At 52.2% G+C, this 214,252-nt stretch overlaps 4 protein-coding genes and 1 non-coding gene across 25 annotated transcripts; 2 read left to right on the top strand and 3 right to left on the bottom strand.

Annotated features, from left to right (window-relative positions):
* The first annotated feature begins 65,275 nt into the window (after window positions 1-65,275).
* On the top strand, window positions 65,276-68,390 carry ANKRD9 (ankyrin repeat domain 9). Of its 5 annotated transcripts, XM_005222221.4 has the most exons (4): window positions 65,276-65,475; window positions 66,483-66,557; window positions 67,288-67,318; window positions 67,455-68,390. In XM_005222221.4, exon 4 carries the CDS (start codon window positions 67,494-67,496, stop codon window positions 68,292-68,294), a length of 801 nt encoding a protein of 266 aa, XP_005222278.2. In that variant the 5' UTR covers window positions 65,276-65,475; window positions 66,483-66,557; window positions 67,288-67,318; window positions 67,455-67,493; the 3' UTR covers window positions 68,295-68,390.
* Window positions 68,391-72,001: 3,611 nt separating this feature from the next.
* On the bottom strand, window positions 72,002-173,052 carry TECPR2 (tectonin beta-propeller repeat containing 2). Of its 9 annotated transcripts, none has more exons than XM_024981837.2 (20): window positions 172,963-173,052; window positions 158,472-158,760; window positions 139,484-139,612; window positions 138,954-139,085; window positions 132,860-133,017; window positions 125,434-125,746; window positions 123,521-123,653; window positions 122,754-123,092; window positions 120,696-121,648; window positions 118,246-118,429; window positions 115,288-115,461; window positions 113,411-113,591; window positions 112,051-112,192; window positions 108,992-109,232; window positions 108,219-108,308; window positions 106,658-106,891; window positions 97,839-97,987; window positions 76,021-76,162; window positions 75,561-75,710; window positions 72,002-75,267 (listed from the first exon to the last, which is right to left on the bottom strand). In XM_024981837.2, the coding sequence occupies exons 2-20, from the start codon at window positions 158,688-158,690 to the stop codon at window positions 75,116-75,118; spliced, it is 4,215 nt and encodes a 1,404-aa protein (XP_024837605.1). In that variant the 5' UTR covers window positions 158,691-158,760; window positions 172,963-173,052; the 3' UTR covers window positions 72,002-75,115. The 9 variants fall into 9 exon arrangements, 8 of the variants coding, with proteins under 8 accessions (XP_024837605.1, XP_024837607.1, XP_024837606.1 ...); XM_024981839.2 differs by having other exon boundaries at window positions 122,754-123,071; XM_024981838.2 differs by lacking the exon at window positions 172,963-173,052 and adding an exon at window positions 161,961-162,330.
* A 134-nt stretch (window positions 173,053-173,186) lies between these two features.
* CINP (cyclin dependent kinase 2 interacting protein) lies at window positions 173,187-187,528 on the top strand. Its single transcript, NM_001099125.1, has 5 exons — window positions 173,187-173,224; window positions 177,895-178,063; window positions 180,164-180,293; window positions 185,846-185,975; window positions 187,085-187,528. Exons 1-5 carry the CDS (start codon window positions 173,218-173,220, stop codon window positions 187,285-187,287), a joined length of 639 nt encoding a protein of 212 aa, NP_001092595.1. The 5' UTR covers window positions 173,187-173,217; the 3' UTR covers window positions 187,288-187,528.
* LOC112443352 (U5 spliceosomal RNA) lies at window positions 179,159-179,275 on the bottom strand. Its single transcript, XR_003031685.1, has one exon. It is a non-coding gene; the product is annotated as a U5 spliceosomal RNA (small nuclear RNA).
* On the bottom strand, window positions 181,624-204,667 carry ZNF839 (zinc finger protein 839). 9 transcript variants are annotated; one of them, XR_003031483.2, is made up of 9 exons: window positions 204,360-204,667; window positions 198,182-199,033; window positions 197,056-197,271; window positions 195,459-195,551; window positions 194,633-194,782; window positions 192,812-192,952; window positions 192,567-192,675; window positions 190,525-191,391; window positions 181,624-181,771 (listed from the first exon to the last, which is right to left on the bottom strand). XR_003031483.2 is itself a non-coding variant. In XM_024982169.2 (9 exons), exons 1-9 carry the CDS (start codon window positions 204,645-204,647, stop codon window positions 181,715-181,717), a joined length of 1,998 nt encoding a protein of 665 aa, XP_024837937.1. In that variant the 5' UTR covers window positions 204,648-204,667; the 3' UTR covers window positions 181,624-181,714. The 9 variants fall into 9 exon arrangements, 7 of the variants coding, with proteins under 7 accessions (XP_024837937.1, XP_024837935.1, XP_024837936.1 ...); XM_024982169.2 differs by having other exon boundaries at window positions 191,300-191,391; XM_024982167.2 differs by lacking the exon at window positions 181,624-181,771 and having other exon boundaries at window positions 190,177-191,391.
* Between the last annotated feature and the right edge of the window lie 9,585 nt (window positions 204,668-214,252).

The following is a 214,252-nucleotide window of genomic DNA, read 5'->3' as shown; positions in this document are numbered from 1 at the left end:
AGAGGAGACCGAAGGCGAGGTCGGGACTACTTTCCCCCTCGCGCGGAGGACTACCTCTCGCAGTTTGAATGGGTTCTTATACAAAGAAGGGAAACTAATTGGAAGAAACTAATTGCGGCCCCGCGGTTCCCACGGGGTTTTGGGGGGTGCCTCAGCGCTGGGGGCAGCGCCGGTGCCGGGGGACAGAGTTCCCAGGTGGCAGTGTCTCCTGGAGTCGGAGGAGGCAGTGTGGGAGCTCGGGGTGCGGGGTGGGGTTTTGGTGGGGCTTTCTGCTAATTGGGGGGTGCGGGAGACGTTGGAAGTCGCCTCAATCGCCCGAGTTTCGGGGCGCCGCCGCGCCTGCGAGGCCGGAGGATAGGGTCCTGAGCTGGGGCGCTGCCCGGACGCAGAGTCGGGGCGCGGGGTGGGGGGGTCCCCCTGCCACCCCAGATGGCCGTTTGGAGAGCTGTGAAGGGGCCGAATTGTCCCCGGGGGGGGGGGGAGGGGAGCCCTTAGAAAACGGGGACGGGGGGCTTACAGAAACGGGCTGGGGGGTCCAAGAAGGGTAAAGGGGGCAGTAGCCGTTTTCATCCCAAGCCCTCGGTAGGGGGAGGAGGGTCAACTTCCTCCGAGGCAAGAGCCACTTTTCCGGATCTGCCGCCTGCCCGGCCTCCGCCGCTCCACCCTGGGCACCCCGGTGAGGAAACGCTCGACCCAGGCCAAAACATCCTCGCCCTGGACAGTTGACCAGTGGGCCCAGGGCTGCTTTTATAGCTGTGAGGGGTGGATGGGAGAGTGTGTGACCCCCTCCCCCCCAGGTCTGTATCTGCCCCACCCCCACCGATTCCTCCAAACAACGAGCGCTCTTCACACATAATCGGAGGCGAGAGAAGGTCTATAAATGAAAAAAATTTTTTTTAAATTTTATATGCAGCGGATGGCTATTTTTTAAGTTACTTCGAACCTGCGCTTAATATGGGGACAGCTTACACCAGCTCTGGTTATAAATAGCTACAGGGAGAGATCTGGAGTTTGATGGTTTTAAAAGTCTGAATAAATAAGCAGGATGTTCTCCTCCACGTTTTCTGCAGAATGGACCGTCATTATTACTTCAATGAAGTGACCACTTTCACTTCGGCCCAAAGGGCCTGTAAGAAAAGGCACTGTGCCCTCACCATGGAGGAGACGTGCCCTCACCGAGTTCAGGGTCTCAACTCCTGGATTCCCCTTAAAAGGACACCCGTCTCCTTCGAGAGCCCGGGTGGTGCAGGTGTGTGCCCCCCACTCCCCCCGGATAACTCCCCACCAGCCGCAGTGGGAGGATACAGGCAGCAAAGCCAAAGGTTAGGAACCAGAAGTGGCCTTCACACCTGGCTGAGGGCTGTGACTCATCTCCGGGAGAGCACTGCATGAGAAATGAGGTTGAGAACACTGCCCTGCTCACTTGGTGTCTATGGAGCTTTACTACCAGACTCTGGAGAGATTAGCCTTCGAGGGCACATGGCTGATATTGAGTCATTTATTAGAGCCACAGGGAAGACGCAGGATGTGGGGTCACCAGTCCCACATATACCAAACCCCAAGGTTGGAAGCTACTTCCTAGCTGGGTAATGACAGTGGATACATCACTGGGCCTTCCAGCCAGTCACTTTTTTCAACAAATATATAACAGCTAACATGTACCAAACCCAGTTCTAGTTTGACCCTGAAGTCACACAGAATGCCATACTGGCCTTGACCCTCTCAGCTTCCTGGTCTGTAAAACACAAATAATAGTACTTACCTCCTAGCCTGGTGGATTTTTACAAATTCCATCTCCCCATCCCTTCTCCTTCCACCTGAAGCAACCCTGCAAACCGAAAGGAAAGCCCCTTTCCTGCCCCTGCCTATTGTTGGGGGGCAGGCAAGGGGGCCCACATATAGCCCTTCTGATTGGGAATTTGTGATGTCAGACTTCAAGCAGGCACTCCACAGAGTCAGCAGCCCTCCCATGTTTTCTGGGGACACTCTCCCCACCCTCCGAGACTAAGATTTCACACCCTCTTCCCTCTCCTTATGCACCTCCCACAACCCTTCTGCCCTCAGTCCCAGCAAATGACCTCACCTCACTTCTTCAGTGAGAAAAACTGAATCCATCAGATGGGATCTTTCATCTTCCAGTCCCCAAACTGACACATCTCCCTACCTGGCATCCACCTCCCCCTCAGGCTTTTCCACCCCTATCTTGATCTCAAGCACCCACCTCCTGCTGCCCTCCCGTTGCTGCTCTCCTGTACCACCAGCCTCTCTCTCTTTTCCCTTGGGTACCATGTTCCAAAAACGAGGCAGGAGGGGAGAGGGAGCTCACCATTGTTCCCAAGCCCTCTTCTGCCTGCTCTCCCCACCCCCCATAGAAAACTCCAGAGACTAGTCTAAACCTGCCTTCTCCACTCCCTCCCTTCCCAGTCTCTCCCCACCCTACCCCAGCAGGGATTTATCCCTACCCTTGACTATTGCTAAGGTCACCCACAAGCTCCCTCCTGCCCAATCCGGCGGTCACTTCCTCTTCTCAGTGCACTTCTCAGCAGCACCTGGGTCTGCCACTCCTCTCTGGGGAAATTCCCTCTCTTCCCTGGACCTTGGTCCTCCTCCTCCTCCTTCACAGACCACTCCCACCTCAGCCCCCTTTGCAGCTTCCACCCTCTCCTTCCGACTTGTAGGTATTGGAGTTCCTCCTGGACCCCCTTCTCTGTGCCTGGTGTATCGTAGGAACTCATTAAATATTTGTTGAGTGAAAAACAATGATAGGGAACACAGGCTGCCCGTGCGTGCACAGAGCAGGAGCCAAGCCCAGTGAGGAAAGGGTTCCTAGCACAGGTGAGGTCTGACGGAGACAACGTTTTCGAAATACACCCTTGAGGAGGACCTTGGGTTTTGTCAGCCCAGCATCTCCCAAGAGGCAGCCCATGCGCACCACCCCTCTCCCAGCTGTTGGCTTGGGGCTTCCCCATCTCTGACCAGGACGTGACCCAGGTCTGGCCAATCAGAAGGCCCCAGAACTCTGGCTGCAGTGATTGGCTCCACAAGGGCACATGACCTGGTCAGGCCAATCAAGGCTCTCGCCTGAACTTTTTCTTGGAGCTCTCAATGAGGAAGGGATCTCACTCCCTGAAATCAGGACCCAAGGCTGTAAAGCCTAGAACTTCCAAGGCCAGGCCAGGGATGGCACAGGCGAGACGGGCTGAGGGGCCAGAAGCTAGAGGAGGCACTTGCCCTGCAAGGGCTCGCTCCCCTACGCCAGCCCAGGCCCTGTTCACTGAAGCTCTTCTTACACCCCCAGTCTATGCAGAAAGGCCAGTTGAGTCTGATACAATCTTCTGACCTGTCCCCACTGCTCACGCCCCGTAAGCCAGGCCTGAAACCCTGGCTTTTTAAATAGAGCCATTGGAGATCCTGAGATAGAGAGATTAGAGATCCTGCTACAACTCATAGAATCCTGAATAATACAAATAAGTAACCACTAACCCAGTGCAGAAGGAAAGAACGGATATGCTGTGCCCTGCTTAGTCACTCAGTCATGTCCGACTCTTTGTGACCCCGGGGACAGTAGCCCACCAGGCTTCTCTGTCCCTGGGGATTATCCAAGCAAGAATACTGGAGGGGGTTGCTGTGCCCTCCTCCAGGGGATCTTCCCAGGTTGGGAAGACCTGGGAATCGAACCCAGGTCTCCCGCATGCTGGCAGAGAAAGTCTCCTGTGAAAGGCTTAAAAATAATAGCTAATGTCTTCAGGTATATAACTCTGCCTGGTTCTGCTCTTGAGGTAGAGATCTTGGGTTCTTTTAATTCACCCAGTAATCCCATGGGGCTCATCCATGCCTTGTAGGTAAAGAAACTGAGGCACCTAGAGGTAAAAACATCTGTCTGAACCACGTGGCCCCACGTGCCCCACAGCAGGTCTCAGCCACAGAGCCATGCAAGCCACATGCCTCACCAGAGACCTAGGAAGGCAGGGAGGATGAAGTTTGAGGATGTGGGTAAAAGACCTTGTTTGATTCTACACATACCGTGTGAGCATGCCTGCATGCGTGCTCAGTCATGTCTGACTCTTTTGCAACCCGCTGGTCTCCTCTGTCCATAAGATTTCCTAGGCAAGAATACTGGAGTGGGTAGCCGTTTCCTTCTCCAGGGGATCTTCCCAACCCAGGGATCTAACCCTCATCTCCTGCGTTGGCAAGGGGATTCTTTACCAACTGCGCCATCTGGCAAGCCCTCTGATTCTACACACAGTGTTTATAATTGTTTTTTATATATTTATTTCATTTATTTGTATATCTGGCTGCCCGGTCCTCAGTTGCAGCACGCAGCATCTTCGATCTTCGTTTCGGGACCTTTCAGTAACGGCATGTGACCTCTTAGTTGTGGCACACAGCATCTAGTTCCTTGACCAGGGATCAAACCCTGGGCCCTGGTTTGATTGCAAGCATGTTGTCTTGGCCACTGGACCACTAGGGAAGTCCTGTGTTTATAATTCTTACTCTTTCTTTTTTTTAGTTTTAGTATTATTGTTAGATGGTTTGTTAGAAATTTGCTAGGCAAGGAATAGCTTCTACAAAGCTGGAGCCAGGAAGAAGGGTGTATGCTGGGCTGTGGCAGAAAAACGGCCAGAAGCCAGTCCTGGGAAGGTTCATTCCCTCAGAAGACTCTTAGGAAACTGAGATTCCAGGCAGAAATTTTAGCTGTCCTAGGAGTTCTTGCCTGGAAAATCCCATGGACGGAGGAGCCTGCTGGGCTCCAGTCATTAGGGTCGCTAAGAGTCCGGCACAACTGAGCAACTTCACTTTCACTTTTCACTTTCATGCATTGGAGAAGGACATGGCAACCCACTCCAGTGTTCTTGCCTGGAGAATCCCAGGGACAGCGGAGGCTGGTGGGCTGCCGTCTATGCGGTTGCACAGAGTCGGACACAATTGAAGCGACTTAGCAGCAGCAGCAGCAGGAGTTCTTAACCTGTAACCCGTGGATAGAGCTCAGAGGTACCATGAAGCCCCTGGAGGGTAGTTACAGGTTTATTTAAATGAACCTTTAACTGAAATCTATCATTTTCTTCAATTATGAATGTAGGCGATATTAGCAATGGCTAGGGCTCTGTCTACCCATAGAAATCATAATACTGTCTCATCACATTACATGTTGGAGAGATCTCAGAACAGTGTGTACACTCAGCTCCAAAATCACAGCAGATATTAGACCTGCCTCCAGATTTTGTTACTTAAATGTGTTAATAACTGAAGAAAAACTCAAAATGGATCATATACCTAACTGTAAGAGCTAAAACTATAAAATTCTCAAGAGAAAACTCAGGAGTAAATTTTCATTTCACAAGGAGAGACTTAGAGTTAAGCACAGACATTTTTTTTTTTTTTTTAAGCACAGACTTCTTAAACACAGTTCCAAGAGCATAAGGAACAAAAAGGAAAAAATAGGTAAATTGGACTTCATCAAAATTTGAATATTTTGTTTTTCTTTTACAAATGATACTATCAAGAAAGTTAAAGACAGTCCACACAATGGGAGACGATATTTATAAATCATACCTGGTAAAGGGTTTGATCTAGAATATGTAAGGAATTTTCACAACTCAGTAATAAAAGATGAACAAGCCAATTTATTTATTTCTTTATTTTTGACTGTGCTGGGTCTTCGTTGCTTTGCAGGCTTTTCTCTAGTTGTGACAAACAAGGGCTAGTCTCTGGTTACGATGTGCGAGCTTCTCTTTGTGGTGGCTTCTCTTGCTGTGGAGCAGGGCTCTAGGGTGAGAGGGCTTCAGCAGTGGTGACGCTGGCCTCCAGAGCACAGGCTCGGTAGCTGTGGTGCACGGGCTTGGTTGTCCCACGGCATGTGGAATCTTCCCAGATCAAAGATTGGGAAAACCCATGTCTCCTGCATTGGCAGGCAGATGCCTTACCACTGAGCCACCAGGGAGGACCTAAACCAATTTTAAAATGGATCAAAGTATCTAAACATTTCTGTGAAGAAGATGTACAAATGGTCAATAAGCACATCAAAAGATGCTCGACAATAGCCACCAGGGAAATGAAAATCGAAACTGCAATGAGATAGCACCAGGTATCCATCCCATAGGATGGCTGTCATGAAGAAAGAGTAGTGATAACAAGTATTGGGAGGAGGAGGAAACGTTGAAACCCTCATACACTGCTGGCGGAAATGTGAAATGATGCAGCTGCTTTGAAAAATAGGCTGGCAGTTCCTCAAAAAGTTAAACATAGAGTTACCATGCAACCCACCAATCCTACTTTTAGGTGTATAACCAAAAGAATGAAAACATACACCCACACAAAACCTTGTGCACAAATGCTCATAGTGGTGTTATTCGCAACAGTCAAAAAGTGGAAACAAGGACTCCCCTGGTAGTCCAGTGGTTAAGAGTCCACCTTCCAAATAAAATGTCATGTCAAAAAAAAGCAAAAAGAATCCACCTTCCAACGCGGGGGACACGGGCAGGATCATCGGTTGGGGAGCTAAGATCCCACAGGCCTCAAGGCAACCAAGCTCACACACTGAAGCTAGAGAAGCTCACGAGCCACAGCGAAGACCCAGCGCAGCCCAAATAAAAGGGAATAAAAAGTGGAAACAGCGTAAATTCTTCAACTGACGAACGGTTAAACAAAACGTGGTCTATTCATAAGACGGAATTTTTTTTAACTTTATTATATAATTTTTTTTGGCATCGCCACAACATGTGGGATCTTAGTTCCCCCATCAGGAACTGAACCTGTGGCCCCTGCATTGGAAGCGCAGAGTCCTAACGACTGGACCACCATAAGATGGGATATTATTCAACCATAAAAAGGAAAAAATAGACACATGCTACAATATGGATGAGACTTGGAAACATTATGTAGGATGAAAGAAGCCAGTCACAAAAGAGCACATGTTATATGATGCCCTTTATAGAAAATGCCCAGAATTGACAAATGAATAGAGACAGAAAGAAGAATGCAGGGAGCCAAGGGCTGGGAGAGGAGGGCACTAGGGAGTGAAATGCTGGGTGTGGGGTTTCCGTCTGAGGTAATGGGATGTTCTCAAACCGCTGGTAGTGCTGGTCCCAGACTCTGACTGTACTAAAAACCACTGAATTGTACGGGTTTCCCAGGTGGCGCACTGGTAAAGAATCGGCCTGCTCGTGCCAGGAGACGCCAGAGATGGAGGTTTGATCTCTGCTAATTGTGTCCGACTCTGCGACCCTATGGACTGGAGCCCTCCAGGCTCCTCTGTCCATGAGATTCTCCAGGCAAGAATACTGGAGTGGGTTGCCATTTCCTCCTCCAGGAAATCTTCCCAACCCGGGGATCAAACCCGTGTCTCCTGCATGGGCAGGCAGACTCTTTACCACTGAGCTGCCTGGAAAGTCCATGGGGTGGCAAAGAGTCGGCCACGACCGAGCAGCTGAGGGCACACACACACTGAACTGTACACTTGAAATGGGTACATTGTATAGTTCGTAAGTGCTTTCGGTAAAGCTGTTTTCAGTCAAGCCTCCCCGCTGGGCCTGGAGGTCTTGGGTCTGGCTCCCCGCATTGGCTTCCTCTGGGATGCCAGGACCAGCATAGTGACTACAGGAAGGGCCCCTTAGGTCCTGTCTTGCAGCTCCCTGCTCAGTCAGGTCCCCGATGTGCAGTCTGTGAGCCCCCAGGTGGAGTCTTGCAGCCTTGACCCTTCCGTTACAATAGAGGTCAGAGGCCCAGTCGGAGCCTACCATCAGGGAAGGACTCAGGAGCAGAAGAACCAGGGCCAGGTCCTTCTTGCCCTGTTCCTGCCGCCCTTCCTTCAAGTAGCCTCAGGAATATGTCCGTCTTTATCTAAGAAGCCTCCCCAAGAGGCTTGGGAGATGGCCACAGGCCTGGGGTAAGTGGCAGAGGGGAGCGCAGGCTACAGGCCTGTGGAAGGTCAGCTGAGACAGACCCCATCCCCAGGCCTGCAGGTAGCCACGGGGAGTGTTATCGCTAGAGCTCAAAGGCCCTGCAGCCCCAGGTCTGTCTCGTTTCCCCACTTTGGGGGACCTCTGCCTTCCTGGGGTTGCTTGGGGCATGCCGCTCCCACCAGGCCACATGGCCCACTGCGTCCTGTCTCAGCTCACGGGTCACCTCCTCCAGGGAGCCCTTGTGACCTCCCTGACCACCTGAGGCCCCTGTCCCAGCCCAGGTCCCTGTGATCCTGCTTCCTGGCACCAGTCACAGTGATAACCACCTTGTGGGGCTCTGTGTTTCTCTCCTTCTGGAATGTAAGCTCTATGAGGCCACTCTGATCTGAGGGCCTCACACACAGCAGGGTTCATTAAATCACCTCTGCTAAGCGTCCTGGGGTCAGTCTGGGATGTTTCGACAAAACCCAAGTCAGAGTGTAAACGTGTCGCCGTGCAATAAACACTGAGCATGTGTGGCTTCCCAGGTAGCCCCGCGGCTGGCAGATGCCAGCTTTCAGGCTGCCGCCAGCTGTACCCAGACATTTAGACACTCAGAGACAGGGTGTCTCTCATCTAGAAACTGCCTTCCAGCGTGTGGTTTCCTGTCCAAGGACGCACCCCTTATCTACAGGAGGGACAGTGGGAGTTAGCTACTCCTCTCCACCCCAACTCCACGGGATGCTGTGGCAGAAAAAGGCAAACCTGCTAAAGTCCCCCTGAGACAGACAGACACACGGACGGGGAGACAGATGGCCCTGGCAGGTGATGTGGGAGTGATGGGTCCTGGAGACAGGTCACTGCCTCAGGTGCCGGGCTCAGGGGAGCCTTGCGGGGTCTTCTTCTAGGCAGGGCAGCTCAGGATACCTGGGCAGTTCCTCCTCCCTCCCAGCTTGAATGTGTGTCAGACACCATCCCTTTGCCCCAGGACATCCAGACAGTGTGTGTATGCTCAGTCGCTCAGTCCTACCCAACTCTTGGAGACCCCATGCACTGTAGCCCGCCAGGCTCCTCTGTCCATAGGATTTCCCAAGCAAGAATACTGGAATGGGTTGCCATTTCCTCCTCCAGGGAATTCTCCCCACCCAGAGACTGAACCCGAGTCTCCTCTCTCTCTTGCATTGGCAGGCAGATTCTTTACCACTCACTACCGGGGAAGTCCCAGGACAGCCGGAGACCTGGAACCTGCCTTCCCAATTCGCAACCCCCAGGCTTCCTGCTGAGGATACAATTTAAAGCCTCCTCAGCAAGCACCAGGCCCTGGGTGGGTATGGGTCTCCCCTCCCGCCCTCTGATCCCTGCCCACCCACTCACCTCCTCCAGGACTGTGCACAGGCTGTTCCTGGCCTGGAGCCCCTGCCGCCTCTCGCACTGCCGTCACCTCCTGGGAGCCCTCCCACCTCCCACCTCCAGCAGCCAAGGCGGCCTCCCGCAGGCCCTCAGCTTTATCTCAGTGACAGTTGCGGCTCTTTGTTCTCATGTGTTATCACTCACTCACTGGACTCCACCTTGGCACCAGGACCTGTCTGTCTGTCCCACTCACAGCGTGCTCCAGCCCTGGCCGGTGCCTGGCCTAGAGGAAAATATACCTCCAGGTCCTCCTCGTGGCACCCACGTGGGGTGGGGGGCTGTTGAGAGTGGTGTAGGTGAAGGTAAGGCCGGAAGAAGACCCTTCACCACTTGCAGGAAGGGCTACCGTGGCCCAAGGGCGGGGCTCAGCAGAAGCCTCTCCCTGGTCCTCCCACCCTGTCACCAGCCTTCCTCCCTCTGGCCCAAGCATCTGTCTGTTTTTTTCTTAATTAAAAAAATTTTATTTTATTTTTTCTAATGGCAGAAAGAGAAGAGGAACTAAAGAGCCTCTTGATGAAGGTGCAAGAGGAGAGTGAAAAAGCTGGCTTAAAACTCAACATTCAGAAAACAAAGATCATGGCACCCGGTCCCATCACTTCATGGCAAATAACAGATGGGGAAAAAGTGGAAGCAATGATAGATTTTATTTTCTTGGGCTCCAAAATCACTGCAGATGGTGACAGCAGCCATGAAATTAAAAGACACTTGCTCCTGGGAAGAAAAGCTATGACAAACCTAGACAGCATATTAAAATGCAGAGACGTTACTCTGTCGACAAAGGTCCGTCTAGTCAAAGCTATGGTTTTTCCAGTAGTCATGTACTGGATGTGAGAGGTGGACCATAAAGAAAGCTGAGTGCCAAAGAATTGATGCTTTTGAACTATGGTGTTGGAGAAGACTCCTGAAAATCTCTTGGAGAGCAAGTTCAAACCAGTGAATCCTAAAGGAAATCAACCCTGAATAGTCATTGGGAGTTGGAATATTCACTGATGCTGAAGCTAAAGCTCCAATACTTTGGCCACCTGATTTGAAGAGCCAACTTATTGGCAAAGACTCTGATGCTGGGAAAGATAGGGCAGGAAGACAACGGGGCGACAGAGGACGAGACGGTTGGATGGCATCATGGACTCAATGGACATGAGTTTGAGCAAATTCCGGGAGATAGTGGAGGACAGGGAAGCCTGGAGTGCTGCAGTTCATGGGGTTGCAAAGAGTCGAACACAACTGAGCGACTGAACGAGGACAAGGATTTTTTTTTTCTATCGGCATCACACAACTTGTGGGATTTTAGTTCCCAGACCAGGGATTGAATGCAGCCCCTCAGCAGTGAGTGCAGAGTCCCAACCACTGGACCGCCAGGGAATCCCCCTGAACATCTGTCTTGCTGATATCTGTCTTCCCACTGGCCTAGAACACGTGAGCCTCAGTGAAAGTTAGGGGTTCTGATGGGTGGCCCCGGAGGAAGGCGTCCTTTCAAGCAAGGGCACAACTCAATAGTGTCAGGCCGATTTACCAAACACCCGGCATTTTCAGAGCCAGGGGAGGAATGGGGCAGACCTGGGGCAGCCCCGCCCCATCTCCAGGGTGCAGCCTCCGCCTGTTCAGACACCCCTCTGAGGAGCAGGTGAAGCCTGTCCCCGAGGGCTGCCTCAGAAATCTCAGGAAGCCTTCGAAGGAATGGAATGATGGTCGGTGGAGCCCATTCACTCACCTTCAGTCTTGCCCCAGAAAAGAAAAGAAAGTGAAGTTGCTCAGTCATGTCCAACTCTTTGCTACCCCATGGACTGTAGCCTACCAGATTCCTCCATCCGTGGGATTTTCCAGGCAAGAGTACTGGAGTGGGTTGCCATTTCCTTCTCCAGGGGATCTTCCCGACCCAGGGATCAAACCCGGGTCTCCAGCATTGCAGACAGATGGTTTACCCTCTGAGCCACCAGGGAAGCCCTCAGTCTTGCCTCAAGCCCTACCAAAACGGACAGAAACAAGAGCAGCAAAATCTTGGAAGCCAAAAATCAGGTGGGTGAGTGATCACTGACTTCACCCACAGCTAGAGCTGGTTCCAAGTCCCGCTGTGGGGGAAGCTGAGGCATCACCCCTGACCGTGCAGACCCCCAAAACCCTCCCATCCACACTGTGGGCACCAGGCCCACCCCTCTTACCCCGGCCCAGCCCAGGGGGAGGAGGGCTAGCACTACTTTCTTTTGTATTGAAACCTCCTCACGTCAACCCAATGAACTAAGGTGTGTGACTCCAGGTGGCAGAGGCGGCCAAGGATGGAGGGACCCCACCAAAGAAAGGCATGAACCATGGGCCAACGGAGACTGCGCAGATGAGCCTGAGAGCAACATGCTAAGTGAAGGAAACAGGCCCCACGGCGTCTGATTCCATTTCTGTGAAATACAGAACAGGCAAGTCCACAGAGACAGAAAGCAGATCTGGGTTGTCCGGTGCTGGGGAAGAGGGAATAGGAGTGACTGTTTATGGGGCCAGGGTTTCCTGCCGAGGCGAGGAGAAGGATCTGCAACTGATAATCGAGATGGTTGCACAATACTGTGGATGGACCCAACTGCAGCTGAGCTATAGGCAGGCGCCAAAATGGTAAAGTGATACATCTTATGTGTATTTTCTGTCTCTCTCTCTCAAGCACACACACATACAGGAATTGAGGGGCCAGGGTTGGAGTCCAGCCTTCAAAGTCAAGGCCAGGACCCCCCCAATAGGGCCAGAGGGGATGGTGGGGCAGCTGGTAGACGGCCTTGCATCTGGACGCAGCTGCGCACCCTGCACTCTGTCCCTCAGCCTTCTGACCCCAGCTCTTTTTTTTTCATTATGATTTTTATGGTTTTAATTTATTTTGGCTGTGCTGAATCTTCGTTACTGCAGCTTCTCTCTAGTCGTGGTGAGAGGGGGCTGCCGTCTAGCTGCAGTGCGAGGGTCTCTCACTGCGGTGCCTTCTCTGGTTGTAGAGCATGGGCTCTGGGGTCCGTGGGCCCGGTAGCTGTGGCTCCCGGGCTCCAGAGCACAGGCTCAGTAGTTGCAATACACAGGCTTAACTGCCACCCCAGCTCTTTGCCTGGACGTGGTCTGTGATGGAGCGGCCTGGGTATCAGGCACCACCATCATAGTGAGAGAAGCACCGGGGGCTGAGCACCCGCCAGTGCTCCCTGAGTGGGGGACACTGCTGGTACTATCTGCCCCAGCCTCTTCTCTCACTCACCCCTTGGTGGTCTCAGGCTGGCTTGTGGCATTTGAGAACACCTCTACCCGATGACTCCCAGGTCTACATCTCCAGCAGAAACTCAGCCCTCAAGCCCGGCCGCCCGCTCCAGGACTGTCCAGTCCCATGGGCATCACGCCCTGGCCCCTCCCTAGGGACTGTCACCTCTTCTCCCACGCGCTCACTTCTCAACTTTGGAGGCACCTTGCTTGGCTTCTCTCCTCCTCAAACTCCGCACCCGCCATCTGCTCAGCCCCCAGGCGTGTGCAGGATCCAGCCTCCAATGGTTCCTCCACAGTCCCCACCCGGGAGGAGACCTGTCACCTCTTACCTGGACTGTTACGACTGGCTTCTTGGCCTCTGCCAGAGGAAGACGGTGAAAACAAAAACCAGATCACGCCATTCCCCTGCTCTAAACCTTCCCCGGGCTGCCCTGGGGGCTCAGACGGTAAAGAATCTGCTTGCAGTGCAGGACATCTGGGATTGACCTCTGGGTCAGGGAGATCCCCTGGGGAAGGGAATGGCTACCCACTCCAGTATTCTTGCCTGGAAAATCCCATGGACAGAGGAGCCTGGCGGGCTCTAGTCCAAGGGTTTGCAGAGTCAGACACCACAACTGAGTGACTAACACTTTCACTTTTCAGACCCTCCAGTGGCTCCCACCTTATTCAGAATGGAAACAAAGGCTTTCCCATGGCTCAGCAGGCCCCACCCAAGCAGGCCCCTGGGACCTCCTGGACCCTGTCTTGTCACCTGGCCTCCTCTCTGTTGCCACTTGGCTGTCGTCCCACTACCCCTCCTGCTGCTCCTCGAACAAACCAAGCTCACCCAGCCCTCAGGGCCTTGGCATCTGCTGTTCTCTGTGCCAGGAGTGCGCTTCCCCTAGAGACCCCCTCGGCTCACTCCTTACCTCTTTCGGATCTGACCGCCCTTTTGAAACAGGCCACCCTCCACCCAACACACGTTTTCATTTGCACACGTCATCAGCTGGTGTGTTTTTGCCGAAAAAGGTTCATCTAGTCAAAGCCATGTTTTTTCCAGCAGTCATGTACAGATGTGAGAGTTGGACCATCAAGAAGACTGAATGCCAAAGAATTGATGCTTTCAAACTATGATGCTGGAGAATCCTCTTGAGAGTCCATTGGACAGCAGAGAGATCAAACCAGTCAATCCTAAAGGAAATCAACACTGAATATTCATTGAAAGGACTGAGGCTGAAGTCGAAACTCCAATACTTTGGCCACCTGATGTGAAGAACTGATTCATTGGAAAAGACCCTAATGCTGGGAAAGATTGAAGGCAGGAGGAGAAGGGGGCAACAGAGGATGAGATGGTTGTATAGCATTACCGACTCAATGGATGTGAGTTTGAGCAAGTTCCAGGAGCTGGTGATGGACAGGGAAGGCTGGCGTGCTGCAGTCCATGGGGTTGCAAGGAGCTGGACATGACTGAGCAACTGAACCACAAAAACACTGTCTGGCTCGCGCTTAGGATGACAGCCGCTGGAGGGCAAGTATTCCTGTGTTCTTTGCTCACTCTGTTTCTCCAGAGCCTAGAGCAGTGCATGGCACACAGTGGGCTTCCGCAAGTATCTGATAAATGGATGCATCTCTTTACGGTGAGGACACTGGGCCCAGAGGGGCAGAGCAGTGCAGCTGTGACCAGCAGCTCCAGGGTTTCCTTCAGGCCTCTCTCTCGGGCTCCCAGATCCCTCCAGCCCACGGCGCTTGTTATTTCTGTTAGTAGCCGCCCGTATGCAAGACGGAGTGTTCTCACAGCGTCTTCTTGCTGAGAAGGCAAATATTCAAAAATACTTTGACAATGACATTCTCCACTTCCCCGAGGCTGTGTGAGATGCCAAAAATGATGTGACTAATTAGCGGCACCGACTCCCCGCACATCCTGGCATCTGTGTCTCCTGGGGAGAGGGCATAGTGTCCGAGACTTCTCTGGATGCTGCCAAGGGACCCCCAAGGCAGAGGGCGGTGGAGCTTGAACCTGGGCCAAGACTTGCTGCACTAGGGCTGCCCCAGGGGCCCCTGAGCCCATCCCTGGGGCTCTCTGGCCTCAGTTTCCCCATCTGTAAAATAAGAGGCTTCTGCCTCAGCTTCAGGTCTAAATGGGACCTGATCTGCTACAGGATGCTCTGACGCCATGTGCCAGCGTTGGTGAGGCTTGAGCGGTTTTATCTGAACCTCAGAGACTTGAGCCCCTTTCACTTAAGCCCACTCTCAGCCTCGTTCACTTTATTTATTTATTTTAATTTAGTTTTGGCCGCGCTGAGTCTTCGTTGCTCTGTGGGCTTCCTCCAGTTGCGCCGAGCGGGGGCTCCTCTCTAGTTGTGGGGCTCGGGCTTCTCATTGAGGTGACTTCCTTAGTTGCAGAACATAGGCTCTAGTCACGTGGGTTCAGTAGTTGTGGCGAACGACCTTAGTTGCATGTGGGATCTTCCCGGACCAGGGATCGAACCCGTGTCCCCTGCCTTCCTGCACCACCAGAGAAGCCCACAGCCTCCTTCACTCTTTGACTATGCTGTGGGGTCTTGTTCCCTGACCAGGAATTGAACCCAGGCCCTGACAGGGAGAGGGGAGAGTCCTAACCACCAGTGAGTATGAGTGGAAGTCGCTCAGTTGAGTCTGACTCTTTGGGACCCCATGGACTATACAGTCCATGGAATTCTCCAGGCCAGAATACTAGAGTGGGGTGGCCTTTCACTTCTCCAGGGGATCTTCCCAACCCAGGGATCAAACCCAGGTCTCCTGCATTGCAGGTGGATTCCTTACCAGCTGAGCCACCAGGGAAGCCCTAACCACTAGACCACCAGGGAATTCCCATTAGCCTCTGTCCGTCTTCACATCGGCTCCACACCCCGAGAGCACCCTGCTGAGCCAGGTGCCGGGGACACAGCGACAGGGTCCCCCATCAAGGTTAGCTCTCTCCTGGCCCCAGTCCCCTTGAGACCAGGCTTTATTTGACCCTCGCAGCACCACGGGAGGCCTCCAGCACAGGGGTCATTGCTCCCACTTGACAGATGTGCAAAATGAGGCCTTGAGAAAGGAAGGGACTTGTTTGTTCCAGACAGCACAGGAAGCTGGGCAGGTGGAACCAGACCTTGAACCTGTACTTCTGAGTGCTGGTCCAGGACTTGCATCTGGACACCTCGGAGGAGCGCCAAGAAGGGGCCTCAAAAGCTGGGAAGGGACCCCTGTTCTCAGTCAAAGACAGATGGACCCAAGCTCACAGACTCCACTGGGCTCTGGGGCCGTGGGGAACGGCCAGAGGGGCTGGACCTGGCCGAGACCACGATGAGAGCTAGTGCACGCCAGAGATCAGTTCCATCAAGCCACTCCTCTGCTCAAGAGCCTCCTGTGGCTCCTGCTCCTCAGCCACACAGGCCTCCTTCCCTAGTGTCGCCCTGCAGCCCCCTGCGTGTCCCTTGTCACCCTCCACCTGGCTGCAGCAGACTGGTGTCCGGGTCCCTCCAGGCTCCAAACGTGTCCCCATCTTGGGACCTTGGCTGGGGCTGGGATCCCCTGGGGAGCACCCCTCCACCCCCAACCTGGTCTCATTTTCTTTCTCCTTAGTGGCCCTTAGGCCATGCCAGCGCTCCCTCCCTTGGGCCCAGAGATCAGGAGGACAAGGTCCCCACCCTCCAGAAGCTCACAGTTGCAAAAATAAATACATCTATGAAAAATCAGAAGTCGTGGTGGTTTAGTTGCTAAGTCATATCTGACTCTTGGGACCCCACGGACTGCAGCCTGCCAGGCTCCTCTGTCCACGGGATTCTCCAGGCAAGAATACTGCAGTGGGTTGCCATATCCTTCATCCAGGGGATCTTCCCGACCCAGGGATTGAACCCGGGTCTCATGCATTGCAGGCAGATTCTTTACCAACTGAGCTACAAGGGCAGAACACAAGGCAAAGGTAACTTGGGTGTGAAGGAGCCGACAGCCATGGCAGCTTTTCTGATCCTCCCCTAGGGCCAAGAGAGGCTGCAGCATTCCCAAACTGAGAAGAGCTGGAAGGGCATTCCTGGAGGGAGGAACAGCCTGTGCAAAGGCCCGGGAGTGAAAGAATATGACTTGTTCCTGGAAAATCATCCACCACATCCCAAGCCCAGTTCTGTGTAGAGATGTGGTGGCAGAGGAAGCTGAGGAACATGAAGAGTTTGAATGCCAGGCAAAGGGTTGGGCTTCATCCCCCAGGACAGGAGTGAGCAGACCAACCCAAAGGCGCTACATCTAGCCCATCACCAGTGTTCATAGAGTCCATGAGCTGAGAATGGTTTCACTTTTTTTTTTAATTAACTAATTAATTAATTGATGTGGCTGCTTCGGGTCTCAGCTGCATCATCTGGGGTCTTGGTGGCATCGTGCGGGATCTTTCGTTGTGACTCACGGGCTCAGTAGTTGCACCGAGACAAGTGGGGTCTTAGTTCCCGGACTGGGGATGGAACCTGAGTCGCCTGCATTGCAAGGAGGATTCTTAACCACTGGACCACTGGGAAGTCTCTGTTTCCACTTTGGCTATCTACTTTTTTTTTTAATGGTTGGAAAAATCAAGAGAGTCTGAAATTCAAGCTTCAGTTTCTATAAATAACATTTTATTGGAACGCAGTCACACCCACTTGTTTGCATATTGCATGCAGCTGCTTCTCACGCAAAGATAGAGTTGGTCCAGAGGCTCCTCCCCCCACTGCAAAGCCTAGACTGCTTGCTATCCAATGCTTCCCAAAAAGTCTGCCCATCCCTGTTCTAGGAATTGGCAGTGGTTCCCAAAGGGGATTCTAGGAAACTCTCAGCCCATGAGATGCTCTGGGAGAAAAGGGTTTCCCAGGCAAGTAAATCTGGGCTCCTCTGCCCGCTGCGCCCCACTCTCTCCAGAGAGGGACAGGGAACAGCAGTGCAGTGAGGGCACTGAGAAGTCCTGCAGGAAAGGACACCATTCAACTGCTGAGTCGTCAGAGGTGTGCGCAGATGCTGGAATCCTCTCCTTCCAGGCTCAGGGGAAGACTGCACATCTCCTTGGAGGGAGGCATGGCTGGGGAACTCACTTTGCCACTGAGATGCAAAGTGATGTGTTCTGAGTGGAAGCTTTAAGAGCCAGTGGGTGAGTGAACACTTCCCCCTTACTCCCACCATGGCCACCAGTGTAGCTCCAACAGCTTGCGTCCTGGAGGGAGGAGACTTGGAGCAGAGACCCTGCCAGCCCGTGACGGACGTGAAACAAGACCAAGAAAATGTCCCTTGCTGTTTTGTGCCTCTAACAAATGAACAGGGGTGGAGGGGCATATGGGAAAACTCACTGGGTTGTAAACTCACTGGGTTGTGAACCTAAAGAATAAAGTCTAATTAAAAAAAAAAAAAAAAGGCAGTACATACGATCCAGAAATCCCAGTCCTGGGCATATATCTAAGTTGAAAAGATATATGCACCCCAATATTCATAGCCATACTATGGCTATGAATGAGCCAAGAGCTCAGTTGGTAAAGAATCTGCCTGCAGGGCAGGAGACTTGAGTTTGATTCCTGGGTTGGGAAGATCCCCTGGAGAAGGAACTGGCAACCCACCCCAGTATTCTTGCCTGGAGAATCCCAAGGATAGAGGGGCCTGCAGGTTACAGTCCATGGGGTCACAAGAGTCAGACACGACTTAGTGACTAAATCACCACCACCACCAAGACATGGAAGCAACCCAAATGTTCACCGACAGACAAAGGAGCAAAGCTGTGGCGCGCACACACAGTGGAACGTTACAGTAATAAAGAATGAATAATGCTGCTCACAGCAACATGAATGGACCTAGAGATTATCATGCTAAATGAAGCAAGTTGGATAGAGGAAAACAAATATCACACGGTATTACTTACATGTGAAAAGTGAAAGTGAAAGTCAGGCGTGTCTGACTCTTTGGGACCCCATCGACTATATAGTCCCTGGAATTCTCCAGGCCAGAATACTGGAGTGAGTAGCATATCCCTTCTCCAGGGGATCTTCCTAGGGATCGAACCGAGGTCTCCTGAATTGCAGGTGGATTCTTTACCAACTGAGCTATCAGGGAAGCCCTTTACTTATATGTGGCATCTAAAAGATGATACAAATGAACTTATTTACAAAACAGAAACAGTCACAGACGGGGGGAAAAAAAACTAATGTTTACCAAAGAGGAAAGGGAGAGAGAGATAAATTAGGAGGTTAAGATTAGCAGATACAAACTATTATGTATAAAATAGATGGAACTTCCATGGTGGTTCAATGGCTAAGACTCTGAGATCCTAAAGCAGGGGGCCCAGATTCTATACCTGGTCAGGGAATTAGGTTTCACATGCCGCCAACAAAGATCAAAGACCCCATGTGCTACGACTAAGACCTGGCACAGCCAAATAAATAAATATTAAATTTAAAAATAAAATAGACAAACAACAAGGTCCTAATGTATACTACAAGGAATTATATTCAATATCATGTAATAAACCATAATGGAAAAAACTATGAAAAAGATATATATATATATATGAACTATCTTGCAGTAAATCAGAAATTAATATTTTGTAAATCAACTACAATTAAAACTTTAAAAAATTGAAAATGGGCAGAGGATCTGAATAGATGTCACTCCAAAGAAGATATATAAATAGCCAATAAACACATCAAAAAATGCTCACCAGTCAGGAGGGGAATGCAAAACCACAGTGAGGTTCCACACCCAGAAGGATGGCTTTCACCAAAAAGACAGACAATACCAAGCGTTGGCAGGAAATGAAGAAACCAGAACCCTCATACACTGTTGGTGGGAATGTGAAATAGTACAGTCACTTAGAAAAGCATCTGGGCAGTTTCTCAAAATGTTAAACATAGAGTTACCGTAAGACCCAGAAATCCCATTTCTAGGTCTACACTCCAGATAAATGAGAACTTAGGTCTACAAAAATCTTGTACCCAAATGGTCACCATTGTATTATTCATAATAGCTAAAACGTAGAAAGAACTTCGGAGAAGGCAATGGCACCCCACTCCAGTACTCTTGCCTGGAAAATCCCATGGACGGAGGAGACTGATGGGCTGCAGTCCATGGGGTCGCGAAGAGTCGGACACAACTGAGCGACTTCACTTTCACTTTTCACTTTCATGCATTGGAGAAGGAAATGGCAACCCTCTCCAGTGTTCTTGCCTGGAGAATCCCAGGGACGGGGGAGCCTGGTGTGCTGCCGTCTATGGGGTCGCACAGAGTCGGACATGATCGAAGTGATTTAGCAGCAGCAGAAAGAACTTAGTGTCTATCAACTGATGAATGGATAAGCAAAATGTTTTCTACCCATACGATGGAATATTATTCAATCATTAAAAGGAACAAAGTACACCATGGGTTAACTTTCAAATTATGGTAAGAAATTAGCCACAAAAGGCAACATACAAGGTTCCATTTATATGAAATATCCAGAATAGATAAAGCTATCCAGGCAGAAAGATTAGTGCTTGCCAGGAGCTGGGAGTAGGGAGTGGGTTAATGGAGATAGATTACCAGTGCGTTTAAGGTTGCTTTTGGGGGTGAGGAAAACATTCTAAAATTGTTTATGGTGATGGTTACACAGCTCTGTGAGTGCACTAACTGAATTGTACATTTCAGGTGGGGAGTTCTATGGTATCTCAAAAACCTTCTATATTTTTTAAAATCTGTAGGCGAAAAGGAAAAAAAAAAAAAAAAGAATCTGAGGTTGCTTATTAGTATCACATAACCTAGCCCATCCCGTATAATATAATTCAGAAAGAGGAAGGGACTTGCCCAGACCTCACAGCTGGTGGGCTGCAGGGCTGGCCACCCACCCCTTGCCGCATTCCCCTGGCGGTGGAACGGAGACTGTGACCCTGGTGGGTCCCGGACCTTGGGTCTTCTGGTGCCTGGTACCTGGGCAGCCCCCCTCTATTCCCCATGTCCCACCGTGGAGGACAGCTGTGGCTCCCTGGAGAGACTGCCTGGCAGCTGCTATGCAGGGGCAGCTGGATCCCCAAATAGAGTCACAGGCAAGATGGAACCGGGTGATTTCCCATTTCTGCCAAGGACACAGAGCCACTCTTCTCTTGAGCTCCGTGTGGGGCTGAGGGAACCACAGCCCCCCTCCCCAGAGCCCTTCCCAGCGGTTTCACCAGGGCTGCAGTATTCATGGGACACATGGGCCCACCTCTTAAGTGGCTCCCATCCCGAGTACAGCCTCATTCACTCATTAATCGAGGGTCTGCAGCATGCAGTCCTGAATTGGCTGCTGGGGGCAGCACTGCATCCACTGGACACCCTCCTTGTCCTGGAGGCCACCCTACCAGTCACTGGGCCTCCACCAGACCCTCCGGTCCAGCCCCAGTTACATGACCATGGCTGGTCCCAGCCCCGAACATCTGGTGACTCCCAGACACTTCCAGGCCAAAGCAAGCTTCTCAGCCTGGCATTCAAGGCCCTTCGAGGTCTGGTCCCTGCCTCTCCAATCACGTGAATGCCCGGGGCTCCTGCAAAAAGAACCTGATCCCAAACTGTTCTTGGAATGGCCCCTAGCTGATCCCATCCCTCGGGGCCTTTTGTTCACTGTGTTCCCTCGCCTGGAATGCCCCTCCCTAGCCTGTCTAGTTGGTCCAAGTCTCTGCTGTTGGAGGCTAAGTAGGAGGGAAACAGGGAGCAGAGAGGCCCCTGGCCCTGTCTGTGGATGGGGGCAGGTGCAGGGATGCCAACGAGGTGGTTGCCAAGGCTCTACTCATCAGAGTTAGCCCAGGTGAGCTCTTGCCAAGTGCTCCATGGATTAACCTGCTGGCTCCTGTGAAGCCGCATCTGTCATCGTCCCCCTTGTGCACAGGAGTAATCAGAAGTCACCTGCTCAGTGCCACATGCGTGAGACAGCGGCAGAGCGGGGACTTGAACCCAAGCAGAGCCGGACTCTGGCGATGCCCTCTGAACTGCAGTGCCCCTTCCCTGCCTGAAGGAGCCACCCGGCTGCGGCCCCAGCTCTGGCTCCACTTGCAGCCTCGGGCCACATCATTTCCTGTTGGAGGGTCTCAGTGTCCCCATCCTCACCAAGGGGAGGAGGATCCTGTCTCCCTACTCAGAGGACAGTCTCTGTCAGGTGGTCCCACAAATACACCAGGCCCAGAGGGGCGGAGACAGCGACCCCACAGAGAGCCGTGTCCTCTCCCTGGCTGCAGGGGGCACAGATCGGCAGAGGGACTATGCCACCAGGGAGGGTAATAGTGCTGTCTGGATATATACAGTGCTATGTATACAAGAGATCACTAATGAGAACCTACTGTATAGCACGTGGTGGGGGCGGGAGAGAAGGCACAATCTGTTTATAGGATACATGTTAACCTGCAAAATGTATTCCAGCGCACATTAGGTGCTAGTGGTGAAGAATCCGCCTGCCAATGCAGAAGACGCAGGAGACTCGAGTTCAGTCCCTGATTTAGATCCCCTGGAGTACAAAATGGCTACCCCACTCCAGTATTCTTGCCTGGAAAATTCCATGGACAGAGGAGCCTGGTGGGCTACAGTTCATGGGGCTGCAAACAGTCAGACACAACTGAGCGACTGAGCACCATACATTAGATCCAGACAAATACTGTTTGACTCCTCAGTTCAGTTCAGTTCAGTTCAGTCGCTCAGTCGTGTCCGACTCTTTGCGACCCCATGAATCGCAGCACACCAGGCCTCCCTGTCCATCACCAACTCCCAGAGTTCACTCAGACTCACATCCATTGAGTCAGTGATGCCATCCAGCCGTCTCATCCTCTGTCGTCCCCTTCTCCTCCCGCCCCCAATCCCTCCCAGAATGAGTCTTTTCCAATGAGTCAACTCTTCGCATGAGGTGGCCAAAGTACTGGAGTTTCAGCTTTAGCATCATTCCTTCCAAAAAAATCCCAGGGCTGATCTCCTTCAGAATGGACTGGTTGGATCGCCTTGCAGTCCAAGGGACTGTCAAGAGTCTTCTCCAACACCACAGTTCAAAAGCATCAATTCTTCAGTGCTCAGCCTTCTTCATAGTCCAACTCTTAGAATAGTCAAATTCATAGTCAGAAAGTACACTAGTAGGTGCCCGGGGCTGGGGGTGGGGAAGGGCAATGAGGAGTTGGTATTTAACGAGCTTGTTTCAGCTTGAAAGGAGAGAAACTATTGGCTGCTCAGTGGTGGCCAACTCTGCGACTCCACGGTCTACAGCCCACCAGGCTCCAGGCTCATCTGAGCCACTGGGAAGCTTGGGGGAGAAAAATTCAGGAGATGGATGACGGTGAGAGCTGCACAACAGCATGGATGTCCTTAGCGTCACCGAACTGTGCAGTGAAATATGGTTAAAATAGTATATTTTGTATGATGTGACTTTTGTTGCTGTTATTTAGTCGCTAAGTCTTGGCTAATTCTTTTGCGACCCCATGACTTTTACCACACACATACACACACAAACATTTTAAAAAGTGCTGTGCGGATCCACGAGGGGGCTGGAGGAGGGGAGATGTGAACTGAGGGTTAAGGGACAATCGAAGGTTTGCCAGGCAGCCAAGGGTGCGAAGGACACCCCAGGCTTTGGGAGGCATGAGAGGGTCAGTGTGAAGCCTCTGCCCTTGGACATCCTGCAGCTGGAGAGGGCAGTCCCAAGGTGGGAGCTAGGCTGAGGCTTGGGGCAGCATTCCTGCTGGCCTGCCTCAGGGCCCTGAGCTCCCGAGACCCCGAGCAGCAGTGGGTGGGTGGGCCTCTGTGACACCCCGCCCCCCCCCCCCGGGAGTGACCCCTCACTCTTCACTGCCTCTCCGCTCTGGCCCCTCCCCGCTGGCCACACACAAGGGGAGGAACTGGGGTCAGCCCGAAGTGTCAGGTGAGGAACAAGCTCAGGTCTCCTCCTGGCCCTCTCTACTGGGTCCTGGGTCTGGGGGCTCCAGGAGGCAGGGCCCAGGCCCAGCCCTCACTGGAACCAGGCCCTTGGCTTGGAGTCTAGCCCAAGTGGACTGGGCGCAGAAGACCACCTGTTCAGCTGTTACCTCAGCATCTCCTCGGGTGCCCAGGGTGGCACACACACCCCAGAGGGGCCCAGGCTCTGTGACCCCTCAGATTAGCCCACGGGGACCAGGACAGGCCTGGCAGAGTTTAGGGCTGCAAAAAGCTAGAGTCGAAACCTCTGTGCACCCCCTTTTACAAACGGGGAAACTGAGGCTCAGCTTGGGGGTAAAGGAGAGGACCAGTGTCCCCCAGCCTGTAGACTCTCTGGGCTCTCAAGGAGGAGGTGGGGACCCAGGCTGGGCCTTGCCCCTCCACCAGGAGGGCACGCAGGGCCGGAAGTAGAGCTGGGACTGGGGCCTCTGCCACCTGGTCCTGGGGGGCCCCCTGGCTTGTGGCCAGTGCCAAGGCGGGGCTAGGCCAAGAGGGGGGACCATCCCGGTCACTCAGGGCTCCTCACAGCCTGCCTCCATGCTGGGAGGGGCGGCCCTGGGCCTCAGCAGGGGCCGGGGGACCCTCTGGCCCCATTCGGGGCCTGTCTGCTTCTCCTGTGATGAGGCGGGAGGCTCCCCGCCCGCCCCGCGCACTGCCTCCCCGGGGCCTCCTTAGGAGGACCTTCCAGACTGATGCATCTTTCCGAGGGAGGAGGCGGTGAAAGGAAGGGATAGCATGGCCAAACACAGCGAGAGGTCAGAGGAGCCAGTGCGTCCGGGCCCGCTGTCCAGACAAGGAAACTGAGGCTCCGAGTGTGCGAGGCTGGCCCGAGGCCACCCGGAGCCCCGGGCTGGGCGGCGGCGGGCGCCCGCGGGGGTCCCCGTAGGCCCGCGCCGCCTCGTCGCCGGGCGCTGCCGGTTCTTTGTCTCCCGCGGTCACCATGGCTACGCGTCCCCGCGCCGCCTCCGCCCGCGGCCGGCGGGATTTCTCTTCCGCGCGGGGCTGCAAGGACCCGGCCGCGGGCGGGGGCGGGAAGCGGCAGGCGGCGCGGGCGGGCGGGCGGGCGGGCCTCGGTCTCCCGACCCGGCAAATGGGCGGGCACGCTGCCAGGGAGGGGCCGGCGGAGCCCCTGACCCTCTCCTTAGGGGGTGCTGAGTGGCCTGGGGTCTCTGCGCCCCTTCCCGCCCGTGTCACGTGGGTGAGATTCCAGGCGGTGGCAGGAAGGGCCCAGGAGCCGAGGGACACGGGCAGGTGCCTATTCCTTGGTAGCCAGTGTCATTATTCTGAATAAAACGTTGTGACTTGGGTCCAGGGGGCCAGGTCTGCAGGCCCGGCTGGTACGGGGCGGCGCCGTCACTGAGCAGACCACATCTCCACCGCCAGCCGGTATTAGGAAGAGCTGAGCCTGGATCTGATGACAAAGGACACTGCAGGGAAGAGCACTTTATGCGGAGGGAATAGCATAGACAGAGATGCAGAGGGCAGAGGTCTGGGGGCCCCTCCCTAAGCTGGAAGCAAGCCAGCTCACAGGAGGACCCGGAAGAGACCTGGGAGGAGGCCAGCCCTTCAGGCTCCTGCCCAGAGGAGCCCGTGTTTGGTCCTCGGCCCTGCTGTTGCCCAGTCTGGAATTCTTAATTTTTAAACAGAGTTCCTGCAGTCTCCTTTTACACTGGGCCCTGCATATTATGCAGCTGGTCTTCACGGAGGCAGTGTGGAGCCAATGGAGGGTTTTGTGTTTAATTATTATTTTTTATACATAGAATTTACCATTTTAAACTGTGCAGTTTACAGGGAACTTATTCAATATCCTGAAACAAACCACAGTGGAAGGATATGAAAAAGAAAACATGTATATGTGTGTGTATATGTGTGTGTGACCATCACCTTCCTGTACACCAGAAACTAATACGATCTTGTAAATCAACTATACTTCAATTAAAATAGTAATAATATTGGGGAAGGGTGGGAGGGAGGCTCAGGGGGAGGAGTATATACATAGGGCTGATTCCACTTGTTGTACAGCAGAAACTAACACTATTGTAAAGCAATTATACTCCAATTGAAAAACATTTAAAAAAAAGACAAGATGATGCCAGTCAGACCACCGATGACCAATTTCAGGATGACTGTCAGAGCTGACTGCTATTTCTACATGTAGCCCCCTCCCTCTGCATAGAAAAACTCTTGCCCCTGACAGTCAGGGCAGGGAGTCAACTTTTGGACAGGAGTCTGCCCTCCCCACCTGCCTACCCCAGTCCCTAGCCCCATTCCCAGCACCTGAAATAAACTTTACTTTCCACCATAATAATAATAAAAGTGTGCACTTCAGTGGCATTAAATAATACCCACTGTGTGCAGCCATCAACACCATCCATCCACAGAACTCTCTTCATCTTGCAAAGCTAAACCACTCCTCATCCCCCCACCCCCCAGCCCCTGGCAACCGGCCTTCTACTTGCTGTCTCTGAGCGAGGTTACACTAAGTACCTCCCATAAATGGGATCATGGAGATTTGCCTTTCCGTGACGGGCTTATTTTACTCAGCATAACATTCTCAAGGTTCATCCATGTTGTAGCTTCTGTCAGAATTTCTTTGCCTTTGAAGGCTTGAATATACGCTACTGGATGGATAAACCACATAATTTATCCAATCACCCTTCCATAGGGATAAAGGCAGAGGGTTCCCTGTGGCTCACAGTCTCACCTGTCCAGCCCTAGCCTCACCTGACACTACCCACCCTTGCTTCCAGCATTCACTTTTCTGTTATCATTTAATGAAAACCTACTACTTATGACAAACCTAGGCAGCATATTAGAAAGCAAAGTCATTACTTTGCTGACAAAGGTCCATATTGTCAAAGCTATAGTTTTTCCATGTATGGATGTGAGAGTTAGACCATAAAGAAGACTGAACGCCAAAGAACTTATGCTTTTGAACTGTGGTGTTGGAGAAGACTCTTGAGAGTCCCTTGGACTGTGAGAAGATCAAACCAGTCAGTCCTAAAGGAAATCAGTCCTGAATATTCATTGGAAGGACTGATGCTGAAGTTGAAGCTCCAGTCCTTTGGCCACCTGATGCAAAGAGGCAACTCATTGGAAAAGACCCTGATGCTGGGAAAGATTAAAAACAGAAGGAGGTGACAGAGGATGAGATGGCTGGATGGCATCACCAATTCAATGGACATTTTGAGCCAACTCCAGGAGATGGTGAAGGACAGGGAAGCTTGGCATGCTGCAGTCCATGGGGTCGCAGAGTCCGGAGATGACTGAGCCTCCAGAGATGACTGAGGACTGAACAGCAACAACAGCAACAGTGTATCAGGTGCTGGAGGTACGTCAGAGAACAAGAAGGACAGAGACCTGCCTCCAGAGGCGCTCAGGCCGCAAGGGCTGCCAGGTCCCCACCCCCACCCCGCCCCGGAACTTGGCAGCCTTCTACCTCAGGGTCTTTAATCCTGCCACTCCCCTGCCTGTACGCACCCCTCCCCTCACCTCTTTTGCTTTAATTCTCTCATGCTCCCCTCAGACTTTCTTTCTCAAAGCAGTCTTTCCACCTTACCAGTGTGGTCAGGCCCTCCTTTGCACACGGGGGAGCCTGGTGGGCTGCCGTCTGTGGGGTCGCACAGAGTCGGACACGACTGAAGCGACTCAGCAGCAGCAGCAGTACTTCCCTGCCCTCTGGAGCAGAGGTTAGCACAGCCGCTGTGGTGGGCCACTGATCTACAAGCGCAGATCAACTTCTTGTTGCCACAGATTAACCTGCCTGCTTTAGAACTTCACATAAATGGAATCATACAGTAGGTAAGAATCCACCAGGATTCTTTCAACTCACTGTCACGTCTGTGAAATTCATGCATGGTGTTGTATGTATTGTTGTTTAGTCAATAAGTTGTGTCTGACTCGTTGTGCCCCCATGGACTGTAGCTCATCAGGCTCCGCTGTCCATGGAATTTCCCAGGCAAGGATACAGGAGTGGCTTGCCATTGCCTTCTTTGGAAGATCTTCCCAACCCTGCGATCAAACCCATGTCTCCTGCATTGGCAGGTGGGTTCTTTACCACTGAGCCACCAGGGAAGCCCTGTGTATTAGTATTCCCTTATACAGATACACCACATTTGTTTATCCATCTACGGCTGATGCAAAGTTGGGTTGTTTCCAGTTTGGGACAACTACAAATGAAGCATTTTTTTTTAATGAAATAAGGGTAAGCTCTGTTCCATAAGCTTTTCCTTGCTGTAATTGAAGACGTATGTGCAGGGCATGGGGTAAAATGCAACACTTCCTGCCGCTGCATGGGGCAACCAGCTCCGGAGCGCCCGTGTCCATGGTCAGAGGCAAGTGGGGTCCACATCAGGACTCAGCAGGCCTTGCTCTGGGCAAGCGTAGGAGTGGAGAGGGTGGTCTGTGTCTGAAAAGGGATCCACTGACCCGGAGGTCTGGGCTCAGGCAGTGGGACCCCCGACGATCCCTGGGAGGGTGTGCCGTCCCTGCTCTCAGGCCCCACCCTCTGGCTGGTCCCCACCTCATTCTAGAGCCAGGGAAGCCTGGGAGGCAGCCCGACTTCTGCTGCTCAGCAGCCCTTCCTCTCGGACCCCATCCCCACCAGCAGGATTTCCTCCCCTGCTACAACCTAAGCCCTGATTGTGGGAGACCTGGGAGCTCCGGAAAGGAGCCTGACAATCCTCCCCCACCGGGGAGCCTTGGACTTGGGCTGCAGGGGCCCCTGGGCAGGCACGTGTCTTTTATTAGCTCTAAGCTGTCCCTCCGGGCTGGGGCTGCCGTGCCCAATATCAAGTTGAGTCAACTGAGGCCAGAAGACTGGGGCCCAGCCAAGAGAGGGTCTGGAGCACTGGGGCGGGGCGGGGGGAAGCGGCGGGGCGGGGGGGGGGGGGAGGAGGCAGTTCAGACCCAAATTCTGACAAACACTCCCTTCCGGTTCTACTTGTTCTCATGGTCCAGTCCCATCCACGCTCCCCTCGGAGGGCCCCCGACTCCTCTCTCTGCCCTCCTAACCATCTCCTGCCTCCCCTCTGAGGACAGCTGTGCTCTTGTCATCCCCATTTTGCAGATGAGGAAACTGAGGCCCAGAGAGGTTAAGCAAGTTGTCAAGGCCACTTTAAAGCAGGTACAGGGAGGAAGTGATGAAGCCAGAGTCATCCTCCAACCACAATGCTCCAGGCACGGGGTGTCTCAGCCAGTCCCAGCCCTGCCTGGCAGGTGGGCAGCCCTGCATGGCCCCGTGCCCTACGTGGGTGCCAGACACCCCCAGAGATCCCTTTCTGTCTCAACCTCTCACACCATTCCTCTCCTCCCAGCTCCTTTGCACCAGACCTTCCTCAGACATTCAGGCCACACTGCTGAGGTCCTAGGACTCAGGCCTGTGACAGGTGTTCCCAGCCAGACTCGGGCTCCCAGGGCAGTGAGGGGGTGGGGGAGAAAGCCCGGCAGTCTGCCTGGAGGTGTCCAGCTGCAGCTGAGTTCGTTCAGTTCAGTCACTCATTCGTGTCCAACTCTTTGGGACCCCATGAACTGCAGCACGCCAGGCTTCCCTGTCAATCACCAACTCCCAGAGTGTGCTCAAACTCATGTCCAGCAGCTGAGTTACTAAGAGCAAAATCCTACACTCCAGCTGAACACCCACCACTGGGAACTGGGCACACCAGTGGGGGCTCCTGGCACAGGGGTCTGGAAAAAGGGGTGAGACGGCTCTCTCTGGGGGTCTTGGTGTAAGAGAAGAGTGCCTGGCCAGGCGGCAAAGTGAATAAAGCAGGGTGCAGACCACGGGCGTGCAGAGAGAGACCCCTGCGTGCCTGGGAGAGAGAGACAGACGTCAGCAGGAACAGGAGGACCCCTGGGGACCCGCACGGCCTGACAGCAGTCACCCCGCTGGACACCACTGCGGGGCCGCGCTTTTCCAAGACATCCTGTACTCCCCAGTGTTTGTACCAGAAACACTTATTACTTAGATTAAAAGCAAATTATACAAAATCTACTGAATGAAAAACAAAACCTCACAGGAACCTTCAGAGTTTTTCCAAGAAATGTCTACGGAGATGGGGACTATGAGGGTGGGGGCATCTGCCCGGGGCCTGAGGCTCCCCGCATCCTGGGTGAGGGATCCCGGTTGCCCCTCCCCACTTCCTTCCCAAACCCTCCCAGTACCCAGGTTGTTACCGTATTCTCCCTGTGGAAGCTCCGGTTACCACATTCCCCCAAGTATGTGCCACTCAGGTTCTGCCCCGGGGACTGCCATTTCTGCCCTGGATTCTCAGAACGCCTCCCCGAAGGGTAAGAAGCTCGGATGGCTCATTATCCCCGGGGACTCCACTGTTCCCTCCAGGGGATGGTGCTCCTCCCCCTTATCTCTTTCTCTATTAATTAATGTGTATTTTTATCGGAGCAATGTAATAGTTTAAAGTATATGCCCTTGACACGCACAGAATTTTCCAAGATACACAGGCCTACAGTGTCGAGCAGCAGGCCCTCCCCAACCGCCCCACCCCCAACCCTCCCGGAAACAACCACAGTCAACGCTTTTGGCTTCTTCTGGGTTTTATCTCCATGTTTATAAATAACATGCCTGTGCTGCTATTACTTGATTTACCAATTTGAGCCATTATCTACTGACTTCCTCTTACAGAAGACAAGGGTTCATCTCTCTCACACACAGTCCCCCTCAGCTACACACCCAGCTACACACCCACACAGCACTCTCCCTCTCTGTCACTTCTTATTACCAATATGCAACAGTTTTTGGTTCAACAAATATTCAGTTGTTTAACAATTATGTAAACACTGTTTGCTACTGAGTCAAGTAATGTAATGTGGTTGTATTTCCTTTCTGGTTTAACTTTTAGTTTTTCATGAAGTTAATAATTAGCTTTGTTTAGGCTGCTTTAACAGAGAAGGCAATGGCAAGCCACTCCAGTACTCTTGCCTGGAAAATCCCATGGACGGAGGAGCCTGGTAGGCTGCAGTCCATGGGGTCGCTACAAGTCGGACGCGACTGAGCGACTTCACTTTCACTTTTCACTTTCACACAATGGAGAAGGCAATGGCAACCCACTCCAGTGTTCTTGCCTGGAGAATCCCAGGGACCACAGAGCCTGGTGGGCTGCTGTCTATGGGGTTGCACAGAGTTGGACACGACTGAAGCGACTTAGCAGCAGCAGCAGGCTGCTTTAAAAGTGGGTCCTAAATTTTAAGAAAGTGATTCCCAATATAAAAGAATGAAATTGGATCATTTGTAGAGGCGTGGATGGACCTAGAGAGAGTCATACAGAGTGTAAGTCAGAAAGAGAAAAGCAAATATCGTATATTAATGCATATATGTGGAATCTAGAAAAACGGTATAGGTGACCTTACTTACAAAGCAGAAATAGAGACACAGATACAGAGAACAAATGTATGGATACCGAGGGGGAGTGGGGTGGGAGGAGCTGGGAGGTTGGAACTGACACATAGGCACTATTGATACTATGCATAAAATAGACAACTCATGGGAATGTACTGCAGAACACAGGGAGTTCTGCTTAATGCACTGCAGTGTCCTAAATGGGAGGGAAATCCAAAAAAAGGGGAAATTTGTATATGTATGGCTAATTCATTTTGCTATGCAGTAGAAGCTAGCATTGTAAAGCAACTATACTCCAATAAAAATTACTTAATAGAAATAAGTGGCTCCCGAAGACCCCACCATCTGGTGTTCACACCCTTTTGCAGCCCCTGTCCTTGAGTGTGGGCGTGACCTTGACTCACTCTAACCAACTGAACACGGCAAAGGCCACGGGATAGACACGGTCATGTGGTATAAGATCACAGAGCCTGTCACACAGGTGTCTCTTGGACCCTCCTTGGCTAGGAAGGAACAAGCTGCCAAGTCGTGTGGTCACAGCAAGAAATTGTGTGTGGCCTCTAGAAGTTGAAGGCAGATACTGGGCAATAGTCAGCAAGAAGCTGAAGCCCTCAGTCCTATACAGCAAGGAAATGAGTTCCAGCAACATCGTCAGTGAGCCTGGAAATGGATCCTTCCCCAGTCCAGCCTCAGATGAGTCTGCAGTCCCATCAAGCACCCTGAGTGTAGCCTTGTGACGCCTTCAGCCAACGACCCAGTTCAGTTATGCCTAGACCTGCCCAGAAGGTAAATTTGTGGCAATTTGTTAGGCAATGATGGGTTACTAATAGCTTACCTACTTATCCATTTCTAAGTATACCTGATGGTGGACAGTCTCTAAATATTATTTCTTACCTATCAAAGAAACTGTGCTCTGCTCGGTCCATACCTTCCCTGCCAGAACCACCCCACCACCATCACCACCCCTCAACAATCCAGGCTGGCTGCTTCTGTTTCCCCGACCCAGTCTTTCTAGTTCTTGGTTTCCTTGCTTTTCTAGAGAACCTCCTCCAGGAACTTCCTGAGAAAAGGAGCATGAAAGATTGATTAGTATAACTCTTGCACATCTGAAGAGGTCTTCAGCCAACATCATGCTTGGTGATAGCTTGGCTAAGTATAGAATTTCAAGTTAAAAATAATTTTTGCCAGCAACTAATTTTAGAGTTAATTTTTTAATTAAAAATATTTAAACTATTTTTTAAACATTTTGGTCATGTCACATGGCATGTGGGATCTTAGTTCCCAGACCAGGGGTTGAACCTGCATTTTCTGCTTGCCAAGGTGAATTGTTAACCACTGGACCACCAGGGAAGCTCCTTCAGGAGCACTTTGAAGGCATTTCTCCATTGACTTCTTAGCTCCCAGTGCTGCTGCTGAGAAGCCCAGAGTGTCTCTGATCTCAGTCCTTTCCATGAGACAGACTTTTCGTCTCTGGAACTGTTTAGTATCTTTGCTTTATCCCTGGCACTCTGGAACCCCTCTGCCTTGAGGGGAGGGGAAGAGGGGGATGGTCTCTGTGCAACTCTGTGAGGGGCAGGCCTCTGCACTCTGGGGACTCACACTCTGCAGGCCTCTCCTTCTGGGACTTCTGTACTTGGATTTAGCGCTTATCCTCTAATTTCCCCCCTATTTCTTTGTCATTTAGGTCTACTCCTTAGGGATTTCCCTGCCTTTTACTCCCATCCTTATTTCAACTGTTGTCTTTTAAACTTCTATAAGCTCTTGGCTCCATTAAAACAAATAACATTGTTCTGGTTTAATGTTCTCTCTAAGGAATTAGGATTAATTCTGACGTTTCCTTCTGCCCCCGATTCCTCTCCTTTCATCCTACTTCCTTTCCTCTCTGTTTTGGTCTCTGTTCTTCCACTGATGGGTCTCCTCAATGTCTGATGACACTCAGCTGCCACACACACCCCCAGAGGGCACAGATGGGCCAGCTGGAATCCCTATGTGTGGAAGGACGCCCTGGATTTTCAGGCATCCAGGCAGCTTTCTTGGGTGTATCAGTCAGCTTTGCAAAGTTATGCTTCAATAACAAACAATCCCCCCCAAATCTCAGAGACACACAACAGCAAAGGTGTATTTGGTGCCTGCAGGTCGCTGCAGCTCTGCTCCGCGTGTCCTTTTCATCCTGGGCCCTCGGCTGAAGGAGCTGCCTCCACGTAGGACACTGTCTTCTGTGGCAGAGGAAAAGAGCAATGGTGGGACCATAGGACGACTTTTCACATTTTCAGAAAGTACCTGTCACTTCCGCTCTCTCTTCATTCACCAAAGCAGGTCACATGGCCTTTGCAGCCCAGGGCAATGAGTGATGGGGAATCTTCCCGCGCTGGTGCTTCGGGGTGTCCACAGAAGACCCTCCATCTTCCGCCCAGGGACACACACTTGGTTGCTGGCATTCCAGAGGCAGGGCAGGGAAGGATTGGGAATCCGTGGTCACTCAAGCATCTTTTTCAGCTCCACACTCATTCCTGCCTCTGCCATGCCCGAGGTCCTGATTTTGGAATCTCTCTCCAGAGAGGATGCATTTTGTCTTCTGCAGGAGGGGTTGGTGCAAACGGGGAAGTGAATGGTGAGCAGCTGTGGGAGGGCCTCGGAGTCTGTGTTTCTACGCTGAGTAACAGATGACCACAGACGGAAAAACTGAAAACCACAGACATCTATTCTTTCACAGTTGCTAGGGGTTGGAGGTCTTGGTGGGCTGCTGCTCTGCTTGGGGTCTCACGTGGCTGCAATCAAGGTGCCACTCAACGCGTGCCCACCTGGAGGGTCTACTGGGGAAAAGATCCACTTCCAGGCTCATTCGGTTGGTTGCTGGCAGGATTTCTGTCCTTGTGGCTGTGTGACTGAGAGCTCCAGCTTCTTGCATGCTGGTGGCTGGAGGCCACACACCGTCCCTCGCCTCATGGGCTTCCTCTTCAAGGCTGCTTACCTTGTCCAGCCTGCCAGGAGGGTCTCCTTAGAGAGGAGTGGGCCGTCCCATCACCTGTGCCATAGTCTATTGGTTAGAAGCGGGTCACAGCTCCTGCCAGGAGTTACACAGGGGTGTGAATATCAGGGGACAGGAAATCACTGGGGTCACATTAGGGTCTGTCCACCACAAGGGCTGTCATCAGACCCCGCCCCACCTTCCACAGTGGGGCCCAGACCTAGCCCCACCACCAGTCCCTGCTGGTCTGTGGGTGCCAGTCTCCGGTACAGGCCACCCCAGGGAGGCACACAGAGCCCTGTCAGTTTCCATCTTCCTAAAACATGCAGCCCGTCTCATCTGCAGAACTCTCCTGTCTCGTGTTTATACCTTTTTAAACTGTTTTGCCATCATTTTTATGAAGTTTCCAGAGGAAGCAGAGGTGAGCATGAGGTTTAGTCTCCAGGTTTAACCTCCCCCCTCTACCCACCAGCTAACCCTCCCCCATCTGACAGCCTGGCTTTGATGCGGTCTTCCCTGCCCCCTCTGCCCATCCTCCACCACCCACCTCCTGCAACCACCAGCCCACCCAATGCAGAGGCCTCTTGCTGCTCCTTGCCTGCACCTTCAGAGAGACACTGACACATGTGCAGACACACGCCAAGTCCTTCAAGTTCTCATGCAGGGGTTCCCTGGGCACCCTGCACTCTTTGCTGCCTCTGTGCCTTTGCACATGCTGTCCCCTCTCTGGGATTCCTCCCCTCCCCCACCTCTGGGCATATCTCCCGGTTATCCCCACTAGGCTGAAGGCTGGGGCCCCTCTCCTAGGAAGCCTTCTCCAAGTGGTCCAGGATCTCGCATCCACAAAGATCTGCAAAGTGGGGCTCCCATCCATGTCCCTCGACCCCTATGAAGCCCACCAGGGCGAGGAGGCATTGTGGCAGCATTGCATGACAAGCAAGGAATTCTTTCCTTCACAAGCTGGCAGAGCCCTGGGAAGGCACCAAGGCCAGAGGGATCTATTAAAACCCTAACTGGCCGCACTAAACTCCTGCTTACAGCCCATCCATGTGTGGCTGGGCTAAGATCCAAAGGCCCACAATGCTCTGCGGGCGGTCTCCGCGCCCCGCCCCCACCTCGTCGTTCTTTCAAGGGAGACCAGGAATCCTCCCCAGTCTCTGGGTGGAAAACTTGGAGCTCTTTCTCTCTCTTCAACTCCAGACCCTTCCCCAGTCATTTCCTGAGGGCTCTCAGGGTCTCCCCCTGAGGCAGTCTCCAGCCCCGGCCCCCCTCACGTGCCCCTCCCCACAGTTCCGTGGCACAGACCCCCCTGAGCGTCCCCAGGCTGTGAGCCCCGGGGGCAGAGCTGTGTATGCCTCACTCCGGACATGTTCCGTCTCAGAGAGTAGGTGCTGCATGCAGGAACATGGGCAGCAGAACCCACTGTGCAGCTTCCAGTGGACAAATAACCAGGTCCAGAGGATCCTCAGGGTCAGGTGGTGAGGTGAAACCCGTAAACAGCCTGAAGCCAGAAAGTCAGCGGACAAGTGCAGTGTGCACCCAGCCCCTGCAGCAGCTGAGCCCGGGGCTGTGCTCTCTGCCCCTCACCCTCCCTCGTATGAGGTCTCCACCTGAGGCAGCCCAGGTGGCCCCAGGTCACCAGCACCCACTCCACCCGCTCCGCCCCCCCCCCCCCCCCCCACGCAGGGCTGGGGGTCCTTCTCCAAACCAGTGGGGCAGAATTCTGGTCGCAGGCCTAGATCTAGGAGGGTAGGGTGCCACCCCGACACCGCATCCCTGGAAGGGGGCTGGGTAGGGTCCCCCTGGAAAACCAGGGTACTCTTAGAAGGAGGGATTAGACATCCCCCCCAGGGTGAGCCCAGAGGAGTGGGACCAGCTCTGGGGCCCCAGGAGACTCAGAACTGGAGAGCTGTCCCAGGCCACTGAGTCCAGCACCTCGAGTGCTGGTCTGGGGCAAGGCTGCACAGTGGTCCAGCCCGGAGCTGGAGGAATAAAGCAGGGGCCTGCGTGCCTTCCCCTGCAGCGCCCAGGGCACTGAACAAAGGACCCACTCCCGGGCGGTGAGTCACCAAGTGGAGAGTAGGCTTCCCGGATAAGGTGGGCCTCTGGAGCTGGGACTCCAGCGGGCAGGGAGGCGTCCACACCCACAGGAAAGAGTCCCTGGGATCCCCAGCCCACTTGCCGCCCGTGAAATGGGTCAACAATCGCCCAACACAAAGCCTGGGGGCGTCGCAGACCAGCCTGAGAGACGGGGCGGGCAGCCTAGGTGCGGGGCTCTTGCTAGGCCAGGGTTTGAAAACAATTGGGTTAATCTTCCCCATCGGGGCTTGGGGACAGGGTTCAAAGTTCCCAAATAATCTCCTCGCGTGAGATGCAGGGGTGCGCATGCGCCCTAGGCCGGGGGAGCCGCTCTCCCGTGGGTCCGCGGTGTGGAGCCCCAAGTCCACAGGCTCGCGTCTGCACGCGACACTCGCATCCTCAAGCCCAGCTCGGTCCCCAGTCCCGGTCCCGGGCTGTGCTGTGTTGCTCCTGGGCTGAGCTGGGGCAGGTGCCTGACAGTGGCGAGTCCTTACCAAGGAAGAAGGGCGGCCCTTGACGGAGCGCGCAAGGGTGTGTGTGGGGGCGGGGGTGGGGGTGGGGAGTTTGAATCTCGACGGCATCTCCCCCTCCTGAGACCTTGGGGGCCACTGAACTCCTCGGTATCTCTCTCTCCTCCCTCTCCTCCCCTGAAACGTGGGGTAATAATAATAAAACCTGCCTCGTGAGGTCGCGCTCCGCTCCCCCGCCCCATAGCGGCAAGGGCAGTCCTAGGGGTGGAGTTCGGTCATAGACAGATTTGGTGGCATTTTTATGGGGGAGGAAATAGCAACCCACTCTAGTATTCTTGCCTGGAAAACCCCATGGATGGAGCCTGGTAGGCTACAGTCCATGGGGTCGCAAAGAGTCGGACACGACTTCACTTCTTCACTTTATGGGGGAGGGGAGTTATTTACTGATGCCCCCCCCCCCTCCAGTGACTGTGCATTACTGTCGGTCTTGGACAGTAAACCTTCCCTCGAGAGACCCGCAGTTAGGGGTGCGGCTTGGAGGCGGTGCGATCGCCCCATTTCATAGAGGCGCAGGGCTGGGGGCGGACCGAGTCTTCCTGGAGCTCAGCCAGGCTGAGCGGGCAAAACATCACACACACACACACACACACACACACACACACACACACACACACAGACATACACATACAAAGACACACACACACACACACACACACACACACACACACACAGAGGCCCCACCCCCAGCCCCGGGTCAGGCTAGCCCCGGGCTCTCACACATACACACACAGGCACAGACGCACACACAGCCCCCTCCATCCCTAGCCCCGGGTAAGGCGGAGCCCCGGGCTCTCGGATTTCACCCCACCACCTGTTCCCAGCGGACTCACAGAGGGTCTCCCCGCGGGCTTCCCGCTCCGCGTTTTAGGGGCCCTTAGCTTGCTCTTCGTGGGGTGGGGATGGGCCGCCAGTGGAGTCATCACCACCTGGCAAGGCTCGGCGAGCACCTGGCCGGGAAGAGGAGCACAGCGGGCTGGCAGACTGGACCAGAAGGCCGCGAGGCTCAGGGCCCTCCCGTGCGCCGGGCGCCCCACAGGCCGCGCGCCCTTCGCTCCTCCCAGCTCCCCGACCAGAATTCGCTTCCTGTTGCAGCCGGGGAAACTGAGGCCCAGAGTGGTTAGGTCGCTGGTTCAAGCTCGGCGGCGATCTGAGCATTTGGGGAGGGAGGGTTGTGTGTTGGGCAGGGGACCCGCTTGGGCGAAGGCGGTGGGCCAGGATGCGGGGGCTAAGCCCCGGGCGGGGCCTGCGGAGAGCGGGGTCGGCCAGAGGGCGCGCGCCCAGCGCGCTGGAGGGCATCCGCCCGCCCGAGGGCAGGAGGCTTAGCTGGGGAGCTGGGAAGTCAGATGGGATCGGGCGAACAGCCCGGAGGTTCCAGAGATGGTCCGTCTGGTCTGGAGGCGGGCGGGGAAAGAGGACCAGCCTGTGGCACCTGGCGAGCGCTGGGAAGCCGGTTCTGGGGAGAAAGCATCACGTGTCTGCTTTTGTTGGGGCGTGAGGGTGACTCCTGCAGCTCTCTCTGCACAGATCCCTCATCTGCCCCCTCGAAGGGTCTGGGAATGGTCAGGAGGCCCAGCGGGCTCCCGGGAGGAGGAGGCACCTGGCAGTGCGACAGCCTGCTTGGAGCCGGTGGGCTGCTCCACGAAAGACGGTGGGGGCCGCAGAGGCTGAGGGCAGAGGACCGCCAACCGGGCGCCCGGTCAACGGGTCGGACCGGCTGGGGAGGGGGTACAGCCCCTGGGCGCGGCACCCGTGACACATTCCTGCCTGGAGGCTGGTGACCCGGGAGGCCGCATCCGGGGGTGTCACCCTGGGCGGGGCCTGGGGCTGCCTCGCCCGGCTGAGAGCGCAGAGGGTGTGGCCACGGCCGGGACACGCCTCCCCCCGCCCCCAACTCCCCCGCCACCCCCAACAGAAACCTTAGGGCTTGTTCTAAGATTTGTTCTAACACAGCCGGGCTGTTCTCTAGAGATGGTCCCCCCACCTCCACCCCCCCAACCCCGTGGCCTCCCTCACTCTCGGGTTGTCTCTGCCCCCTCCCACCACCGCTCCAAGGAGGCAGATCTATGGTGGTCAAGGGAGGTGGTCTGTACCCCCGTTCTGCCCGGTCTGTACCCACTCTTCCTGGGGGTGAGCCTGCCTCCCCAGGATTCATCACGCCACCCCTCCCGCAGCTAAGGGTGCCCATCGTGTGCCGTTCCAACCTGCCTCTTCCTGAACTTCAGACCCAAAGGCACCCCTGAGGGCACTTGCAGGCTCCTCAGACTCGCCATGCCCAACCCAGCTTCCTCCTTGGGCTCAAACCCGTGTGGGTTCGAATTCCAGCCTGATCCGGGCTGTGGGGTTTGAGGACAAGCTCCTTCCCTCTTTGTGTCCCCCCAAAATGGGGAGGATAATAGCGCTGACCTCATAGGGTGGTTGGAGAAGGGCACGGCAACCCACTTCCGTATTCTTGCTTGGAGAACCCCATGCACAGAAGAGCCTGGCGGGTTACAGTCCATGGGGTTGCAAAGAGTTGGACATGACTGAAGCAACTTAGCAAGCAGGTACAGGGTGGTAGGTAGTGGTCCTGAATCAGCGCCCACAGTAAATGCTGCATCCTGAGCGTGTTAGATTCTAGGAAGACCCTTATCCCACTCAAAATGGACAATTTATCCTTGAGATCGTGGTGGGCAGCTTTCACAAAGACCCCAGATGATCATGGCGGTGGCATTCATACCTGGGCATAATGCCTGCCCCTTCAGGGTGCCATGAAAAGAGCAGACTTGATAGGGCCATCACTTCTGAGACTGTTGTTGTTGTTCAGTCACGAAGTCATGTCAGACTCTTTGGGACCCCATAAACTGTAGCTCTTCAGGCTTCCCTGTCCTTCACCATCTCCCAGAGTTTGCTCAAACTCACGTCCATCGAGTTGGTGATGCCATCCAACCATCTCACCCTCTGCCGCCCTCTTCTCCCCCTGCCCTCAGTCTTACCCAGTGTCAGGTCTTTTCCAGTGCGTCAGTGAAGAGCTGACTCACGGTCGTGGTTTAATTACCCACATGGCTATGGTGTTTCCAGCCTCTGGGGCTTCTAAGAGCTTCAACTGAGGAAGCATCCCTGCCCACCCCCACGTTAAGCTCTCTGTCCCATCCATCACCGAGGTTCAGTGGCTGTGCCTCTCACATGTCCCCCGGGGTTCCCTTTTCTCCCTCCCAGTAACCACACTGCCCCCCCGCCTCCATTCAGCTCCTTCCAGAAGGCTGCCCTGGACTCTTCCTGTCCCCATGGGCAGCTAGAAGGTATGTGTCCCTCCCCTGCTGACACCTGCCCGCCCCTCCCCTTCAGCCATCCCTCTGCCCCACCTGCCAACTCCTTTCACGGCTCCCCCTTCTGCCCTTTAAATTCCAACCTTCCCACCTCGCCCAGGTACGTTTCCAAGGCCCCTTCTTGCCACCTGCTCACCCAGATAGAGGGCAGATAGCAGATGTGCAGAGCCCAGGGCTCTGGTCCTACCAGCCGGCACTGCTTACCTGTCCTCTGCGTCCTAGTTGGCCCAGTTCTAGGACAGAAGTAACGATGGCTCTCCATGCTCATCCCAGGATTGTTGGGGGAATAAGATAACAGAGAAGAAAGGGCTTGGGAGGGGTCAAAGACTTTGTGAAGGAGTGATGATAAATAATAATATCATATTAATAATAATCATCATTCTTATTAATTATCAGTGTTGTTACAAGCACTCAAAAACAAGACAGTCCAAGCCATAGGATGGCTAGTAAGAAACACCAAAAAGCAGCAAAAATCCACCAGGTCTTTCCCCAAAGTGGCAGACTTGGGGGGAGAAGAGGTTGGGGGTTCAGAAGACCTGGGTTCAAGTCCCCTTCCAAGGGGAGGAGCCTGCCAGGCCAACCCCCCTTCCTCAGACACAGCATCTGGGTGCTGGGGCCACAATATTTGTAGGGGCCATGAAATGGTTCAATTTTATTTAAAGTCAGAATGGGGGGAATTTTAGGATGAAGAAAAGTTCTAATATATTATTAATATATTATTTACGGTAATGTTGTCATAAAATAGATTTGTGTGTGTGTGTGTGTGTGTGTGTGTGTGTGTGTGTGGAGGAAAAAGCCCAGGAAGACCAACCCTCAGGCGTCTGGGAGTAAGGCAGGTAGCCCTGGGCTCTGGGCAAGGTTTTCACACCGTGAGCCTCAGTTCCTGGCCTCCCGCGTGGCTGTGCTTGCATGAGCCTGGTGGGAAGGAGTGAGCAGCGCAGCCTGGGTGCCTGGTGGGGGCTCCTCCCTCCATCCGTCCCGCGGGGGTCTCTGATCGCTGCTCTGGCACTTGAGACATAGTTTAAGAGAGGCTGACGAGGTCTAGGCTTGAGGCCTCAGGGGGCTTAAAGGGATTAAGATGAAAAAGTGTGAAAGGAAAGAAAGGAAGAGGGAGCAGAGTGAACCAGATACAAGGAAACCTTTGGGGAGGACGGACCCTGGCCCAGCCAGTGACACAGAGGCAGAGGGAGCTAGAGCCCGGGGTACAGAGCTCCACCAGCCCTGCTGGGGTCCCCTCCCAAGGAAGGAGCAGAGCAGGGCGAGAGACAGGAGCCCCCCACAGCCTATCCAGTCTCAGCGTCCTAGGCAGGCCATCTGAGCGCCTCTCATGTGTCAGCATGTGCCATGCCTGTGTCAAAACCCTGCTTGCGGGAGCAGGTAACTCAGCTGCCACGCAGCCCCGTCTGTTTTCCAGGTTTGGGCATGATCCCTCCATCTTAGGGAACATGTATGCCACTCAGAAGATGCTCAGGGACAGCCCTGGTGGTCCAATGGGTAAGATGCCTCGTTCCCAATGCAGGGGGCTGAGTTTGATTCCTGGTCAAGGAACTATATCCCACAAGCCGCAATTAAAGATCTCAAGTGCCACAAGGAAGGCCCGTTACAGCCAAAATAAAATAAACAAATATTAAAAAAAAAACAAAAACCAACAAGAAGATGCTCAGGAGGAACTCCAGACAAGCTGATGGAGGGGCAGGGGCATGTTTGGGACAGGAAGTCTGCCCTGGATACCCCAGTACTCAAGTGTGTGTGTGAGGGAGCGATTTACCACCTCGGATCACACCCTAGCCCACAGCCCCAGGACATACTCACATATGTGCCCCTGTAAGACTGTCACCAACACACTCAACCCGAATGCAGGCTTAACTCTGACCCAGTGAGGGCGCACACACGCGCGCGTGCGCGCGCGCGCGCGCACACACACACACACACACACACACGACCCCTGGGCCAGTCTATAGCCCGGGGGAAAGAAAAGTTTTGGCCTCCTTCTGAATTCAAACACCACTCTGCCAAACACCCCAGGACAAAGCTGCAGGGGAAACGCTTGTTCTTCCTAAAAGGCCGTGTGTGACCAGCAGCCCAGGCCCTCCCGGATCCCATCAGGACCCTCCTCCCTGCAGCCTGGGGTGTGTGGTGCCTGGGGCCTCCCAAGGCAGCCCTCAGCCCCTCTGGGCCCCAGACCCCTCCGAGCCTGCCTGCCGGGCAGCCTGCTGGAGAATCTCGGGTATGGATAGGGGGGTTGAGGAGTCGGGGGAGGCAGGCGTCAGGAGGGAGCACCGAGAGGGGCCCTGGCTTCTCCCCCCTGCCCGGCCTCCTGCCAGGACCCCTGCCAACTCCCCCTTCCACCCCGACCCTGGCTCCAAGCCCGGCAGCCTCCCCTTCAACGCTCTCACGGTTGAAAAGAGGGGGTGAAGAGACCCCACCTAAAGCACAGCCTCCAAAACTCCTGCGGAGCCCGGGGGCCTGGAGGACCCTGAGTCCCCCATCCCCCCGCCCCGGGCCTCAGTTTCCCCCAAGACCTGCCCAGGGCCCCGAGGATCCGTGCGGATGGGCTGGGGTGGGGCCCGCGCGTCCTCCCCCACCGGCCTGGCAGGCCGTGGGCGTTCTTGGCAGCAAGCAGCGAGTCCCGGCTCCGGAGGAGGAGACCGGGCGGGGGCGGAAGCTACGGGCTCGGGAGAGCGAGCAGCCGGGCCTCCCCAGGAAGGGCCTCCATCCCCCCCACCTGGAGAGGCCGGGGCCCCGAGGGCAGCGCCTCCAGCTGGTGGAGGAAAGAAAGGGAAGTCGCTCAGTCGTGTCTAACTCTTTGGGACCCCAAAGACTCTTTGGGTGCCCTACCATGCTCCTCTATCTATGGGATTCTCCAGGGAAGAGTACTGGAGTGGGTTGCCATTTCCTTCTCCGGGGATTTTCCCGACCCAGGGATATGAACCTAGGTCTCCCGCATTGCAGGCAGATGCTTTACCTTCTGAGCCACCAGGGAGTCCCCAAGCTGGTGGAGGAGGGGAAGGGTCACCTCAGGCCCAGGGTCGCCTTCCCCGCCTCCCACACACCAGATCCCTGCTCAAAAGTGCCCTGGGACAGATCCCCGCCGGCGCCAAAGGCCCAGTCCTCAGTCTCCACTTTTGTAAAACGAGTGGGCTGGGTGGGGCTGGGCTCTGCGCACTTGGATCTCCTGGACTCTGGGGGCTCCCCTCTTCACCCCACGCCCCTCACCTCCTTCCCAGGTCACTAGAGGGGTTGTGGACCTTAGGTGCTAGAACCCAGGATCTCAGAACGCAGCTCCTGGACTCTCAGACTCCAGAATCCCAGGACAGGGAAGCCTGGACCAAGGACGGCCTCCAGAGCTTGGGCTGCTGGGGGTCGTGTGAGATCCTGTGAGGTCCCTGTCCTTCAGGCAGCTGAGCGCTTTTCGTTCAGTCCCCCAGGTCCGAGTCCTCAGAAGCAATGGCGGGCAGGATGGAGCTCCTCCTGCAGAACCTTGGGGCTCTCTTCTCAGAGTTTCCTGGTCTCTGATCCTGGGTGAGTGAATCCCGCCTTGGGGGCTCAATCCCACCCTGAAGGCTCCTGTCCTTGCCCTGCAGGGTCACCGGGAGGGAGCAATGGCCCTTATCCGGTTGAGGACATCAGGGCCGGCGGAGTCCACCCACTGACCCACCCGCCCTCAGCGCGGGACCGCAGTGACCTGGAGGCCAAGCCGGCCCTGGCCCAAACGGCAGCTCCAGGCGGAGCGGGACCTCGGGAGACCCAGGGGGCGGGGTGGCGCGGGGCCTTGGGAGACCAAGGGGTGGGGCCTCCGGGAGACCCGGGGAGGGGCGGGGCTCCGGGAGAGCAGGGGAGGGGCGGGGCTCCGGGAGAGCAGGGGAGGGGCGGGGCCTCGGGAGACCCGGGGGGTAGGGCGGGGCCTCCGGAGCTTCCCGCGTCTTAGTTCCCAGGGTGCTCTCCGCACCCACCGTTCGCGCTGAGCGGCTGGGGGGGCTGATGTAACGAAACATCCCCACGCCCACCGCTTGCCAGGGACCCTGCACACCCTCCCTGCCTGGGCAGCTGGGAGCTGGCTCGTGCCCAGCCTCAGGAGCTCCGTGGTCACGGGCACAGAGGGCATGCCCAGAGCTCGCCCTAGGTGGGGATGGGGCGCACCCCAGGGTTTCTGGGAGGAGCTTTCTTGACTCGAGCATCAAGTGATGTTCTAATCAGACCATGGACCCCCGCAGAGCCTCGAGGAGCCCCAAACTGTGGCTGGGGCCAGGCCTAGAGTCTGCGATTTGAGCCCCCAGGGGTCAGTAAAAGCCCTAGCGTTTCAGACTTGCCCGGTTTCAGTCTCCAGCCTGTGGAGTGGGAATAACCCACCTCAAGGTCTGCAGTGAGGACCAAAGAACATCCGGAAGTGCCAGCCTGGCGTGTGGCCTGCCCCTCTCCCCCATTAGCCTGGTGGCCTTAGGAATGGACTGCCAAGAACTTCAAAGCAGGTGGGGCTGGTGCCTGGCGTTTAAACATGTGGAAACTTCTACAAGAGCCAGGTTTACTTTAGGGCCGGGACTTGGGGCCCAACCCTCCTACCCTCAGTCTTGGAAGGCCAGGCCGGCAGTGCAGGCCCTGGAAGGCAGTGGCTGTTTCTCCATAGGAACACCAGGGTGTGGGGGTGGACAGTGGAGGGCTCCGGAGGTCCCCTCAAGCCCCCCACTGCCTGGGCCAGCCCCTCCCCGAAGCTCAGCCCCACAGGTGCACGCACCTTCCTGTCTGCCCAAGCTGCCCCCGCCTCCCCCACTGGCCTGCGCGCTGCAGCTCTGAGATTCACACCTCAGGCCTCTGCCTTTGCCAGGGCCCCTGCCAGCGAGGCTTTGCCTTCCTCCCCATCTGTCCGTCCTTAGACAGTCCCTCCCATTCCTCCTCAGTTGGAATTAATTCATCAGCCAGAGTGGTGGGCCCTGATCATCTATCCCCCACTGAAGTGGACACCCCCGAGGGCAGGGGCCTGCATCGCCTGTTCTGGGAGCCAAGGACACAGCATCAAGAGCCGCTAAGCAAATGTACTGTGGACAGTAGGAGAGTCTGAAGGACAGAAACACACACAAATCAACAGACGCTATTCGTAGCCTCACAAGAATCCCACGTTACCCCCAGTTTACTGATGGAGTGGGCTCTGCGAGGTTAAGTGATTGCTTGAAGCCACACTGCCTGGAAGTGGCAGGGCTGATTTAAAGGCTGGCCGGTGAGCCTTCAGGGCTTCCCGGGTGGTGCAGTGGTAAGACTCCGCCTGCAGTTCAGAAGACAGGAGATGCTGGTTCCATCCTGGGGGGGAAGGTCCCCCTGGAGAAGGAAATGGCAACCCACTACAGTATTCTTGCCTGGAAAATCTCGTGGACAGAGGAGCCTGGAGAGCTACAGTTCACGGGGCCGCAGAGAGCCACACACGACTGAGCATGCGTGCATGGGCCTCTTGGGCCCCTGACGAGATGCAGGTCAGTCAGGCCGTCAGGTGCAGGAGTGGACTGCAGGCCTCATCCTGGGAGGAGGGGGGAACCGCTGGAGGAAGCTTCCTGCCTGAAGAAGGAAACTGTCCAAAGCAGGGACCCATGGAGAGAGGGGTTCAGATTTCAGGAGAGCGGCTCTGCCCCTGGCCCGGGCCTCTGAGAGCACAGAGCCTGCCCCCGGCCCCAGGGTGTCGGTCGGGGCTTGGCTGGGCGCAGGCTGGGCAGCTGGTGGCTGAGGAGGCCCGTTTACTCCGGCCCCCCGTGGAGGTCACCTCTCCACCGCAGTGGAGGTCTGAGGAGTCGGGGGACCCCAGAAGCCCTCTGCCAGTCCCACTGCCCTGGAGTCCAGGTGGGGACACGGGCGGCCCAGACTGGCGTCTGTCTGCCTTTCAAACAAGTCTCATCTCCACACGGTCTGCTGTCTCCGCCTTGGCAGGAGAAGCGGGTGGTCCAGTGTGCTCCTGGCTCATCCGTGAGGCTGTGGTGTGGCCAGTGCCCTCGGCTTTCGTCAGGGCGGGTCGGGGGCTTTGACTCATTGTCACTGAGTAACCGCAGCCATCCTATCAGCTTTCACTAATGTGGGAGACCCGGCTTCGATCCCTGGGTCAGAAAGATTCCCCCGTCGGGAGGCATGGCAACCCACTCCAGTGTTCTTGGCTGGAGAATCCCATGGACAGAGGAGCCTGGTGGGCCACAGTTCAGGGGTCGCAGAGTCAGACACGACTGAGCAGGAGCACAGAGCAGGCGCTTGGCCGCTCTGAGAGCTACTGTGGAGCCTCTCAATTGACTCCTGATTCTGCAGATGGGAGAAGCAAGGCACAGAGAGGCTGTGTGGCTGCTCTGGGGTTACGCAGCTGGCACGTGGAGGACTGGGGACTTGAAATCCTGCCGTTGCTCACCAGGGTCATGTGTCTTTTGTATCAAGCAGCTTGAGACCCCACCTTGAGACAGGGAGAATGTGCTTCTCCCCCTCTTATCCCCTCGCCCCATCCCATAGAAAGTCCAGGCACCCCTGGGTCTTGCTCGGGCCTGGACGAGGACCAGGACATCTGCTGTGTGACGGGGCCGGTCTTCCCAGCTCCCTGACCGCCGGGGCCAACCCACAGAGGTGGGGGTCAAGGGATGGGAAGGGACAGGGAGGGCTGCTCCCAGGGCCTGGCTGCCAGGTATCACCCTTGGGTTACACACGAGTCACAAGCCACCCCCAGGCCTGGCTCACGGCAGACCCCCTGCAGTTCCCCAGGGCCTACCTCTTCCTGCCAGTCCCATAAGGACCTGAGCACAGCAAGTGGGGTGTCCCAAAGCCTCGGCTCCCCAATTCCAGCAGGTCAGATGACTCTTCAGTTTTTTGAAGAGCTCCTTATTTATTTTTTGGCTGCACTGCGTGGCTTACAGGATCTTAGTTCCCTGACAAGGGATTGAACCCAGGCCCTGGGCAATGAGAGTGTCGAGCCTGTCCTAACCACTGGACCACCAGGGAAGTCTCTAGATCGCTTTAATATTTGTTATCACAGTCATACAAGGGATGATGTTAGGAGAAAAGGGAGCACCAGGGGCTTCCCTGGTGGTCTAGTGGCTAAGCACACTGAGCAGGGGGCTGGGGTTTGATCCCTGGCCAGGGAACTAGATCTCACAAGCCGCAACTAAGAAAAGGTCCCCAGCGCTGCCAAATACATAAATAAATGCAAATAAATATTAAAGAAAAAAGAAACAGAAAGCCTTGGGAGGAAAACAACCCAAGATTTCCTTCCTCCCCACTCACCACCCCACCCCCAGAGAGCCATCCCAGCTCCTGGGAGTGACCTCCTCCTCCACACTGCCCCTCTTCACCCCGAGTCCCTCCCCAAAGGCACCCATCTCAGCTTTGGTCCTCTCTTCCCCTGCCGCCTCCACGGCCCTAAGAGAGGACAGCCAGCCGACTTCTGCCCCCTCAGATCCCTCCTGTCTCAGGAAGACCTTGGGGGCCTTCCTTGCCCCCCTCCCCAAAAGGGTCTCCCAAGCTGTGTTAATCAGTTGGCAGTTTGAAAATCAATAGTCAGGTTTTAAGCTGCTGCAGATCTGCGCATCTTGGAACAGGCACTTTTTAAAAGGAGCTGTTGTACCCTTGGTCTCCGCCTCCCTGGGCTCCCTGCTGCAGAGTCATGAGATGTCAGAGCAGGGAAGGGCCTTGGAGACAGTCTTCCTACAGGCCTGGTTCACAGAGTCAGCCAGGAGCTCAGAGAGGTGAAGGGGCTTGCCCAAGGGCACACAGCTTGTCAGAGCTTGGTGCAGAGACTTCTCTCGGCCCCTCAGGTTCCTGTCCCCACCCTGCCACCTCCATTGTCCAAGGATATAAAACCTCTGAAGGTCTGTCTGGGTATTTGCTGCCTGGAACGAATTCCCAGCCCCTCTTACATCTAGGTGTGGTGTGGCCATATAGTTTTGGCCTAGATGTAAATAGTGTTCCATTTCAGAAAGGGTCTTTAAAGGACAAGCACATCCTGTTCGCCTGTTTCTTTCCTGCTGCCTGTAATGCAGATGTAATGGCAGGAGCTTCAGCAGCCATCTTGGATTACAGTTTTTCCACATAAAAACCGTGCATGGCAGAGCCATGTACAGAAGGAGCCCAGCTTCCCGATGCTGCCCTGACCGCCTCTGACCATCTGCACTGTGAGTGGAAACTAAACTTCCATCTCGTGGAAGCCCCTGGCTCAGCAGGTAAAGAACCAGCTTGCCAATCCCTGGGTTGGGAAGATCCCTGGAGGAGGGCATGGCAACCCACTCCAGTATTCTTGCCCAGAGAATCCCATAGACAGAGGAGGCTGGTGGGCTGCAGTCCATGGGGTCACAAAGAGTCAGACACGACTGAGCGGCTAAACACAGCACACACTGGCATTTTGGGTTTCCAGCTGGGTCTGTCTGACTCAGTCCAGGGCTCCACTTCCTCTCCCAGGGTGTCCTCTCCAAGGAGACTTCACAAGGGACCACCAGGTCTGGGTGCTGAGCAGGCCTGGGGTTTGTGACTTGGCACCTCATCGGAGTGCAGGGGCCCCAAATGTTTTTGAAGTAGCTTAAGCCCTGAATGAGAAAATCTCACTCAGATCCCTAAAAGAACACAGTCCCTTCTTCCCAGTTGAAAGGAAGAGGGCAGGAGCCCCCCGGTCAGCCTTTGCTGACGTGTCCCAAACCCCCTGAGCCCACCCAGCATCTGTTCTTAGAAGCACCTGCCTGCACCCGTCCCCCACCATCCCAGGTCCCCAGGTGTCAGACAGACTGACTGATGGAAAGTTGCAGTGACTCGGCCTAGCGGTATAAACAGCCCCTACTCCCGGCATGGTGGCTCTGACATCCCCAGAGCATCCCAGACCCCAGGGACTCTGGGTGCAGCTGCATCCCTCCCTGAGCCCTCCTCATCCTGGGGGACATGTGAGAGAAGCCACGCTCCCCCCAACCCCAAGATATCCAAGCTACTGCCTGGCAATGGGTAGGCAGCTGGAATCAAGATCCAACCCAGAGGACCACGAGGACCTGGTGCCACAGTCCTCCGGCGGGACCCTCAGCACCGTGCCGCCTCTCCTCCTGGCCCCCGGGCTCTCCTGGCATCAGTGCTGCCTTCTGTCAAGTGGGCACATGGCTCTTTGCCCTGCCCGTCTCCCTCCCACGCTGCTCTGTGACTCAGAGAGAACAGATGAGAGCAGGGCTCTGGGGTGAGAGGCTGGCGTGCACGTTGCCAACCTGGGGGGCCTGGCAGGCAGCCGCAGATGCCACCCTTGCTGACTCCACGGTGGCAGATGGAACACCACCTCGTCCGTCAGCAGCCCCTTAGTTGTGGAGGCCAGTGGGCTCAGACGGCGGCTGCTGGCATGGAATCCCTTGGTTCACGAAACCAAGTGCCTGTGGGTGTTTCGCTCTGTCCCTTTAACGTGGGGGCGCTTCAGTAACAAGACTTCGATTTTATGCATTTACTCAAATCTCCACTTCTCATCCCAAATGCCTGAGTAAAGCCGATGCTCTGGAAGGTGACCTGTGACTGTCCGGGGGCTACTCCCCACTCCTCCGCACCCCACTCCCCACCCTCCTCTGCCCCCTACTCCTAACTGAGAACCAGGCCCCCACCCCAACAGAGAAGCCTCCCTAATTGCCGCTTCACCTGTGCAGCTGGGCAGGTCCTCTCCTGGGGCTGGAGCTTGTTACTGGGAGGAAACTGATTTCCCCGGGTTAGAAAGATTCAGACTTGGGGGGTGACGTCTGCTGGTTTGGAGCCTTGATCATTCACAGCAGGCCTCATTCGCTCACGGTGGGTTTTCTGTCAACAGCTTAGAAGGGATCCCTCATCATCTGGGCTCCTACCCCGCTGGGGTTCCTGGCCTAAGGGGCAAGGGTGGCACCCAGGGTGCCACGAGCCTGCACAGGCCCCCGGGGGTCTGGGATCTGAAACCCGGAAGGCTGGGGCCGACTCCAGCCAGGTGTGCCCTCAGCCGAGCCCCACCCACCCTGAAGGCCTGGCCCTGGGTTCCTTCTCCTTCTGAGAGCTTTGCTGATGTATCGCTTTCGTGCCATGAAACTTCCCGAGTTGGAAGGGCACAACTCAGGGATCTCCAGCACATTTAGAGAATTGTGCAGCCACCACTACAGTCTAGTTCTAGGCCATTCCATCCCCCTCCCCACCCACGTTCCCAGCACCTCTTTTCAGTTAATCCCTGCTCCCACCTCAGCAAGCACTGACCTGTTACCTATATGCTTTTTCTGTACACTCTGCCAAAATGGAACCTCACAATATGTACTCTTGTGTTTGGTTTCTTTGTGTGTGTGTGTGATGTGCTTAGTCACTCAGTTGTGTCTGACTCTTTTCGACCTCATGGATTGTAACCCGTCAGGCTCCTCCATCCGTGAGGATTCTCCAGGCAAGAATACTGGATTGGGCTCCCATGCCCTCCTCCAGGGGATCTTCCCAATCCAGGGATCAAACCCAGGTCTCCCACATTGCAGGTGGATTCTTTATCATCTAAGCCACCAGGGAAGCCCCAAGTTGTTTAGGGATTCCTTCTTAGATTTTTTTTTTTAAGTTGTATTTTATTGTGATAAGATCTATCCTCCTAATGCAACTTGAAGTGTGCAGCACATTCTTGTTGACCACTGGAGTGTTTGATTTCTTTTACTTAGCATCATATTTTTGAGGTTCTTCCTTCTTGTGGCATGTATCAGACTTTGTTCCTTTTTCAATTTTTAAAAATTAAATAATTATTTATCTTTGGCTGTGCTGGGTCTTCGTTGCTGCAAGGCCCTTTTTCTCTACTTGCGGAGAGTGGGCTTCTCCTTGCGGTGGCTTTTCTTATTGCCAAGCTCTAGGAGCACCAGCTCTAGGAGTTCAGCGTTCAGTAGACGCTGCCTGTGGGCTCAGTAGTCACGACTCCTGGGCTCTGGAGCGCAGGCATAATGACTGAGGTGCACCGGATTAGTTACTCTGCAGCAGGTGGGATCTTCCTGGATCACGGATTGAAGTCCTGTCTCCTGCATTGGCAGGCGGATTCTTCACCACTGAGCCACCAGGAAAGCCCCGAGTTTGTTCCTTTTTATTGGTGAATAATTTCCCGTTATGTGGACAGACCACAATTTATTAATCTATTCGCCAGTTAATGGCATGTGGACATATGTTCCCATCTTTGGACTGTGATGAACAATGCTGCTGTGAATGTATAAGTCTTTGTGGGAACATATATTTTCATTTCTCTTGGATATATACCTGGGAGTGAAATTACTGGGTCATCCAGAAACTGCCAAAGGTTACCTGGGAGTGAAATTACTGGGTCATCCAGAAACTGCCAAAGGTTTCCAAAGTGGCTGCACCCGACTCCCAGCACATGAGAGTTCCAGCTACGCCACTTCCTTGTCAACAGTTGACATGGTGCATCCTTCATTTTTTTGATTTCCCGCTGGAACGAAGATTGTCAGGAGGAACATCAACAATCTCAGATATGCAGATGATACCACTCTAAGGCAGAAAGGGAAGAGGAGCTAAAGAGGCTCTTGATGAGGGTGAAAGAGGGATGAGGGATAGTGGCTCAGTCGTGTATGACTCTTTTCGACCCCTCGGACTATATCTGCCAGGCTCCTCTGTCCATGGTATTCTCCAGGCAAGAATACTGGAATAGGTTGCCATGTCCTTCTCCAGGGAAGGGTGAAAGAGGAGAGTGAAAAAGTTGGCTTAAAGCTCAACATTCAAAAAACTAAGATCAAATGGCATCTGGTCTCATCACTTCATGGCAAATAGATGGGGAAAAATGGAAGCAAGACAAATTTCATTTTCTTGGGCTCCAAAATCATGGTGGACGGTGACTGCAGCCATGAAATTAAAAGACATTTGCTTCTTGGAAGAAAAGTTATGACAAACCTAGACAGCATATTAAAAAGCAGAGGCATCACTTTCCTGACAGTATAGTCAAAGTTGGTTTTTCCAGTAGTCAGAGCTGGACCATAAGGAAGGCTGAGCACCAAAGAATTGATGCTTTCGAACTGTGAAGATGATCTCCCAAGCTCATTCTTTAATTTATCTTCTTACCTTTCGCCCCCCGCTTCCTAGACCTGACAGTCCCACCTCCTTAGTTTCCTCTCCTCACGCTCAGCCACCTCCTTTTGGGAGGTGACTTTAATTTTTTTTTTTTTTTTATCTTTTGGCTGCACTTTGTGGCTTGTGGGATCCTAGTTCCCTGATCAGGTATCAAACCCCTCTGCATTGGAAGCGTGGATCATAACGACTGAACTGCTAGGGAAGTTCCAGCAGTGATTTTTTTTTTTTTTAATCCCAAATCAAATCACACTCCACAAGGGCAGGGATGGTTCTCTGTTTTGATCACCAGTGAGTCCCAAGTGCCTGGAACAGTGCCTGGCATACAGTAGCTTCTCAGTAGATAACACTGAGCACCTCCGTGGAGACACTGAGCACCGAGTTGGGTTGGGTCATATTGATCCTTGGGAGACACTGGGCTGCACTTGGAGCAAATGCAGCCTCAGTGTCCAGGCCCTCAAGACTCAACAGGGGCTTCCCAGGCGATTCGTGGTAAAGAATCTGCTTGCCAGCGCAGGAGAGGTAGGAGACGTGGGTTAGATCCCTGGGTCGGAAAGATCCCCTGGAGAAGGAAATGGAACCCACTCCAGTATTCTTGCCTGGAGAATCCCATAGACAGAGGAACCTGGCGGGCTACAGTCCAGGGTGTCACAAAGAGTTGGATACAACTGAGCGACTGAGCATAGCACAGCACACAGAAGACTCAACACAATCCGACCCTGCCCACCCTGCCCCTTACCCACCCCTCTCCTGCCACCCTGATCTGCCCACTAACCCTCAAACGTGTCAAGCTCATTCCCATCTCAGGGCTGGTGCTTTAGCCTGTGATTCATTTCCCCTGCCCTCCCCAGGCCTGGCTCCTTTTTTTGGTTGAACTCAGCTTAAATGTCACCTCTTCTGAGAAGCCTTCCCTGACCACCTTGTCTAAAGCAGCTGCCCCACCCCCACATCCGATCACCCTATTACATCAACCTATTTTCATTGTCCACAGAGCACGCATCTCCAGATGTTTTCCCCAGCTTGTAACTTTCCTCCCTGGATGGTTATCCTCCAGCCTCCATGGGCCCTGGGATGGAGCGGGGTGGGGGTGGGATGGGGTTGAGGGTGGAGAACAGAGCTCCCAGCCCTCTTTCGCCAAGCCCTTCCTCCTTCAGGAGGCCTCCTCGGTTACTCTGACCCCCGAAGCTCTCCTGTCTCTTGTCTGTCTTCCTTCCTTTCCCACTTCAGTAAGCTGTAAAGTTGGTGGCCCACAATGGCTCATGCTTCCTGGTATTCATGTCCTGGGGAAGTCGCATTCCACACTGACTCCGGGCTTGGTCATGCCACTTATCCTGGCCAATGACATACTAGCAAATGTGATGGAAGTGGAGGTTTGCTGAGCTCTTGCCCACTGAAGCTTGTCTTAGTGTAGCATAGCTGCCATGGTGTGAAGAAGCCCAGGTTAGCCCTGTGTAGAGGCCAAGTAGAGGAGGATAAAGCACAGGGCCGGGTGCCAGGACCTCTGCAAATACCAGTATCCCAGGGTGCTCAAGTCCCTGGTACACGATGGCATAGGAGGATTCCTGGCTGTCCAGTCGTTAGAACTCCGGGCTTTCACTGCCTGAGCCCAGGTTCAATCTCTGGTCAGGAAACTAAGATTCCACAGGCCATGTGCTGCAGCAAAAAATAATAAGTGACACAGTATTTGCATATAACCTATGCAATATCCTTCTGTATACTTAATTATTTAAAAATATTTATTTATTTGGCTGCCAAGTTGACAGTTAACATCAACTGCAGCTGTGTGGGTAAAGCCATCTTGGACATTTCACCCGCTTCGAGCCCCCAGCTAACTGCAGCTGTGTAAATGATCTCAGCCAGCAAAATATGAAGAACTGTGCCGTCAACCCAGAGGATGGCGAGAAGCAATCATTGTTTCAAGCCACCGATGTGGGGCTGTTTGTTACACAGCAGTAGGTGGCCGATACACCTGGGGAAGCCTCTTTGGTCTCAGGGCTTATTGGCAGACTAACTGCAGCTTGCGCACCGTCCACCACTCCTCCCTCCTGTTCACTGCTCCTGGAGTTGGTCAGTTTGTGCAGTCCTCCCTGTCCTTGGAGAGAAGTCCCTCCCAGGCCTTACTGACCTGTCTCCTTGCAGCCCAGTTCCATGCTCCCTGCACAGGGGTCATCGGGAAAGCTCAGGCCCTTAGTGCCACCTGGCATGGCCCTCCCTGCCTCTGCAGAGCCTCGGCTTCCCATTGGAGAAGAGGTGGCAGAGTGAGAAGCGGTCCCCAGGGGGATCCCTGAGCCTCCCATCCAGACCACAGTAGACCCTCAGTGGGCTCTGCCAGGCATGTGCTGTCCATTGTCCCCTGGAGTGGGAGCAGAGAGACAGGCTTGGGACGCGGTGCCATGGGGGTGGGTGGCACAGCAGTGTGTCACAACCAACCGTTGTTTCCTGCCAGCCCACCTCCCAGGCCGGCACCTTGTGGCCTGCTTCTGCGGACACTCTGGTCTCAGTGCCAGCATTCTGTAAAATGGGCCCGAGGTAGGATGAACTCTCCCCTGGAGAGGGCAGTTAGACCTCTTGTCCAGGCAGGCCCAGCTGGGTGGACTGCATTCCGGGGAAGGCAACAGCTGGTGGGAAGTCCTGTTCCCTGAGGCGGGGAGAGGAGGCCTTTGTGGAGGACTGGGGCAGGGCGGGGCACCGGGGCCTCTGTTGGGCAAGAGGCCTTGCTGCCCTCCCCACCCTGCGCCCTGCTGGGGTCCGAGGCCTCCCCGGGGCGGGGCACCCCAGGAGGGGAGGTGCCTGGACGGGGTAACGCAGGGAGGGGCCCCACTTCGCCCCCCGCCACCCCCCCGGATTTCGCAGTGGCCTCTCGGGGCAGTGGCCTCGCGCACTAGGAAAGGGGAGGGGGGTGCCGCTCACCCTGGGTGACCGCGCGCGCGGAAGGAAAGCGGGGTTCGCGGGCCCCGAGGGGGCGGCCGAGTGGCCACCGGCGTAAGATGGGCACGACTGTCACGGCAGAGACAGACCCAGAATGGGAAGGGGTCGGTGGCGGCCGCACGGCGAGTGGAGGGCGGGGTGGGAGTCTGTTCGTGGACGCCGGCGCGGCGCAAGGGCGCTCAGACGACCCCAGTCCTCCGGTGACCGAGGCGCCCGGCTCCCTCGCGGGGCCAGGAGACGGCCCGCGGGCTGCGCTAACGCGCGGGGCCGCCAGGTGGCGGTGTCGGCCCGCGCCGGGCGGTGGGACCGGACGCCGTGTCGCGGACTGAGCGGACGGGGAAACTGAGTCAGGGCGTTCCCCCCGCCCCGCCCACCTCCGCCGCCTCCCTGTGGCTGCACAGCCGCATCCGATAGGGGGACTCCCCTCCCCAAGCCCTGGACCTGATGAGTCCTGTAAACCTAGTTGACGCTCACGCCCCCCTGCCCATTGGCTGCGCCTCCCCGCACCCGTTTCCCCTGGTGTCCCCCGAGAAAGTGATATTGAGGACGTGGGCATCCAGACACCGACCGTTTGGGGTCTTGAGAAGGCGGAGGCTCCTGTGCGCAGCTGGCTGAGCTGAATGGCCAGGGCCAGGCCTCAGTTTCCCCTGCTGACTCACTGTACTGCAGGCCACAACTATTTACCCAAGGGGACGTGGAAAACAAAGCCGGAGGGCCCACAAAGTGGGGGCTGCCCACCGCGCGGCCCACCTGGAGTGCTGCCCCCGCCCCCCAGAGTGGCTGAGGCCTGGTGGAAGCCCCTCCGGATGTTCACCTGGCCTCAGGGGCAGCATGGGCTTAAAGGCACAGCCGGGCAGGAGTCCAGCCCCTCTGTGCTGGGAGGCTCCTGGAGACAGCAAGCCCACCTTCCCCCTGCAACCTGCTCTGCCAGCTAGCCGCCCCCAGGAGGAGCCAGGTCCGAGTTCTGTGGGCTCCTGCCAGCCGGAACCTGGGCTGGGCCCCGGCTGGGGCCTCTCGCGCCCAGGGCTCCCTGGTGTCTGGGACCCGGTGCAGCAGGGGTGAATCAGCCTGTCCAGGGGCCGGCCTGCTCTCCCATGCGGTGATGGGGCCTTGCCAGGTTCCCACCCAGCCTGCTCCCTCACTTCCTAGCCTGCCCCAGCCCCACCCTGATCAACTCCTTCTGCACTTAGTCACCTGCATTTATGGGGCACCTACTACCCTCCCCCGGGACAGGCAGGCCCCACCCTATGAGGGTGAAACAGAGGAGAAACCCCTAAGGCTGCAGGACGCTGTAGGTGACACGGCCAGATGGGCGGGGCCCACTCCTTTAGCCAGGCGACACCTGAAGTGAGTCCCTTCAGACTTCTGGGGCCTGAAGGCCAAGGTTCTCCTGTAATGTGAAGGGGTACAGCCTTGAGGACTGAGATGGTTGGATGGCATCACTGACTCAGTGGACATGAGTCTGAGCAAACTCTGGGAGATGGTGAAGGACAGGGAAGCCTGGCATGCTGCAGTCCATGGGGTCACAAAGAGTCAGACTCCACTGAGCGACTGAACAACTGGCCTTGAGGCAGAGCGGGGGTTTTCCACGCAGGTAGGCGGCACCTTTGAGCAGGAAAGGCTCCCAGCAGAAGGGCTGAGTTGACTTGTTTTGACAGGGTGCCCTTGGGCAGAAGGAGGCTGAGGCTGAAGCTGCAGCCTGGAGGGTCCGGGGCAGCCTGGCCCTGGAGGGGGGACGGAGTGGCGAGGAGCGGGGCAGGGTGTTTGCACGCAGTCCTGGGGGTGATGTGACGGGTGCTGGTCTTCATCTCAGGTGGCCTCATCCTGGAAGCCTCTCCTGCCCGCTCACCTCTGGTCCTCAAGAGCAGGCTCCAGGGGCTTGTCAGTTGAATTACCCAGTTAAGCTGCTCAGAAGGGCTGGCTGACCATCCAAGTCCCCTGGCCAGGGATGAAGGGGCTCCCCACCAACCCCATCTGCATCTGAGGCCCCCGCCATCCTGTGAGTGGCACAGATTTCTAGCAGAACTTACGTCAGCTTTCATCAAGGCTTGGGAATTCACAAAAGCAGAGCCTTTCCTCCCCAGACTGGAATGAGGCCTCTCTGCTCCAACCCTGTGGGCAGAGTCCTGTCTCTTCTCTGAGCTCGGTTCCCTACCTGGAGAGCGGGCTGACAATGCAACCTTCCTCACCGGGCAGATCCACGAGGCAGCATTTCGCCCACAGGACCTGCCTCTTTAAAAACTTGCCTTAATTACACAAATAATATTTGAATATGAGAATGACTCAAACCACAGAGACGGTGCAGGGAATCAAGAGTCCCTTCCTCCTCCTCCCTGACTTTCTCTCCAGGAGGCCCTTCAACCCACACATCATTGTGTGGCTTCCAGTATTTTTCAAACATCACGAGGGACTTCCCAGGGGGTCCAGTGGCTAAGACTCTGTGGTCCCAGTGCCAGGGACATTTGATCTCTGGTCAGGGAATGAAGATCCCGCTTGCCACAGAGTGTGACCAAAAACCAAAACATATATGTGCTTTTTCTTTTAACATTTTTATGCTGAAATGTTGAAAATTAATCCTAAGAGCTCAGTTATTGAGGGCAGCTCTGTGCCCAGCACAGCGGAGTCCTGCAAGAATGCCATAACTTCTCAAGGACAGCTCTCTGATCCCCACTGACAGATGGGGAGACTCAGGTTCTTTACTGGAGGCTGTGGCTGCTTGATATTAATACTTGGGTTGAGCATGAGTCACAGGGCAGCTGTAGATTTCCGCCCTGAACTGGAGCCAGGCAGGAATCTCCCTGGCGGTCCAGTGGTTAGGACTCTGCCCGTCCACTGTAGGGGAGACAGGTTGAATCCCTGATCAGGGAACTAGATCCTGTAAGCTGAGAAGAGAAAAAAAAAATTTAAACAAGGACCTGTTGAGAGTGTTGTTGTTCAGTTGTGTCCGATTCTTTAGGACCCCATGGACTGCAGCACATCAGGCTTCCCTGTCCTTCACCATCTCCCGGAGCTTACTCAAACTCATGTCCGTTGATCGGTGATGCCATCCAACCATCTCATCCTCTGTCGTCTCCTCCTCCTGTCTTCAGTCTTTCCCAGCATGAGGGTCTTTTCCAATGAGCTGGCTCTTCACATCAGGTGGCCAAAGAATTAGAACTTCAGCTTCCGTCCTTCCAATGAGTATTCAGGACTGATTTCCTTTAGGATAGACTGGTTGGATCTCCTCGCGGTCCAAGGGACTCTCAAGAGTCTTCTCCAACACCACAGTTCAAAAGCATCAATTCTTTGGCGCCCAGCTTTCTTTGTAGTCCAACTCTCACATCCACACATGACTACTGGAAAAACCATAGCTTTGACGATATGGACCTTTGTCAGCAAAGTGATGGCTCTGCTTTTTAACACAAGGGGGACACTTTACAATTGCGCTGAGATGACAGGGACTGTCCTGAGCAAATACCCTTGACTCAGGGCTTTTTCAAGTGACAAAGCCCTTTCTCCAATTGGCCTAATCCTAAAACTAGATGACTTAAATATTGAATAAAATACTAAATAAGAGAGTTATACTTTAATATAAATATTAGATAAAATATGTATGTAATTAAATAGTAAATTAAAAAATAAAAATTCAGCTGGCTCACTTAATGAGAGAGCCAGAGTCCTCAGGCATGGCTGTCTCCAGGGATTCCCCCACGGACTCAGAGATGCTATCAAGAGTGTCTCCCAGCCGGTGGGGGCGTGGTGGGGGTGAGGGGGATGTGCCCTAGGCTGCAGGCCTGCACGAGGTCCTCTCTGAGAGCCAGCAGGGCCCCGGGGGTGGGGGAGGATGCACGCCTCCCAGCTGGGAAAAGGCATCGTGATCATTTTGTGCTCCCCTTCGGATGGCCACCTAGGACGTTTCCAGTTTTTATTATTAAAAACACAGCAGTATCATATTTTCGTAATTTACAAAAATACAGAGAAAAAACCCCACAGCAGTGATTGTCTATTTGGTGGCTGACCCGCGTCGTCTCCCAAGGCAGACCTCACTTTACTGCACTTCACTCCCAGTGCCTCACAGATGCTACGCTTTGCTCAGACGGGAGGCTGGTGGCCATCCTCCGAGAGCAAGTCTACTGGCGCCATTTTCCCACTGCATTTCCTGCCTTCGTGTCTCTGTATCACATTCTGGTAATTCTCACAATATTTCCAACTTTCTCATTCATATTTTTCTGATTTCTGTCATCAGTTATATTCCCACTACATCTCACTGAAGCCAAGATAATACTTGGCATTTTTATCAATGAAGTATTTTTTTAATGAGTTGATTTATTTGTTTGATGGTATCAGGTCTTAATTGCAGCACAAGGGATCCTCAGCTGCGCCAAGCAAACTCTTGGTTGCAGCATGCAGGATCTAGTTCTCCCACCAGGGATCGAACCCAGCCCCCTACTTTGGGAGCACGGGGTCTCAGCCACTAGACCAGGGAAGCCCCACAATAAAATAGTTTTTAATTAAGGTATGTACCTTGCTTTTTTTAAAGAGATGGGGATACCACACCACCTTATTTGCCTCCTGAGAAATCTGTATGCAGGTCAAGAAGCAGTAGGTCCAACCAGACATGGAACAATGGACTGGTTCCAAATCAGGAAAGGAGTACTTACTTGGTCAAGGCTGTACATTGTCACTCTGCTTACTTAACTTTTATGCAGAGTACATCATGAGAAATGCCAGGCTGGCTGAAGCACAAGCCGGAGAAATATCAATAACCTCAGATTTGCAGATGACACCACCCTTATGGCAAAAAGCAAAGAGGAACTAAATAGCCTCTTGATGAAAGTGAAAGAGGAGAGTGAAAAAGCTGGCTTAAAGCTCAATGTTCAGAAAACAAAGATCATGGCATCTGGTTCCATCACTTCATGGGAAATAGATGGGGAAACAGTGGAAACAGCGTCAGACTTTATTTTTTGGGGCTCCAAAATCACTGCAGATGGTGATTGCAGCCATGAAATTAAGGATGCTTGCTCCTTGGAAGTAAACCTATGACCAACCTAGATAGCATATTGAAAAGCAGAGACATTCTTTTACAGACAAAGGTCCATCTAGTCAAAGCTATGGTTTTTCCAATGCTCATGTATGGATGTGAGAGTTGGACTACAAAGAAAGCTGAGCACCAAAGAACTGAGACTTTTGAACTGTGGTATTGGAGAAGACTCTTGAGAGTCCCTTGGACTGCAAGGAGATCCAACCAGTCAATCCTAAAGGAAATCAGTCCTGAATATTCATTTGAAGGACTGATGCTGAAGCTGAAACTCCAATACTTTGGCTACCTGATGCGAAGAGCTGACTCATTGGAAAAGGCCCCGATGCTGGGAAAGACTGAAGGAGGGAGGAGAAGGGGATGACAGAGAATGAGATGGCTGAATGGCATCACTGACTCGATGGACATGAGTTTGAGCAAGCTCCGGGAGTTGGTGATGGACAGGGAAGCTTGGCATGCCACAGTCCATGGGGGTCGCAAAGAGTCAGACACGAGACATATTACTATTGCACACTTAGTAAACTTTGGTGTAGTGTGAATGTAATGTTCACATGCTTGGGGAAGCCAAAATATTTTTGTGTCTCCTTTTATTGCGATACTTGCTTTATCATGGTATCCGGAACAGAGCTTGCAGTATCTCTGAGGTCTGCCTATAAAATAAACTTGAATTCTCTCCTAAAACTGTAAAGAATTAAGCAAGTGAACAAACACCATAGCAGTGAGCATCGTACATGGAACCTGGCACTTGGGCCAGTATTTATCCGGAATAAGATACCCACAAAAGGTACCACTGGACCCAACAGCACGCGTGTTTTCCCCGCCGGTGGGCCTACCCAGGGGCCTGCCCGCCCCCGTGTGAGAGTGAGGGCCTGACTCCCGACCTTGTCGGTGCAGGCTGTTATCCGTCTCCTTGGGTTTTCCATTATTGGGTTTTGCCATTAGGAGAATTGTTAGAGCTGAGTATCAGGCGTTTACTGGCCAACCTGTGAATTGCCTATTCATACCCCTCCCCCATGGTCCTGGGTTAGTCCTTCTAATTGGCTGCAGGAGCTCCTTATTCATTCTGAATACAGACCGTTGGAGGCCAGGAGGGCTTTGACCCGGTCCAGCCCAGTGGTGGAAGTGCAGGGCCCAGGTGAGGTGGGGGTGAGAGGGATGTTCCCAGCCTCTTACCTGATCCTGGCCACTTCTGGCCCATACTGGCCATGGCCAAGCCTGCCCCTTGGAACACCTTCCTTTTGAAATACAAAACTCTAGCTGACTCATTTCACAGGGAAGTGACTGGCGCTTGGACAGGTGCAGTTACACACAGCTGGTGAGCAGTGACTAGTGCCCAGCTCATTTGGCACCAGCCTCCCCCAGGAAGCTCTCTGCCCCCGACTCCCTGTGCAGTGTGCGCCCTGAACTGCGCTCCCAGGCCCAGGCCACCTGCCACGTGCCCTCTGCTCTGACGCCACGGGCCAGGCTTGCTGGCGACAGCTGGGACTCAGGTCAGGGAGGGTCTCCGTGAGGTCAGTGAACTCCTCTCAGGTCCCACCCTGCACCCCTTGTCGTTCTCAGCAGATGACCTTGGACACAGAAGTCATCACAGCAGACCTCTGACTCACCTGTCCCCCTGCTCTCATTGGCACCATGCCCAACCCTATGCTGCCCAGGAAGAAGGGTCCATGCTGGAGGCTGGGGGCTCCTTTCCGCGCCTGGTGGCGGTCCCTGAGGGCCGGAAGGTCCTGGCTCCACAGGTCTTTCCTGCATCAGTGTTTTGGCCCATCAGTGTCCTGCTCACATGCAGCACACTGCACACGGACACGTGCACACACGTGTGTACACAGCGCAGCCAGCCATGACCTAGTGCACACGTCTGCATGTGCAGCACTTATGTGTTCAGTGTTCACGCTTTCATTCTCTTTTGGCCCAACCCTGAGACTTGCGGGATCCTGGTTCCCCTACTAGGGGTGGGAACTTGGCCCACTGAGTGGAAAAGCCGAGTCCAAACCACTGGACCGCCCAGGGAACCCCCATCTCTTGCATTCTTTAGCCCTGCTCACCTCCTGCCCCTTTTCCTCTGCTCCTACACATCTTTCCCAGCCCTTCCCCCACTCCCCTCTCCACAGGCTTCTCCGGCCGCCCATGACCTTCTGGAGAGGGCACCATGACCTCCGTGTAGCCAAATCCTCCCGACCCTCTGGTGGCACTTGCCCCAGGTGGCTGCTCCCTCCTCCATAGGGCGCCTGTGCCCTCCAACCCCCGATGGCCTCTCCCAGCTCCTGGCTCCGCCTGCCTCCTCTCCCTACCCTGTGCGCTAGATGTCAAACCTGGCCTCCCAAACTTCCCTCCTGTGTCAGGCTTCCAGTACCTTTTCTCTGTCATTGGCCAGGGCTTCTCCCTCCACTTCCTGTTGCCATAGACACCCCCAGAGTGGTTGACAGGCATCTTTGGGGGCGCCCTGCTCCTCCCCACCCTTCCACGTGCTCAGCCTGACTGGGAGGCATTCTGGACTGCACTCTCCCTCTTGGAACCTACCCAGCTGACCCAAGCGCACACAGAATTCATCTTTTCTGCTTCTCCCCTGTGAGCTCCCTGCCGCTCACCCCAGCCACCCCTTCTCAGGCTGGTCGGCTACTGGGGTTTCCACCCTCTGCCCCTGGGGTTGGCTCCCTGCAGCCAGAGGGGCCTGAGAAAAGCCTCCTAGCCCCTGCAGGGCCCCTGCTCAGAGCCCTTGCTCCCCAAGTCCTCGCACTGACCCTTGGGTCCCTCTGGACCTGGGCGCACGTGGACACCTGCCCATGGGTGAGACAAGCTCTCCCAGCAGAGAGGGGAGTGTGTCTCAGGTCAGGTCCGAGTGGGAGCATGACAGGATCAAAGGTCAAAGCCATATTTAGAAGGCCATCTGCCCACCCTCAGATCCCCCCTTAGTCTGTGAAAATTGAGCCCTATGCCCCGGCTTGTGCCCACTCTCCACCCCCAGCCCCTTCACTCCCCACCGAGCCCATCTGCCCTCCCGGGGAAACTGTTCACAGCCCCAACCACAGCCCCAGAGGGCAGGACACTGCTTCTCTGGGTGAGGGGGCACCTGCCCCCAGGGCCACCCTGGACGGCTGGAAGCCATCACAGCCCCACGGAGGCGCAGGGAGGGTGTTCACAGTAGCCCCAGGGCTCCACACCTGTGTTGGGCACGGGCAGCTCTCGCCAGCAGAAGGTTCCTCCGCAGGGATGGTGTGGGACCCAGAGTAACATGTACCCCAGAGGGTGAGTCTGAAAGTGACCTGGGAGAGAAAGACAGCTTGTCGAGGCTGGGAGCTGACAGAGCCGACGAGAGGGTTCCAAGGTCCACCACTACTGTGGGGAGCGCCAGCGCCAGGCTGGGCCGCCAGACGGGCACACAGGCTCGTTCCTAACCTGGCTCATGGGTTCCCAGGCATGGAAAAGTTATCAATACTATTATTTATGCCTGAAATAATCCACCCCCCTCCGCCTCCAGGTCCTCAGGACAAACCCCAGCTCCTTGTGCCGGCCTTCAAGGCCTGTGCTCCCCTCCCGCTGCCCTCTGCAGCCGCCCTGGGTCACGGCCCAGACCTTTGCCGCGGTTGTGTCCTGACCAGGATCACCCTTCCTCTGCCTCACCTGGTCTTTCTGGCTAAACTCATTTCTGAGGGCAGCTTTAAGTAGTGGGGCAACAGGGCCAGGTTTTATGTTGAGAGAGGCCTTCAAAAAGGCTCTTTCCCTTCGGGAAAGCCAGCAGCAAGCAGTGGGGAGGGCAAGTTGAAGCAGAGGGCCAAGAGGGCTGGGGGTGGAGAGACAGTTGCCCAGAGGCCAGCTGCAGAGCAGGCACCTACAGCTGAGGCCCCTTCACCCTCAGTCCACTGGCGGCCGTGCAGACGGTGTGAGGTCTCACCTCCAGCCCTTGAGGAGCAGCCTCGGCACATGGGAGCCATGTGGTTAGCGTCTTGAACCACAGCGAGTTCACTTGGGACACCACCTCCCTAGGTTGTCTCCCAGGGCCTGGGGGCTATGAAAGGCCAAATGTCAACCCCAGAATTTCTATTTGCCTTGTCCCCCATCAGAAACATCAGCAACGGGACAGCTGAGAGAAGATGTAGGAGACTGAGGCCTAAAGAGGGGAGGACACAATGAAAGGTGAAGTGGGGCAGAGGTGGAGCCTGGACCCCCAGCCTTGGTCCATGACCATCTCTGTACATCTGGTGCTGATCATGGCTGCCCAGGTGGCGCCAGTGGTAAATAATCCGCCTGTCAATGCAGGAGGTGCAAAAGACATGGGTTCCATCCCTGGGTTGGGAAGATCCCTTCGAGTAGGAAATGGCACCCCACTGCAGTGTTCTTGCCTGGAAAATTCAATGGACAGAAAAGAGCCTGGCAGGCTACAGTCCACGGGGCAGCAGAGAGTCGGACACGACTGAGCAGGCACGCACTATGGTGCTGATAATGGATCCCTGCCCCACCTGCCTCAAGGTATGGTAAGGCCTGCAGGGCCATGTTGCACTAAGGCAGGCAGCAGTTTGGGTAGCAGGATCTGGTGGCATCTTGGGCATGTGTGTGCTACTTGTAGAAAGCCCAGAAGGCCAGGACCCCTTCAATCATAAATGTCTGAAGAAAAGAAACACAAGTGTCCAGCTTCCCTTTTGTGTGTTCCTCACTTGAAGGACCGATGCTGAAGCTGAAGCTCCAATACTTTGGCCACCTGATGAGAAGAGCTGACTCATTAGAAAAGACCCTGACGCTGGGAAAGATTGAAGGCAGGAGAAGGGGACAACAGAGGATGAGATGGTTGGATGGCATCACCGACTTGATGGACTTGAGTTTGAACAAGTTCCGGGAGAAGGTGAAGGACAGGGAAGCCCAGAGTGTGGCAGTCCACAGGGTCACAAAGAGTCGGACAAGACTGAGCGACTGGACAACAACAATGTATGAAGGTCATCTCCCTGTGAGACCCGATTTCATGGTTGGTGAATCAGGGGTCATAATTCCCACCGCCACTGGCTGTGGAAATGAAATCAAGTGTGTTTAGCACAGAGATTGGTGCAACTAGGCACAGGTAAGTGATTGTCTGCATCCGGTTCACCATCTATTCCCTGGGAAAGTCAGCCTGGAGCAGGGGCTCCAGATGCCCGGACCTTCTTGGGCAGAACGCGGCCGGGGGCTCTTAAGAGGTCACAACCCCGTCCCCCTGCCCCCTCCACGTGCGGTCCCGGGGGTCATCCCCAAGGTCACAGAGGGTCAGTGCAAAGGGGACGTGGAAGACGTCTCTTGGGGTGCCGAGGACAGTCACTCTCGGCGGAGCCCGGGCTCCTGAGTGTGAGCGCAGACTCGTTGAGCGGAGGCACCGCAGGCCGAGGGGCCCTCCCGGGGCTGGTGGCCCGCCGCCCGGAGCCCGGAGCTCTTCTCCGCCGGCTACTCCGGTTTCCGGGAGCCCCGCCCCGCTCGCTCCCATCGCGGCCCCGCCCCCCGTGCGCCCGCAAGTTTCTCCCAACTTTTCCGCGGGTCCCCCCGGGCGCCCCGCCCGCCGGCCGGTGACGTAACAATGGTGCAGCGCGGTGGCCAATAGGCGGCGGCGGAGGCCGGCGGCGCGGACCAATGGCGGCGGCGGGCGGCCCAGCGGTCCTGCCCGGCCGGGGCCGCACTGCGCCGCCCGCCGCCCGCCCGCCCGCCCGCCGCCGGCGCCGGCACCGCCGCCCAGCGATTCGGCAGCGGCGGCTCAGAGCGCGGCTGAGGCGGGCGCGGGCGGCGGCGGCAGCCTCTCGTCCGTCAGTCCGTCCTGGGAGCTTCGCCTGCGCACCGACCCGCGGGGAGACAGCGCGCGCTCCCGCCCGCAGCGGCGGCGGGGACGTCAGGCTCGCGGCCCCTCCAGCCCCCAAGGTGAGTCCCCCTTCCTCGGCCCGCTCGGCGTGCGGCTCCCGTCCCGGGCGCGACCCCCTGGCCGTCGCCCCCCCCATCCTCCCTGGACACACGCGCACGCAGGTGCAGCCCTCGCTGCGGCGGCCACCGGCCCGCAGATACTCTGGCCTCGCCCCCCCGCGACCCGGGGTCCCGCCGTGCGGCCGGTGGGGGCCGGGGCGGAGCTGGCGGGCGGCCCTGGGCGCGCGGCCTTGCCCTCGGTGGCCCAGCCCCCACCCCCCATTCACTGAGCCGCGACCGTGACTCGCTGCCCAGTGACGTGAGGCCGGCCCAACTTTACGTAACCCGCCCGGCGCCCAGTGTCCACACAGGGTACACCCGGGGCGCGGAGGCCCCGGCGTGGGGCGCCGCGTTTCAGTCACGGTGCCCCCTTAAAGGGCTCTGTGGCTCCAGCTCCCCCCCCCCGCCCCCTGCCCCGTGCCCGTGTCTGTAACTTAGTTACCCGGTGTGTGTGGACTCAGCCTACCCGCTGACCCAGGGCCCTTGTGACCCAAGGGCTTACCCTTGACAAAATGCGGTGGAGAGCTGGGGCCAGGGGCTGGAAGTCAGGGCTCAGGTTGGTGCAGGGGGCTCTGGGGATAAGGTTAGGGCTCAAGCTGGGTTCCCGGTGGGTTGGCGGGTCCCCCCACTTCTGGAATGAGCCCGAAGTACGAGGTAGGAGATCTTGGGTCCAGGCCTGGCTCTGCCGTGACTTGCCGGCTGACCTTGGACAAGTTTGTCCCTTGCTGGAAAGTGGGATGGCAAGCCGTGCTTTGTCCAGCCTCCGGGAAGACCAAGGGAGCCAGCAGACCTGGGGCGGGGTCTGCAGGCCCTAAAGAGTGTACACACGGGTCTCTGGGTTGATTTCATCCCCCTGCCTCCTCGCGGGAGCTGGGGGCGGGGACAGCGCGGAAACACCGTGTTTGGGTGGAAGGCTGGAGGCCCGCTCCCTGCTGTGGCTCCCAGCCTGCCTTCCCTCTTTCTTACAGATGAGGAAACTGAGGCTCAGAGGACAGTGATATACCCACCTGCACGGAACTTGGTCATTGCGGTGCACTAACCAGGTAGGTTAGTTAGAACTCCGGGAGTTGGTGATGGACAGGGAGGCCTGGCGTGCTGTGATTCATGGGGTCGCAAAGAGTCGGACACGACTGAGCGACTGAACTGAACTGAACCAGGTAGGTCTGAGTCTGGAGCTCTGCCCCTGGGCAGGGTCTCCTAGCTGCAGGCAGGGGTCAGATGACAGGGTCAAGGTTAGATGGAGCTGGGGAGAGGGAGTTTGGACTATAGAAAGGGTTTGGTTCAGCTTGAAATGTGAAATGCAGCTCTTCGGCCCCCCACCACGGCCTGGCTTTTTCCTTGATTGGGGTTGGATGCAGCTGCCGCAGGTGGGAGCAGGAACTCTTCCGGCGGGTCCCTGGCCTGGAGGGGGTGTGAGGTTTCAGTGTGGTCTTGGCGACGGTAGGTGGCGGGTTATGAGGGCAGAGAGAGGGGAAGGGGGTCCTTGGCCGAGGTACCAGAGAAGGAGACGAATCTCAGGGCGGGCCACCGGCTGCCGCTAGATCTGGGATGTGGGAAGCGGTTCAGGGCCTGGAAGAGAAGCGAGCTGTTGAGGAGTGACTGGGACAGCCCGTCGGAGTCTGGGGGTGGGGGTCGGGGTGGCGGTGGGGGTGGGGGTGGGGGGGCAGGTACGAGACAGGCCCAGCCAGGTGGGGCGGCGTGGGGGGCTTCGACGGGAGACCCCCGTCTCCCGCCTGGATCCTCGACCCTCACTGGACTCTCCTCTGCTTGCAGGTGGTCGGCCCCCGAGGGCCCATGCCGTGAGGTGAGGACACCCAGCCAGCATGCCGTGGGACGCGCGACTGCCGGGGGGCGGCGCGGAAGGTGGGCCCGAGGGCACAGGGGCGGCGCGCTCTAGGGCACAGAAGCAGTGCCGCAAGTCGTCGTTCGCCTTCTACCAGGCCGTGCGCGACCTGCTGCCTGTCTGGCTGCTGGAGGACATGCGCGCCAGCGAGGCCTTCCACTGGGACGAGCGCGGCCGCGCCGCCGCCTACTCGCCGTCCGAGGCGCTGCTCTACGCGCTGGTGCACGACCACCAGGGGTACGCGCACTACCTGCTGGCCACCTTCCCGCGGCGCGCCCTTGCGCCTCCCAGCGCTGGCTTCCGCTGCTGCGCGGCGCCGGGGCCGCACGTGGCGCTGGCCGTGCGCTACAACCGCGTGGGCATCTTGCGCCGCATCCTGCGCACCGTGCGCGACTTCCCAGCCGAGGAGCGCGCGCGCCTGCTCGACCGGCGCGGCTGCAGCCGCGTGGAGGGTGGAGGCACGGCGCTGCACGTGGCCTGCGAGCTGGTGCGCCCCGAGTGCCTCTTCCTGCTGCTTGGCCACGGCGCCTCGCCAGGCTTGCGCGACGGCGGCGGCCTAACGCCGCTCGAGCTGCTGCTGCGCCAGCTGGGCCGTGACGCCGGGGCCGCCGCCCCTGCGGCCTCCGGGGCGCCTGCGCCGCTGCCTGGGGAACCGCGCCAGCGCCGCCTGCTGCTGCTCGACCTGCTGGCGCTGTACACACCCGCGGATGCCGCCGGCCCGGCCCGCCGTGAGCTGCTGGGTGACCGGCCGCGCTGGCGGCGGCTGCTGGGCGAGGAGAAGTTCCAGTGGCTGGCGGGCCTCGCGCCGCCCTCGCTCTTCGCGCGCGCCATGCAGGTGCTGGTCACCGCCATCTCGCCTGGCCGCTTCCCCGAGGCCCTGGACGAGCTGCCGCTGCCGCCCTTCCTGCAGCCACTGGACCTCACGGGCAAGGGCTAGACCGCGGGGGCGCTCCGGGCCCTGGACTTCTGGAGCATACAATTTTTAAGAGCGTTGTACCTGGCACTTTACATATATTGTTTCTGGACGGCAGAACCTCTGTTTTCGTCTGTCGGTGTGCTTCGGGGGGCCAGGCCAGGATGGGCAGGCGAGCCATGAGCTGCGGGGCTTCCAGATGGGGTCGGGCTCAGCTTCCCACCTCCCTGCGTGCGTGGAGCGGGGCTGCGAGGTCAGGCGACTCCCAAGAGCTGGGCCCTGTCCTCAGCTACTTGCTCAGACTCGAGGACCGGAGCCCTGCCTTGATTTAGAGCCTCCAGGAAGGTGTCCCAGAGGGAGAGACAGCTGAGCGGAGGAGGAGCTGGGCAGGTGCTGGGGGCCGAGGGAACCGCTGTGTGGTCACTGGCTGGAGGGCCTCTATCCCGTCAGCAAGAGAGGCCTTGCCAGCTGTCTTGTGGGCTTGGGCTGGGGCTCGGGTCTTGAGAGCTGAGGACGGAGGAGGGCCCGCACGCCGGGTGTTGGGGGCAGGACCCAGGCTGCGCCTCCTGTTTCTCCCCAGCCTGCCCTGGCCACTGCCCCTCCTTGGGTATCGTGGAGCTCTTCCCACCCACACAGGCTGAGGCCTGGACTCGTCCTCTTGTCTGCTTTTTTCTCCTCTGGCAGTTGGTGTCGGGGCCTGCTTCTCACCTCTCTTTTCATGGATGCAGCTGCCTCGGGCCCCCAGCTTCAGCCTCCCTTCACCTGGTGTTAGATGTGCCTTCCTGCAGGCCTGCCTGCTCACCCTGGGCATGGGCTCCCAAGACCCAGGCCCCGGTGTTCGATGGCACCTGTGGGTGCTGGCAACACCCTGTGGGCAAGCTCTCCTGCCTCAGCCGGTAGAGCTGGTTTCTGCAGGAAGGGTTTGAAGATGGAGGCTTGTTGACAGATGTTACAATAACCCTTAAGGACCAAGGGAAAGCGGCATCCACGCCCGGAGGAATGTTGGGATCAGGGATGATGGCCAGGTTGTTGTGCCTGGGAGTTCTGCAGGGCGGTGAAATTCAACCCGTGCCGGCTGGGCTGGAGAGCCACGGCGTGCTGCCAGGAGTTGAGGGCTCAGGAGCTGCCCGATGAACCCTGACTGCTTGGCCAGGGGCGCCCACTGCCCTCCTTGCCCCTGGCGTCCCTGAGGGGAGTCTGGCTGGGGGTGGAAGAGGCTTGGGAGGTGGTGGCAGTGCCAGGGTGATGGCTGTGAGAGGGGAGGGGTGGGAGCGCCCTGGTTCTGGTCTGTATCTGCCATATCTTCTCAGGGTGACTTTGGGCACATCCCTGCCTTGGGCCTCAGTGTCCCCAACTGCCCTCAGAGGGGTTTTGGAGCATTTCCAAGCTCCCTACCTAAAAGGATGTTCCTGGGAAGTGTAGGGTGGGCAGGAGCACAGCCCTGTGGGGTAGGGGACAGTGGGGGTCAGTTCTGCCCAGTGCTGACCCTAGATTCTTGGTGGGGGTGAGGGTGCCTCCTGTGTCCTGGCCCAGTTAAACAGACTTTCTGAACCTTGACACTTGGCGGGCAGTGGATACTAACAGCTCTTCTACCTTAAAATGTGGGGCATCAGGAGCCCTGGGGTATGAAGACCGGGAATGTGTTGCTGGGGAGGCACGCTCCTTGGAGGAGATGGCGAATGCAGACCACGTGCCGTGGCTCCTGGGGGCTGGGCTCGGGAGGTTCTGGGGACTCGGGGCGCACTTGTGCCCTGGAGCTTCCGCCTGGAGAGAGCCCGGGCACCTGCAGGGCGTGCAGACTTCCCCTCGCGTCTCCCTGCTCCCAGCTCTGGCCACTCTGGGCTGAGCCCTCCTGGCCCGAGGCCCAGGGCTAGGCCCTCACTCGCTTCCCTGCTAAACCTACAGCTGACCCGTTGGTGACAAACTCCTTTGAGCTCCCTGGGCTGAGGATGGGGTGATACAGGGTTGGGGGGGCTCCCTGGTGGGGACCCCACAGAATCCATTGTCCAGTGAGCAGGAGGTGACCCTTGGGAGGCTCCTTGTGTGCAGGGCAGGATCTGGGCAGGAGTTGCGGGCACCAGGGCCGGGGTGGGGGTGTCTAGCCAGAGCCCAGCTTCGTAGCTTGGGGGGTGAAGGGCAGTGGGGGTGTCCTCGCCGTGGCTGGGCGGGACAGGGATCTGTGGGAAGGCCGAGGACACCCTGTAGAAGCAGAGCGGGGCCTGATTCCTGGCGCAGCTCCCGCGGAGCCTGGGGCGCCTGGCTCAGGGCGCCCTGGTGTGAGTACAGAGAACCTGGAGCCCAGCGCAGGGTGGAGACCTCGGGGTTATCTGGCTGCTGCTGCTGGCCTGCACGAGGGTGGCTGGGCCTTGGTGCTTGTCTTATCACTACCCGGGGCCCTCCAGCTCCCGCAGGGGCCCCTCCCCAGCCCCATCACCACCGCCGCCCTGGCGATGAACCTGACGGCCTGGAGGGGGCCAGAGGCAGCCGGGAGATGCGGCTCTCGGCTGTTGGCGGGTGGCCTTGGCGGCTTCTCACAGGCAACAGCTCTGCCTGGAGCAAGGCCCACGACTCGGGCAGAATTCTTCTGTTCACTTCCTTCATTCCACGGACCTTGTCTAAGGAAACCTGGCATCGGCCAGATTGCCTCCAGCATGCCCACCCCTGGGCCTGGTGAACTCCCAAACAGGAGAACTCTGGGGCCAGAATCTGGGCACCCCAGATGCCTGTCGGGGAGGTGCTATGACTTGTTCCTGGAGCCTGGAAGGGACACACGGCCCTGAACCGCGCCCTTTGGGGGTGGTGACACAACCCCGCGCCGGGGCCTGCCTTCACCTCCTCGTGTGCTGACTTCTCCCATCACTACCTCGATTTCCCCACTGATTTCCTTTCCTCCCGATTTCAACCTTCAAATATTGTACTGAGAGCAGTTTTCCCCAGTCCTGTGCAGAACAAGGATGCCTCCTGAAAGGCAAATGTGGAGGCGTGCTTAGGGAAGGCGGTGGAGAACCAGCTTCTGCTCCAGGAGACCGAGTGGATGAGGGGACCGGTTTTGTCCCACTCCGTTTTAAAATTGAGGCATGACTGACATGTAATAAATGCAGACTTCAGTTGTGTGGTTTGAGGAGTTAGCCCCCCGTCAGTACATGTGTAACCATCCCAGTCAAGTCAGAGGTGAAGAGATTTCTATCTTCAGTGTTCTTTTTTGGCAGTGGCTTGTGAGTATCTTAGTTTCCCCCCAGGGATGGAACCTGTACCCTGGCAGTGGAAGCTTGGAGTCCTGCACCCCTAACCACTGGACTGCCAGGGGATTCCTGTATCTTCAGTGATTTTTTAAAAAGAATTTCTGCTTATAGATGCAGGCTCATGGCAGAACAGTCAGACTGTGCCGGGAAACTCAGGGCAGGATGGATCAGAGCCCTGCCTGCGCAGCTCCCAAGTAAAGGGGCCACCTGCCTGCGGGCCCCCCACCACCCAGGCGACCGCTGCGCGCATTTTGGTGTATTCTGGCTTTTTCTATGCACTCATATACATATGCTAAAATTTTTTTCTATGCTTATTTCTTACGTACAGATTTGCCATCAGATCAAATTGAGTATTTAAAAACTTACTGTAGAATAAGCATTTCCATATGTTGTAAAACATTGTGTAAAACAGCCTCTGGTGTTTATTTTGTGATTATTTAATTCCACTAGTGTTGGTATGACAAGGAGTTGATGTTAGAGAGGACTGAGTCTTTAAAATGTAAATTTTATTTATTTTTGGAATAAATAATACATTTACATGGCTCAAATTCAAAAGATACAAAAAGGTACACGCTACAGGCGACAGCTGCGTGTCGTGTCTGCCCCTCTGTGTCCCTTGGAATTACTATGAAAGGTTTCAAACCCACCAGAAGTTAGGAGAGAGCAACGCAAACACGTGTGTTATCTTCCTCTCTGTGTACGAAGTCCTACAAAACCACGTTCTCCTTACCACGCCCAAGAGATTTAGCGATGATACAGTCAAACTGCCCGAGAGACTGCTTGGCACAGATTTCCTCCCGGGCACACGGTTTTAACAGCTGCATACTGTTTCACGAGAGGAATGTCCCCACATGTCAGCTGCTGTTGGTCAGCTGTTTTTAGTGTTTCACACTTACTATGGATGCCCCCGCTGTACACCTGACTTGGGTTTGTTCTTGAGGACAGGTTTCTAGAAGTAGGGCTTTCAGGCTGTGAGGCTGTAAGGCTGCTGCCAGCTCCACGTGCACCCTGGGGGCTCTTAAGGCAGTGCCCTTTCGCCTCTGTCCACAGGTGCGTCTCAGCTGTTCCTCTGACTTGCTGCAGTTGTTTCCCCTTTTATGTTTTATGTATAAGATCGTTATAATTTGAGGAAATCAATTGAGGAAATAATATACTATTTTCCTCTGACTTTTCCCACCACTTTGGGGTTTAGAAAGCGCTTGCCATCCAGAAGTCAGTTACTGTCCTTTGCCCCCTAGTTTTAAGGTTCTCTCGTCCACTTGGTATCTGCTTCACCGGAGCGGTGTGGCTGAGGGCCACGCCAGCTCGCAGTCGCCTCCCCCTCCATTTGGCTAACTCCCCATGGTCCTTGCTGGGCCGCTGATGTCACTGCCCTCCCACCCACGGCCTGCTTCATTTGGCCCGTCATCACTCAGCACTGCCCACCTGTTTCTTCCCAGCACAGGCCTGGAGCCCTTGGAGCTGGGTCCAGTCCCAGCGCGCTCTGCCGCCTTGAGCAACTTACTTCCCCTCGCTGGGTCTCACTGGAGCCCCAGTGAGCTGGGAGACCCTCAGAGCACATCTGTGGGCACAAACGTTATTTTATGGAGTCGTCCCTAACTCCCCCAACAGAAAGAACCCCAGTGGAAAGTTTGACAAATGGAGAGAAAGCCATAAATGCCTTGGAGAGGACTGATGTCTTTGCATGGTGTCTGTGGCTTTCCCTCGGCAACATCAGCCACGCCTTCCCAGTCAAGCTTTCACAGAAGTCTTCCATAAAGCCTGGCCAGGTCTTGACCGAATCTGACGTGTCTCATTCGGGTTGTTTGCTGGCACGCGGCTGGCTGGCCTGCTGTGTTGTGAACACGATCTTTCTCCACGTGTTGGTTTCCACCTGGGCACTTCTGGTATCTGGTTTTGGGTCGTGGGTGGAGACTAGGCCCGTGGTCTTGCCCCCAGGGGCACCTCTGGAGTGACATTCCCCCAGGATCACCCCCCGGGCACACCCTCCTGGCGGGGGGGCTGGGCCAGGAACACCAGCAGCAGAGTCCCGGTGGCATGGGTGGGAGCAGCCTGCACGACTGCCACTCAGGGCAGCTTTTCCCCTTCAGACGTCAGACTGGACTGGGTGGGTGGGGGAGAGGTCGAGTTTATTGCACTGTCTCAAAGCACAACTGAGAAACCAGAAAGGAAACTTGTACAAAGCACTGAAGCTACAAGTCACTGCAAAGTATCCACTGAAGTCCCGCGGGTTCAGCAGAGCTCTGCCAAGCGGGGAGAGGAGCCAGACAAGGCACAGCGGGCGCGGGACAGGGGCCTCCGCTGTTGGCACGCGTGAAGCGCTCTGTCGGGGTGAGGGGTGAGGTGCAGGCGGGCACTGTGGCTTCTCGTCCTCCTGGCTGGCTGGGTCCCGTCACAGAGCGCATCTTACCGCTTTTCACCTGTGGCCCAGGGGCTCTTGGACACACTTGCCTAGTAGAAAATAGGCTTCGAGTAACAGGGCCCCACGCCAAGGGCAGGCTAAAAAAAGCAGCTCGGCAGGACTCCCGCCGGGCGGCGGGGGCCGCCTCTCAGAGCTGGGGGACGCGAGGGGGCCCCGCAGGGCGAGGCCACGGACTGAAGTCTGACGTAGCCACACGCAGCCGTGGACCACACAGGCACCAGCTGTGGCCCTGTGAGGGCATCTAGCCTCCCGAGGTGGATGCCCGCTGACGGAGGCTGCCCTGCCCAGGAGGACACGCAGCAGAGAACAGCGCGGGCTCAGGACAGACCACGTGAAGGGGCGAAAGGCCTTCCACTGGGCCAGAAAATACATTTCAAACTTGTAAGATCGGATTTCAGATGAGGTATCTCAGGTAGGTTTGTAATACAACAGAAAAGGCAATCACTAGGAGGTTCACCCTCTGAGGGTGCCCGAGTTTCTGCGATGCCCCAGCAGCGTGGGCTGTGTCATTGAGACGTTCCTACGTCACAGCGGGGCTCAGGCCCCGCGGCCGCTCCGCCGCCTGGGATTCACGCGCACCCGTCGGGTTTCGTTCGCCCACCGGCCTTTATTGTTCCCGCTGAGCTGTGTGTCTGCCGGGGCGGGCCTGGCCCCAAGGCGGGGTCGGGGGTGGAGGGGGGCGGTGTGCGCGCGCGTGCGTGCGTGCACGTGCCATGTGCGTGCGTGTAGCCCCGTCCCGGCACAGCTGGCTTCCCATCCGGCGCGTCCGCAGGGAACGTGTGCCGGGACTGCGTCTCAGAGAGGAGGTGAGGGCGCCGTGATGGAGGCGGCCCCGGCGGGAGCGGGCAGCGCTGACCCGGGCTGGGGGCGGCCGGTGCTGAGGCGGCGGCGGCGGCGGTGCAGCGGGGACTATTGCATGCAACCGCAGCAGCCGCCGGCCCCACCCGGGACGGCCTCCGCGGGAGTCCAGAGGCCCTGCTGCTGTCGTGACGGCTCGGACCCTCGGCCGAGGCTGTGGCTTCTGGGACGAGACACAGACGAACACGGATGAAAGCAAAGTGGGCCGTCCGACCTGGCTAGACGTGTCTGACGGGGGCTGGCGAGGTGTGTCTGGGGCGAGTGACTCTGAAGCCGACTGTGTCCCCACTTGGGGCCCGGCGTCTGCCCTCCCGGGGGCACCTTCAGATGACCTCCCACTCGTCCTCCAGGTCCTCAGGGTGTGGGGTGGTGGCGTGGCTGCCCTGGGCCCCGTGCGAGTGGCTGAACGTCCTCGTCAGCCGCTGGAGGAGGTAGCCGGGTGGGCCCACTGCCCACAGCTCATCTGACGCGGTCACTGCGGAAACGAGAGCCGGCCACACACTGTTACTCCCCAGCCGGGGCTCCACGTCTGCAGGCACTGCCTAGGGGTGGCCCCAGGCACCCCTCAACCTGCACCGCGGCCGCCTTGGCCTTCCAGTGGGCGGGCCTGTGGCCCGTCTTCCTGGGAGACCCTGGCAGAGTCCAGGTGCTGGGCACCCCTCAGGCGTGATGCTGGGATAGGTCTCGTTTGGGAGAACCAGCCTAGTGGGAGCAGCCCCCTGAGAGGCCCCCTGCACCACCCACGGTGCCCCGGTACCCAGCACCTGCCTGTAACACACGTCACGTTCCCAGGGATCTTCTTCCAGTAGTCCCCGGCAGGGTTCTTGTCGGTGACGCCGTACCGGCGGGCGAGGTCCCCGTTGGGGCACCGGGCCCACACGGTCCTGGCGCTCAGGGCCAGCTGGCAGGCCTGCAGCCCTGCAGGCAAACAGAGCATGTGACTGTCCTCAGACCCGGGGTGCAAAAGGGGTGGGCCGACCCTCCCCGAGAGCCTGCTCTCCCCTGGGCACAGGGCAGGAGCCCCGGGAAAGGACGCCCTGTCGGCAGGGCAGGCACGGCCGTGAGCCTGGGACCAGAGGCCCCCAGAAATGACTGTCTCACAAGGAACCCCAGGGACCAGGAGCCGGCGCTCTGCTGGTGGGGTCCCCACCCTGGGGCGATGGGGTAGACGCCTGCTGTCAGCGGTCTGACGAGCCCCGTGTGGCCGCTGCCTGCCCGGCACCGCTACCTGGCACATGCTCCCAGTCAGTCCCCACTGGCATCTCCTCGGTGATCCCAGCTCGGACGTGCACGTTCCACCTGCTGTCCAAGGCCCACAGCATCTGGTCGTCGGGGCTGCAGTGGACGCTGACCAAGGTGACCCCGGCAGGCTGGAAGTAGGGAAGGAGATGGGGGTGTGTGATCGCAGGGGGCAGTCCCCCCCAGCCCATGGCAGCCTGCCACGGCGGGAGCAGCAAGCACAGGGGCAGCCCTGCAGGGACAGAGGCGCCTGGCAGACTCAGACCAAGGGACGTCCTCCCAAACACGGAGCCTGACTCTCCAGCGGCCGCCTGTCCCGGGCCCAGCGGTGGGCTGGGTGATGAGAAGGGAGGGCTGCCGGCAGAGACGCGTTGGGTCCAGGGCTGGGGAGGGGGGTGTGCTGCATGCAGGCGGGGACAGACATTGGGGGCCACTGGGGAGGGAGGTGGCGGGGGTCTGGCCTCTGAGGGCACTCACAGCATCACGCCTGGAGAGCGCACACATGGCCCCATGTGGGCGTGACTCTGGGTGAGTCCATCAGAGTTCACCAGTACCTGCCCCTAGGTTTGCTTTATTTTTTTGGCTGCACTGTGCTGCATGTGGAACTTCCCTGACCAGGGAGCGAACCTGCAGCCCCTGCAGTGGGAGCGTGGTCTTAACCACTGGGTCAGCAGGGAAGTCCGCTGCCTCTACGTTTTCTGTTGGTTTAAAGATTTCAAAATGAAAGCTTAATCTTAGCTAAAAGTCACTGAAAAACGCACTTGCTGTCAAGTGTGTTGGGACAGAGGGCCTCTGGCCAGGAGGCAGGTGACTCCAGCTGGGAGCTCGATCTAAGAGGGCGGTGGTCTGGGGAGGAGGCTGAGGCGGGGTCTGGGAGGTGGGCCTCCTCATTCACGCCCCAAGCCCCTCTCTTCTGCCACTTGTCAGGCCGATGGGGCCGGGCCGGCTGTGCAGAGCTGCCAAGAGCATGGCAGGGGCCAAGAGCTGGCAAGTGAGGCGGCCAGAGACCCTCACCATACCCCATCCCACAGAGGGCTCGGGGAGGGGACGCTCACACTGCAGAGCAGGCCTGAGTGGAGACGGTGGGGCTGCATCCTCACGGCGCTCCGAGAGTACCAGGCCCACTGACACCCCGGCAACCCCGAGCCGGCTGCTGTGGGCACGAGCTGGCCGCTGTGGGCACGAGCCGACCACAGTCCGCAGCACTCTGTCTGTGAGGTGCGATCAGAGCTCTGGGGCCGGGAGCTGAGGCACACCCTAAACCCTCTCAGTTGAGAACGTCAACAGTAAAAGGGCCTATGCTTGCCCGTGTCAGGTGGGGCCGTGAGCTCCTCGGTCCCACTGGGACGGGGGTCTGTGCCCAGCCCTGGAACCCCATCTGTCACTTCTTGGACCAAAAGAAGAACGCGACGTCAGCATCGAGGAGGCAGGGCCGAGCCTGGTCTGGAGGGGCGTGAAGTCTGCAGTGTGGACGTCCTGAGGAGGGAGAGAACGCGTGCCCCCGAGGCCCCACTGTGGTGAGGGGGAGGAGCTGTCCACGCTGGACTCTGCCCACACCCCAGACCCAGACTACTGAGAGGTAGCAGCTGTCAGCTGCGGTCAGAAGCCACGGACTTTCAGGGCCACGTGTTGTGGATGAGCAGAACACGGAGAGACAGATGGGAAGGCTGTGCTGGGGTGAGGGGACTGGGAAACGGAGGGGGCGAGGGCTGGGGAGGAGGGCGGGAGGAGGGATGGGGGGAACACTCCCACCTCCCCCAGCCCTCTGCCCTCCGCCCTCGGGCTCTCTGACCCCCTGGACTGCTCTGCACTATCTCAGAACCCCTTGGCCCCTGCCCTGCTGCCCGTCAGCAGCCTTCCCAGGGCACTGTGGGCCCACAGCACAGGTGTGGGACCGGGCCCCCACCACCTGGAGAGCCAGGCAGACAGTCCTCAGCAGCATGCCCGTCTCCTTCCAGGCCTGCCCCTTGCCCTCAAGGTTAGCTGGAGCCCACCCTGCTCAAGTGCCTCCCCATGAAGCTCCCTCCCTGCCTCTTCATTCTCCTGTGAAAGTGACCAACCCAGACAATGCATTAAAAAGCAGAGACATCGCTGTGCCGATGAACGTCTGTCTAGTCAGAGCTATGGTTTTCCCAGTAGTCATGTACAGATGTGAGAGTTGGACCATAAAGAAGGCTGAACGCTGGAGAATTGATGCTTTCAAACTGTGGTGCTGGAGAAGGCTTTTTTCTCCTTAAATGAAAACCATTACTCCAGGTGTCGCAAGCCATTTACAACACTTAGGGAAAACCATTTGCTCCATGTGTCTAAGGACGTAGTAGGGGTGGCGGCTGCTCCCCGCACCCCAGTCACCACACAGGGGGTCCCGTCCCAGAATATGCGGGTCCCCCACGGCTTCCCCCATGGCCTCTGGCCTCGGTCAGTTGGTCGATCACGGGGCCCAGCACAAGGAGGGCGGCGGGCCGAGAGGAGAAGCCTGGCAGTGCCCCCGCCATCACTGCTGCCTGTTTCTCTTCCTGGCGCTTTAAATCCTCCTGCGGCACCTTGACCAGAACAGATGGTGATGGCATCCTGTGGCCGTAGGCCCGCCTCTCTCTCGGAGGTTCTGGGTGGGCCTCTGTGTGCTCAGAGCAGACTCCCATGGTGTCTCCTTCCGAGGCGCCCGGTCCTCCCCCATGGCTTCTGTGGACACCTGCGGGCTGGGCCTCTGCTTTTCCTCCGTCTATCAAAGCGGGGGTCTGCAGGGTGAGGGGACACGTCACCAGGTGCTCCTCCCGGTCCCTGCTGTCCCGAGCGCCTCTGTGCAGCCCTCCACCCGGCACTGGGACATGTCCCGTGCTCGGCCAGGATCTGGAACGGCGGGTCATGGCACTCCAGGACGTGGGGGTCCAGCAGGTGACCGGAGGGGAAGGCCCGCCTGCAGAAGGAGCAGATGTATCCGTGCAGAGAATGCTGGTGGTGCTCACAGTCTTCCAGGGCGCCAAGCACCTGGCAGCAGCTGGCCGCCCGACAGGTGACCTCAGCACTCAGGGCCTCTCAGGCTCCCCAGCCACCCACGTGAACACATCCTGGAGGCTGAGGTGCCTCTGCACGCCCCTGTTCTTGAAGAACGCGTGCTCCCGGCCAGGGGTCCCACTGCGCGGGCAGTGGCTTGGCCATTCCAGGTGCCCCCACCAGGCGGGCAGGCAGCACCTGCGTTGCCCTGCGTGCCAGCGTCCACAAACTGGCTGGGGCAGGGCTGGAGAAAACTCTTGAGAGTCCCTTGGACAGCAAGGAGGTCAAACCAGTCAATCCTAAAGGAAATCAACCCTGAATATTCATTGGAAGGACTGTTGCTGAAGCTGAAGCTCCAGTACTTTGGTTGACTCATTTGAAAAGATGTGAAGAGCCGACTCATTTGAAAAGACCCTGATGCTGGGAAAGACTGAAGGCAGGAGGAGAAGGGGACGACAGAGGATGAGATTGTTGGATGGCATCACCAACTTAATGGGCATGAGTTTGAGCAAGCTCCGGGAGTTGGTGATGGACAGGGAGGCCTGGTGTGCTGCAGTCCATGGGGCTGCCAAGAGTCGGACATGGCTTAACAACTGAACCACAAAAGTGTCTTCAACAAACACCCCTCACCCTACCTGCACACCACAGCCAGGACACCCAGGGAGGCATCTCAAAGGCCACTCTCTGGGTGGCTGGTGTGAGCGGCCTGTTGAGAACCAGAACGTGGACAGCCTCTCCAGGGCTCTGAGATTGGAGGTGTTCAGAGGTTTGGAAACACATCTGAGGGCAGATGGCAAGAAACGACGCGATGAATAAGAGGGCCTCCCAGCTGAATGGAGGACTCAGCGCAGGTCCGACGGGCACACTGCCCCCGCCTCCAGGAGAAGAGGGGTTAAGCTGGAGGCAGTAGCGGGAAGACAGACACCTGCCCAGGGAGAGTCCACGAAGCACATGCACTCTCTGCCACCTGCCCCGAGAGCTCCCGAACACGGCCCAGCACAAGTTCCAGTGACCTGACTCCCGCAGTCAAACAGCCAGAGAGCCAGGAGGGGCTGAACAGGAGATGGCTGGGAAGCCTGCTCTCCCATGAGCTGGCCATCTCAAACTGGGAGGCTCACTCCTACTGAGCCCCGAGGAAGATGAGTAAGACCACAGTGGTTCTCAAAGCTTGGAATCCCTGGGACTCGTGCAGGGACCTTTCACAACAGCTCTCCAGGTGATGTGGGCTGCAGCCTTCTGTAAAAACTGCTCTGCTGCTCTATGGCGCAGAAGCAGGCAAGGCAGTGCTACTCAAAGCCATCTACACATCTCAATGCTGTCCCTGTCGGAAACCCCAGCTAGCGTTCTCAGAGAAAGGAAAAGCTGATCCGAAAACTCGCATGCAATTGCAAGGGACCCTGAACAGCCAAAACAATCTCGGAGAAGAACACAGTTGGGGATTTCCCTGGTAGTCCAGGCAAGAATCTGCCTAGCATTGCAGGAGACAGAGATTCAATCCTGGTTGGAGAACTAGGATCCCACGTGGTGTGGAGCAACTAAGCCCGCGTGCCAGAGCTACTGAGCCCACACGCGGCACCTAGTCTGTGCGCCTCAACGCAAGATCCTGTGTGACGACGAGGACCTGATGCAGCCAAACAGACAGAACTAAGTATTAAGAAAAGAATACACTTGGAATTTCAAAACTATTGTAAAACCATGGTGATTAAACAGTGTGATACATAAGAAAAGACACGTAAATCAATGGAACAGTATTGAGAATTCAGAAATAAATCCATATGGTCAAGTGACTTTAGCCAAGGTTGCCAAGATTATTTAGTAAAAAGAAGTCTTCAGCAAATGGTGCTGGGATGACTAGATAGCAAGCACATAGCAGAATGAGGCTGGAGCCTCACTTAACACCATATATAAAAATAACCTGAAACGTATCAAAGATAAATGTAAGGGCTAAATCTCATAATGGTTTCTTAGATAGGCACCAATAACAAAAAAGATAAACTGAACTTCATCAAAATTAAAAATTTTTGTACATCAAAGAACACCATCAAGAAAGTGAAAAAACCAACATATAGGAGAAATTTCTCCTGATAAGGGTCTAGCATCCAGAGTAAAGAACTCTTAAAATTCAACAAAAAAATAAAACCCAACAACAAAAAGGCAAATAACTGAAGTTTTAAAAGGGCAAAGGACGTGAGTGGACTTTTCTTCAAAGATGTACAGATGGCCAACAAAGACATGAAAAGGGGCTGAATGTCATCAGTTACCAGGGACATGTAAGTGAAACCACAATGAGGTTTCACTTCACACTTGATAGGATGGCTAAAAAAGTATTAGTAAGGATATGGAGAAACACGAACTCCCATATATGTTGCTGGGGAGGTAAAACGGCGCAGCTGCTGTGGAAGACACTTAGGTAGTTCCTCCAAAGGGTAAACACAGAATTCCCACGGGACCCAGAAATCCCACTCCTAGATACACACCTCGAGAAGTGGAGCAGATGTTCCCAAAGAGCTACACCAGTGTTCACGGCAATGTTCTTCATAATAGCCCCGAAGTGGAGACAACCCAAATGTCCGCCCACTGATGAGCAGGGGGCAGAGCGTGGCCTGAACCACACGATGGAGGGCATTCAGCAACAGAGACAGAGGAGGCGCTGACAGCCATAAAGCACGGATGAGCCTCGAGAAGAGGATGCTCGGTGCAAGAAGCCAATCGCGAAGGCCACGTGTTGCGTGACTCCTTTTACAGAAACATCCAGGAGAGGGGCATGAACACGAAGAGAGGCACATGCATGCCTGTCAGGGGCTGGGGCGCAGGAGGCCTTCACTGGGCACAGCGCACCCTCTGGGACGATGACGCTGTCCCGGTAATGTGTAGTGACAGAGATCACACAACATGTGAACGTGCCGAATGTCACAGATGGGAAGTCTTACATATGTGTATTTTACCACAGTTTTTTAAAAAATAGAAAGCAGACAGGCCTCGGTTGTAACCACGTGCTATCACTATGAGGAAAGTCACAACTGGGGAGACTGGGTAAGCCGCGCAGGGTCTCTGATTCCTTACAGAGCCTGTGAGTCTGCAGTCACTGCAACAAACGTTTCAATGAGGAAAAGCAACAGGCAGCCTTGAGTTTTGGTTTATTCATATTCAAAACCACAAAAATGAAAAAAGAGAAAAGGATGCTGTTTTATAAAATGGGGTAAATAAGGAATTAAAGATTTAAAAATCATTTGGAAATGCTAAAAAAAAAAAAACCAAAAAAACATGTATAATCTTGGTGTGCTTCCAAAGACTGGGACAGAAAGTGTGTGTTTGTGCATGTGTGAGTGTGTGTGGGTGTCCGCCTGCTCCTTAGTTTTAAGTGCCCTTTAAAGAGCAGCTGCAGGGCGGGTGATGGGGAGGGGCCACACCCGCTTTCTGGAAGCACCCAGATTACAGCCACCAACATGCTCTGATGTTTACAAATCAAAGGGGCTGCTCAGGCCCATCAACACCTCAAGCTGCTGTCCCATGTTCTCAAAAGATAAACACTCATCACTAATCATTACCAACAAGTAACACATTTTATTTACTCCAAGTCATCAGTGTTACAGGACAAGCCATTACTCTTTCCTAGAATTTATTTTATACACTGAGATCCTGACTAGACGCGACACTGAGGTTAAGGAGTGAAGTTCTCAGTGACAGACTGTTCCCAAACCAGGACTCCAAAGGCCCTGCCACTGTGTGCCCTGACTTGGGGCCCAGGGTGACTGCTCTCAGGTGAAGGGATTCACAGTAATTGCCAAGTGCAGATAAAATACTTCTGAGCCTCAAGAACATGTACTAGAAGTGTGACGGGTTCTGTGTTCCCTGGCGTCCAGTAACATACAGTACTTGTCAACCTGGCTCTGAGCTTTTCATCTACTGGATGTCCCAAGAATTTGGACGATAGCTGTTAAGTTAGTTGTGGTAAGACCACATACTCTGAAGATATACAGACAGTCGAAAAGCACGTGAAAAGATACCCAACACCACTAATTATGAGAGAAATGCAAATCAAAACTACTGTGAGGTACCACATCATACCTGTCAGAATGGCCATCGTCAAAACCTATGAACAACAAATGCTGGAAGAGAGTGTGGAGAGAAAGGAACCCTCCCACAGTTAGTGGGAATGTACACTGGTGTAGGCAGTATGGAGAGCAGTGTGGAGGTTCCTTTAAAAAACTAAAATTGGAGCTGCGATACGATCCAGCAATCCCACTCCTGGGCATATACCTGGAGAAAACCATGATTCAAAAGGATGCGTGCACGCCAAAGTCCACTGCGGTGCCGCTTCCAACAGCCAGGACACGGACGCCACCCAGGTGTCCGCCGCCGAAGCCGTGGGTCAGGAAGATGTGCTACATGTACACAGTGGGATATTACTCAGCCATAAAGAGACCAAAGTAAGCCTTCTGCAGCAGCGTGAATGGACCTAGAGACTGCCTACCGAGTGAAGGGAGTCACACAGAGAAAGGCAGATTTCCTACGGGGCTGCTTACGCATGGGAGCTAGAAAAGGGGCACAGGTGAACTCAGTTACAAAACAGAAGTACAGTCACAGATGTAGGAAACAAAGGTATAGTTGCCAAGGGCACAGGGAGGGAGGATGTATGGGGAATTGCGATGGACCCATACACACTACTATATATAAAACAGGTTACTAATAAGAACTTCCTGCTGTTGAGCACGAGAGCTCTGCCCCATACTCTGTAACGGCCTATATGGGAAAAGAAGCTTAACAAGAGTGCACATGTGAATAACGGACTCAGCCTGCTGCACACCTGACACCAACACAACGCCGCAAATCAGCCGCGCTCCAGTGAGGGGTGAACAAAAACGCCACGCGCTCACAGGAGAGACGAAGGACGGTGCCGAGGGAGCTGATGGCCCTGGTCCCCGCCTCTCCGCTGGGGGCACCGGAAGCAGAGAGAGGGCTCCCCCACAGGTCCTCCACCCTTTGCTCTGCCATCTTCATCAGCGCTGGTTTTCTACCCCATTTCACGAGACTGCCAGCTCGGGGCCTGGCGGTGCGGCCTGACGGCCTCAGGGGCCTCGAGCCCACCCAGCTGTGCGCCTGGCTGACACCACAGGCTGCGGTCCCTGCCATCTGCAGGGCACCCCTGCCCCTGTGCCCTCCCCGAGTAGCAGCCCCTTCTGGCCCCATGGCTGGCCGGGCCCTGGCACCCACAAACAGGCCTCCTGAAGGAGCCGCTGCCCCGTCTACCAGCCCAAGGGGACCCGTCCAGGCCCACCCCACAGGGCCTGCCCCAAGGGCCCCCCCCACTCCCTCCCCTCAAGGCTGGGTGGACTCAGAATCCATCATGCTTTTTCATTTTCACAGCCCTCAGAGCGCCACACATGGCTGGTGGCACAGAGCCTCTGCTCAAGAAACCCCCACATAACTGGCATCTGGGGGACAGCAAGGCTTGGAACCCCCGGGAGGAGAGGGGCGTTAGCACCGCCTCTCTAGAGCACTCCAGCTGGTTTGAGCCAAGGGCTCGCCAAAACCAGCTTGGGGCTGGAAGGGCCCTAGGAGACCGGTTAAGCCCAACTCCCTCACATTCTGGGTGAGAAAATGGACAAAAACTCAGGCTGAGAAGTGAAGGTCCTGCCCATCTTCTAGAAATGAGGTGTCCAGGGCTCAGACCAGAGGGCTCCAAACTTCTGGCAGACTGGGCCTCGATTCCAAGGAATGAATACACATATGTGCATACACACGCTTCCTGCAGGCAGAACGTGAGTGTGCACGTGTGCTTCGCCACTTCAGTCGTGTCCGACTCTTCGCCACCCCATGGACTGTAGCCCACCAGCTCCTCTGTCCATGGGATTCTCCAGGCAAGAATACTGGAGTGGGTGGCCATGCCCGCCTCCAGGGGATCTTCCTGACCCAGGGACTGAACCCGTGTCTCTTACATCTCCTGCACTGGCAGGCGGGTTCTTCACCACTAGCGAGCGCCACCTGGAAAGCCCAGCAATGTTAATAAACCCAGGCGTAAAGAAAAAAAGTCAAAAATTCTACAGCCAGAATAAATGTTTATCTAGACAAATCACTCTGGTACGGACTTCATGTGACCTTGGATAAAGTTCACGTGAAGGAATATTTCGGGGACACCGAGGTGAATGAACCGGGAGCCTGCTGGGCACACAGACGCCACTGGGAAAGATGCTTCTGAAGAGAAACCCTGACCCCGCACAGCGGCCAGTCATGCTTTCCTTCCCCTGCAGGCTCCCCCTCCCTCAATCCAAATGAACCTCGAGCCCACCTAACATCTGGGAGACGCGGTGAACTCTGCCTTTCCTGGAGGATGCGGGGTCTGGATTGAGCACCCCAAGGCAGCGGCAGGAAGCCCCAGGCTGCCAAGCCTCGGGCACATTCAGCCCCTGGCACGTGGCCCCAGGTTTCCGCGCTCCCTGAGTTCTGTCTGGTCACTTCAGTTCTTCTGTGCCTTCCCTGGGGCGGATCCCGTGCCGCCTCTCATCTCCTCCTCCTTTCACGGGAGCCTGAACAGTGGACACTGGGGTGAACAGCCTGTATCTACATGCAGGGCCAGTGGGCTCTCAGCGTGCTGCCTGGGCACGCCCGTCCTCCCCTCCTGGGCTCTGCGTCCTCAGCTGGCAGGGGCAGACAGCCCGCGGGGCTCCCCTGCCAGGTGTTCATGCTCCGGGGCTGGGGCACGGTGGTCCTGGCTGCCCTGGGGCCTGCCGGGCAGCCTGGGGGTGTCTTCAACCCGAGGCCCGCAGACCCCGCTCTGCACGCTGCCTTGGCCCCCGGGGCAGTCGTGTGGGAGCCACTCTGCTGTTAGTGTTAAAAGTATCTGGCTGAAGTCCAGGATTTTCTCTGGAGGGTGAGCCGCGCTGCTGAACTGCTGACCCAGCTGGGCGAGGCCACCAGACGCGGGCTCTGGACTGGAGCAAAGTTCCTGGTTTCTTTCTTCCTCTTGCTGCTGATGGCAAAGCCAGAAGGTGACGGGTAACTCCTTCCCCGGCACAACCTCGGAATCCAGTAAGATACAGCAGTTGCTAGCTGCTGGGGGATGTGCCAAGGAAAACACTGAGAAACAGGTTTCCTGGGCAGAGGTCACGTTCTCTTCCTCCTGAGCCGGGCTGGCAGGGGCGGCCGTGCCGGGGAGTGGACCGCAGCCTGCATGCAGGGTCAGCGAGGGCGCTGGCACTACTGTGCTCCGAGTCTGTGGAGACTTGACCCCGGGGCACTGGCCCAGGTGCTCAGAGGGCTTCTCACACTCAGCAGTGGAGCTGAGCGCCCCGTGCTGGGGGCCTGCTCGCCGGGAGAAGGCCAGGAGGGCAAGGCCCTGGGAGGGGCCTCCGGGGGGGCACTCGCACACACCTGTCGGCCGGGATAGGGCCCATGGGCGTTTGTTTTGGCCTCTGGGTCGACAAGTTGAGAGATGGTGAGGGGACGGCTGCAAGGCTGGGGGGTCTGGCCGGGAGTCACAGCCCCCCAGTAAGAGGAGAGAGGGCAGGGCCAACCCAGGAGGACGGGGTCTGAGGAGATGGAAGCTCAAAACAGCAGGTGTTCAAATGGAGCCATAGTGGGGTGGGGTGGGATATAAAGGCAGTTCTCAAAAAGTGTTTTTCCTCAAAATGGAGCTGTGCTGGCCAACGGCTTGAGCCTCCATTCTTGGAGGTCTTATCCTGCCCTCGCAGGCAGCACCACGAAGGGCATCAGAGGACCGCGTGTGTGACAGGAGCCCCCGACACCTCGACCCCAGCCAGGGGTGCTCGAGGAGACAAAGAAGGGGCGCAGGAGGGGCGCGTCCTTGGAGGGGCCCTGACTCCGCCAGTGGGAGAAGGGGCGTGCAATGCCCTGGTGCTCAGCGCGGGGCGGGGGTGCCAGCCGCCGAAGAGCTGTGACGCCCACAGCTTCCCGGGCAGTGGGCACCGTGTCCTCCCCTCTCACAGGAGCGTGGGGAGCCCAGGGGTGATGACGCGAGCAGAGGCCACACAATGCACGGACTGGGAGGCAGTGGGTGAGCAGGAAGGGGCTCAGGAGCCGAGTGAAGCCCCCCTGCCCCCAGCAAACCACACGGCCCAACCACCATGGAGAGACCACCGTCAGCAAGCCTCACGCATGCTCATTCCCCACCCCCCCCAGTACATAAGACCACCATTGTCTAAGGAAAGCTGTGTGGAGAGGACACAGGAGAGACAGGAGGCAGCAGCTCAAGGGACATGGGGTCTCAGCCCGGCAAGAAACTTCAAAACATCCTCGGAGGGCCTCCCTGGTGGCGCAGTGGATCAGAGTCCACCTGTCAACGCAGGGGACACAGGTTCAATTCCCGGTCTGGGAAGAGCCCACATGCTGCGGAACCACTAAGCCCAGGAGCCGCGAGTACAGACCCCGTGCTCCGGAGCCGGGATGCTGAGAGTATGGGGCCTGCGCTCCGGAGCCTGGGAGCCGCGAGTACGGAGCCCACGCTCGAGGGCTCCATACTGTGCAACAAGAGAAGCCCCCAGAATCAGAAGCCTGTGCGCCACGACTACAGGGTAGCCCCCACTCACCCCAAGGAGAGAAAGCCCTAGGACAGCAATAAAGGTCTGTGCTGTGCTCAGTCACTTCAGTCCTGTCCGACTCTGTGAGTCCCCATGGACCGTAGCCTGCCAGGCTCCTCTGTCCATGGGATTCTCCAGGCAAGAATACTGGAGTGGGTTGCCACATCCTCCTCCAGGGGATCCTCTTATCTCTTATGTCTCCTGCATTGGCAGGCGGGTTCTTTACCAGTCAGTGGTGCCACCTGGAAAGCCCCATCAAAGACCTAGCAGAATCAAAAAATCAAAGAAAGAAAAAAACATCCTTGAGGACAAGAGAAGACTCAACAACTGAGAATCAGCAACAGGAGTATCCAGAAATTAAAATATAATCACAGAGGGAATTTTCCGGTGGCCCAGGGGTTAAGAGTCAGTGCTTTTACTGCCAAGGGCCTGGTTTAACCCCTGGTTGGGGAACTAAGATCCCACAAATCATACAGAGTGTGGAGGAAAAGAAAAGTATATACAAACATATTTTAACATTTACATATGTATATTATATACATACATATTTTAATAGAAAAAACCCCTGGAGTCTGCCGCAAACTCCCCAGGCCGACAGTCGAGTTCCCCGGAAAATGAGCCAGAGGCCCTCGCCAGGCTCCTTGGGCACTTGATGTTTCTCCTGTGTCCTCCCCTGCAGAGGGGCTCACTGGGTAAGACTTAGGACTCACTGCCGAGAAGAACAAGAAATTGATGTCTCAACAGGCTCAGACAGTGCCCCATAGAGGGATTGCAGGATGAAGAAGAAAATGGGATAAAAGTGTAAGAGAAAGAAAATAGGAGAGAAAAGGTAAGAAAAGCAGCGGCCTGGCAAAAAAGCAAGATGCCCAGGAAGAGCACCTGTGGGGTGGGAGAATGGGGTCAGGGGGTCGGGCAGAGGCCTGGAGGAGATGCCAGCATGAGCCAGCACAAGCACGGGATATATCCCAGAACAAAGGCCACGAGCTCCAGGCTGGAAGGCTTCCTGGCACAAAGACTAAAACAGACTCCCCCAGGCACACACTACTCTCTGCTCCCAAGACAATGGGAACAAGGAGATCTCACAAACTTCTAGGGAGAAAACACAGGTCAGGTAGCAAGGATCAAGTATAAGAATGGCTTCAGACATCTCGACAGGAATACTGGACGCCAGGAAATGATGGAAGAAAACCTACAGATTCTAAAGGAAAATGATTTCCAACCTAGATTGCTAAACTCAAGACAAAGTCAAGGATGAACGTGAGCAAAGACTTTCAGACATGCAATGTCTCCAAAAGTTACCTCCACAAACCTTTCTCAGGAACTGACCGGAGGAAAAACTCCACCACAGCAGCAACAGGCAGAGGAAGACACAGGATCCAGAAGAGAAGAGATCCCACACACCAGCAAGACAAAGGGTGACCCCAGGAGGACAGAGCGGCAGGCCAGACTGCAGCTGGCCAGGGTGTCCAGGGAGACAGCTCCAAGAAGGGGATGGAACCGATGTGTCTGGGCGTATGGAGGGGAAATGGACTCAGCTGGCGGGGAAACATTGAGGCTGAATATGCAAACCATAGAGAAAACCAGATGGAAAAACAAGACAATGCTCAAACCCAAGGAAAACAGTCTCGCAGATAAGAAAATGGGGTGCAGTTCACTGCCAGCTCAGCTCTGAAGGGTGTGCGCCCCACTGCAGCTCTGTAGTGCTGGGAGGAGGTAGGCGGGGAGGCAGGGCAGATGGTTGGGGGGAGAGGCACCCCCCGCTTCCAGCAGGAGTCAGATGAAGACCCCAGGGCTAGAAGCATGGAGACACAGATTCCTACGAAGCTATTTAGGGAGACGAAGCTAAGAGACAGTTGTTCTCCTGAGCGGGGACCGTAAGGGGACATGAGGTGCTTGTGGCCCACTGGGTAGACCCGGCTGACTGGTGAGCTGTCCTTACCTGTGCGCCCAGCACTGCCCCCCGCGGCTGAGGAGGAGAGGCCGCCCGCCACACCCTCCCGTGAGCCTGTCCCAGGCACCTGCGTGCAGACAGGTGGGGTGGCGTCCGGCAGTTTGCACACACACGCCACGCTGCCTGGGCGAGCCCTGGCGGGTCAGCCACAGAGCTGGCAGGGGCACACGGGGGCAGCCAGCCTTGTCACCGGGAGAAGCCTGGGCCCCAGCACAGACAGGCTTCTGTGCCCAGATATTCGGGGTCCGGGTTACCACACCCCTCCCCCCAGCGCAGTGATCTCACAGATGTGCGCTCCGGATCCAGGGGACCAGGCCGAAGAGTCTGGCGGCTCCGCAGGACATCCTCACCCAGAGCCATCATGCCGGCCACCCAGGACGCCGGCTGCCCCTGGAGTCTGCTGAGGACTCTCCAGGCCGACAGTCAAGTTCCCTGGAACCTAGGCCCTCGCCACCCCATGTTTCTCCTGCGTCCTCCTCTGCAGAGCGTCTCACTGGGCAAGACTCAGGACTCAGCGCTGAGAAGAACAAGAAACTGATGTCTCAACAGGCTCGGACAGTGCCCAGCTACAAACCGTCCCTAGCAGCAAACCATCCTACCCGGCACACCACGGAGCAGCGCCTTTCCCTGCTCAGAAACACTGGCCAGACCAATTTCTTGCTGCTGACCGGAAACGCACCCTGGCTCTGTGAGTTCAAGGCCGATTTCATCCACAGAAGCCGCAGCTGGCAACCCTCAGTGACCTGGGTTTCCTTCCTGGCTGGGACCCTGGCCTACCCCGCTCTGCCTGATGTCTCTTATCACTTCCCTCCCTCAGAGGCAGCACCCCCCCGCCCCCGCTCCCCAGCACGGCTCAGTGCACCGTTCTGCATTCATTTAAACATTTTTACTGTTTGATACAAGTTTTTTTTGGCTGTGCCCCATGGCTTGTGGGATCTTAGTTCCCCGACCAGGAATTGAACCCGTGCCCCCTGCAGTGGAAGCACGGTGTCCTTCAGTTCAGTTCAGTTGTTCAGTTCGTGTCTGACTCTCTGCGACCCCGTGAACTGCAACACACCAGGCCTCCCTGTCCGTCACCAACTCCCGGAAAGTCAAACTCATGTCCATCGAGTGGGTGATGCCATCCAGTCATCTCATCCTCTCTCATCCCCTTCTCCTCCTGCCCCCAATCCCTCCCATCATCAGGGTCTTTTCCAGTGAGTCAGCTCTTCGCATGAGGTGGCCAAAGTACTGGAGTTTCAGCTTCAGCATCAGTCCTTCCAATGGTGTCCTAACCACTCATAATTAGTATAACTGCAGACTCTTCACAAGAACGGGGTGGGCACCACCCAGCTTCACTCCCCACACTTGGTCTCTGAACTGGACACTGTCATATAAACAGCAGCACAAGAGCTTTGGGACATTTCTGATTATTTTCCAAGGTGGACTCTCGTTAGCAGACGATTCAGTTAGGAACTAAGGACTTACTCCGTAAGTAATTAAGTTCACTGCAAGATATTCACAGAACAGAAGTAAATTACAGGCGGGAGAGCATTCAGCCACAAGAGCACAGTGAAGCTGTCACCCCGGCTACCATTTTGCGGGATGTCTTTATGGACTTTTTCAATGTACATGTCTTTTTTTTTTTTTTCACACAAAAACAGAATCATCAGACAGACTTTGGTAACTGACATTTTTATTCAACAGTGTGCTGTGAGCGTTTCTCTGTGGGAGCAAGACTCCTCCTTGCTGCCCGTGTCTGGCAGAACTCGCCTCAGCCCTCAGGAGCAGAGGCCTCCACCAGGCATGGAATTCACAACGTTCTCCTCTCTTACTCTTTTATAATTTATCTTGGGCCGTGCTGGGGCTTTGTGGCCATGCAGGTTTTCTCTCATGGTGGTGGCTCCTGGGACTGAGGAGGGCAGGCTCTAGGCTCCCGGGCTCTGGAGCGCAGACTCAGCAGCTGTGGCACACGGGCTCAGCTCCCCTGAAGCACGTGGGACCTTCTTGGCCCAGGGACTGAACCTGTGTCTTCTGCTTTGGCAGGAGGATTCTTAACCACTGAGCCACGAGGGAAGCCCTTCTCTTTCTGTTATTAAAAACCAGGGACTGTCAGATGCGATGGTGTCCTAAGCTTGGCACGCGGAGCTCCGAGCTCCCCATCCCAGGACGCCGTGTGGTGTTCCTGTGCGATGTTGCTCACTGGGCTGTGTGGAGGGATTTAGCCCATGGTGCCCCAGATGCAGTGAGAGGAATCTGGTTTAATTACCCCAAGGCCTTGTACTTTGATGTCAAGAGGGAACATGAGTCTTCAGAACACCCCAAGACTCTTGGAAGCAGGCACCAGGTTGGACCTGCAGAGCTTGGCTTTGGGGCGTGGGTACCATCTCCTTCTGCCATCTTGTCCCCGCCTGAGTGACCTATGCCAGCCATGCGGGGGTGGTGGTGGTGGTGGAGCTGCATCCAGGGATGCCCACACACCGTGGCTGGTAGTAGAGAGGGTGAAGACAGCTTTCCCTGTGAGGTCCCAGCCGGGCAGGGTCCCCTCTCACTCTAACGCCTCTCTGAAGCAAGCCTACTGCCCCGAGCTGAGAACTTCTCTGAGATCTGGTTGTGTAAAGTAGCATCAACCTCCGTCCCCACCAGCACCACCTGTGAGCATGACATTCTCATGGGATTTCCCGTTACCATGCGTGCATGTTTGTTTTTTTTAGTTGTTGTTCATATAGCTAAAAATACCTACAGTAGTTGAATTTAAAATAAGTTTTCACCATTTGCCAGTCACATGAGTCTTGATTTTGCTGGTCTCTCTCTTTTCCAGACAAAGCTGTAATCCACGCCAAGTAAATGACCCTGGAGCCCGGCTGGAGCCACCCACCTTGGGAGGCCTGGACACCGGGCATGTTGAGGAGGGGCAGGGACTGCCCAGAGGTGGGGCGGGCAGGAGGGCAGGGGAGGCCCTCTGAAGGCAGCGGTGGGCCAGTGCAGGCGGGGGGCTCACGGTGCCCACAGTGCTGTGAAGTCACAGCATCAGCTGTGCTACTGTGGAGGCACCACTAGTGCGGACAGAAAACGCTCCCACCAAAGCAGCAAGCTCCAAAGAAACCATGCTGAACACAACTATAAATATTTTTTCCACATCCTTCCAAATGTTAGCAAGTCTGCAAACTGAGTCATTTGTTTTGAGTACTTGGTTACAACTTCACCCCGAAACTACTGCAGGAGGGAGGTGCTCCCAGAGAGAGCAGGACGCAGAGACAGGGAAACTGCTGCTGGTTCCAGAAGGCCCCTGCGGCCGCACCGCTCTGTGCCCTGTAAGGCCTGTTGTGGCCTCCACAGACTAGCTGCACACACATCCTACCTGGAGATCAGGATGCTCGTGCCCAGGAGTAAATAAAACAGAGCAGAGAGAGGTCGATTATGATCAAAACACATAAACACCATCCACATTCTAATACCTGCATTCAACCAAACCATCCCGACTTTCTAAACCATTTTACAAGGCCTTGTACCATCCCCACTCTGCCACTGGACTAGTCTTCTCAGGAACTTCTGCAACCTGAAGATTAATCTGAAATTCAATTTAAAGGCAGGCTTTGTCCTAAAGCCCCGCCTGGGGGGCCACCGGCTGAGCCTGTGGCACGCTGCCTGGACTCGGTGCTCTGGGGCTCCTGCAGTCAGTAGGCGGCCCAGGCCTTGGTCCTCAGCAGACCGTGGAAGAGCGTAGCAAAAGGCCTGTGCAAGGGTAAAGCCTGGTTTTCCCCACAGGAACCAGTTCTGTAGCTACAAGCTCAATGTGCACTTCTCCTACAGCACACTGAAAGCTACGAAGAGAATGTGGTCCATTCAACGGAAGTGCCCGAAACAGTTAATGCTGAACAGCCCATTGAGCAGTCACTACTTTACTCAGAGTACAGCTTTGAGGCCCTTTCATTTGAATTTGTTCTATTTTGGCATTTTCTTGGGCAAAGCTTTCATCAACCCACAGTCAATAGTTAGTTACAGTTAAAGTGAAACTCGCTCACTTGTGTCTGACTCTTTGCGACCCCATGGACTATACAGTTCATGGAATTCTCTGGGCCAGAACACTGGAGTGGGTAGCCTTTCCTTTCTCCAGGGGATCTTCCCAACCCAGGGATTGAACCCAGGTCTCCCACATTGCAGGCGGATTCTTTACCAACTGAGCCAAAAGGAAAGCCCAAGAATAGCGGAGTGGGTAACCTACCCTTCTCCAGCTCATCGTCCCAACCCAGGTATCGAACCGGGGTCTCCTGCATTGCAGGCAGATTCTTTACCAACTAAGCTATCAGGGAAGCCCATAGTCAATAGAGCACTCCAAGTAAAGCTTACGTCCCCCCATTTTAGCTTTGCTTCCTAGAGGCTCTTCCAGAATATAGATGCTGAAAGAAGAGGAGCTTATGATTTCACGTCATCCTCGATGACACCAAAAGTATGAGCAACTGAAGGAAAATGGAGGTAAGATGGCCTTCATCAAAATTAAAAAATTCTGTGCGCCTTAAAAGACACCGTAAAGAAAGTGAAGGAACAACCCAGAGGGTGGGAGAAAAGCCTTGTAAATCATAATTCTCATAAGGGTCTGGGACACAACTGAGTGGGTGGGTATGCACACATGAGATGTACACATCCAGAATATATGAAAAAGCCTTACAGCTCAGCAGTGAAAAGACAAGTCAGTCAGTTCAGTTCAGTCGCTCAGGCGTGTCCGACTCTTTGAGACCCCATGAATCGCAGCACGCCAGGCCTCTCTGTCCATCACCAACTCCTGGAGTTCACTCAGACTCATGTCCATCAAGTCGGTGATGCCATCCAGCCATCTCATCCTCTGTTGTCCCCTTCTCCTCCTGCCCCCAATCCCTCCCAGCATCAGACTCTTTTCCAATGAGTCAACTCTTCACATGTGGTGGCCAAAGTACTGGAGTTTCAGCTTTAGCATCAGTCCTTCCAACAAACACCCAGGGATGATCTTCAGAATGGACTGGTTGGATCTCCTTGCAGTCCGAGGGACTCTCAAGAGTCTTCTCCAACACCACAGTTCAAAAGCATCAATTCTTTGGCGCTCAGCTTTCTTCACAGTCCAACTCTCGCATCCATACATGACCACTGGAAAAACCATAGCCTTGACTAGATGGACCTTTGTTGGCAAAGTAATGTCTCTGCTTTTGAATATGCTATCTAGGTTGGTCATAACTTTCCTTCCAAGGAGTAAGCGTCTTTTAATTTCATGGCTTCAGTCACCATCTGCAGTGATTTTGGAGCCCCAAAAAATAAAGTCTGACACTGTTTCCACTGTTTCCCCATCTCTTTCCCATGAAGTGACGGGACCAGATGCCATGATCTTTGTAATGAGCAAAGTATCTGAATATGTTAGTTCCCCAAATAAGACACATAAATGACGAATAAACACACAAGATGCGCACTGGCCCTTCAGGAAATGCAAATGAAAACCGTGAGGACGTGGGAATACAATGGTCAGCACGGTGGCCGCGGTTGGCAATGCTGCACCGCAGGCCTGCGAGGTGCTGAGGGGGCAGGTCCAGAGTCCTCATCATAGGAGAAAACTGTGCATCATGACAGGTGTTGACTGGACTTACTGTGGCGACCACTTTGCAATATATATACAAATGCCGAATCACATTGTGCCTGTGAGACTAACACAGTGCTACACATCAGTCACATCTAAATTAAAACTCAACTGAATTATAACAAAACTGCCAGTTTGGATCACATCAGCTTTCCTTTGTGTATAGGACTGTTTTAATACAAATCAGAACATTCAGTAACCTCCATAATACAAAAATTAGCGTTTCCTGTTTCAATGAACTTTTTACCCTGTTTTTTAAAGAAAACCATCATGAAATATTGTTTTACACCCACTAAGACAGGTTTTTTAAACTGGCCAAAAAAAAAGTTTTTCAATAAGGGTGTAGAGAAGTCAGCACCCTCACACGTTACTGGTAGAATGTAGAACGGTGCAGCCAGTATGGAAAGCAGTCTGGCAGTTCCTGAGAAAGCTAAACATACAATCAGCATATGACCCAACAATCCACTTAAAGTCACAGACCCAACAGAACTGAACACACAAGTCTGTACAATTTTGTACAAGAATGTTCACAGCAGCATTATCCATAGCAGCCAGAAAGTGGGAACAACCCAAAGATCCATCAGCTGACGAATGGGTAAACAAACCATGGCAAATCCACACAACGGAATGAGTGAAAGTCACTCAGTTGTGTCCAACATGAATATACAGTCCATGGAATTCTCCAGGCCGGAATACAGGAGTGGGTAGCCTTTCCCTTCTCCAGGGGATCTTCCCAATCCAGGGACTGAACCCAGGTCTCCCTCACTGCAGGCGGATTCTTTACCAGCTGAGCCACCAGGAAGCCCTGGTAGAATGGAATGGAATACTATTCAGTCATTAAAGGAATGAAGGACTGACACGTGCTACAGTGTGGATGAACGCTGAAAAGATGACGCTAAGTGAAAGACGGCAGATAAAAACGCCACCAATTACAAGACCCCATTTACACAAAATAGGAAAATCCAGACCAGGCAAGTGCATAGGAACACAAAGGAGACGGGTGGCTGCCAGGGCCGCGGGGTGACGATTCTGAGAGGAGGTTACCAGTGGGCCAGGGGTTTCTTTCCAAGTGAGAAAGTTCTAGATTGGAGAGCAGGGATGGTTGCAGAGCTTTGCAAATATACTAAAAAGCACTGAGTTGTATACCGTAAAGAGTTAATTATAACCCTTCCTTTAAGATAAAGCTGCTAGGAGGTGGCGATGACTACCAAAGGAGTCAGACAAGAGGGTGCCGGCTCGTCTAAGGAGAGTTTGAGAACAGCAGAGAAACCCTCGCCACCCATCAGCAGAGCACCACATGGCCGGCCAGCCACACCCCGTCCCCTGTGCTGCGTGAACTGCAGCTGTCAGCCAGCACTGCGTGCAGAGGAACACGGGGCCGGTGTGCACACAGAACCTTCGAACTCAGACACGATTCCACTCACTCTCGTCATGACCCCGTGAGAGGAAGATCCGCATGGAGCCTCCCTGTGGCCGTGGCCAGTGGCCTGAAAGAACTCGGCACGGGCCTCTGACTACAGCGGCTCCCAGCACGCATCCCAGGCCTCCCGGGCAGGACAGGCGGTCCTCAGCCGTGCACCCTGGCCTCTGCTGCCGCACCCCTGGGGGTTTATGGTGCCCAAATGCAGACGGCCAGCAGCACAGGCGCCCGCCCGACACCGGGCTCCTCGTCTCCATTCACGCGTCTGTTCAGCCAGCCACTCCCGCCGCTGCTGCGCGTGAGGCTTCATTTTTTTCCCAACAAAGTCACAAATGGGGACTAGAAAGCACTGGAGTAAATAGCTCATTAAATCACAGCCTTCCTGCAAAAGTTTTAACAGAAGTACACTTAGCATAGTCACCAGGGCCACTAGCTATTTAAGAGTAACTAAAGAGTGCACGAAAATCAGACTTCAGCTTTTGATTTGAGTGGTAGAACAGTCAAAAGAAAAACATTTAGGATACATGGTAAACTAAAATACGATAGGCGTTGGGGATGGGATGGGATGCATAAGAAAAATAATTTCTGGGGACTCCCCTGGGGGTCCAGTGGCTAACAATCCTCCTTGCAAAGCAGGGGACGTGGGTTCAATCCCTGGTTGGGGAACTAAGACCCCACATGTGTCAGAGCAACTGAGCATGTGCACGACAAGAGACTCTGCGCCACAGAGAGACACCTCGCGTGAAACTATAGAGAGTCTGCGCCATAGAGAGCGACCTCGCGTGACAACTAGAGTCTGCACCACAGAGAAAGACCTCGTGTGACAACTAGAGAGTCTGCGCCACACAGAGACCTCGCGTGACGCACAACTTAAGACCTGATGCAGCAAATAAATATTTTTTTAAAAAGGAAAAACTATTTCTTCAACAAAATAGAAAAGGCACTCACAAAATAATGATAATAGGCTCTCTCCTCACAAGATCTTTACGGGACTTCTACTCTCTTCCTTTTGGATATTATTTGCTTTAAAGAAAATAATGCTCATTTTTAAAAAGTCAGAAACAAAACATTTTTGAGAAAGAAAAAGCAGCCCTGGCTCAGATCATCGTGAACCTGTTCAGCTCTAAACTCCACAAATACCAGACTCTGAGTTGGAACGCCAGGGAATGAGTGTGTGCCGACCCCAGGCACACTCAGCCCCCGGTGCTCGGATACGCGCCTCCGCCCCGTTTGCTGGGAGGCCCTCGTCGGCAGGTGCGTCCTCTCCCCACCTCAGCACCTGACCGGCCAACTGGGGAGCTGGGATCAGGCAACCTCTGCTCACCTGGACAGGCGGCTCAATCGCTATCCAGGCCGGAAGCATCAGACTGGGGTTCAGCGGCTGGGTGCCAACGCGGAAGTAAACGCCACCCCTGGAGTCACAGGCCCAGACGTGCTGGTTTCCACAGGCCAGACTCGTCAGTTTCACAGCTCCTGTAAACAGACAGAAGGCACACGTGCTAGCCACTTTCGTGTGATGACTCACGGCTCATGTAAGCTATGAACTTTGATTTTGTTCTTCAAAGGAAGAAATGACACTGCGTGTGCAGCTGAACTCTATGGCTGGAGAATATTATCGCACACGAGAGTCACCGAGGCCTCTGGGTGCCCAGCCACCCGCCTGGCGCCACACTGCAGCCCTCCCACACCAGAGACAGAGGAGTCACGATGCCATCAGCACACGCCCTGAGCCACCAAGCACGGGTTAATACCTCAGCATGGTGGACATGGAACAACAGACTGGTTCCAAATAGGAAAAGGAGCACGTCAAGGCTGTATATTGTCGCCCTGCTTATTTAACTTCTATGCAGAGTACATCATGAGAAACGCTGGGTGGGAAGAAACACAAGTTGGAATCAAGACTGCTGGGAGAAATATAACCTCAGATATGCAGATGACACCACCCTTATGCAGAAAGTGAAGAGGAACTAAAAAGCCTTTTGAGGAGAGTGAAAAAGTTGGCTTAAAGCTCAACATTCATAAAACTAAGATCATGGCATCCGGTCCCATCACATCATGGGAAATAGATGGGCAAACAGTGGAAACAGTGTCAGACTTTATTTTTCTGGGCTCCAAAATCACTGCAGATGGTGACTGCAGCCATGAAATTAAAAGACGCTTACTCCTTGGAAGGAAAGTTATGTCCAACCTAGATAGCATATTCAAAAGCAGAGACATTACTTTGCCAACAAAGGTCCATCTAGTCAAGGCTATGGTTTTTCCAGTGGTCATGTATGGATGCGAGAGTTGGACTGTGAAGAAAGCTGAGCGCCAAAGAATTGATGCTTTTGAACTGTGGTGTTGGAGAAGACTCTTGAGAGTCCCTCAGACTGCAAGGAGATCCAACCAGTCCATTCTAAAGGAGATCAGCCCTGGGTGTTCATTGGAAGGACTGATGCTAAAGCTGAAACTTCAGTACTTTGGGCACCTCATGCGAAGAGTTGACTCACTGGAAAAGACTCTGATGCTGGGAGGGATTGGGGGCAGGAGGAAAAGGGGACGATAGAGGATGAGATGGCTGGATGGCATCACAGACTCGATGGACGTGAGTTTGATTGAACTCTGGGAGATGGTGATGGACAGGGAAGCCTGGCATGCTGCGATTCATGGGGTCGCAAAGAGTCGGACACGACTGAGTGACTGAACTGAACTGAACTGAATGGGTCTCACAATAAGCTTCATCACATACACAACCGTTAGTAGCAAATTCTGGGTCTGGGGTGAGAGAATTCATTGTTTGCATAATCTTGATCCTAATCAGAATTCAGTCTAGTTCAGTCGCTCAGTCGTTTCTGATTCTTTGTGACCCCATGGACTGCAGCATGCCAGGCCTCCCTGTCCATCACCAACTCCCAGAGCTTACTCAAACTCATGTCCATCGAGTTGGTGATGCCATCCAACCATCTTATCCTCTGTCGTCCCCTTCTCCCCCTGCCCTCAATCTTTCTCAGCATCAGGGTCTTTTCAAATGAGTCAGTTCTTTGCATCAGGTGGCCTAAGTACTAGGAGTTTCAGCTTCAGCATCAATCCTTCCAATTACAATTGACTAATGAAGCCTCCTGGAATCTTCATTTCTCTTTTTACATTTCTCCTTGTTTATTAAGCTAATTTTAAGAGGAAAAGAAGTGGGAGGAGCCTTTAAAGAGAAATTATATTTGATTAAGAGTTTATCTGGGAGAAAGAGCAACAGCCAACAGTCGCTGAACCTCACAACAACCATACCTGGGTTATTATTGCCCCAGCTCACACATGAGGCCATCAGGACGTGGACTGAAGAGATCTGCCCAAGATCCCAGAGAGAAGGCGGCTAAGCCAGGAGGCAAGGGTGCACTGGGGTCTGAACCCAGGCCAGGCCAACTCTCCCTGCCGGCTGCTTCTGGCCTCGGGCTCCACACCTGCTGAGTGCACAGATCTTACAAGTTCAGCCTCATCACTGCTGACAGGTGAATATACCGGAGTAACCTGCGTCTTATCCTGTCACAGAACATTTTCACCACCCAGAAAGTTCCCTCAGGCCTCTTCTGGTCAACACCCTCTGCCCTGAGGCAGCCACTGTTTTGACTTCTGTTGCCACAGATCCAGTCAGTCTGGTCAAGAAGTCCAGGAGAACAGGATCAAGGCCGGCACTCCCCCTGGCCCGGCTTCCTGCTCTCAGTGTAATGTTCTGGACGGGAAGTCAGCCATTCACTCCTCCTCACTGCTGAGTAACATCCCGCTGCAGGTAATAGCCACAGTTAGTGTCTCCTACTGGCAGACACTCGGGTCACTTCCACGTTGTGCTGCTAGGAGCAAAGCTGCTGTCGTCATTCCTGTAGGAGACTTTTTGGTGAACGTGTGTTGTTTTTCCTGAGTAACACCTAGGAGTGGGACTCTGGGCTATAACATTTATATGTTTAACTTCCAAAGAGGCCGCCAGTAGCCCATCTTACACAGCCACCTGCGGCCAACACCTCACCAGCATCCACTCTGGGTATCTTTTCATGTCGGCCATCCTAGTAGAAGTAAAGTGGCATCTTGTCATTGTTTTAATTTGCATGTTCCTGATAACAAGTAATGCTGAGAGCCTTTTAATGTGCTTATGGGGGCACTTCCTTTGTGAAGTATCTGTCAAGCCTTTTGCCCATTTTTCAAGTTGAATGGTTTGACTTCTGGTGACTGAGTTAGGGGATGAGTCATTCTGACTGTAGAGCAGGAAAAAGGTGGCGCAGCTAGGCTCACTGGCAGGGGGCTCTTGGCCACCCCACACAGTTGTCACTGGCATCAGATGACAGCCCGCGTCATCACCAGATCACAGGCACGGATCCTGCAATGGGAAAATCTCATCACGTGTATTTAGCTTAAAAATATTAGTCCATTACTACTGGAAAAATTTCCTAAAGATGATACTGTATTTTAAAAATCTTTTACAGAGTTAAAATAGACATCCCAGGGCTCCAACATTACATATTAAAAGATCTGTAGCAATCCAAATAAAGTACTTCCAGCAGTAAATTACAGAAATAGCTGAGAAACAAATTCTCACTTTAAAATGTTAATTTAAAAGGATTCTATGTTGGGATCGTCAACCTGCCCTACTAGGAACTGCTCTTGTGAAGAAAGGTCCATGGTGACAGAAACACCCTGGATCAGCACCTCAGAGTGAGCAACGAGCTCCACCCCTAGTGAGACACAGAGCTCACATTACAAGGCCAGCATCTTCCAGAACAAGTGTAAACGCCTGTGTATAAGTGAATTTATTTCAAACGGGAGAGACAGGTCAAAAGAGAAAACATTTAGTCAAGGGCCTTGCTGTGGCGTCCTACCTCCCAGACGGTCTCTCGGGCTGCCTGGACGCAGGCCTATGGGGTGCAGACAGGTGGCGCCAAACACAGCTCCCCAGCACCCCCGGGCTTGTCACAGCCCCTGGAGTTAAGGGCACCCCCTCCCCCCCCACAGGTTCTGGACAATGGGCTGTGAGCGGAAGGGGTCCGTCATTCCTGAGCTGAAGCATAAATGAGCTGGCAAGAAGGCCTTCCCTTCAGTGGTCCATGTGCAGTGGCCACAGTGCACAGCAGGGCTCAGTCAGCCACCACCCGCGAGACGACGACCGGGCGAGAACCGCCTCGTGGGAGCAGAGAGCAGCAAGCGTGTGTTAAGTCGCGGGTATCCGGGGCTTGTTAACTACAACACTAGTCCAGCTAACACAGACACACTATAATTTTCCTGTCTTCTGTTTTGCTTTCCGCTCCCATGTAAAAAAAAAAGTTTTAATTACTTTATTCAACAGATCAGACGTTTTCCCTTTAAGACTACTTTTTAAACATATATTTTAGAACAAAAGGTGGCATTTATTTGGTTTTCACTATTTATAAAATTGCTTTTCTGCATAAATTACTATATAATATGGTCCTATTTGTTACCTAAAGGCATGAGCTGACGCTGAATCTGTCTTCATTAAACTCTGTGACCAGATGAACTCAATTACAGATTGCATTTGTTCGCTGAACATTCTAGTGCCTGACACAGGCATTTTATGTGTACTGGGAAATGAAATGTTATGAGTGTCTTAAATATCTGCTAAACGATGCAACTTTTTTCTAAAAACTAGGCTTGTCTTAAGTCATAATATTTCATATTCGGTCTCTGTAACTGAGCTCAGCAGCTAAACATTTAACTGAAGAAGTCTCTCAGTCTAAGAGACGCAAACCGAAACCACAAGGAGGCACCACTCGCAGCAGTCAGAATGGCTGTCACTAACAAGTCTGCAAAAATTAAACACTGGGGACGGCGTGGACAAAGGGGCCCTCCTGCCCTGTCGGGGGAAACGTCAGCTGGTGCAGCCACTGTGGAGAACAGCATGGAGGTTCCTTAAACACTACAAATAGAGGTAACATGATCTAGCGATCCCACTCCTGGGGATCTATCTGGACAAAACTATAATTCCACAAGATACAGGCACCTGCATCTGCACAGCAGCACTAGTCATAACAGCCAAGACATGCAAGCAACCTACATGTCCATCGATGACGGATGGATAAACATCTGGGATAATGCCAGTAAGGCCACCTGTAGCAACATGGATGCAACTAGAAATTATTACATTAAATGAAGTCAGAAAGAGAAAGACAAATATAGTAATTTTTGTCTATATATATAATAATTTGTACATATAATAATTACATACAATAATAATTTCACTTATACGTGGAATCTAAAATTTGACACAAATTAACTTATTTATGAAACAGAAATAGAATCAGGGACATAGAGAACTGACGGGTGGTTGCCAAGGGGTTGGGGTTAAGGGAGGGATGGATTCAGAGGTTAGGGTTAGTAGATGTTAAGCTATTACATGTAGAATAAATAACACGGTTCTACTATATAGCACAGGGCACAACAGTCAATATTCTATGATGGATAAACCATGATGGAAAATAATATGTGTGTGTGTGTGTGTGTAGGTATAACCGAATCACTTTGCTGTAGAGCAACAATTGATACAACACTGTCATATGGGAATAGAATCTAAAAAAGGGTGGACACATGTATAACTGACTCACTTTGCTGTACTTGTTAGTAGCAACACAAGGCTGTAGACCAACTATACCTGAATTTAAAGAGAGAAAAATAATTCTTAGTCTAATCCCAAAGCAGCGATTTGGTAATTTGTACAAGGATAGAAAAGAGGGACGCTACATCTTGAAAAAGAAAGACAGAAAAGACAGAAAGCATGTTCTTGATTTGATACTTTGCTAAAGTCATTCTTAAAAGTGAAATACCTAACTTACATTGTAAGAGGTGGTGACATTCCAGACTTTAAATGACCTGGTGTTGCCCACGATCAAGGCTGGCATGAGGTAGCCTGGATCACACTGCTAGCACTGGGAAGATGGGTTTCTGTTTTTTTGTTTTCAGTGTCAGAACATCTGTAAAGAAGCGGCCAGGACTGAAAGGGAACCAGGTAATAAAGCACATCTCTGAGCAGCTCTGATAAGCCAGCATCTCCTACCTCACGCCTTGGGCAAGTGGATGATAATGTGGACCTAGACTAATGAATTATGGTGAAGACATCTTGTACCTGTTACTAGTTTTATTTGTGATGATCAGTAACAAGGAATCAAAACCCATATTCCAGAATTACTTAGAAATGGGAGTTGCAAAATGATGACAACTTGCCTGACAGTCTAATTTCTGCTGTGGGTGGATATGGCCATGTGCGGGGCCCTCCACCTTCAATGGAAGCTCCTCGAGGGTCTGAAAGAAATGAGTGCTGGGACAGCGTGGGAACAGGGCGCTGACTGAGGAAGGCAAGAGCAGGGTGGATGCTCTAGACGACGGGGAGAAAGGGGAGCCCGGCACGGTAAGAGCAATGGCCAGCACTGGGAACCCCACAGCACCAGGCCCTCAAAAGGCAGGCTGAGCTGGCCAGGCCGCCAGGGTGCGGGAGTCACCCCAAGACTGGAACTTGACTCCAGGGCATGTGGAGCCACTTAAGGTCAAGCAAGGGTGGCGTCCCGAGCCGAGTTTTAGGACGAGAGCTCAGGCAGCTGTGGCGGGAGGGGGCATACCAGAGCCGAGAGGCGGTGATGGCCGCGCGGGAGTGTGTGCGGGGGTGTGTGTGGGAGTGTGTGAGAGCTCAGGCAGCTGTGGCGGGAGGGGGCACACCAGAGCCGAGAGGCGGTGATGGCCGTGCGGGAGTGTATGCAGGGGTGCGGAGCTCTGGCCCTGGCAGTGATGGAGGGAAGCAGAGGATAAGACAGCCCAGGAGACCTTCTGGGGAAGACGGAGAGACACTGTCGACCACATTGGCCAGCAGAGAAGCAGAAACAGCCAGAGAAGCTAATGGAACAGAGAAGTGAAGTCAGGAAAGAGAGTACATTTTGGACCATCAACAAAATGAAAAGGCAACAACCTCCTGGAGTGTGAAGTCAAGCAGGCTTCAGGAAGCATTCCTATGAACGAAGGGCTTCCCAGGTAGAGCTAGTGGTAAAGAACCCACTTGCCAGTGCTGGAGACCTGAGAGATGTGGCTTCAATTCCTGGGTTGGGACAATCCCTTCGAGAAGGGCATGGCAAGATACCCACTCCAGTATTCTTGCTTGGGGAATCCCATGGACAGAGGAGCCTGGTGGGCTACAGTTTATAGGGTCACAAAGGGTCGGAAATGACTGAAGTGACTTAGCACACACGCATGTATGCACTATGAACAAAGCTGGTGGAGGTGATATAATTAGAGTTGAACTATTTAAAATCCTAAAAAAGGATGCTGTTAAAAGTGCTGCACTCAATATGTCAGCAAATCTGAAAAACTCAACAGTGGCCACAGGACTGGAAAAGGTCAGTTGTCATTCCAATTCCAAAGAAGAGCAATGCCAAAGAATGTTCAAACTACCATACGATTGCACTCATATCACATGCTACCAAGGTTGTGCTCAAAATCCCTCAAGTTAGGCTTCAGTGATACGTGAACTGAGAACTTCCAGATGTACAAGCTGTGTTTAGAAAAGGCAGGGGAACCAGAGATCAAATTGTCAACACCCACTGGATCATGGAGAAAGCAAGGGAATTCCAGAAAAACATCTACTTCTGCTTCATTGACTACACTAAAGCCTCTGACTGTGTCGATCACAACAAACTGGACAATTCTTAGAGACTGGAATACCAGACCACCTTACCTGCCTCCTGAGAAACCTATATGCAAGACAAGAAGCAAGAGTTAGAATAGGACATGGAATGACGGACTGGTTCCAAATAGGAAAAGGAGTACGTCAAGGCTGTATATTGTCCCCCTGCTTATTTAACTTATATGCAGAGTACATCATGAGAAACGCTGGGCTGGATGAAGCACAAGCTGGAATCAAGTTTGCCGGGAGAAATATCAATAACCTCAGATATGCAGATGACACCACCCTTATGGCAGAAAGTGAAGAGGAACTAAAGAGGCTCCTGATAAAGGTGAATGAGGAGAGTGAAAAAGCTGGCTTAAAACTCAATGTTCAAAAAACTAAGATCATGCCAAAGTGTCCCAGGGAAGGCAGGAGGGCACCCCACAGTGCAGGCAGGAGCACGGCCAGCAAGGCCACTCCGGTCCTCCTGGGGGTGGCGGCCGGGTGAATGCTCTGCTGGCTGGACCGCGACCCACCCTGGTGTGGGGCTTAGGTTCAAAACAAGGAGATGCCAAAAGCATAAATAATCTAAATGACCCTGGAAAATTCCTAGCTTTGGAACAAAGCTTGCTTCTTTAGTTGAGAACCAACCTGCTTCTCCAGCTAAGCTGATTATACTTGGGGGCCTCGTGGGACCAAAGAACAACGGAGCCTCTGCGCACTACAGGATGGTGGTGAGAGGCCGCTGGCTGGAGGCGCAGCAAGGGCTGCCCGGGGGTAAGGCGGACAACGCCCCCTCCTCCCTCCTCGTCCTCCCTTTTTATTTGTTAAACGAGAACACGTGGTTGAATTCTCAAATGTTAAATGCTTATAAAATTCAATTCTATCGCCTAATAGAATACTGGTTGTCAGTTCACCAGGTGGGAACCCATCCGGCTGAGAAGTATTCCTAAGGCTCACATGGGCCCTGGAGGGGCTGGGAGAGCCTCGCCTCCCGACAGCCACGCCTGACACTCTGCCGGGAGGATGACCTGAAAGTGCAGCTCACTCTTATTTCCCGGAATGGGAATGAATTACTTATAAGCAGCATCAGGCTGCTTGGCTACCCTGCAGCCCTGGTGGGGACACTCAGAGCACGTGGGGATCCGCACACCCTGGGCAGCGGGGTAAGGAGGGCTGTCCCAGCCGCAGGCCTGACCCCGGTGCCCAGACCGGACGGGCACTGAGCAACAGAGGCAGACGCATTGCAGGATGGGCCGGAGTGGCTCTCCCGGCCCCTCTCTCGGACATGTTCCTCCTGGGTTCTAAACCCTGCAACCTGGAGAGGGTGGGGAGGGGAGGCCCCTCACTAGATTCTTAGGAGGCCCATTAACCCGCAAGAGCGGCTAATCGGCCTCCTGCAATTTAGCGAGCAGCCTCCAAGAAGTCACTCGGTTGAACACAGGGGCCCTGGGAGGCGGGTCAGGCTCCCATCTCCACGCGGCTGAAGGCGGGCGGGGGCGGCAGTGCAGGCAGCCTACCTAGCTGGGAGAGGTCCAGCCGGGCCCAGTGCATGCCTGTGGGGCAGCTGGCGGACAGCGTCCGGATGAACACCTGGCCGAGGCTGTCCAGCGCCCACAGGGCATCTTGGCAGGCGGCGTAGGCCCTCATCTCGGCGTCAGGGGGCAGCTGCACAGTGGACGGGCGGGACTGGGCGTGCTGGGCACTCAGGCGGCACAGGTCCTTGCTGCTCTGGCACAGCCACAGCGAGCTTCCTGCAGAGAGGTCACAGCATCACTGTGAGGCCCCAGCCCGGTGCCCACCCTCGCTTCCCACCGTGGGGCAGGAGCAGCCAGTAAACAGGAAACCAGCCCAACACACTCAGAAAAAACAAAAGAGTTCAGATCTTGGAGGCCCACGTCACCGGCTCAGTGGCCCAGACCTTGGATGTTCTATGATGAACCGGGAAGCCTTCATCGTGGTGTACTGGCCAGGGTCCTGAGGAAGCAAGCTCAGCGACTCCTTGGCAGTATGCCACCGAGGAGCCTCTGCCCGGGTGACAGGCGGGCAGCAGGGTGAGGCTGCTGGAGGAGGCCCAGAACACCAGGAAGCCTCTTCTCCCTTTCCTCACCCCCAAATTACACGCTTTCATTGTCTCCATTTATTCAGAGTCCTTGACGCTCAATTCACTTTAAAATGCAAACCATGCTTAGAGAAGTTTTAAAATCTCAGTCAGATTATCCAAAACCTGGGGCCAGATACAGTTTGAAATTAAATTTTTGGGGGAGTTTGAAAACGTAACGTCACGGTCATGCCAGATATTTAGGTAACAGCCCTGAGGAGTCAGCTGGTAACCCTCCAGCCGCCACCCCAACCCAGGCGGGCAGTGATGCTTCTACAGCGCAACGCGTCCTGGTCGCGACCCGCAGGACAGACGAGGGCAGGAGGGGCCTCCCGTCAGCTCAGGTCAGTTTGGTGGCCGCATTCAGGACACCTGTGGTGTTCAGAGCTCTCTCCCTCGGCACTGCGGTCAGACCGTCTGGCGAGGGAGTACTCTGTTGCACTGACCGAATCCTCCACATTCTGGCGGCTACAGGCTGGACCTCGCCGGCCGCTCCCTCTGAACCACAGACTCATGGCATCATCTCGTTGGACTCGGCACCATCCTGGGCGGATGCTTTGGCTGCCAGCAGGGCCACCTGACTACCCTGAGCTGCAGGAGGGGCTCTGAGTTCTGAGTGGAGTTGGGAGGCCTGCCTGCCAGGGGGCAGTGGGACTGAGGCCAGCAGGGGGATCTGTAAATGAGGATCACAGGGGAAATGGCCCAGCACCCGGACAAGCCTGGTGCCGACTGGCCTGTGCTATGGCCCCAAGATGTGCTGCTGCGGTACCGGCTGCCAGCCTCAGCCACCACACAGGATGCGCCCAGCCGTCAGGAGGAGCCTCGTCTCCAGACTCGACTCCCTCAGCACCCCACACCAGGCTCTTCTCTCCTGTCCAGCTTCGGGGGCCCTCGCCCGTGACACCACCACGGCCAGGCTCCCACCCCAACTCGACCACATCAGACCATGGATTTAACCGTTCAGTGGCACCCCAACCCACCTTCCTTGCTGGGGGCAGTGGACGCCAACACAAAGGCCCACTTTGTGGCAGAGGCGGTCCCCCGGGGAACAACATGACTCCAGTAAGTGCCTGCAGAGAGTAAGGGAAGAGTGTGTTAAAGAAAGACGAACTTCAGAACACTTCAGAACTTCAGTTCTAGGCCTCAATTGGTCTTCAAAACCCCTCACAGAGGAGGGGTTCTGGAGGGCCCTTAACGTTGGAGACCCAAGCCAGCACTGCGAGAGCCAGCCCAACGGGCAGAGCTACAGTCCTGCCCAGGGTTGGGGGAGGCCACCCAGGGGAGACAAGCTGGAGGAGACCCACTGAGCAGGGGTCACTCACAGAAACGAAGGCCCAGCCGGCACCTGGGCACTTACACCTACGTTTACAGATCTCGCCCGAGCCTCGCGTCTCCCACAGGGCAGAAATTTTCTCTTTTGGAAACGGACTATTCTCTCACTAGACTCTAAGTATGGGAGGAGTTTTTCATGTAAATGGAAACTGCTGACATAAAAACAAGCTCTCTGCGCTCTCCTTATATCCTACGACACCCCTAGTGAAAACTGACGACACACCAGGTAGACACCGGTGTCCGATCATAGGAACGACAGACGAAAAAGAGGACACTTGTCAGAGCACAGAGGGCGCCTCCATCACACACTTCACACCACTGGCACTAGACGATCTCTTCAAGCGGAGTCTTAAAGCCGTACTTTCAAAGCTGACTCTAAGTGGAGCGGCCCATCAAGCTGACGTGGAAGTAATTCACCCACCGATGAGACTCCCTCGAGCGACGTGGAATTCGTTCTTGCCCGAGGAGATCCAGACGCCGCTGTTGTTGACGCCCAGCAGGCTCGGCTGGCACTGCAGCTGCTGGGACCAGAATGCCGTGCGGAGCCTGTCCGCCACCTTCTCCACGGGTGCCTGGGCCACCGTGGCCACGGAGTGCGTGGCGCGGATGACGGTCTGGAACAGGCTGCACTGGTCGAACACCACGTAGTCCGTGACGCTCACCTGGAGGGAGGCGGACAGGCACCCTGCTCTCAGTGCAGTCACAAGCGCCTTCTGTATGTGCGCGGCCCGAGAGCCAAGGCCCCGCCCCCACCTGCACGCGCGCGCTCGCTCGTGTGAGGGCTGGGGACAGGTGTGGGGACAGCCCTGCCGCAGGGTGCGATTACCTCCAAGGGGTCGATTCAGGGGGAGGCTAACACCTGCCTTTAGTTTACATACTTCTCTACTGCGTGCACCTCTTACAAGCATGCATTCCTTTTACGACTAAATATCACCCCGCCGCACCCCTAAGTCTTTTATTCTAAATCAGTGAGAAAGGATTATTTTGTTTTGAAATTTAGAAAGTTCCAAAGGACAACCGGTACAATACTTAGAATCATAACATGGTTTAAAAAGGTAGTATAGGTAGAGTGATGGAGCAACTCGTGACCTAACAGGAAAGTGAACGTGTGAGGCGCTCAGTGGTGTTCGACTCTGCAACCCCATGGACTGTAGCCCGCCAGGTGCCTCTGTCCACAGGATTCTTCAAGCAAGAACACTGGGGTGGGGGCTTCCCTGGGGGCTCTGTGGTAAAGAATCGGCCTCCCAATGCAGGAAGCCTGGTTTTGAGCCCTGATTCGGGAAGCATCTGCATGCCTCAGAGCCAACCAGGCCCGTGCGCCACAACTACCGAGCCCGTGCTCTAGAGCCTAGGAGCCGCGACTACTGAGGCCTGCGCGCCGAGAGCCTGTGTCCACGAGAGAAGCCAGTGCGGTGAGCAACCTGCTCTCTGCAACGAGAAGCCAGTGCAGCAGCGAAGACCCAGCACAACCAGAAAACATACTGCAGTGGGCAGCCACGCCTCTCCAGGGGCTCCTTCCGAGCAGGGAGCAAACCCCAGCCTCCTGCTCTGCAGGCAGATGCTTTCCCATCAGCCACAGGGAGGCCCTGACCTCACTGGCACTGTTAGTAACTACGCCGGAACAGCAGTACAGACTGAACCTGGCCTGGACATGTGGAGCACACCTGGGCTCCGGTTCCGGACATGCTTCTCTCCCTTTCCTGAAAGAGGCCTTTCTCCAGGCCGTCTAAGGAAACCTCTCCTTGCTGGGCAGCTCTGGTTGCTAGAAAGCTCTCTGACTGCGCGGCTTCCCGAGTCTGTCCACCCTGGTGGATTTGATTATAGAGAATGTCACGGCCCCACTCTTAGGACGGCCTCGTGCAGGCCACACTACGAGGTCATGCACAACAAAATGCTGAGTGATGTGAAATCACTCCCGACAGGGAATCTCACGTGTAATAAACAAAACAAGTGCAACAGAAGCAGCTATAAAATCAGCACTGCACTCCGTGTGTGCACACAGCCCTTCCTCGCGGCGATGGAACTCGGGCTGACTGTGAGTTGCTGTTTGTACCGAGGTTCAAGCAAATGGTATTTGTTAGCTGCAGAGCCTGTGGCCTCTTTCTCTCTTATGGGCAGAGTCGTGCCAGCTTGGCCGGGTAGACTCTATCAGAGTCCACAGGAGGCCGGCAGAGCCTGGGGACCACTGCCCTTCCTCATGGGGTACGGTGCCAGGCCACACGGAAAGCCTGGGACACGTTCAGTCCCAGCACCCAGGCCTGGCCGATAAGTAGGATGCAAGTTAAAAAAGAACGGTTTAATGACCAAACATAACGCTGACTCGAGCACCACAGAGCGATCAATCCTGTAGTAACTGAAACAGCTTGCTTCCAAACACCCCAGAGACGACTCTGTCACATCTCTCTGAAGACAATGTTCTGAATACTATGATAAAACAGCATCTAGCTTTCCTTAGGCTACTTAAACACAGAATTCAGTACATATATACGTTTTGTGTGTGTGTGTGTGTGTGTAAAACCATATAATAGGGTTACAAATACAGAGTATTTTTGAATCATTTATATAACTTTTCAAATAGCACCTGGCATATTAAATTAGAGACATAGAGCAAACACAACTTCCTTTTCCACATGCTCATCTGAAAGACCTAAGAGCGGCCGATGGAAGACCTGCCCTCAACGAGGCAGGCCTGAGGGACAGCGCCTGACCCAGTGGGGCTCACACAGGAAGAGTCTCTGCGCGCCCCTCGGCGTGAACGCCAGCACGGTCCCACTCACCATGCTGGGGACTGCGGGCGACACGTTTACGCTGAATGTTGCCAGAGGGGTAAAGAGAGCTTAATTACACCATATTATTTGTCAGTGTTTACTTTTCTGGGAAAATTCCCCCTTCCTTTGTTGAAATACCATTTATTTACAGGCCTTCTGTACAAGCAGAGATAGTGAATTTTAATTGTGGGTTGGGTTTCTCACACCTATTATCTAATCTCTTTTCTTAGTACACTCTTTCAGAGTTAAATGTTAGTATCACCTAGGTCTTCAAATGAATGTCACTAGGTCGATTTAGCCTGTAATATCAAATTTCTAAATAACACCAAAATTTAAATAAACTAAGCCTGCATATTTAGGCAAAAAGAGCTTTCCAAGTTACTTTCTGTGATAAAAGCCTTGATATTCCTGATGTGCTCAAATGGTGACTGAGGGGTAAAGACTCTGCCTGCAGTGCAGGAGATGTGGGTTTGATCCCTGGGTCAAGAAGGTCCCCTGGAGAAGGAAGTGGAAACCCACTCCAGTATTCTTGCCTGGAGAATTTCATGGAGTTCACAGGGCTGCAAAGAGTCAGGCACGACTGAGCACGTATAACTCATGAAACAGAAGTGAACACTGTTGGTTTAACCCAAGCTTCCTGAGCTCCGTAAGGAACAGGGAGGGGCGCCAAATGGGAGGCGCCCTGGCACGGACCCTGGAGCTAGACACCTACCTGCCACCAGTGGTCGTCGTCTCCTTGGGGCTTCTTGGAAACGATGCCAGTCCGGAACCACAGGTTTCCTCGGACGTCCAGAGCCCACAGGCTCTGCTGGTCCCCGAGAGTCACACAGACAGGCTCCAGAGCCTGCCGCTCACTGCAAACAAGGACAGCAGCGTGGCGTCAGCACCAGGTTCTCGGCTCCCAGCGTGTCTGGGACACTGACGTCAAGTGTCTGGGGGGCGCTCAGTGTGGGACAAGAGATGAGCCCCACTCGCAAGTTCCAAGGAAGGAAGCCTGAGTTCAGAGTTCAATGGCTGTGCAGTATGTGCAGTTCAGACGTGTGGTGGGACCTGAGGGACACACTGCAGGCCCAGGACGGTGGGGAACACTCCTTAGAGAAGACGACCCAGGAAGAAGCGCAGGCGTGTGGGGGATGCCAGGCCTGCGTGATCCAGCATCCCACCCCTGCCTCCACCAATTAAGTGAACAGAACCCCTTAGCACCAGGCTGTGCAGCGCAGTAGCAGCCTGGCAGACCCGCCCTCTCAGTGGACAACACCCTCCCTCTGCCATCCAGTGATGGCCCCGCCAGCGTCAGGGATTAGCTGCAGTCCCCCCAGCACAGCGCCTCCCTGACCTCTGCAGGGGGGCCGGGGCGCCCCCGTGAGGCATGTCCCTGTCCAGCTTGGGACCACCTACACCAACGGGGGGTGGTTCCCCGAGACGGGAGCTCTGTGAGGCCAGGGCAGGGTCACGTTCACACTCTTAGCCCAGTACCGCCCCCGGCTCTCAAGAGGAGCTCACTCAAGTTTCCTGGGATGCTAAACTCAAACCAAGACTATCCTAGTCTAACTTTTCTAAGGACTACTGATAATTCCATGCTAGAAAAATGGCCTGACAGTAATTCTGCAATGAAAATTCTGACTGGTAGAAAGCAACCAAATAAACTGTAATTCATGGATAATTTCAGCTGACGAGGAGGATAATAAATGAAAATATTTGGTTCAGTCATCTGAGACTCTAAACAGAAACTTTCTGACGCTGGGCAGTTCCGCAGAAAGACCACCATGAGAGACCTGTGAACACGTGGGGCTCAAGGTCACACACAAATGCTGCTCAAGGGTAGAAGCATTTTTAAAACTGAGCTCTGACCCAAAGTCCAGGCTGCCAGTCAGAGGGAGGCATAGGGTGCCTTCAAAGCCCAGGCTCCTGGCATTGACTCTGACAATACCAGAGAACACCACAACCTTGGAAACCTTCAGGGAACCAGCTCTGCCTGGGAAAGGCTCACACGTCCCTTAAGGGGCATCAAGCTGACAAAGACCAGACAGGGACAAGGAGGACACAGACCGCGTCTGCCCCTGCGCGCATACCTGACTATGTCGCACTTCCAGAGCTCCCCCTCGGGGCAGAAGCTGCTCACCCCCTCCCGGTACAGGAGGGCTCGCTGCTCCGTCAGCGCCCACACCACGCTGTTGCGGGCAGTGACCTGGGACAGCGGGAATGGACAGTCGACCTTCACGGCTCTGGCACAGGGGCGATCCACGCTGAGACCTGCCGGGGAGGGTGGAAAGCCCCCAGAGACACACCATCAGGATTTCACTCCCCATTCTCATCCTGTTGCTGGCTTATTTTTCTTTTTTTGGTATTCTGTTATTAATAGCCTTTCCTTTCATAGTAAGTACTTTCTCTTTTTAAGGTTCAGTTAACCTAAGATGGTTAAACAGTGCTTAAATATAACGTCCATCTGTAGTGTTTTTGGACGCTCTTTGGAAACTGGAATAACAACAATTCAGGACTTTCTAGTGTCCCCAAGTAGCTAAACAAGTGCTGAGAGAACATGAAAGCCCAGCACAGGAGGGCAGCCAGACCCGAGCCAGGAGGGCCCTGGCCGAGGAGCCAGTGCGCAGAGAGGCCCTCCGCACTCAGTGGCCACAGCCCTCGCAGACTCTGCAAGTCCTGTCTCAGGAGCTCCGAGGCCATTCCTAAGGGAATTGGCAGAGCAGCTGCTACCTAAAGCCCATACCTGCGGCCTTGGCCTGCAGCTGGGTCTCTGCACTCCCTGACGTGTCCCTACTTATCACTAAAGTGCCTCTCGGTATCACAGTCCTTGGGCTGCATTTCCTCGGACTCAATGCGGTGGGAATCACCTACGGGACTTCTTACACTACTAATCCTCAGGCCAAACCTGGAGACTCTAACCCAGTAGCTCTGGGTGGGTCTGAGTTGGGCTGAAATCACTGCCCAGGTGATTCTTAAGACCCCCCTCATCCCCAGGCCAGAGTGCCCTCTTTCCCCAGCAGGAATGATATTCAGATGCCTCTGGAAGTTGGACGTGCCTGTCTTCCCAGCTATTTTTCACTTTCAAGGAAGCCACAGGAACAGGCTGGAGGGACTGGCGGGCACACGGGCCCGAAGCTGGCAGGGCTGCCCTCTGGGCCGAGGCAGGAGCTGCTGTCATCCTGGCATCCCCACAGCCAAGAGTGAGCCAGGTGCGAAGGGCTTCCAGCCCCAGAGCTGTTCCTGGCTGACCGTTCCCAAAAGAGATGGAAACATCCTCTCGGAAGCAGCAGTATTAAATGGTCAAAAGACTGATCTTTACATAAATCCAACAGGGCCTCCTGACAAGCGAAAAAGAGCTCCTGCCCTGGACTCATTTCCAGGTACTGCTAAATCATGTTGCTTTTGGAAACCCATATCCCATTTTGCTGACGGTACATAAACACTGACTCTCATTACAGTTTATTTTTAATAAACAAGTCCCACTGAGTCTCTTCCAACAGCTAAAGGTTCCCCTCAGGGCAGTTTCCTAGGACGAGATAAACTGCTATTTGGAGCAGATTATTTCTCGATGTTTTTTCCTGACCCATGTGTAAATAAGGATACGGAAGCAGGGCTTTGACTGGGCTGAAAAAACTGTCATGAGTTAAAGGGAAAAATGATTCTAATGTCATTTCTGTTACTCTTTCCTCTGCAGATTTGATAGCACAGGAAAAGGGACATGCAATGAATGGCTAGCCCTATAAGATTCAAAACAATTGTATTAATTCCCGCTGTAAATGCGTCCTGGGCTGAACATGAGTGAGCAGCAGAAAGGTGCTGATAGATTTCAGCGGCAAATACTCTCTTTCCGGAAACAATGGCAAATACTCTCTTTCCGGAGACGTTTTAACTTCCATTCGCACCCAGCCCCTCCCTCACCGCCTCCAAGCACATTGCCACCAAAGTGCAGTCACCCCGGGGCAGCCACCTGTCTGCAGGTACAGGTCCCCGTTGGTCCTGATGATCCAGGCCGTGTCGTCACTCAGGGCCACAAACACCGCCTGGGGCAGAGCTTCGTACCAGTGGCGCTTCCCCTTGATGGTCACTTTTCCGCACGCAAAGGCTCGGTTAGACTTCTGTTCAATCTTCCAAAGAAGGGCGCCTGTGGAAATAAAAATTCTATTCAAGGGCCAATGAACACCGAGAATGCTTACCCCGCTAAACTCCCTTCTGGGTGCTGCGGGCAAGCGATTTCTCCAACATGCCCCCTTTGCTGCTACGCCGACCGGGGAAGGGCAGTGCTGAGGCGGGAGCCCCCGGGCCCCCTTAGCCGCCTCCTCATGTGTGAAAGGGGGTCGCCAGCAGCCCGCAGGCCGCCAGGAAGGGAGACTGCCTCAAGGACACAGCACACAGGGCGGGCGTCAGGGGCCCACGCCACGTGGGAGACAGCAGTGCTGCTAGGCGTGCCGGGTGAGGGCCCGGACAGCCGTCCTGACGCTGCTAGGCGTGCCGGGTGAGGGCCCGGACGGCCGTCCTGAGGCACAGTGAGCGTCCCGGCAAAGAGAGCACCCGAAGGGACTCGACGGCACAGGGTGAATTCTGGGCCAGCCAAAGGGACACGGTGCAGGAAAAGGACACATCTGAGCTGGGCTGTCCCTTTTCCCACTTAGAAAAGGATTCTACTCAACAGACAATGGGGAGGGAAGGAGGAAAGGCAAACAGGAAGCCTGTCTATGGAGACGGAGGCAAGGTGTAACAAACCACCAGTGTCACCAAGAGCGCACAGGCTGGACAGAGGGTCTGACGTGAGGCGCAGACGCGGGAGAGGCGGCCGGCACAGCCCACAGCCCCGAATGCCCAGCCTGGTTGGGGCCCTGCAGAACGGCTCAGCCAGAGCACCAAGCTGGTGGAGACAGAGCTCCCACTGGAGCGGTGAGGGACTGAACGGTGTGGAGACACAGAGTAATTCACAGAATCAGGGAAGAACCGAAGCTTATAACCGGCTGGGGAGATGAACCAGAGGTAAATGAGAGGGAAAGGGTAAAGTTCACAACTACATAAAGTCAGCTTTACTGACTATGCCAAAGCCTTTGACTGTGTGGATCACAATAAACTGTGGACAATTCCGAAAGAGATGGGAATACCAGACCACCTGACCTGCCTCTTGAGAAATCTGTATGCAGGTCAGGAAGCAACAGTTAGAACTGGACATAGAACAACAGACTAGTTCCAAACAGGAAAAGGAGTACGTCAAGGCTGTATACTGTCACCCTGCTTATTTAACTTCTATGCAGAGTACATCATGACAAACGCTGGACTGGAAGAAACACAAGCTGGAATCAAGATTGCCGGGAGAAATATCAATAACCTCAGATATGCAAATGACACCACCCTTATGGCAGAACGTGAAGAGGAACTAAAAAGCCTCTTGATGAAAGTGAAAGTGGGGAGTGAAAAAGTGGGCTTAAAGCTCAACATTCAGAAAACGAAGATCATGGCATCCGGTCCCATCACTTCATGGGAAATAGATGGGGAAACAGTGTCAGACTTTATTTTTTGTGGCTCCAAAATCACTGCAGATGGTGACTGCAGCCATGAAATTAAAAGACGCTTACTCCTTGGAAGGAAAGTTATGACCAACCTAGATAGCATATTGAAAAGCAGAGACATTACTTTGCCAACAAAGGTTCATCTAGTCAAGGCTATGGTTTTTCCTGTGGTCATGTACGGATGTGAGAGTTGGACTGTGAAGAAGGCTGAGCGCCGAAGAATTGATGCTTTTGAACTGTGATGTTGGAGAAGACTCTTGAGAGTCCCTTGGACTGCAAGGAGATCCATTCTGAAGGAGATCAGCCCTGGGTGTTCATTGGAAGGATTGATGCTAAAGCTGAAACTCCAATAACTTTGGCCACCTCATGAGAAGAGTTGACTCATTGGAAAAGACTCTGATGCTGGGAAGGATTGGGGGCAGGAGGAGAAGGGGATGACAGAGGATGAGATGGCTGGATGGCAACACCAACTCAATGGATGTGAGTCTGAGTGAACTCTGGGAGTTGGTGATGGACAGGGAGGCCTGGAGTGCTGCGATTCTGGGGTCCCAAAGAGTTGGACACGACTGAGCGACTGAACTGAACTGAACTGAATGGAACAGATTATTATCTTAGTCTGTAAGGAAAAATATTTTTCAAACAGGAAAAAGATAGAAGAAAACAACCCTGAACAAACTACTGGTTTACACAGTGACAAAGGCCAGGAGAGTCGGAGGGAGCCTCTACCAGACGTCACAGGCTCAGTCTTATCTGCCTTCCATTCTGATGCTCTAACAAACCAGCTACAACCAGGCAAATACACATACATACTTTTGTTCTACCCCCTCCCCAAATAGGTAAAGCAGCCAGCATTATGAAAGACACAAGGTTCTGTGCAGATGGGGGCGGAGGTAGAACCTCACCCCGGAAGCGTCTGTCCCAGCCCACTGACAACGGCCTGATCACGGCTTGAAGGACTGAATGCATTTTCTTTTCACAGCCCAGGAGTAGCTTGTTCACCCAAAGATGTATGTAGCTCATTAAAAAATAATTTCTAAGAGAGAAACCAAATATTTCAAATTTATCCAACATATCCATGGGCCCATCTTCATTAGTTCAGTTGCTTTAAAGCAACACTAAGAAACAGGAACACATTTATTCTTATGAGAAATTTGTATGTTAATATTTCTTTAAAAAAAACTCAAAATTCAAGCTATTTGCATAACTTAACAAGAGTATGTTCATGTGTTACCACTGCCAATTAATAAAAAACTAAAAACTGAACTGCATTTACACAATTTTTAGTTGATGTCAAATGAAGCAGTCCACGTCCCATGGAGAAAAGCCCTCAGCCCTCCAGGAAAGGCCCAGCGGCTGCGTGGGGTGGGGGGCCGGGCGCAGGGAGCCAGGAGGCAAACCTGAGGGCGAGACTGCCACCTGCTGGACGGCATCTTCGAACTTCTGCCAGCGCAGCCCAGCGCCCGGCAACGCGCTGCAGAACAGGCCGCCTTTGTAGTCCAGGCACCAGAGGTACTTCTCGGAAACCGCCAAGCTGAGGATGCCGTGGCCGGGCCCGGAGTAGCCCATCCAGCTTTCTGCAAACTGACAAGGACAGAGCCTGCTGAGTCGGCAACAGAAGACACAGCTGCATGTGCCCCACACTCGGCAATACGAAAAGTGCGCCAGCATTAAAGTCACGGAGCTGAAAGGGCTGTGTACGTGTCAGTGTGTGTGTGTCTGTGAAAGGCCCTCTGAGCAGCCATGCAAAGGCCGGCCCCACTGTCTCTGGACCAGCTCTCAGAAACACTGTGAGATGGGAGCTGCTGTCCCTGCAAGGACCCCACCACATCCCTGGATAAACACTTTTTCGTTGATACTGTAACCTCTTTCCTACCCCGGGGCTCACACTGTCATTCTACAGGCATGCTTCCCTTCCCGCTTGAGGGCAGACTGGCCTCTGTGCGTCTAATCATCACAGGAGAAACGGCACTGCCACCTTGTTTTCTCACGGGATGTTTTTGAGTTCTGTTCCAGTCACCAAACAGGCGGCCCACCCTGTGGTTGACGGACGCCTGGCCAGGACACTGCCTGACTGGAGTTTGGAGACTAAGGTTTAGCTGCGAGGAGTCTTTCAAAAACCAAAGCTAAATAAAGTGCGTACTTTAATTAAAAGTTTTCCAAAACTGCAAAAGAAACCCATGTATTTGCACAATCACCCATACAAGGACGTTCGTTCACTGCTTCACAGAGCATGATGCCCAATTCTTCTCAGCTGGCCCTGCTCCCCAGGACACGCCTTATCTACCCCCTCAAAACCCACCAAATGTGGCTTTCAGATGGCTGGGCTGGGTGAAGGCAGGTGAGGTCCTCACAGTGCTAGGGGCCCTCTCACCAAGGACTTTCTAAAACTCTGCCCAAGAAGCCCAATCACGCAGGCCAGAGCTGCCTGGCTAATGCTGGGGTGGATGGGGGCCCTGTGGCCACCCCCTCTCCGCCCTATGCTCATCACCAGCGCCCAAGTCCTGCTCCACTAGGAGGATCTGCAGATTATCTGGCTCCTCCCTGACTTGGACTCTGGGACCCAGGACTGCCCGTCACAAGCACTGCAGTGTCCCAGCACCAGACGCAGACCTTGGCAGCCGAAGGCACTCAAGAAAGGGCGAATGCACAGAAAACTGCGGGAAAGGGCACGCTGTCTTAAAGCAAGTAAGTGCAAGGTTCTGCTCTCAAGGCAGGACAGACAGCACCAAAGTTTGAGAGAGGGGACCCTAGGGCCACCCTGGCCCCACTTGCTACTTGATCCTGTGAAGCCAACGAAGTGTCTGAGGCTCCACTTCCTCCAGTGAAATGGGAGCACCTAGAGCTTGTGGTTTTTGTTTCCAGAAAAGTAAACAAGTTGAATTTGTAAAGGGCTGAGTGCGGCACCTGACCCCTGTGGGTGCTGCCCCAATGCTGTGCCTCGGTGGGACAGAGGTTCCACAGGCATCTGGGGACGGCACACGTGGCTGTAGGTTCACCCACAGGCCACACCTCACAGCCACACAGCAAGAAGAGGTACAGTACACAGCTTTGAATCCAAATACATCTAATGATAATTACTTGCTGGATTTCCCTGTAAAGAATCCGCCTGCCAGTGCAGGAGACATGCTTTGATCCCTGATCCGGGGAAATCCCACGTGCCAAGGAACAACTAGGCCCATGCGGCACAGCTACTGAGCCTGAGCTCTAGAGCCCAGGGGCCCAAACTATGGAGCCTGCGCTCTAGAGCCCGGGGCGGGGGTGGGAAGGGGACCCAGACTACCGAGCCTGCGCTCTAGAGCCCGGGGGATCCAGACTACCGAGCCTGCGCTCTAGAGCTCGGGACCTAAACTACTGCAGCTCTCATGCCTGGAGTCCAGGGTCATCGGTGCCCAGCTGCCTCAGGTTCCGAAGGGAGCAGCTCCCTTCTACACCCATCACACCTTGGCACCGATGTTGAGTCAAAGAGATGCACGTCTGAGGAGATGGGGGCAGGGAGTGCTGGCCTCCGGCCTGCTCCGCGCCTTCTCCTCCAGGAGGGGACGGGCCTCTGCCCACTGGGTTCCTGGAGTGGCCCCCGGCCAACCCAGCCACTCTCCAGGATGATGAACACTAGGTGCCCATGCTGGACTGGCCCTCCTGGGTCAGGATCAATGGTGAGAGGCCGCTCTTGCTGCTTACTGACTGGGAACGGCAGGTCAGCAGGAGCCCAGGCCATTTCAGACCCCTGTGCTGGAGTCCCCTCAAATCTGGGCCTCCAGCACTTGGCTCACAGGGTTGACAGTGGGTGTGTAACTTCTTCCCAGTGTCAGTTTGCCAGCGACTTCCCTAAAGGAAGGAGCCCTCGTACCTGATCGGCCTTGAGCAGCCCGGGGTCGTCCGTGCCCAGCTGCCTCAGGTCCTGCAGGGAGCGGCCCCCTCCCAGCTCCGTCACGCTCGTCTCCGAGGATGAAGAGGGCAGCCCGTGGCCGTAGATGTCCTCCTCATCGCTGGATGTCAGCACCTGGTCCCGTGGGGGCTGCTCCTGGGAGCTGGCGGCCGAGGTCCGGGGAGGTAGTCGGCCTCCCCCACCCAGGTCACGCTTGGAAGTGACGACCACCGTCTGGCCCGTGTCAGCGTCAGGAGCGGTGCGCTGGGGACTTGGGCTGAGGTTGTGGGGGGCTCCCATGTGCGTCAGGAAGCCCTGCTCTTCGGGGGGCTTCTCAGCTCTGCCTTCATCAGCCGTGGCCCCCGGAAGCCGTTGCTCTGCACTGGGGGCCCAGCTGAGGTGGGAAGGCTCCGGCGCCGAGTCCAGGAGGCAGGCTTCTGAGAAAGCACCCGGGGGGCCGTTAGGCTGCACGGCCCCGTCCCCCCGGGCCTCTGCTGTGCTGCCCGGCCCACTGTCCGCAGGCTGAGGCTCCTCCTCAAGCTCCACGATGTCCTCAGTGTCCTCCGCAAACTCCGTCGGGTGCCAGGAGGAACTCCCCGCCCCACAGGGCGGCTCGGTCCCACCCTCGCCGTTGCCCAGGGGGCTTTCAGTTCTCCCCTCAGCTCCTCCGTTCAGCAGGTCAGGGGCGGGCAGGGGGACCTCCAGGACACTGAATGCCTCAGGGTCGCTATACTCCAGCAGCACACCACTGGCCTCCCTGCTGAGACTGCTCTCCTGGTCAGGAGACCCTGTACTGGTCCGGTCCACGATGCTGCCCAAGCTGGAGGCTGCAGACGGCAGGTCCGTGCTCACGGACTGGGGGCTGTCCCCAGGACACTCACGGCCGGGGGTCGGCTCAAGGGGGCTGGGGCCCGTGGCGCTGCTCCCACCTTCGACTTGAAACAAGAACGGTTAGGGTTAGGCAGGATGCCACACAAGCGGCAAGACGCGAGCTAAAAAACAAAAACTTGGCTTAAGGAAAAAGGCGTCTTAAATGAAGGAGCTGTAATTGGTGAAGAATAAATCCCTCAAGTACAAAGTATCCCGATGTGGGGGTGTTTTAAATGAATGCAAATACTGTACACATGATGGGCTCTGAGGCTTCCTTCAATAAATGTTAACTAAGCAAAAACAAAGGAACAAATGGATCACAGAACAATTTTTTGAACTTATTAAAATATTAAAGCATCTGATAACATTTTCCTTCAATATTGTAGCGATCTTTAGTAGAGAGGCTCAATAAGCATCAAGGAGTAAGTAATAAGTTAAAAAAATTCCATGTTAAATCCTGTATCTGAGACTTCCCTGGTGGTAGGTTAAGAATCCACCTACCAAAGCAGGGGATGTGGGTTTGATCCCTGGTCCGGGAAGATCCCACATGCCGCCGGGCAACTAAGCAGAGCAACAATGACTGAAGGCCGAGCTCCGGAGCCTGTAAGCCGCGACGAGGAGCCTCTGCAAGGAGGCTAGACTGGTGACAACCCCTAGTCCCTGCCGCCAGAAAGCCCGGGCGCGGCTCCAGAGACCCAGTGCAGTCAAAAGGAAGCGATTTTAAAATCTCATATCTGGGGACTTCCCTGGCAATTTAGTCGTTAGGACTCTGCAAGCTCACTGCCAAGGACATGGGTTCATACCTTGGTTGGGGAACTAAGATCTCACAAGCCCTACAGCATGGCCAAAAAAAAAAAAAAAATCCCGTATCTGATGACATACCCAACACTAGACATAAAGTGATGCATCTGAAGATTCCCACAGCTTTCCTTCTGAGCTCATAGACTCTCTGGTCCAGCAGATGATATACATGAATAAACCAAATTTTTAATTTAAGCATTAAAAGTATAACACTTTGTGTTAAATACTGGATAAAGCTTTCACAGTGAAACTCCTCCAAGGAGGACAGACACTGCTGCCTGTGCTCTCGGCGAGCAGCCCCCGACCCCAGGCTGGTGAGAGGCCCCACGTGGCGGGAGGGGGCCCCAGGCGCTCTCCCGCGGACGGTACCTGTCTTCTTCGTCCTCTTCTTCTTTTTCACTCTGAGAGGCTTCACCACTAGTTCCTGGTCGAAGTCCTCCGAGCTGATCACACTGAATCTCTTCGAGGTGAGCGGGCCGCCCCTGCCCAACTCGGGGGCTGCCTGCAGCCCAGAGCCACTGTCCGTGGAGTTGAGCGAGCTGCTCCTGCTCCTGGGCTCGCTGGCCACGGAGCTGGCCACCGAAGAGACCCGGAGCCTCGTCTCGGAAGGTGTGGCCGCTGGCGGCTTCTCCGCACGCGGCCCGTGGACTTGCTCTGCGCACGCCGATGTCTCCAGGCCGTCCCGCACTGGTAAAGAGGCTGGTTTTACTGTGGTTATCGGGGGGAAAGATGATGTGCTCTTATTATTAAAGGTAAAACACGTGTCCCAGGTGACAGACTTCAGTGTTCGAAAGTCTTACACATCGATCCCACAGGCTGGCTCAGAGCATCAGACGGAGATTACTCAGGCGGGTGCTGAGCTCCCCTTCCTATTCACTCAACCCCCAACCCTCCAGACCCACAGAAACGATTCCAGCAAATGTGAGACCCTGACTGAAAACAGGTGATCTTCAAGAAAAGTATCATAAACTGTTTCTTAAGAATCAAAGGAAACTCCCTCTGAATAACTCATTTAGATAAAGCTACAATCACTTAATGGGTAAATAAAAGTGGTAAGTTTTCTACATTATAAACTTTAATTACATACGTTTTATAACAAAGTTTTGTAATAAATACATTTTATAACAAATACAAACCTACTGACGCTAGTCCTTCAGGCCTGCTTGAAATTCGTATAATGTTCCTGTCTCCCTTTAAGAAAAATATTTCATTTTCTGTGCAGGAAACAGACACGATATCCCCTGATCCTTCCAAACCAGCAATTGTGGCCTGTCCAGAAAAAGAAAATCACAAAACCAGGCAATGATAATAGCTCAATCTGTACAAACACATTGGAATCCAAAGAAGTCAAATAGCTGCTGTTTGCTGTCATGACTTTCTGAAACTTGGGAGTAATTCAACCCAAAGTGAGGTAATACCTGACTGATGGTGACTGAGTACCCGTCAGTACCTTTCTGGGACCAAGCCTGCAGTCTCTCCCCGCCCCCGGCCACTCTCTCCACTGGCCCTAGTTGTGCTCCCACGCCCACCCTGCTGCAGGCGCATCCACTGGCCAGTCCGGACCCTGGCCCTGACCCCGTGATGCCATGCCCTCCACTCGGATTCTCTCCCTGGCCCTAGGTCACTGGGAGTTTCAACTAGATTCAGATGCCACCTCCTCGGGAAGAGTCCCTGACAAGCGGGCCCTCCTCAGCGATGCCCAGACTCTCAGAGCTCACAGCCCTTTACACTAACCCCCGCCCGGCCTATCTCTCCTGGGCTGGACATGTGCTGGCAGGTCTAGAGCCCCCACCATGCGGATTCCCGCAGGAGAGCTCAGGCGGGCACTGCGAGTTGCGGTTGTGAATGAACGAGGAGGGAGACAGGACTCCTCCAACGCATCTGAAAGCCGTCAGCACCCAAAACACAGGACAACCCTGAGCCCTCGCTGACTAAAAAACATTCTTGCTTCTCAGTCAACAGCAAATAAGAGACTAGCTCAACGCAAAGGAGAAAATGGGTCTAAGTCCTTTGTTAATTCTTAAATAATCCTGACAGCAGTCTGAAAGCTTCTGATTGTGCTGCCACGTTCAGACTGTCTGTTCATGCCCCGCCTCTCTGGCTCCACTTCTCCACCTACAAAATGAAGTTAATTACACCTACTGGAGAAAGCTTTGGGTGAGTGTTCAGAAGAGAGGAATTGATGTATCATTATAGTATACCTTGACCCCACCAACTAGTAAGTGCACATTAAGTTCAAAGAGTACCCAAAGAAAAAAGAAAAGCGGTGTTCTCTAGACCTGGGGAAGAACACAAAAATGTCTTTCAAACGTTCCTTAAGAAGAGAAACTCAGGGCTAAAGGCACCTTGGTGATTCCCTAGGCCAACTCACCCGTCCCTGCCCCCTGTTGCAACAAAGACTTAGTGCAACTAAAAATAAATAAAACTTTTAAACAAAGAATATACTAAAACTGAACAGTTAAAAAAAAAAAATCCTAAAGCAATCTCTATTGGCAATAATCTCATCACCCTACTTTAAACAGAAATTGTTTCCAACCATGATTTAATAATGCTGGAAAGGTGTCCAAATACATCATCAAGTAAAGTGGGGGAAAAATGGCACGAAGTAGCTCCACTCGGGAGGAGAAATAAGGGTAAAAGAAGAGGGTAGAAAGAAAGCTAGAGAAAGGCCCCCTGCCTCGCTCAGCCTCACCCTGGGGAAACCCTGGGGAGTGGGTCCCTGTCTCACTCTTTCTGTTAATGTTTGAGTTTTGATCTGATTTCATTACGCTCACGGTAATTTGGTAGCCATAAAACACATGATTCAAAGAAACGAAAGAGAACATTTACTTTTCTGCTTAAATAAAACACACACACACTTTCTTAGTAGGGAATAGGACTACGAATATTTAAAGCAAATATTTTTTCAAATCTACACCTGGTTTCCATGACCAGCTCAATGGAAAAGGCGATGCACAGGACCCAGGCTGTTCCACCCTGAGAGGAAGCAGGAGGCCTGTGCACACCCTCCTGCCTCTAGAAGAAGGTGCGGTGCCATCCCTTTGCTCACCTGGTTGACGGTATCCAGGAGATAAATACTATATTCATTCCAACTCAACACCCAGCCTTCTTGGAAGAAGCACGACACGAGCCCCAGGTGCTTCTCAGGTGAGCTGCACCCTCCCCGCTCGGCGGAGTCCAGGCGTGGGTAAAGCTCGAAAGGCTTGACTCCTCCGGCGAAGACGTCTTTTAAGATAAACGTGGCCTGGACAGTCCCGTGGATGTCGGCCTTCCACAGCCGGAGCCCAGGCCGGGACGCGTACAAGGTTAGATCGCTTTGCTTACAGAGTCCTGGTATAAAGCAGGCACCAAACTTCCCAGTGCTGAGATGACAAGGGAAAAGGGAGGGAAGAAAGAAAGAGACACGGGCTGAGTCAAAGTGCTAGCTGTCAACCCCTCATTTTAAGTCGAACAAGAATTTCTGGACTAAGCCAGAACAAGACTGATTCTTTTTCAAACCCTTTTCTACAGTGTGGGTTTTGGTGACGTGACCCGCTGGTCTACCCCAAGCCCACAGAGGACACGGCCTCTGCCTGCACCCCCTACAGCAGCCTCACAAGTGTGCACCCCGCGGAGCACGCATCCCAGTTACACACACCGTGCCAGTGCAGTCCTCACCACAGCCCCATGAGGCTGGAGTCAGGACTCCTGTCCTAGAGAAGAGCACGCAGCGGCAGGAGGAGAGACGCCCAGGGCCGAGCAGCCCCGCTGCTCTCAAAGTCTGCTCCTTCTGACGCCTGCTGCTGGGTTCGCCCAGCATCCCAGGGAACTAGCTTCAGGCCCAGAACTGGGGCAGCCCTTTCAGAACTTCTCTTAAAACCACAATCTCCATTCTGATCCTCAGGCAAGGTGGGATTTTTTGTTTTCCTATGTTTAGTACCATGAAATAGCTAAAACATACAAATAACAAAATGTACACCCAAGAACCTGTCCCTCAACTTTGGAAATAAAGCCAATAGCCGCATCGTTGATGTTCTCCTGCTCCAAAGGTCCCTGCCCCTCTGGGCTCCAGGTGTGAGTCCTACACTGAATTCTGTGTTCATTACTCCGTTGCTTCTATCAACACTTTAACCACATACCTTTGTACTCCTAAATGCTACGTACTTTGGTACAGACATACTTTTGTCTGTAATTTGTGCTACAAAGTATGATGCTATTTGTAGTCCTTTGCAACTTGCTTTTAATCTAATAATTCTGAGATTTATCCTTGTTGAAAAAAGCACGGGGCTCATTCATTTTCACTGCTATACGGGACTCCATGATTTATTCACCCTCTGGTTGATGAGTATTTGAATTATTCCCACTTTTTCATTTTGAATTGTGCTCACCATGAGCATGTCTACACATAACCTCCAGGTACACAGATCTGAGAGTTTGTCACGGACATTTCAGAGTGGACTCTGGACTGTCACGTGACTGCCATGTTGCTGATTAAGAGCAGATTCAGGTCAGAGAGACAATTTCGAACTTTTCCCGGTGTGTTTACACCAACCTGGGAGTTCCCACCGCTCCACATCTCTGCCGAACCCCCGTGTCTCCCAGCGTTCAAACAGTAAGAGTTCAATTTAATCCTAAACCCTCTGATTCTCTGTCAGAGTACTTCCCTGATTCTGAACAGCAGAAGGAATTGTGGCTTGTTTTTTAATACTTATTTGGCCGCACCAGGCTTTAGTTGCAGCATCGGGATCTCTGATCTTCATTCAAACTCTCAGCTGTGTCACTCGGGATCTAGTTCCCTGACCAAGGGCTGAACCCAGGCCCTCTTCGTTGGGAGTGCAGAGTCTCAGCCACGGGGCTGCAGGGCAGTCCCACAGCCCTGCCACTCACTCCATGCTGTGGACTTCAGCTCCCTCATCTGTAAACCAGGGGTAACAACTCCCACCTCAAAGGCTGAATGACAATCCATGAAGATGACAAGCAACGCCGGTGACACTGAAGGCCCCAGATGCTCCGCTGCCTCAGCCGTCGCACTCCTGTGGGTGCCGGGCCCCGCCTCACCCTAGCCCTGCACAGCAGCACTGACTCCCAGGGGGCATACCAGTGCCCACCCCACGCAGATGAACTCAGCTGGGTGCTTCTCTGCGGTTCAGCATCTCACTGCATCCCTCTGGACAGGGTCCACGGAGGACACAATATCAATTCAACTTTGAAGTTAAGATCGTCAGACCAACCCGACACCGTGGGTCACTCATGGACAACTCCACGGTCAGCACCGTGGTGATCACTGCCTCTGGTGACTTGTTCTGGCAAGGTTCTCAATAGAGACGCCCACAAGAGTTCCAACAGGACAGCCCATAACCTCTTCCTCCTGCCTTTCCTATTTCTATTTCTATTTGGTGATCCAACTTCCAAATCGAAGTATTTTCCTTCTACTAACAAGTCCTCTTAAAAATCTGTCACTTCAGGTGGGGTGACTAAAGCCTTCATTTTAATCAACATTTAGTGAGCTCCCACAGCACGTGAGAAGCTGTGGTGCAGGCAACAGGAAGGATGCAGGAGGACGGTCTCGGCCCCGGCATGTGACACACTGCAGCGGACGTGTGTCAGAGACGCGCCGCCTCCGCAGCTCCAAGAGCTGCTCGAGGCCTCTAGACAAAGGGGACACGCTGTGCCTGGGCCGTGGAAGGCTAGACCTTGGACACTGAGCAGACCATGTCCCTCTGGGGAAGGACAAGCTGAGCAGGGAAGGCGGGGCCCTGCTCTAAGGAGCCGCTGAACCGTGTTGGCAGCAGGCTGGGAGAAGGCGGCCGAGCCAGGGGTAACTGGCTACATACCGCCCAGGGCAAATGGCCCTCCACCCCAACTCGGCCGCCACCCACACGCAGGGTGACTCCCTAGCGCTGGCTGAAGTCATTCTGAATCAGACACAAAAACTCTAACTTTTAAGGTCAAAGCTCTGCAGGATTCTAAAATCACAAATCAACCGAGTTTCTCTACTTTGGTGGGTCTGTTTTCTAGAAATATCAACCATGACTTTAAAAAATGTCATTTCCTTTATGAGACACACCAATGTTGAGAGAAGTATTTCTAGTTATCAAATTCTACCATCAATCAAATTTTCTAATTTATGTACAATAATACTGAGTAAGACAGAGAGCCGGAAACGAGACGACAAGCCACAGCCTGGACGGCAGGCTCAACAGCCGGACACCCAAAGGCACCAGAGGGCACGATAGTGATGCTGCCCCAGAGCCCACGTGGCTGGGCGGGGGCCCAGGCTCCACACTCACCCTAGGGCCGCGGGTGCTGCTGACCCGGGAGGCCTACCACCGGACACGGAGGAGAAGCAGACGGCTGGGCGCTGCGATCGCCTGGGAGACAGTCACACGCACTGTTCTGTTCAATCTGAGGGGGTTCACAGGCTGGATCACCCACCACTCCCTGCAGCTCTCCCCAGGCCCAGCTGCCCCACTAACAGGACAGCCTCCACCCCCCTCGGGCCAAGCTGGCTCCACTGCGGCCCTCCCGGGCTCAGGGCTATGACCTGCACCACCACCTGGTCACCCTGCGTTCAGGCCCACATGCCCAGATACCCCAACACCCACACCCCCAGACACCCAGACACCCAGACACCCATATCCCCAGACACCCAGACCCAGACACCCAGATATGCACACAGCCAGATACCCACACACCCACACCCCCAGACACCTATACCCCCATCCCCCCAGACATCCAGGGACCCAGACACCCAGGGACCCAGACACCCACATCCCCAGACACCCAGACACCCACACACCCAGACCCAGACACCCAGATACCCACACTACCAGACACACACACACCCACATCCCCAGGGACCCAGACATCCACAACCCCACACCCCCAGACACCCACGGACCCAGACACCCAGGGACCCAGATACCCATACCCCCAGACACCCAGAGACCCAGACACCCACACCCCCAGACACCCAGACATCCACACCCCCAAACACTCACACCTACACCCCCACACCCCCAGACAACCACATGACACCTACCACACCCACACCCCGACACCCACCATATCCCGACACCCACACCCCCAGACACCCAGGGACCCAGACACCCAGGGATCCAGACACCCACACCCCCAGACCCCCACACCCACATTCCGACCCCCACACCCCCACACCCACACCTAGAGTGCAGCCCACCCTTCCTCCCTCAGCTCCCCCAACCCCGCGGCCTGCGCCCTACAGGTGTTTTTTTTGTCCAAGCCACACGGCATGTGGAATCTTAGTTCTCTGTCCAGGGATTGAACCCATACCCCCTTGCAGTGGAAGAGCGGAGTCCTAAGCACTAGACCCCAGGGAAGTCCCCACAAGGGAGGTGGGCCTGGCCACCACACTGCCAGAATCAGAGGCCCAGCTGGGCGCATGGCTTGGGGCCACTCAGCGGCTGCAACACGGCTCTTTCTGACAGGTAGAGACGGGGTGTGCTGGCACACAAGACCTCCCTTTGCCAGTGACACTCACTCATCAGAGAGCTCCTAGGTCCCAGAGCTTTAAACGCTGTCCAGACACCCTCGAGGGCACCGCTGCAGCCACCCACAGCCCTGAGCCCACGTCGCCCCCACCCGCCACCCCAGCCTGGCCCCAGAGGAAGACCGCGCCCTGCCCGCAGCGACACTCTACCCACTGCCCGGACCACCGCCTCTGACAGCTCTCCTCCTCCCACACCCCAGAGCCAGCCAACCCATCGGCTCTGCCCTCAAAGCATCCCTGCCACCCCACCCTGGTGTGAGCCCGACTCTCACCTCAGTCACCCGGGACCCTGGTGGCCTCCGTGGTGGCCGCCCTCGCCCCCTCCACAGGGCAGCCAGAGTCAATGCCACTCGTGACTCTCAAGCGCTGGAGTAACACAGCGCCAAGTGGGGCCGTGAAGCCTACAGGATGGGCTCCCAGCCCCTCCTCTGAGCCCCAACACCTGGCCTGTGCTTCTCTGAGGGGTCCTCACGGCTCCCCCCGCCCTCTCCCAGGAATCGGCTCAAACCCCACTGCACAGGAGGGTGGGGACACGTCTGCCTAGCCAAAACACACCAGACAGACATCCTCACAGCTCCACCCATTTATTATTACAGCTGCACATTCTAGAACATGCTTATTTAACGTCGGTCTCCCCCACAGGAACGTGAGCTCCTGAAGACCAGCGCTTGTTCCCCTTGCTCACAGCAGTCTTCCCCAGATTGTAAAGGGCACTGGGCACAGAGCAGACACCCAGGAAGGACACTCCAGGGTTGAATGGGAAACATGCTCCCAAGATGGCTTCACCCAGGCCAGGGGGCTCAGTGTCACCTGCATCTGACCACCTCATCTTCATTTCTGGCCCAGCCCCCTCTCCTGAGCTGCCGACCTGAACACGTTACTCCCGATGGGGATTCCGGCTTAGTCACCTAACAGGCATCTCAAACACAACACGCCGGAGAGAGAATCCAGACATCCAGACCTTAACCCAGGGCTTCCTGTCTGAGTTAAAGGGCTTCTCTCTCCATCTGGTTGCTTTAGCCAAGGGCACAGAAATCCTTCCTTACTCTGTTCTCCCCTCGCCCCCTGTATCGAATTCATCCCCAAATCATCCTTCCCCCCCGCCCTACCCCTCTTCATGCCAGGGGCCCAGGTGGATTTCACGCCGCCCCCAGGACTCCTGCAGCTGCCTCCTTGCTGTGCAGAACCAGGCGTGCTCAGGCCGCCCTCCTCCTGCCTAAAGCCCCCACTGGCTTCCCGTATGGCCTGGAATAACTCAGGGCAAGGACTGGCTCGAGTCTTCCTTTCCAGCACCCGCCCACCCTCCACAGCTGCCCCAGTCCCCCTCTGGCTCCTTGAACATTCCAGGCCCGGGCCCAACGCAGGGCCTCGGCAGCTCCCGAGACCGGAAGGCTCTTCACACACTGGAGGGTTCAGCCCAGGATCTCTTCCCCAGAGGCCTCTGCTGACCGACTGCCTCTACCCGACCCTTCACCCAGATGCTGCCTCAGAGCACTGTCCACGCCGAGACCGGCATCTCCGAGGGCAGAGCCTGGCTCCCCGCTGAGCCCCGGGTGCCGGCCGGTGGGATGCCTGGTGACCGGAGCTGCAGCTCTGGGAGGCAGTTGTCATTGGGGTCCTTTTCTAACCACGATCTAACAAAGCACACGACAAGAGACAAGCTGTCAGGACACAGGTTGGAAGTGCTTCTGTTCACTCTGTTGTGCCCTACTTCTCTAACACAGCTCCCTAACATAAAGGGGACTCAGCTGTTTCGGCACCCTGAGATGGTGCCTGGCAAGTGTGCGCAAAGACCCGGCCACAGAGACCCACCAGGAGAGGGTCAGAAGAGGTGCTAAGGCTTCATGCTGGAGGTGAGAAGGCCAGGTGTGAAGGCAAAGACTGCTGGGTACCGATTCACGTGGAGGTATTTGGTTTTTAAGTCTCTCTCTCTGCATGCCACCTTCCTTCCAAAAAGACACAACACAGAGAGACACCGATAGACAAGCCAGGATGAGACGTGAGGGGGAGAGCGGAGGGCTTCTTGGCTGTCTGCTCCCCACCCTCCACTCCACCCCCCCCATCTCCCGTGACCCCTGCCATCCCCCCACCCCCGGCCTCTGCAGACAGCGCTGCCCCTTCCCCTGGCACTCCTCCAACTCCAGCAGAGGGAGAGTCTGGCCAAGTCTGCAGGACCACCAAGCCCAAGCAGCGGGTCCTGCTGGGCTTCCCAGGAGCCAAAAGGGAGATGATCGTTATAAGACCAACTGTCGATGGAATTAAGGGGGTGTTCAACATGGAAAGGCGAAGCTGAGGGGAGATGTGACTGTGTGAACAGCCATGGGCTGTTCTGCCAACAGAGAAAGGAATAAACTTGCACTGTGTTCCTGCAAAGCCTGGACACAGCATAACGGACGCTGAGAGGACCAGAGGCTGGCACCGCCAGCCCCACGCTCGTTCACCCCCGGGCTTCTTGGCTGTCTGCTCCCCACCCTCCACTCCACCCCCTCCCAGCTCCCGTGACCCCGGCCGTCCCCCGACCCCCGGCCTCTGCAGACAGCGCTGTCCCTTCCCCTGGCACTCCTCCAACTCCAGCCACCGGGGATGCGGCTGGACCAACCCTGCTTGCAGCTGTTCTTCCACCAGGAGCAGGTCATAGAAGGGGTCGTCTCTCAGCCAGGAGCTCTGACCCCGTCCAGGCCGGCCCCGCTTCTTCAGGACAGCCCACCCCGGGCCACAGCCCACGTCCTGCCGCACCCCTCACTAGGCTCCACAGCGGGAGACACAGCCAGTAGCGCTGCGGCCACCTGCGTCCACAGTGGTGTGGCTCACGGAGGGGGTGAGGCGGAACGCCCACCCGACCCTGACCTCTGAGCCAAGCTGTGCAGGAGGCGGTCTGCGAGGAGCAAACGCTGGCAGGAGATGCGGCAGGGGGCTGGGGACCCACGTGGAGCCCTGTCCCTTGCGCTGTGACCCCAGCGCAGCTCACCTTTTCCTCGGCTGTGTCCCGACCTGCTGGACAGAGCGCTCCTCGGTGTAGAACAGCAGGCTCCGCTGCAGCGTGGAGACCAGCAGCACCTTCTGGCTGTAGTCCAGCTGCACGATGGAGGCCGGCTCCTCCAGCACCAGGTGCGACTGGCAGACGCCCTGCGGAGAGAGGCGCGTGAGGCCCACGGGGCCAGCTCCAGGGCCCCCAGCTCCCGGCACTGGCCCGCGGCCCTCCTGTGTCTGCATTCCTGCCAACGTCTACCTTAAATGAAGGCTCTCATCCTCACCGGGTTCAGTGCCAACCCACCGCGATGATACTACCCGGAGAAGCCCTCACTGGTGAGAAAACTGTCAGGGTTACCATCTAGGTCAGGCCACAGCAAGGTTGCCAAGAAACGCTTAAAACTTCTGTATGATTTTTAAAAATGCTTTCAGTACATGTGTGACTCTGTACCTCCCTGTTCACTGAACCCAGGGTAGGCGAGGTACGAGCAGGGAAGCCGGAAGATGTGAGGAGCCACAGGAACCATGACATCCGTCATTCACAGCAGCAAAGCAGACACACTTCCCCCTCTACCGGCTGACGCAACAGCAACAACGACGATGCAACTCAACACGCCTCGACTCGCCGCTCCTTTGAGTTTCTCAGATGGCGCTTATATAGGTCACTGGGTGCGCACAGTGCTACAAACCACCTCGGCTGTCACAAAACCATGAATTTAACAACTCGTGGGGTGAGAGCGAGAGGCCATGGCCACCGCCATCCTGGCTAATTTGCTCTTTCCCTGCAACATGGTGCAAAGAAGGAAGAATCCATAAAGATCTAAGCAGAAATATGCAGCACCATGTATATTATTTATTCCAACAGAACACAATGGGACTTTCTAAAAAACTATTGTGACAACTATCAAGTTCACATCACAACCTCCTCCACAAAGGGTTCAAAGTAATTCTGGGGACATTATATCCTGGCCTACTGAAAGGGTCAGAAGAGACAGGTTAGAAAGAAATGAAAATGTTACTAAGTATGTTAAAGAGCCAAGTAAAGCTTTGCGAGGCACTTCATCGCTGACACAAATGATGTGTCTTTGGGTCAAGTATCCGCTCCTGTAAGCCACTCTTCTCCTACAGCCTGTTTCTTTAACTGCGTAAGAAATACTGATGCAACGTCATAGACCTTTGTGGGGGAAAAGGGAGTAGCCATCAGATTTGCTGGTAAGATTTACATACAGTAAAAGTCACCCTTTTTAGATACATGATTCTATGAATTTCAACAAATGCATACCGGTGTGTAACCACCAGCATGACTGAGACAGGGGAACTCCTATTACCTCCACTATCATGGACATGAGGCCAGAGTTCCGTCCCACCTTTACTTACACAAACTGTAGTTTTTCAACTTTTGACTTAGCTCATAATGGAATCAAATTCATTGCATTGTACTGTGCAAAGGGCCTCCCTTGTGGCTCAGCTGGTAAAGAATCCACCTGCAATTCAGGAGACCTGGGTTCGCTCCCTGGGTTGGGAAGATCCCCTAGAGAATGGAAAGGCTACCCACTCCAGTATTCTGGCCTGGAGAACTCCATGGACTGTACAGTCCACGAGGTCACAAAGAGTCAGACAGGACTGAGCGAGTTTCACTGTGCAAAACCATACATCTTTTCTGCAAATCTCATGAAACACCTGTGTCTTTAAAAACGGATCAGAACCTCAATAAAGCTGGGAACAAAGTGTGGGGAAATTAACAAGATGGCACCGGTCAGGCTCTCCCGTTCCACGTTCTGTAAACAGTGGCTGTGCAGCTGTGTAGCAGCCGAGACGGCTTAAGGCACTGTGCGTGTGCGTCACAAGGCGCTCGCCTGGCCACAGGCTACTTTTGCTCTGGTTGAGCATAAACAAGCTTCGCCTGGAAAAGCCCTGAAGGATTGTGTGCGGTTATGTCTGCTGTGCCAGCTAGGAGAGAATAAACGTGTCTGCAGTTCCTACGGCTCCTCACATTTTCTTCCAGCCTCTTAGCCCGCACCTTGCCTACCGTGGGTTCAGGGAACAGTGCTCACAGTGAGACACAGCGAGACAATGGGTGCTGTGAGCAGGGTCAGCACACACAAGGAGAGTGCTCTCTGCGTGACTTTTCCCTCCGTTTCCTGATGTGCATGAGCAACGCTCCCATGGTGCAACCCACGCTGTGGGAGTGACAGCAGGAAGCTGCACACACGGGATCCCTGAAAACCTTAACAGCAGGTTTTCCTGGAGAGCAGTTCTCAAAGTGTGGCCCACAGTCCCTGAGGGTCCCCTAGGACTTCTTGAGGTCAAAGTCATTTTCATTATGAGGTTTCGCCCGCCTTCTTCATGGAGCAGTGGTTCATACTGCTGGTGGGTAGAGCTCCTGAAAGATCGGGGTTGGAGGGACCCCAAGGCGAGAAGGGCACCAAACTCCAGGAGCTGTTATGGTGCCCCCGGCCACTGGACATGTGCAGCAAAAACGTAAATTTCCCTTCAGAAGGTCTTTGATGCAGGAAAATAACAATCCCAACAACTCTTGACCTTGGAGACACCAGTTTTTTTATTCTGTGATGACACTGGGCCTGCACACAGCTCTCCGGCTGAGGCTGAAGTCCTGTGGTTCTTTTGAGGAGGAGCACCTGGACGACTGTATGAGCTGGGAGCTGAACTTTTTTTCCCCACAAAATACATTTTTACTTGAAATACTAGAATTATTCAAACTTGGGTCTTTGGCAGGCATTTTCTCAGAAGGAATAAAGCATATCTGTCACTTCAAGGAAAATAAGTGAGGGTATCTGTTGCTGATAGTAAGACTTGATCTTCACAAATGAAGATCAGAATCTGAAAACCTGTATCCACTCTTGTGAACCTGACATTCCCAACAGCTCAAGACCTTTCTCATCAGAATGATGGAGATGTTAACAAAGGTGCTGTTTTTGCTTTCAGTTCAGTTCAGTCGCTCAGTCGTATCCAACTCTTTGTGACCCCATGAACCGCAGCACGCCAGGCCTCCCTGTCCATCACCAACTCCTGGAGTCCACCCAAACCCATGTCCATTGAGTTGGTGATGCCATCCAACCACCTCATCCTCTGTCATCCCCTTCTCCTCCTGCCCTCAATCTTTCCCAGGATCAGGGTCTTTTCACATGAGTCAGCTCTTCGCATGAGGTGGCCAAAGTATTGGAGTTTCAGCTTCAACATCAATCCTTCCAATGAACACCCAGGACTGATCTCCTTTAGGATGGACTGGTTGGATCTCCTTGCAATCCAAGGGACTCTCAAGAGTCTTCTCCAACACCACAGTTCAAAAGCATCAATTCTTTGGCACTCAGCTTTCTTTATAGTCCAACTTTCACATCCATACATGACCGCTGGAAAAACCATAGCCTTGACTAGATGGACCTTTGTTGACAAAGTAATGTGTCTGCTTCTTAATATGCTGTCTAGGTTGGTCATAACTTTCCTTCCAAGGAGTAAGCGTCTTAATTTCATGGCTGCAATCACCATCTGCAGTGATTTTGGAGTTTTTGCTTTATATTATAAAATTAAATGTATCAACATTTGGAAGATCTGCATCAACATTTGGAAGATCTGCATCACTCTGTCGGAGAAGGCAATGGCACCCCACTCCAGTACTCTTGCTTGGAAAATCCCATGGGCGGAGGAGCCTGGTAGGCTGCAGTCCATGGGGTTGCGAAGAGTCAGACATGACTGAGCGACTTCACTTTCACTTTTCACTTTCATGCATTGGAGAAGGAAATGGCAACCCACTCCAGTGTTCTTACCTGGAGAATCCCAGGGAGGGGGAGCCTGCTGGGCTGCCGTCTATGGGGTCGCACAGAGTCGGACACAACTGAAGCGACTTAGCAGCAGCAGCAGCATCACTCAATATGTCAATATTTTCCAAGTGACCAACACACAAAATTACAGAATTACAAAATCAAATAAAATGAGTCAAGGAGCCCTTCAAAGTGCAAGACAGACCAATGGATTTCATTGTAACAGAGCAACAAAAATTCATCCACATGCTTTCAGATTCCATGTTGTAACCAACCTTTAAAGAAACTACCGTTAGTCAATTTGGGCATGTGATTAAAGAAGAACATAACACAGTTCTCTGGAAGGGCTACTAAAACACTCCTATTTCCCACCACATACCTGTGTGAGGCCAGATTTTCTTGATATACCCCAACCAAAACAATGTATTATGACAGACTGAATGCAGAATCCAGCTGTCTTCTATTAAGGCATATATAAAGAGATTTGCAAAAACATAAAGTGATGCTACTCCTGAAAGTAGTAGTAGTTTTTTATTTTTTTTCTGTCACACTGGAAGGTATGTGGGATCTTAGTTTCCCAACCAGGGATCAAACCCAGGCATCCAGCATGGAAGCGAGGAGTCTTAACTATTGGACCACCGGGCACGTCCCATGTTCCGTGTTTTGTTTTTGGCCTCGCCTTGCAGTTTGTGGGATTTTCCAACCAGGGACTGAATCTGGGCCCTCTGTATTGAGAGCCCGGAGTCATAACCACTGGATCATCAGGGAATTCTCAGTAGTATTTTTTTCACAAAAATATACAAAAACTTAACCCATACAAACACAACCTCTCTGGAGTCCTCTTTTTAAGAGGTATAGTGTTAAGGGGTCCTGGGACCAAACAGTTTGAGAACACTGCAACAGAATATTCGTGATAGACAGGTCAGTCTCGGATTAGAGGGACTCAGATTTACCCAGCTAGTAATCGCTGAATTTCTGGACGCACTAGGAAAAATGGCTACAAAACAAAGAAGACGACGAAAGGAGCATACCACCAAGGAGAGAATTCCAACCGGGCAGACATCTGACAAAACAAAGCACAGGCAGGCTTCAAGCCACCCACACAACAGAAGCAGACCCTTGGTTTGAAGTTGAGCTCTGCTGGGCGTCACCTGGTGCCTGGACCCCTGGGAACCTGGGTTTCTTATCTACTGACTGAAGATCAGAATGTGAGGCTTAGGGCTCTGTCCAGAGGTTTAATGAGCAAACACAGGGGTGGAGCTGGCTCCCTGCTGCCACCAAGCCTCCTCCTCCTCCACCACTCTCTCACAACCAAAGTTTGGCTGGGGTGAGCTCACCACCCACTCTGACCGCTGTCCACAGAGTGGACCAAGACTGCTGCCTGCCATGTCAGTATACAAGGGAGGTGGCAGCCATCAGCCACAGGGCTGTCCTCTCCCCTACCCCAGGGCGCACCGTCAGGGAGCTCAGGGTGGAGATACACAGGCTACCCTGCATCAAGCCAGCAGCCACTGTGGGCCACCCCCAACATGTGGCTGAGGGGTTCAGGATTGAAAAGCACGGGACACTGGCCCTAGTGTTAAGGGGCACATCAAAGGAATGTGATCTCAGTGAGCCCAGACTCTCGCATCTTCCCACACATAGAAAAGTGCTAAATTTGTTAACTTGAGAGATTTTTTTCTTTAGTTAGCACACTTCTTGATGTTCAACAAGCAGGTTTGTTCTTTCAAAGCTCCTGTAGATCCTGGTTCCTCCCCAACCTCTTTGGAAGGATCCCTCAGAGTTACCTAAGACTGTCTCCCAGGCTTAAGTCCTCAGTAAGCCCACCGAATAAAGATTCTCAACTTTTAGGTTGTGCTTTTTAGTTTTCAGTTGACAATTGTCGTGACTTTGAAATGTTTCATGTCCTCCTCTACAAACTGTCAAGGAATAAGGCTTGGTAGTGGCTTCTTTTCTAAGTGGCAGCAACAGACAACAGGAGAATGAGAAAAGCGTATGTTTGAGTAGAAACAAAGGCCAACTCTTAACACACAGAAGTAGAAGCTCACAAAGCGTCAGGAGAGCCCCTGAAAAAAAATGCTGCAAACAGCAACTGAGGACAGAAAGAGACACAGGGAATTTCCGGGGGACCTGGAGGTTAGGGTTCCAGGCTTTCACTCACGAGACCTGGGTTCAATCCCTGTTTGGGGAACTGAGATCCCACCAGCTGACTGGCGCAGACAGAAAAAAATGGGACAAGGATCAAGAAAACAAACTGACCAGCTATAATTTCTCCAAGTATCAGACCAACAATACTTCTGAAAATGATTTTACCTGATCTAGATCCAGAGAAGAATAGACGATTTTCCCTTTATCATCTCCAGAGAACAGTTTCATCCCATTGGGGCTCCAAGCCAGAGCTGTTATGCTATTTTTGTGAATGCCAGTGACGTCAAACCTCCGAAGCTATGAATAAACGATAAAAATAACACGCAAGAAAAAGAAAAGGAGAGACACTGTGAGATGTAGAGCTGTATGGACGAGGCAGTATGCAACCCCTCCTGTTTTGTGCAGTAACTGGTGTTCCCAAGCTGCTTTCCAGGCAAAACCCTGCACAAGGGCCCATCTGTCTATTTACCTTGAAAACTGACGGAGAGGAGCCAGAGGCTATTAAGCAATTTAAATTACCCATATGCGCTTTTCACCAAGTGTCTTACCAGCAACAAAAATGTTATCTGACTATGAAGAGCACAGAATTAGGCTTTTCTGAGCAAATATTTTCTCAGCAGATGAGGACTTCTCATTTTAAAGGATGAGAGGAATTTGCCAAGAAATTAAGAAATGCTAAAATGGTTGGCACTTACCTGTTTATTTCTCCCTGGCAATGAGGATACAAGCTGAAAAACTGCAACCCTCCCAGAGGCTGTGCCTGCTGCTACCAGGTCATCGAAGCAGCTCAGCAGCTTCACCACCGTGATGGACTCCGTTTTCCCCTGAAAGAGAAAACATCTAAAATCAAATGGGCCTGTCACTGGGCCAGATTTCAAACTGTGAAACAGCACCTACAAGTGAAATAGAAAACCTCACCACACAGCAGCCTATACATACTCCTGATTGAAAATGAATATAGTTCAGAGAGATAATTATATCTTTTTCTTTCCAGGTTTTTTATTTTTGAAATGGCAAGTGTGAACCACTGAGCTCTTCTCAAGAGAATTCTAAGGAGCTTGGACAAGAGAGATTGTTCCCCCTGAAATCAGAGTCTGGAATCAGGAGAGCTGTCCCACTCCCAAGCTCTGCTTCCTTCTCTCTCAACATGGACAAGTCACCCACCAGCTGTCATCCGTGGTGTGTACCTGCCACACAGGTGTGCTGGAGGATCAACAACACACTTGAGAGTGCTTCATAAACTTATTCCTGGTGTGTTTAGATTCTTAGATCAATAATCACATTAAATAACATTAACGCAGGCTTCTTATACTGGTTTAGTAAAAAGCACATGTCAAGCACTGAATACAGATCTTTAGGCTTCCAGCGCACCTGAATAGTCATTTTGTATTTTGAAACCACTCATTCAAAAAAATTACACAACCATTTCCACCTTGCTAAGACAAATGGCAAGATCTTCAACAGGCCGTTTTGAACCCTGATGCGGTAATTTACATGGTAATCAATCTGTCAAACCCGAGTGCACCCTGCGCCTTCAGGATCCTGAGTCAGCTGCTGGGTTAACACACAGCAGGGCGAGGGCCCGGCCTCTCAAAGCGGAGCCGCAGCAGCAAGACATGCACGCAGAGAACCGCCCCAGTGAGCGGAGGTGGTCACGCCAGAGCTCGCTTTCAGGCCCTGCTCAGGCTATAAACACGCCTGGTGCCAGAGCATGACAGGGGGTAAGGGAGCTAGATCTTAAGTGACAGGAAGGAAAAGCGGGCCCTTGAAGATGCCTGCTTTTGCAAGTATACCAGTCTGAAGTCTTACTGGGACACCCTCTGGAACAGGCTGGAAGGAGGCGTGGGCCCAGACAGGAGGACCAGCCGGGAGCTTTCTGCGCTCATTCAGGCGGAGCAAGTTCGCAGCCAGTCAAGAGAAGTGGCCAACTCCACAGGCGCCAGGGTGGAGAACCCCAGGGAGGAAAGACGAGTGTGAGGCCTGATGAGGATGCCGGCAGCAGCAAGGGACAGGGCACAGGCCTCTCAGAAGCACGTGTCCTGCGCCAGGCCGCCTGGCCAGCACTGCACAGGCATTACCTCCTGGGATCCTCAGACCACCAAGAGCATAGGAGATGGAGCTATCCTCGTGATACCAAGGCTGTGAGACTGGTCTCAGGTCACACAGCCCAGGGGAACCGAGTCAGGACTCTGCCTGAGTGTGACTGCAGAGGCCAGGCCCTGCTCTGCCTCGGGGCTCCAGCAGACCCATGGCTGTGGACGTGGGAGGCAGGGTCGGCCAAGGAGCAGCAGGACGGTGAGCGGAAGGCAGGGACTGTTAGGGACGGCTCCACCTCCACTCGCAGGCGAGAAAGGCACACAACACGCCTTAGATGTGTATCGTCTGACAGGCCAGCGGGGCCTCCCTGGTGGTCCGGTGGTTAAGACTCTGCAGTCCCACTGCAGGGTGTGCAGGTCTGATCCTTGTTTGGGGAACTAAGATCTTGCACACTGCACGGCATGCCCAAAATAAAAAAGAATATTTTTCCTGGGAATTTGTAATTACAAAAACTGCTACTCCATCAGTAATCCAAATCACTTATTGGAGATCTTGCCATGTCATAGCACAAAATCAGAACAGCTGTGTAGTTTTTCTGAATGAATGGCTTCAAAATAAAAATCATCGCACAGATGGGCTGGAAACTGCAACGCCTGTAAACATGCTTTTAATAAACCAAGGTACTAGGCTTGACTTAACATTCTTTAATATGATTACTAATACATGTCATCATTCTTGACGTAAGAACCAAATCATCCAAAGAATCCGACTATCATACCCGACTACACTCCAGATAGAAACAAAATACGAAGTTTCAACTTCTGACAGGATAACACTCTAGCTGTTCTGAAAAACACTGCCCTCCAAACACCTAGAAATGCTGAATAAGATACATAAAGCACTTAGTAAACGCTCAGCCGACCTCTATAAAGAAAATCTACAAGGGCCAAAACCCAAGAGAGCCCTTCTGTCAAACCAGACAGAAGCCAGCCCTGAAGCCACAGGCTGCCCAGTGACTGGTGAACATCCAGACCTGGGATTTTCTCAGGTGAGTAGGGGGAATGAGGACAAGGCTTCGGGCCAGATGAGGTAGGGAGCTGGACCTGACCTCCCCGTAAAGCCAGAACCCATGAAGACCTAATGCTCAGGGAAAGTGTAAACTAGGGAAAAGTCAATTTGCTGGCAAATGGAGCTGACAAGGAACTCAGCCTTGTATCTCAGGCACTGACTGGAGTGAATAAAAAGAGCAGTTCCTAAGGATCTGTAATCACAAACCTGCCCCATCCAGCACCAGGGTTTAAAGTTACTCTCCCTCCCCAATCAAAAGCAGCTCCATGCAGGCAGCTTCTGACACGCTTCCTTGTCTGTAATGCTTCAAGGGGCCTGGCAGAGTGACCATAAACCCCACCTCTGGGGACTCAGTCTCGGCCCAGGCCCCTCAGGATTCACACGTGTTGGGATCAGCCACACAGTTCACAGCCAGAGATGACCACAGGGAAACAGGCCCATGAAGAGGACTCAACTGAAAGAGCACCAACAGAACTGGACAACCCCTCATCCCAACTCAAGTACTTTCATGTAGACTAAGAAGAACCAGAACTGTAATGGAAATATGCTTAAGGGGAAGGATAAATTGGAAATTTTGAATTAGCAGATATACACTACTACATATAAAATAAAAAATAGAGACCTGTTGCCGGGAGCCAGCATGGGAGATCCCACCCATGACAAAGCTCATGCAGAGAGGACCTGAAGGCAAAGGCGAATCAGGACTCGAGGGACCCCTTGGACCTGCTTGAGCATCTATCCCAAAACCAGAATCTGTCTGTCTTACTACTTTATGACTTTCACCAACTCCTCTGACATTAACAGGGGGCTATTCCTGACCACCTTTTTCTGAAAGACATCAACTTAGAGCTCTAGTTAATAAGTCTCCTGGGCATAATAGGAGTGTTCCAATTCAAATCCCTCAGATAGCTTTCTAACTTGCCTGACAGGTTTATCCGGACTCCTACAGCTACGCGTGTGATTGTTCACAGCCTCCCAACCACGAGAGGCACGGGAAGCTGGCATATTTTAACAATGCAGAGCTTCTAGGGGAGTTAAAAAATATTAGAATAGAACTGGTAGAGGATTTCATTGTTGAACTAATGCTTGCTGCCAAGTTCCCATATCCCTTACCCACTGTGTCCCTGGGAGTGTATTAATATAGTTGGTATATAGAAATATAAGTAGTAACCTTAATGTTAACAACCCTAGACCCTTGAGTTAATAAATTCTTTCCTTGTTATCCCCCACTGCACCTTTTGCCCTACAGGAATACAACTCTATCTAGTGCTTTCAGGCAGTGGCGCCAAACTTCAGAAAAATCACCTTTGGAGAAAATAAGTTTTTCTGGTTGACTAAGCTTTATCAGAAGACAAATGTTAACAGGCCTTCTGGCCAGAAGATGATGTAAATCACCTAAAGCCTTTGTATATGATAAGTCTGCAGAAAGAAAGCCTGGTCTCAATAAGGGTCCAGGACTGCTGACCTTGCATGATTCTATACCCGCTATTATCCTCTATGTACAACTTAGGGTATAAAAGCTCCTTTTGAAAATAAAGCTACGGACCTGGCTTCATCAGAGCTTGGTCTCCCCGTGTCATTCTTTTTTTCTTTTCCCTCCTTTTCTCTCTCTGTTCTTCCTTCAGGATGACTACTTGGAGCACAGGGGCTCCCTGAGTTCACTTATCTGCCCGGGCTTCTAAGACTCAATTGGGAAGGCGCCCAGTGTCTTCAGGGCAAGGGTGCTCTGCGTCTTCACCCCACTGAGAGGGCGCCTGTGGCCTCCGTGAACAGGGCAAGTCTGGTGTCACGGACTTTATTGCCTTTCTGTGTAAACCAAGGTAGATCAAGCCCCTTTCTCTCCCCTTTTACTATCCTTATCGCCGATGCCGTCCTCCTGAGGGAATCCCTGGGTCCTACCGGGGCTGGACCCCGGTATACTATATAGCACAGGGAACTATCTTGTAATAACCTACAGTGAAAAAGAATCTGAAAAAGTGTAACTGAATCACTTTGCTATACACATGAAACACGATAAATCAACTATACTTCAATAACAAAAAAGTCTTTAAAATTTTCAAGGACTATAAAGGAAATTGAAACATAAGAGCAAACCACTATCAGAAATAATTAAATATACATGAAAAAGAATCAAAAGAATTTAAAATCTTAGTGGTGGATTAAAAGATTAGTCACAGCTGAAAGAAAAATCACTGAATTAGATGACAGATCTGTGCAGCAAAGATATAAATTAAGAAAGAGAAGTTGAGAGTCACAGAGGATAGAATACAAAAATCCAACCTACATCTAATTGGGATTCCAGAAGAAAAGAAAATAGGATTAGAGAGGGCAGTGCCTTCAGAGATAAGGCTAAAAGCTATCCAAAACTAGGGAAAAGCCTGTATCCTCAGGAGTACAAGCCTTGAACAAGATTCATGAAAAGAAATGCACATACACATGTCTTTCAAACAATAAAACCTCAAAAGCAATGAGGAGATATTCATATGTCAGAGAAAAGAGGCAAATAACTAAATATGAATAATTATTAATAAAAGATGTCTCAACAAAGGAGTCCTGGAGACTGTAGAGTATCATCCTCAAAGTGCTAAGAGACAGAACTGATAGCCTTGAACAGTATGTCTTTCTAAACAATTTAAAGACAGAGACACAGGAATTCTCTGGCGGTCCAGTGGTTAAGACTCAGCACTTTTACCATGGCCTGGGTTCAATTCCTGGTCAAAGAACTAAGATCCTTGCAAGCCATGTGGCATGGCAACAAACAAACAAAGGCAGACACTCAGACGAACAAAACATCAAGAGTACTTGATTTTGTACTTTGAAGTACCACCCAAAGACTTCAACCCAAGAACTACTACAGGACACACTCCAGCAAGAAGGAAAATTGGTTGCAAAGGAAACCAAAATGTAACAAGGGATGGCAAGTGAAGATGCCGATAAAACTGTGAGGAAATCCAAACAGTGATTATAAAATATAATATGTCCAACTTGAGTAGTTAAATGTAGAATGAAAATACCAAATTGTCACACGCATAATGAGAAAGGCCAGATAAAGACATAACCTTCCGTGAATATAGACACCAAAAAATCTCAACTAAAGTACAGCAAGATTTTAAAACAGGCTATCATGATAAAATGCAGTTTAAAGCCAGGGATGTTGCTAAACACTCTACAACACAAAGGACAACACCCCTAGGCCAAAGGTCAATAATGTCAGGTTGAGAAACCCTGACTTAAACCACCTCAAGAAGGACATTAAATATAAGTGGCCTAAATATGCCAATTAGAAGGTAGAGACTGTTAAACTGGATTAAAAAAGTAAGACCTAAATTTACGCTATCAACATGAAATGCACTATAGATTTAAAGGCACAGACAAGTTGAAACTAAGAGTGGAGAAAGATAAACCACGCACACTGTTATTTTGTAGATTTCAACACTCTTCTCACAGTATTTGACAGAACAAATCGGCTGCAGAAGTCTTGGAAGACAGAACTATACTATTGCATTAGTCTGTGTGCACAGAAAGCAGCCCCTGAGGATAGAATCAGACACTCAAGGCACTTACTGTGAAAACAAAAATCTGTGAGGGAAAAAGGGATGCAGCTGGAGAAGGCAGGAAGAATTGTCAGATCACAATGCAGGCTATGACCCTGAAGGAGGAACAGCCTGGGAGCAGCCAGGAGGATGTGTGCCATGGAATGAGCACAGTGGTGGCTTAGGGGGTCTCAATACACCATCCATCCCCATGGCGGGAAAGAAGTCAGGTTACCACCAAGCCACACACAGAGTTCAAAGACATTAACAGACTTCCCTGGCGGTGCAGAGGACAGGGATCTGCTTGCCAAGGCAGGGGACACAAAGCTTGATCCCCAGCCTGGGAAAATTCCACGTGCCACAGAGCAACTAAGCCCGTGCGCCACAACTACTGAGCCCGTGCTCTAGAGCCCGCGGGCCACGACTACTGAGCCCGTGCTCTGCAACAAGAGAAGCCACTGCAGTGAGAAGCCCACATCCTGCAACAAAGAAAAGCTCTGGTTTACCGCAACTAGGGAAAGCCCACACAAAGCAGTGAAGACCCCAGCACAGCCAAGAAGATAAATTAAAACAAAAAACAATTTTAAAAAAGTATTTGGGAGAATAGCATTGAAACATGTATAATATCATGTATGAAACGAGTCGCCAGTCCAGGTTCGATGCACGGTACTGGATGCTTGGGGCTGGTGCACTGGGACGACCCAGAGTGAGGGTAGGGGAGGGAGGAGGGAGGAGGGTTCAGGATGGGGAACGCGGGTATACCTGTGGCGGATTCATTTCGATATTTGGCAAAACTAATACAATATTGTAAAGTTTAAAAATAAAATAAAATTAAAAAAATAAATAAAGATTAAAAAAAAATATTTATTGTGAGTCCCTCTTTAAAAACAAAGACATTGCCAACAATTCTACTTTAGAGAGAGAATATACTTAAAGATTATTTTTCATGACTGCATTGATATACAAAACCTCTTTTAAGATACCCAAACACTCAAGGCTCAAATCCACTGTTAATATTATAATTTTTAGCAATACATCTACTTCATAAAATCAATCCTTCATTTAACACATTATTTAATAATGGGATTTTTACCACACTAAGAGCATTAAGATACCGATCTAGTACTGTTTCATACGAGTCTACAAATGAGATAGACCTTAATAACATCAAGTAGCCTATATAAAAGAATTGCTAGTTTAAAATGAGATGAACTAGGGTTAAGCAGTTAAGTGTTTACTGGTGGCTTCACTGTGCTTGTTGTGGGGACACAAAGGTGCCGCTTTCGGGGGTCTCACAGTCCCGGAGGGACACGACTAGCTCCGACACGCTCAGGAGAGGCATGGGCTGGCAAGGTTGCTGCCTTCGGGGTGCAGTCAGCTGCACATCAAGTGTCTCGTGGCATGGTTATTTTTCATTTTCTGAAACAGTGAAATACGATCATAAATGCAAGACAATATACATGACATATACATGACACCACCCTTACAGCAGAAAGCGAAGAGGAATGAAAGAGCCTCTTGATGAAAGTAAAAAAGGAGAATAAAAAAGCTGGCTTAAAACTCAAAAAACTAAGATCATGGCATTTGATTCCATCAGTTCAGTTCAGTTCAGTTGTCCCTCAGTCGTGTTCAACTCTTTGTGACCCCATGAACCTCAGCATGCCAGGCCTCCCTGTCCATCACCAACTCCTGGAGTTCACCCAAACTCATGTCCACTGAGTCAGTGATGTCATCCAACCATCTCATCCTCTGTTGTCCCCTTCTCCTGCCTTAAATCTTTCCCAGCATCGGGGTCTTTTCCAATCAGTCAGTTCTTCACATGAGGTGACCAAGATTTTGGAGTTTCAGCTTCAGTATCAATCCTTCCAATGAATATTTAGGACTGCTTTCCTTAAGAATGGACTAGTTGAATCCACTTGCAGTCCAAGCGACTCTCAAGTCTTCTCCAACACCACAGTTCAAAAGCATCAGTTCTTTGGCACTCAGCTTTCTTTATAGTCCAACTCTCACATCCACATGTGACTACTGGAAAAACCATAGCCTTGACTAGACGGACCTTTGTTGGCAAAGTAATGTCTCTGCTTTTTAATATGCTGTCTAGGTTGGTCATAACTTTTCTTCCAAGGAGCAAGCATCTTTTAATTTCACGGCTGTAGTCACCATCTGCAGTGACTCTGGAGCCCCCCAAAATAAAGTCTGCCACTGTTTCCACTGTTTCCCCATCTATTTCCCATGAAGTGATGGGACCAGATGCCATTCTCTTAGTTTTCTAGGTGTTGAGTTTTAAGCCAACTTTTTCACTCTCCTCTTTCACTTGCAATAGGCTCTTTAGTTCTTGTTTTCTGCCATAAGGGTGGTGTCTTCTGCATATCTGAAGTTATTGATATTTCTCCTGGCAATCTTGATTCCAGCTTGTGCTTCATCCAGCCCAGCGTTTCTCATGATGTACTCTGCATATAAGTTAAATAAGCAGGGTGACAATATACAGCCTTAACATACTCCTTTCCCGATTTGGAACCAGTCTGTTGTTTCACGTCCTGTTCTAACTGTTGCTTCCTGACCTGCATACAGATTTCTCAAGAGGCAGGTCAGGTGGTCTGGTATTCCCAACTCTTTAAGAATTTTCCACAGTTTGTTGTGATCCACACAGTCAAAGGCTTTGGCATAGTCAATAAAGCAGAAGTAGATGTTTTTCTGGAACTCTCCTGGTCTTTTGATGATCCAGTGGATGTTGGCAATTTGATCTCTGGTTCTTCTGCCTTTTCTAAATCCAGCTTGAACATCTGGAAGTTCATGGTTCACGTACTGTTGAAGCCTCGCTTGGAGAATTTTGAGCATTACTTTGCAAGCGTGTGAGACGAGTGCAATTGTGAGGTAGTTTGAGTATTCTTTGGCATTGCCTTTCTTTGGAATTGGAATGAAAACTGACCTTTTCCAGTCCTGTGGCCACTGCTGAGTTTTTCAAATTTGCTAGCATACTGAGTGCAGCACTTTCACAGCATCTTCTTTTAGGATTTGAAACAGCTCAACTGGAATTCCATCATCTCCCCTAGCTTTGTTTGTAGTGATGCTTCCTAAGGCCCGCTTGACTTCGCATTCCAGGATGTCTGGCTCTAGGTGAGTGATCATATCATTGTGATTATCTGGGTCGTGAAGATCTTTTTTATATAGTTCTTCTGTGTATTCTTGCCACCTCTTCTTAATATCTTCTGCTTCTCTTAGGTCCATACCATTTCTGTCCTTTCTTGTGCCCATCTTTGCATGAAATGTTCCTTTGGTATCTCTAATTTTCTTGAAGAGATCTCTAGTCTTCCCCATTCTATTGTTTCCCTCTATTTCTTTGCACTGATCACTGAGGAAGGCTTTATCTCTCTTTGCTATTCTTTGGAACTCTGCATTCAAATGGGTATATCTTTTCTTTTCTCCTTTGCCTTTCACTTCTCTTCTTTTCACAGCTATTTGTAAGGCCTCCTCAGATAGCCATTTTGCCTTTTTGCATTTCTTTTTATAGGGGATGGTCTTGATTCCTGCCTCCGGTACAATGTCACGAACCTCCATCCATAGTTCTTCAGGCACTCTATCAGATCTAATTCCTTGAATCTATTTCTCACTTCCACTGTAAAATCGTAAGGGATTTGATTTAGGTCATACCTGAACAGTCTAGTGGTTTTTCCTACTTTCTTCAATGTAAGTCTGAATTTGGCAACAAGGAGTTCATGATTTGAACCATGGTCAGCTCCCGGTCTTGTTTTTGCTGACTGTATAAAGCTTCTCCATCTTTGGCTGCAAAGAATATAATCAGTCTGATTTCAGTGTTGACCATCTGGTGATGTCCATGTATAAAGTCTTCTCTTGTGTTGCTGGAAGAGGGTGTTTGCTATGACCAGTGTATTCTCTTGGCAAAACTCTATGAGCCTTTGCCCTGCTTCATTCTGTACTCCAAGGCCAACTTTGCCTGTTACTCCAGGTGTTTCTTGACTTCCTACTTTTGCATTCCAGTCCCCTATAATGAAAAGGACATCTTTTGGGGGTATTAGTTCTAGAAGGCCTTGTAGGTCTTCATAGAACTGTTCAACTTCAACTTTTTCAGCATTACTGGCCGGGGCATAGACTTGGATTATTGTGATACTGCATGGTTTGCCTTGGAAATGAAAAGAGATCATTCTGTCATTTTTGAGATCACATCCAAGTACTGCATTTCGGACTCTTGTTGACTATGATGGCTACTCCATTTCTTCTAAGGGATTCTTGCCCACAGTAGTAGATGTAATGGTCATCTGAGTTAAATTCACGAATTCCAGTCCATTTTAGTTTGCTGATTCCTAAAATGTTGACGTTCACTCTTACCATCTCCTGTTTGACCACTTCCAATTTGCCTTGATTCATGGACTTAACATTCCAGGTTCCTATGCAATATTGCTCTTTATGGCATTGGACTTTATTTCCATCACCAGTCACATCCACAACTGGGTGTTGTTTTTGCTTTGGCTCCGTCTCTTCATTCTTTTTGGAGTTAGTTCTCCACTGATCTCCAGTAGCATATTGGCATCTACCGACCTGGAGAGTTCATCTTTCAGTGTCCTATCTTTTTGCCTTTTCATACTGTTCATGGGGTTCTCAAGGCAAGAATACTGAAGTGGTTTGCCATTCCCTTCTCCAGTGGTCCCATCACTTCACGGCAAATAGGTAGGGAAGCAATGGAAACAGTGACAGACTATTTTCTTGGGCTCCAAAATCACTGCAGATGGTGACTGCAGCCATGAAATTAAAAGACACTTTTTCCTTGGAAGAAAAGCTATGACCTACCTAGACAACATATTAAAAAACAGAGACATTAATTTGCCAATAAAGGTCCATCTAGTCAAAGCTATGGTTTTTCCACTAGTCATGTATGGATGTGAGAGTTGGACTATAAAGAAAGCTGAGCACCAAAGAATTGATGCTTTTGAATTGGGGTGCTAGAGAAGACTCTTGAGAGTCCCTTGGACTGCAAGGAGATCCAACCAGTCCATCCTAAAGGAAATCAGTCCTGAATATTAATTGGAAGGACTGATGCTGAAGCTGAAGCTCCAATACTTTGGCCACCTGATGCGAAGAACTGACTCATTTCCCTGATGCTGGGAAAGACTGAAGGCAGGAGGAGAAGGGGATGACAGAGGATGAGATGCCTGGATGGCATCACTGACTCGATGCACATGAGTTTAAGCAAGCTCCAGAAGTTGGTGACGGACAGGGAGGCCTGGCATGCTGCAGTCCATGGGATTGCAGAGAGTCGGACGCGACTCAGCGACTGCACTGAACTGACACACGTGATCACACAGCTAGAAGAGCCATCACAAAGTGAGCACCTGTGGAGTCCCCACTCATCACCAAGAGCACCTTCGAAGCCCTCTATGCCCCACACCCCCCCACACCTGACTGCATTGCTGTATCAGACCACCGCTGTGGAACTGGGATCCATCACTCCCATGCTCTTATTCAGAGCTTTCATGCTTGTTTGTTTACACACAGAAGTGTATACAAGTGCCTAAGACACAGATCCACACTGGTGAATGGGCACCCGAAGGATCTGCCCTCAAGCTTCCCGATCCGAGTATTCAATCCGTTCCGTGTCCTGCTGTTCATCAGCCCAGGAGGGCTGTTTTGTGATCACCAACTCACACGGAGCTGAACCCCAAAGCCAATGTATGATTATTTCACAGCGAACGAATGCTTGCACAAACCAGAAGGCTCATGTAGGAACAACCGGCACTCTGCCCCCACTGGCCGATGTAGGTGGGCAGCAAGTTCTAGTTCAAAAGCTGCTCAGCAAGCATGGGGCAACTTCTGAGGAAACCTCAGTAAGCCTCAGTGCCAGCCACACCAAGGGCATCACAGCCCTCAGGGAATCGCTACCCCCACCTCCAGCAAAGCCCGGTTCAGCCCAACGTTTAGTTTCCCGAATCACACAGCAGCCTGCCGGCCCTCTCCTCTCTCATATACTCGTCCTTTTGAAATGAAAACAGTTCTGCCCTGTTCTGGCCTGGGAGCCACTCTTCTGTCTCTTTAAGGAGACTGTCCTCCGAAGAGCTTATCTATTATGTGTGTAACTCTTCTATTTCCCTCCTTTCCAGCTTCCAGGGAGGGGAGTAGGGACACTTCTTGTTGCCTCTAAGTGGCAACTTAACTTCCTCAAACAGAAATCTAGTAATTAGCTTAAGAGAAAAACCTCTGATTTGCAAGAAACCAGCAGTGGTTTTCTGGACAATCACTTCACCAATAGGTCTTAGCCAAGTTTCTTAGGCTCCTTGGCAGGCACTTTTCCCTTTATACACAAAACAAAAAACACCAGGGAAAAAGTGTTCTTTGTGAGCAAGCTCAAGGAAGCTGTGACGTTTGACAAGGCTTTCTTTAGGAGCTGCTTTTGCTGTGTCAAAGCTGAACCTTCATAGAAACTGCTAGCACATCAAGCAACCAACAGATCTGAACTACTCAGAAATGTTTAAGAAGACTCAAACATATATAAACTCACTAAATTCATAAGAAGTGTTTCACTATTCTTCTTTGCTATCAAAGAACCACAGTTTAATAAACCACAGTTTAACTGAAACCAAAGTTTCAATATTCATACAACTTTTTAATGATGTAAAAGTTAAACCAAGGCATCTTCTTCTGGAACAATTTCCTTGAGGCAAATTGGAGTAGGAAAGGTCTACTAGGTTTGAAGGAAGTCGCAGGGGCCTGAGACTCTATCATTAGGGATGATCTTAAGGACAGAGAAGGCAGATTACCTACAGAAAAACAATTAGACCTCCAGCAGAAGTCTCAGCAGTCAAGACAATGGCACAGTACCTTTGAAGTGCTAAGACAAAATAGCCGTACAAAGTGAGGTGGGATCAAGTTTCACTTCCACCCCTATATTCTTGTCCAACTGCTGACATCATTTACCAGAAAATCTTTGTATTATCACTTTGTGTTCATATACATGCAGATTTTCTGGCTTCTCTAGTCTGTTCCAATGACCTCTTTATCTATTTTTGTAGTAATACCACACTGTCTTAATCACCAAAGCCTTATAACTCTTGTTACTCAGCAACAACTCTAAGAGTTATGACTTCCATCAGGACACGGAAGGCATTAGATACACACACCTCTGGCTGACATGGTGATTCAAAAGCTCTCATTTCTGCATCACTTTAAAAAATAAAACAGGCATCAGTCAATGAGCCATTCATAACGTTCCCTCACATGCCCAGGGCTCCCCTTCCTTCCACCTGGACCCGCCACCAGGAAGCTCCTCCTGGTGAGCTGTTCACTCTCTGGAGGTCTGTGTTCACCTGTCACCTGCTCAGTCAGCAGCCACTCCTGCTGGCAACTCCCCTCCCCCTTCCCCTAGCACTGCTCCCCACCCAGCCACGTGGCCTTCTTGCACTCATTTTTTGCTCTCCGCGTTAGAGCTGGTGTGCTCTCCACTGCATTTCCAAGTCCTAAAATGGGCTGGCACAAGGTAAATACTCAATAAACACTTACTGAATAAATTCACCAGGAGACCAGTACGGAAAAGTTGCAGAAATGAGAACTTGCACAGTTAGGCTTAACGCAAAGACAGTTTTGAAGGCAAATCTATGAAATTTCAACAACGTGCTAGGTGCTAAGGAGAAATCACATTTAATTTCAAAGCAAAAAAACAGAAACACAGGTCAGCTTATCTTTTGGACTTTCTGGTCTCTTCTTATGTGTGTCACACCCATATATTTAGCAACAGGTTTATAACACTTCTGTACTTAATTAGGTCCTCACAGCATTTCCTTCATGCTTTTGCACTTAGCAAGGAAGCATTTCCTGTGTCTCCATCTGCCCTCTCCCACTAACTTGCGTAAGAAAAAAGGTTTCTAAAAGCATTATCCTTGAAAACACCTCAGACTTTATCATATAAGAGATCTGCTTTCTTCTTTTGGAAAATAACTTCATTTAAAAACCTAATCTTTCACCCGTGCATGCCACATATGGATTGATTAGAGGGTAAACTAATTTTTGCCCTTTTATACAGCTATGAGGTTCTCATGGTGAGTACACCGGGGTGGTCTGCCCCTCTCTCTACCAGTGAGGCAGGAAGCGAAGAGGAACTAAGGAGCTTCTTGAAGAGGGTGCAGGAGGAGTAAACGAGCCGGCTTAAAACTGAGTATTAAAAAACTAAGGTCATGGCATCTGGCCCCATTACTTCACGGCAAGCAGAGAGAGAAAATGTGGAAGCAGTGACAGACTTCCTCCTCTTGGGCTCTAAAATCACTTTGCATGGTGACTGCAGCCATGGAATCAGATGTTTGCTTCTTGGCAGGAAAGCTATGACAAACCTAGACAGTGTGCTGAAAAGCAGAGACACTACCCTGCTGACAAAGGCCCGTACAGTCCAGGCTATGGTCTTCCCAGTGGTCACACACAGTTGGGAGAGCTGGACCGTAAAGAAGGCGGAGCGCCCAAGAATTGATGCCTTTGAACTGTGGTGCTGGAGAAGACTCCTGAGAGTCCCGGGCAATGCAAGATCAAACCAGTCAATCGTAAGGGAAGTCAACCCTGAACACTCAATGGAAGGATTGATGCTGAAGTTGAAACTCCAGTCATTTGGTCATCTGACACGATCAGCTGATTCATTGGAAAATTCCCTAATGCTGGGAAAGATTGAGGGCAGAAGGAGAAGAGGGCATCAGAGGATGAGATGGCTGGATGGCATCACTGATGCGACAGACATGAACTTGGGCAAACTTCTGGAGATGGTGAGGGATACAGAGGTCTGGCGTGTTGCAGTCTATGGGGTCACAAAGAGTCAGACACAACCGGGCAACTGAACAACAACAACAAAACTAATTTGTATTTACCTTCCCATCAAGTCTTAGACATTCCCTAAACTAAACTAGTTGAGGGACTTCCCTCACGGTCCAGTGGTTAAGGCCGTGCACTTCCACTGCAGAGGGGCATGGGTTTGAACCCTGGTTGGGAAACTAAGATCCCATATGCCTCAGTGTGGCCAAAATTTTAAACGAACAAAAAAAAACCTAGCTGATGCACCTCCCAATTGTCACTAGGAAATTCCAAAGAAACTCTTAATTGATCTGTTTCCACTGTGCTCTAAATCCAGACTTTTATGCAAGCCCTGCCTTCTCACATGGGAAGACAGCAAAATGGTTAGGCCACCAGCTATGTGGCTTGGGGCAGGAATCTCACTGTTTCTTTATCTGTAAAATACAGGGATTGTACCAAATGATTCCAAGACCCCCAGCTCTAAAGCCGAAAATTACAGGAACAATGACATGAATACTTAGTTCATCCTCAGCTCACACAACTAATGACTGACAGTCAAAGCTCAAAACAAACCTCTGTTGTGTTTACACAAGTAACAGATGAATACACACTTATTGTCCAAATCCTAATAAGTCCGCAATATTTAAAATAAAAAATAATAAAGTAAAAAAAAAAAAAGAAAGATACCTCCCTTCTCCTTCCTGCCCTCACTCTCAGTCCCTCTGTCGTCATAATGAACAGCTTGGAGGTATTCCTCCAGATCCTCTCCTATGTGTTTTACATACAGATACTTAACTTTGTTTTCAAACCCTAATATTCTAAATCCAAATTCTCTGTTCTCTCCAAAACGAGAAGTTTTATTTTCTATTTCCTTTGTGATTCTCCACAATATGCTTCTATTCTATACCCAATGGGTATTCAAAAACACTTTTGATACTCAGAGTTGCCAAGTGTGGATTTGGGCCCAGTAAAATATGCTTTCTTATGGCGCTGTGCACAGAACCTCCCAGGGTCCCCTTCTACCTTCCTGGGTCCAGTCATCTGCACCAGAGTCCCCCAGTTCTGCTCGTCCCTGCAGAGGCTGTCCTCACATGGCACATCCCTTCAGAGTTCATGGGGCTCATCTGATAAACAGAAAACTAGTTCCAGTAAAACTAGGAAACTGGCAGCAGATGCAACTTGTGCTTTCACTCTGGGGAGTACTAAACTCTTGCTTCCTTAAGTTTTTTTCAGTTTGGAGGCATAAATTTTAAAAATAGTTATAGGCATGCCTCGTTTTATTGTGCTTCACAGATACAGTGTTATTTTACAAATTGAAGGTCTGTGGTTTTTATGTAGTCTGCTCCAATTAAAATTTATTGAGGAGTGTTTTACAACCAAGAATACAGTCGGTCCTGGTGACTGGTCCATGTTCACTTGTAAAGAACGTGCTCTGAGCTGCTGTTGGGTGGAGTGCTCTGTAAACATCACTTAGATCACAAAGGTGGGTGGGGCTGCTCGGGTCTACTACACGCCCGCTGACTTTCTGTCTGCTACTATTACTGACGGTGGGGTGTGGACATCTCCAGCTAGAATTGCAGATTTTCCTACTTCTTCTTTCAGCGCCGTCAGCTCTTGCTTCATGTGTCATGAAGCCCTGTGTTAAGGAGCACAGTACACTAGGGACCACCGTAGGACCACTACGCCTTCTCACTCAACTGACGCTTCTGTCATTAAACACTGTCTCTCTGGTTATTTCCTTGCTCAGAGGACTACTCTGGTATTAATACAGCCACTCAGCATTCTTTTTTTAATACTTTCATTTGTTTCTGTTTGGCCGTGCTGGGGCTTTGTTGCTGCGTGGGCTTTTCTGCAATCTCAGCGAGTGGGGGCCACTCTGCACTTGCGGAGCGAGGGCTTTTTATCACAGTGGTCCCCTTGTTGTGGAGCGTGGGCTCTAGGGCAGGGGGGCTTCAGGAGCCGAGGTGGCACTGGGGGCTCTAGGGCACAGGCGCGGGAGCTGTCACAGGCTTAGTTGCTCTGCGGCATGTGCAGTCTTCCCCGGCCAGGGATCGAACCTGTGTCTCCTGCACTGGCAGGAGGATTCTTTACCACTGGGCCATCAGGGAAGCCCTCAACGTTCTTTTGATAAGCATTCACATGGTACATTTTTTCATCCTTTTTCTTTTTATCTATTGACATGTGATTATATTTGAATGAGTTTCTTACAAACAACAAATAGTTGTTTATGAGTTTTTTTTTTCCATCCCAATAATTTTTTTTAATTGATGTGTATGGATCATTTTCATTTAATATAATTATGGGTATGTTTTGATTTAAGTCTATGATTTTATTTGTTTTTTGTTTGTTACTCCTGTTTTTCGTTCTTCTGTTTAACCTTTCTGTTTTCCTGAGAACTGTCTCAATATATTTAACATTCTATTTTGGTATGTCTATAGTAATTTTTTACTATACCATGCTGTACAGGGGTTTTAAGTGGCTGCTCTAAGGATTACCAGATCAAATGTGGGAGATATACAAATACACACACGCGCATACACACACACACAGCTTTTCAAAATCTATTTAGACTCAGCATTGACCCTCTTCAGTAGAATGAAGAAATCCTACTACCCTACAGGTCCCTTACTCTCCCCTATTATAATTCTTTTATATATTACTCCATGTGTATAAACTGAAAACTCAATCACACAATGATATAATTTTTTTCTGTCAAGAATATTTTAAAAAAACTCAAGAGGAGGAAAACAGCCTAGTGTATTTACTATTATTCTTCCTTCTTTACTGATGTTCCAAGTTTCCTTCTGGTGTCAATTATCATTTGTCTAAAGCAATTATTTAGAGCTGGTGTGCTGGCAATGAATCCCCTTAGTTTTCCTTCATCTGAGAACATTTTTATTTCACCTTCTTTCCTAATAGATATTTTTGCTGGATAAAAATTCTGAGCTGAAAATTCTTTTCTTTCAACACTTTATACATGCTGTACCAACATCTTCCAGCGTCCATAGTTTCTGATGAGAGACTTCCCATCATTCAAGTAATTGTCCCCTACAAGTAATATGCCCTATTAATCAAGAAAAGAAATAGCAATAATTTTAATTTTCATACAAAAAATACAAATATAAACTCCAGAGCCAATCTGCCCAAGTTCAGACCATGGTGTCACCACTTTCTGACTATCTCGCAAGTCACTCAACCTCTCTGAGCCTCAGTTGTCTCCCTGATAAAATGGAGATGACAAAACAACATAGAGTTGTGTTCTCTACCTCGTAGAGTTCTGTGGGGATAAAATGAGTTAATACATGTAAAGGGTTTAGAATAACGCCTGGCACATAGTAAGTACTATATGCATGCTAACCATCTGTGTTATTTTAACTGACTACAGAGGCTTAAGAAAAACAAACTTTATAAATTAAACTTTAATAAGTCGATACTGATTAAAACATAGATATTTGTAAACACTTCTTTCAAATACAAAAGCCTTGTCTTAGTCTGCAAAAGTCCACTAACCACAGTGTAGAGCCCCACGTGGCAGGAGCCACAACTCAGTCACCCTTGAGTCTCTCACAAAACCCATGTTCTTATAAATCACAGATACTAACGAGACAGGTGAATACGGTGATGGTGCATTCCCAACATCTACAATACACAGAGATGCCTGAGTCAGCAACCCAGAAGAGACGTCGGTCAGGACCCCAACAGCAGGGCACTACAGAAGTGTCCTCATTTAAGATGTATGCGTTCTGGCACCTAGCCAACACTGATCCTGATCCATTTTTCTTAATAATTTTGCCAGAATACCTAGAGATTATCTGAATCAGTCAGTGAACATACTCTTGAGAAAACACTCAGAAAACACTGTGAGCGATTTCTCTGCTGGTCCAGTGGTTAAGACTCCATGCTCCCACTGTAGGGGACCCGAGTCCTATCCTGCATGCCACATGGTATGGCCAAAAAATTTTAAAAAAAGAAGAAGAAAAAAAAAAACCACTTAGAAAACTGTGCCTATTTTCAAAGTTCAAAGTGTTAAATACTATAATGCTCTCTTTTAAAGTAACGCTGGATTTTTGGAGGCAAGAAAAACAAGTTAAAACAATGCATTTTTAGTTGCACTCCACCTGAAAGATGGTTGTAAAGTACTCTTTAGGTAGGACACTCAGGCCATACTTCAGCAACTCAGAAGTAACCCCCCCGATCCTGGGACTCACAGGCGCGTTACACACCAGCCAGGGCCCCACACGCTCAGTGGAAGACAAGTGGCACCCACCTCGAAGTTGTACTTCTTCATCTGGTCGTGGTGCCGGCAGTACAGGTAGAGCATGCCGATGCTGCTGCCCACGGCGATGTAGTCCCCATTGGTGTCGAGGGCCGTGAGGTAGACCACCAGTGAGCGGAACCCCTTCTGGATCTTCGTGGGGATGGAATTGAGCAGATAGTACAGAGGGCAGAACTCTCTGAAGGTAACAGGCTCCGATACAGATGCCATGGCCAAGGTCTCCACCGGTGATCATCAGGCAGGATGAGGGATTTTAACCGGCATCTGGGGAAACCTGGGGCTGAAGAACAAGGCATTATAACGCTTTCGATGTCTAGTCATGCAAAGACAAGTCAGACTTCACAGTGGGAACAAGGAACTTTCAGGTGGATATAAATTATAGTCAGAGCTTAATTACACAGGGAAAGTAAACTAAGTGTCATTAAGATTACTTTTGAGGACTTCCGTGGTGGCACAATGGGTGAGAATCTGCCTGCCAGTGCAGGGCACACGGGTTCAATCCCTTCTTCTGGAAGATTCATGGGTGTATGCCCACGCACCACAAGTGCTGAGTCTGCACTTGGGAGCCCTCAAGCCGCAACTCCTGAGCCTGCACTCTAGGGTCCGTGCTCCACAGCAGGAGAAACTTCGGTGATGAGAGGCCCGTGCACCACAACTAGAGCGGAGTCACTGCTGCTCACTGCAAGTAGGGGAAGCCCGCGCAAAGGAACAAAGACCACACAGCCATAAATAAATAAATCAACAACATTACAATTCAGACTCACTTTTTGAATTCCACTATTTTCTGCCCCCTGTAATTTATATCATGATAAATGGTGGGGAAGGGGTGGGAAGAATATTAAAGATAGCTCTGAATCTCAAGCAACTTATGATCTCGTCAGGGAGGCAAAAGAACCTGAAAAGACACAAAACCAGATATGACTGGTGCTAACCTGTGGGTCTCAATGAGAAGAAGGAGAGAGCTAGCATGGACTAGAGTGTGGAGAAAGCTTCTCTGAAACATTTGAAACTCTGAAGCCCACCAGGAAGCACAGAACGTGGAGAAGAGGAACTCCCTGGCAGCCCAGTGGTTAGGACTCTACACTTCCACTGCCGGGGGCATGGGTTGGATCCCTGGTCAGTGAACTAAGATCCCACACACCATGCAGCCAAACAGATGATAATAATAGTACTGTGTAAAAGAAACAGTCAAGACACTGCACTCACTCCCACTAGGAGAGCAGTGGGCCAGCCCAGGCGGAGGAATGCTGTCTGCAGGGGGAGAAACGCCCACAGCCTCCTCAGCCACACAGCGCCTCCCCTGTGCCACCCTGACACCCACACCTCTGGGAAATGTGGATTCAAAGCTTCCCTTGGACTTCTCCAGGGGCTCAGTGGTAAGAAATCTGCCTGTCAATGCAGGAGACATGGGTTCGATCCCTGATCCGGGAAGACCCCACCTGCCACGGAGTAACTAAGCCTGACCGCCACAACTACTGAGCCTGTGCTCTCGAGCCCGGGGTCCGCCACTGCTGAGCCCACACGCCCTAGAGTCAGCGCTCTGGCAGCAAGAGAAGCCACGGCGGTGAGAAGCCTGCACATCACAGCGAGAGCGGCCCCTGCTTGCTGCAGCTAGAGAAAAGCCCATCCAGCAGCAAGACCCAGCACAGATAATTAAAAAAAAAAAACAAAACTTCCCTCAATAAAGATGCTCAGTCATCACATACTGTGTTATAATTTATGAAGTGCTCACTCATCCATTAAATCCTTACCCTACAAACGTTTACATGAGATACCAAGGGCCAGAGGACCACAGGACTTGTCCAAGGCCACATGGATAAGACCTGAATCTATGCCTTTTCGCCCTTCAAGTCCTCCAAGTGAAAGTTGTTCATTTGTGTCTGGCTCTTTGCGACCCCAGGGACTATACAGTCCATGGAATTCTCCAGCCAGAACACTAGAGTGGGTTGCCTTTCCCTTCTCCAGGGGATCTTCCCAACCCAGGAATCAAACCCAGGTCTCCCGCATTGCAAGTGGAATCTTTACCAGTTGAGCCACAAGGGAAGCCCAAGCACATTGGAGTGGGTAGCCTCTCCCTTCTCCAGAGGATCTTCCCGACCCAGGAATCGAACTGGGACCTCCGGCACCATAGGCAGATTCTTTGCCAGCTGAGCAGTCCTAAGCCTTTCCAAAGGGCTCTCCATCACACCCCACTGCTGCTGCACTTTCTCCACACACTCTCTTCCTCTTCTGTTGACAGCCTGCTCTGCCTGACCCCCCCACGGGTGTAAGCCCCCCAAAAAGCAGAGCCCACACATCCACCTCACTCACCCTTCTAGGCCCTGGCACCTAGAAAAGGTTCGGCAACATCAGAGGCAAGAAGTATTTATTGAATAAATGAATGAGTTATGAAAAAGGAAAACTGGCAAGGGAGGAATGAGTGCAAGAAAGGAAATGAAGCAAAATCTCATTTTTCCTCCAGTATGGCCCCAGTTCAATGCTGGAATAAAAATCCTCTAGATCTGTAGGACATTTTCAAATCCCTATTTCATTTGATAGTCACAATAGACAAGACGTACAGTGAAGGAGGCAAGGTAACTTACAAGCACTGTTTCTATAAGTACACAATAATGTCCCTCTGTGATGATGAAGGGCTTCCCTGGTAGCTCAGCTGGTTAAGAATCTGCCTACCATGCAGGAGGCCCTGGTTCAATTCCTGGGTCGAGAAGTTTACCTAGAGAAGGGATTGGCTACCTATTCTAGTATTCTTCGGCTTCCCTGGTGGCTCAGACGGTAAAGAATCCGCCTCAACGCAGGAGACCTGGGTTCGATCCCTGGGTTGGGAAGATCTGCTAGAGGAGGGCAAGGCAACCCACTCCGGTATTCTTGCCTGGAGACTCCCCATGGACAGAGGAGCCTGGCGGGCTACAGTCCGTGGGTCAGAGTCGGAAGTGACTAAGCACAAGCACAGTGATGGTTCAGAACGCTAATATGCCCTCTCTTAGCAGAAGCTGAAGCACTCTGGGAGGTTCAGAAATGTGCCTGGGGTCATACAGATTCAACAGCTTTGTTGTTGTTCAGGCAAGAGGCTACAACAACAGAAACTTTGACAGTGAATGCTGATCCTGTCCATACAGCAGCATAGTTCAGAAACTGCCAACTCTGTAAGGGCAATGCTGTCTTGGCTAAGCAATGCATGTGCTCCCCAATCCTCGATTTGCGTAAGTACTCCAGAGAGGTGGGCAAGAGCCACATGACCCCCAAATCAAGTGAAAATGAAGAGGTTATCAGGCAAACTCTAGAGAGAACAGCCACGCTCAGTCCCCTTGGGAAAGCACACAGACCACTACAAGGACATGGGACGTGAAAGCCAAGATAACAGTGCAAACAGCAATAATGTAACAGCAGACATAAGTACTTAATGGAAACTATTTCAGCACACGAACTCATTAAATCCTCACCAAAAACCTCAGGAGGGAAGGCATCACTGACCACTGTTACCTCCACTTCACTGGCGAGAAATGCTGGCCTCGTTTCCACCGTCTCCTCTCCGTCTCCAAGGGCAGGGCAGCACAGGCGCAGGAAAAGCTGTGCTTCCTTCACGCGTGTACGCACGCGGACGCGCCCTAGTTTACATGGCACTTTTAAAGTAAGAGTTTATTTTTTACAAGATAAATGTTCTCTATCGGGACTTCTCTGGTGGTCCAGTGGTTAAGATTCCGCGGTGCAATGCAGAGGACATGGTTTTGATCCCTGGTTGGGGAGCGAAGATCCCACAGGCCACAGGACGACTAAGCCCGCGCCACAATCAGAGAAGACCCCGCGCCACAATGAAGACCCAGCACAGGCCCTACAAGAAATAAGTAAAAACTAAACATCTACCCTCAAAAACTGTGGAAATATAGGAAAGTACAAAGAATGAAATAAATGCCATTCATAATCCCATCAGAGAGATGCTACGTTATAAATGCTTAATAAATCATGAGCATTTGCCACGTCATTAAATACTCCCCTAGAATAAGATTTTTAATGACTATATTTAAAAAAAACTACGGAGAACACAGTAGACTCAAAAACTGAAATTTTCCCAGTGTTTTAATTTCTGCTCTAGCCGATGAGGTCTCCAAGGAAGCAGGCAGAAGTACTGAGCACTTCTCAAATGTCAGCGAATATTGTTTCCTCCTTTAAAGCCTTTTCCCTCAAAGTAGCTCAGTCAAATTATGACATTTAGATTTCAAAAACTCATTCACTTGAATTGACAGCATTCGCTGAGAGCTCCACAATCTCCACACGGAAGGGGCTTGGAGACTGCAGTCTGGTTAGAAGGGGGCAAAGGATTCGCCTCAAAGCTGCACCTGCAGGGCAGGCACACTATTCAAACGTACACAACATGTTTGTTGGAGGTGGCTTAGGAGATGTTAGAGGATAATACAGAAGTTCAGGGTCCCTGGACCAGCTCCTTGGCACAGTGATCATACAACCAAAAGCCACTTCAAGTGTATGAGAAGGGACTACAGGACTCACCTGCCAAGCACCATTAAGAACGACCGTAATTCTATAGCAGGCGACAGGTAGCTGATTGAAATTATCTAAGCTGAAATCCTAGCACACATCTGATCTCTCTCCCTCGCTCCCCGCTACAGCAATCCCTCATCGTGTTCCACCAGCCCTGTCTCCCAGCCGCCTCCCGCTGGCCCCTGCTCAGCTCTGTGGCCGTGCCTGAGCTGAAGCCAGCACCCCCCTCCCCTGGACCCCCGTGCGGTCCTTGGAACAACTGCTCTCCTGCTTCCACAGCTGCCCTGGGAGTCGACGCTCACACACAGCGGGCACAGCGAGCTCTCCAACTTCATCGAAATTAAAATCTTTTGTGCTCCAAAGGCATCATCAAAAAAAAAGTGACAAGATGGACTTCCCTGGTGGTACAATGGGGAAGAATCTACCTGCCAAGGCAGGGGACATGGGTTCCATCCCTGGTCTGGAAGATTCCACGAGCCAACTGCTGAACCTGAGTGCTACAACGACTGAAGCTCATGTGCCTAGAGCCCACGCTCCGCAACAGGAGAAGCCACGGCAATGAGAAGCCCTGCAACAAAGAGCAGCCCCTGCTCACCATGACTGCAGGGAGCCTGGGCGCAGCAACGAAGACCCAGCACAGCCAAAACTAAAGAAAGAAAAATGAAAAGACGGGCTTCCCTGTGGTCCAGTGGTTAAGACTCCACACTCCCAACACAGGGGCACAGGTTTGATCCCTGGTAGGAGAACTAAGACCCTCTATGCTGCAAAGTGCAGCCAAAAAAAAAAAAGAGAGAGAAAAGACAACCAACATACTGGGAAAAAAATCATTTATCTGACAAAGGACTTATATCCACGATACATGAAAAATTCTTAAAACTCAATAATTAAAAGATAATTTTCAAGTGACCAACTGAATAGTGGGATCTGAATAGACATTTATCCACAGAAGACATACAAATGGCCAATAAGCACAATAAAAGATGCTCAACATCATTAATCATCAGGGAAAATGCAAAACAAAACCACAATGACATTACCACTTCACACCCACTAGGATGGCTATAATCAAGAGACAGATAAGTGTTAACAGAGGTGTGGAGAACTGGAACCCTCATACATTGCTGTCTAGACGCTCAGTCGTGTCCAACTCTGTGGCCCCACAGCTTGTAGCCTGCCAAATTCCTCTGTCCATGGGATTTTCCAGTCAAGAATACTGGAGCAGGTTATCACTTTCTACTTCAGGGGACCCTCCTGACCCAGGAAGCAAACCCACATCTCTTGCATCTCCTGCATTGGCAGGTGGGTTCTTGACCACTAGCACTGTCTGGGAAGCCCCATACATTGCTGGTAGAGAATAAAAGGAGGCAGTCACTGTGGAAAAGTCTGGCAATTCCTCAAAACATTAAACACAGATTTACCATATGACCCAGCAATTCTATTCCTAATTACATACCCAAGAGAAATGAAAGATGTGAGAGTTGGACTGTGAAGAAGGCTGAGCACTGAAGAATTGATGCTTTTGAACTGTGGTGTTGGAGAAGACTCTTGAGAGTCCCTTGGACTGCAAGGAGATCCAACCAGTCCATTCTAAAGGAGATTGGTCCTGGGTGTTCATTGGAAGGACTGATGCTAAAGCTGAAACTCCAATACTTTGGGCACCTCATGCGAAGAGCTGACTCACTGGAAAAGACTGATGCTGGGAGGGATTGTGGGCAGGAGGAGAAGGGGACGACAGAGGATGAGATGGCTGGATGGCATCACTGACTCGATGGATGTGAGTCTGAGTGAACTCCAGGAGTTGGTGATGGACAGGGAGGCCTGGCGTGCTGTGATTCATGGGGTTGCAAAGAGTCGGACACGACTGAGCGACTGAACTGAACACATAAACTTAATTTCAAAATATTACCATTCATAAAACCAAAGTAAAACAACCCAACTGTCCATCAACTGATGAATGGATAAACAAAACAGGATATATCCATACAATAGAACATATTGTTCAGCAGTAAAAAGGAATGAAGTACTGATACACACTATATGATAAGCCTTGAAAACATTATGCCTAGTGAAAGAAGCCAGACACAGAAGACCATACACTGGATGATTCCACCAAGATGAAATACACAAATGGCCTGAGGTAGCCAGTCTACAGACAAAAAGTAGATCAGTAACTGCCTAGAGCTGGGAGGCAAAAAGGGTGAGGGTGGGGATGGTTGCTAAAGGGTTTGGAGTTTCTTTTTAGGGGGGTAAAATGTCTTAAAATTGATTGTAGTGGTGGCTGCATAACTCTATGAATATCCTAAAAAACACCGAATTGGACATTTTAAATGGGTAATACACATGGATGTGAATTTTCAATGAAGCTTTTACCAAAAAAACAAGAAGTATCCGCTCTCTGACACTCACTCAAGACAAAAAGCTTCAGTAAACCAGAAATAGAGGGGATATCCTCAACCTGATAAGGAATATCTACCAAAAAATCCAACAACTAACATCATACTTAATGGTGAGAAACTCAAAGTTTCTCCAACTAAGACCAGGTACAAAGCAAGGATGTCCCCCTCTCACCACTCCTTTTCCGTATCATACTGGAAGTTCTAGCTAATACAATAAGACAGGAAATGTAAGACTGAAAAGGAAGAAATAAAATTATCTCTGCAGATGACATGTTCATTTGATAGAAAACCCCAAATAATAATAAAACTCCTGAAACTAATAGGCAATTATAGCAAGGTTGCAGAATACAAGAGAAACAGAAGCCGATCACTTTCCTATATAGGAGCTATGAACAAGTGGAATTTTAAATTAAAACATAGTATCATTTACATTTGGATCCCCCCAAATAAAATGTTTAAGTATAAACCTAACAAAATATGTAAAGAGCTATACAAGGAAAACTACAAAAGTCACAGGAATGAAATCAAAGAACTAAATAAATGGAGACGTATCCCATGTACATAGTTAAGAAAATTCAATATTGTCAAGATGTCAGTTCTTCCCAACTTGATTTCCAGATTCAGTGTAATGCCAGTAAGTTATTTTGTGGATATCAACAAAATAATTCTGAAGTTTTATAGAGTCAGAAGACCCATCAACACAATATTGATGGAAAAAAAAATAAAGTTTGAAGACTGATATAATCTGACTGCAAACTTACTATAAAGCACCAATTATCAAGATAGTGTGGTACTGGTGAAAGAACAAATGAAGCTACAGAAGAGAAAGTGCAGATACAGACCCACATAAACACAGCCTACTGACCTCTGACAAAGGAGCAAAGACAGTGGAGCAAAGACAGCCTTCTGAACAAATGGTGCTGGAACAGCTGGACATCTACAGGGAAAAAAGTGAGTCTAGACACAGAATCTACACTCTTCACAAACATTAACTCAAAGAGGATCACAGGCCCAAACGTAAGACACGAAAACGACAAGACATGCAGAAGGCGATACCGGGGAAAGCCCAGATGACTGGGCACGGTGACGACGTCTTAGGCAACACGAGCAAAGGCACGGCCCATGAAAGAAGTAACTGATAAGCTGGCTTCGTTAAAATTAAAAACTTCTGCTCTACAAAAGACTACGCAAATGAAAGAGAAGACAAGTCACAAACTGGGAGAAACATATTTGTAAAATACCTACCTGATTAAGGGCTGCTATCCAAAACATACAATGAACTTCTAAAACTCAAGAACCCAATTAAAATATGGGCAAAAATCTTAATAAAACACCTTACCAAAGAAGATATACAGATATCAAATAAGTCTATGAAAAGATGCTCCACATCGTATGTCATCAGGAGAATGCAAATTAAAACAAGAGCCACTATAAACCTAGAATGGCCAAAATCTCCACCACTGACAACACCGAGTGCTGCTGAGAACGTGGGGCACCAGGAACTCTCATTTATTGCTGGTGGGGCTACAAAACGGTGCAGCCACTTAGGAAGACGGTATGAAGGCTTCTTACAAAGCTAAACATAACCTTATCACATGATCCAGCAATGCAGTCCTTGGTACTTATCTAAAGGAGTTCAAAACTTACATCCACACAAAACCCACCAGGATATTTATAGCACCTTCAATCATAACTGTAAAAATTTGGATGCAATGAGGATGTCCTTTAGTAAGTGAATGAATAAGCAAACTCTGGTACATCCAGACACTGGAATATTATTCAGCACTAAAATAAATGGGTTATTAAATCATGAAAAGACATGGAGAAAAAAAAAAAGAAAGAAAAGACATGGAGAATTTGAAGTGCACATTACTAAATGAAAGAAGGCAATCTGAAAAGGTTTCATGCTGTGTAATTCGAACTACGTAACATTCTGGAAAAGGCAAACTATAAAGACAGTGAAAAGGGGTTGCCAAGGTTTGGGTGGGGAGGGAAGGGATAAACAGGCAGAGCACAGAGGATTTTTAGGGCAGTAAAAGTACTGACACCATGATGGATGCACGCCACTACACACTTGTCCAGACCTACGGAATGCACACCACCAACCCTAAGGTAAACCATGGACTGTGGGTGATAACACTGTATCAATGCTGGTTCGCCAACTGTAACAAATGTCCCACTGTGGTGGGGGATGGTGATAATAAGGGAGGGATACATGTGCAAGGGAAGGGAGACCAGGGTTCGATCCCTGGGTTGGGAAGATCCCCTGGAGAAAGGAAAGGCTACCCACCCCAGTATTCTGGCCTGAAAAATTCCATGGACTGTATGGTCCATGGGGTCGCAAAGAGTTGGACACAACTGAGCGACTTTCACCTTCACTTTCAGGGAGTATAAGGAAGTATCTGCAGCTTCCCCTCAGTTTTGCTGTAAACCTAGAACAGCTCCGGAAAAGTGTTTTGTTTTGTTTTTAAAGTTCTTTGAAAGAGAAATGGCTGGCTCTCATATCACTCACCCTATTCAAAATTCTTCAGTGGGGCTTCTGAGTGCTTTGAGTCAGCCAAATACCTTTCTGTGGACGAGGCCCTGTTGGCCTGACCCCTTCCCGGCTCCCCCATCACACATCCACCTCTCCCCACTCATCCTCTAAGCTCTGTCTCTACCACCCACTTATTCCCTCCTTGGGCTTCAGAACTGACTATCTTCCCTGCTCCCCACCACCTTGAATCTCACTCCACACATCTGGCTTCAGAAAGACATCCACTGACCAGATCACTGACAGTGTCCATCAGTCCCCACATCCCTCAACTTTTCATCCTATCTTTCATAATTCTCATCACACTTTTAATTACTTTATTTGATAAACAGTTTAATGATCATCTCACTGATGAGACTGTGAAGGTGATGGTGAAGTCCCTCAGTCGTGTCTGACTCTTTGTGACCCTGTGGACTGTAGCCCGCCAGGCTCCTCTGTCTGTGGGATTCTCCAGGCAAGAATACTGGAGTGGGTTACCATTTCCTTCTCCAGGGGATCTTCCTGACCCAGGGATCGAACCTGGGTCTCCTCCATTGGAGGCAGACGCTTTAACCTCTGAGCCACTAGGGAACTGTAAGGAACACAAATTCTCTCCTGTTTACCAGTGAAAAGCCTAGTATCTAACAACACCTCTGGCATGGAGTAGATGTTCAACATCAACCTGTTGAATGAAAAAATTTAAAAAGTTAACTTCAGGTCTTACTGCAAAAGAATATTCTCAATCCAATCTTTAAAATCAATAATGCTTCTCTGGTCATGGATATTTCCATTAAACATATAAAAATCACAACATTCTTCCTCAAGACAGGATAATTCCCTCCCCCATTATAACCACAACCCACACATCTGGAAGGTGGTAGCTGACTTCACACTGATTGATAGCACCCAAATACCTGATTGGCAGTATTTAAAAATCATCCACTTGGTACAATGGTCTAAATTATCCACCTAGTACAATGGTTGGAAGTTGCCAAAGCACCCTGACAAATCTAATGGTTTAAGGATTCTCTCCAAAATCTCTACGAAGTGGTAATTAGTCTCCCTGTTGTACAGTCTATTATTAAACTCCGGCTACAACATCCACTATTCTTTTAAGTATTAAAATCTTATCAGTTCAGTTCAGTCGCTCAGTCGTGTCACTCTTTGCAACCCCATGGACTGCAACACGCCAGGCTTCCCTGTCCATCGCCAACTCCCGGAGCTTACTCAAACTCATGTGCATATAAACGTCGGTGATGCCATCCAACCATCTCATCCTGTAATCCCCTTCTCCTCCTGCCTTCAATCTTCCCCAGCATCAGGGTCTTTTCAAATGAGTCAGTTCTTCTCATCAGGTGGCCAAAGTATTGCAGCTTCAGCATCAGTCCTTCCAATAAATATTCAGGACTTATTTCCTTTAGGATGGACTGGTTGGATCTCCTTGCAGTCCAAGGGACTCTCAAGAGTCTTCTCCAACACCCTAGTTCAAAGGCATCAATTCTTTGGTGCTCAGCTTCCTTTATGGTCCAACTCTCACATCCATACATGACTACTGGAAAAATCATAGCTTTGACTAGATGGACCTTTGTTGGCAAACTAATGTCTCTGCTTTTTAGTATGCTGTCTAGGTCGGTCATAGCTTTTCTTCCAAGGAGCAAGCATCTTTTACTTTCATGGCTGCAGTCACCATCTGCAGTGATTTTGGAGCCCAAAAAATTAAGTCTGTCACTTGTTTCCATTTTTTCCCCATTTATTTGCCATGAAGTGATGGGACCAGATACCAAGATCTTAGTTTTCTGAATATTGAGTTTTAAGCCAGCTTTTTCACTCTCTTCTTTCTCTTTCATCAAGAGGCTCTTTAGTCCTTCTTTGCTTTCTGCCATAAGGGTGGTGTCATCTGCATATCTGAGGTTATTGATATTTCTCCCAGCAATCTTGATTCCAGCTTGTGCTTCATCCAGCCCAGCATTTCGTATGATGTACTCTGCATATAAGTCAAATAAGCAGGGTGACAATATACAGCCTTGAGGTACTCCTTTCTCGATTTGGAACCTGTCTGTTGCCCCATGTCTGGTTCTATCTGTTGCTTCTTGACCTGCACACAGATTTCTCAGGAGGCAGATAAGGTGGTCTGGTAGTCCTATCTCTTGAAGAACTTTCCACAGTTTGTTATGAACCACACAGTCAAAGGCTTTGACGTAGTCAATAAAAAGAAATAGATGTTTTCCTGGAACTCTTCTGTTTTTTCAATGATCCAACAGATGTTGACAATTTGATCTCTGGATCCTCTGCATTTTCTAAATCCAGCTTGAACATCTGGAAGTTCATGTTCACATACTGTTAAAGCCTGGCTTGGAGAATTTTGAGCATTACTTTGCTAGCATGTGAGATGAATGTAATTGTGTGGTAGTTTGAACATTCTTTGGCATTGCCTTTCTTTGGGATTGGCATGAAAACTGACCTTTTCAGTCCTAGACTGGCTGAGTTTCCCAAATTTGTTGGCATATTGAGTGCAGCACTTTAACAGCATTATCTTTTAGGATTTGAAATAGCTCAGCTGGAATTCCATCACCTCCACTAGCTTTGTTCCTGGTGATACTTCTTAAGGCCCACTTGACTTCACATAAAATCTTATGGCTGAACATAATGAGATGGAGGCAGTTATTTATCTTTCAAATGAAATCTGGTTACTTCCCTGATCCCAAGCCTGATGGTTAGCCAGTGCTCAGAGGCTGAAGTCTGATCAGAGCATGAAGTTGAGCATTTCAACAAGGCAGCCTGTATCTAGCTTCATCTCAGGCCACTCTTCCTTCCATATACCCCACACTGCAGCCACAGTAGTCTGCCAGCACAGCCCCAAACTCCCACGGTTTTTGCAAAGTCCCTTTCGTTCCTTCCCCATTCCCCACACATATCTTGTAAGAACGCGCTGGCCACAGGAAGCCTTCAGACTCCCTCTGACACTTCGCTGGTGTCTCTCCGCCTTCACAGAACGCTATGAGCGTGGTTACCACATGCTTTGCTCTCTATCCTCCTCGGTGGCTTCCTGCCAGTCTTCATCTACATCCTGCTCGTCTCCAAAAGACCACCAGGGAGTGTGGTACAATCAACACGTATCTGTTGAATTAATCTCTCTCTAAACACGGCCAGAATTCCTGAGGTATGGTAGAACAACATATAAAACCACTCCACATCACTTACATCCATAATTATGCAAAAACTCAATGGTCTCTTTATGTCTGGGTCCAAAGAATACATTCATTTAAAACTGACACACGCTTCGAAGGACAGCTCACTTCTGTCTCAGCAGTTCACAGAGCCATCAGCTACTCCCTTGGATTCTACCACGCTCTTATGCTCTTCTGTATCTAGACATCTCTCCAGGCCTGACTCCAAATTTGTTTCTGTTATGAGTAACTGTTTTCCAATCCATTCTCCACTTTTCTAAGTTCAGTCAGCTACTCTGCCTGATGCCTTTTTGCTTCCCTTTTCCCCACTAAGTTCCAGGAACCATTTTGTCCAAACTACACAGAAGCTAAGATAAAATGAGGCCTCCCCCAAACTTAAGGTCTAATTTCTCTTAGAGAAAATGGAAAACGAATCCAATAGGAGCCAATCTTACACTGAAAAAGACAATGAGACTACAAAGTAACTTAAACCTAACAAAAGCTCCTTACTAGTCACTCCTTCAGAAGAGGACCACCCTGATTCCACCACCAGCCTCCAAGCCAGTCCTGAAAACTCGAGCAGAGCATTCCCTGTACCTACACCTGCTGGTTCTCAACCTGGAAAGTTCCCTGGGGACAGGGACTGGGTCTGTCTGGTCCACCACAGCGTCTCTAGAAGCTGGTACTGTGGCTGGCATACAACAGGCACCAAATAACTACCTGCTGAATGAACCAACAAGGGATGTTCAAAAACAAACAAACAAACAAATTCAGAGCTTCACCAAGGTGCATGGTAGCTTCTAGGTGGGAGGAAGTAAAAAGTGGTTTGCAGCTCAGGGGACCAGGGCTGGTGAACACAAGGGCTACAATGACTTTATTCCCAGATTCCGTCCATCCTGGGATCTGGGTTTGGGGATTTCCAGAACTCCTTTCCATAAAAGTTTTCAAGACCTTGGCTACTAGGAGGAAGTCAAGCCCAAGTGCAACTGATCGCTCCAGCAGATAAGGCAAGGGTGTTGCCAAGCTGGTCCCCCGCACTCTGCCAACAAACGTCAACAGAAGCAATAGGACGGAATAAAATTCCTGAATCTCAGCAAGAAAAGGGATGAAGAACAAAAGAGCAGAGAAGAGAAAAGTAAGTAGGGTGTGCGGGTAAGGACCGCAGGGGCTAGCTAGTCTTGATTGAAATGCACAGCGCCCGGCCACGGTGCTGAGCAATTCACAAGCACTGACCCGTTTAATCCTCTCACCCAGCCAGAGCTGGAAACTATTATCAATCCCTACTTTACTGACGGTGAAACTCAAGTTTACGGAGACATCACTTGCCCTGAAACACAGCTAGGAAGGGGCAGTGCTGTGCGCCGGGTCTGACTCCGAGGTGCCGCACTCTTCAACCTGCACTCACTATCTTGCCTGAGGCCTTAAAGGACTGAGAGGAGAGTCGCTCACTTATCCATTTAACGAACACTTAGCATCAACTGGGTACGAGCCAAGGCCTGGTGCCAGGCGCTGGTGGGCGGATGAAGGGACCGGGACTGAGAGGCTCGGGCTGGGGGACAAGGCGCAGGGTCCCTCAGAAAGACCCTGGAGCTCGGCACCCGGGGCCGGCGGGGGTGCGAGGGCGCGGCCCGGGCAGACGGAAGGCGCGGAACCTGAGAGGCGAGCGAGCCGCGCGCGGGGGGCGGCGGACCCGCGGCGCCCAGAGGCGTGGGCGACGACGGCTCCCTCAGCGGGCCGCCCGCTTCTGCCCGGAACGGGGTCCGACGCTTCGGGCGCCACGGCAACGGCCTCGGCCACCTGGCGCTGGCGAGACGGGGGTCGGGAACGGGGGCGGGACGGACAGTGAGACCCTGAGGCGCAGGAGCTCGGCTCGGGCGGGGGAGCGCGGGGCCGGGCGGCGTGGCGGGACTCACCTCCCGCGGCAGCCCCTCCGGACTCGTCCGCCCGGCCGGGCCGGAGGAGATGGGGATGGACTCCGGGCCGCGGGGACTGCCGGGAGTCCGTTCCCTGGGCAACGGGACGGGCACCGCCGAGGAACAGCCGGCTCCGCCGCCGGCTAGAGCGGCAGAGCCCGATCTAGGGGCGGTGGGCGTGTCGGAAGTGACGCAGAGGACTTCCGGTCCATAGGCGGGGCTTCGGATCTCTTTCCCGGGATCCCTGCGGAAGGTATGGAAGGTGCGTGAGAAGGGCCAGTTTTCCCAAGCGGGAGGGTGCGAGTGGTGCCGTTTGGTCTTGGAGCTGGACCCGCGGCCGGAAGTTTCGCTAGTTGCGTGCCGATTCGTGCCTGGCCCCGGTCCAGCCCGCTGGCCCCGGCACAGGCTCCGCAGTCGGTCTGGAAGTCAGTTTTGCCAAAATAATCAAAAGAGCGTCAGCAGATCCTGACACTCAAATTGTCGTTATAAATTAGCAACAGCAGAGCGCTTTCTCTGAAATCCCGTCAGTCAGAGTTCCTGGCCACAGAGTTTTTTCTGCTTGTAACAAAAGCTGTCATTCAGCGAGTGCTCACTGAGCCTCACCACGATACCTTGAAGTGTCATCAACAGGTGGGAAGTCGAGGCTTGGAGAGAATAAGTAAGATACCCACTATGCTGCTGTCCTGCTCTGTGGCTGATACCTGATCTCGTTTGAGTTCCTTGAAGTCAGAGCGTTGTTTTTGGTTCCTAAATATGTGCTGTGTTTTGGGGCAGACAGATAATGACTCTCACGTGCTCCTCGCCCTCGAGGAGCCCCTATTCGGTAAGGGAACTCCTTAGAAGATTGTGGTACAGGCGGTAAGAGATTTTTTTTCTCCATTTAACACATTCTAGTCAGCACCTACTATGTGCTGAGGGCTTCGTTTGTGGCTCAGCTGATAAAAAATCCGCCTGCAATGCGGGAGATCTGAGTTCGATCCCTGGGTTGGGAAGACCCTCTGGAGAAGGGAACAGGCTACAGCGCACTCCAGTATTCCGGCCTGGAGGATCCCATGGACTGTCTAGCCCGTGGGGTCGCAAAGAGTCGTACACAACTGAGCGACTTTCCTTCACTATGTGCTGAAGTTGTAAGAGGGAACAAGACAGCCTTAGTCGCTACTGTGGTGGAACTTAGTCTGTCAAGGAATGTACTGTACAAGCAAATACACTGCGTTGGTGAGTGTCATGAATGAAACTTCATGAGGTCAAGGGTGTTCAGGTGTAGAGTGCAGTAAGTCCTAACCTAACCTTGGGATCCAAGAAGACTTCTTTGTGGAAGTGACTTTCTAAAAACCTCTGTCAGGTCATGTAGCTACTCAAAGCTTCCTGCTTGCTTTTCATTGACTTGGAATAAACCCAAATGCCTTACCTTGGCCTAACACTTTCTGGCTGTCTTGACTGCCTCCTCAGCTACTGCTCCCTCTTTCTCCTTTTCATTCTGGCCACATGGGTCTTGTTTCACACTCACCAAGCTCATTCTCACTTAGGGTCCTTGCTGTTGACTTTTCATCATTTAGGTTTCAGCCTAAATGACAATGTCTTCGGGGTTCGCTCTTAACACGCTTCGCTCTTATTCTCTGGCATTTATGATATAAGCTAATAATCATAGGGATTTCTCTGGCGGTCCAGTGGTTAAGACTCAGTTCAGGGAACTTGGGTTCAGTCCCTGGTCTGGGAACTAAGATCCCACATGCTGCATGGTGCAGCCAAAAAGGAAAAACAAACAAACAAACGGATAATCACCTAATTGTTATCCACCTTCTCTTTGGAAAGTAAGTTCTATGGAAGTGGCCCTGGTCTGCGTAGTTCACGCACTTCCTTGCCCATGTCTGGTGTAATGTAGTTCAGTTCAGTTCAGTCGCTCAGTCATGTCTGACTCTTTGCGACCCCATGAATTGCGGCACACCAGGCCTCCCTGTCCATCACCAACTCCTGGAGTTCACTCAGACTCACATGCATCGAGTCAGTGATGCCATCCAGCCATCTCATCCTCTGTCGTCCCCTTCTCCTCCTACCCACAATCCCTCCCAGCATCAGAGTCTTTTCCAATGAGTCAACTCTTCGCATGAGGTGCCCAAAGTATTGGAGTTTCAGCTTTAGCATCAGTCCTTCCAAAGAACACCCAGGACTGGTCTCCTTTAGGATGGACTGGTTGGATCTCCTTGCAGTCCAAGGGACTCTCAAGAGTCTTCTCCAACACCACAGTTCAAAAGCATCAATTCTTCGGCACTCAGCTTTCTTCACAGTCCAACTCTCACATCCATACATGACCACTGGAAAAACCATAGCCTTGACTAGATGGACCTTTGTTGGCAAAGTAATGTCTCTGCTTCTCAATATGCTATCTAGGTTGGTCATAACTTTCCTTCCAAGGCATAAGCGTCTTTTAATTTCATGGCTGCAATCACCATCTGCAGTGATTTTGGAGCCCCCCAAAAATAAAGTCTGACACTGTTTCCACTGTTTCCCCATCTATTTCCCATGAAGTGATGGGACCAGATGCCATGATCTTAGTTTTCTGAATATTGAGCTTTAAGCCAACATTTTCACTCTCCTCTTTTACTTTCATCAAGAGGGTCTTTCGTTCCTCTTCACTTTCTTCCATAAGGGTGGTGTCATCTGCATATCTGAGGCTATTGATATTTCTCCCAGCAATCTTGATTCCAGCTTGTGCTTCTTCCAGCCCGGCATTTCTCATGATGTATTCTGCATATAAGTTAAATAAGCAGGGTGACAATATACAGCCTTGACGTACTCCTTTTCCTATTTGGAACCAGTCTGTTGTTCCATGTCCAGTTCTAACTGTTGTTTCCTGACCTGCATATAGGTTTCAGCAAATACTGGACAATTGTCTAAATAAAGAATGAATGAAAAAAATCAATGATATTTAAAAATGAAACCCCTGGGTAGCCTGAGGATGGGGGCTGGTTGTCAAGGGGGGGCCACCCGTGTGATTAGAGTTGTAACTTTCAGTCCCACCCACCTCAACCACCATCTCCAAGAAAGGGAGAGAGGCTGGAGTTAAATCAGCCCCAGCAGTGACTCATTTAATCAGTTGTGCCCAAGTAACGAAGCAACCATAAAAAAACAAAAGTGAAGGGTTGTGAGAACTTTCAGGAGTGACGGGTTGTGAGAACGTTCAGGTTGGTGAGCGGCTGGGGGTGCAGGGAGAGCGCTCTGCTCCCCTGCCCACATGCATCGGCCAACGCGTCGCTCCCATCTGGCTCTCCCTGGCAGCCTAGTAAGGAGGATGTTTTCCTGAGCTCTCTGTGAGCCACTCTAACAAGTTAATCAAACCTCAGGAGGGGAGCCTGTAGGTCAGAGGCACAGGTGGCCACCTGGACTTGAAGCTGGGATCTGAAGTGGAGGGAGGGGAGAGGAGTCTTACAGGACTGAGCCGTTAACTTGTGGAATCTGATGCTGACTCCCAGTAGGCAGTGTCAGGGTTGAGTGCACCGCTTGGTGGTGGTGGAAAAAACACTGGAGAGGCCCTTGAGGTAACACATACTGTGTTGGATACTTGCCATGTGCCAGGCCCACACAGCTTTGCGTATATTATCTCATCTTCACGTTAACTCAGAAGTAGATGTAGTTTATCTTCATTTTACGGATGGACACTTTGAAACCATGAGAGCTTAACTAACTTACCCAAGATTGCACAGGTGGCTGTAACAGAGCTGGGATTCAAACCCAGTCAGCCTGGTCTTTAGAATCTATACTCCAAACAATTGTGTGTCCTGGATTCCTACGGACCTCTCTGAGAATTTGGACCTTATCCTGTGGGCCATGAGATGCCTTTGTAGGATTTTTTGGTTTTTTGGCTGTGTTTGTCTTAGTTGCGGCACGAGGGATCTTCGATCTTCATTGCAGCATGCAGGATCTTTATTTGTGGCATGTGGGATCTAGTTTCCTGACCAGGGATCGAACCTGGGCTGGGCCACCAGGGAAGTCCCTGAGGGATTCTAAGTAGAGAAGAAGAGAGGGGTGGGAGGGCCAGACAGCCTGAGTAGTCTGGGTGTTGCTTCCCACAGGAGCTGGGGTCTGGGTGGGTCCCAGGATATGGGCAGCATCATTTTCAGGAAGGAAAGAACTTTCTAGCAGAGAGAACTGCACATGCAGAGGACTTTTCCAGAGTTACAAGTAGTTGACTTTAGTTAGAGATTGAGGGGCTTCAAGGTGGGGGTTGCAGCGAGGCCAAGAGGGAGCCAGGTCCTGAAAGAGTTTGGCCCTCCTCCTGCGCTGGCAGCATCGAGACCGTCACTGCGTCTCTGGGGCCCAGCCGTGTCAGTGTTGGAGTGCCTAGCACCAGTTACCCTCAGGGCTCGGAGCAAACGCCAGGTATCAGAGTGCCTGAGGCTAGAGAATGGGAGCACCAAGGCAGGGGCGTCAGAGCCTGGCAGCCCAAAGTTACAGCTCTGCCTCCATCCCGACCTTCACAAGTGGTCACAGTGCTCGCAGTGTGGGAGACCTGGGTTCCATCCCTGGGTTGGGACGATCCCCTGGAGAAGGAAGGGGCTACCCACTCCAGAATTCTTGCCTGGAGAATTCCATGGACAGAGGAGCCTGGCAGGCTACAGTCCATGGAGTCGCAGAGTTGGACACGACTGAGCGACTTTCACATTGACATCACAGAGTGCTCAGCATGAAAGTGTGGAGCCATTAGGCTTCGAGAGGACTCGGCTATATCTGCCGAGACTTTTAAGGTAGAAACAATTCTCTTTGTCTCGTCCCAGGAACTTTCACATTCGTCCGCACGTCTTCATTTTCACAACAGGATCTGTCCAGTCGATGTAGTGTTTTAAATAGTCTTACTGTCGCAAATCACAAGGACCATTTTCCCCCCAACTGTGATCTTGAATTTCATAAAGTGATGTTTCTCTTCCTCCTTATTAGCAAAGACTCTTGGAACTGTAACGCCAAGAAAACCTGTCTTATCTGTCAGTGCAAGAAAAATTAAGGACAATGCGGCCGACTGGCATAATTTAATCCTGAAGTGGGAAACCCTCAACGATGGAGGTTTTGCTACTGCAAACAGTATCGCCAACATGAAAATCAGCTTATCGTAAGTACTGGCAGAACACGTTCTGTGCGCTTCGGCCTTAGCGATCGGGCAGACACTTGATGGGCGTCTTTTAGAGTGGGCCAGGTAGCCTCCAGCAACGTGGATAAACAAAGTGAACAAGCACTGATAGAACAGTGCGTGCAGGTGTGAAGGGTACGTGCGTTTTAGAAACAAAATTATGCTACAAATCGTTTGTGGTTACATCTGCATGTCAAATTATCAAAATGGATTGGGAGGAGACAGACTCAGGCGCTGGTACCTTCTGGGAGGACTGAATGGGATGGTGGGGCAGGTTCCACTTCATCTCCAGACTGCTGCTTTTTATTTCTGCAGTGTTGTGACTATCACTAGAAAATACATAGATTTGGCCTTTGTCCCTGTTCTTGGCACATGGCTCTTAAAACGCTTATGATTTCCTTAGGGACTTGACCTACGGAAGAATCTTTAGTTATAGTAATACTTGTTCTTTGGTCCTCCAGTTCCTGAATTAGCTCCAGAATGATTAAGGAGTGCCCTGTGGTCGTAACAGGCCCCTTCCTAAGACATCCAAGCCTGTGTTAATAAGGGGGCTTTTTGGAAAACCCCTAAGGAGGGGGACACCAGCCGTGCAAGAGGAGTTGGCACTGTCAGCCCCGCCCCCTCACCTGCACTCTGGGGAGGTTGAGTTAATCACCGATGGCCAATCATTTAATCAATTGTGACTTCGTAAGGAAGCCTCCATAAAAACCCGGAAGGACAGGGGTTTGGGTAGCTTCTAGGTTGGGGAACCTGAATGCTTCCCTGGGCCCTGATGCCACAGGGAGAGAAGCCCCTGGGCTTGAGACCCTCCCAGACCTTGCCCTGATTATCTCCCTATGGTGACCAGGAGCCAGACATGGTCAGAACACCCAGTGGGATGTTCAGAGCAGAGGAGACATGCTGGAGTGTGTTTTCCCTTAGCAAGTTCTTTTAAAAAGACAAAAGAGAAACTGTAGACAAAAGAAAATGAAGAAATTGTTGGCAGTTACCAGTTCTGATTGAAAGATTTGCTTTATTATTCTTTGCATTTTCCTGTATATATATTTTTAGTTTGGGTTTTGTTTTTTTTTTTCAATCAGCCTGGCTTACGCAAGGCCTCAAAAAATTTAATCAAGACTCAAGCTTGTTCCTACCCATGGAAATCTTTTAGTAAAAGGCGAAAGATTTAAATGACCTGAAGAGAAACATGAGTGTGGATCTATATATAGTAGTTTTGATTTCTCAAAGCTGCATATCTTTTGTCTACCGGCCGGAGTCTAGAGTCTTAACTTCTTGGGCTGGACCCCTGGCCCTCGCCAGCTCTCCCAAGCACATCAGACATGTCAGCCCTCTGGTCCCTTCTCCTGCTCAGCAAGTTCCATGAAGCAGTTCTTACCTGACTCCATAAGATGCTCTCTGAAGTTGGAGGTGGGGGGTGGGATACACTGGGAGTTTGGGATTGATACATACACACACACATACTGTAAATAAAATAGATAACTAATAAGGACCTACTATATAGCTCAGGGAACTCTACTTAATACTCTGTAATGGCCTAGATGGGAAAAGAATCTAAAAAAGAGTGGCTATATGTGTATGTATGGCTGATTCACTTGCTGTACAGCAGAAACTAACACAGCATTGTAAATCAAGTATGCTCCAAAAATCTTTTTTAAAACTTTTTGGTCTACAAAATGAAGAACAACGAGAAGATCTTCCCTGATAATCTTCTAATGTTTCATTTTTTCACTTAAATGTTGATTGTGGAGCCACTAGATTAATTTCAGGTGCCATGGATCACAGCTTTCCATTTACAAAACGCATTCCTAGCTGGCGGGCTCTGAGGAAATGACCATGTCTTGTCCACTGAAGACGCCACAGGGCTGGATTGAACTGACTTTGTTCTAGGGCAGAATCGAGCAGTGGATGGACATATTCCTTGTGTGCGTAAATAACATGTAAATATGATGATGTGAAATGACACCGGTGCAAACAGTCGATGATGACACATGTCCGTGGATATTGAGTTTTCTAGGGTTCATCCTAATGAAGGGAGGCAACCTCATGGAGTGTGTTCTGTTCCTGCTTTTCCATCTGGTTCAGGAGCAAAGACAAGATAGAATTAGCGAGCAGCGGCCTGGCTTCTAACGACTGTGCCGAAAAGGAGCACCCGGAATACAGCAGGGAGCTCGAGACGCTGTGCGAGGAGCTGCAGGCCACCCTGGAAGGCTTGGTAAGGTGTCGCCGCCCCGGGGCGAGTGTGCGCCGGCGCCCGGCAGGGTTCCACACTTCGCTCCTCCGAGATTTTGTTTGTCCCTCCTCCACCTCCTCGGTGGTCTCTTGCTCTGCCTGCCCCATAAATCTGGTTTCCGAGATGCTGTCCTGACCTTCCTTCTGATCGGCTTGTCGCAGGGCAGTGTCCCTGCTCCCGGTCCCCACAGGAAGCAAATTAGGCTTGCGGGCTGCTCGCCTCTACCCAGCAGCCGTCCAGAGGCGAGTGGGCACCACTGCATGCCAGCAGGGCTCTATTCATGGACGCTGAACTGTGAGTTTCATACAGCTTTCATGTGTCACATGAAATATTCTGCTTTTGATTTTTTTTTCAACCACTTAAAAATGTAAAACCCATTCTTAGCTCAAGGGACACCCAAAAATAGATGGAGCTGGATCTGGCCTGAGAGCCCTGATCTCACCCATAAGAGATGCTCTGAAGTGTTGTTTAACTCAAGGCTGGATGTCGGTACCCACCACGCTGGCCACCTCGTGTGGACGAAACACCCTCGTCTCAGCCAGACACAGGGATAGGGTTTTACACATCTTCAACACAGATAACTAAAGCTTCTCCACATGGAGCGTCTATATGTTCTAACATTTCTTGATGTGTTTCTAATGCTTTACATGCTTCTTTATCTTTTTAAACAGCATATGTCGAGTATCATTGTATTTCTTCAAGATACCACTTGTTCAAAGTCAGGATTCCGCCTATTAAAGGCAGACTATAGGTTTATGAGTTTTTCAGAAAAGAAGCACATCCTTTATAAGCTGTAATGGCTTCTGAAACATGAAAATGAGAAAAATAAATAGGGCACCAAGGACATCTTGGTTTCGCCTTTCCTTTGATCGAAATGCACTACTGTCTTCAGGATATTTTGCGGGGGGGAGCTATCTGTCTCCTCTAAGTAAACGATCAGGGTTTTGTGATTGTCCTGGTTTGTAACACCGCCTTCGGGTGGTGCTGTGATAAAAAACAGTTGCCCGCCTGCCCCACCCCTCACAGGCAGAAACAGGCCTGTGTCTTGATCCCTTCTCAGCACTCCCACTGCTAGGAAGGCTGGAGGGGAAGGCGTGTGGGTGTTTGCTTTGTCGCATCTCTATGGTCACTGCTGTGTCTCCAGTAATTGGGTCATTGACCTCAGCTTCTGGACCTAGGCTTCCTGAATTGACACAGGCAGAGTAATAAATTTTTTCCCCCACATTAACCCATTTGATTTTGGCAAGTGGTTTTGTTTGGACAAAACACCAGTGCACACATTGCTTGAAAGTGAAAAAACTGGATGGCTAAGTTCCTATATTGAAATATTTATTTCTGGTCACTCTTAGCTTGTACTTGTCAGTTTTTATTGTTTATTTCTGGTCACTCTTAGCTTGTACTTGTCAGTTTCTGTTGTTTCCTTGAAGTCTAGCTGGTTTGCAACATTGTGTTCCTTTGTGCTGTAAAGCAAAGCAAAGCAAAGTGATTCAGTTACACATGTACACACACTCTCTCGTATCCTTTTCCATTATGGTGCGTTACGGCATATAGAATATAGTTCTATGTGTATACTGAAATGCTTTCAACAAAGTTAAGGACAGGCAGTCGGGCTGTCGTCTGTTGGTCAGTGTGGCAACACTCGTACCAGAACTTCATCATCCGTGGCCTACCGCCTCCCTCTCCACACAAAACATCTCACAGAACCCCCAGCTGGATCAGAATGAGAAACACTTCAGGCACATGCTAACGTGACTTTTACGAAACGTAAAAACCCTGGGAAGGATTTTGTTTCTAAATGCCATTTGGCTTTCTTTAGCACGCAGTTCCCTCATTTATAACTCTGTGCATATGCACACCACGGTGGGGAAGGAGGGCTTGGGCAGGAACAAGGGGAAGAGGCTGTTCGCCTCCCATTTCAGGCAAGGCAGGAGGGACTGACTGGTTTTGTTTGCGTGGTCCCCATTCTCCCTGTTCTCGCGTGGCTGTCTGGTGCCACGGGACCTCTTCCCCAGCCCCGCTGACTGTGCAGAGGAGGGGTGGCCTGGGGGGGTGTCAGACCTGAGTCAAGGTCCAGAAAACCCAGCCTGATGGACTGAGCAGGTGACATGTCCTGTCCGTGGCCCCTCCACCCACAGCACGTGGCCTGGCAGGGCAGCTGAAAATGGCTGCTAGGTTTGAGGTGACCGCATGCCCCACAGTGGCTCTAGTTCCCAAGGCCTGCTAAGTTGCTTCAGTCGTGTCCAACTCTGTGAGACCCCATAGACGGCAGCCCACCAGGCTCCCCCGTCCCTGGGATTCTCCAGGCAAGAACACTAGGGTGGGTTGCCATTTCCTTTTCCAATGCATGAAAGTGAAAAGTGAAGGTGAAGTCTCTCAGTGGTGTCCGACTCTTAGCGACCCCATGAGTGCAGCCCACCAGGCTCCTCCGTCCATGGGATTTTCCGGGCAAGAGCACTGGAGTGGGCGCCATCGCCTTCCTTCAGACAGCCTGGGCTGACCATGGGTGCTAGCTGTCAGCCCCCGAGTTCTCTGCCCCAGTGGGTTTGTTCTATTTTACATGGAATAAGTGGTTCAAGGGACTGCCCTGGTGGTGCAGTGGTTAGGACTCAGTTCTCACTGCTGTGGGCCCCAGGTTCAATCCCCGGTTGGGGAACTAAGATCCTACAAGCTGCATAGCATGGCCAAAAAAAAAAATAAAATAGTTTGAGAATTAGTTCTCAGTTTCAAAACCAAAGTTGATGTTATAAGGATATTAATATCATCATTCCTGTTTTCCTCCAGCCTTTAGAGAGAATGGTTTCCCAGGCTTGACTTGGCCTTGAATCTGGCCTTGGTGGAGGGTGGAGGTGTCCGTGTCCCTCAGCTGGACGAACATTTCGCGGTGAGGGCTCTTGCCTTTAGGAGGGACGTGGCGCTGCGAGCGTGTCACTGCAGGGCTGTGGCGTGTGTGATTTTGGTGTCGTTATTGTTGAATGAGCCCCCGGATGGAGCTGGCCCCTCCGGCCCAGGCTGGAGCCTCCGGGGTTTCCTTTGCTGTCCTTGGGCTCATCAGCTCTTCTAAGCATTAGGTGGCAGCGGGGAGCTGCCGCAGGACGCAGAGGGCAGGGCTGGGGATGGGATGTCGAGGCCTGGCCTCGTCCTTCCGGAGCTCAGCAACCTTGAGAATTTTCCCAGCTGTCATCCAGAAGTGATGAGTCCTACCTCCTGGCGTCGGGCCAAATGAAATATCGAACCTGGAAAGATTTGGGAACAGAGCCTGGTCCTTTAAAAACTAATGTTAGCTAAATTTAGTTCAGCCGCTTCATGTAGTTAGAGAGTGCTTGAAGGACCAGGTGCAGGGAATTAAGATTTTGATGACTGGTAGAGCTTTTCTTACACCCCGCTGTGTACATAAAGCTAACTTCATACTTAGGGCCAAGGCAATGGCACCCACTCCAGTACTCTTGCCTGGAAAATCCCATGGACGGGGGAGCCTGGTAGGCTGTAATCCAGGGGGTCGCTAAGAGTTGGACACGACTGAGCGACTTCCCTTTCACTTTTCACTTTCATGCATTGGAGAAGGAAATGGCAACCAATCCAGTGTTCTTGCATGGAGAATCCCAGGAGTGGGGGAGCCTGGTGGGCTGCTGTCTATGGGGTCGCACAGAGTCGAACACGACTGAAGCAACTTAGCAGCAGCAGCAGCAGACCCTACAATGGGGCTTCCCAGGTGGCGCTAGTGGTAAAGAACCTGCCTGCCAATGCAGGTAGACATAAGAGACCCGGGTTCGATCCCTGAGTTAGGAAGATCCCCTGGAGGGGCGCATGGCAACCCACTCCAGTATTCTTGCCTGGAGAATCCCATGGACAGAGGAGCCTTGTGGGCTACAGTCCATGGGGTCACACAGAGTTGGACACGACTGGAGTGACTTAACACGCACGCACACAGACCTATGCTACTGAAATCCGAAAGCTTGGTCACTGCACGCGTTTGTCTTACTTCACAAACACTGACGTGGCTCCGACCGGGCGCCCCGCAGGCACTCGCTCAGTCCCCCGGCCCCTGTGTTAGCAGGCACTCTGTCGGGCCGGGCCCCACTGCAGCAAGCTCCTGACGTGCGCCAAGGCACCATCAGCTCACGTGCTCGCTGTTGCCTCCCCGTGTGCAGCATGCTGGGCTTGCCTTTCGTTATTACAGTTTTATCAACAATGAAACCAAGCCTCAGAGGTCTCAGTGAACTTGAAACCAAGCAGGACACGGAAGCATTTTTGTCCCACCTTTCTTGTTTGTAGGCAAGACCCCAGTCTCGAGACCTGCCTGGTGGTCCAGTGGCTAAGACGTCACGCTCCCAGTGCAGGGGACCCGGGTTCAATCCCTGACTGGGGAACTAGATCCCACGTGCTGCAGCGAAGATCAGAGATCCCAAGTGCTGCAGCTAAGACCTGGCACAGCCAGATAAATAAATACGGGGCTTCCCTGGAGGCTCAGTGGTAAAGAATTCGCCTGCCAATGCAGGAGACATGGGTTCGATCCCTCATCTGGGAAGATCCCACATCCCGCCGAGCAGCTAAGCCCGTGAGCCACAACTACCGAGCCTCTGCTCTAGAGCCCATGCTTGGCAACAAGAGAAGCCACTGCAGTGAGAAGCCCGAGCACCGCAACCAGAGGGTGCCCCCCAACCCGCTCGCTGCAACTAGAGAAAAGCCCCACAGCAACAAAGACCCAGCACAGCCAAAAACCATTAAATAAAATTGTAATGAATAAATAATTTGTTTTTAAAAAAAAGACTCCAGCCTCCCTGACCTTCCCTGAGTTCCAAAGGGTGGATTCCAGCAGTTGCTAATTTAGAGAGGAGCAGTCAAGAAACTACTTGAGGCAAGATTAAAGGGACCCGAGAAACTCATCAAGATTAGGAGGCCTGACCACCTGAGACCAGGCCCTACACACACCCTAATCTTATTGGCAACCCCACCCCTTGTGGCTGTAAAACTCCTCGTCAAATACCCCTGGGCCGCAGACACACAGTTTTTCAGAGCAAGAGGCTGCCATGTCTTCTTTTGCCTGGCAAAGCAATAAAGCTGTTCGTTTCTACTTCACCCAAAACTCTGTCTGAGATTTGATTCAGCACTGGTGCACAGAGGCTGAGTTTTTGACATCAAACTCAAAGGCAGTTCATCGGAGTCAGAGGTGAGCTCATTTCATGCCTCTTCTCCTGTCTTTCATTCCATGAAAGGGAGAGCCTGCCTTTACCACCCCTCTAGGTCTTCGGTGCTAAAAAGTGAGTGATGTTCAGAGAGCTAGTGCTCGCAAGCTTCCTCTTCTCCAGCATTGGAGATCCAGGGTTTATTACTGAAGTAAACCAAACTTGTGTAATCAAAGCAACCGTTCACCTCCATCTCCCAGAAGTTTGCTGCACACGGAGTGAATGGTATTGAGTTATTGGACTTACCTCTCAACAGACTTACATTTCTTAGCTTTGAAATCTTCAGAGTTACTGAATCTAAGACTGAATTTCCAATAATATTCTCATAGTCTAAGTTAATATCTTTTTCAGACGAAAATACAGATGAAGATGGAAAAGCTGTCTTCAACCACCAAGGGCGTTTGTGAACTAGAGGATTACCATCATGGGGAGGAGAGAAAGCGCCCCCCGCTCTTCCACACGTGGCCCACAGCTCATTTTTGTAAGTAGTTCTTTGTGCCTGCTTTTCAAGGGTAGATCCTGAGAGCATTTCATGCCATTTAGATCTGGCCCTCTAAAGCTGACAAGACTTTGAAATTCAATTCAGAAGGATCCACTGGGAGGGAGGGAGATGGAGGCATCTTAGATGAGTGTTTCTTCTTGGCTTTAATTACCTACTAACCAGCAAAGACTCATTGGAAAAGACCCTGATGCTGGGAAAGATTGAGGGCAGGAGGAGGAGGGGGCAACAGAGGATGAGATGGTTGGATGGCATCACCAACTCAATGGACATGAGTTTGAGCAGGCTCCAGGAGATGGTGAAGGACAGGGAAGCCTGGTGGCTGCAGTCCACGGGGTCGCAGGGTCGGATACGTCTTAGTGACTGAACAACAATCAGCAAAGAGTGTTAAACATCATTAGAGACCCATGAAGCAAGCTGCCGTTAGTCCTTTAAAGCCAGTGGGCAGAATGAGCTTAGCCACCTCAGCAGAGGCAGGATTTTTTTTTTTTTTGGTAGAAAGATAGATTTTCACTTTTTGTTTTGCTTTGTTTAAAAAGTAAATGGGGATCACTTTAGCCTGCCCCATGAAGGCAGGCTGCTGGGAAAACAAACCCCATTACTTAAATAAATTGTGCAGTAAGGGCTGTTTTTAGCATCAGTTTAAAAGAAGGGCTAAACTATTTGATGTCGCTTTGAGACCTCACTTCTAAATAAGGGAGAAGGATAAAATCACCTAATGTAACGTGTTCATTGAATGTTGTCGGTCTGAGATGAGTGCACTCTGTATAGTGACTGTAGGCTCCTAAGAGCTGTGTAGAGAAGGTTACAGGTGCTTTTTAATTCCATGACACTCATTTCCCTTGTTATCTGATCCTGATCTACACTGGCCAGAGTCCGTCTTCCTCGTAGTTCTGCTGCTGACTCTGGCTTTTAAGGAGCAGCTTTTCAAAGTCCCTGGTGGTCCGGTGGTCAGGACTTGGTGCTGCCACTCCAGAGGGCATGGGTTCAATCCCTGGTCCAGGCACTAAGATCCCATAAGCAGTGCAGCAGGGCCAAAAAATCCCCCTCCAGCAAATGCTGCTGTTCGAGGGGGCCCGCGTTTGTTGCAGACGAGGTCTCCCGCAAGCTCTCGGACATGTACAGCCAGGAGCTCCGCCTGAAGCGCACGGTGGTGGAACAACTGGCACACACGGCCGACCGCGACCTCGCCCTCAGCTACCTGTCCATGTGGCTGCATCAGCCCTACCTGGAGGCTGGGAGCTGGCTGCTTCTGGAGAGCATGCTGCTGGAAACCGGGCACCGCGTGCTGTGACCTCCCCCCACGCCTCCGGGCTCCAGACCCCCCCCAGCGGACAGACTTCCAGGTGGGCGCTGGGCGGTACCCTGGGATCACGCCCCCCGGCTGCACCCTGGATCAGGCCCTGTGCTCGATCCTTGCACCAGCTCTCTGCAGCCTCTCCTGACATTGTCTACCACTCAGCCTTGTCTGCACCTGTTGTGAATGTGGCATCTATGAAGACTTCCGCATGAAATAAATGAGTTCCTCAACTAAACGACTGAGTGATCTGGTTTTTGTCAATTAGGTCTATTTTACATAGATTCCACTTGTGTAGAAAATGCCTGGTTTAATATTTGTATTGTTAAAATTGTGGGACTGTATTAGCTTTGTAACTACAACTAAGATGGGTGGGACTCGCGGTAAAGACTCTGCCTGCCAATGCAAGGAATGTAAGAGATTTGGGTTCAGTCCCTGGGCTGGGAAGATCCCCTGGAAAAGGAAATGGCAACCCACTCCTGTGTTCTTGCCTGAAAAATTCCATAGACAAGAGGAGCCTGGTGGGCTCCAGTCCCTGGGGTCCCAAAGAGTTGGACACGACTGAGTGCACATTAGCTTTGTAATTGCAACTAGTGTCTAAAATACTTGAGAGGTCACTGAATAAAGATCAGCATCATGCAAATGAGAACTAGCTACCAAAAAATTGCCCATCTGTGTACTTAGGCCATGACAGGCCAGGTGAACTGTCTTCCATGTCCTTCTGGTTTAAATCCTAGTTTGGCAATATCTGCAACCAGATATTGGGGGTCAGTTCTGCCATTGCTCCCCCAGAAACAGAAGTCTAAGAAATGTCATGCTGTGATACGGGATGTAGTCTCATGACACTCAAGTCCTAGCAGCTCAGGAACAAGTGCTTCCCAGGCAAAGAAAGAAAATACCCAGAAATAAAAGACTGTATGTGATGGGGGTGTATTTGGAGCGAATCTCACTGTGTAAGTTGGCATGTGCAAAGCGTTCCAAAGCAGCACTTCTTAGAACTTCTTGTTCTCTCCTTTGCAGTATTTATTAGAACCCAACCATAATAGTAGCCCGTCAGATGTCCTGCAGCCTGGAAACCGCCTGGCTGGCATTCGGCAGAAGGGGCATCCTGCCCCCAGGGCTCCCTGCCGTGGTCTCAAGCCAGGTGGGCAGGACCAGCCCTCCTCAGAGGCATGGGGTCAGTTTTTAGGATTGGGATGGGGTGTGGTACTTAAAAAAGAGTAAATGTTCTTCAGGGGAGACACTGAAGAACTGCTCAACCTTTCTAGGGCACATCCTGTCTTCTCGACACCTCACCCATGGACACCGAGGTTGCCAGGGAGAACTAATGGGAATGAATGACGCTGCTGATGCTGAAGCCCAGCCTCTGTGCACCGGCGCTGAAGTGAATCTTGGAGACAGTTTGGGGTGAAGTAGAAAAGAATTGCTTTGTCAGGTGAAGGAAGGGGGCCACGTTGGGCTAATGCCCTCAAAACTGTGTCCTGAGCTTCCATGGTGGCTCAGTGGTAAAGAATTCGCCTGACAACGCAGGAGACATGGGTTCGATACCTGAGCCAGGAAGATCCCAGATGGCAAAGCGCAATGAAACCCCTGTGCTACAACTACTGAGGCCGTGCCCCAGAGCCTGTGCCCCGGAACACGGGAACTCAAGCAGTGAGAAGCCCGAGCACTGTGATGAGAGTAGCCCCCGCTTGCAGCAGCTGGAGCAAAGCCTGCACAGCAGCAGGACCCAGCACAGCAGCAGGACCCAGCACAGCCGAATATAAATAAATAAAAAATAGCTGTGTCCCACCCGGGGTGAGGGTGAGGGGTTGTGTGGTGTCTTATAGTCAAGGGGGCAGGCTTTCTGCTTAGTACCCCGCAGGGCCTGCATTCTTCAAAGCCAGAGGTCATCTGGAGTCGGGGTGACCTCTCTGGAGAATGTTTCATTGAGTAGTTAACATGTTCCATTTTTTGGGACACCTACCCAGCAGAAGAGCTCGAAGATACTGTTCTATGTATCCTGAATATTAATTTGAAGGACTGAAGCTGAAGCTTCAATACTTTGGCCATCTGATGGGAAGAACTGACTCTTTAGAAAAGATTCTGATGCTGGGAAAGATTGAAGGCAGACGGAGAAGGGGACCACAGAGGATGAGATGGTTGGATGGCATCACCGACTCAATGGACATGAGTTTGGGCAAGCTCAGGGGCTTGGTGATAGACAGGGAAGCCTGGCGTGCTGCAGTCCATGGGGTCCAGAGTCAGACACGACTGAGAGACTGATCAGATCGTTTGAGGAGGAACCGGGACCTGCCTGGGGCTGCACTATTATTTCTCAACAGCTCCTCCCTGTTGCTCTATGCCCTCCCTTCCCTGACTCAGTTCAGCCCCTCAGTCCAGCCTCCCTGATGAGCAGCTGTCTGAAGCTGCCCTTTGGAACTCAGAGGCTCCCCAGGTGGTGCAGTGGTGAGGGATCTGCCTGCCAATCTGGGAGACACAAGAGACACAGGTTTGATCCCTTGGTCGGGAAGAGCCCCTGGAGGCGGGCATGGCAACCCAGTCCCTGAGAATAAAGCCCACTCCTCCACAGCACAGGGAGGGCACAGCCCACAGCCCCGGCCCCAGCGTCCAGGGTCCCTCCTGATGGTGTCGGCCAAGGTGGGGAAAGGACAGCTGTGCCCTTTTGATGCTCTCATCTGAGTGTGGACAAATGGCCCTCTCTTTCTCCCCAATAGAGCCCAGGAAAACATTCCAAGAAGAGACGGAAAGACCTTGCTTGATAAGTGGCTTTACAAGCGGGACACGGAGGGGCTGCGGCTCCTGCCCTGTGCCTCACTCTCCCTATCCACCGAGTGCCAGCACAAACAACGCTCTCCCCTACTGCCCAATAAAATGCTGCCCAGATAGCAAGCTTGCATATTTATTTATTGAACCCAGAAGCAGCTTCTCGTGTGGACCAAGTCTGGTATAAAGCAGCACATCGCTGAGGAGAAAGGGGACGTCATTTTCTGTGACTGGGGGCAGGGGAGGCAACCCAGAACCAGTGTGGCGCCACCTGCAGCAGCTGTCAGAGGCTCCCAGGGGCAGATGTGTCAGAGGGACCCATCACCAGGCAACGCACCCACCATCATCACAGCAAGCAAGATGTAGAAAAAGGTGGACAGTGAGGTAGAAAGACGTTGTTCATTATAAATAAAATGTTCATTTGTGTCAGTATTCACATTAGAAAAATACACGTTCCTTGAAACACACCTTCTCTGGGTAAAATCCACACAGATCTAGGGCTGCGGCTCTGACCCCATCTCACTGAGAGGGCTGCGTCTCCAAGCCTCCAGAGGAGCCGTTCCGGGGGGCCCGCCTGCAGGGCAGGCCCCTCCGCGTCCATCACTGTGACAATACTCCCCTCCCTGGACACTACGGAACCCGAAAGGAACAAGGGAAGCCTGTCAGAGTCTGAACAGCCGTCTGCTCCTGTTCCTGAGACAAGAGCATGGGGCACCCATCGCTGAGTTCAAAAGCCATGGCCTCCCGGACGGCAGCGCTGCCTCCAGCCCCTGGTCTGTGTGCCTCTCAGAGGAGCTGGTCCCAGCCCCCTGCGGCCTGCAGGGCCCCCTCAGGACTTGGCATCTGCCCCGGCTGGGCCGAGGCCCCGCTTGGACTCAGTGCTGTGCACACAGTTGGCTGGCACGGCGTCCATGGACCACGCTTTCCTGGGCAGAGGGGTAGGGGCCTCACCGGCGCTGGACTCGGGGCTGCTCGGGTGGGAGCCACACGCCTCACGGAAACTTCCTGCCTCTGAGTTTCCAGGCTGGAGACTGAAGCGCTGCAGAGAACCGGGCTCCCCAGGCCAGCCCCAGTATCTGGACACTCTCCCCAGGGAGTGCTGCCAGCTGGTGCTGGGCCCACGTCCCCGGTTCCCCTAAGGGACGGGGGAGCCCTGGCCCAGGGCATCCGGGCACAGGGCAGTGGGGTCTGCAGGCCCACCCCGAGCTGTCCAACCAGCCAGTGCTGCCGGCCGGTGGCCCACCTGTGCCACGCTGCCCTCGCGCTCAGGAGCCGGGATCGAGGGGCTTTCCTCAGGACGGGGAGAGGCGACCCCACTCACTCGGGGGGTAAAACCTAAATGGTTCAGAAAAACAGAGTCAGTTGTGAACTGCTGCCAGTCACGTATCACTATCCAACCAAGCTAGTCCAAAGTAACTTTCCTGCCCCTGCAACAGAAACAGAAACCCTCGTTACTTGGCAGCTTCCAGGAATGGATGAAGCTGAAAGGAAACGCAGACCTGTGAGGCGAGGGGAGCTGTGTTCCAAACAGGTGCCAGACAGCCCTCATTGTTCTGTGAATAAACCTGCCCTCCTGTCTGGAAGAATTAAGTCCTAACTTCTGAAGGGGAGGAGGCCTCTTTATATTAGAGACCTAAGGATCAGGTAAGGTTATTAGGCAGCTGTGATAACATTTTGCAAAGTTGCTGCTGCTGCTGAGTCGCTTCAGTCGTGTCCGACTCTGTGCGACCCCATAGATGGCCTACCACCAGGATCCTTTGTCTCTGGGACTCTCCAGGCAAGAACACTAGAGTGGGTTGCCATTTCCTTCTCCAATGCATGAAAGTGAAAGTGAAGTCGCTCAGTCCTGTCCGACTCTGTGCGAACCCATAGACGGAAGCCCACCAGGCTCCCCCGTCCCTGGGATTCTCCAGGCAAGAACACTGGAGTGGGTTGCCATTTCCTTCTCCAATGCATGAAAGTGAAAATGAAAGTGAAGTCGCTCAGTCGTGTCCGACTCTTAGTGACCCCATGGACTGCAGCCGACCAGGCTCCTCCGTCCATGGGATTTTCCAGGCAAGAGTACTGGAGTTGGGTGCCATTGCCTTCTCCTTTGGAAAGTTACGCCTGCGATATATTCCAGGTGTCTCACGGATCTGTTCTGGCTAGCACCAAAATAAAAACCAGAACATGTCTTGTTTTCCAACGTTAACTCTCAGCTGGCACTGAGAGCCAAGTCTCACGAAAGCCAAGCTCACATGTCCTGTGACCAGTCCCTGCTCTCAGGTCTCCCCAACTCCTCGGGGCCCTCCCAGGTACCACCCACTCAGCACCACGAGGCAGCTCTTTATTCCAATAGAGGACTCAAGGAAACCCCAAAGACCTGAGACTCCTGGGGAATAAACACTGGGAAGCTGGGGTAAAACTCTTGAGAAACCAGAGGGGTCTCTGAAACGCGGCCACAGGAGCGCCGTCCCCCCTGAGCAGCAGGTCTCTGAGCCCCGCGGTGCACACCGCGAGGGCTGTCTTACCCACACCAGCCGCTGGGGCACACTCGGCCGGCCTCTGCAGGCCCCCGTCTTCAGCAGGACACTCGTCTCTCCTGGTCCTTTTCACTGAGGCCAGCCCGTCCCCTGCAATCTAGGGAGAGAAGGCCCAACCAGCTAAGACTAGGAAGAAACAGGCCAACCGGCACCTCTTCTCCCTGGAGAAGTGCTGTGAGTCCCAGCGGTCCACCCCAACAATTCCCCGCTGGCGCCCCTCGGGCCATGCCCACCTCATTCGCCCTCTTTTGCGGACCTGCTCCCTCCAGCTCCTCTGGGGCCTCCTCCGGGCTGGTGCACTTGCAGGGAATGCAGTCTGCATGTACTTCTTTTTTCCTTAGGAATTCCTCTGTGATTCCTATGGACTCGGCAACCTGAGAAGAAAGGGGCCCATAGAGATGCTTCACTCAAAACACCAGATTCAGAAGCATGTCCACACTTAAGAATAAAGGCCTGAGTCTGAACCCATGGAGTCCCTTTGTACAGCAAGGTGCCATGAGGACAATGGGAAGGATGAAGACGCACTGGCGTCACAGCTGCACAACGTTAGTCTGACTCCACGGTAACTTCCTTGCCCACTATTCCTCCTGGATGGCATCCACGCCTGCTCATCTGGCAGGTTATGTATGAACAGGTAGGTGACCACTGCCAACCGGGGCATCTATGTGAGGCTTAGTGAAAAATCCATTACATTAAAAAAAAAAAATACGTAATTTAAGGCGATAAAACATAGGGCCTCCCTGGTGGCTCAGGGGTAAAGGATTCGCCTGCTGATGCAGGAGACACAGGTTTGATCCCTGGTCCAGGAAGATCCCACATGCCTCGGGGCAACGAAGCCCCAGCACCACAACTACTGAGCCTGTGCTCCAGAGCCCGGGAACCACAGCTACTGAAGCCTGAGCACCCTGGAGCCCATGCGCCACGAGAGAAGCCAGCACAGCGAGAAGCCCAGCACTGCCACAGGGCAGCCCCTGCTCCCCGCAGCTAGAGAAAAGCCCCTGCAGAGCAACAAAGACGCAGCGCAGCCGAAGAAGACACGGACGCATGTCAGTTTATATTAAGCATTGAATTTGTATAAAACGAATGAGGACAACCCAGAAAACCCACATGGTATGTTACAGTGTGGATCAAGATACTTCTTCCTGTAGAAGTAATGACTCTGAAACACTACCCTTTCTAGGCAGGCAGCTCCATTGTGGGTATAATCAAACTTTAGGAGCTCTTAAAGTCAACATGGCCTAAGTGTTACTCATTGTTGTAGGAGCAATTTTTTTAATACACCGGACCCCGCTTTGTTTACTTACTTCCTTGCTGTAGTCACTGGTTTGTTGTCCTTTCTGAGATTCTAAATGTAAGTGAGACGACATGGTATTTGCCTTCCTCTCTCTGACTTCTCTCACTCAGCATAATACCCTCCAAGCCCACCCATGTTGTTAAAAGACTGTGGCAAAACCAGACTATTGAAAAGCACAGCATCTCGAAAGCCAGAAAAGACGACTAATGATTCAGGGCTGCCCTCTGCCGAGGGGGGAGCTGGGGGACTTGGCGCAGCCAGAGGCGCTCGGCGGGGCGAGGACCTGAGTCTCTGAGCTGGGCGCAGGGAGTCCCCCGGATGACCTGCCCACGGGCACATGCTCTGCCCAGTGGAAGGTTTTATCCAAAAGAAGTAAAACCACGTCAGTTTACAGCGTATTTCTGTCAAGGACCCAAAATAGCTAAAGGCAAGGACACTGAAATGGGAGCTCTGGGAACACAACCACGAACAATAACTGCTGGTCCCTGTGTGATTCATCCCTTTGCAAAAACCTACATAACGAAGAAAAGATACCACCTATTCACTGTGATCATCGGTGAGTGGGAGGATGGTGGGTGCTTCCTTTTTTTTTAGCTTATCTGCATTTCTGAGTTTTCTGAAAAAAGCATGTATCACTTTTAGAAGAAAGAGCTAAACAGAAGCTGACTATGAAGATGTCATGACTAAAATAAACATCCTCCTTCTTTACTGGACAGCTTCCCCTTGGCTCTGGGCGAGACTTCCCACGGGAGCTTGTTACCTTACTGTTGTTTACTTCCAGGGGCTCCTGAGAGCAGGGTCCAGAACTACGAAGGTAATCTTGACACATTTCCGTAACCATTTTATGCAGCTCTTCAAACTCCTTGTATACAGATGGGAAGAGAGGTTTTGCTAGATGACCTTTTTCAACCTCAGTGAAGATAAAGATGACAAAGGGGAAAAAAAAAAAAAAAAAGATGTTTCGACCCAAGGCAAAGATATGGAAAATACAGAGAGGAATCCTAAGGCGGGGAGGACATTCCTAAGCCCCCAGCCGCTGTCAGCAGACTTGGCCTTCGCTCCCCAGCGAGAGTAAAGTGTGCCCTGCACTGCGCTCAGTGGGACAGCAGATGGCCCGGAAGAAGCAGCCCAGGAAACAAACCAGCCCTGCTGAGGGCCGCAGAACGGCGGCCAGGGGAACAGGACAGACAGGCCCTGAGGACCAAACAGGCACGTTCTGGGGCCTGCAGCCGGGGGAGGGCCAGGTCTCCACTCCTGGGGTGCTCCTGAAGTGTGGGTGCAGGCAGCAAGGCCACATCTCAGCACAGGCTCCCCGGGGACGGGGCTGCTGTGGAGGCGGCTGGCAGGGGCGTGGGTGCGAGAGGAAAGGTGACTGTGGCTCTTTCCGCACACCGAGTCCACGCGGGCCTGCCTGACGGCCCTGTGCTGGGTGCCCAGGCCGGACCAGCCAGCCCACTTTAGCCCTCTCTGGGGAAAGGAGATGATTCCCAAGGCCTGGCTCCGTCTAAGAAAATATTATAAAGGATGCGTTTCTAAATAACTTCAGATCATCCCCTCAGTTGCTTAGAAACACTAAGAAGACCCACCTTCATCAGAAGAAACTCATACACGGTCACAACCTGAGCCAGTCGAGGCAGAGCCAACTCCACTAGATCGTCCTGGTCACACTGGTGGAGAAGCTACCGGAAGAAAGTGTTTGACATCTTTGAAAGAATTTCCCAGCAGCCAGCAAGTTGGTGCAACAAAAACCACAGGAAGCAGAAAGTTGCCTAGTCTCAGTGACGAAGCAACTCTCAACTGGGAGCGCTGCGCCTGCTACACAGCTCACATGCTCACGCATAACCACTCCTGTGATCGACTCTGCATTCAGAGTCTGCCCCCGACGGGAGCACTGAGCGAGCAGTGGGTACCAGGCCCTGGATGAGGACACAGCCACGGTGGGGAAACAGGTTTCGCTCCCCAGGGCTCACCAACTGGTGTCAGAGCCAAAAACACAGCAAGTCCCGAGGCAGCCTGCAGCCAGGAGACCACACCAAGGCACAGGGACAGGCAGGAGGAGACGCGGACATGGGGAGGGGCTGGGCGGGGCGCGTGGATGACGCAGGAGGGTGCAGTCCTCGGACGGCGTCGTGGGCACGGTGTACCCCCACACCCCGGACGGAGCCTGATACCGGACACCCCCAGTCGTGTGTAAACCAGTGCCCATCTCTGGGGAGCTTCTCTTGTGTGGGATCAAAAGAGGCGCTCCTCAGAGGGTCCCTGATTCTCCGCGGCACAGTGCGGCGCTGCGGGTCCCAGCCACGCACTCCAGTGGCCTCACTGACCTGACCCACAGGGAGTGTCTCTGGGGTTCCAGTTCCTCATCTAAGCGGAGCTACTGACACACAGTGAACTGAGCGCGGCTGGAACCAGCAGAAAGTACTCCCAGGATGGAAGCCATTCGCTCGTTTCAAATGTTAGTGAGCAAATCACATCAGAAGCCTCCTGACCTCCTACTCCTAAAACTCACTCAGCCAGGACTTGGTAACAAGCCCATGGGGAGGAAAGTTAATTCACCCGGGTTTAAATTTCCCGCTGGATCCTGCAGCCTCCTAGGCTTTCTAGAAAGCCATTTCCTCTCTGAAAACCACTTTCCCCTCATGTGTAGTTTGGAGGCCCAGGGCCCAGAAAGCCACTCTCTGGGGCTGGTTGTCTCACGTACTTAGCTGTGCTTTCCCTTTGCTATTTTTTTACTTATTTTCTTTAAGATGCAGGCAAATAAATATATCCTTGCCAAAGACAACCTAAGTTTGGGGTCCCACTCTTCTAAGCCAATCTAACTAAATTCAATAAACCTACTTTCAAGGGGCTAGAAAGGAGATTCTAGAATTTAAAACCCGAAACATGCTTTTATATCTTGAAACTTTTTACAAAAAAAAACCCACCATTTCTATTCTTTTCTAAACTGCTTCCACACAAACCCAAGTTATAATTATTCTACAAGTTATCAAGGCAAGCAGCTGGTACACCTAAGAATCATTTCGGGCAATGCCATCTCTGAATAGAGCATTCATCCCATTACACATCAGGTGAACTGTTTGAGTCCTTCTGGGCATTTTACTCTGAAATTCAGAAACCTAGAGAGTTGCCACATACCATGCCAGAGACACGGGTTTCAAGAACGGGGCTCTAAGGGCGACGCACCTCCTGGAGCCTGGCCCTGTTCCTCGCGGCCCCAGCACCCACGGGCGGGTGAGCTGTGCCGCTCCGCTCCAGGACGGCCGTGCTGGGCTCTGCGGGGACCATGGAGAAGCTGCTTCTTCTAGGTCCGGGATGTCTCTCTGATCCCAAAAGGGCTGAAAAACTTCCATTTTTTGCTTCAGATACCAGCGCTTCTTCAACTTCCACAGACTGACCATTCTAGATTGGGGTGCACACCCAAACCAAAATAAAATAATCATGCTTTATACACCGTAATGAAAACCTTAGAGAAGAAAAAATATCATCAAAACAAGGAACTTGTAAATTATTCTTCTTGGCATAATCAAGACACATTAATGATAATCAATGCATCTTAAACAAAGGTTCCCTTTAAGATACCAGATGAACACCAGCCTGCAAATCTGGGCTGACAAACCATAATCATGGAGTTGTGCCCAAAATGAAACGAAAAACTCTTCTGATGTCACTGGCATATTAAAAATTGACCGGAGTTTTGTTCATTCATAATTCACCCATGACTTCTAAACTTTTTTTATTGGATACACTTCAAATACCGTAAAAGTCATCCTTTGGAAATATACAGAGGTGGACTTTAGAAAATTAACCAGGCTGTGTAAGCTCAGAGTCCTAACCACTGGACTGCCAGGGAAACACCTCAACTGCTGTTTTTAAATAACGGACTAGTGCACATGTCACACAAATGTTCACCCCACACACACTGGGCTTCAGTAAATACATGCTGAAGTGGTAATGCAAATCCATGGTGACTGGATCTGCTCTGTTTGTGAGTTTTGAAAGGGGAAAAGCGGGGAGAGAACCCGGCAGGCCGCGTGTTACTGCAGACGGTCCAGGAAGCAGCCTTGTGGACCAGCGCCCCCACGCAAACCTTTCCCAAGGCCACGGTCATGTCAGCATCAGCAAGAGCGCTGTGATTCGTTTCCCTGACCGGCCCTGCAGGACCCGCGCCTGCATTCCACGGCACGCGGTGAGCCAGGCTGCCCAGACAGGAGGCACACTGCTCCGTGCCCACCCGGCACCAGTGCGCACATATCGTCCACTCAAGGACAACGTGCAGGAACGAGGACACAACCACCGAGAGAAAGGTTACCTGCAGGCCACGCCGCGCTGACGCAGCCCCTTCCTCAACTGGCAGAGCTGGCGTGGGCGGCCCCTGGGACGCCAGGCTGCAGGTCTTGCCCTCCGTGGGGCCCGCGATCACGCTCCCATTGGCCTTCTCAGATGGCGACATCTCAGGCTCCAGGTGGCCATGGCCTGGGTTAAGTTTAAAGTGCCGGGCCAGCCCCCCCTTTCCTATGTATGACTTGTCACACGTCTGACACTTGAAAGTTTTGGGCCTCAGGGAGCAGGTTGCTAAGTCAAAGAGCGCCCGCCTTCCTCTCTGATCTTCGTCTTCTTCCACACTCAGCTCGGCATAGTCGTCGGAGTCAGATGGGTGACCATCAGCCAAATCCTCTGTCTTGATGAATTTATAATCTTTAGCTTTATACTTGGGAGGTCGAGATATCCGTCCAGAACGTGTTTTCACTTTTAGAGACTTCTTTAGTTTCTCAGCGTGTTTTGTTTGCGAGCTGGAAATAAATAAATTTGCTGAACTGGATGAAACAGATGTGATTGCCGGCGGGTCAGAGGCCGACAGACGGACGGCTGCAGTGCTTCGGCCACTCGGAGGCTCGGTGGCCGAGACTGTCTTCACAGGGACTGGCCGGAGGGCAGGCAGCGGCCTCTGTATGAACACGCGAACCGGAGGCCGGGGATGGTGACTCAGGACGCGTGGCGGTGGCCCCAGCAGCTGAGAGCTGAGCCCCACCGCACTGCAGTGCCCGCTGGGCGGCGGGCCCGGCCCGGCCAGCTTGGACTGGATGGTGGCCAGCGCGGGCATCGGCTTTTCCTGACCTTTCGTCTCTCCAGATCTTACCTTGATGCAAATGGCTTCCAATTGCTTAAACACAGAAAAAGAAAAGAAGCACTGTGTTTATCACATTTCTGCAATTTTGTTCCCATCTTAAACCCACTGCTGAAATTTTTTTTCTAACTTACACATCTTACATATAAAAAACTCTGTATCTATTCTGTTTACACTGACGTTTCTCAACCTTTCTGCCCAGTCCATAGTCATCTATTTTACGTCACATTTCTTGTATTTGCATACATAAGAAGCATTTGCTTATATACACAAAATAAAAAGTTCATGTAACTACTCACCATTCCTACATAAATGCCTTTTGATAGCACTGGGTTGGCCAAAAAGTTTGTTCAGCTTTTTCTGTACAATCTTAACGGGAAAAACCGAATCAACTTTTTAGCTAACCCAGTATCTACATTTTTTTTTTTTACATTTTTTTTTTTAAATCCACTCAGTTGATCACATGAACCATTAAAAAATATCCTTTATAGTTTTACCACATGTACTTGGAGTTCTTAGTACTCTAAATTGGACTCAGTTCAATACATGGCCTTATTTTTTAAAGTTTTGAGTGAAATTCTGGAAACCAAAAAAGCCATAAAGAACTATGCAACTCGGGTCCCCACCACCTACGTTTTGACACGCAACATTCCTACACTGGGAAGCCTTCTTGCCCCACGTCTGCACGCCTTGTTTTCCCCCAGCCCGAATGTGCTGTTTGTCATTTGCACGCATTCTTTATATCACACTTGTGCTTAGTCACTCAGTCGTGTCCGACTCTGCGACCCCATGGACTACAGCCCACCAGGCTCCTCTGTCCACGGGGATTCTCCCGGCAAAAATACTGGAGTGGGTTGCCATGCCCTCCTCCAGGGGATCTTCCCAACCCAGGGATCGAACCCAGGTCTCCTGCATTGCAGGTGGATTCTTTACCAGCTGAGCTACCAGTGAAGCCCATATTATACTTGTAGGTGTCCCTAAAAATAAGCAGTTCCGTCTTGATGTGTTTTCAAATGTTACACAAGTGAGCACCATCTCTGGTACCCTGGTGGGTTTCCCGCCTTGCTCGTGAAACTCCTCCGCGGGGAAGTGCGTAGCCCTCGGGCGCTCACTGCTCATCATCTCTGGTATCCTGGTGGTTTTCCCGCCTTGCTCGTGAAACTCCTCCGCGGGGAAGTGCATAGCCCTCGGGCGCTCACTTGTCTGTTCTGTCTTGATGCGTTTTCAAATGTTACACAAGTGAGCGTCATCTCTGGCATCCTGGTGGTTTTCCGCCTTGCTCGTGAAACTCCTCCGCGGGGAAGTGCGTAGCCCTCGGGCGCTCACTGCTCTGTAGCACAAGGCACAGGTGGCCTCCCGCCCCGCGCTCTCTGGTCTGCTTTGCACGGTCACGGATCGCACATGTGTGTGTACACACGTGTAAATTTCTCCAGGGCACACACCTAGGAGCTGGGCTGCATTTCTTCATCAGCTTTTTTTTTTTTAACATATAACAAAGTTTTATTTTATCCTTTTGGCCCCATGGCTTGTGGGATCTTAGTTCCCCAACCAGGGATAGAATCTGAGCCCTTGGCAGTAAAAGAGCAGAGTCCTAACCACTGGATGGCCAGGGAAATCCCTGAAAACATTTTAAATGCACATGCCTTTTGACCCAGCAGTCTTGCTTCTTGGATCCCAGAAGGAACACTGGCACTGTCACAGGGATGTATGTCCAGGGGGTTGAAGGCAGCGCTGTAACAGAAAGCACCCGCCAAAGGTGAGGGCTGCTGCCGACCAGGTTCCACAAGTGCTTTTTAGAGAATATTTATTTATTTGGCCATGCTAGGTTTTAGTTTCGACACTCAGTATCTTCAATCTTCACTCTGGCACGGGGGATCTTTAGTGTAGCATGCAAACTCTTGGTTGTGACATGCAAGATCTAGTCCTCTGACCAGGGATCGAACTGGGCCCCCTGCCTTGGGAGTGCGGAGTCTTAGCCACCAGACTACCAGGGAAGTCCGCACCAAGTTACTGAGCAGTGACCTTGTGCCTGATACAAAGTGTAGGTGTTCGGGAGACAGCAGTCATGGTCTCGGCGGGGGGGCAGCAAAACTAGGTTCCTGCCTTCACTGAGCAGAAACAAAAAGAGAAAAGAGAGATAAACCTCATCACCCAGAGCTGACTTTCTCAACTTGCCACAGCTGACATCTTGGACCAATAAGTCTGTCATGCCAGCTGAGCTGGGCAGCGTTGAGCACAGCCCCGCCTCTACCCAGCAGAAGCCAGCAGCACTCCCCAAGCTGTCACAATCAAAAATGTTTCCAGCAACTTCCCTGGGGGTCCAGTGGTTAAGAATCTGCCTTCCAGTGCAGGGGATGTGGGTACCACCCCTGGTTGGGGAACTAACATCCCACGTGTCTCTGGGCAACTAAGCCGGTGCCCCGCACTCCAGAGCCTGTGCTCCACAATGAAGACCCCGCGTGCCCCAACTAAGTCCCAGTGCAGCCAAACAGATTAAAACCAAAACCAAAATATCACCAGACTTTGCCAAGTGCCCTCTGTGGGGCAAAACTGCCCCCGTTGAGAACCACCAATTTGGGGCCACTAAGAGGCCCTCTTTGGACTCAACCCTCTACCAAGGAGAGGGTCAATAAAAATAAAACACAGGACAGAATGAAAACCCACAATGAAATCAAGTTGGAGGTTGGAGTAGATCTGTCTGCACATTATATACTACTACAAACAGCAGACAATTCAATATACTGGTTTTTGAGTAGGTGTGCAGAGCTAGCCCTGAGCCACCGTGAATCAAATGACAACTAGCTTTACTTTGCATATCCTTTAAGAATCACATTTGTTTCTTTTACTACCAATCACTTAGAATGTTTCTCTAAGCTCCTGGGGTATTATCAGATAATGCCATTACAGACACACACACACACACACACACACACACACACAGAGCAAATCCTGTTGTTTCTGAATTACCTCAGAGGCAAAGCTGGTCTGATTTTTAATCTGCTCTGCAAACTAGTTTACCAAGTGGGTATTCTACCTGATACCTGTTATATGTCTGTTTCATTCAACAGACTTTTCCTGAGTATCGCTGGGGGCCAATTCATAAATAAGTCAGGTCCCAGCCTCACCCGCGGGTGGCGGGTTTCCCCTCCCAGGCCTGCCACCTGCAGCCCTGCTGACTCAGGTCTGCACTTTGCCTCAACGTCTGTGCTTTCAAAAGCTCCACAGCTACACCTGAAGGCAGTAATTGCGGAATGCTGCTAGGAGAACATCACTGCCACGACGCAACAGGTGCAGTGAGAGAAGCAGGGGCAGCTCAGGGCTGGCGGGCTTCCCGAAGAGGTGACCTCCGCAGGGGGCCTTGTAGGATGAGTAGAATTTTTGGAACAGATGTTCTAGGTGTAAGGAAAAACGTGTGACTGCACCGATGCATGAAAAGGAGCACTCTGTGTGGAGGAAACTGAAAAATCTCTCTGTGGGGCAGGAACAAGGCTGGGACCTGAGGGTGCTGACCTGAGGGAGTGTTTAGTCTGTACCTTTGAATCCACACCACCCCCCAGAGACCCTCCTCTGCCTGGGTTCTCCAATCACGCCTGGGTCCCGCCCCCCACCGCCTCTCCTCTACTGTATTTTCCACTTGGACCCACCCTCCCAGGTCTAGCTCAGACCACCTCTTCTCATCCCCCTCGGCCAAAAGCAACTTGGCCCTTTCTCTAAGTGCATTTGGCCGTGTCCTATTTATGTAGTATCTCTAGCTTTCTGCCCTTGACCAGAAGTCATCTGAGTGACGAGTCACCCCCTTGGTCACATCATAACTCCATCTCGTGCGTCTCTGTGGCCTTTGTGGCACAGCCAGGGGGAAAGAGCATTACCAGAATTGAGTGCAAAACCACAGTACCATGAATGCATTAAGTATTTATATCACCCCAATGAGAAGAGCTAGAGAACATGATCATGCTGTCTAACTCCAGTTAAGTTTGCTTTCATTTTGGGGAATATATCATTTTTGGGCTCTTCCTAAGTTATCTAACCCAAAAAGCTATAGCCACATTCAACAGACCCTGGAGTGCAGCCACGCCTGGGGAGGCTCGGAGTAATCACTCAGCCTCTCTCAGCTCCTTCCTCATCTATAAAATGCCGATAAAAACACTTTTGTGTGGTTGCTGAGACCCAAGCAGTCCAGCACAGTGCCGGATACAGAGAGGAGATGGACAGACTCGGCCACCGGAACCCTTCTGACTCCACAGAGCTGCTGTGGGACTTCGGTGGGAGGCATTTATTTCTTCAGCACAGTAGGAGACAAACGTCCTACAAATAAGGAAGCCAAAGTCCAAAGAGGTTGAATTACCCAAGGTCACACTTCTAAGAAGTTTGGTGTTTGGGCAGTCATACTTGTCTCCCCAAACTTGAGTGAGACAACTCTCCAGTCTTGATGACCAACTGGGTACCAATCTTAACTGGCCAAATCCCTCAGAAACGAAAATATAAACTTCGTGAAGACTGCTGATTCTACTACCTATTTCTTCTAGAGGCAGGATCTCTGTGGCACTTTTGGAGTGAGAAGCACGGTGACATTCACAAGCCCAGTGCTGAAAGGGGATGTGACTTCACAGGTGGCATGAACGACCTCAGGCTCGGATGCTACTCTGGACGCTCTGGGATGGCAAGACCCATGTTCGAGTTCCAGCTTCCTTAGCGGCCAAGAGCTGTGTGACCCGGAAATCAGGCCACTGAGAAAGGACGCTGGCTAGCACATGGAGTGCTTCCCACGGGTTTCATTCATTAAGCGAATGTCAGGCACCTGCCGGGTCTGTAACAGGGGTTGCAAACGCAGGCGCCACCACTGCGAGCAGGTGCTGCATCAAGTCACTAGAATGTACTTCGTTCCGCCCCCGAGTCTCGGCCGGGCCATTTGCAGCACCTTCCACCTGAAAGACCCTCTACGTTGGTTCCTTTTTAAGCTATTCAGGCCTCCGCTCCATTGTCAGGCCTGGGGACCCCTCACTCGCGAGCAGCCTCCAGGTCCAGCCGCTCTTCATGGACTGGGTTCAAACGCCGCACCCGCCGCAGCGCCTAGACACCGTGAGCGCTCAACGAAAACGGGACGAAACGCCCGCGAGAGCAGCCAGGCGGCGCGAAGGAGCCCCGGGCAGGGGCCCGGCGGGGTGGAGGAGCCGACGGTGCCGGCGCTGACAGGGGCGGGGGACCTGCGGTCCCCAGGGAGCCGAGTACGGGGACGCCCTGAACTGTAACGGCCGCTCTCTCGGGCAGGGCGGCCCTAAGGCCTAAGCGGAGAAGCCTTCCTTCCCCGCGCGAGGCCTCTCGGCACGCTCCGGGCCTCAGTTGCCCCACGGCCCCTCCTCACCTGCGGCGGCAGCAGGCGCGGCGGGCGCGGGGGCTCGGCGCCGGGGCCCCGCTGCAGGGCGGCCTGCTGGGCCGCGTCCCGCAGCCGCCGCGCCGCGTCCAGCACGCAGGGCGGCGGCGGCGGCTCTGCAGGCGGCTGCGCCTTCGTCACCTGCTCCAGGACGCGCCGCAGCTGCTCGGGGCCCAGCGGGGCCACGCGTGCGGCGCTCCCGCGCTGGGAAGAGAGAGCCCGGCTGCCACTGCAGCCGTCCTCACTGCCACCCTCAGCTTCCGGCTCCGCGTCCGCCATGACAGCCGACGCGGGGACTCGAACCCGGGTCACCGAGCTCCGGCGGCTCAAATGTGCGTCACCTGGGAAAGAAGGCAGCTACGAGTGCCCCGCAGGCCAAGACACCTCGGAAGGCGACCGCACCTGACAGACAGAGTGGGTCGGTGGGCGGGGCCTGAGGCCCCGCCCTGCCGCCCCTTCCCGCCCAGAACTCTACCCGGCCACATTGCCTCCTTGTCAGGCCATATTCGTCTTTCTGTCACCTCCTGCAAGAGGTGTCCAACAAAAAGAACAAAAAGTCTTCGAGGTTCCAGAGCTCCTGGCCTAACGTTTTTATCCAAACGCTATCAGCGTCACCTGAAAACCCCGTCTGGACCTGCGGAGGCTGGGTCAGCAGTGGCCCGCGGCAGGGGCAGGGGCTCTGGGTGCGCCAGGCTTGGCTGTGGCAGAAGCCCTGTTAGAGGAGGTCTCCATTAACCCCACCTTAGAGCTGCAGAGCAGACGACCCAAAAACTGCAGAAGAATTATACCATATACATTGTCCCACTGTTGAGAAAGTTCTAGGACCTACAACAGATTGCCCAACCCGGGGATCTGGCAACGGGACTGAGAACCCCAAGGGGAATTTGACTTTGGAGGGCAGTGGGATTTGCTTATAGAACTTACACAGGACTGGGGAAATAGACTCTTGGAGGGCACAAACAAAATGTTCTGCACACCAGGACCCAGGAGAAAGGAGCAGTGACCCCACAAGAGACTGACTCAGACTTTCCTGTGAGTGTCCATGAGTATCCGGCAGAGGCAGGTGCAGGTCAGCAGTGGCCTGTTGCAGGGTCGGGGGCACTGGGCCATTATCTTCGTCATGGCTTCCCTCGTAGCTCAGTTGGTAAAGAATCTGCCTGCAATGCAGGAGACCCAGGTTCAATCCCTGGCTCGGGAAGATCCCCTGGAGAAGGAAATGGCAACCCACTCTAGTATTCTTGCCTGGAGAATCCCATGGACAGAGGAGCCTTGTGGCTACAGTCCATGGGGTTGTAGAGTCGGACATGACTTAGCAACTAAACCACCACTATCACTACCATTATCTTCATTACCTCCGCCATAGTTTGGTCTCAGTCAAACAACAGGGAAGGGAACACAGCCCCACCCATCAACAGAAAATTGGATTGAAGATTTACTGAGCATGGCTCCGCCAATCAGAACAAGATCCAGTTTCCCCCACAGTCAGTCTCTCCCATCAGGAAGCTTCCATAAGCCTCTTATCCTTATCCCTCAGAGGGCAGATAGAATGAAAACCACAATCACAGAAACTAAACCAGTCACATGGACCACAGCCTTGTCTAACTCAATGAAACTATGAGCCATGCCTTATAGAACCACCCAAGACAGACGGGTCATGGTGGAGAGTTCGACAAAACGTGGTCCACTGGAGAAGGGAATGGCAAACCACTTCAGTATTCTTGCCTTGAGAACCCCATGAAGAGTATGAAAAAGCAAAAAGATAGGACACTGAAAGATGAACTCCCAGGTTGGTAAGTGCCCAATATGCTACTGGAGAGCAGTGGACAGAGAACTCCAGAAAGAGTGAAGATACGGAGCCAAAGCAAAAACAACACCCAGTTGTGGATGTGACTGGTGATGGAAGTAAAGTCCGATGCTGTAAAAACAATATTGCATAGGAACCTGGAATGTTAGGTCCATGAATCAAGGCAAATTGGAAGTGGTCAAACAGGAGATGGCAAGAATGAACATCGACATTCTAGGAATCAGAGAAAAAGAAATGCAAAAAGGCAAAATGGTTGAGGAGGCCTTACAAATAGCTTAGAAAAGAAGAGAAGCTAAAGGCAAAGGAGAAAAGGAGAGATATACCAATGTGAATGCAGAGTTCCAAAGACTAGAAAAGAGAGATAAGCAAGTCTTCCTCAGTGATCAATGCAAAGAAATAGAGGAAAACGATAGAATGAGAAAGACTAGAGATCTCTTCAAGAAAATTAGAGATATCAAGGGAACATTTCATGCAAAGATAGGCACAATAAAGGACAGAAATGGTATGGACCTAACAGAAGCAGAATATATTAAAAAGAGGTGGCAAGAATACACAGAAGAACTATACAAAAAAGATCTTCATGACCCAGATAACCACAATGGTGTGATCACTCACCTAGAACCAGACATCCTGGAATGCAAAGTCAAGTGGGCCTTAGGAAGCATCACTACAAGCAAAGCTAGTGGAAGTGATGGAATTCCAGCTGAACTATTTCAAATCCTAAAAGATGATGCTGTGAAAGTGCTGCACTCATTATGCTAGCAAATTTGGAAAACTCAGCAGTGGCCACAGGACTGGAAAAGGTCTGTTTTCATTCCAATCCCAAAGAAGGGCAATGCCAAAGAATGCTCAAACTACTGCACAACTGCACTCATCTCACATGCTAGCAAAGTAATGTCAAAATTCTCCAAGCCAGGCTTCAACAGTACATGAACCATGAACTTCCAGATGTTCAAACTGGATTTACAAAAGGCAGAGGACCAGAGATCCAATTGCCAACATCCACTGGATCATGGGAAAAGCAAGAAAGTTCCAGAAAAACATCTATTTCTGTTTTATTGACTACACCAAAGCCTTTGACTGTGTGGATCACAACAAACTGAAAAATTTGTTCAAGAGATGGGAATACCAGACCACCTTACCTGCCTCCCGAGAAATCTGTATGCAGGTCAAGAAGCAACTGTTAGAACCAAACATGAAACAATAGACTGGTTCCAAATAGGGAAAGGAGTACGTCAAGGCTGTATATTGTCACCCTGCTTATTTAACTTATATGCAGAGTACATCATGAGAAACGCTGGGTTGGAGGAAGCACAAGCTGGAATCAAGATACCAATAACCTCAGATACACAGATGACACCACCCTTATGGCAGAAAGTGAAGAGGAACTAAAAAGCCTCTTGATGCAAACTTTCAGGGAGAGTGAAAGAGGAGAGTGAAAAAGTTGGCTTAAAACTCAACATCTAGAAAATTAAGATCATGGCATCTGGTCTCATCACATCATGGCAAATAGAGGGGGAAACAGTGACAGACTTTATTTTGGGGGGCTCCAAAATCACTGCAGATGGTGACTGCAGCCATGAAAGTAAAAGACACTTACTTGCTCCTTGGAAGAAAAGCTATGACCAACCCAGACAGCATATTAAAAAGCAGAGATGTTATTTTGCCAACAAAGGTCCATCTAGTCAAAGCTATGGTTTTTCCAGTAGTCATGTATGGATGTGAGAGTTGGACTGTAAAGACAGCTGAGCGCTGAAGAATTGATGCTCTTGAACTGTGGTGTTGGAGAAGACTCTTGAGAGTCCCTTGAACTGCAAGGAGATCCAACCAGTCCATCCTAAAGGAAACCAGTCCAGAATATTCATTGGAAGGACTGCTGCTGAAGCTGAAACTCCAATACTTTGGCCACCTAATGTGAAGAACTGACTCACTGGAAAAGACCCTGATGCTGGGAAAGATTGAAGGCAGGAGGAAAAGGGGATGACAGAGGATGAGATGGTTTGATGGCATCACCGATTCAATGCACATGAGTTTGAGCAAGGTCTGGGAGTTGGTGATGGACAGGGAAGCCTGGTGTGCTGCAGTCCACGGAGTCAAAAAGAGTTGGACACGACTGAGTGACTGAACTGAACTGTGAGGGTTTCAAAGTGTGCATTTTTATCAAGTGTGGTCCCCAACCCCGAAATTGTTTCCCTGTCGGCCCACTCCTCCTGCCCGCTCACCCAAAGGGGGCGCACCTCAAGGGTATCATTTCACTCATCAGTGCCCGTTGGTTCATGCTCAGGGAGTGAATGATAGATGCATGAACATGAATGAATGAATGAATGAATGAGCAGAGGAACCTCCCCACCCCTCTTCACACTTCAGTCGCAGCTCTGCCACACCCTCTTCTTCCTTTCCCAATCTCCCCTCCTCGCTGCTCCCGGTTCCCAGTGTCTTATAGCCACAAGCACTAAGGCGGCCGTAGGGCCATCGGTCAACAAATACTAACTAAGCGCTTGTTGGGTGAGTCATCATCGCTGCCCTCTACGTACAGTCTAGGCTGGAAGGGAGGAAACTAGCATTTGCAGCGTAATATGGTGAATCCATGATGCTCATGGTTGGGGAAGCTGGGGGCCAGGCTTATTTATACCAGAGAAGTTTCCAGTAATCTTTCTGATACTTTTTCTCTCCACTGGACCACCACGATCATCATTCACCATCATCAGCAGCATCATCTCATCATCATAGTCAATTACCTTGCGTTCACTGTGCTCCCTGCAGTGTCTGACTTAATTCATTAGTAGCCTCACTAAGGATTGGCCAGAAAAGAGATCAGATTTGTGGAATTTGTTCCAATTTCTTAATCCTTTTCTTCTTTCATTAAAAAAAAAAAACAAACACCTTTCAAATGAAAGACTTTCTCATCCTTTCATCCTCAAATGCCAGACAGGTCCTCTCTGACATCTAAGAAAGGACTGGCCCCTCATCTAGAACACTATCCCATATATCTTTTTTGAGCCTGTCAGGGAGGAAAAACTTTTCCTCTATCCTCTTATGTTCTGTCTCTGGGGTCTTGTGAATTAAGCTGACAAACGACAGATTAACAGAGAAAAGACAAATATTAGGGAGTTCCCTGGTGGCCTAGTGGCTAGGATCTGGTGTTTTCACTGTGGAGTTCTGGATTCAATCTCTAATCAGTAAACCATGCTGCATGGCCAAAACACACACATAAACACACAAAAAAGAACAGGCAAATTTTAATATAATGTATTTTTAGTAATGTACCAATGGAATTCACAGAAAAATGTTGGGCTTATACATTATCTTAACAGGGAAAGGGATGGTGGGAGAGGGCACTTATGGGAAAACAAACAACTTGGGAAAGATAAATAGGCCCTTCCCTAGAGTAGAGGGGAGGTAGGATAGTTTCCTGACAATGCCTGCGTAGGGGTGATGGCGGCTTCTCCTGTCCAGGGATGAAAGTCAGCCTTGCCTGGTTGTTCCCAGGAAAGAGGATTTACGACAACCGAATTCTTCCGGAAGGCTCTACTTTAGGCAGAAAAGACTTTTCAGGAGCTAAAATGGCCTCTGTTCAAAATAATTTTTATGCCATAGAGGTGAATTCTGGACCCTTTCAAGTCCTTGTTTAGGGAAAGTTATGGGCTCAGAGGGCAGCAACTTAGGCGAGGCCTCTGCATCTAACAAGGTGCCTGTTGTACACACCCCAGGTGTTGATGCCGAAAGCTCAGCCTCTCTACACGGGGGCTGAACCACATCTTGGAGACAGAGTTTTGGGTGAAATAGATATGAATAGCTCTGTCGCGTTGCCAGGCAAAGGGGCCACAGCGGCCTTGTATCTCTCAAAATAGTGTGTCCTCCCCTGGGAGGACTTGATGAGTTTTATAGCTAAAGCCCCAGGGCGGGGTTGCTGACAAGACTAGAGCGTGTACAGGGCCCGTACTCCAGGAGTGGTCTAATCATGGTGAGCTTCTCTGGGCTCTTCAGTCTTGCCTCAGGCCCTTTCTTAGCTGTTCCTCCCTCGATTAGCAACTCTTGGAATCTGCCCTTGGGACTCAGGGAAGGTCATGGAGGCTGGAGTCTCCCCTACAAACAAGAGATGGGGGACAGAAATGCTTCCGGGGTCTTCCCTGGTGGCTCAGTGGCAAAGAATCACCCGGCAATGCAGGAGATATGGGTTCGGTCACTGATCCGGGAAGATCCCACATGCTGTGGAGCAACTAAGCCCGTGCACCCCAACTACTGAGCCTGTGCTCTAGAGCCCGGGAGCCACGACTACCGAAGCCCGCGTGCCCTAGAGCCTGAGCTCCGCAATAAGAGAAGGCACCGCAGAGGGAAGCCCGCACCCACAGAGTAGCCTCCACTCTGAGAAACTCTGAGAGTAGCACTCCACTCTGAAAGAAACGCCTGCGCAGCAACGTAGACCCAACACAGCCAAAAATAAAATAAATGAATAAATACAATAAAATAATAAAGGCTTCCATGCCTAGGAGCCCACAGGGTCCTGCTTGATTTCAGTGTGAAATGCAATCTCAGTGCAGGTGCCTATTCTAGGTAGGGGTCAGGAGCCCCAGGTTTTCCTAACTGTTCGTAATAATAACGGTCCCGTCACACTTTTTTTAAAAAATAACTTTATTTATTTTATTTTTGGCTGTGCTGCATCTTCACTGATGCAGGCAGGCTTTCTCTAGTTTCAGAGAGCGGGGCGGGGGGCTACTCTTTGGTTGCAGTATGCAGGCTTCTCATTGCGACGGCTTCTCTTGTCGCACAAGGGCTTTGGTTCCCAGGCTGTAGAGCATGCGCTCAGCAGTTGTGATGCACGGGCTTAGTTGCCCAATGGCATGTGGAATCTTCCCAGATCAGAAACTGAACCCATGCGTCTGCATTGGCAGGAGGATTCTTTACCACTGAGCCCCGAGGAAAGCCCTCCATCACACTTTTAGTACACACGGAGCACTCGCCTGGGGACTTGAGCTGTCACTTATTTCAATCAGAGCTTGAGGCATATTTGAGAAAAGAATGAATGAACGGTCTAGCAGATGTTCTCATTTGAGATTTTTTCAAACGTGATTGGACCTTGATGTAAGATGGCATCCACCCTTAAAAGCCTTTGCTAAACGAAGAACTCCTGGGAACTTCCCTGGCAGTCCAGTGGCTAAGACTCGTACTCCTAACGCAGGGGGCCCAGTTCAATCTCTGGTGGGGGAGTTAGATCCCATGTGCTGCATCCAAGGGTTCACGTGCCACAACTAAAGATCCCGCTGCAGCGACGAAGATGGGAGATTCTGGTGCCGCAACTGAGACCCAGGGCAGGCAAATAATAAATATTTTTTAAAAATCTAAAAATGCCTAACTTGGTCTATGAGTGAGAAATTCATCCAGCTGCCCTCTTGCTACATACTGCAGAACTGAGAGGAAGAAATGTGAAGTCTAACTGGCCAGAATGGCTATCATCAAAAAGTCCACAAACAATAAATGCTGGAGAGGGTATGGAGAGAAGGGGATTCTCCCACACTGTGGGGAGGAATGTAAATTGGTACAGCCACTATGGAGCACAGTATTGTTTTTTAGTCGATAAGTCGTGTCTCTCTTGCGACCGCGTGGACTCTAGCCTGCCAGGCTTCCCTGTCCATGGAGTTTCCCAGGCAAGAATACTGCATTGACAGGGGTCCCTTTTACCACTGAGCCACCAGATGGTAAACTGAAAAAAACCCTAAAAATAGACCTCCCATGTGCTGTGCTCAGTTGCTCAGTCTTGGCCGACTCTGCAACCTTTGGACTGTAGCCCGCCAGGCTGCTCTGTCCATGGGATTCTCCAGGCAAGGATGCTGTAGTGGGTTGCGGTGCCCTCCTCCAGGGGATCTTCCCGACCCAGGAATCAAACCCGTACCTCCTGCATCACAGTCAGGTTTTTTACCCACTGAGCCACCTGGGAAGCCCAGAGGGATCATATGACCCTACAACCCCACTCCTGGGCATATATCTAGAAAAAAACATGGTCTGGAAAGATACATGCACCCCAATGTTCATTGCAGCACTTTTTACAATAGCCGAGACATGGAAGCAACCTAAATGTTCATCAACACAGGAGTGCGTACGGAAAATGTGGTACATATATACAATGGGGTATTACTCAGCCTTTAAAAAGAATGAAATAATGCCCTTTGCAGCAACATGGACGGACCTAGAGTGTCATACTGCGTGAAGTCAGACAGACGAGGAGAAATATCATATGACACCTCTTGTATGTGGAGTTTATAAAGAAATGATACACATGAACTCAAAAGAGACTCACAGACTTAGAAAATGAATTTGTTGCCAAGGAAAGCATAGTTAGGGAGTTTGGAATGGACATGTACATGCTGCTCTGTTTAAAATGGATAACCAACAAGCACCTACTCTGTAGCACATGGAACTCCAGTCAGTACTAGGCGGCAGCCTGGCTGGGAGGGGAGTGGCGGGGAGAATGGATATACGGATATGAATGGCTGAGTCGCTTCACTGTTCATCTGAAACTATAGCAATATTGTTAATTGGCTATATCCCAATACAAAATAAAAAGTTAACAAAAATGTGAGGTCTAAGATCTCTCTGAAAAACAAAAAACAAAATGTAGCAAAAGATTTCCAGATGCTTCTGTTACCCAAAAGCTGGGTTCACCTCTAGGTGAGTGTGGACCCAAAAGGCAGCCAAGTCAAAAACTGAAGGAAGGGTGCATTCCTTGCAGGAAGTAAGGAGAACACCAGGGGTCTTTCCTAAAGTGGTGTCAATTCAAACAGCAAAACTGGGGAAGGGGCTTGGGTGGTATATACATATTCATGAAGGGGATTGAGCAGAGGAGAATTCAGCATAGCAGTGGGGCAAAGATGCTGATTGAAATCAGGAGGGTCAGAAAACATCAACATCACGAACCTTTAGGTTCCAGTAGATCTGGTGGAGGGAGTTTAAATTCTGCAAAATAGCTCAAGAAAGCGCTTCAGGCTAATCTTTACCTTTGAAACAGAACTGGGAGTCTTTACAACAGGTTTATTATCTTTGGTACTGTCACTTCTCTTGCCAGATAACAGTTTGTTCTCTGTGCCCTTCAGGTTGTTATTACTGAGCTCTTCCGCCTGCTCACCCCCACTTTAGGCCGCACCGTGTTTGCTCTGAGCTCCAGCTTCCTATTAAGCTAGCGCCGCTGTGGTCTCCCTCCAGTCACCATCACGATCATCTACGAGGCCCTCATCAGCCATGATGAGATGTTCTCTGCCATCTACCACATCCGGGACGTTGCAGACGCACTGTGGTGGACAGATTGTGTCTGGAGGTGAAAGCGAATATGGCCAGCAGGACAGAGGGTAACACCGATGACTCACTCGCTCATCGGTGGAAATTTCTCTGCTGAAGACCCCAAGGATGAAGGTGCTGAAAGCATAGCAATCACTGACACTGATATTGTCATGAGCCATCACGTGCAGGAAATCCACTTCACAAAAGAAGCCTACAAGTGAAACAGGAGAGGAAGGGGGTGGGGCACAACCTTGAAAAGAATGGCAGAGCCATAGGATGCAACATAAATGGTTACAGCCAACGGGGTGCAAGATGGCGACGAGACTTCCACTAGACCTCGAGCCTCAGTATATGCTCATTGTAACGTATCAGCGAGCTAAGTGACATACTCACAGGCGCTCATTAGCATATGAAATTACCCGCCCCAATAAAAAGTGACAACCCCACACCCTGGAGCTGCTCTTGCCTTCCGAGATGGCCCACGCTCCGTCTGTGGAGTGTTTCTCTCTAAATAAATCCACTTCTTACCTATCGCTTTGTCTCTCACAGAATTCTTTCTGCGATGAGACATCAAGAACCTGAGCTTCATGAAGTCCTGAGACCAGGTGTGTGATCTCAGTTAGAAGACCTTGAGCTCAAGTCCCAGTGTGGGTTGCACGGTTTCACAAGAAATGCATGGAAGATTACACGAGGTCAATCAAAGGGACACTTGAAGAAGAGACCAGAAAGACTAAAACCTTTTATGACAGGGGCTGCGGAACAGACCAAGCACATCCTTACTAGTTTCAGAAACGATTGGTTCTTTATT

The sequence above is a fragment of the Bos taurus genome, chromosome 21 (assembly GCF_002263795.3).
Source record: "Bos taurus isolate L1 Dominette 01449 registration number 42190680 breed Hereford chromosome 21, ARS-UCD2.0, whole genome shotgun sequence".
In the NCBI taxonomy this organism is placed as follows: Eukaryota; Metazoa; Chordata; class Mammalia; order Artiodactyla; family Bovidae; genus Bos; species Bos taurus.
Note: the sequence above shows the minus strand (reverse complement) of the source record. Positions and strands in the feature narration are given on the sequence as shown.

Bases quoted from the DNA above. Each gene is read 5' to 3' on its own strand.
- ANKRD9 (XM_005222220.5), top strand. From the start codon at position 67,338: ATGCCGTGGGACGCGCGACTGCCGGGGGGCGGCGCGGAAGGTGGGCCC.
- TECPR2 (XM_024981837.2), bottom strand. From the start codon at position 158,690: ATGGCATCTGTATCGGAGCCTGTTACCTTCAGAGAGTTCTGCCCTCTG. The intron at 139,086-139,483 runs GTAAGTGCCAAC...GTTTATTCATAG, and splicing joins TGCCAGGGAGAAATAAACAG to CTTCGGAGGTTTGACGTCAC. The intron at 76,163-97,838 runs GTGAGCAGAGGT...CCCTACTTCCAG, and splicing joins CGATTGAGCCGCCTGTCCAG to CCTGCCGGGGTCACCTTGGT.
- CINP (NM_001099125.1), top strand. The intron at 178,064-180,163 runs GTAAGTACTGGC...CATCTGGTTCAG, and splicing joins AACATGAAAATCAGCTTATC to GAGCAAAGACAAGATAGAAT. The intron at 185,976-187,084 runs GTAAGTAGTTCT...CGTTTGTTGCAG, and splicing joins GTGGCCCACAGCTCATTTTT to ACGAGGTCTCCCGCAAGCTC.
- ZNF839 (XM_024982167.2), bottom strand. From the start codon at position 204,647: ATGGCGGACGCGGAGCCGGAAGCTGAGGGTGGCAGTGAGGACGGCTGC. The intron at 194,783-195,458 runs GTGGGTCTTCTT...ATCTTCACTGAG, and splicing joins ATGAGTTTCTTCTGATGAAG to GTTGAAAAAGGTCATCTAGC. The intron at 191,392-192,566 runs GTAAGACAGCCC...TGAACCATTTAG, and splicing joins TGCCCCAGCGGCTGGTGTGG to GTTTTACCCCCCGAGTGAGT.